Raw genomic sequence first — 241,223 nt, forward strand, 5'->3', positions numbered from 1 at the left:
TGCTGATTTTTTACTGTGCACGCAATTGAATTTATTAATTCATTGTTGTAATACAATGTTACTCGACTCTCCGACAAATTGTCATGGTGTCATGCATAATCCTTAGTAGATCGGAAAAATAGTTGCTGTGGCATATTCCTTTATTATTGTAATTGTTAGTGAAAATAGCCAATATACTTATTGACTTCAAGTGGCAACCTTCAGGTCTGAGCAATGAAGCCATGCGGAAGCGCAAAAAATTGCACTTCATCGAGTGGCCACTTGAAGCTGGTTGCAAAAGGGAGTAAATCCCCATAGACCCCATGTTAAAAAGCTCAACTTTACAGCATTATGTTTGCAGTCTGGTTCAAAAAACGGTTTTTGTCGCAATGGTTTATTTCACTATTCGTGACAACTGTACGGGGGTGAATTTTTCAAATTAATTTGTTTATTTTTATTAATGTTTAAAATTCTGCATAATTAAGGGCGTTCTCGCTTTGAGTGATGTATGGGTGCTGCAAGAGGCCGCTAGCTGTTTGAAGTTTTGGTCCATTTTGGATCATTTTAAATAATAATAATAATAACAGTTGTCTGCTTTGCTGCACCTCCTACAAGACCATCCGGTAAGTGAATTTGGAGAATTATTTTTATCGTTGGTGTCAGTGCCCAATATAGCCAGTCCTGTAGCTGAAGTTAACAATCTAATTAGCCAGCTAATGAATTAACCTTAGGCTGGCCTTCCAGTGAGGCTCCGGTTTGTAACCCAGGCTCACGGGAGGCTATCAATCAAACCGCCACAGACGTCAGAACGTAAATAATAATTAATATTACTTTTAAATAAAGTACGTCAGTTTGGGAAATATTAATCCACCATGTAAAGTAGTAAACATTAATGTCTTGTTCATCTTACTTTTTCCTTACATCCAATGTTACGGTAACAGCGACAGACTTGATTCGGTTTGATGTGTTGAGCAATGTTCAGTTATATTAAAATATTAATGTTACATTACAGTATGAATCCAGACATAACCTTAGTCTAGATGTTGAAACAAGGTTATATGTTAGTAGTTTAAGTTAGACGGTAATGTAAATTAAGATTGAGAAACCAAAATGTGAATATTCATAATAATATTCCGTACACATTCTATATAACACATACATTATTTTACATGTCTATTTGTCTTTGTAAAATTCAGCTGGACTCAGGACTCCTCACCTGGGCAGAGAACATTTTGAAAGTCATCACTACATCACCAAATTTTATTATAGCCCAGATGTGAAATGTGACTCATAACTTGTGACAGAACTCTATTTTTTAATTCCTCATTAACCTCTAAATCATTAGTGTATTGAATATATTATATATTATATTTTAGTCAGGATAAACGGCATCAAACCGGGAGCGAGGCCACCGTGTTAGCCAGCTGCTAGTACTTCAGATAGCGATTAGCCTAGCTCAGTAGCCTGAGCTAACCTGTTGGGTGGGCGGGATTCTATGTTCAGTCTGCTTTAGCTCCGCCCCAACACAACCCCCATATCCATATTTGGAGTAACCGAGTGTGGGTGGAGTAAAGCTCATCCAACATGGCGACCGCAGGCTCTGCCCGCCTAGGGCTTCATTTTCGAGGTTCAGAATCCAACGGGTGACGTCACAATGGGTTTGTCCATAGTATGTCAATGATTGACCTACATTCATTCATTAAAAAAATAATATTTTCCCTCTTTTTTTTTTTAACTAAAACTGACTAAACCTTTTTGAGTTTTCATCAACTAAAACTTGAATAAGTCTATCACATACACAGACACATACAAGTGACTAAAATGTGACTAAAACTAAAAGCATTTTCGTCCAAAAGACTGAGACTACGACTAAATCTAAAATGTCTGCCAAAAACAACACTGGTTGTTGAGCCCAGCTGTGATGCAGTTTGTTCAATAAACTTGCTGAGACAGCTAAAGAGACCTCCGAGTTCAGCATAGGCTGCTGTTTATTCTTTATCACACGCAACTAAAGTTCCGCAACCAGCCTTTACAACAACAACAATAACAACATCAGCAACAATAATAGTAATATGTAATATCATGTCTTTCTTTCTTTCTTTCTTTCTTTCTTTCTTTCTTTCTTTCTTTCTTTCTTTCTACATGACCTATTTTTGTCTCCACTTTCTCCTCAACTGTGTGACAAAGTAAAGGGTGGTCCTCAGTGCCTTGTTATTACAGATGACTTTTCACCATTAGTCTTGGAAACCTTTAGGGCAGCGCTCACCCAGGCAGAGCCACATGTCAAGGAAGAGATGCGATATGAGGCTGGAGAAAAAGTGGTCTCGAAAATAAGCGGCTGTATTTCTGTTCTCAGCCACACCCCGCAGAGGAGGATAACATAATTACAGCCGCACAGGACTGTTTAGACCACATGAAGGGTGACAGAGGGGGGGCACTGCTACTAAATTTGACCAGAGTGGGAGGGAGCACACTGTGGAGACGGCGTTGGAAGGGGAAAAATTGCAAAGAGATCATTTCCTGGGGAGCAGCTACACCGCCCTGTGGGAAGAGATGCCAAACAGTGTTCTGCTCTAAACCAAACATAGCATAAGTAACTTTCCCAATGGCCGCTCAAAGATATAGAGTCAAGAGGTTTCCTTAGTAAAGAATGTTCAACAGTTGAATTTTATACTTTGCACAGCTGTGGCCCTTCTCATGTGTAAGACCTAGATGTTTCAAATCTGTTTGGGAAAGGCATGGGTTAACAGGTGTTTGTGTGTTGTCCTGGATGTTCTCTCTGGACATTTTGCCAAACAAATTAAACAAATGAGGTACCCAAAGGAGGCCTGGCTATAAAGGCAAATCGAAACACACGTTTGTCTGTGCTTACAAAATATCTGCCTGTTGATAAATAATGTGAACGGTCGCATGGTCTTGGTCATTACAGCTCTTTTTTGGTCAGCTTTTCCAGGGAGTTTCACTGGCCAGCAAGTACAACTAAAGACAGCTAATCCAATTATTTTGCTTCTAATTAAAACAAGCAGGCACGTCATCGCGTAATGACACCTGTGCTCGGTTCTGATTGGCTGACAGTGTCACTTCTCAAACGGTTGAAGCGTCGAATACCTGGCTGCCATGGCAACTACACTTAACATCTCTGGAAACGAAAAACTAGCTTGAAAGTTCTCCTCTATTTACTTTTTTTTTATTTTTATTTTTTACATTTAGTAAGTACGCCACTCTAAAAAAGTATATTGCAAGTTTTATTGCTAATAATATAAGTTTTGTTGCTAATAAAAACGTTGGTAGGTTCATTCCTCCAGTTCACATGTGCTAACATGCTGTTAGTTTGCTAGTTGTGTGCTGATAGTCTCAGCCTGGGTTTCCATGCCCGACATGTGGGCATTTGGGTACAGAAACTGATCGCTCCAGGCTTAGACTATTGGCTTTCAGTGTAGTGACACTCCCCTCATAGACCTCCCTCTGAGCTGGAGTGATGCAGCAGCTTGTAGCTGGCGGTCAGTGGGTGAAGGAGGACGAGGACGAGGAGGAGCAGGGCAGTCTGCCGAGTCAGCCACCGGACTAGCTGAGAAGTGTGGAGCACAGTGGTTGAGATTTCAGGGAGACGAGACAGAAATCGCCTGCCTCGGGACCAAATATTGGCCCGGACGAGTTCCGATAGACACGGCTTCGCTAAACGTGGATCTCAAAATGCATCGAATAACGGGGAAGGCGGGAGGAGACAGTTTAATTGAGATGAGCCCGACGGACTCGTTTAACGGTGAGTAACCGGGAGCCAGGCCCGTCCTCGCACTGCGGATTTATGTAAAATAACACTTGACATTGAGTTCCTCTAGGAAATTGAACAACGCTAACCTTAGTATAGTATTCCCCAATCGTGCAGCTTTCGACATTGATATTATATGGCTGATATTGCTACCAAATACAAACTACAGCCTACTATCCTTTCAGTAATAATATCTCATTCGTATTAGAAATATGTATACTTATTACAATTACTAATAAACATAAGAATTTCCCACCTGACAACTAATGTAAACAGCACATTTAAATCAATGTTAGAACAATCCACTTATTAAGATTATTTTAACTAACACGTGCTCAGCTGTTTTAAAAAGTACCCACCCTGAACATTTCCCCTTTAACCAGCTCATAGTGTGTTTCATAAGTCATCCATGACTTATGTCGTAGACAGCCAGACCCTGACAGCTGGCCGGCCTGCTGGAAACACTCTGTCACTTCCAGGCAGCCACTTTACCCACCAGCACAAACCCAAAATCCCTCCCAGTTCCTGGCTAGATCTGGACTTTAAACAAAGAGTTTAGACAGAGTGTTGTGTCGTGTTCACCATTCATGGCTAGAAAATATGCTGGATGAAAAATGAACCACTCTAAATGCTCTCTAGAAATCATTATCGGTGTGAATTGATGGAAACGTGTAGTGTTACATCTGCAGCATCGAGAGCTTCACACTGTAGCTGTCTAGCTGGGACCAAAATATGAGTGGTGACTGCAGGATTATGGACTATAGTTACTGTTACCTTGGTGTGGTCTGTTATGGTTTCTTCAGATAACAGGAAGCTGTGTTTTCCACACATCGCACTCATAGCGCCACAATAATTCACAGTAATACTCTGTATTATATTAACATAGAGGTTAGTTTACAGAGCCTTTGAGGACCACGGTGTACATACTGATTACTAAGATATTTGGGTACTAACTTGTAAGATGCTTATTGGGATTAGTGCTGCCTTTTACAGTAAATTTATGTAGCGATGGGTTGTTATGTAAACTGGCTTACTGAAACTCACATTTGAAACTTGACAGGTGACCTCGGACTTCCTATCTCAGGAAATGAGGCGAAGCCACTATGGTGTTTTCGTGACTGCGGCGTTGCTTAAAATGATGTGTGCCGCATTCAATACAACTACATATGCATGAATCTATGTTATCTGAGTACCACATATCTTTCTTTGGCTTGATTTGCCTCCTTAGATCATTTATGCGTTGAATAGATTAACTCAACCCTCATGGAGCCTGTTGGGTTGCTGCGGTAAAAGAAAAAGAGATACAGAAGCAGCCTTGTGGCATTTCCACTGTGATCAGCTGCTCACTTCCGAACAAAGCCTTAACTGTTGAAGCTATTTAGTGGGAAAAGACTCTTGCCAAAGCTGACCGACTAATGTCGCACCCAGTACTGTGTCCAACTGTGCAAAAATATGCTCAGCTGCCTGAGAGACATTCTCATATGTTGTGAAAGAAATATATCCAAATCAAAGTCGGGATAATGTTGGTTGTTTCAGACCATGAACAAAAAAAAAAAAGTTAATAAAACCTTGTAGCATTAACTGTTGGTTACACTGTAAACTGTAAATCTGCCTGAGACATGAGTATCAATGAATTTATGATCCCATCTAAATTTCCATATCCTTACATAACTTAGAAGATAACAAAGGAAAGGTAACAAAAACATGATGCATAAGGAAAAGTAAACAGTAAGGTTCATTTTCATGTTTTAAAGCCCCAAGTCAGTAAAACTGAGGTCATGAGCGTGGAAAGTTACATGAAAGGTTGTGTTGTATTCTGTGCAGTGCAGCTTTTACAGTATGTGTGATTCATGTTAGTTTTGAAGCACTAATTTATACGTTGTTAATGTGGTGTGTAGCAACGTCGACAAAAGGTCTCGATGCTTGTTTCAGGTCAGACTTAGAAACATTTTCTATGTTGAGTCCAGACTAAATATAAGCTCAGAGACCATCAATTAGAACTGTTATGCAGGGTTTCTATTTCCAAACGCCTGACACAGAGGCAGAAACCTTGTTTTTAGTTCCATCAGGGCAAGCAGTGCTCTGTGTTTGTCCTGCATTTCCCTACAGTCTGGCCATTTGTTTATGAAAATCTTTTCTCAGAATGTAATCTGGGAGGTGATAATCATATCTGACAGGCAGCAAATCAAAAGTGGAACTTTAATGCCTTGTTTATCATACAGGCATCTTGTCATTTCTAGCACATTAAGGGCGTTTACCACGCTTAGTCTTGTTTCCCGCAGTCACTGCTGTAGTGGCAGAATCACTACAGCATGAATGTATATATTACTTTCATACCAACTCCTTCTTTTGCTGCGTGTACGCCCCATCTGCCCTGAGGGAACCCTGCCACAAATGCTGTACAAATATAGATCACAACACTGGCCTTCTGTCAGTGCTCCTCTCCTGACTCAGGCAGCTGTTCAAACTGCCACCAACCTGCCTGTTTGAGATTCACTGTGCTACATATTATTATTTATCAGTTTAACAGTGGTTACCCATTAAACTTCTCTGTTAACAGTTTTAGTTAGATTTATCTTTAATCAACTTTATATTATATATAACTTTAACTTATATAACTTTATATGTTCTTTATATTTCTGTCTTGCAGATGATATAAATGGCTATCACCAACATGTCCCATCCAGCACAGGATCAATCCAGCAGGGACAATCACCGGTAAACACCAAAATCCTCGAATGTTTTTTCTATGATTGTTACTTTTCTTACAGTTTACTGTATACTTGGAGTTGCATTGGTTTGGTTTGCATACATTTATTTGGATTTAAATCTATTTAAACATTTTGTTAGCCAGATGAATATAATGTTTTAGTTTGGCAGTTCTGTGTTTCCATCTCCAACTTTCCTCCTGCAAACCTGGTTGCAGGAAGTTCATTGTTCATAAGTAAAATGCTTTATTTAGATTTCCTTCCTTCTCTTTTCCACTTACACGTTCATAGTCACGGTGTTAAGCAGGACACTTTGGTTTGTGACAGTTTGGTTTGTGCTGGAACACAACCTACAAATGAGAGAGTCAGATTTGACCCTAATGCTCCTGTATTCTCCCCCTTTCACACTGTACTTAAAGTTTCCTTTAACACCTGATGTGTGTCTAGAGACGTGTGAGTCTCTCAACTCGAGTCTGGCCTCCCTGGCTCCCTCTGACCACAGCGACAGTCCAAAGTTTGAGGAACAGACCTTAGAGCGAATCAATACTTTGACTGGGGTAAGACACCAGTCAGAGATCCAGATGCATGATGCTGTGTCTCGGTGTCTGTTTGTGGATGTTATCTCACACCACCTCCGACCTCAAACCCTTAACTGACCGAGACCTCGTCTGAGTGTTGCATGTTACGTTTTTTAGGACATAATCAGTAATGACGTGTATTTGTCTTTGCCATCATGACTTCTAAGGTTGCTGTAGAAGTTTTTCTTGTATGATGTTGAATTTGTTGTGTTAGGTTTCCAACTCATTGTCCCCTGGGTTCCTCCACAGCTGTCGAGAAAGCGGGCTCTGTTCCTGAAGTTTCGTTCCAGGGTATGGCATGGTAAAACATGCTTGTTTGTGATGCGGCTTTGTGCATATGTCTGTCTGCTAGCTGTTATCTCTTCTTGAAAAACATCCGTTCATTTGAGGCATTAGGTGTTTAGAGAACAGGGCTCAGGCATCAGGAAAAATCAATACACATTTCTTAGTAGAGAAGTGTTGTTGGCTTTTGGGAAGCATGTTGTTTTCTGTAGAGGTTAATGGAAACCTGTTAGGATGACCTATGTGTTGGTGTGCCATGAGAGTTCATTAAAAATGGAAAAGGCATATTCGCTTGCTTTGTTCTCACCTGTGATAATCGTCTGCTTCAGTGGGGAGAAAGCAACAGCCTGGTGGTGCTACAGCATAAATAGATGGTGCAAACAGATTCTCACATGCACTCTACACCATGTTTGTGTGTGTGGATTTATGTGTGTGTATATTTTAAGCACATACAGTATATACTGTAATCGTGACCTTGCCCAGTGCTCATGACAGGACTGAACTGTGCTGTGGTTAACCTTACACTGTACTCTAGGGGTCCTTTGAAATTATGGTCTTGTTTAAACAGCGTTACACGCTAATGAAAAGTGTCTTCATGGCCTTTTTTTTTATCAGCAGCCAATCTTCATGATGGGCCTAGTTATTGGGTTCCACCTAGACTGGCTGTCTGAGTGTAAAATCATATCAAGGAGTTTGAAATGGGAGGCTGCTTCACATGTAAAAATGGTCTCTCTAATCATTTTAGTCCATAAACATCATAAACCAGATGTATTATTAGTATTTTATATAGATATAGAGAACTGGTTCTTGGGAAAAAACTAAGTTTGAGAACTGCGTGCATGTGAAATGATCACATGCGCTGAAAACATATTGCAGTGACACAATAGCCTCTTTTACTGTACGTCGCTCTTGAAAAATTCTATGAAATAAATAGTTGCACACACAGAGGCTTGTTGTGTGGCATCAATATAAATGTACACTAGAGAAGAAAGGTTTGAAAACAAAGCGAGACAGCTGATGGGGATAATCTTTTAAATAGAGAGGGGAACACTGTACACTGTCAGGAATTATCAGACACATACTGCAGCATATACAGAATCAAACAAGTTTAACAAAAGTAAGTGTGCTCAGGAAGTACTCAAAAGTAATATTTCAAGAACCCTCTCCTTCTGCAAAGCTGGAAGCTTACTCATCTCATACCATGTTCTACATTTACTCTCCTTCATTAAGTTAAAAGTCACGTAGAAACACCCAGTAGTTAGGGGTTAGCGTGTAGATGTAAAGAAATCTGCGGCTGCTACCGGCTTCAGTGGAGGCAAGACCCGGCAGATGCACTGATTCCATATGGCCGGTCTGTAATTACAGAAAATTAGAGCGTTTCTGCAGCAACATCCCAGTAGAAGAAGGTACCCACCCTGCCATGGTCAGCATGGTCCAATCTGGTCTGGGAGGTAATCCAGACCAGTGGTTAGAGCGTATGCATAATTTGGGATGGGAAAACATCTTATATACATTCACTGCCTTTAGTTAGTTGAAAGGGAACCAGGGTGGTGACGTTATTAATGTATCTGTATAAACCAATACCTAATTTGTACAACATGTCTGGGACTGTTTACCTGCATTTTACATTGCACATTTTAATCAGATTAGTTGAATTGATTTGATTCAAATAGCCAAACATCACTTTCGGTTTTCTGTTGGTTCTTATCTGCCTCTTTGAAAAGGATTTCTTCATGTGGTCATGTGGCTTTCGAGCTGAGGTTTTACTGGTTATCTCAAATGTGTTTGCGAGATTGTTGTACAGTGCAGTCACAGTCATGTCCCCTTTTCTGATGCTGCTCTGCACTTATTAGATTAGCTAGCTGGCAGCAGCTACGCTAACCCCATGCTGATGTCATGTCCAGGACGCTCCTCTAGTTTTCTCCTAGTCTCTGTCTGCCTCTCTCTTCTTTGGGATGACTGTGCAAGTGAGGGCTTGTGCTGGGAGGTTAGTGGATTGGTCGGAGCTCATCTGAACAGAGAGTACAGTGGGAGTGGGAGAAGCGGTGCCTTCAGGGCTGCACTCTACTCCCTGGAGAAAGGCAGTTTAGCTCCGTTGGGCAGTCGGCATTACTGCTGATGCATCATCACCATAAAGGGATTGGGCCATGGAGGTAAAGTGCACTTCCTTTCCTCCCTTCTTCGCACAGCGTTGGACTGATGGAGAACAGTAGCCATACATGTGACTCAGTAGGATGTTGTGGTTTTTGTTGTGCTAAAGGGGCTTTCTGGATCCCGTGTAGGCAGCTACTGTAGTGAGGTGTAGAGGGAATTCACATAGTTAATTTTAGCTTTCTGAGTAGCTGAAGCAGGACTGACGTCAAGCAGCCACGACGTCTCCCCCTCTCTTTAGGCATTCCTTTGCAGCCAGGCCCGTAGCTGTCTGAGAGGCAGCCTCTGCACGGCTAGCGTTAGCTGAAACACATACTTGGAATTTCTTGAGCCACAGTACTAGTGGTCTCTGTAAACTCTGTGATTCAAAGAAAAGCAGAGACCAAAGAAGTACAGAAATGCTGTGAGCTTATGGCTGATACGGATAACTTAATCCAAATCCTTTATGATATTCTAAATATCTTAGTAAGTTTCATTCAGTGACAAAACCAATTTCTTAAATCTCTGTTAAGTTGATCTGAGCAATGAAACGTCTTAGTCTTCGCAGATGTCCTACATTTAGCATGGCATTTGTGTTTGGAGTGACAGTACGTTAATCCATTAGTTTAAGGCAGCAGTTGAGTGTAATGTGCAGGCCTTGTTCTTTAGGTTAGCCACTAAACATAAAGCTTGACTGTGTGGTCTGCTGCACTGGCAAATGCATCCCAAGGCTTGTTGATCCTTTTCCCGGTATTGTGTGCGTTTAAATGTTGTCTCCTCTGTACTATCTTGTTATAGGTTGACAAACAACAGCAGAGTAAAGACTCTGTGTTCTTCCGTGACGGAGAACGCAGGATTGATTTTGTCCTGTCCTTTGTTGATGAAAAAGATGATACAAAAAAACAGGTAAGAAATTATTTCTAGACACTGTGTACACAAGTACACTAACTGCAAACTTACAGTACGCTTGTAATGTTTGTTGAATGTCCTGAATCGTCTTGAATCTTTAAATATGGCACAAAAAGAAAGCTGAGGTTTTTTTTTTTTTTTCCACTTCTTGATTCAAACTAGAAATGGTTTATACAGGATGTCCTCAGGGTGTGTCATCATCATACCCAAAATACCACAAAACTGATAAAGATAGATAAACTTTTATTCTCGAATTGTGTCAGTAATTCTCTCAAGATATTTCATAAGAAGACGACTTCTACAGCCCTATTGTCTTAAGTAGATGAAAAAGAGAAAGTTGAAGAATTTCCATTCTGTCGGTATGGAAATACTTCAACACTTCTTTTTGTGGCCAGTTTCTTTTTATCAGCTGTACAGTGCTGAGAGCCTTTTAAGTTTCGTACTGTGCTGATAAACTTAACGTTTGAGTGTTACAACTCCTCGCCTCTGAGGACACAAATGACTCACATTTTGCCCTCAGTCTCAGTCATCTGGTGAGTCATCAGTAAAACTTCTGGCATAGTCAGGAATTAGACATTTTTTTCCACTGTCTGAGGAAGGACAAACATGAGGCCAGTTCCTGTGAAATATCCAGACCAGTTGTAAAATGCGGCACTAAATTTAAGCCCTAACAAGGAGCTGTTTTTTTTTTTTTTTTTTTTTTATGTCAGTTGTCAGTTCTTTTCTATGGTCCTGTCCCTGAAAACATTACTCCCCATTATCACTTGCATCACCAGCTTTTGTTATAGTTACTTTTGACGACCCTTTCACATTGCCATTACTACTGTTATCAAATCATTGTGCACACACTTGTTATAATTAAGTTTTGTTTTGTTTTCTAGTTGTTTTGTTGCACTTCCATACATTTTTCCTTGATTGTCTCGCTGTTTATGTTTATCCTGTTTGTATCCAACTAGATGTGCATTCTTCACTTCATTTAATCTCACACGAATTTGTGAAATAGTTAAAAAATTTATACGTCATATATATTTTTGACATACTTATATGTCCTTATTTTGTTTTTGTTATTGTTCTTGTTATTATTCTAGGAAAGGAGGAAGGTATATGAGGCTAATTTGATGAAAGTTGGCCTGGAGCTGGAGACAGAAGATAAATCGGTATGAGGCCCGTGTTACTGATGCATTTATGCCACTAATAATGTATTTTGGTGTTCAGTAGCTTATCATGTGACGTGCTTACTGTCATTGCACTCAGGAATCAGAGGACGGAAAGACGTATTTTGTGAAGATCCACGCGCCATGGGAAGTGCTGGCCACATACGCAGACGTGCTGAAGATCAAGGTTCCATTCAAGGCCAACGACATCCCAGAGAACAACGACATGCCGATGAACTGGCTGTCTACGCCTTTTCGCCTGCCAGAGCACATCATGCACCCAGAGCCGGACTATTTCACTGCTCCTTTCAGCAAGAGCAAATCTGACTTCTTTCTTATCGACAACAAAGACACGTTCTTCCCCCCTTCCACTCGCAACAGGATAGTAAGCGTGCTCCTTATCTTGTTTTGGACCTTGAAATTCTAAAATACCTTTGACTTTCATAACTGAAGTAGCTACAAGTACAACAGTTCCCTCAAGATCAGTTTGCATGTGTAAACAATGAAGTTATTTTGTTTCTCTCTCTGCCCAGGTCTACTATATCCTGTCCCGCTGTTCATACATCAAGGATGAATGTATAGATAAAGACAAGAAGGGAATTAAGAGGTTGCTTAACAACGGCACCTACACTGCTGCCTTCCCCTTACATGATGTGAGCCCCCTTTTGATAAATGTTCGCAATTCATTGCATCTTCAGTGGAGTAATGTGTAATATCTTTTTGGGCTAGTGTCCAATATTGCTGTTTGTGTGCTTAATACATTTGAATAATGCAATAGCAGTAAACAATGTATTCTGTGCTCCTGCAGTCTAGATACTGGATAAGATCGAAGGATGTCAACTGCGAAAGTGAGAGATACAATCTCTACAAACACTGGGCCAGATTCTGCTGCTCCTTCAAGGAGCAGCCCCTCAACCTTGTAAGGTAAGGTCCCAGACAATGTGTGTATTCACTCAACGTCAACCTAGCAGCAGATTTAACAGCAGAGTTTATTTCTTCCACCTTTCAACAGGAAGTATTACGGGGAGAAGATAGGCATTTATTTTGCGTGGTTGGGTTTCTACACTGAGATGCTGATATTTGCTGCAATTGTGGGGACGATTTGTTTTATTTACGGATTCCTCACCTTTGATGACAACGAGTCAAGGTGAGTTTTACCAAGAATACCCCCCTGAACACGGCCAGGTTTTAGCTGCTATTTCTATTACTAAAAAACTTCATTTCCCCTACAGTAAAGAAATATGTAGTGTGGAAATCGGAGGCAGTATTGTCATGTGCCCGCTGTGTGATAAGAAGTGTACCTACTGGAAACTCAACACAACATGCAATTCCTCTTGGGTGAGTAATTTTTGGTCATTATGATTCATGTTCTACTCACAATAATTGACATTTAATAAGTGGCTGCACATAAATGTCAACTTTTTTTTTATTTATTTTTTTTTTTACCAGCAATCACACCTATTTGACAATGTGGGAACTGTGTTTTTTGCCATATTCATGGGCATTTGGGGTGAGTAAAGATGTCTGCTTGTTGCATTTTGAACCCAGTGCACCCCCTGCTGGTATTCAATACAACAGCATTAAGCTTTGGTTTCATCTGAGGTCTGAAACCTTTGCCACCATATACATATAATAGAGTTAATGCAGTGGAACAAATACATCTGAAAAACTCCACTACATCATTTAAACCTATTGGCTCTCGGCAGTGACGCTGTTTCTGGAGTTCTGGAAAAGGCGACAGGCCCGTCTTGAGTACGACTGGGATCTGGTCGACTTTGAGGAGGAGCAACAGCAGCTGCAGCTTCGACCAGAGTACGAGACCAAGTGCAGAAACCGAAAGCTGAACCGCATCACTCAGGTGTTTGTGTGCTCATAAAATACTAATATGTACCGTATGATACTGTTCTAATATACAGCTCTTGGTCTGTTTTGCTTCCACAAGGCTTCATTAGGCAAATATACTGAATGATAGGACTTGAATTTTATGTAAGTTGTACTCATTCATTGGATAATTTCCTGAACTAGGAAGAAGATTTTAATAGAGAGTCTTTGATGAAGAAGAGATTCTGTTAAATTGACAGTGTATCGGTTGCGACAGACACACACTTGTAAAATGAGAGCTGTAATTTGCCATGACCACATCCCACCCATCTTTAGGAGCCAGAGTGGGTACTTCACAGGACTGCTACAGATCTAATGGGAAAATTGTTTCTGTGCTGGGCCACCGTGATCCTCTGGGTAAGGGTGGTACTCGGCGCGGAATGCCAGTTTGGTGACGTTGGTCTAGACGTTTCTGGAAGGGCTCGGAGGTCCGAGATTCCTTCTATACCTTTACCATTTCTTTGGTGGTGGGCGCTATATCTCGTACATGGTTTTTGCAAAAGCATGGGTTCATCGGGAAACCGTGAAATGAAAGAATTGGATTTACGCCGACACAAATACACACTAAAATTCTGATATGGCAAAGTAGCTCTGCCTTTAAAGGAACCTGGCCCTTTAGAGCTCTTTTTTCAGGATATAACAAAGGGTGACTGACTCCATGCTTTGCTTGCTTATAATTTAGGAAATGGAACCTTACTTACCCGTAACAAGCAAGTGTGCACGCTCATGTCTGTCTGGAGCCACCGTCCTGTTGTGGGTGAGCAAAGTATCTTTGGTTTATGAGTTCAAAATTTATTTTTCATCTATTCCTTTGTTCTGTGTCATTTTTCTTTCCCATTATACTGTCCACTGTCATTACTAATGTCTTGTGACATGGGCTTGTATGTATCAAACCAAAAGAAATGGATCTGCCTTAAAGCCTTAACACATTAAGTCAGTAAATGATCTAATGCAGACAGACATTCTTCAAATTGTCATCCATTTAGTGTATTACAGTTTTATGCATACAGCCCAAATTGTATTGTACTGTTGTGAACTCCTGTAACATGTGACTTATGTGGAATAATATGGTGAATTATTTTTCTTGGGGCATGTGTGCACACTTTAGGCTTGACAATTAATCCTAACATTTAGTTAAAAAAAAAAAAAAAAAAGCGTTTTGCACAAAAAATTGCTTTGACTTGTCAGCTGGTTTGGTGTTTCCACTGTGATTTCCTGTACCTCGTAGTTGTCTTTCATTTCATCACTGTTCTCTCTGTCCTCAAGATCTCATTGATCATTGCCTGCATCATTGGGGTCATAGCGTACCGTTTGGCAGTATATGCGTCCTTTGCTAGCATCATGAAAGACAGTTCCACAACCAAACTGGAGGTAGTTGGGCCCTACATCACACCACAGCTGGCCACTTCTGTCACTGCCTCTTGCATCAACTTTGTCATCATCATGATCCTCAACCTCATGTATGAGAGAGTGGCTATTTGGATCACTGATATGGGTGAGGCCAAGCGAGATTACGTATACAAAATGACTGCATTTATGTGTTTTGTGTGTCCACTTGTGTGTATACAATGATAGTTCTTGAAACCATGAAATGTATTTAAAATCTGCGATTGTTCCTTTGCTTTGCGACAGAAATCCCAAAGACCCACCTGGAGTACGAGAACAAACTGACGGTGAAGATGTTCCTCTTCCAGTTTGTCAACTACTACTCCTCCTGCTTCTACGTGGCTTTCTTTAAGGGCAAATTTGTTGGCTATCCTGGAAAATATGCTTACATGTTTGGCACGTGGAGCAACCTGAGGAATGAAGAGGTACCTGACAGGACTACATTTTTACACAAGTGACAAACGTGTTTGAGCTTGAATCTGAGTTCATGTTTTTTTCTTACCTGTCTTTATTTAACTCCTCTGTATTCAGTGCGACCCTGGTGGCTGCCTGATCGAGCTGACCACCCAGCTGGTGATCGTGATGACTGGTAAACAGGTCTGGGGCAACATCCAGGAAGCTCTGGTCCCGTGAGTACACACACATCACATTTCATCTGAGACACAATACAGGTATACACAGGGGTTAAATTCAGACACTCTTTAAAAACAACTCAAATGTGTCCACCATGAATGGCACTCTGTTTAATGTGTTTCTAAAATACTCCCTCCTACCAGCTACTCAGTTTAGCAAAGTGTGCACAGTAATCTCAACATGCATACAACACTATGTTCATTATACATGTTCAGGTGCCACATTAGGACAGAGCACAGGCCTAGTGAATATAACACAGAACACAGTAACACAAAAATACAGAAATACAGTGAATAACTCTGTCCTAAAATCACTGTTAATTGAATATTATAACTTTTTACTAAGAGGTTTATTAGGGATGTTGTTCTGCTGTGCGTTGTAAACAAATGGCCAACTGCCTTGTTAAACTCACAAACACACACTGTTTTCTTTGAATACACATTTGCACGATGTCCTGATTAATCTGCAGGGGTCAAATGTTTTCTTCCGTGATCTCAGATTAACATTATTTTAAGTAAATCAGACCAAATTAATTAGGGAAATAATTCTAATAGTTCTATTTATTGTATATACTGTGAATAAGTTGTACATACTGTCTCGCTGTCACACTGCCATAACTTACTCGGATATCTCTTAGTACATGTTCTTTTGAACCTTTTGAAGTGACTAGTCATGAACAGTCTATTTATAACTATAATCATCTTACCATCAGTCTTTTATTACTGCAGATATGATCTATACTCTGTATGCAGGTCAATAGTGCGTCCAGTGTGGCAGTCAAAGGAGGAGTAATGTTTCATCAAAGCTCTCTATTGCCCCCTTGTGTCCTCCAGGTGGCTGATGAACTGGTGGGGCAGCAGGAAGGCACGAAATCACCCAGAGAGTCTGTACAGCCGCTGGGAGCAGGACCACGACCTGCAGGGCTTTGGACAGCTGGGCCTCTTCTATGAATACCTGGAAATGGGTAAACATTCAGTGCATAGTCAGAGACGTACACACCACAGATATTTAGAGACACTTTTATTGGTGAAATAAACAAATATGCTTAAATTTAAGCAGTCTCAGTAGAAGAACCCTATGTATTTCAGGTCAGATCAGACAGATACAAACAAGCAATTAAAGTTATGGATAAAAAACCTAGGCACTATCATCACTGTGAAATTTTAAAAAAGTATAGTATTTTAAATTGGGACAGTCTTCACACATTTGCAGACCTAAAACTGACCTACAAAGTGCTCCATAAATTGGCTCCAGATCCTCTGTCAGAGTTCATCAGCCAAAGAAACAGCCTTGAGCGTGTCACTCGAGGCTCTGTCAGAGGTGACTGTTATATTCCTTTGCGCAGGAGCACTTTCAGTAAGTCGGCCTGGTCAGTAAGGAGTGCAAGTGTGTGGAACTCAATACCTGAGGAGATTAAACTGCTCACGACATACAAGGGCTTTACAAAAAAACTGAAAACGTGGCTTATCAACACCTATAGCTGCCAACACTAAAATATGTTGTGATGCTCTGATGTTTTGATGTTATGATAAAATGTTGTGTTGTATTTTGATTGTTTTTTTTTTTTTTTTAATTATACAGTAAGTGTTGTTTATGTATCTGTATTATATTGTACATGTGTTGTATGCTTATTGCCTTTTTTACATCAAGGCCAGGGGACTACAGATGAAAACTAGCCTTCTGGCTAATTCTGGCTTTTTTAACCATGGGTAATCATGTGTTCTATGAAATTGCACTGTCCCTTTCTTAAATAAACAGTAAACAGATAGATAGAAGGTGCTATTTTCTTTGTCCTGTCTCTCACAAACACCTCTCTCCCCCTGTGTTATCCAGTGATCCAGTTTGGTTTCATCACACTGTTCGTCGCCTCCTTCCCTTTGGCACCTCTGCTGGCACTTATCAACAACATCATTGAAATCAGAGTAGACGCCTGGAAGCTGACCACTCAGTACAGACGTCCTGTAGCATCCAAGGCCCACAGCATAGGAGCCTGGGAGGAAATCCTCAGCGGAATTGCTGTACTCTCTGTTGTCACAAATGTGAGTTCTATTGTACTTTGCTGATTGTGGTGCGTCAGATATATTGTGTTCATTTAACTAACCATCATCTTTTTTTCCCCTGGTGTCTAGGCGTTCATTGTGGCCTTCACCTCTGATATGATCCCTCGGTTAGTGTACATGTACGCCTACAATCCGGAGGATTCGCTGAATATGAAAGGTTACATCAACAACAGCCTGTCAGTGTTTAACATCTCTGAGATCCAAGAACCCAACAGGCCAGAAGAGCTCCCTCTCTGGTTCGACAGCTCCATCACTGAATGCAGGTATGTGAGGCGTAGTTTCCTCTTCTAGGGTAGAACCATTGTTGTACACAGGTAATTCACTTAAGTATAAATACTGTTATGTAAAAATGAAATACAAGTTTTTGAGGAAAAGTGCAAAGGCATTACCAAAAAAGTATGAATGTGTTCCTGCTAGAGAATGATCCCTTTCGGAAAATGAAATATATTGAATTAGTGGGTTGTTGATGAGTCCAATGAGCAACATTAACACACGTGTGTGTGTTTGCAGGGCCTCTAATCCACAAAATTCAACATATTATATAAATTGATCATATATTCTGCATGATAATGAAAACATTGGTAACTTGTATTATGTCCATCTAATACATCGTTGTCATCTAGGTATCGAGATTACCGCTACCCCCCTGGGCACGAGAAGCGCTACACCCACAATATGCAGTTCTGGCATATTTTGGCTGCAAAGCTGGCTTTCATCATCATCATGGAGGTAAATCCAGAATCACCAACACTTAGTGACCATTTGAACTGAGACTCACATGTTTGCCTTGTGTAGCATGGGGTGGGTGTATTCATAGAAATGCATGCAGAGCTTCTTCTCCGGTTATTTATTTAAAATCCTCCAGTTGTGACTAAAACAAAGGCAAATGGCCTTCTTTAATTTCCATGAAGATGTTCCAACACTAATCCAAGTGGCCTCTTCAGTTTCAGGTTTTCATTAATAACATCTAAGAGTGGTGCCCACCCACCTGAAACTCATATGACTGTGCTGTAATTACAAATCTAAGTAATCCACTGCAGTTAGAGGAGGTTGTTCAGATTAAACTGGGCGATGTCGTCTTTTTCACAATTAGAGGTTCTCCACCAGCCCAGGGACACGTGTAACTACTGTGTTGTAAGTGGCTGAAAAGTGATGCGTCAGGTCGTCTGCTTGTTTGGAGAAGGGTTCTCTCATTTTAAATAGAGGCTCCTTTTACTTTTTTTTCAAACCATCTGTCATCTCTGGCTAAATCCTCTAATCACAGGGCTGTATCGAGTAGTTCAAAGATCCTAGTCATTTGAGCTTCAGGTGGGCACCACCCATATACAGTATGTTCCAAAAAAAAAATGAAACCCCACCATTTAGAACTGAAGAAGCTATTTTGAGTGGTAAAATGTCTCAAAAAAAACTCCAACCGTCCAGTTGTTTTTTTTGGATTTACCGTGACCTGGATGATCTTCACACACATCTGGTTCCACCTTCTCTCTCCACAGCATGTTGTGTTCCTAGTTAAATTCTTTGTGGCCTGGATGATTCCTGACGTTCCCTCAGACGTGAGAGCTAGAGTCAAGAGAGAGCGCTACCTGGTCCAGGAGCATCTCCACAACTACGAGGTGGAGAAGCTGAAGATCCAGCTCAGCCAACATGGCAACGATGAGTGCACCTGCACGCCCATGATCTATCCGTCGCTGCCCACACACGAGGTGCTGTCAGAGTGCCTCTAGCAGAGCGAGCTGCTGGTCAATCAGTAGCACACGGTGATGTAAATTTCCCTGCTTGCATATTCCGACACTGACCGTGACTTTGCTGTATCGCCTCAGTTGTTTGTTCAGTACAGACGACTTTAATTAAAATGCGAGAGGTTTACTCAGCTCACAGCCATCCTTCTTCTGCTAACCTGCTGAACAGTGGAAGGTCACACAGGTGGAAGTCTCCGTGCATGTTGAAACTCTGAGACACTTGAATTCAAACGTCAGTCTCACATTTATGTTGTGATTATAGTGCTAATGATAATCAAAATGTGCTGAAAGAAAAGAAAGAGGAAATCTTATACACTGTGTCTAACCCAGGCGGCTTAATCTTGTTTTAATACATGATTATTTATTTTAAATGCCACTATGATTAACCAAAGACTGGATGCCTTAATATATCATACGCTGGTTTGAATATTTCCCTTGTTTGTACATACACGGTTTGTAGATATCTGCAGAGTTCCAGGGTCAATGTTAAACTCTATTACAAATGTGATCTTTGTTTATTTGTGTCCATTGGAGTCACAACACAGATTTACTAAAGCAGCCAAATCATATTCCTTGCGCCACTGGTCTATTTAGAGGCCCGGACGTATTTTGTTATAATCTCATAAGAGCCCAACTGTTTCCCCAGGCCAATACCTAACATGTGAAGTAGTTTTTTTTTTTTTTTTTTTCTTTTATGAAGAGAAATCTATGCCGCTGTGATTAAGGACAGATTTCTGTCCTGCAGTGGCAGAAGCAGCAGCTGGTGCATGTTGACTGTTGACAGCGACTCTGGGTCCTGGAGATGAGAGGAGAAACCCCGAGAGAGTGAAGAGATCCCTTTTTTTGTGGGCCCGTGTTTACCGAAACGTCAGTGCTAATGAAAGGCTGCCCCCACCTACTGAGCTATGTTTGCTCCATTTCACCATCACTTAGTTCGTGTGCATGTAGTTTCCTCCGCTGTTTCTGTGTAGAGAAGGAAAGATACATTCTTTTATGTTATTTTGCACAAAGTACATGGCTACCAGATAAATTGTTGCCATGACGCTATGTATTCATAATCAGTGTTTGTGACGACCTTTGTTCACCTCAGTGGTCGCGCTGTGAGTAAGGAGTTCTAGGTTTGATGTTTATACATCGTCCAGAAGATAAGATGTAGCGTTTGTTTAAAAATATATGAAGGACATTTCACATTTATTGGGTCACCTGCATATAAATATGTGTGAAGTATCTGCTCTTGAAATGTTTGAATATTAAGTAAAAGTAGCCGACTGGTTGTGCTACAGACTCTGACAACCGAATCTGTGTTGGAGTTGTATTTAAATGTGACCATCAAAGACCAGTTCCAGTTTGCCTTATTTATAGCTCGTGTTCAGCTGAACTAACGCCTGTTGATGCCTTAATACGTGTAAAACTATCTGTATTCTGTATTATTTCCCCGTATTTCTGTTTAAGGCTCACCTTTTTCCTGTTTATGCTTTGTCACACTTTAGTAATTGTATTTAATTTCAGTACGTGTATGGAGGGAAAAAGTTGTTACTGTATGCCTACAGTTTATTTCATATTTTTATTAATTTTGTTCCATCATTTTTTTTAAGTTCTTCTGTTATCCAAATATGTAAGACACATCTCCAAAATAAAGTACCACTTGGACTTGATCAACTGTTTGAGTTGTTTGGACCGCGGCTCCTTTCCTGAGGACATGAAAGTCGCTGTTCACGGAACAGATGGTCGGAGAGAACACTGATAACTATTCAGTGTTTGTTCACACTGGTGGGTGTGTTTTACACCAAATTATGTTGGAATGGTTCTCTCACTTGGCTCAGTGCTGATACCACTGTGGAAAAAGACATGGGCAACACTCTGGACCAGGTAGGTCATAAGAACTTGGTTGTATTTTCAACACATCAATCAGGTTTAGACGAATAATAATAATAATAATAAAAAAAAAAAATTAAAAAGGCCAATCATGGCAAACTAGGATTTGTGATTTTATCATGTTCTGTGAGAATAAATGCATGTCAGTCTTTTCTGTAATTTCTTAGATGATAGAAAAAAATCCATGAGATTATCTTTAAATAGCTTTGCTTGTCTGAACTTCTGTGGCCATCCAGCCCCCAGAACAAGCCTTCTGCGACCTGGACACACATCTTTTACCTGTGGTCCAGCTCTACTTGATGCCCTCCTTCTTCCTGACCGTGCTCGTCCTCGGGCTTCCCCTCAACCTGCTCTCCCTGTGGGTTTTCTGTCACCGCCTGCCTCGATGGAGCCGCAGCACGGTGCTCCTCTTAAACCTGACCCTGGCTGACACCTCCTGGCTGCTGGCCTTGCCCCTCCTCATCTACTACCACCTGGACCACCTGTACTGGAAGCTGGGGCTCCCGCTCTGCGCGGCCGTGAGGGTGCTCTATCACAACTACTTCTACCTGAGCATCTTCTTCGTCAGTTGCATCAGCTTGGACCGATACCTGGCCATCGTGCACCCGCTGCGCTCCCTGGTGTTGCTGGGCCGGAGGCAGACCTGCCTGCTGTGTGTGGCGGTCTGGATCTCCACCCTGGTCCTCAGCATACCTGTTGCCACAATGACTCGGATACAGACGTGCCCCATGAGCAACCGCACCGTGTGTATTCTGTACATGTTTCTCAGTGAGACCGAGAAGGGCCTCCCGTACTCCCTCGTATGCTCCATTATCGGCTTTCTCTTCCCGCTGCTCTCCATCTGCTACTGCGGCCTGCACAGCCTCAGAGAGCTGCGCCGCCGACCATGCCTCCCCGATCCCTTCCACAAGCGCTTCCGACTCCGGAGGCTGCTGAGCGCGGTGCTGATCTTGTTCGTAGTGTTTTACCTGCCCTACCACCTGAGCCGCAACGCGGCCATCGTGATGCGGACCGTGTACCCGGACCGCCCCGACTCCTGGAGGCCTGCAGACTGCGCCTTCGCCATGGAGATGTGCTTCTGCAGCCTCATCACTTGCGTCAACCCGGTGTTAAGCTGCTTCATGGGCCGCCAGTTCAGGAATGAGTTTTTGGGTACTTGTGCGCTCATGTTTCCCCGGTGTCCAGACACGCGGGTGGCCTCGCTGGTATCCAAAAGGACCCGGATGACGGTGAGGAAAAGGCAGGGGCTGTCCACCGTCACACCTGTGTCTGCGCTGCCTGCACCTAGACCCTAATGATCTGCAGAAATGTAAATTGACCATGTACTTTAACTGTGTCAGCCATCATGCAACTATATAGAAAACATCTATTCTTTGTTTAATCATCCTGTTTCCTTAATTATGAAGAATCTAATAAATCCACTCTAAAGAACAATGGCTTCCCCTTTCCTCGTTTTATCAGTTGTTGTTATCTTCCTTACACAACACTGCCTCTGCGTGGTTGACTGCATCCTCTACTACAGTCTGGTTCCACATGCGTGATTCAAGGCTTTCCTTTTAAGAAAACAGATAAAAGTGTTCCCAGTTTATTCAGTTTGCTGGAAGCAAAACTTTTCGCAGATTCGTCGATACATTTCGTTAACATAGACGATGGAGGTCAAAGTAAAACCGGGAAACATCCAGATGTAAACGCGGTGTAAACCCGGGGATCACCGCTTTGTCCCTGCTGAAACGAGTGAATTATACGTGGCCGGAGTTCATCCCGAAATCCTTTTTCACATCAATTTTAAATTAGCGAACGAGAGGGGCTATGAAATCGGCATGCGTGGCCGCTGACAGATTTTTAAGTAGTAATTGAATTAGAGGAGAGGAGCGGTGGGCGCGGAGGGAGGAGGGGCGCCTGCACGGAGCTGCTGACAGGTAGATGAGCTGTGCGCTGTCCGCGGTGCTGAAACCTCCTCCGGCTGCTGCCACACCGGAGAGCCTCACCTCAGGTTAGACCGGAGCTCCCCTGACCTCCACCGGGCTGAAGGGTTTTTTTTCCGATTTCCCAAAGATTACCGAGAACAACCTCCAACTTCCCGTTTCATGCGTTGCTGATTTTCTTATCGCTGACTGGATCTTAAGATGGCACTGCACGGATTAACATTGCGCAAGGCAAAAGCGGACTTATTTGACTGCTGTTTTGTGACTGTAGAAGCAGCCCTTTCGGACTGAACGCCTATTTCTCCATTTTCTAGGCTCATTCTTTTTTATTATTTCTGGTCACCGAGGTGTTTTCTTTCTTCTCCTTCTTTTTTGCGCTTCAAAGAAAGAGGCGCGTTGTTTGGATTAACATTTTAACAATATGCTCTTGAATGCTGCCCGTGTATATGCCATAGTATTATAGTTTATTGTAAATAGTAATTTGGATATGGAGCCAGGCAAGGAGAAAGCTCTCCCTACCTCTAAAGAGGGGATAAAACAAATCGCAGGAAAGGCCCTGGGGAGTCTGTACAGGTAAGATTTGTTTCATTTATTTTTTAAAACAGGGTTACATCTGTTCTGATCAATTAAAACAGAAAACACCCACACAATAGGATGAACCACAAAACGTGCACTGGCTTTGAATGTGCTTATTGCTGAATTACAACCGAATGAAAGGGGGGAAAATCTCCTCTTTATGGGACGAATTACGTACGGAGTGCTGAAAGCAGAGTCGTGTGGCCCGAATATTTAAGGATCAGATATTTCCCTGGAGGATGGTCCCCTCCACCAGCAGCTGTGGGTGTTTTTTAATAATTAATGAAACAGAACGCGTCGTGACACAAGGTCGGAGGATATCTATTACCTTATGTATCCATCTGTATTAACTCAAGATCAATGAACATCCTATCAAATGACTTCCTATATTCTTTATAATCACTAAGAAATTACAAAATGCCCACAGATCAAACAGAGCGTCAGTGTAAATTTACAGTAGGGAAGCTGCATGCAGTGGGACATAAAAGCTGTTTTAAAACGCTCATTGGAAATGAAAATAAATATCAAGACAGCAAAACGAAATTTCTACAAATAATCTTTAAATATACATATTTTATATGACGGCTTGTACAAGTCTTATTCGTTAGTTCTTTGGGGCCTACAATGGTTTCCGGTTGATTTTCATTCTAAGCTGCAACACAGAAAACGTGACTTAAAGCTATAAAAGAAAAGAACAAAAAAAAGAAGAAATCTGTTGGCTTCATTTAAGCTGTGGCAGGCCTACTATTTGACCGGATGAGGCCTTCACATTCCGATGTTTAGATTTTTTCAAAACAACCTCGAATTCCTTCGAAGAAATCCCGAGTATCTGAGGCAGAATTCCAGCGCCATATTTATGAGAGCTAATTAAAAATAAAAAGGGGAGAAAAAAATGAGTCTAAACAAGGGATGATGCTGATAATGCTGCAATGCGGTATGAAGGTCATTTTCTCTTCGGTTCACAGCCTGCAAATGTCGTTGAGCAAGAATGAAGACAAAACAAAACAAAAAAAAGACGTTTTGACTTTGTGAAGAATGTGCAGGCTTTCAGGGGCCTCTGCCAGATTTAAAGCATAAAACGGAGGCATTGTCAAGGCCTGTGGCTGAATATAAAATAAAAAACGATTCTTTGTAGCATAAAGCCTCGAAGATATGCATGGGTTATTACATAACATTTGTTTCCGCAGTTTTAACATAAAAACCTATTAAATCTGATTGTCAGCGATAATTCTTGTACCCCCTATTATCTAAAATCATCCAAATCCACCTGGTTTTTGATTCTTTGCATCCTACTGTGAATTTAATCTTTAAATTAAAACAACAAAAAAAAAAGTGTTATATAATCGGCTTGTCGTGCAGGAGGATCGAAAAACGGCAGCAAACAGGTGAGGTCATCGAGCTGACGGAGGATGGGAGACCCAGGGAGGACCAGGAGAGGAAGAAGCCGCTGTGCGACTGCACATGCTTCGGCGCTCCGCGCCGGTACATCATCGCGATGCTGAGCGGACTCGGCTTCTGCATCTCCTTTGGTATCCGGTGTAACTTGGGTGTGGCCATCGTCAGCATGGTCAATAACAGCACAATCCATCAAAACGGAAAGATCATCATCAAAGAGGTGCCCGTAAACCACGCCCCCTTTTCTTTAAACACCAGGAGCCCGCGTGTCTGATGAGGGAGGAGGGCCACGAGCCACTAAACTGATCGATAGATTTGAGTGGTTAAATACACCTGGAGAAAAATTAGTAGTACTTTTAAAATAAAATTTAAAGTGAAATTATTGTAATTAGAAACAAACCTGTTAATGTCGTTCTATTTATTTTTTTGTACATTTCTAGATGGATTTTCTTTATGACGATATTTCCACTCCAGAAAAGAAACACTTATTGCGATAATTTCAAGGAATCGTTAAAAGTAATCGTTTTTATTTTGATTTGTCTGAAAGAAAGCGAAATTCAACTGGGACCCAGAGACTGTGGGGATGATTCACGGATCCTTCTTCTGGGGCTACATAGTCACGCAGATTCCTGGAGGGTATATCTCCTCCAGATTGGCTGCAAACAGGTAAATTCAACCGAGAGCGGTTTTAAGGTGTCGGTTTTATTACCGGCCTTATTCTTGTATGTATTTATCGGTGCATCATTCAGTCATGAATATATGTCGGACTTGAAGAAAGGAACCGGCTGATAAACTGGGGATTTGGCTGATGGCCGCCAGGCGTGCCTCCTCGTGTTAATGAGCTCCCATGGGACGACCATGTCTAATCCTTTATGTTGAGAGGCATGGCAACCGCACCAGCCAAAAGCCCTGTGTGAGATCTGGTTCTAAGTAAAGGTTGTAGTATGACTTCAGCGACATCTACACCGCATTAGTTCACCAAGAGCTGAGCTAAATTCCACAAAGGGGCAGAGCAAATAAGTCTGTAAAAAACTGTGGACGAAATCCAAACTTTAACAACCAAATCTGTTTAAGAGAACGGCGTAAATATAACAGCCCCAAACGAGGAGGTTCAAAGCAGCGTGACGTGTGGCATAAGATCACAGCACGAGTCTTTATTAAATTAACATTATAGGACTGTTAAAGTGTGGCTTTATGAGAGGAATGGAGTCTAAATAAGATGCAAATCTTTGAAGAGCTCCATCATGCCAAGTCAGCTGAGCCCACTGACGCCTTCTGCTACAAACACCTCCTCTCCTCACTCCCCTAGAAACTGAACAGCCTGCTGTGTGTATGTGGGGCGTCCAGTTAAAGCCAGTTTATCTTCATTATCAGAGTTTATTCTTACACTGTGCAACATTATATGTGGTCTGTTTTAATGTCCGTGATGAATCTGCAATTGATCAACATGGCTGCTGTGTTTTGTTCTGAATAGAATGATTGTGCTTCAGTGATGATTTGACAAATAAAATAATCCCAACGCACAATGTTTATGCAGAGTTTTCGGGGCCGCCATCGTGCTGACGTCCACCCTGAACATGTTCATTCCCACCGCTGCCCGGTCGCACTACGGATGTGTTATCTTTGTGAGGATATTACAAGGGTTGGTGGAGGTACTGATGCACGTTTTTTCCTCTTTTACATCATTTTATAGACTCAAAAACAAAAACAACGCCTCATTATGAGTCCCAAAGCTGAACGTGAACCCCTGATAAAACTGTACTGACGATCCCGCTTTGCAGAAGATCCTCTGCTCACATTGAGCCCTCCTGCTTTCTCTTTTAATATGCACTAGAAAATAGGGCCCATTATGAAGGAGCTCCATTCATCACACTGTACACAGATTAGCACACAATCCGCATACAACATGAAACCCTGAATAGTAGAGCTCATGTGTGTGTGTTCATTTGCTGAAACTGTGCAGTGCTCGCATAAAGACAGATTGAACAAAAGAGATAAAAAAAAACACTTGATGCAGGCGGATCCCACAGCTCAAGAAGAGGCACGATTTTATAGAGAGGGAGAGATGCTATTATCAGACTGAAGGTCATCCTCTTTTGTTATTGTGTTTGGCTGCATACTGTCGCTTCAATAGCAGCTCATGACCACTGAGAGAGCGCGAGCTGTCCGCGTACAGCGCCTCGACTTATTACAACAAATTAAACATTAGCATTTCGGGGTGTCTCCCACTGCAAGCCTCAGCAATTTGTGTCTATCAATAGTCGATTGTATGCCACTTAGTGCATAATGAAGATTTAATGGGAGCAATTCAGTTTTTTTTTTCATGAAGTGGGTAGTCCGCTTGAATTTGCACTGACTCACACCTAAGCCATTACTCTCTATTAGAAAGGTCAGCTGCAATTCATGCCAGTTTGTTTGTTATTAACTGCAATTTGTCACGTTAGTCTCAGCAAAATGAGAAGAGACTGAGTCACTCAAGCTGGATGTAATTCAGTGGAAAAATATACGTACGCACTGATGAAATTAGCAACTGAAGCACCTTGTGTAATTGCGACATGACAGAATTATGTTATAGTTGGTGGCAAATGATCTTTGTCAGGTGACACTGTGAGTCTAATATCATTGTTTGATGTGCAGGGAGTGACTTATCCAGCTTGCCATGGGATCTGGAGTAAATGGGCCCCACCGCTGGAAAGAAGTCGTCTGGCCACCATCTCCTTTTGTGGTACAAACGCAGCACACATACAGTAGTTCTGTGAGGGAGAAAAAAAACAAAACAAACACTGGCTCATTAGTGTTGTACAGATTTCCTCTTCACGTTACACTGAAAAGCAGGTTTAGAATTACAAGGTATTGTCCCTAAAATGTCTTTAGACCTGTATCGAACACATTTGTAACCAAATACGTTTGTGGGGCAACACTCCTCTCTGGGTAAACAGCCAGGCATGGCTTTCTGCTTGGTCATGATAATTTGTCTCGTTCAGGATCCTATGCTGGTGCAGTGATAGCCATGCCTCTGGCTGGGATCCTGGTCCAGTACACAGGATGGTCCTCGGTCTTCTACGTGTACGGTGAGTGTTGATTTGGACGAATAAATGAGACTTTGATGAACTAACATGGTCTTGTTTCCCCAAACGTCTGAGCCTCATTTGACTATGCGCTGGTTTGTGACGGACTCTGATTTGTCCAGGGACCTTCGGGATAATCTGGTACATGTTCTGGATCCTGGTGTCGTACGAAAGCCCCGCAGAGCACCCGACCATCACCGAAGAGGAGCGTCGTTACATCGAGGAGAGCATCGGTGAAAGCGCCCAGCTGATGGGCGCGATGGAAGTGAGCGTTGAGTCCGCATCGATTTGTTACGCCGTGCCGGGTAATACAGTGTCCAGCTGATTCTCTGTTTTGTTATGAATAATTTAACAGAAATACAAGACCCCCTGGAGGAAGTTCTTCACCTCCATGCCCGTCTATGCAATCATCGTGGCCAACTTCTGCAGAAGCTGGACCTTTTATCTGCTTCTCATCAGCCAGCCTGCTTACTTTGAAGAGGTGTTTGGCTTTGAGATCAGCAAGGTAAATAAATATATAAATATATCCCTCACGGTGCCTATTAATAGCCCCAGAAATATCTTAAATCACTGTCTGATCTGATTGTCATTTCATTCTTTTTTGTTTTTTTTGTTGGCTACAGTACACTCAATCTCTCATAACCGCATGCTGTTTTACCACTAAATAATGTTATCCCGACAGTCAAACATCATATCTTTAATCCTGTAGACTAAACATATTATTCCTAATTTGGAAAAGGATAAAACAATACTATAACAGATATATTTATATCAGCTAAATAAATGGTCAATGTGAAAATAATGTGACAACATCAAAGAGGCTTCTGGTGCTGATGAAGCTACAGAGAATGATCACTGAACTTCCTTCAGCCCCATGGCCCTACGTAGCAGCTTTAAAAGGTTTTCTTTTAATCACTATTTTCATTCACTCTCATAATTTGCAGCTGCAGTTGTTTAGAGCCTAAAACATTTTGCAACCGGCACCAGACAATCACAGTTAGAGTCTGACTGATGAGCACAGTGGAGCATGTAGCAGCTAAGGATATTTCTACTGGGAAGTGGTGGAGACCAATTAAGAGCTAGAAGAGCGAATATAAAGGATTTATAAATATCACGTTGCGGTACTTGCTACATAAACAGTCATCGATGTCTTATATCTGAACATGAGCTTCTGCTTTGTTCCCGTTGTTATTTTATTTAAGTTGTATTCTATAGTATTTAGTAATTTAAGATACATCGCAGTTCATGTGACACTCCCTCCATAATATGATGCATTTTAAAGATTGGTCAAACAAGATTCAATATCAATAAAACTTCCTCAACCAGGACACTGAAATTTAAAACTGCCATATCTAAGATAAGGTAATATATTACAGTGTAAAGAAAAAGTTCAACTCTATTAGATGATTTATCTTGGAATTGTATTTGTGATATGAAAATATTTATTAGGAATCAATTTTATGAAGTGATCGAGGTTTTAACGAAAACACAACTTTGTGATGACCTGGCGTAGAAACTGCTGAGGTTTGGTAATTTTATCTTCCCTCGTAAAATGAACGTGTCATCCAAGCAACAGTATCCAGTAAATCCACAAATATTCCAATCTTTGTGAGTGTGTGTGTGTGTGAAACATGACTCAAGCCGGTTTGACAGGTGTAATTCAGCGCCGGGATGAGATTCTGTTATTACTCGGGTGACTCATTGCTCGCATGTGATGCTGGAGGGACATTTGTGGCCTCTGTAGCTGTGAGATTTCCTTTGTGGCTTCGACTTTGTTTCAGACAAGTATTTGTTGGTTTCTCAGGTTGGAATAGTGTCGGCTCTCCCTCACTTGGTCATGACCATCATCGTGCCTTTAGGGGGCCAGCTAGCCGACTACCTGCGGACCCACAACATCATGTCCACCACGACGGTCCGCAAAATCATGAACTGCGGAGGTGAGGGTGCAGTAATCATCAGGTTTCTCTAGTTACACTATTAAAATGTTATTAGTTTATTAGTTCACGAGTTAACCCATGATGTGTTGTTTTCAGGGTTTGGTATGGAGGCCACTCTCTTATTAGTGGTCGGATACTCTCACAGTAAGGGGGTCGCCATCTCTTTCTTAGTCCTGGCGGTCGGTTTCAGTGGATTTGCAATATCAGGTGAGTCTCAGAACAATGGCTTCTTCTTCAAATTGTCTATTCATAAGAGCCACAAACTGAGAGGTTTGGCTCTTTTTCTGTGTAGGTTTCAATGTGAACCACCTGGACATCGCTCCTCGTTACGCCAGCATCCTCATGGGCATATCCAACGGTGTGGGTACCCTGTCAGGGATGGTCTGCCCTCTTATAGTGGGAGCAATGACAAAGAACAAGGTGAGTTGTTCCTGAATGTTAAAACAGCCCAGACTGATTTTTAAAGACCCTGAAAACTTGATATCACATTTCAATTTTTTTTTAATTGCAAAAGGTTTGTCTGGCATTTAGCTGTTTTGTATCTGTTATAATACAGTCTGTGGTTTTTAGTTTGTTTTTCAGCTGTCAGTTAGTAAGTTAATAGTTAGTAAGCTAATATCTTAAAATTACATTTAAACTGAAGTGGTGAGGCTGTAGTAATTATGAAGGAAGCAAAAAAAAAAAAAAAAAGCAGGCACGATTCAATGATTTATTCAAATCTCTGCGGTGGCAGAGGGGAAATCAAGAACCAGTCAGAGGGGCCCATGGGAAATCAGAAAAAAAAAAATCTATCACATGTTCTGGCTCCTTTGCTTTGGCTCTGTGCCCTAATACAAGTGGCATTACACTGAAAGTGACACTGCACAAGGACCTGTACACTGTTTGCAATGAATAACTGCTTCACATGGATAAGACAACTACATCTTAGTCTAATTTTACTTTACAGTGTGAGCTAAATATGTATAACAGAATACGTATGAACCACGAACAAAGACGCATGTTGACGGCGCTGTGATCCGATCCGTGTCACCCCTAGACCCGTAAAGAGAAAACCAAGTCCGGTTCTGATTTGGAGGAGGTTGGGGCGGATGAACGGGTCTGCAAAATGTCTGTTCATCAATATATGTCGTTTAATTTTTAAAGCGCGGCAACAATTGTTTCTCATTCATGGCTGTAACCAGGAAGACAAAGATCCTGCAACATGAATGTAACAATAGACATTGTAAACTATGTACATTAACCATGAAATGGTCATTTCTTCCTCTAATGTCTTTCTAAAGGACTTGGTGGTGTCCTGTTGCAATCATTTCTTGCCCACTATGATCTTTAATGTGAAATAACCTAAATCTTTATATTAGCAGCCATGTGCTCCTAGTTAGAAGCTGACTGATAAAATAAGTTCTGGAGGCCTTCAGAAACTGACTCACCCTGGCTACAACTCTTCTCTCTTCCTAGACCCGGGAAGAGTGGCAGTATGTCTTCCTTATTGCTTCCCTCGTGCATTACGGAGGCGTGATCTTTTATGGGCTCTTTGCGTCTGGGGAGAAACAGCCATGGGCCGACCCTGAAGAAACCAGCGAGGAGAAGTGCGGCTTCATAGACGAGGACGAGCTGGCCGAGGAGACAGGAGACATAACGCAGAGTTACGGCGCCATGGGCGGCCCGGCCAAAAGCTACGGGGCCACGGCGCAGCTCAACGGAGGCTGGGTCCAGGACTGGGATAAGACGGAGGAATATGTGCAGGAGCCGGCGGGGAAGATATACTCTGAGCGCGGCTACTCTTAAAACCAGACAGTTGTGGTGAGTCTGCCCGACAAAAAAAAAAAAAAAAAAAAACAAAATAGACTCTCCGCCACAGATTGCACAAATAAGCATTATATTAGATATTTAAAACCATTCTGTGTGTTCAAATGAAACTAGATCCAAAAGCCAATGTAAAGAAATAGTTAATTGCAAAGCAGAACAATCCTCATTAGATCCTCACGTTTCTCACCACATCTACATACAGTAGGGCTTCACTTAACAGACCACAGTGGTTGCAAAGAAAAACTGCAGACCTATGTTGTACTACTTAGGCACCACGACCTCATCGATCTACTTGAACAACATGAGCCAGATAACACTGCAGTTGACCATCATATAGGGTCTTTCTCTGAAATACCACCTCTGATTGCACTGAAACTATAAGTATTCTAAAAACCAACATTCTGTTTCTCAAACATGTTTTCTGTACTGTACATACCTGTATACTGTTTCTGTGAGACTATTGTGGATTTTGGGTCGTTGATCTGTGTTAACATTAATATAAAAAGGCCATATTTTTCATGGACAGTACCTCTTCAGGGAGACGTCTGCTTGCAAAAAAGGTCTTCTTCCTCTCGAGCGAGGCCTACAATACACTATAAAGACAAAAATAGCGTGAGTGAAGTTGAACCGTAGAGTTTTAGTGTGTGTTTGTTGCATGAATTTGCTCTGATCAATGTTTCCGATGCAGTCGCCTCACAGTCACCGATAGTCTCATAACAGCCTACCGCTTTCTTCTTAGATAAGTGTCTTCTGCCATTATAATAATAATAATAATAATAATAATAATAATGAAACTTTCAATAATCAGGTTCTGGACGTGAGGTGAGACAAATCAAAAAAACAAAAAACAACAATAAAAAAAAGTAAAAAAAAAAAAAAAAAAGGTTTTGAAGGCAACTGCTCAGAAGGCATTGTTTATTGATGTTTGGTGTGCACTGCAATAAATTCTGTGTACCAGCCGCCACCCATCACACTCACACTGTTTTGTAACGTAACACTGGCTTGCTGTAACTGTAATTGTTTTGGAGTCATGTGACATTTAGGTGTGTGTTTTACAAAATTTCTAGTGTCTGGAGAACCCAGTTTTAGTGCCCCACCGCGCAGGAGATTATTGTCGCATTTTGACAGCGAGGAATGCAGTGCTGTGTATGAACAACCAGGTTTTGTGATCTCTTGGTGTCGCCTCGGTTGTCGTCATCGTCACCCAGAGTACTTTATTGGCACATTGATATTGTTACATTTTGAGTGGACCGCAAGAATTAATAGATGGCTCTTCCACATGACTGTCTTTATTTGCTATTTAAACACTTTTCTTCATTTGCTGTATGAAATCTGCAAGAATGTTTAAAAATATATGAATATTTAAGAATGTTTAAGACGACCAAAAGATGCTATTACGGCTTTGTGCCTGAAGTTAAAAAAGATAAATGTGATTTTATGGCTTCTAATATTGTGTTTAATGAAGAGGATGTTGATGTCAAAAAAAAAGTGTTATAAAAATACTCATATCATTTTATAAAAAAACAAAAGTCACAATTTTGTCATTTTTATCTCGTGTGTCACTGGTTAACCACCTCCTCCAGACACAAACATCTTCCAGTTTCTCCACGTTTCTCATTAGTAAATCAATGGCCGACGTCTCTGGAGTCCAGGTGACCCTGTGTCTTGGTAACTGGTAAAAGGAGAGCGGAAGAAACGCCATTACCAGAGCTGACGCCCCTACAAACCAGGACTATTGTCATGCCCACGCAAAGAGTCAGACTCTGATATGCAACGATGAAGCTGCTGCCGAGGTGTCATGTAGGTGCGTAAAAAGTGTGATGAATCTGTTAGACCCGGCAGCAGCACCTCGGGAAAGAATTAGGTGGTTCACTAAAAAAAGAAACACGGCGAGAATGTGAGGTGTTTAAGGAGGAAGATACAAGACGTTTCTCTTCTGCGCACATCTGAGGTCAGCGGTATTGTCTGGAACATGTTCCGCTATTGACCCAGCTCCTTCATTAAGTCCAATCACACGGCAAATCAATAATGTTTAAGTCCTGAATTCATTAGCGTGTAAAACATAAACGCCCAGACTGAAGCTTTAAATTCAAATTAAAGAGGTTCTGATGACCTGGAAGATCATTTTGCTTTAGTACGTAGCATTGTACTTTTAACGTTCAACTAAAGAATAAAAAATAAACAGGGGCGGAGGTCTTATACATGGTATTAAAAAGGTGGAATACAATAAGAACGGCCATTAAACTGTGTGCACAGTTCATTTCCATTTTAAGTAGAGGTTTTACGCATCAGCTGCTCTGAAGGGTTAAATTATTTATTCTACGTATGTAATTGTTACGAAAACAAAGATACTCTGCTGTAAGTCTTATCTGATAAAAGTCAATCCAAATAATAGACTGTGAAAAGGAGAATTATTAGTAAAAATCTGTACAGCATGTATAAATAATACATAGTATTTTAAATGAACTACGCCCTGTAATCAATGTCCCTGCATAGAGACATTTTGATGTCTAAATCCCATATGCATGGAGAGTATTTGCAACGGGTTTGCTGAAATGACTATTCAATTAACAGATACAACACTAAATGTCAACCAGTCTGATGATGGATCGACTGCTTGAGTCGGTTTAAGAAATAAATACGTGTCCTGCACGTGGTAAGATGTAAATGTGAATGTTTCCCTCCATGTTGTAACAAACGTTTGGAAGTGGAGATCTTGCAGCAGCTAAAACAGATGTTAGAGGTGTTGACGGTGAACCAGAGAGGTGATATTACCGTCTGTGGCTGCTCTGTGCTTCTCTGCAGCGTGTCCAACACATCGCTCTGCAGGCTGACTAACCCAATCAGGGAGGTGGTAAATAATTCAGGGAGAAAAAAAAGAAAAGAAAAAAAGATGGCGTCCATCGACGTGCATCGCTCCGAGTTTCTCCTTCTCCCCGGGAGCTTGGTGGTGTGTGAAACTCTGGATACGTCAAAGACCGCGGTTCTCGCCGAGCCTGCTCAGCCTCTGAGTGTGTGGACGAGTCACGTGGTGCTGGTGCCAAATATAAGAGCGAGTACAGTCCATCGTGTGCTGACCAGGTTTTCCTCTCACTGCAGCACAGGTTGAATGCGTGCGGTAAAAAAACCTCTGCAGCCTCCTGCTTAAAAAGCCTCAGCAGCTTCCCTCCTGCGTAAGGGAAATGATAGGCAGGCAGTGGGTTTGTGGGGATGGGGGTGAAGGTGTTGACCACTGGTTTTATGCACATGATGGACAGTCTGAGTAGAGTTACCTTTGACTGACGGCTGGATCACAAGAGGCAGCCTGGTGTCTGAATCATCCCCAGCAGCAATAGCAGCAGCGATTACAATAAATCTCGGTTTCCCCCCCCTGATGAGCTGCCCAGCTGAGGAGGGAAGCCATCGGCCCGCTCCTCGGCTCACATGTTAATTTGACAGAATACACCGTCGTGTCACCACTCGCGTGGAACATGTTTTCTCATGCCTAACCAGCCGGAGTGGTCATGGCTGTTACCCCCGTGACGCGCCTGTTAAGAAGCACGGTAATTGGGGGAAAAAAAAAAAAAAAAAAAAAAAAAATCCGGTGTCAACATTTCATTCATACTTTCTAATTTCTCTCGGTTCACCTGCCTGTAAAATCATATTTCTGCTGCATCTCAGACTCTGTGTGAGCTCGAGGGTGAGCGGAGGGAGGCCGAGCAGTTGTCGGCCGGTGGGGCAGGTGCAGTTTGGCTCCTGGGGGACTGTAATAGGATGAGGCCCAGCCAGAATGAGTGTTTGATGACGGGGTTGCACGCCTCCCCCGAGACTCTGCCTGCATACAATTATCCTCCTTATCCCTCCTCGTCTGTCTGCTCTGCAGCCCAAAATGTCCGCACGCCGTGGCTCCGAGACCCTTTAATTTAAAATGTAAAAATTCAACTCGTCCGCGCGCTGAAACATCAGGTAATTATAAGCTAAAATTCAAAGCACCATAGGAGTAATTACTGTTTTAGGGCATCCTCCAGCACGACATTACACCTCCTCGGGGCAGAGAAATTTACACACGCGTCCTCCTCCCTCCCTCGTTAATTGCTTTATTAATGGGGAGCTTGCCGGCCCCAAAAATTGGATTCACATAAAATAACACGCTATGCATCACTGGCCTCCACCCACCGATGCACGTGTGCAAAGAGAAATTAATTTAAGGAGATTGATCCTAAACCCGTTCTCTCCTCTACATCTCCATCTTGTTCAGTTTATTTTCCCACTTTAACTCTTATTGGCACCAAACTAGGATTTTCTATCATCCACGATAATGAAGCAGAGAAAACAGCGATGCCCCCAAAAGGGCAACTTATTTCTGACTTGCTGTAAATCTGAGGCGAGGATTGTATCGGAGGAAGGAGATTGCTACATTCAATTGGTTTTCCTCCTCTGAGCCACCGGTTTCCTACAGTTGCGTGTGAGGTAATGTGTCACGGGCCCCCTCCCCCATGTCACATTACACTGACAGCTTCATACGAGCTCATATCGTGTCGCACACAAACAAAGGATGATAAGATTCTACATGATATTCTCGGCGTCGGCGACAGCACTACGAGCTCTGAGGGAAACCTGGAGAGTACAATGATTAGCAGATAAGGGAAAAATATCTTTGGATTTGGACACACACACAGAATGTGTGTCCAAACTTTGGATGGATGTGAAGAGAAATTGTACAAAGTACTGATTATTTTCCCCATTAATAAGTTTACTTTTGTCCAATATGTAATCACCATTTACTTGCACCATAAGTAATGTCTTGGTTTGTCCAAACTTCAAATCTTTTCCAACGATAAGATATTTAGCTCAAGATTATGTTAAAATATTTTATTTAAAATGTTAAAACAAGACAAATGAAATGTTTTACTTTCACGAACCAGCGTACTCTGCCTCTCCTCAAAACACAGAAATGTTTCTGCAACCACAGCACCTGACGGTGCAGTTTTTATGGGATGTCACGCAGAGGACGATGAGCATTTCGCCTTCACCACCTGCACCCACGTCAGATATTACATCAAAAACACCACGCATGTTTCTACAGCAGCCGCGTCCTCGCACGCTCACTGCAGCGAAACCAAACCTCCTCCCCGCACGTCTGATGGCCAGCGAGCTCTGAGAGGGACACAGGTGTGCGGAGGGGTCCCCCCCTCCACCCCCAGTCTCCGTGATCCGTCACCGGGGCCACATAAGGGCCAGGCTGGAGCGGCTTAGGCACGTGCCGAGGGAGGGCTCTACCCGCCCACGCCCACCCACACCCACCCCCTCAGAGGACTCCCTATTCACACCACCAGATGGTGGCTGGATCTGAGTTTTAATGAATGTTATCCTTCATGACCCGCCAGACGCTGCAGAGCAGCAGTATCCCCCCCCCCCCCCCAGCACGACTCACTGCAGTTTGTTACCCCACACTGACAGGGAACAATACCACACTGCTGGAATATAAATAAGAGAAACTAATAAATATGCACGGGTATTGGGTATTAATAGTCAAATATGCCGTTTCCTTGCTTAAAGGGAAAAGTCTGCTTTCAGATGGAAACGCTGCACATTTATTAGACGGTACGTGACATTTAAGTAGTTGTAGATATTAAGCGGCTGTCTTCAAATTGGTTTTGCACGAGTTTCACTTTTATATTAAGGGTTTTACATTTACGAGTTACAACAATTTGTTCCTAAATAGCCGCTTTATATATTGTTGGGCTGCTCAGACAACTTAAATCCTTATTTGCGTTTTATAGCCAAAACGGATTATTACCTATCAAAGGAAACTAAAGATAAGATTCTTTGTCGTTTCACATTGGTAATGAAGCTTTCTTTTTTTGGTACTGATTTTCAGACATGTGGGTGTTTCATCTGCACACATAAAGGATAAAAACAAGGTTTCAGTAAATAAAGACTGATACAGGCGCAGCACTTGAATTGATGCTTTTCTTTGCAGGCTCCATGGAGTCAGACAGTAACACGTCTGAATCATCACCACGGCTGCTCAGCCACTCTGCTCCTCATGTGTAAGGCTGTGAAAAGGAGTGAGAAAAGCAAAAATCTAAAAAGAAATCTGTCAGCAGAAATTCCCAAAGGCTACATGCTAGCGTCCTCCGCGGTGGAAAGTAGATGTCGGTAATTCTTTGTTACTTTGAGGAATAAACCTGTAAAAATCGTCTTTGTATTTTAAATAAAACAGAACCCAGCAATTCAGATGCATGTGTGTGTAACACAGCAGCAGGCAGCAGTTGTTGGTTTACGTCCAGCCTGATGCATATGTTCCTCATTGGTCGGAAATAAATTGGTTGTGTACACGACGCCCTTTACTCGGTGACCCTTGTCTGTCTCTACGTGAATTGCTTTGGCGGTGTGTTAAACGAGCCGTGGCTGTGTTGGTGTTTCCCTCCACGCGGCGGCCGGGTCCCTAATCCGCTGTCGGACAGAGTTATGTCACACGCCGGCTATTGTTGTGGGTTTGATTGAAGACGCCTGATCTGACTAATTGATCCCTCGCCGCCGAGGCGCTCCGACACACGGGCCAGGCCCGGGATGTGTGAATTGGCAGTCGAGTCACATGACTGGCATTAAGCCAATCAAAGTTTATAGGTTCAGATCGACGCTGCTCACGGCGATGCTGACAGATGGTGTGAGAGAAACAGAAAATCATTTTGTACAGTTAGAAAATGATGAATTTGATCTAGTGTGCTTTGGCTCCCTTTGCTTGTTGCTTTTTCTGTGTAGCAAGATAGATAGATAGATAGATAGATAGATACTTTACAGGCTTGTAGATTTCATCCTGTCCCCTTAAAACAGCACAAAAACTAATGGAGTTGAATTTTAGGATGCTGAACGAAACCTTCAATCTTCAGAGAGACGTTTCTAGGTGGGAATTATTCACTGCTGATAATTAATTTCACTTTGATTCAGCCAGATCACGTGTTGCCAAGGCAACATGTGACGTTACCATCTGTCTAAACTCAGTAAGCTGTGCCATTTAACAAATATCCAATTGTATTGACTAAAACAAATAATACTAATAAAAGTGATAATAATAATAATTAACTACCAGCCTCACAATGCAAATGTATAATGTGAAAACATAGTACAGAGGAAAAATAATTTCAGTCTCAAAGGAGCCACAGATTGAATTTATTTATTCGTTACGTTTCCTTCCAGGAAATGTACTCAACATGTTTCTGTTTGTGTGCATACAGTTACATTTCATGAACTGAAAAAAGTACAGTGTAAAAAAAAAAAATGTCAGAAGCACAGCTAGTGACAAACGTAAACAAGTGGAGGAGTATCTTCTGCACTAAAACAAAACCTAATGTCGATATGATACCTGAGTTTCTGTACTGATGGCGAATAAATAGTTAGATACTTGAGAAAAGCATCTTTCTCATTTTACAAAAGGAAACAAAATATCTTAAATGTTGAATGTTGCCTAAACCTGCAAGAAGTTTGCTTAAATAAGAAAGACTAAAATGCGATTGGACGTGTCTGATGAAGAACATGACTATGAGCTGAACGCTAAAGTCAGATTTCCATTAACACATTCTGTCTGTTGAATATTAAAGTTCAATTCACACATCAAATCAAACATTGCATCAAAATGTAACTTCAGTCGTTAACTTCAGGGTTTAAGGCTGACAGGAGGTCTCCCCACACGCTCAGACCTCTAACATCAAAGCCTCCATCAGATTCCTTCAAAGCCTTTAACTCTTTTTCTACGTCCCCCCTCACAGAGGGACAGGCCTCGAACAAGGCCAGAAAGTGTCCAGTCAGTCTCTGGAAGGACACTGTGGTGTCTCTGCTCATTTGAACCCATTCACCGTCACTTAGGCTGTACTCCATTTCCGAGGCCCACTTTTTTAGCACACTGCAGTATGCGTCTCTAAACTTCCGGTGCTCTTTTGCCAGATCTGAAAGGAGTGAAGTAGGTAGTGCGGCAGCACACATGCACTGCAGCACACAGTGTTTATTCTGCAGCCAGTCCAAGAGAAAATCCTGTGGAGCAGTTTGCGTATTCGAGTTTTTTGCTGTCAGCAGAGCTGCAGCGATGACTCGACAGAAATGTTGCGCTGCTCCTTCACAGCCCTGGAGGACGGAGCCTAAAAACTGCTCTCCTTGGCGGGTGTCGGTGCTTTGGCTTAGCAGAGCGCCCAGCCTCTTCATCAGCATCTCCCCCTGAACCTCAGCATCAGCGCCAACAGCTGACGGGTCCGCGAGAGGACCCAGGACTTTGCAAGCCGATTTGCACTGGATGATGTGGCTGCAGAGGCCGGTGACGTCCTTACACTCACTACGCACGGTGTTTACAGGACGTGTTGTGTCAAAGAGCGTCTTCATGATGGAGACGGGCAGTTCAGGATTGTTCAAAAGCCTAACCAGCAACAGGTGCTGGCAGCAGGAGAGGTCCGAGAAGGAGACATCAGCGTATCCAGGGACAGCATCTCGCAAAGTTTGATTTGTGGTCTGCAGCTGCTTCTCTATAACTCTCCTTATCGCGGGGTTGCTGTGAAACCTGGAATGGACGTGCTCGCAGTACCGAGCCCACTGAAAGGCTCTGGACAGGGTTTGTTTATCCCACTGCTTCACGGCGCCGCCCTGCGCCGCCACGGCCAGCAGCTCCAGCGAGCTCGTCAGGTTTTTCAGCACCGCCTCCATGTGGCGCTCTCTGCTTTCAAAGTCTCTGGGCTCTGGGGCTGGACGCCCAGCGAGAAGGAGGACACAACCTAAACATTCACCAAAACTGTGCCACGACGCCGTGAACTTCTATACCATTACCGAGGCTACTAGCTCAGTTAGCCAACTCCCCAAGTCCGTCAAACTATCATTGTAAACAAGGCTTCCGGTAGAAGTGACTCAAAACTATTTCCTTTGAACTAACGTAGTTTTCAACTGCAGTTAAAGCCGCACACAAGGCGGAATATGACACATTGGCATTAATAAATTGTCTGTTGTCACGAAAACTCACTGTTTTTGTTTGTCGCTGTTCCGGGTGCGTTTGTGCCGCTTTGGATTGTGCGCATGCGCCTTAAAGTAGAGCGCCACGGCCGTCTCAGTTTCCTTCAAAATAAAAGAAACCGACTAACCATTTCGTCCCAAAAATTAGAGCCGACACAAACTCAGTATGCACACGTTTTGCACGATCTAGTTTTGTTTCGTAAAAAAATAAAAAATAAAATAAAAAATCGAAGTTGTAGGGCTAGGGGAAAAACATTCAGTCGCGCAGTTCCAAAAACAGACATTCATACTTTGTGAGATTTTCGGCACCACAATCGTAAATATCGTAAATTATGTTAATTCAGTTATTATTACAAATCAGCGTCGTTAAAATGGAGTTGCTGCTCAGAGTAAAACAAAAAAAAGATATTTCTGTCTGTTCACTAGATCAAGTTCCATGGGCACATTATATATCAGAAAAAAAATGTAATGAAGTGTAATGAGGATAGGATAGGATAGGATAGGATAGGATAGGATAGGATAGGATAGGATACGATTTATTGGGCTGACCTGCTTAATTCAGCCCAGAAGCACAAAGAGGAGGAAGGCACTGCCAACAGGATCAAACTTCCCTCCCATCATCATCAGCAGCAACAGCAGCAGCAGCAGCGTGCTGTGAGTATATGAGTGAGTGTGCAGTCAGATCATTGAACAAATGCGAAGCGAGAACGACCTCCCCGGTCTACACCGGTTCAGTGTTTTTGGAGCCTAACCTGTGGGTCGGTGCACTGCTGTGAAAAGCATGAAAACTGGGATCCAGCCGCTCACAGGACGAGTGAGAAGAAGGTGCGCACCAACGAGCTGAACCCTCAGGGTGAGCACGGTTGAAGAGCTTTTCTGGACTCATTCAACACATTTCGCTGCTTTATTGCTGCCATATGAATTTCAGACTGTATGCACTCTCTTATGTTGCATACTCTTGTAGTTGAGATTGTGCACAGTAACTTTTTTGTTGTGATCTCTTGCTCTTCTCTCCAGATGAGTCTGTGTTTTGCAGAATAATAGTTTGAATCATGTTAAGCTGATGCATACTTCTTGCACATTAACAGAAAGACCACATTTATCCTGCTGCCCGCTTTCTGTTTATATTAAAAGCATTGTAAGGCATCTTTAATCACATAGAATAGACAGACATATCTTCAGGGTGACAGCTCTTCAGTAGCAGCTCTCAGTCCCTTCACTGGTTTTAATTAGTGGGCGCTGTGCTGGTTTTCAGTCATAACTCATCAGGCGTCCTCTCTTGATCCTAGTTCCAGCTGCGAATTGTCTGTTGTGGCTGTTTTTAATTGTGGCGGTTGTAAAGACGGAGACAACTTAAACATCTTACAGCAAATGTGAATTAAATCTGTCATTGGGTGTTTTAAGAGGCCAGTCCACTCAAGCCCAATGTCAGACAAAACTGTGTCTCTGTTTTCACGACATTGTCTACTGTTTGTTGTTGGTGCAAATATCTCAGCACTTGTCTTAAGTGAAAGCCTGAGGCAGCCTATTAGATAGGTATTAAATTATAAAATAATTCAATAATTTAAATAATAAATCAAAGTATGTTTAGAGAAATGCACCGATAAATATGTGTTATTGGATTGATTTGATATTGTGACTGTCTTTGTGCTATAATAGTGAGAGGAGTAACCTGCCTTACTTGATATTTTCTTCTTACGGTCAGAACATCTGATTCATTCGGACACCTGACACTCACTCACAACACTCCCAGCATTTATCTGGAGCAGAAACATGCTGAGTGCCCTTGTTTAAATGGACAAGTCAGCCTCCGCATCAGTTTACTGTTGCAGAGGAGAAAGGCATGAAGGGCGGCAAGGGTTAGGGGGACAGAGGCACCCTTGTACTTTCTAATTGATGTGATTCAGCAGTCAAAATTCCCATCCATATGCCTTTCCTGGAGCAATCTTCAGCCAAACGTGGCATGTTATGATGGCTTTACTGAAGTCATGAGGCCTCTCACACTGGGAAAGTGTATGTTTGTGTGAGCAATAATCTGTATATTTGAATACTTTAGGACGTGAAAGGTTATCTCTCCGTAATTCCCAAAAGCCTAACCTCAGACTCTGGATCTGATCCCGAAAATAACATCCACAAGTTCAGGGGATGGTGCATGTGGTTTAGCAGAGTGGTGTTGGCTGAGATTAGGAGCTAAGGTTGAAGAGGTCAGACTGCAGTATGGTGAGAGGAAACCGGGTTTGTTTAACCACAGCTGGTTGTTTCTTTGGGGATTTTTCCTGGGAAAAAAGTGAAGTGTTTGTCCATGATTAGTTTAAACTGTGCAGAAAATAGTTTATTTATTAGATTTATATTTGTTAAAAGGGTGACAGGAGAAACACAGAATGCATTTTCTGATGCTTTCGTTTTAAATGATCTACGGGAAGTCGTATGAGAATGCAAAGCACAAATTTGGGTTGCATGGATGCACGCCACAACTAATAAATATACGACAAACAAAAACTACAGGTGAGATGCCATTTGCTGTGCGAATATGTCACATACTCATGTTTGCAGTTACATAAAGCAGTGGAATTAGAGCTTGTATGAATGGGTCCTGTACTGTGAGACATTGAGATGAGATGTTGTCCCAGTGCCCTTGTTCTGTCCGTCAGCCGTCAACACAGCGTACATGGGAATGTAGCACCTGTGTGCGAGTGCTGGGCTCCAGAGTTTAGTGTGTGTACACAGCGAGTAGCTGTTGTCTTCACAAAGATAAGACGACCTTGGTGGGACATCAAGGTCCCGATGTCCAGTTTTGCGCCACAGTGTGATTTGGTTACGGCCAACTCTGGAGGCACCTGGAAAAGTTATGCAGCTTTAAAGGTCAGATTCCTCACATTGTGTTACACTCCCTCGGTATTCACAGTAATTTTTAGCCCATCACACACTATGAACTAATTGTTCATTTCAGCTACAGTTCCTTGTTTGAATAAGCTCCTCTTGCAATTTGCATCAGATATCCTGTTGCTATTTGCCTGCCGTGCGATATGTTCCTGCTCTCAACCAACCAAAACCTTGAAAATGCAACAACTCGATTTCACTGTGGGAAACTGAATTGTACTCAAGCAACTTTCTATTTTCTAACTTTAAGACTTTAACGATGCCATAGAAAAGGAAAGTAGGACAAAAAGTTACATAAATCATGCCAACAATGTGTCGTCTGTTCTTAAATTAAGATGTTGCCTTAAACATTTCTAAACTAAAAGCCCTCGTTTACTACGGCCTTTGCAGTGAGGAAAATGAAAACATCGTTTGTGTGGTCTGTGATGCCCCCATGTCTTCTCCCTGTCTCCTCTCACGTCTTTATTTTTGCAGTAATTTCAGTTTAAACAGCCAATATTAGCTGCAGAGCTGTTGATGTGCCTCGTTACTCTGCTCAGGTCCTACATCTGGACCCCAGTTGTTTTGTCAATTACTCCCTCTTCTCAGCAGCTAATTCATTAATGGAGTGACACTGGACTGAAATCTGAAAGATTTTCACGTTACGGCCCAGACAGTGAGCGCTTGGCACGCTGCAGCCCGGTACTGGAAAAGGCTGTGAGAAATGTCTCATTTACTCAGTGACTTCACTTTGCAGGAAATAAGCAGCTGTTAAATATCACTCTGGATATTGATGTCACAAGCAATCTCTCTGTCAGGTCCTAATGCAGAGCTGGCTGCAGTGTGAACTGTAATGGATTGATATGGACTCTATGATAGACTGTGTTATCAATGACAGAGTAGTCTGAAGGGGCTCTTTGTTTGTGTCTGATGTTTGTTGGATAAAAGTCTTACTGTACCGAGTCTGGATGGTATTAAAAGTGTCCCCTTATTCATTCAAGAAGTCTAATGTCATTAGGTGGATTGTAATCCATACCAGGATTTAATCAGGAGGTATTCAAATCCCATTTCCTTTTATTAGGATTAATACGTTTATTAGTTAGCATTGGTTTAATCCTGATACTAGTGAAGAAAATCATGTAGACTCATTTCAATCACAAACATAAAATAAAACAAGACAAAAAAAATCAATCTTCTGTTGTATTGTTTTGTTTTTTTATTTCCCAAAAGAACTTAAAGTATGTTAACTAGAGCTAAAACACATGAGTAGCCTTTTGTTAAACAATTAAAGTGTCTGGCTGTTGTGATGCTCATTCCTTTATGAGAAAGTCGGTTAAATATCTTTTGGTCTGTTGGTGAGTTAAATTTGAAGACACCACTGTATGAAATTATGGAGGGAACACAGATACGCTTCACAGATACTTCTACATACAGTTCACACAGACACACACACACACAGTGCTACGTGCCAACAAATTCATGTGCAGGGCAGAAAATTACAATTTTAATGCGTGCATGAAGTAAACAGTGTGGCTTCAAAAAACATCTGCGAAACATCCGTCGGATGAAGATCTTGATGCACTGAACGACACCTTCCTCGCAAATGCACATTTTGCAGATCCGCTGGTGTCCCCTTACTGATTTCTGTCATGCACGCGTACATGTATGAATCTCGTGCCTTGTCTTCTTCCTCTCCTGCCTTCAGGCTGCCAGTAGGGAACCATGTGCAGCTCCCTGAGCCCCAAACAGCCCAGTGGCCCCGGCCTGACAGACATGCAGCAGTACCAGCAGTGGCTTTCTAGTCGACATGAAGCCAGCCTGCTGCCCATGAAGGAAGACCTGGCGCTGTGGCTCACTAATATGCTCGGTAAGTCACATTCCTAAGGAAAACACCTCCACACTGATGAAACTCTCAGTAGAAAATGCCAAAGTTTTACATTAGTCAACAACTGTTTAATCGTCAGGCATAATGTTAATGTAGACTGACATAGAAGATCTGACAGTAGTAGTTACAGTAGTTTTAGTCCATATTCTTGCATTTCTATGCCTCAGCATGAACTAAATGTGTTGTGTCCCAGAAATAGCTCAGCTCCCTCCCTCGTCTTATTTTTTGTTCAACTTTAACAGGTATTGCTGATGTAAACACCTCTGCAGGAGACTGCAATCAATCTGAGCCTCATTACAAACTATTTTAAAGTCACCAGGCTTTGTGAGCCAGTCTCATTGCTCCCATAGAGTTACCCTAAATGAATAATGGACATCATTACCGCTTCTTAAATAATGCACAGCCAGCGGTGGAGAAAATGCAGCACAGGTCGCATTAGCATTGTGCAAGGCTGCTGTTACGTAGTGAATCAAACTGTGCACAGTCACTAAAAGGAAGGCGTGAAACACTCTGATCAGAATTCAGAAAGGTAAAGGTATTAAGCAGAAAGACACGATTTTTGCAGGGTTAACCTTGGAATAGTTTTTAATTTGACGTTTTTAGAAGAGCGCGGTCAAAAATGTTTCGCCCTGTATTAGATTAAACGCAATTATCAGCGGTGAAAACCCCCATTGAAAACGCATGTGGCACGAGTAGCCAGCCGACCAGAGTCAACACAAAAAATGTTTTTGTTAGCAAAAGACAAATTCTCAGGATTCCTCCGCCAACATAAGAATTACTCAGTTGTTTCTGAGAAGCAAACTTTCTATTAGCCAGTATTTTATCAGCAGTTCAAGATTTGTGAAAGCTGTGGATTTTCAGAGAAGAGGAAAAGTCTTCAAATAAATCATTTTTTCTCAAAAAGTCTACGCGTATTAAAAGTGCGTGAGCTATTAGAGTATATAAAACCCAACAGACGTTTCTCCAATTATCTGGAGGCTAGTTACGGAAACTGACTCCCGTCTGTGTGTAAACAACTTAAAACAACTAGACTATCTCCTGTGTTATCTCTGGCGGTTTCCGTGTTTGCACTGGAACCAGCTCAGCCAGAAACCTCTGGCCTGGTGTGGTGAAGCATCAAGGGCTTAGGAGACCTCAGAAGCCTCTGTGTGTTTCCAGTAAATACACCGCACCGAGCTAATTTGTTGGTGCAAGCCAAGCCCTGTGTGATCAGCGCGTTTAATTTCTGAGAAAAAGAGGTGCTGATATTCTTAATTACAGTTTCAGGTGGGAGGAGTGGTGCGGTCCACTGATTAGCTTGGAAGCATATGCCTGCCTATACTGATGAGTCATGCTGTTGTCGAGATATGAGGCTGAAGGAACTGAGCAGCTTATATGACGTCCGAGTTCAAATATTTCTATTAGAGCCCTCTGGAATATATTTTCCTCACACAGCATGGAGCGAGGGTGGAAGCGTAGAGTATGAGCATGAGACGGGAGCTCGCTGAGTGTTTCTCAAGATTTCAATCTCTTTTCTGGGCTCAATTGCAACATTTGGAACTCATTAAACATTGAACCCCCAGACCCCTCCTCCTATAAGAAACAGAAAGGGGATAAAAAAAAAAAAAAATTCTCCAGTTTCTTTCCACAGACACCCCCCCACCCCCACCCCCCCTGCCACCACCTCCCATTTCACAGTGATCTAACTACGAAAGAATGGTCCTCTGGAAGTCAGTCAACTGGACACCACATGTTGATCACCAATGCATCTCTGCTGCAACTGTGCAGGATAACGAGGCATTGCCGCGCACAAACAGATTCCTCTTTTTTTCCTCGCGTCCTTGCCATGGCCACCCCACGGTGTACTACCGGGAAATCCCCCTCAGATTCTCCCAAATCTTGTTATAATATTTCAACATGTGGCCTCACCAGAGCTGCCGCAAACCCAGCAAGAATGAGGCTCGATCATTAAAGACAAAAGAGTCGACAGCGTTACATCAGGTTCAATTGGGAATGGACCGGGGACTCAATTTTATTTCCATATACTGTATATATATTTATATATATATATATATATTTTTTTTTTTTTTTCAAATGAGGAATTCATGGTGGATTTATGGTGCTGGGCTGTCTTCTGTCTTTATGTGTCCCCTGCTCAGGTCTGGAAATCACTGCTGAGAGTTTCATGGATCGCTTAGACAATGGCTTCCTGTTGTGCCAGCTGGCTGAGACACTACAGGAGAAGTTCAGGCAGAGTAATGGAGACGTGCCTGTCCCTGGCAACGGCAAGGTACAGAGAAATCCGAGGACCGCTATGGTCTGGCCTGATACAGGTTACAGTGAAAACACTAATCTCAAAGCTAAATTTTGGTTGAAAGTGTTCCCAGACTAAATTTGAGTGATTTCACAGATGATTGTTTCTGAGAGGGAACACATCACGTTCGAGCAGTGACCTATTGGATACGACTGACTGACAATCACTTTGGCCTCAAATGTTTTAACAGCTCCCCTCATCAAATCCATGTTTGAAATCATCAAATTATCCGTCATAAGCTCATTTCGCTGCGTAATTTATTGAGGCCAGCTGTTTCAATGCATCACTATTGAACTCTCACCGAGACAGGAAACAGCTATACCATCATATTAGGTTTCCCCTTTAGAAGATCAATAAAGGGAACTCCTATAAATCACTCGCATTTCACATTTCTTGGACATGGCGCGTCTTACTGGATATGGTGCTGGCGACTTGAAGAGTAATGTGGAGGCATTTTGAAAATGAACAATAGCAGATATTTGGTTTCCACAGTGTCCATACGTCTTACTTCTTGACTGGTTCCAAGGGATCAGCAGCGTTAATTCCCGCTTTACAAAGAGCTTCACTATTTCAGGAAGGATTGCACAAAGAGTGAGTCGGGGGATGGAGGCTTCACGAGGGCAAAAAAAAAAAAAGGAAAAATAAGTCTAGCAAGGATACATTAACTGATGGGGCCCCACAAGCCTCTGCGAGAACTGGGAGAACTACGTTAAATGTTCCTTCCTTTTGAGCCTTGAGTGAGCCTTTAGACAGAAAACCTCTTCACTTTCATTGCTGTAATTTCCTAAAATAGTATAATATTATTGATCTAGACAGCTGTCAGATCTTTATGGATGCCTGTCTCATTCTGATTTTGAAGGACGAAGAACGAGATCTCTAAGTAGAGGTGACTGTAACGCACCGAGGCATAGGACTAAATTCTACCAGATGGTTTTATCTGTAAGAGGAGCACACAAATAAACCAGACATGCAATCATATAGCCTAAATAGTTTTCTTAATCTGATGTCTTTGTATAAGTGTGGGTCAAATGTTCTGTCATAATACTGTCTGTTTCAATACTGTCTGCCTGTGTCCCTTTTCGTTTGTTTTGACATTGTCTATCTAAGTCTGGTTGTGTAATTGTCTACTGTGTGATTGTTGTTTCAAAGTCTTCTCCGTCTGTGTTGTGTACCTGCCTATGGACCACGCCTGAAAATTAGCATTTGTGCTAAGTCCGGTGGATTTACACCGATGATGACTGACGCGTCAGTGTTGATTAATGTGCATTGACCCAATTCCATAAATGAATAATAATAATAAATGAACGGTAATAGTTTAACCAAAGCCATCTCTGCAGTCATATATTTACTGGCTCAACAATAAAGGAAACAAAACGACGGTATTAGCTTGAGAACAAGACAGATTTGATGTCTTTAACACTACTGTCATTGTTTTGATTCAGCATGTTTTTTCACTTACCATCCAATACGTAGAGATATTAAAGACACATCATCTTACAGATATTTGTATTGTTCCTACACTCAACTGACGCCTGGCGCCTGAGTAGGATGATATGGTTCCACCAGAGGAAAACAATGATTAGGTTATGTTTCTGTTCAGAGGCAAAGAAGCAAAAGACTCCTTTGTTGGTTCTTCAGCGAGAGTTGTTGATGTTTGCACTGGGGCATTACCGCGCTGATGACGATGGGTCTCCTGATCTCAGTGTGAGTGCAGCAGCACAGATGTGAGGAAATACTTGAGGTCAATGATTCGTGGGACGGCAGAAGAGCTACTGAAATAGAGGAGCCTATTGATCATGTGGACCGACAGTGAGGGAGAGCGGAGGGGTCCTGGGACGGATAAGCAGCTCAGCTGTTCTGATGGGGATGATCTATCGTTGCTTGTGCATGTTAACGTCACATACCTCACATTAAGCCCTTCAAGCTATGAAATATTAATCGTGTTTTCCATGCCCCATACATCATGTCCCATCTTATGACACTTAAAGCTCATCACTTTATCAGCTGTAGTTGTTTACTGTTGCATGTTACCACTTGAAAAGAGGACTCGCATCTGTGCTCAAGCCCCGTTTTAAATTGATGTGGCGTGTGCAAAGGGACTAGCGTATAAATTACGCTTCGTAGATGTTGTCTCTCAAACATCTTCCCATGTGTTTACATCGATCAATATCAGCTGCAGATGAATGAGGACTGCATTTCTTTCTTGTCACAACACTACCGTGTGCCAAGTTCAATACAAGCATCCCATTAACTTTTAAAATGTGTGTTTATGTTGCTGAAATTTAAAAGCGAGAAGTCAGTGTTTCAGGAAATATGCACGTTTGGTTTCTGCCAGAGCGTTATGAGAAGATCAGACGTCCAAGAGAAATAACAACGGCTGAAACACATTTTTGAGTGGAGGGAGATTGTTTAGCAGAGAGGCTGGAGACAGAGAGAGAAAAGTAACCTAAAGGTCACAGGATCTGCCAGCTGACTCCCTCCGTGGAAGCTGCATGGAAATCGAGATGTTAACGTGATAGTGGAGATACTTTCCCTCTGACCTCTAAAGGCGCTGACAGGTGGATCATAACCAGTCAAGCTATGTGTTTCCCTTTTTGTAAGTTCTTATGCTAAGCTAAGCTAATTGACTGCTACAGAAATGGCTGTGGTTTATTCAAAATATATTCCCCCCAAATGTCCAAAACTATTCCTTTTAAAGTGTGCACGTACGGCTGTGGAGGTAGAGGTCCTTATAATATTTCTAAATGACCGAAAATGAAATGATTATGGCTGTCACTGCTAATTTCAAGCAAAGCAGTCCTTTATCCTTATTGTTAGCTCCCATCTGTGTAAAGATAATGTTTTCCAGAGGTTCTGTACCTTCTGTGCAATTATTAGACACACAAAGGTGCAGTTAATTCAGCAAACCACAGCTGAAATAATAGCACGTCATTCTGACTGTAGATCAAACAACGCTGGCACAGCAGCCAAACCTATTTCTTTAGGAATGCAAAGTAATTCAACAAACACAAAAGATCCCAGTAGAAGTCAAAAGGAGAGCCTGGAACGAAAAGAAAAATACCCACAAAAGCTTGCATATTTCGAGCATGAGCTCATTGCACCTTTCTCGAAGCACAGACACACATATCCTGAATAAAACCACAGTAAGGCGCATAAATCTCCCCAAACAGACCGTGTGGGGGCTGAAACCCATAACCTAATGTTATTTGATCCCGAATCACGGAAGGCCTGGTGAAGTAGCCCCAGTTTTTCTAAGCCGTCATCTCTCGTATTGATCTGTGTGGAAAAGGTCCTTTAGACTGGGCTGAAACCAGAGCCTCGGCAGACGGAGTAGACATTGGTATAGATAAAGAGTGTGTGGCTCTATATTTTGATGGAAACTTCGGCTGAACCAGTCACTCTGTTAGTTGTCGTTTGTTTTGTCTGAAACGTCCAGATCAGCGTTCGTGCCCTTTTAAGTGAACGTTGTTGTGGATGATCTCCATCCTGCAGCAGGTTCAGGTTTGTGTGCACTAACTCCTCTATGTCCGTAGCAGAGCATTCCCTATCGGAGGATCCCGTGCCGACAGAGTGCTCCCTCTGGATCTTTCTTTGCGCGCGACAACACAGCAAACTTCCTGGCCTGGTGTCGTGAGGTTGGAGTTGGAGAAACCTGTTTGTTTGAGTCAGAGGGTTTAGGTAAGTCTGATTTTGTTCCCTGACACAAATATCAAAGCGAATGTAGGACAATCCCTGTCCACAGAGAGGCGTCAGTCTCGTCACAGATATACACAGTACTGACGGCCTTTGGTTGTCACTGGCACTGCCAGGGCAACGGACTCAGATTTCTGTCCTCTGTGAATGGCCTGATTGTGCCAGTACAGTATCGCACAGGTTCACCTTCCTTCCCTCTGAGCTTTAGCGGACTCACGTCTCCAGGCTGTGCTTCACCTCCAGTGACACGCACACAAAAGGCCTCAGTCTGCTGGGAGGACCGTGATGGGAGCAGCTCTACCTGACAATAAGGGCATCTCAAACACTGAGCTCATGCACAAAATGTCAGGAGGCAAACAAAGCGAGCACAGGCAGACGGGCGTGAGTTAGTGAGAAAGTAGGCCAACATTATGCAAATGTTTTCCTCAGCTCAGAGTCATCATACTTGCTTCTTCTTCTTCTCCTCGTTCTCACAGTTTTATCTTTCTCTCTAATCTATTGCAAAGATTTCTCGAATGTTATTTCACTGGATTCTTTTCGCAGCTAAGATATGTCTGGGCTGAAATCTTGTCCTCACTCTCAGATGTTCAGTATGTGACCGTGCCAGTAGCAGAAATACCAAGCATATGCACACATTGTTGTAATTTCTGACTAAAGGTTGGTCAACCCTTGCAATTTGAACTATGCAAATACTTTCTGGAGGCCACGTAACACATCCACACGCGCCTCCAGATGCAGCAGGAATATGATTATGACACAATGTTGTGAACAAATAGATGACAAATATATTTTTCTTTCTTTCCTCCTTCCTTTCTTTCTCTGGATGGATTAATCAGTTCAGCAGTAGATGTAACAACACCAGGTTTGCTCTCATGCAGTGTCTTTAATGCATGGTGTGGTGTGTCACATTTATCATACTCCCTGTGTCCACTCTCTGTCTGGTCTGATATTTGGCAAGGTTAAAGTGAGCATCTCAAGTCTGAACGACACTCCCGCAGAGGAGAGAGCTGTTTCAATGCATGACGTTCATGAGCTTGTCTTTATTCGCATCTCACCATCACTCAGCCGCTCATCCGCACTCATCGCCTTGTTCCAGATTCATCTAACTGCACGGTGCCGTCACCCGGTGCTAAAACTTTATCTCTTGTTGTAGTTCTTCACAAGCAGCCACGAGAAGTGTGCCTCTGTCTTTTAGAGTTGGGTCGGATAGCATCAAGGTATGTTGTTCTTTTATCACATTTCTCTTCTTCTAGTTTTGTTTATCGTGTCTTTTTATGTTTTGCAAATTATTTTGTCAATTTCACACTAATAGCCAACGTCGCTCGTTTGTTTTCAATGTCTAGGTACAATGTGGAGCCCCCTGGCCTTATAAAGCTGGAGAAAGAGATTGAGCAAGAAGAGAAGGCGCCGCTACCTCCTCCATCACCTGTGTCCCCAACTCCGCCCGTCCTTGCGTCCCCCTCTTCATCTCCTTCCCCGTCTCCCACCCCCTCCCCGACTCCTGCCAAAGCGACTTCTGCCAAAAAAAGTACAGGGAAGCAGTTGGACGATGCTGTAAGTCACCAGGGATTCGCTTTTGGTTGCCTTCTGAGGTGAAACATCTGTAAAATTCAGTTTTTTTTTTTCTTTTTGTGTGTTACAGGTAAGACATATCGCTGATGATCCACCCTGCAGGTGTATGAATAAATTCTGCGTCGAGAGACAGTCACAGGGTCGATACCGTGTCGGGGAGAAGATGCTCTTTATTCGGGTGAGTTTATTATATTAATTAACAACAAGACAAGAGGTTTGGGTGTGTGCACAGTCCTTCAAAGTAAAATGCCTCTTTAGTTCTTAGTTTTATCTTAGCTACAGAATCAAAGCAGAGAAGAAGAGTAGAGGAATATATGCTTTAAGTGCTCTGCTAAATACTGATTTTAAACATTTAATAAATAAACATTTAAGCAGGAATATAATTTTAAAGGCGGTTCTAGTTGGCACTGAATCTGTGGTTTTATCTTATGGCATTGAGATTTTTAAAGCACGACACGCAAATTTATATCATTGAATCTGACATTTTTTCTTTTAAACCCAGTTTTCCGTAGATAACATTAAGGTCTGTTGCATTAAATCCACCTCATGCTCACAGCGAGTCCTCGGTATCCGCCCAGGAAATGTTACTCCACTTTCTCTGAGTGGAGACGTGAAGGATATATGATAAATGGAGGCTAACAGATTAGAGAGGCTGCATCGGTCCCCTTGGGATGCTGGTTACCTGGCAACCCACAGCCAGGACTCACACCTCCAAGAATGTGATTCATGCCTTCAGTATGTTCAGGACGTGCAGACGAAGCTTTGCTCTTGGCTGTCCTCTGTTGTCGACCCACCATATTGCAGCAGTAATGCCAAATCTGAACCAAGTAAAATCTGAATCCTTGAGATGTTTCAATTTACTAAGTTGTGTTATAACGTTAGCGAAGACAATAAGAGTCTAGTTTGTAGCATTCAAGCGTTTTCCAGCAGCAAAAACTCGAGAAGTGGTGTGAATACGAATATTTACCAGCATTTGATGCCTCTTTGATGACCAAATCCTTCACTCTTTCTTGTGTTGCTGAGCAACCAAGGACAAATGGTGAAAAGCTCCAAGTGTCGGTCTGCCGCAATCTGTTGTGTAATATGCGCTCTGCTGCTTACACGTAAAGTCGAGTGTAGAGTTTTATTCACACCGCCGACATCACAGTTAAGTTTCAAATGGTCTGCTGTGTTCGGAAAAACCCTCCTAACCTTCAGCTCTCCCCTCGAATACTCTTTGAGTAAAAGGGAGTAGATCGTGTTGACTGAGGTAACAGTAGGAAGTTGGACATTTCTACGTGTCATCGTGGGCGCTAGCTGCAGTCACAGTGTGTGAGATACATCTTTTGATATGGCGAAACAAAGCAAGTCGAACCCCTAGATCCTCTGTCTCTCAGCCAGCACTCTTCACACTGAAGATGCTTTAATTAAAATTCCTCACATACCCCCCCACACCCCCACCTCCCACCCCTCCAGCAGCTGCCTCTACTGAAAAGGCCTGAATACAGTAAGGCCGATCTTTGTCTGCAGACAGCTGGGGCAGACATAGCATATAAGAGTCTCACTTCACAATAATCTGCACAGCCTGAGAGACTGACCTTCTCGGCTCCTGGAATAAATGAGCTGTTTGTAGCATCAACAAGAGCCCGGAGAAACATCATAGTGTTTGAGAGAAGTGCTGTCCCAGCTCAGCCTCGGGCCTTTGCCCTTCTCTGAGCTGCTGAGGAGGGACCCGGCTCCAACGAGGGTCTCGTCCCAAAGCGGAATGATTGAAACCACTCAGAGTCGCGCAGGTCCATTAAATCCACGGCCACAGAGCCAGAGGCCTGGTGTCTGTGATTGGAGGCGCTGCCCTACAGATTGATTCTTTTAAGAGGCTTATAAATGTTGTATGTTACGCTGCTGCAGGGCAGGAGGCCTCATGTCCGGGCAAACTGAGGTGACAGTCTCATGAGGTACTTCACCCTTCGGTTCGGCGTCACACTCTCCTATTGTTTGCATTTTTAAAGACAAATGCAAGAGAATAATTGCCCGTTTATTTACTCTTCTTGAGAGAGGGGGTTTCAGTAAACAAGCTTGTTTCTGCAGAGGACTAATGGCGCGTTAATAAGGTTCAGGGGCGGTGAGTCTCCACAGTGAGGCAGGCGTGTTTTATGTGCGCGGCCTCTGGGGCACGCAAGCATCTGATTTTCCAATATACCAGAGTCTTTTTTATTTCTACTCCTTATTATAATGGGGAATGTTGCCATGGTAGCCAACCTTGACAGTGTGCCCCGGCGTGGCAGGTGGCATCATTTGGAAGCAAATGTGTTTAACTGGAACACATGATGTTAAGGCTCGGAGATTTTTGGTCAGTGATAACGTTTAAGAAATGAATCCTTCTGATGTTCTCATTATTTGATACGGACATTCATATTTCACAGAGGGTGAATCCTGATCACTTATTGTTTGCTCCGTGCTTCCATTCGCCACAAATGAATTTTTAATGAACTGTTTGATGAAATTACATGTAACAGCCCCCCGTGATACTTGTATCACCGCGAACAAAGCCAAATTGTGGTCGCTGCGTCGGTTTATGAGCCTCCGATGACACTCCTGGTCTTTATTTTGGGTTTTATACGAACACGGCGAGGATTTAGAATCGAGACACTGTTTGTCTATAACCAAACTCAACAAGGTATTAGAGTGGATGAGTGGAGAAAGTGTCCCTCTAGAGACGCCATCAATCAACCACCCTCGACATCAAAGCCACGCTCAACAGTTCACTCAACCTCAGCCCAAAGCCTCAATCAGGGAAATGACATTAGCCCTGAAGAAGGGCTCATCTACAGCCCGAGCATCACGGGTGACACTATAATCCTATTCCCTTTCCCCGCAGATGCTGCACAACAAGCACGTGATGGTCCGAGTGGGCGGAGGCTGGGAGACCTTTGAGAGCTACCTGCTTAAACACGACCCGTGCCGCATGCTCCAGATCTCCCGAGTGGAGGGCAAGATGTCCCCCATCGGCGGCAAGTCCCCCAACATCAAGGACCTCGCCCCCGACAGCTACCTGGTGGTGGCGGCGCACTACCGCAGCAAGAAGTGAGGACTGTTTCAACGTCCCGTTAGTTAGTGAAGAGGACACGGAGCGTGACTTTGTGCAGCGGTTAACTCCGTAGCTGAATGAGGTGGAGGATATGGCTTCGTGACACATCTATGTAAATATCAGAGCTACAGCACAGCGGCATTGATGAAAAACACACTTGTGTGATAATATCGCGGGTTAAAGGTCATTCGTGGGTGTTTGTGATTAGATTAAGCCTGGACTCTGGATATGGCTTTTTTTTTGTTTTGTTTTACGACTTTTGCAAAATTGTAAACTGCTTAGAAACTTGTGTTGATCTTTACAATATCTAATGGGCTGACTGGGTGCAAGAGAAGTTGTAGATTTTCTTCTTTTTGAATCTTTTATTGTATCTGAAGCAATATATCCCTCAGTAGAGCGAGTGTTTTCGGTCTTTGACACGTTGTCACGGAGGCCTACGGTGCATATGTGTATTTGTACTTGTCAGAAACAGCAAAGAGCAACTTTTTGGATAGAATTAGGTAAGTGGTGGGAATTGTTGCACCTTTAGGACGCCATCAATCCTTGGCAACCTGATATGTGTTTCTTGGTTTGTTTGTGTGCTAGTAGAGAGGAAGTAGACCCTCTTCCCATGTTTAAATCTGAAACTAGACCGATAACGTTATTCTAAATGCATAAATACATTGGCTCGAGTAAAAGACAAACTTAAAACTCATTTTAACTGGGAGATTTGAAGGAAAATTGAAGACCTATCACAGAAAATAACCAAAGTCTTACTGCATAAAGAGTGTTAGGTATTGTTGTACAATCTAAGTCTAAATCTCTAAATCCCTCAGAGAACTGAACATCTATTATATAATGTTTTGCTACGTCTTTTAAGGGCTCGCAGAATGCATCAGTGCTCACGTTGTTAATACCTTGAATAACTATGCAATACATTTTTATACTTTTATAATTTTAATTGTATTATTCATCTTTAGAAAAGCTCCTGTGTTATATAATTTCTAATGTAAGAACACAGACAATCACTTGTACAATTCAACCTCATTGTTTTCTGATTGATGAGTAGACTCCAGTAGATTTACCCGGTTGAGGTTCAGCCTGTTTGTTGTGCGGTACTGACCTCTAGAGGTAGTGAAAGTAACCTGTTTCTTGCCATTTAGAGATATACTGTAAATCACTGCATTATAATTTAGTAATTTGATTATTACTGAAATAAATTTAATGTTGGTTTGGTATCACTGGTTGAGCGAATTAACATATAACCCTGTACGTGCAGTGCTGAGATCACATTTCTGTGTCGTTAGATGTAAAAATTTAATAAATTCTCAGATTGTGTAACTTCACAATCACGTCTCCTTTTGTCTGAGTATTTTTAAAAGAACATTTTTTTTTATGAGAAAAAGCTCAAATGTTACTGAGGACTCAGCTGCTTTGAAATTTAAAGCTTTTTAATGTACATTAGACCAAAAACTATTTGTAAAGGAACACATCGTTCTTTTTTAATTTCACAATTTGATCACAGTGCGTGATAGTTCATTCGTCTGAGTCACGGGATAAAAACTGAGCCTCATGACAACACATCTCCAATCAAGGAAAATCCTAAAACATGAGTAATGTTTTGACTTCAGGGTGACGAATGACACATGTTCTACTACTGTTTGTATAAATACGCCCTGAGCTCAGCTTCAGCTCGGGAAGCATAGCTGCTGTTCATCAATAAGACGGCCCACATCAGCTGAGAGCTCAGCTGATCCATTCACTGACAAATCTCATTCGGGGAGGGGGGTCCTTGTTTACGCTTCCTCTGCAAGCAGCTTTGCATCCCACCTCCACACAAGCTCCTCCCTTTCTTGCTCGGTCTGACTTAATCAGATTATTTCTGTGTTTTTGCTTCTGCTCTCCCATAATAGAGCAAGCGCTGCCAAAATATAACTTCCTGCAGATGGAAGTAAGATGTTTTGACTTCAGTGATGCTGACATCATTTCAGAAGCTGGAAGAGGCAACACTGTTTCTAAAATGTTTTGTATATTTCTTTGATAGTGAACATGAGTTAACACTTACAGACATCTGGGCCTCATAAACTTGTCATTTCATCTGTCATAAGTACTGGGTTATGGTCTTATGATCACATATAGACTTAAATGTGCACATCTGACAAAAAAAAAGTTTTTGGTCGACTCTATAATGTATTCATGCAAATAACAGCACTTATTAATTTATCCAATTGTAAGAACTATCTGTATCAGATCACTTTTCTATGAAACTGTAAGTCTAGACATGAAATCCACGCGTCAGTAGCAGAAACGTGATTTATTGTAGCAAATTACATTGGCTAGATTTCCTGTCCTACAAAAAGGCAAGAGCACCGGAAGCATTTAAGAATCAAGAAAAGGCTGTAAGAAATGCACTCAATGAAGAAAGTGTATCAAGTAAATATTCCGTGCGTATTTTCCTTCCTCCGGCTCCTTCCTGTTTCCACTGTAGATGACACAAATCGTCCAACATAACAGCGTAGGCAAACACATTCGACAAATATTGACAGACCGTGTACAAATATGTGTCTATCTAAAGTTTCACTTTGTGTTGTGGTAAATCATAAAAACACACACACTTCATATCCTGTTTAAATTAAGCAGTCATCACCAGTCGTAGTGTTGTGCATACATTATAATTCAATAAAACAAACTCAAACTGTGCAAAGAAAAAAAAAACACGGGCTCTGTTAAAGCAGGGTAAAGACTAATGTAAAGTGCGATGGGTTGTGTGCACAAGGTTAGAATGGGCTCAGCCACTTCTCATTTTTTCTGTGTGTATAATGTTTTGCTTTTTTACATAATTCACCAGTGTCCCACAGCTATTGCTCTTGTCGTCAACTACGCAGTTTGTGCTTTACAAACCGAGTCCTTTCAATTAGAAACCTCTCAGCACAACATTAGAAAGGCTTTAGAAAAGTGGTAACCGAGTGGCAGGTGTACTGCAACAAAACCATAAAGCTGCATTAGACTTTGTGTTGGCAAAAGACAGAGCCCTAAACAAAGTCAGTGAGTCTTGCCAGGGTACTGAGTAATAGGTTTTCTGATAAGTCAAACAAAAGGCGACGTGAGCGTTAACGGATATAGAGTGACTCTTGTTCCTCTGTAAAAAAAAATTTTAAAAAAATAAAATGTTGAGAACTGCTATGTCCTCAAATACAACTACACTTCAGTCTGTTCTGTCCTTCCATATTATCTAATGCACATCACTGCTTCGTCTAATAAGTTGTCAAATAAAACTAATATAGAACATATATTTGCTGGATTATTTTGTCACCCTCTAACTCATCTAAACTGGCTTGTGTGACTTTGCAAGTAGTGTTTGCAATAACGTTGTTTTGCATGAAGCTTGAAGACCCATTACATGATAAAAATAGCCAAAAAAAAAAATAAAAAGAGTAAAATAGACAGCAGTTCCAACATCCTTCAAGTCACCTTTTAGTAATACTTCATGATGTTTTGTGCATCAAGCTTCAGCGTCAAGATTTTCAGCCCACCTGCCACTGTAGAGAAAAACAAATGGGAACATAAAGTTACAACCATGTATAAAGTTCAAGAAATACCCCTAGATGTGTACACACACGCACACATATATATATATTCTTCAAGCTCTGTGCTTCTGCGTACATAAACTAAATAAACACATAATGAATTCCACATTGCATTGTTTTTTTTCAAACAAACTAAAAACATACAAAAACATCTTCTTTACCGGCCGATCACGCCTGAAGAAACATTGGAAATTGTAAATTTGCAGTTTGGAGAAACTAACCCTCAACCCGCCGCCTCCCGACGCGGAGGTCGTCATTACTTGTTTCTCAACCTCTTCTTGTTTTTTTTTTTTTCTTTCGACTGCTTCCGGATTCTTAACTCCCCTATACGCTGTCTGGAGAGAGAAACGGACACAAGATCAAGAAACCAACTGGCCATAGCTTTAATGTAAGAGTGTTTATGTTGTTTAAGACCCTGTTCCTACATTAAAAAAATATATACAAGCAGTCTCCAAAGCATGCATGTGTTTTTCCAAGAGCGCTTTGAATACATTACTTTACCACAACATTTTAAGAAGCACAAGGCATGTTCAGTCACAACTAGCAAGAGGGCATCCAACTGCCAAAAAAGGCAGTGCAGCTAGAGGATGGTGCGGTGCCGTTTACTGAAACTGTGGGTTAGAGTCCAGTGTGATTATTCAGGGTGTCAGGAGATTTAATTACGGGAAAACAGTGACTTGGAGCAGAAAGTTGAGGTTACGGCTCAGATAATCCTTGCCAAGAAGAAGAGCTTTCATGTTGGTCTATGACATCTTACCTTGTTAGAACTTTATCATGGCTCTTACGGGTTTGCAAGTGGCTTTTCTGCACAATGAAAAATTACTCACCACACTGTAAAGTAGCTCCACCCTAAACGGGTGTATGCATTTACTAAAAAAAAAAAAAAAAAGCTAAAATGCTTCACCGCAACCAGTTTATTGTGTCCGAACACTACAAGCACAATGCAATAAAGCTTTGGTCAAGCTTTTGTGTTAATTTGTATGTGTAGTTTTAACTATTCACTAGTAAGGAGTTTTAAAAAAAAGCGGAAGAAGTGCACACATTACAGTCAGCAATAAACCCCACATTTATGATTGTAAGAGAGATTACAACGTGTCTAATACATGAGCTGTTGCTATATGTAACTCATAATGTGGCAAGTCTACAATCTTATCAGTGTTTCGTCACACATGGTCAACATAACGCAGTCACTGACCTCTTTCTGTCTCTTCTCGGCAGCTTCGGCCAAATGTCTTCTCCTCGTCTCCTGTAAACACAGTAAACGTGTGAGCCAGAGCTGACCATGTTGGGCCTGGGGCAGAGTTAACATGCCGCCGTCCACACAGTCAGGCTCAGCAGAGACAACGCCTCCTGCACATTACCTAGTAGGGCCTCACACAGCGCCGCAAGCCATGGATCACATTTATGTGGATTTAATCAACACTGAACAACTTTTTATTATTATTCACACTGGAAAAGAAATAAAGCTATTCGACCTATTGAGAGACAAAATTGGTTATAAAATGTTTCAGTAAATGAACTTACAGGATCCGGGGTGACAACAACGTCGCCCGCTCCTCCACCAAGGCACGGTAAGCACATCCCCATACTGGAGTTTTAATTCCAGGCGGTAAAAGGCAACGTAGAAATAAGTTATCAGTGTGTCCGGTTAGCCTAACTAGCCACCTAACTACCTGGCGGGTGGTTTTTAATTGCCGGCTTGGTATTTAAGACAACAGAAGCGGCAGCTGCTACTCCCAGCAGCGGCTCCTCGGACATACCGTTACCGTTAGCTGATAGCGGCTCCTCTTAGCTACCGGGGCAGCAGCATCCTAGCTAACGGCTAGCATGTGCTACCACTACAAGCCAGGCTATCTTCTCCAAGCCGCATAATAAATTATTTCTCCTCACACCTCTTGTTCAGTCGCAGCGGCATTTTTTGGGAAATTGCAGTTTAAAAAGTTGGACGCACAAGCGAAATATTTTTCCCCTCTGAATTTTTGTTTTGGTCCGTGTACAGCTGACTGACAAATCTACTGAGATGTGTTCAACAATGATACGGTAGTGAATGCTGTTGCCGTCTGCTACTAGCATGTTGTAACCCGAAGGGTATCCAAACTGTCACCTCAGCGATTTAAATAAGATATTGCTACACGTTTGTATCTGTTTCCATCGTTGCTTCAATCTGTATTTGCTCTTTTTATTTATTCTTGTTCGTTGTGGAATAATGTGGGTGGCAGGTCCTTGAATGTAACTCGCTGATAAGGGGCGTGTCTCTGAGGGGTCCAATGGCACCACCTTGTGGCGAGACTGGGCTAAGTGTCACCATGGTAACGATAATATGATACACGCATGGCTGCTGATGGGTATTTCAGTAAGTCACCTATTACCAACACAATAAGTGCAGATGTAATCAGAGTGTAGCCGACTAAATAAATTTCCTGGATATATTAACATAGAAATAATATACTTGAGTAGGTCTATGGTAAACATGTCTTGCCAACGAAAAAATAAATAAATAAAGAATAAGAAAAAATACTTTAATTAATAAAATTAATAGAAAATATGATTACCTACATTTTCACAAATGTATTTAGCTTTCAAGATAACAGATCAAGTCAAGACAGAGTCAATAGGCTTCTCTTGTTGCAGTTTGTTGTCACTTGCACATCGTAACGAGAAATCCCTGTGTGAAATGAGTGATTCTCCGTACAGCAGTTTGGCCCAATCAATATCCTACAATCAATAGTCTGAGAGTTTAATGTTGTACCATTCTTTGGCTGACAACACTTCAAACTCCACCCATTCATCTTCGCTGCAGTGCCCGGGCTATTTTACAGCTCAAAGTGCCTCACTGTGGGAATGTCAGGTCCATGAGATTGCACAGCTTTTTTTTTTGCAGCTGAACTGCAGTTATCATACAGATACTAATTGATGGTGGGTTTATAACTGGAGGTGTGAGTACATGCGATGGACGTCTCGGTGTCAAAGGCTCTTGGCACCTCCCCAGGTAGGTTTCAGTAACTTCTCAATCAGTTTATAGTTCTGGGATGTTTGTAAAACTGCTGCTGTGTAACATAACATTATTTAATTGCCACAGTATACTTATTTTTTTGTGACTTTATCTGGTTATTTATCTCCTTTGTGTTTGTTTAGTGGTTTGGTCTTTGTTATTAAGTGTTCATGTAGTAGCTTTGTTTACAGTATTGACAGGTATTATTGTTTCTCAGCCTTATTCTGTTATGCAACTTAAACTAAACAGTATTTTTACACTAATTATGCACTCACTCATGTGGTTAACTAACACATAAATAATAAAGAAAATCCTGCTTGATGAAAACTGATCCTGTATAATTTATTTATTTATGAAGCGTGACACTGAATTAATGAATAAACGGGCAAGTCAGCAAAATGAGGAATAGATTAATTGGTCATCCTCGTTCATGAAAAATAATAGTTACATACCGTAGGTCACATTCTGGTGCATGTGTTAATTTTTTAAGGCAGAGCTCAGGAAAGCTCACTGTAATCTCGTGCTGAGACGTGAAATCAGCCAGAGGCTGGAGAAAGCAGAGCGTGACTATTTCTTGGGAAAATCTGGCAACCGTGTCCAGCATCATTCTGTTTAATGTGGGAGCTTAGCGCATGGATTCTGTGGCTTTTATTAGCTGCTGTACATCATCACTGCCCCGGGGCTGGAAGAGGAGAATGGTAAATAACGTGTTTGTTTTCTGAACGCTTACGTTTTCATCTCTGTTGAACCTTCCGAGACTCTTCGAGGGACGTGGAGGAAAGCTGTGATGTGTCGTCTCTGCAGGAAGTGGCACGTCGAGTAGGACCATGAAATAAAACCTTGTTAAGTTGTCAAACATTTGTAGGACTGTCGTGTGTTTGGCGGACTGCTGGGGGTTAGGGTCATTCTATTTTTTTTTTTGTAACCATAACATTTAATCACTTGCATGCTGTCTTACAGCCATGACGATTGTTTTAAAGATTCGTTACGGCCTCTAATTTCTGCTTGTTCGTGCAGTTTTTTTATCCATTAGAAGGAGCCCACACACTGCATACGCTGGATTAGGGGAGGACGCAGGAGTGGTGTGACTTTATAGAAATGTTTATAAGTACTTAAGTGATCTGTGCTGACTAATGTAAGCTGTTAAAGCATTGTAAGGCGTACACACACACACAAGTCTGCTGTAACCGTCATATAATGGAAATACTGCAGCATAAATGCCATCTACGGTTTAGATACATCCTCCTTTAGCTAACATGTATTAAGGTGATAAGCAGTTTATGCCCCTTTTATTCAATTAACAGCTGGAGAATGTGCACACGAGGCTGCACTCAAACTATTATTCAAAATGATTCTGTACATATATTGATTACATTATGCAATCTCCTAAGCTTATTAAAAGTCTAATATGTTTTTGTTTGTTGCAAGGTAGACGTTTACCAGACAGACTGGCTGTGGTGATTATATGTTAGGATAAATGATCATTTTGCACGGTTAATGGAGTCGTGCCTCCCTTGATGTCTCGTCGTGGACCTGCAGCTATTTGAGCGACTAATTGAGTGACCCAGGCCTCAGAAAAGTATTTGTTTAAATAAGTAATCAATATGTCAGGAAGTTCCTGCAGGAAGTACCTGCTCATCAATCGATCTAACTAATGTCCTCGTAGTTCTGAGACTTTCAGGACGGTGTATTATTGCACTTAGTCCGCGCTGCTTTAATGGACACAAACAAAAGTGATGTTTTGACATGTTGCCTTTACCACTGGGAACTTAGAAACATCACCGTGTCTGTCACGAACAACTTTAATTATCTGGCAACCAGGTTTACTTTTCTTGTGGGCTCCATCAAGGAGAGTGAGACGTCTCTCTCCGTTGATCCCGTGTAGAATAATCTCTGAAATGAAACTCTGCGCGCTGGTGAGTCATGTTGTCTGGATGCCGAGTGCAGCCCTGTGGCTCTTCCTGTGGGTCCTGATGGAGCGGGATGGGCACACGAGGGAGGGGGGTGCACATCGGCGCACATCAGTGACTGAAAAATCTCTGGCCATAGATGTTGTTTTCCCATTTTAAACTAATTAATATGCAGTATTGTATGCTAACCCCGGCAGTGACCCGGGTGCAGGACCATAAACTCACTGTTGCGTAATAAAGGCTTCGACTGTATGCGCGGTTCTTAATCATTTAAATTTCCAACATGCCTTAAGCCATTATTCTTTCTATTGTGCTCATTATTCCCGTTCCAAACACCCACGTGGTCGGAGAAGCTTAGCATAAAAAAACTGTTTTACATTTATGGAAATATATCAATGAATAAGCGTCTCATCAATAAAATTCTAAGGCCTTTATGTTAAGATGTTGTTTGTTTTTTAATACAACAGCTTAAAACAAAGTCCGCGGTAATTAATCTGCAGTAAATTATTGCAGAAATAGGTGAAAAATCTCCCTCTGCAAACTTACTTTCCTTGTTATTAAGTGCCTCGACCTTTTAGTTTAATTGGTGCACAGCTGGTTTTCGGAGGTGCAGCCACTCCATTGTCCTCCATTAGTGTCGAGTATCAGACGGCAAAAAGGAATTTTAAAGATGCTTTAAACATTCATGAGTGCAGTAACACAAGAGGATTAAGCAGGCAGACGGGCTGTTGTGATGACCTGAAAAATTAACTGATCCACAAGCTACTTTTTTACTATATACAACGTACAACATCGGCATTATCATTAGACAACGCATCTTCAACGTGGTATCATTGTGTGGCGACTCCTGATCTTGTTTATGTGTGTTTTGTAGGATCATGTCACCGAGACAATTGCATGTTCCTCCCTCTGCTGGAGCGCCAGGCCTCCAGGTCCTCTGTAGCCGACAACCACGCCAGGGCCAATCCCACCATCAGCCGCTCCACGACGTGGAGCTCCTCTCTCGCCAACAGCTGCAACTCTGGGGAAACAGAGACAGACCAGCTCTCTGGTGAGTCGGCCCGCAGCTCCAGACGTTCACAACCACGTCCACCCATTCAGGCACTGATCCTTGTAGCATTTTAGCGTTTAGCTCCGCGCCTTATGTGTATGTTAATCAGTATGTTCATGATGAAATTTGATGCTTCATTATTAATGCACATGTGGACTTGCTGATTGTGCCAGTGAGAGTGTCAGTGAACCACAAGGGAATCGCATATCTTTAACCAGAGCTGAAACATTTATTGGGTGATTCATTTATTTGAAAAATGAATAAATGAAACAAGCTTATTTATCTAATTCATCTCTGTAAATTCAATATCCTTCAGACTGCTTCCTGTGGTGTTTGCCAACATAATAATCAACCTGTACACTTCAGCTTGACATTTTTGACCGTTTGTACGATTTGACATTTGAACTAGTGAAACCATAATAGACAGATAATAGGTAGAAACGGTAGAAATGTCACCTCACAGCCAGAAGCATCTGGGTTTAAACCTGACGGTTCTTTTTGTGCCGAGTTCTCTGTGTTTTCTATGGTTTCCTGATTTAAACTTTTGTGAGTGTAAACAGTCGCTCTGCGTTAGTCCTGTGACAGACTGACAACCTTTCCAGGCTTTAGCCCGTTTCTTGCCCATCAACACTCTACAGGATAAGCAGTAATAGATAGATGATGGATACATTAATCAGTCATGTAAAGAAATACGTACGTTATACTCATAATCACACTAAATATTTCCAAGGAAAAGGTTGAATCTGTCGGAGGTCTTTGTTATTCAGGAGTCTTCCAAATAATTTATTTGATTGATTGATGTTATTGGTTGTTTCTGAATAGGATTAAATAATTCTACACTTTCTTGTGACCTTTTATTTATCTGGAGCATTTGATGGCTGTTTTTAGTATTTCGGCTCATATTTTTTTTATTTTGAAACTGCCAGAGATTAATTTAGCATGTTGATATCGTGAATTGTTGTTTGTGATTTTATATTTACGTGCTCATGAGTGAAAACAGCACTTATTGTATATATCACCATTATAGCTCTTGGAGCTGCCAGCTCAGTGTCGCATCCTATCCACAGGGTGGCAGTGTTTCATTCGTTTTGCAGGGCTGCCATCTGACCTACATCTCTCAACTATCAGGCAGCAATGGAAAAGATGGGTTTCTAAATGGGACTGACCCTATAAGAGCTGATTATTTATTTAGTAATCACTTCGGTGGAAGAAATACGTTTGCGTGGTACTTCAGTGGCCTGTTATAAGTGTTGGCCCACACAGCCCTGATATCAGTCCTCAATAAACACCAGAACAGTGGGGGGAGTAGAGGCATGCTGAGCTGCAAGAAAGCAGATGGTATTTGCATCTATACGACAGATGCCAGACTATTCTTCGGAATATCCACACAGACAAAGATTGGTTTACAATTCTAGGGCCAGGGATCAAATGGTGTGACTGTGGAAATCACAAACCGTGTCCACAGCGCTTGTAGAAACAGTGTGGGCAGCACAGGGCTTTCTCTCTCGTGGGGTTCACATCCCGATTGTAGGTCTGCTGCTGTAACCCGTGTGTGCCTGACATTGAAATAAGAGCAGTGACCTTGCGGATAAACCGATAAGATCTCTGCCTGGTTAATACAACACAATTGAAGCTGTAAGGAAAAGGATGCGGGGTATTATGTTTCATAAATTCCCTGCACATTTATAAAATATGCATCCTGTTTGATCTTTCTCCCCCATGTCTCACATAAATGTCAAAACAGCAGTGAAATGTGCAGGTGATAACCCCTGAGTTAACACCGCCAATAAGGAAACATACATGTAAATCAAGAAAATGGAAAGGTAGGACAGTAAATCAGAGAAATATAATATTTCAGGACAGAAATGAATGTTTTTTCTAATACATTCTGCTTTCTATTGCTCCAAGTCCAGTTTCTTTATCGTTTTAGTTGGCTCCCGTTTGGTCAAACATAAAAAAAAAAGCTGTTCCAGTTTCAGTGTTAGGTAGTGAAAATATTTTACACACTGCTCCAGCTTCCTCTTTTTATGACTGATGGAACGTTCAATTTCAGAAAGAGGGATCCCCTGCCTCTGTGTGTCAGCTGCAGTGAGACCTGTAGGCTAGCGGTGAGCGATAGTATTGATTCTTTGAGTTTTCCTCACAGCCTCTCAGCATTACATTTCTGCCAAAGCAAGTGGCTCTTCCCAAGAAAAGTCAGATGGCCCCTGTTCACTGGGTGCCTGCAAGTGTTTAGTTTTCAATAAAGTTTAAGTTAGGTCTGACTGCTGTCAGACACTTATTGACTGTCTTTGTTTTTTTTTGTTTTTTTTTTAAGTTTGGTGTTTAAGATCCCATGATCCTTCCCTTGGGTTTAGAAAAGCAGAATATATATATATATATATATATGTGTGTGTAAATTGTACATGTAAATTATAGTAAGTATTATAATCATACTTGAAATGTAAAGAAAGTTTCAAAACTAAATTTGACATCCTCACTGCAATGAGGACAAATGTTAGGCACCAGTTTATATTGACTGCAGTAGGTTTTTATTGGCACATAGGCTATAATAGTTCTTTAGGCCTGGGGCGGTAGGGCACGGACAGCTTTCTGCACGGGGATGATTGACGAGCGAATCAATGCACGTCCTTGTCGGCCCATTTTGAGATGTGCCGCTCCTGGTAATTTCCCGCAGCTTATTTGGAGTCAAATAAATCAGGACGAAGGAGGACGTGTCCATCTCAGGACCTCCCCTACATCCCGTCACCATGACAACAGCCGTGGATGGTGGCGGTGGGAGGCTGAGGGGAGGGGAGGGGAGGAGAGGAGTGGGGGGGTGGGGGGAGCATGCGGAGCTGAGACAGGTGTTGCTGGGGTTTGCGCATCGCGCCCGTGAGCTCGTTTGGCAGGATGGGAGCTGAGGGAACACCTACACAAGCCCTCCATAGTTTCTCATGTATGCTGCAATTTTGCTTTTCGGAATACGGAATCTGATTAACGCTGGAAACCAACTGAACGTCGCCATGGTGCACCACTCGGGCTCCATCCAGTCCTTCAAGCAGCAGAAAGGTTGGTCGCGCTAGTGTGGACGTTTTTGGCTGCGATTTGTTTTTGGAGTCGAGCGTGACGCGCCGCGACTTTTCTCGTCTTGTGAAATAGTTTTGCGTGTGAAATGGTCACTACTCAGGGCTGACGGTCTGTACTTGCCGTGAGCGTGACGCAGAGTTGGAGGCTCTGCTGCCTCCTTCTCCCGGGATGAAGCCTCTTTCTGAACCCTGTGCGCTTTGGTCGTTTATCCGCTGGGTTGCACTGACAGCCGCGTCCAAGTCATTAGTGTTAGGATCTAATTAAAGCTAATCTAATCCAAGCAACGCCGTATCTAATGGTAAATACATTATTCTATAATTAAGTGGAAGCTCAAGGTGCACGACTTGACCTTCGTTGACAGAAATGCCTTTAGAGATTTGTTGGGTTGTGTTTCAACTTGCTGTGGTTTGACATTGTTGTCAATATGAATGAGCTTTCAGGGATAAAATATTATGTTGAGCTTTGAGGACTGATACTGTTCCATACAAATAGTTCACCTGCCAGGAATATTTGGCTTTGACTAATAAATCTTGTTCTGAGGCTGTTAAAAGTTCCTGTCATGCAGTCGAACAGCGAATGTGTTTCCACTCAGCAGGCTGTTGAAAAAACCAACGCGAGGCATCAGACTTCACTTCATGTGGGTGTGCGTTTGGCTTATTGGCAATTATGGCCACACAGGTTAAAGAAGCATTTCCACACACTGATGCAAATTTCGCTGCGTGTTTAACTAAACGCAAACTCCAAATAGCACCACTTCTGAACTCAGCTCCATTACACTCTGTGGCCAGTATTGATTTTAGACCATAAGTAGGGCTCCTTAGAGGAAAGTAGTGTGTCTTTAACGTGCTGTGTCGCTGGCTGTCTGAAATTAAAGAAGTGGCGATGAAAGGTCTCGTTTTTCATGCTGATACAGGCTCATAAACGGGGGTGTGCGTGGGTGCTTTGTGTTTGTCTTCACCGGCTGAGATAATGAAGGTACGAAGGTGTATCCTCTGGCTTCTGATGAGAGGATGCTGAGCTGAGCCGAGCGGCTCAGAATCTCATGACTGAGTGGAGTCCTGCTGAAGAGGGTCTTAGCTTATCTGCTTTTGCTCACTTGGAGCTTGGAGGGAAATATGAACGAGGGGTGGGTTTTTCCTCTTGAGCTGTGACTTATGCGCACAATATGGATCGTAACGTTCAGTTTTTATGATCATCTATTGCATTTTCGTTCAGTTTTATAGAGCTGTTTTTATCTCTGTATTGATGTTTCAGAAAAAAAAATCCTTGATCAGAATAAACCACTTTCTGACGTTAAGAAGAAACACAAAGCAGCAGATGATATCAGATTTATGTCGGCTCGATATTTCAGTCCCTGCTAAGTGCACCATTAAAAAGAAAGCAAAAGGGGTGAATTTGGCTCGCAAAGTCCCGCTGAAGCAAAATTCGTAAATTATACTGCTCTTCCTCAAACACATTCAACACTTTATGAGAGCTTTTAAAAGGCTCGGAGCTGAAAATGCTTGTTCGCCGTGTGAGAGGTTTGTGTATTGAGGTGAAAGCTGGAGCCAAGTCACCGTATGCTGGAGGTGATCAGTGAAACCTGAAAATGGATTTAAAATCTCCTGGAAGTCAATGTGAGGTAGCTTGCGGGGGCAATAAAAGGCTGAACTGCAGGTGAAAGGGTGTTTTTGTTGAAGAAAAGGAGCTGATTGTGAGATAAAATAATCCTTACCGCACTTACCAGTTGATCGAAACAAGTAGGTACTCCTGAGCACTTTGGACGTCAAAACAAGATGAATCGTCTGATGTTGCTTCTCAGGATTTGAGTGAATTTCCAGTGTTCTTTCGCGGACTGATCATTAACTCAGATTTATCTGCCGCACTTTGATGAAAGCTGTTCAACTGACACCTTGAACATTCAGCACAAAATACTTGCTTTAGGTATTTCAAAATTTAAATATGACCCAGATCCGCAGTGTTAGATTTGAGCTTTGTTCATGACTGTAACAAGAACATCTTGTTATTCTGCACGTCTCAGGCTGCATTCAGCAATTAGCCAACTTCTATTGTAATTCGCAGAGAATCAATATTTTATCCTGCTTATTTTTTTGTGGAATACTGTAGTTGTTAGGCCTGTCCTTTTTTGGATTTGTGTGTGTGTGTGTTTGTGTGTGCAAACCTTTGCCTGCACAGTCCGAGGCAGGCCACCTGTCCTCTTATGCAAGCAGGCAGATGGTTTTATAGATAGAGACATTAATTTCAGGACAGATTTGGACAGAGCTATTTAATCTGTTGGTGTAATGGAGACCACAGGTCCCATTCCTCCATGTGACAGTTGGTTACAGTATATGCATGTAAAATGAGGCAGCGTGAGATATTAGGCAGGAATTGGTTTTATGTGACGAAGAGTCGACTGTGACGCGTAAAAGGTGCTTCTGTATCGAAAACGAGCAGTTTTCCAAAATGACGAAAAACAAAGAGGCTCCTTTGTTCTCTGTGTGTGTGTGTGTGTGTGTGTGTGTGTGTGTGTGTGTGTGTGTGTGTGTGTGTGTGTGGTCTGGCAGTTACCAGTTTTAACACTTTCACACTCTTTAAATAGAGAGTAATTGTTTTGTTGCTAGGTTATAAGAACAGTCCAGGAAGAAGTTCTGCTGGGACCCAAGGATATTTATCCACGACAGTAAAAACCACAGCTTCTGTTGACTACCTTGTGACGGCTTTAATACTGCATACCTAAAGCAGTGAGATTTGTCTTCTCTGTCCCTCAGGAGGTGTGTTTGCATCGACACGTCAACAACAGCATAGGCTTTGCAGAAAATCCTCTGACGTCGTAGAAAACCACAAGCAATCAGTGGGTATAAGAAGACAGGGTGACGTTAAAGGACAGGGAAACATATACAGATTGAAAGAGAAGGAAGATGTTTAATCTGCTCAAATGATGAAAGCCGGAGGTCGTGCCAGGATTGTATAATAGGGTCCTGAACTTTATAAAGCCCTGGTAAAAACTGCCATCTGCTCTGAGGTGTGTTCACGGTCAGGATGTCTGGCTCAGCGGCACGTGACAGACAGACAGTAAACAACAGTGTCTGAGGAGAAAATCATTTACATAATTTTTTAATCTGTTGATCACAACCAAAGTATTCAGTGAGAAAGTAACACTGCATCAGTAACTAACTCTGTAAAATGTATACTATACAGCCACAATATTATGACCAGGAGAAGTAAATAGTATCCATCATCTTGTGACAATTTTGGACCTGGCATTGAAATGGATGTACCACCCACCTAGACCAGACCAGGCACCCCCACCCCAATAGCAATCACACTCCTTGTTGTCAGCAGCCATCCCCAGGAGGATGGAGCCTGACAGAGACACACACACACAAACAGTTTAGGAACAGCTAAAAAAACAACAGAAAAACAGCACAAGGTGTTGACCTTGGCCTCCAAAGATCCCAAACTGATCAAGTATCTCTGGGATGTGATGGAAAAAGTCTTATCCACAGAGGCTCAACCACAGGACAGAAACGTCCAGACTAACAATATCCTGTTGCCAGACACCACAGAGGACATCCTCAGAAGGCCCATGTCCATCCTCTGACAAGAGAGACCTGCACAATATAAGACACCTGGTCATAATGTTATGCCTGATCGGTAGGCTGTCAGGCATGACTAGTCAAACTTAATGGATTATAATTGAATTGATTTAATTTAATCAATTTAACTGATGATTGACCAAGCAGATACTAAGCAGATATATTTTTCATTTGACAGATAAATTATTGCTGTCACATAAACACATAAACGAAATTTATCACATAAATTCTATTGGCTGACAATAGTGGTGACTGTTCTATGTCTGACCATATTTGTGTATTATTACATTTTTGCTGCATCGCATCCATTACAGATCCCACATTAGTAGAAGAAGTTTAGAAGCTGCAGTCGTGGCATAACTGAATTATTAGTTATTACGTCTTGTCCAAAGTACTTTATCATATATGTGTCCCCATTAGTCAGAGTCAGAGTGTGTCGGATGAAGACGACCAATTTCAAGTTGATTAAATTCCCACTTTTTCAGTGTTGTGCTGGTGCAGTCCTTATCTGTGAAATCAGTCGCCATCTCTAGTTTCAAGTAGAAACCATGAGGCTCGAGATATGAGCTGAATATTTAGTAGCTTCTAAACACTGCTCTTAGTACTCCATGTGAACTTGGCTCTATGTGTGTATATGTTCTTTGATATGCTGCCAGGAGGAGGAAGAAACACGCTTTAAAAGCTTAGGGAATGTTTCTATAGGAGACGCTGCAGGCCTCGCCTCAATCCAGCCTCAGTGATGTCCTGGAAGATAAGCAGCTAACGGAGTGGACGTTTATATTTTAAAGGTGGGACGACATTTTTCAAGTCATGATTTAGGTTTTAGTGTAGATTAAGTTTGAGTTTTAATGCAACAACAATAACAACTATCCTGAAATGATCAGCTCACTTAATTTTAGTGATGACACTTTCATGTCAGTTGACTTAAATAAATGCGACTCTGTGCTGTAGCCTATTGTTTTTAAGGATGACAGAGTCCTGACAATTCACATACTGCCTGAAGCTTAAATCTGCTTAGTGGGAAAAAAAACAACATGACATTGTGACACTTGTACCAGAGGCATGGACAGCACTACACATCAAATAAAGCTCTTTTGGATATTACTGCTTTGGTAAGAGCTGTAAAGATATTTTTGTATGACTGATATTAAAGTGTCTGTACCTTCTAAACTTTAGTGACTGGACCTGATAAAGGACTGAGTGGAATCTTCTCAGTAAATTGTTTCTGTCTTGAATTTCTTGGTTAATCCTTTGTGAAGTACAAAAAGACTTCTCGCGAAGTTAGTTCATCCTTAAATACTGTGAGGACACAGAGGCCTCAGGGACTAAGCCATAATCTGGAGGACTGAGGTGAGGACTGTGTCTTCCAGTAATTTGTTCTTGGTTTCTCACATTATGTCAAAGCTGCCTCGTGTTCCCCTCATGATTCAGTGGTTCTGACTTCCACAGCTCGTCACACATTGTGAAGAACAATCATCATACACTCATATGTTTTGCACATCAACACACACACTTCTGTAAAATACAACTGATCTCGATTCAAGATTTGTGTTGAAAGCTGAATGTATTTTTTTTTTCAGAGCAGGAGGGTGTAAAAATACGCCTTCAAACCCAAATATACCTACAAGTTACAGTGAGTTGGACAGAACTGTTTTCATTCATATCTTCTAGTCACCTGCAGAGTGGCCTTGCCTTTTGTAGCCTGTACAATTAACGCATCAGCGTTTCTAGAAAAACACTGATCCTGCTGATAATCACCTTTCTGTTGTCGTTTCACAACAAGGTCCGTGTCCTCTCACTGTCGCAGCCGGTTGGGTGGTTCAAGAATTGGCAATGAGAGGAGACACTGCGCTCAGAAACCCTGCTGTCTCCATGCTTGTGTCCGCCGGAAACAATGCTGAGCATCATCGTGATGCGAGATGCTCTGCTGTGGCCTGTTTGTCCTGTCTAGCACCATTTAATTAAACTCTTCAGTGATCCCACCTGACACAGGGCACAAACAGTGAGTTTTTGTGTGAACTTGTACAGAACATTACAGATGCTCACCAGCTAACCCACACACGAGCAGCCTCAATGCACATTTGGTTTTCGCGCACGAGATGCTTATTAGCAGAGTTGTGTCTGTTCATTCCCTGAAGAGTTTTATGGTAAATCGTAAATTTGGCGATGCATGCTGTATCTGCCGCAGCGGTGGCTGCATTTGTCTGTGCCCAGACTTCTTACTTGGGAGTAGCTTTAATGTCAGGTCCTGGATTATGTTCCTGGCTGCACCTGCTAAATGATTATGCTTATTAGACAAGATGTTCTTGCTGCCGAAACACTCTCTCATATATTTTCCTCTAAAGAAGATGTCTACTGGAGTTAAACCGAGCTAATCAGGCTCCTGCAAAACTCTCAGGAGGTCACAAATCAGCGTCGTCGGTTGCTAGCAGAGAGTGCATTTCAACTATGTTATCAGGCAGTTTTATTCCACAATTAAAACACCAAACGCTATATGCTGCGCTTGTTGAATTCAGATGAAATACAACATCTGCAACAACAGTAGAACCAAATAAGTAAACGATAATGGCGACAATAAAAATGCTGATTTATCCAGGGCTGTCCCACGGAACCTGAACATAGCACCACATCTGCCTCCATGGGTTTATTTTTTACTTCTTTTACCACTTTTATTTATTTATTTATTTATTTATTTATTTATAGCAGGGTTCCTCTAAAATGATCCCTGCAAGGGCATGGGAACAATAAAGTAGTGTGTATGAAATGGTCGTGATGCGTAGTGTTTCTCAGTTAAAAGCTGTGATGCTCAGAGCGCTATGGGCTGAACACAGATGAATAATTGAAGGTATAGAAAGAGGAAACATAGAGGCATGATGAGAAACAACCCACTGACCTGAACTCACTCGCGCTATGTTCTTGCCTCTTGCAGATAACGTCTAGTCGCTTCAGGTCTTTCGCAGCGTAAGAGTGAAATGTGACTCAAAGCATCGTTCGTACTCTCACTTCCTACCTCAGAGCGCTGTTTTGCTCCTTCTTAAATATGACAGCTTGTAACTGATCTTAACATCCTTGACGTTTTTTAAATTGAATGTTTGTTCTTCCAGCTGGCTCGGAGTAGATTGCCTACCATTCGCACGCAGACACTTGGAGATGTAGTGCTGTCACACCACCGGGGAGATGTCAGACATTTCAAATTCTGACAGAAATAATCAAGAGCGGCATGACTGATAAACTGATAAACAACCTCAGTTCTTAATTTACATATTCATCAGATGCACACACGGTTATAAGCAAGTATATAGGACGCAGTTCATTGTTGGATGCGGTATACGTACTATATGTATGCAATGTCGTAACCCCACACATGCACCGATCAAATACAATCCTTTTAATCTCTTATCAGAACACCGTCATGGACAAGCTGCACAAGAGAAATCCAAATCCCAGATCACGACGCTTCCTGAAGCTCGTCCAGCTCCACATCAGATGAGCCTGAGTGGGTGTTTGTGCACACCATGTAGAACCGGCGTAATGCTGAGGCAGAGGAAATTTGGACAATTTGTTTGTTGACGGCGTGACCTCACAGCGGCGGCGTCCTTTTTCCACCGGGACTCTCAGTGACGTCCATACCACAAACACGTGCACATGCACACACACGGGATTAACGTTCTCGTCATAAACCAGTTTTAGCCAGAGCACAGCGAGATTAAACACAGGATTTCACATCAGATGAACCCTTTATATATTTATATAGACCTCCACAATACACTGTCTTCAGACGATACCGCACAATTGCTCTGACAGTGGTTACGAGTTCACAGTCTGGCTCCATGAGGAAACGAGGCCAAAGATTTTGGAACGAAGCAGCGATCGTCAGATAACTGCTATCATAGTCTGAAGTGACTCTGATGTGAACAGAGATTTTTCCTCTTTCGCCTGAAATGCTCGGAAATTTCCGTGGGGGCAATTTTACACAACACCAACCACGTCCAATTCTTCTATTTTAAACTTCAGGGATCCTCTGGGACCGCTAACCCGTGCCCCTACAGGCCCATTAGCTTCCTCTGTGCTGATGCGTCATCTCAGACATGTTGAGCTTTGTCATCTGCTGGGATTATCTGGACCGTTAAATGTGCAATTTTAATAATATGTGCAGCTACAACTCAAGTGGTGACAAAGAGATAATTTAACTAGACAGGTATATTTAATAAGAAGACATCCATAATTCAGTGTAATCCACAGAAAACTGGAAATTATGACACTTTAGGCGCCCAGGCATCTCAGCGGACGCTCACTGATTTACTCCTCAGTCATAAAGCAAAGCTTATTGTTGCTGCTTAGTTCTTACTGAATTATAAAAGCTCTGGTTTCTCAATTGTAACAGCAGATGCAGCTGGCACGGCATCTCTCTCCACAGAGTAGCTGTTTAACAAGCTGCAGCTTGATGTTGATTTAAAATATTGGATTTAATAAAATTGTGTGAAAGATGAACACTGCGTGTATGTTGGCTGTGAAATGAAAGCACTGGGAAATCAGCTGCTACCAGCCCGGACACAAATTACACCACGAACAGATGATTAAATTGTTGTAACTTGCGCTGACTAGTCAGCCCTTTATATTTAAAAGATTTTTGAAGCCTGTAACTTGGGCCGAAGTGGATTCTAGCCACAACAATAAGTTTGCTTTCGTGCGCATCCATTTATTTTCCGTCTCAGTTATTCGTTGTGGGCGCGGTGGAGCTCACAACTTTCTTTCATTTCATATCTGCGGGGCCGGTGCAGGAAGTAAACAGCATGATTTGTGGTTCCCCTGGGTCTACAAGCGAGCATCTTCAGCGGGCTCCGTTTTCACCCACCAGCACTAGGGAATCCCATTGAGATCAATGCCATTAAAATGAGTTATTGCGCAGCTTGCAGCACAGACTCTCTGGGTGCAAGGAGCGGATTATCAATTCATGTTTCAGCTGAATGTTTCGGGAAGGTCGCTGAGAGAGTTCCTCTCTGGAGGTGAACGTAAGTCACGTTCCCATTTAGTGAGGGTGCCTTCATTTCATGAATATATATATGATATATATACGTGCACACATACATATCTCAGGAGGTGCGTCACTGAAGCTGCTGCCTGCTGTGAAGGTCGGGTCCAACGTCCTCCTTCTATTGCTGGACATTCATGTTATTAACCTCTGAGGTTCTCTCTTCAATTCATCATCGTGGTATCACTTCAACACTCTATTAGCCCTATCATCATCATCACCATCATCACCATCCTGCTGCTTTTTTGTTGCTGTAAGAACCTTCAAAATGACCTGTAATGGTTTTACTAAGACACTGAGAATGCAGACTATTGGTTTTCACATGTGTCTCTGTGAAACTGGTTCCAGTAGCAACGTCAGTGTTTGTAGCTCAGCTCTGTGATGCGCCGTCACGCTGCTGGTCGCGATGCTACTGAAGTGTTGGATTTGATAAAGGGGAGTGCTGATGGTTTTAATGCACTCCTCTTTGAAGGACAGACATTATCGCCAACACTGCTGTAGCCTCTAAATGGATGGACCGGTTCATGACTTGAAGTGATTTCTCCCTCCCTCGATTTAAGTTAGTGCACTGGTTCTGTTAGGTACTGGCTTTATTTATTTTTCGTTGTTATTGTTACTGTGACTTGGTTGTTGTCTACTTTGCAAGATATGATAGGGTATAGGGAAAAAACACAAAAAAGAAATCAGTAACTACAAAATAGTGAAAGCAGTTATTTTACATAACACATGGTACCACCGTAGCATCAAGTCTGGTAGATCTGAACATGCTATTCTCAGTCCTGAATATGCAATATTGGATAGCCGTAGAATAAACACGTAAATACATTACCAGTTAATGGAGTGTTTTTCACTTCCATGATGTCTGCCATAAATAAAACGATAGGACTGAGAGCGGACGCTGAGATTTTCTGATTTTTATTCCCCAGTATTGATCCAGCTCCGAGAAGACCTTACAGTAACTGAGTATATCCTGAGCAACAACCAATTAAAACCAGATCAAAGCAGTGAACTGATGTGATTTCACATTACAGCTGACCCCGACTGACTCTTTGTACCTCATCAAGACTCTTTAATGTTCAGACACGGTATTCTGCCTGCACTCAGTCCAGAACTTTAGTGCTTGTTGTGAGCTCCAGTATTTTTGAGCATTTGTTTTTTCACACATGGTATGCAACTTAGAAGAGGTGTATCTGTTTTCCCCTTGTTCCTGAAGAGTGTTATTGGAAATCTTAGATTCAGTGATGCACTGCAAGGCAGACTACACAATACATCTTGTTTTATAGAAACAATGATCATGGTTTCTTTTGGTGCCGCTGTGTGGAAAGTGTCAAACTATGTCAACTTTAGATTTACATAGCTTGGTGGCATTTTGAGAGAGAAAGGACGAACTGTGCACAACTACCATCATGTCCTGCTGTACTGTAGCTGCTGGCTCCAAACACATTAACCTTCAATGGTGGTGGCAAAGGAGAGCAGAACAGTTATGGCCAAAGAGATGATGGTCGCTACGATTTCTATGATTCAGATTAACATTAATTCTAGGTCCTGTTTCATTGCCGGAATCTACAAAACTAAAGCTAAGTTTAGCTGATTCTGGCAGCATTTGCTAAATAGAAAAGCTTATTAGTTGAGCTTAACCACCATCCTGTGTCTAAAAAAAGATAATGAATGGTGTATAGTGTCTTACTTCTGTATGTTAATACTACTCCTATTTGACTGCTTTCTACAAGTATGTACTGTGTATTTTATTGAATATGCAAAATATAGGCTACTGTGTACAGCCACAGATTAAATACATAAACACTAGAGAGTGTTGCATTAGCAAACTGTCAACAGCCGCTTTAGTCCAGGGTTAAAAAGGTGGTTGACTCACAGTCAGATATAAAACAGCGCAGTCCAGAGTGCTGCAGCACAGGCTGAGATATTCATACTAGTACTGATCAAGCTCCAAAAAAAACAACCTGTATCAATTATTTTCAAATTTGTAACCCAGTAGGATGTAGTTAAACCCACCATACCCACTGAACTGGAGAACACAAAGTACATCATCATCGTTATTTTGTCTGATTTTAGAAACCGTCAGACTTGCGTCATACAGCTGTTACTCACAGACTGAATACTTTCAACAACGTAACTAACCTCGTGTGGTGCACAGCTATTTTTATACGTCTGTCGAGCTGCCAGCTCTCTGTTAACATTCAGTCATACACACTGACTTTGCAGCCAGTATATTTGTGCCATTTGCTAACATGACTCTTTTAATCATGAACGCCTCCTTCTCATGAATCGCCTGTTTCAGTATTGTTGAGTTATAATGGACGAAACACTGCAGCTTCATTCATACACCGATGGATGTGGTCCTAACCACATTGCTGATGTCTGTGTAAGTGGACAAAAAATTCTCTCCTAAGAATCACGTGTTTTTTTTTTTTATCTATTTAACATAAACGAGAATAATTTATTATTTTAAGCAGCAAATATTAGGTTAATGTTTACACCAGACTGGAGATCAGCTGTGACTGTGCAGTTACGTCAGTATCCTCCTCTGCTAGTAGTATTTATAACTTCACTTTTTTTTTAAATAATTTTTTTTTCCGCCTTAAAGAAAAATGCATATTAATAATATTGATATGTCTACAAATCTAGCCACTATCAAACTTTTAAGCAGATTAAAAAAAAATGTTATTAAGTGAAATGATCAGCTGAGGTAGTGTCAAACCTTGTTTTTCTTGCTCGTAAATTCAGTTTCCATTTTAAACATCTTTTTCACTGATCTTTTTTTCCTTCTCCACCTCCTGCCGTCTCCTCCTCAGACTTTCCTCACAGCGAGTCATCTCTTCTTGATTTCTCGCTTGCAGAGCTTCCCGACTGCTCTTTACCCATCATAGCGTCTTGTCTGGTTTTGTGAGGAGCTACAGGGTCTGTAAATAGGCTTTTCTGGTAACTTACCTTTTTTTTTTTATCGCCTCCTTGAGCTCCTCGTCTTTTTGTTTGAACTCTTGTCGGAGCCGGATCATCTCTTTCCTCCTTCCGTCTTCTAGGAGGATAACCTTCTTCTTAAGAGCTTAATTTGCTCTGTCAGGGACTTCATCTCTGTGATGACATTGTGCAGAGCATCCCTCAGAGCCTGAGTGTGAGTTCACATTGAGCTGCTCTGAGTCCTGTGTTAAAAGGCTGAAAGATAATATCATATGCAGGTTCAGTCAATAGAAACAACTAAGAGACACAGAAAAACACAACTTGTACGCTTATTTTCACAGATGTCACTACAGGACTCGTTGTTCCTCTTGTGCCCAACTCTTACATATTTGATGAAAACCAGACATGTTCATACTGAATTCTTAGGTACAAATGAAGTTGAGTGTGTCTGGGGTTAAGTTTGTTTTATATTATTAATGCTGTTGACAGAAAACATTAAAAAGAGCAAATCCTTAAATAAACTGCTTTATAACTCAGATGCTCGTTGCAGTTTATCTATTTAAACTTGACAAAAAGTGACTTAAGTTTTTATTCTTTCTGTACTTTGAGCGACCCGTGAAACGAGATGCACATGTCCTCTGTCCCTTTGTTCTCAGGCATGCACACGAGCATCAGCGAGATCCTGAAGGAGAAGAGCCTGAAGCCGTCTCGCCGCAGCCTGCCCTGCCTGGCTCAGAGTCAGACCCACCCAATCAACCTCAACCACTTCCTGTCTGTGCCGCTGAGCCCGGAGCCCAAACCGGAGGTCGAGGTCCTGAGTCAGAGCATCAGCACCTCCTGCAGCCTCCTCCCCCCACAGACAGGTCAGTGTGCTCGCTCTCCTACACCCATTATCTACGTCTCCTATTCCCATTAGTGGATGAGACGGTGGCTCCATCAGTTTCCATGTTTAAGTCTTATATTGTGGTATGTGCATTCGTTAGTTAGTGTTACAGCGGCTTAATGGAAAACAGGATAATACTGAATTTCACAATTGTTAGCACAACGTCAACCACTTACTGTATATACAGCTTGCTTTTGTGTAATTATCCCTCTTGGATGGTTTTAGCTTTCATTTTTTTGTCTCTCTGGATAACTTTTACAATTTGTTTAATTTATTTTACCCTCATGTGAAGTTATTCCAATGTTGTACTTTTACTTATATATTAATTACATACCTTACATTTATCTTGTGATGATTTCCTGTGTGGTAATAATGAGCTCCTTTCTCTGCACTGATGGCATCTAACATCAGAGAGTTGGTTGCTACAGTGATTTTCATAATCGTCGACATTTAAGTCATTTGCAGAATATTGATTGAGCAGATTGGGATCGTGCTGCATGGGTCTCCAGAAAGCACTGGCTGAAGTTATAGCCGTCTTGCGCACACTTAGAGGCAGTGAGAAAATGTGTGAAAATGCATTTGAATGAAAAACAATACGCCAGTATTGTGTATTGTGCAGACAGTAGCATAGAAAAGCCATTAGAGGAAAGATTATTCAGTCTTATAAATATCTAATATATTCAGAGCCGGGTTGACAGTGAGAACACTATTTTCGTCGCAGCGCAAAAAACTAGTTCAGCATGCTTCCTGACCATGAAATGTCCTATTTTCAACCCTTTGGTATTTTGGTGCCGAGTTCAATGTCCAAAACTGGGGATGCATGTAGATGAGGCGGTGCAAGGTGTTTCTATTTCGGTGGAAAGTGGCTGTTTGGCACTGTGCTGAAAATGTATAATGTAAGTGAGCTACAGGTCTGATTTCAGTTTTTTATTCATGGCATGTGGGAAATACAGATAGAAGGAGAGTTAATGTTACTGTTGCTTTAAACAGTTAATTAGGTTAACATCAGACGACCAACAGATGTTTGCATGTTATCTCTGCATATCAAATGATGCAGACGGTAACTCACCTCACCTGCAGTTTGAAACTTCTTAAAGATGCAGCTGGTCACCTATTTTTATGCCAATCCTTAATTGATTAAGTGATTTTATATTCACGACTTCTTCCTTTCTCCATGATTTCACTGTGAAGACGTGGTGCGATCTGGTATCTAGTCTCTTTTTGGATCCTTTTCAGCACCACATGTTGCCCAGACTTTATGAGTCACTCGTCAGCTCAGTGCACACTTTCATCTCAAAAACTAAATGGACGATATCGGCTTTCACTGTGGAGGAAACTTCTATTTATGTCTGTAAAGAAGACATATCACCCCACATCTTTTTATATTTTCATTGAATAAATTTAACAAGTTTTCTTTGATTTGGATTGCAGCTTGTCTTTATGGAGTGATTAAAGGGTCCTGAAGTCATGACCAATTAAGAACCAGAGAACAAAAAAGTATAGTGTACTTTTAATTGATGTAACTGTGTGTACTGTAGGTGATGTTCCTTTTGCTTCTGTGTTAACTATTTAATTGGTATCATGCATTTGTCAGCCCACCCACCAAATTTCACCACCAGCCGCCCCTGGTTGCCATAATAAGCCACACAGGAAAACAAACCAATATGCCAAATCGTTTTTCTCCTCCAGCCGTCAGACTGCTGAATAACAGCTGAACCATAGTGATTACAGGATGGAGCAGCACTGACAGTCGCGAATGTTTATGTAGTTGTGTCCTATTCATGTGTGATGTTTCAACTGTGTGCTACGTTTTTTGTCTTTGCTGTGACTGTAGACAGAATTGCCCCCTGTGGGATGAATAAAGTTCTCTGACGCGCATAAAATGTTCTCATATGAAAGCAGCGGATTTCACAAAGCATTACAAAAAGAAAATCTTTCACAAAGTTTTCACAAAGCTCAGCCTCTGGAACAATTAGGAAATTAAGTTATGTAAAGTATGTGTCTGTTTGTCTCGCCTGGTAGTGTTTGGGCGCGGCGGAGGGAGATTAGCTACGACACGCAAAGACAGGAAGCTTGGAGAGAGTTTGGCACTACTTCAACATCAGTGCATGGATCAGTTATATTGCATCAAGGGTTTTTTTCTGCACCACCATTCAAATAGCTATTTTTGTTTAAATTTAGCCCAGATCTATTTTCAGTGTTGGCACTCACATTAAGGAATACATTGACCTGAGCTACAACAATCACTCAGTGCAGGTGGGATACTACAAACGGTTCCTCCCTGGTGCAATAACGGCCTCTGTGATTGTTCTTCTCTCTCTCTCTGTGCAGTAGAGGATGGTAAGGATCGCTACGTGGAGGAGTCTGAAGTGAGCACATGTGAAACAAGGGCAGACGAGTCATTTCTGCTGCAAAAGCCGGTCACTCGAGTTAAACTAACGGCCCGCACTGATTCACTGCAGGTAGCGCACTCACAGAAATACCTGTTAATAACACAAGTCTCCAGTCATGTTTGTCCCGTGGTGTTATTGTAGCTCTGAGAAGCCTTAAGCATCAGCGGTTGTTGGGTTTCAAAGCATCTAACGTTCAAAGGTGAACCCTTGCAGGGAAAGAATCCAGCTATTTCTTCCGGACTCTTTTTCCGAGATGGGAAGAAGCGCATTGACTACATCCTGGTTTATAAGAAGTCCAGTCCGCAGGTGGAGAAGAGGTGCACGTTTGAGAAGAATTTACGAGCTGAGGGCCTGATGCTGGAGAAGGAGGTGCAGACATACAGTTTGATCTTAAAAGACTCTTAGTTAGCTCGATCTTTTTCACTGTCTAACTCCTGTGTTCCTGTTTAATTTGAAAGCCCTCCTTAACAAACAACGACATCATGTTTGTGAAGGTCCACGCTCCGTGGGAAACGCTTTGCAAATACGCAGAGCAGATGAACATCCGAATGCCTTTCAGGTAACTTAATCTTAAACTCTGGAAAGTGTCAAGGTGATTTTTTTTCAGCTGCCGACAACTTCTTCATTAAATATCTCTAACGTGTCTCTTCTCTATTTTTATTTTAGAAAGAAATGCTACTTTACAGACTGGAAGAGCAAAACCTTGGGCAGGTAAGTGGTTATAAAGCATAGATTTATTTGACTTAGCGTTGAAGCTGGATCCTTTCGTGTCTTTAATGAAATTCATGAGCAGCTGCTTTGGACTGAGCACTAGAGTGAGTGTGTCTTATAGTGTAAGATTAAATGTATCATTAATCAGTGTGAGGACCAGAAACAGGGGACGTTTCTATCAGCCCTTCATTGTGCCTTGTAACCCACATTATTATACAGTCTAATTAGTACTGCTGGTGCGTTTAATAGACTCTAAGAATTTATAAAGTCTGGGATTAGGATTTAAATTATATAATCGACGAAATACCGATGAGTAGAAATAACTGATACTGTTGGTAAGGAAGTTCTTTGAAAGGAGTACATCTACAAATAAACAGAGTATGTTATTTCTCCAGGGATTTTAACGCATTGTTATATTGAGAGCACCTCATTCAGCTCATCAAGCACATTGTTGAAGACTTTCATATAAAGACAAACGCAGCGGCTCAGGCTTAGTTGCAAACTATTTTTAGAGACGTCCATTTGCACCTTGATGTGATGTCCAATTGTCGTCCAAACTCTGTGCGGCTCTCCAAATTTCCACCTCGTCATCTCATCTTGATGCAGATAGAAACAGCCCGACAAAAAGCCACTGAAATAAATGTAGAGCAGCGTCAGTGTTTTGAAGAATAATTTGTCTTCCAAAACCCCTAAATGAATAAAATATAAAAAAATAAAAAAATAATCTAATTTTGCACTCTAGATTAAACTTTATGTTCCCGTACAGCAATTAGGTTAAGGTGCAACACTTGCTGAATTGTTATTATTTTAATGAAGCACTAAATGAATTAGCTGCTTCACAGTCAGCAGGAGGAGGTTGGGGTGGATGGTGGGTGAGTAGAGTGCACAACTCTCATCATCGCCTGGGGTTTCAGTGTCCACTACTATTCAGCAAGAAAGACATTTCGAGTAAGGTTCAGAAAATGTCACGATTTTGCTCGAATGTGTTGTGCCTAAACTCACAGTGTGCGTTTCTTGTACCAGACTATTAAATACATGTAATCATGGTTAGATCTGGAGTCTAACCATCCTTAGTCAGAGACCTCTTCTTAAAAGTTTGAAAAGAAATCATTTAGGATTTAGAAACATATAGAAACATTTGAATCTTTAAACTGTAGCATCACTCATTATGTTTTTGTGTTTTCAAGAAATGTATAAAATCTGAAACCATTTTCAAGTTTACTGATGCGGAGTTAATGAAGCGTGAAAATGCTCCAAGCAAACCACTGTTGAATTTTATCTGTTAAACTGCAACTGCTGTGTGTCGCTGTGTTTCTGCCGTCCCTTGGTTGTTCTGCTCTTTATCGACATATCGACACAAAGATAAGTAGACCTGAAAACCCAGCGCGGTAAAGGTGTCCATTGTAGTGTTTTGTGATACTTCGCCAGGTAGATTGATTCACTGCGTCTATAAATTGTCACTGATACATTATGGAAAGACACGCTGCAGTCAGTAGAAAATCTCAGAGCTGAAGGGCTTGTTTGTTGTTTATTTACCTATTACATATCATGTACTTATTAATTGTTATTTCTAGACTGCACACACAGAGAGGAAAAATCACACATGGACACAGAAGAAGAAGAATCACTCGCCCACCTGTCCAACTGAGCACTGCTAACACTTTAAATCTTGTGTGAGAGTGATAGTTATTGTGAAAAATGTGGCCCATTAGATTTTCCTCAGAGCTACTGCAGTGTTTCTGCGACCTATTGTTCTTAAAAGAAAAATCCACCAGAGCAGTAAATAAGCTTTACGTGTTTACTAATGGTTTGTCTCTAACTCCCGTCCCTGTAAAGCTGAACAAATGGCCCAGTGGTTTGATATCATTACTCTGTGCACTGTACCTGCAGCCTTTACAGCAGCATTGATCAAATCTTCTCTGAAAACAATATGTTTTCTCCCCGAATTCCCATTTCTTCTTATTGAGTCCATATCAGAGGAGGAGCCTGACAATTTATGCAGAGACCTCTTAGCAAATCCCAAGAAGCGGCATATGCAGCACCAAGCCAACAAATATTTAGCTGCATAGTGATGTGGCTCTAAAACTGTCAGTGTGTGTGCGTGCGTGTTCGTTAATCACTTGTCCAGACTGCAGCAGCTCAAAAACTACTGGATATCTAGCCACGGCATTATGTAAAGAGATCACGATCCCCTGTGAATGATTTGCACTGACGCTGGTGTTCAAGTCAAGTTAATTTCACCCATTATCTTAAATATGAGATGAGATTTACAATCAGTGCAGTTTGAAATGCCCTCTGTTCTCATGCTGCGTTAGCATCACAAGCTCATTATGTCATCAACTGCTTCAAAATATACATTACAGACCTGTTAATCCACAATAGATGTGGCCCTCTGCCAGGATGTTATACAGCAGGGTTTAATCTCTGTGGGACATTACCAAGAATAAGCTTCTCCTCCATTTTTGAGATGTAACTGAACACAAATTGTCGAGGGGTGAGGAAAGGAAGTGAAAGAAACATGTATGAATCGTGTTGTGACCGGCTTGACTCTAAATTGTTGCTTTTGCATCAGTTTGTAGCTTCACAAATGACACAAGTTGTTTTTTTGTTTTTTCCTTTTTCACTGGGGGTCTGAACAGATCGTATGATCCTCCGTTTTCCCGCTAGAATCACCATGAGTTGGACATCTATTGCTTTTAGTTTAAATCTATGCCCAAGCTATTCTGATAAGGCACGAATACTAAACCTAATCCTAACGAGACGTTTGTGCTTCTCAAACTTTTCTTTTAGCTGCATTACTACTCTAAGATTTTACATTTTACACTTTGAAATATCTTGAAAACTGAACTTTCATAGGTCCCGATCAACAGCTTATATCTTGACTTATGAACTTGTTTATGCCAACCACTTTATCATAATCAAGTTAATAAATACCTGTAAATTAAACTTCTTAGTAGTGACACTGAGGTTAGCATTTAGCTCTGATCTGCCAAAGTACAGCTGAATAATGTAAAGATGAAAAATAATAATCAGCCGGGTGATGCCGACCACCAGTGCACGGACATGTGCACGTGTGTGTAAACGTGTTTTTGTCAGTGCTGTTGCGTTAGGACCGAGGAAGGTTAGGAACCACTGTCCAGCATTGAAGAAAAAACAATCTGCGCCATTAATCCCGTTTCTCCGTGCTCCTGCAGCAGGTTTCATCTGAGATGTCGCCAGATAAAAAGCTGGTTCCCCAAAAATCCCATGAAGCTGGACAAAGAGGCCCTGCCTGACCTGGAGGAAACCGACTGCTACACAGCTCCCTTCAGCCGAGCACGCATGCATCAGTAAGGTGTCGCATAATGGAAGCGTCTGTACGAGTCATATTAGTGCTGTTTGTCCTGCTCTGTGTTTCTAGCTTCCATTCGTGTCCATCATTTTAATGTGACATTTAGAAACCAGGAGATGAAGCTCGCACTGTCTCAGGTCTTGTATATTTTATAGCCTTAACGCTGATGATTTGATCATAAGTGACGATCGACGTACAGCAGCAGCATTTCTCCCCTGTTTCCTCCTGGGTTTTTATTTTCAGAGCTTCTCAGTGATGAAAGGCGTCGCTTAATCTCATTTGTCAGTGAATCATTTCCATGTTTCTTTCGCATGTCAGCCCAGATGTTTTACGAGGAAACAATGATGCTGAAAAAAAAAAAAAAACTACACACACACACACACACTCGCACATGAATGGACTTTTAATGAACTTCCCACCAATACTGGCTCAGCTCTCATTAAGGGCCTTGACTGGGTGATATTGACAAACTGCTGCGTGATCTTTAACTAAGGGAGCTTGTTTTTTTTCCCTCCCAGTTTCACCATAAACAACAGGCAGACGTTCTTCTCCAACTCCACCAGAAGCAGAATAGTCCATCACGTCCTGCAGCGCACCAAGTACGAAGATCAAAGATCAAAGATGGGTGAGCTTGCTTCTTCATCTCCGCATATTTCTAGCAAAATCACACGAGGACAATTTACTCACAGAGAGCACAGAGGAGTGTAGATATTAAAAAATGAAATGATATGTGTTTCTGCTGATTTGACTTCGGAGAGTGATGAGAGTGGGAGGAGTTATGTTTGCCGTGTTTGGCTGTGGGTTTGATTAAGTATGAGCTGCCACTGAGCTGCTGGTAATGTGCGACTTGTGGCTGATCTCTCCTTCCTCTCCTTCTGGGCAATTTTCTGCTGCGTTACCAAACTGCCCATCCGTTCCCACTCCAGTGCCTTGTCTGGCAGCTGCCGACGCATTTTGCTGATTAAAGTTTGGCCTTAAGGAGCTGGAATAGGTTTCACATTAATATATTAATACTATTTGACCACTCAACCCTCCAACAAACATCAGCTTGCGCACGAGAAAGGAAAGTCCTCTCCAAACCCATTCCTCCTCCGGCTCCAGCTCCAGCTGACGGATGACAGTCTGTTGAAATAAGGGTTTAGTGGTTTTTACGCAGTGCAATAAACGCTGCCAAGTCACTCAGTTTATTGTGACTGTGACAAGATTTTGCAACCTGCATCAATGATGACACAGAGAGAAAGAATGATGGCCCTAGAGAAATGAAAAGGCTATTTTCAAGTGCTTGTAGCTATTCCACCCTGATGTATGAGGCCTCTAACGTGGCTGTAATAAAGTCAATTGTTAGGACGGTGGAAGAGAGGTTGTCAATGAGTCTCTCCATCACTCAGGTATAGTGAATTTTTAATGTGTTGCCGTTTCAATATTCTGTTGACGACACACGCTTCGTTCTGCTGTAGGCATCAACCGGTTGTTGGGCAACAGCACATACGAGGCTGCATTTCCTCCACACGAGGTGAGCTGATTTTAATTTGGGCTGAACAGCTGTAGAGATTCACAAACCAGTAATAACACAACTTTTATTTATTCAGCGGTTCATTAGACACACGACAGAGGATCGTTTAAATCATTTACGGTGGAAAACAAAGCAGCAGGAACACGAAGGGGGTATGAAAGTATTGGATTGTAATGTTCCTCCTGCTCTTTGGTCTCATCAGGGCGGTTACAAGAGCAGACACCCCATTAAGACGCACGGAGCCCAGAACCACAGACATCTCCTGTATGAGCGCTGGGCTCGCTGGGGGATGTGGTACAAATACCAACCTCTGGACCTCATCAGGTAATCAGCTTTGAAGCAGATGTCGCACAACGAGCCGTTCTTTTCCGCATACATTGAGCCATTGTCTCCTGAGTCTGTATTTGATCACATTCAGCTTGTGTTGCTGACATGGAACACGGAGTGACCCACTTTTTGTTGCATGATTGTAAGTTTCTGATGTGGGACAGTCTCCCCATCGTATGTGTGTCAATTCTGAACTGCTATTTTCCATCTTGGATACGTGTGCGCCACAAGAAGAAGAACTGCTTTTTATTATAAGTAGACCAAAAGATTAACACAGCTGTCCTGTGAGTTAAGGACAGCACACTTCTTCATTACGCTGCGTTACTGAACCATGACTCGTCTTGACTCCTATTTTCTTTATGCGTCTAACAAATGAGAGGCAGCTGCCGGCGCGTTAGTAAATGTTGGAGCCAGATTTATGGTTTCCCCGTTTCTAATCCTCGCTAAGCTAAACTAATCACCTCACAAATCTATCTCTCCGTGCTTAAAGCACAGACTCTGGAGTCTGTCAAGCTCCTCGTCCAACTCTGGGCAAGACGAGGAAATGAGAATATTATCCAAAAATGTTAAATAGTGTCTGGAATGTATCAGTTCAGGTGTTTATGTGTGTCCTTGTGCGTGTGGAAGTTTGTAAGCCATTAAAAGTGACGTCCTGTTCTGCTTTGTAGGGAATGTAGCAAATCAATGAGCACAACTGCTTTGTAGCAGTATTGGATTTCCTGTACATCTTGACTTTTAAGGCTTTAACTACATTTGCCAAAAAGAGAAATTACTTTTTTTATTTGAAAATGTTCTTAGTTGAGTTTAGTACACAATAATCAAAGTATGAAGCACAATAAAATCAAATATTTTACAGTTGTTGCCTTTATCTTCGTCTTTCCTTTTAGTTAACAGAGCGCTGTGTACACGCTTGTGCGTTGAGTTAAACCACAAATCCTCTTTGTTGAAGCTGCTGTGAAATGTGTGTCTTGCTCAAGGGTACCTTGACAGCTGTGGTTTAGGAAAAGAAAGATACAGTCATCGATTAGTTTCCCACTACAACATTATTCTGCGTGACCTCTCAGTCCAGCAGCTTCCCTACCCATTAATGCACCGCGCCCACCTCGCAGTGCTCCAACTACACCCACAACCGCGCTCTGAGCGAACACGGCCACGTTTAATTAACAAGTAAAATTAACAGCTAATTCGTTCATTTTCTCCACCCTGTCTCTTTCTGTTTCTCCCAGGCGGTACTTTGGTGAGAAGATTGGTCTCTACTTTGCGTGGTTGGGCTGGTACACGGGCATGTTAATCCCTGCCGCCCTGGTTGGCGTTTTTGTCTTCCTCTACGGGCTCTTCACCATGGACTCCAGCCAAGTCAGGTCAGCTCACGCAACCAGACGACCACGCATTCAAATTAATGTTGAACGCTTCATGTAAAAATGCACATTCGCAATTGCTGCCGTCTTTTCCTGATTGATTGATTGATTGATTGATTGATTGATTGATTGTCTCATCAGTAAAGAGATCTGCGACTCCAACATTACTATGTGTCCCATGTGCGAGGAGTCGTGTGAGCTGTGGACTCTGAATAACAGTTGTGTCTTCGCGAAGGTCAGTGCAGTTTTTCTTCCAGTAGAGTTTCGAGTTTTTACAAACAAGATGAGCTGCAACAAATCTCATGATCCCGTGAAGGAGAGAGCTGTCGCTGAATTCTGATAAAAAACATAGTAGAGCTTGAAACTTATTTAATTCAGTTGTTATTTTAGAAGATAGGCCTTTAAATGTTTTATTACATACACAAAACAATGCAGTCGTCATGTATAGGTCCGTTATAAGATTGAAAATAGATCGACAAAGATGAAATCAGAACTTTTCACTTCTTTTTTTTTTCTTTTTTTTGCTGGTGTGATTTGTAAAATGTGTTCGGTGTTTGGTACTGAGATTTGGAGCCAATGGACAGAACCAGGCTAGTAGTTTATACCTGATACCTTTCTTCATGCTAATGGCTGTTAACTGTAGTGTTATGGTTGCTGTACAGACGGGAGAGGCATCAATCTTCTTATCTAACTCTGTGAAATCTCCTGTGTGAGGTCTTGAACTCGAGGTGATGCTCTGAAGCTAATTGTCACAAAGCTAACTGATACAATACATATTGGGCTCTTTAAATTGACTATTTTGTTGTTAAAATCAGAAGCGACGTTTTATTTATTTATTTATTTTTCCTGAGCTGCCTTCATATGCTTCTGTTTCTAGGTGACCCATCTGTTTGACAACGGAGGCACCGTGTTCTTTGCGATCTTCATGGCTATCTGGGGTAGGTGGAGGCTGCTTTTGTTTGTCTGTTCTCCTGATTTTGTGGATGCTTGTTGTTTTTTCCATCAGACCCTACTGGAATTGAAATCTATTTATACATTAGTGTGCCAGCGCTCATGCTTCCCTCTCAACTCCTCCAAACACATTAACTTTTTTCAGCTGGGAATTTTGCACAGTAAACACACTTGTGCAAATACCAGAGATCTGTAACGTGTCTGTCAGAGGATAAATGGTCAACTCTCCCTGATTTAACATCAGCACTTGTACTTTCGCTGCTGTCTGGGTGTAATTAGTCCGGTGATTCAACGTTTCTCCGGAGGGAGGTAATCATTTAGCTCTCAGGGCTGTGGAATTGCATCATGATATCTTGCATATATTTTTCCTACAGCCATAATATCTCTGTGATGTAGAGCGGGAGCACTACTGTGCCGCATTTGGCCCAGATCCACCCGTCTGCCATGATGTAAATAATCACGTGTGCCTGAGGGAGCACTTGGCACATTGTGTTCTCCGTCGGGGCTAAATGAAGGCTAAGGAGAGCTCGAAAGCCGAGGAAGTTCCAGTCAGCCGCGGCGACTGAGGTCTGTAGCTGCGAATGCTACACAAGGGCTCCTGGCAATGTGAACCAAAGCAGCAGCACTGCACCACTGATTGAGTGCACTCTAGTAGTGAGTGAGAAAGACATGAAACATTGGTTAGCCCAAGGGACTGAACGCAGGCATCTGAAAAGGCTGCGTTTCGCTCCCTCTTTGAGCAAAAGTGGGTCGAGCTATATTAAACTTCAACATCTTTTACAGCAGTCAACGTTGCCCTGACTCAGGATTCAAACTCTGGTGCTTCTTAAGGCCACGGTTTATTTATGGGTCTCAGATGTATAGTTTTTGCGCCTTAAACGCATTCACATGGCCGAGTGAGGGTTGTTGTGATCATTTCCTAATCTGCAGATTAATCGTTCGGTAGCAGCAAAAATGTCCATCACACTTTCTGAGACGTCAAAATAGGATCCTGGATCTGTATGTTTTATCTGACCAATGATCCAAAACCTTCACATATTAAGCTCATTATCTTACTATAACAGAGAAGGCAGCTAATTCTCATAACTGAGCAGCTGAAACTAATTCATTTTGGTGTTTTTGCTCAAAAAAAATGACTGAAACAGTTGATGATTATCCTTCTAATGAGACACCGCGCAATTCTCTGTCTAATCACTTTCTCCATAAAATGTTAATATGTATAAAATGTTCATAACTGTGGTGAAGCTGCACCGCACTGATACTCATACTCATGTCAGTTTTCATTATAAGAAGAAAAAAAATATTCCATTTACGTCTGAAGGAAACCGACATGAGGACTGAGTCGGGGGGATAGAGTTACACTAGCCGTCCATCACACATGATTACTGTGTTCTTATTTTAAGGACGAGCTCTTCCTCACACACTGAACCACGTGAATATTTTGAGAGTTCGTGCAGTTTGTGTGAAAACATTTTCGTGGTGGTTGTGTGTGTGTGTGTGTGTGTGTGTAACAAACCAGAATCGAACGTCATTTCTGGATCATAATAACGTCTGATACAAAGGAAACTATGTCTCCAGACTGAAGTCTGCCCGCAGAGAGCTTTACGTCTTTCGACAAAAAAATGGACCGTGCTTGACAGAGACACCGTTTCTGTCACCACTTCTCCTTGACTTCCCCACAAAAGCAGAGCGGTGTGTGAACTGATGGCTGTAATCAGTTTCCATAATGGGCCACTGCAGACTGTGTTGCAGTCGGGATATCTGACCATAATGTGCAAATGGCTCCTGCAGTGCTTTCTCAGTGAATGGCCCTCTCTTGCTGTGTGTCATGCTTGACGGTGCACATCAGAGTTGATCAATAACATGACTGTATCCCGATCCACGTCGCAGCCACAGTATTCCTGGAGTTCTGGAAAAGGAGACGGGCTGAGCTGACGTATGACTGGGACCTCATCGATTGGGAAGAAGAAGAGGTATGTGAGCGGCACCCTCAAATAGATCCGAAATCATTTGATTGCCTCTCAGGTTTAACGTATGTACTTCTTGGCGATTTGAAAGTGATCCAGTAATTCATGATGGAATATCTGTTGCTAATCAGGAGGAGCTGAGGCCTCAGTTCGAAGCCAAGTACTCGAGGGTGGAGAGAGTTAACCCGATCTCTGGCAAGCCTGAGCCTTTCCAGCCCTTCTCAGACAAACTCAGCCGGCTCATGGTGTCTGTGTCCGGAATATTCTTCATGGTAAACCCTTTGATCTTTGAATAATCTGCCCTTTAGGGATTCAGCCTGAGAGCGACTTCACCCTCACTTTGTGTGCCACCTTTAGAGTGTGGTAGCAGTGGTGTAACACCTCCCCCTGTTGGACAAAAAATGCAATTAAAGGAAGAGCGTATGAGGCTTATTTAATGTCTTTATTTCTTTATATGTTCAGATATGTGCCTCATATACATGGGTTTTATTTTTACCTGAATAGGTATTTGTTTTTATTAATATGTTTTCCTTCTCTGAAAACTGAAACCTTTTACAGCCTGAACTGAACTGTTCATCTGTTTGAGAATTTATTACATTTTTGAGGCTCGTTCATCATCCTTTCTTCACTGCTTCCTTCTTTCCATAATTTTCTCCTTAGATTTCCCTCGTCCTGACAGCCGTGTTTGCAGTGGTGGTTTTCCGTCTCATTGCGATGGAGAAGTTTGCTTCCTTCAACTGGAATTTCGTGAAGAAGAACTGGCAGTTTGCCACTTCTGGCACTGGCGTCTGCGTCAACTTCATGATCATCATGTCTCTCAATGTGGTGCGTGTCTGGACCAGCATCAGCTGGCACGTTAATGTCGTCTGTCCCAAGAATGTTTCATAAAACATTTATTTAGATCTTAGTTACAGGAAGTATAACATTTCTTTTGGACCTCTTTCTCGTTGCCATTACCCTCTGCATCCTCTTTCCTGCTGACACTGCCGACTGCTATTTTGACAGGTGTACGAAAAGGTGGCCTGTCTGCTGACTAATTTAGGTGAGTGTTTCGCACATTTGTGTCTCAATTGTGTTTATTCTCTCCCCTGTAACTTTCCGTTCCTCCCTCCGTAGAGCACCCACGGACAGAGTCTGAGTGGGAGAACAGCTTTGCTCTGAAGATGTTCCTCTTCCAGTTCGTAAATCTGAACAGCTCCACGTTTTACATCGCCTTTTTTCTCGGGAGGTAGGCTTGCTGCCATGAACTTTACAGTCCCTGTTGATAGTGAATTTAATGAAGGATCGTGCAAAGATGTTTTGTTTCAAACTCCCTTGTCAGGACATCTGCCAAGACTCCTTCCCTTTCCCCCCTCAGTGCACTTTACTCTTAGACCTTGTGTCTCAGCTTCATATCTGAAGCTGTATCTCAGCTATGGACATAATTAGCACCTTTGAGTGTCTTTTCTCCCTGCCACGAGGTTGTTAGTATTTCACTGATTAAATTGCGCCGCTTAATGTTGCCAATCTCAATTTGCTCAGGTTTGCTGGCAGGCCTGGAAAATATAATAAACTGTTTAATCGATGGAGGCTGGAGGAGGTGAGTGCAGCTGAGCATCAAAATACGTACGTGATTATTACAGCAATAACTGGGCCAATTACGTGCCTTCTGTTTTAGGACATATTAAGACACTTTCATGCAATTCATCTTCTTATGTGAACCGCTAATCTTCCCGGTAATTACTGGGCTTTTCAGTTTTAATGATCAAATAACACAGTCGCTCGTAGCTTTCAATTATCAGGCGTGAAATTTGGATGCTGCAGTTTTTTGTTTTGTTTTTTTAACTTATTTATTATTTTTCTCAGTGTCACCCAAGCGGCTGTTTGATTGATCTGTGCTTGCAAATGGGAGTCATCATGTTCTTCAAGCAAATCTGGAACAACTTCATGGAGCTCGGTTATCCGTGAGTCCCGCCTTATTCTGAGCTCTTTCCTCTTTCTCATACGCCACTAGAAATATTTTAGTCCTTTAGCTCCTTGGCTTATGAAAAAGCTGTTTCTTGCAGAAACACACCAAAGCCTATTGTGGGGGGTTTATGAAAGAGAGTTGCTGCACTGATCATTGCATTGTCAGAAATAATTGCTTTGAGTTGACAGTAACTCCTTCATTTTCAGTTTGCTGCAGAACTGGTGGTCTCGTAGGAAGATGAAGAAAGGAGGTGGAGGAGGAGGTGGAGGAGGAGGGGGAGGAGGAGGGGGAGGGCAGAATGTAGAGAATAAAACCCAGCTTCCACAGTGGGACAAAGACTGGAATCTGCAGCCGATGAACACCCATGGACTGGTGGATGAATACCTTGAAATGGGTGAAACATCACACTGCTTTGTTGTTGAACTGTTGAACTTCTGTAGATGATATTCAAATGGTTTCAGTCCTTAAACGTTCTCTGTGCGAGCGTTGAGATCCAGATGGTTCTTTTCCTTTCAGTCCTCCAGTTTGGCTTCACCACCATCTTTGTAGCGGCGTTCCCGCTGGCACCGCTCCTAGCTCTGCTCAACAACATCATTGAGATTCGCCTCGACGCCTACAAGTTTGTCACTCAGTGGAGGAGACCCATGCCTGCCCGAGCCACCGATATAGGTCTTTGTGTTGTTCTATCTAACTTGCATTGTTTCTGTACCAGGGCTACGTTTTTATCCACCAGTAAAATGTTCATCCTATGGAGATGGATATTTTTTCCATTTCCTATCCTTCTGTGCTTCCATGTGCCGCACCTCCCCTCCTATCAGCCCACCTCCCCATGTGATTACAAACCTTCAAGCGCCGTATAATATACGAGCACATGCTTCATGTGGTGTGTCGCCCTCTAATTAAAGGAAGAATCCACCCTGAAACATTTAGAAATTCCTCAGCTGTAATGAACACATTATGTCAGTCGCACAGAATCAAAGAGCAAAGCTTCTTTGTACTTCTGGAGGACATGTTCAGATCATTCACAAACAAATCAAATGCAGATAATTGTCTTTACCCTTAATTTCAACTTTAAACTTAACCGTAATTCTGTGAGAGAGAAAGAAAAAAAATCGCTATACACAATGAATGCATTATATAAAATATTCACTTTATTTCTCACATTTTTATGCTTTTTCCTGACATCGCCTGCGCCAACAGTACGATGATCCGAACTGTGCAGGGCGCTCCAACCTTTTAAATGTGATCCTGACAAAATTTAGTTACATGGAAATCAGGGTGTCCTTGCACCACTGGAGGCTATTGAAACTCCTTCTAGCAAATTATTGAGCTGAAGAGAAGTAAGCGGAGCACGATGAAGTGAGCATAATGAAGGGGCTCTAAGCCTTGAACGCAAAATAAGATCTTCAGACGACATTTGAGTGCAGATCCAATTTTTCATGTCAAACTAAAGGCTCACACCTTTAGTTTTCAGTTTTAGTTTTCTCACTGCCTTATTTTAAACTGAATGAAGCATTAAATATGTTCCTGTGTTTTGTCTGTCAGGTATCTGGCACGGGATTCTGGAGGGTATCGGCGTGCTGGCAGTCATCACCAACGCCTTCGTCATCGCCATAACCTCAGACTACATCCCCCGCTTTGTGTATGCCTTCAAATATGGCCCGTGTGTGGACAAGGGGCACCACCGAGTGTCGAGCGACGAGTGAGCATTGAAAGCAATGTTGAAATTTGTCCGGGATCGCATCGCGTGACGGCGTGACAGCGTCTCCTTTTTCGCCCTCAGGTGCTTGCGAGGCTACATCAACAGCAGCTTGTCTGTGTTCGAGCTGAAGAACAACAGCCAGACCATCGAGTGCAGGTACAGAGACTACAGAGCGCCGCCCTGGAGCTCGGTGCCATACGAATTCACCCTGCAGTTCTGGCACGTCTTGGCTGCCAGGCTGGCATTCATCATCGTCTTCGAGGTCTGTCAGGCCCTGCTTACTTCTCTTTTGTGTGTTTAGAAGCAAGGCAAGCAGCCAAAGCTAAATCCTCTTACAGTGTGCACTTTTCAGTCAGCTTTAATATTGTTAGTAGCTTTATAGATTTAATTACTTAACCTTTACCTAGGTGCTCCTAAAGAAGAAGTGAAGTGCCCCTAAAACAACAAAAAAAACTGTTTACCTGTGCATGAATTATGCAGCACACGCTGGCAACTAAACAGAGCTCCGTGGTAACTCCTGAATGATTAATGCTTCTTTCAGCACCTGGTGTTTGGGATCAAGTCCTTCATAGCGTACCTTATTCCAGACATGCCAAAGGATCTCTGCGATCGCATGAGGAGGGAGAAGTACCTGATGCAGGAGATGATGTACGAAGCGGAACTGGAGCACCTGCAGAAGGAGAGGAAGAAGAACGGAAGGCGTTATCACCACGAGTGGCCTTAGCTTTGCCCCCATGTCTCCTTTACATGCTGCACAGCCCTCAGCTCACAGGCACAACCTCCCCTGCCTGCTTATTTATGTATTTTAGCTTTGAGAGTGTGGATTCACTCGGCTGATTCTGTACACCAAAGACGCCCTCCTAGGATCCTCCTTCAGACCTGCCTAGCTTCACCTGCAGCTCTTTCTCTGGCCGTTCCCTCGCCATCTGTTCCACGTCCTGGTTTTCTGGCTCCGGCCTCTCCAGCCCCACCCCGAACCCCTTCACCCGGCTTCATCCGGCTGATCGCCCCTTGGGTCTGTGCGTCATGGCTTCAGCGGGAAAACCTTTGCAAATGTAATGTTTACTATGCAGATCAAGGGCTGCAGATCACCACTGTTCACTTTCTCTGCACCCATCCTGCACTCTCTCTCTGCGTGGCAGCTAGCACTTGGCTTCAACTCTGCAGTTTGGCGCATGGCCGTGTTTTTCTCCTGTGCGCATCAGCGGAGCCACTTCCGTGTGACCGCGGCACTCAGCATTTTCTCGTTGCAAAGTGATTCCGGTGACGTGGCTACCAAACAAAACTGACACTGTTCTTGCAAAGTAGCTGTATATTGCCGCTGAAGCATGCTGAATAGTATCCGCGGACATTTCATTAATCTCAAAGAGAAAAAAAAAAACGACAAAAAACAACAGCTCTCGTTGTGGAGGATTTTAACATCCATTCAGTGCATCGGACAGAGAATTCTCTCTGAAATCATATAATAGTGCATGGTAATACTGATTTGTACCTTTTGATAGACAGTCTTCGTCTTGATGCCTGGTTCACGTGTGTCGGTGCTCAGTATGTTAATCTCCGTGCTACTGCTGAGCTTGAGTGTCTTGAGTTGAGGAAATGTGAACTTAGTGCAATTTTGATCGTGCCTACAGTGTAACAATATGACTGCGCACCACAAATGTGTCACCAACATCACGTGTGCCTGTGTTGTGCAGCCCGTGCTTTTTCTAAGTGCAAGAATTAATCTCTCTCCTCGTCGTGTTGTCCGATCTGCCGTAAACTCCCTGAACTCTCCCGTCCAGGGTTTGTTTTGGATGTGAGTCACACCGCAGTACTACCTACCTACTCGGGTCTCGGCTAGCGTCGACGTTGTACGTTGTAATGTGACTCCAGCCATGAACAATGTATACACACACACACGCATGCAGGATCCACAAATCTGCTCTTCCGTTCTGCCCTCGCAGTCTGGTTTTCATTTGCTGCTGGAAGCCCCTGGAGCGTGGTTGAAGCTTGGATCACTTAGAAATACCTGTGGCTTGGATGTTCAGTTTGCAAAGAACATCCATCCACTGTTCCTCACTCACAACACATAAGCTTCTGTTCCAGTCTTTTATTAAAATACGCCCTCGGACACGGTTTCAGCTACTCTCTGACTTTCATCAGTGGGAAATAGAGGAACTCGGGTTTTCTTAAAAACGGAGTGATGACATTGCCTTTTTTTTTGTTGTGGTCAGTTGTGATGCCACGGATTAGAGCAGCAGGTTTTTTCGCCCAGTGAACTCAGGAAAATAGGCGTCCTGACCGATACGTCGACCCATCTGTGAGGCTGAATCGGAATGAGGATCATTTCCTTCTTCATTCACGCCTCATTCAGATGGAGAGTTGTGGAATGTGTGGAGTGAAGTGTGTTAATGGGCAGGTTTTGTATTCGGCGCGTGAGGGGGTGACCCAGACACTTCAGGTCATATTGATCATGTGATGGTTAAAATGCAACCATGTTATGCACAGTAGAAAAGAAAGCTACACCAGTCCAACATCTGAAGGGAATATCACTACCCTGATTGCATCGCACAACACTAAAACGTAGTGTTCGTTTGAAAGGAATCTGTCCTTTTTTTTTGTTGTTCTCCCTGCTTTTGTATATACATTTTATGACGTGTGTAACGTTTTTATACTTTTAAATTTTGAGCTGTCAGTGTGAGCTCACCTGTTCTCACCCTCAGACTGGCAAAGCGACGTCCACATTTCTCAGGTGTCCTCTGAATGTTTGCAGATGATCGAATTTTTATCATATTTTCTAAGATGCAATCAAAAGGTGTCCTGCTTTATTTAGATATAAATATTTTTGCACTGCAGTGCTTTTGCATGACTATGATGCACACACGGTAAAAGGCATGTTTGTTTCGTTTCTTATTGCTTCATGGTTGTTTGTATATGAGAGCGGATTAGAAATAATGAAAGACGTCGGTCAAAAGTAAATACGTTCGTGTCATTTTCAATACACGTTGTTCCATTCGTATAAGAGAGAGATCTGGCTTTAAATCTTGTTCTGATCCTTAGAAAACTAGTCCAGGTTGTCAGAATATCTTCCCTGCTATGTGAACATTGAAAATCTATGCATGTCGTTATCCTCGAGTGCTACGTTTCTTTTAAAGATGCAGATGTAAATGTTCTGGTACGTTTGTACTGTAGAGTATGCATGACTTTAACACCTGCTTTGAGCAGCGCTAACTTCTGTAAAGTAGTTAAAAGCGTCTTAAACATATCACCTCCCCCCTTTTCCCGGCGTTGATCATTTCTGGAGGACGGCCCAGGCTTGTTGACGAGACAGGATTCTATTCTGCAAGAGTATTTTCTAAATAAACAACCCTAAACTGATTAATATAATCTGTTGTGGGATTTCAAGGAGAGTCTGATCAAGTCCTTCTTCTGTTTGGACACTCAGCTGAGAATTATTATTATTATGTTTACCCCCAAACAGCTTAAGTGTTTCACCAAAAGGGGATAGTGTTCATTTCGTGAACGAATAATTACATGACCTTGGATGTGCGATTTGGCCGGCTACTAATTATTTCCGGATGGATCTTCATCAGTTCACCTTGATGCAAATGCTGCACAGTGGTGGAAAGGCGTTCTTCACGCCTTCCACCGTCGGCAATAGCACAACATGGCTGTATAATAAGTAATAATGGCGTGACCTTGCACATCTCCAAAAACAGCAGTCTCAAGGGAGATTAGATTTTGTGTTCGACACTAATAGGATTGTGCTAGAGCAGTGTTGTACTCGATGTTGAAGAACAGCGACGTTAGCCCCGTAGATTTAACTGTACAGTAGGACGATATCAGTTGTGACATGAAGTGTATCAATGACATTGTTTACCTCGCTCCTGTTTACATGTAAAAACATACTGAGATGTATAAAAGTAATGTAACATAAAATTATTTGGATATCACTCTTTTCTGTAATAAATCATGGATTGTATCTTTTAAATCAAATCTCCTCTCTTTTTTTTTCTTCTAGTATAATAATAATAAAAACATAGCCCGGCTTATTTTTCCCTTCACTATCATCACAAACCGCAAATCTTCTTGCCAGACACTGTTCATATAACATATTGTTAAAAGGATTTTGTTTCTATAACAAAGCCATTATCTGTAGCAGTTTCCCCACCACGTTGATGCTGCCACGGCTGCTCGGCCTTCACTACTAACTGCTTTTCCATTCATGTCATGTCGGTTAACACTAGCTTCCATTTTTTACGGTGAAGTCTAAACAGTCCAGAAGAAATATGCACAGATTTGGTTTACTTTGAGCTCCGCTGACAGATGGTTGGTACTTTTATTATTTCCTCTGAGATATTTCCTTTCTCCTCTCTGACTTACAGACGTTACACACTGGCCGAAAAAGCTGTGGTTTCACGTTCCCACTATTGTTGGCACTTAGGCAGAAAACAGCGATGCAGAGGAGGATTTATACATTTTCATTTTGTTGACTCAGATCATCATTTAGTTTAATAAAAGTAGTCATGACACACAAATTAGAAGCTCTGCAGTCCAGTCTGCTGTGTGCGCTTGTGCTGAGTGTTTTTTGTTTGTTAAGAGATGCACCAAAGCACACAAACAGAGCAACAGTTAAAGAACATTTAAATGCATCTGGGTGTGTATTTGTTTGTTTGTTTTTTCCCCACATAAATAATTCATTAAAATGTCATCTTGCTTTGTGTTCAACTCCAAACTCCCGACTGACAGATGATCTGAAATACCAGACTGAAGGAAAAAAATGACTCAGCACAAAAAAATACTGCTAATACAGGAAAGCGAGTCTGACATTTTTGCTTTTTGTGTCTAGCTGCGTCAGTTAGTGGTATTCAGAAGGGCGTAAGGTTAAACCTGTGGGTTGACTGCTTAAACAGAAGCGGCTTTATTTAAATTTCGAGCTGAGCTGTTTTCCAGGTTGGATGTACCGTACATTAAATCCAACCACAGCATCGTATGTCAGTGAATTTAACCACCTTTCCACTCACACAGACTGCAGACATTAGATACTGGTCTCTAAGAGCACCTTCATGCCACTGATGTTATTCACTCAGCACAGATTTACAGTTCAGGTTAGGAAGGTAATCAATGGGGGCTTAAATCCAGCAGCACTAAACAGGACAGGGAGCAGAAGATGGCCAGCGGGGGACAAAGGAGTCACAAAATGTCATCCACATGTCACCAGAGCACTCAGCTAGCTGTGTATTGAATGTTGTTTGTTTTGAAACATGTCTTTCTTTCGCACACAAGACACATTTTGTGAAATAATCTTCTCCAGACTTTTTTCCTGCCTAGTCAGTGTTTAGGCATGTCGGTGTAATGACTCAAACACTTCAACCAGACTAAACTGGTCACTGTAAGCTTATGTTAAGGAGGGACTTCCATGACATATTGTGAGGACATGATTATGATCCCCAGAGGAGGTTTTAGCACCATCAGCTAACAAATATATCAAAATCTCAGTTTTGTTTTCTTTGGTGATTCAAAGTGTGTTTTTGAAAGTCTGCTCACAAATATATCATCCGTGAGTTGAACATCTGAACATTTACTGTAGACAAGCTTTGACTAAAGTTTGAAATATTCCCATGGTAACTAGGAACAATGCACAATGGACAAACAGACCCATTCATTACGTACTTCATCGTGACGTCACAATGTTAACTGGGGCAAAACAGAGGGTCTGTCTCTTTCAACCATGAAAATGTTGTCTTGCTCTTTTTTGGTGCCAAAACCAAAAAATAAAAAATACTACCAGCCACTGCCAGTCGTAACGAACTTTGATTTGACGTTGGCGATTAAAAGAAAGGACTGGAGTGAGACAATCAACAACGTGTACACTTAATATCAGATAACATTAATACGTGATGCATCATCAGTTTCAGTCTGGATAACATTATGGGTTTGAATAAACCGTGACTGAAATTACGTCAAGTTAATGCTTATTCAGGGGATCCTTGTTACACTTTAAAGCTAATGCTAACCGCTAGCTAACGCAACGTTAGTTACGTGTTTCAGGGGCGTCCAAGCAGAAGTTGTATTTGCTACGTTACCCTCCACAGTGGCTCCACTTACTTCTTGTAATATCTTTGTTGGAAAGGCTTCACTTCATAAAGACAGACCAGACTTCGTCCCCTCTGTGTCCTCCTTTGATCAAATCTTCCATTCAGTGAGAGTGTAGGGGTCGGTAAATATAGTCCCATCAGTCAGAGTCTTTTTAAAATAACACTCATGGTCTCAGGGAGTGAGTGTATTATTATATTCTCTAAAATATGTGTTTTCCTCGTCTATTTGTGCCAAAACAGTCCATCAATCCAGAAATATGCTAACCACCGTTCACAAGCTGTAATGTTTGAGATGTTTGGCATCCAGTTAAGCCCCACCCCCCAGAAAATGTCACACGTTTTCAGTTGTTTGTTCTGTTAATTTAACTCCGAGTCATCCAAAACCAATTTTAATTAATTGTTTACTGTCCATTTTTGATAATATTACAAAAAAGCAATAAAACAAAATCTATCTTTTTTTCATGCATTTGCACAGCAGCTGGTGAAGACGGGTGCAGCAGGCATTTTTTTTTTTTTTTTTTTTTTAATTGCACAGCTGGATGACAGAGCCGTAAATTCAGATATGAAGAGTGAGCAACTGCAGTGGCAGATGAGCTTGGCTGAGTAAAGCCTTAAGCCTTGAAAGGAGGCAGCCTTGAATTACTATGCTGGATGGATGAAGAGGCAGACACCTCTACAGAAGGTCAAAGTCAAATCTGCTTTTCATGCATTCAGGGACTTTAATAAGTTTGATTCATTGTATTGTCTGCCGCTAAGACTTCTGTTATCACCACAGCCTTTGCTATTACTATTCTTCCTATTTTATTAGATGGTAACAGTACGTCTGCTGTATGTCTAAGAGTTCACAGAATTATCATTTAGGAAAAGTACATCTGTGCCTTGGAATGAATGTGTGAACATTTTACCATTTTGTTTGCATGCAAAGAAAACATTGTCTCTAAAGTGGAAGCTGCTCCAGAGCAAACATGAACCAATGAATCCAACATGTTGCGCTGTCAAAATGTGTTCTGTTACATCTGCTTGGCCAATGTAACACACACATGAGTCTTACTGGTTAAATAAAGTTATATATATTTACATTAACTTTTGTCAGTTCAGGTGTCGGTTCAGTATACGCACCACAAAGTCCTGACAGAGGCCACCATTGGACGCACACTGTAGTGAATGTGTCAGAGGCGATTCCAGGGTCAGAGCTTTAAGGATGCTGAGAACTTGAAATAATTTGCTTAACACCAGCACTACAGTTACTGACATGTGAGCCGTCCTGCTGCTGTGGACAAGATGAATCATTATTCGTGGTGCACTGATAAGCACAGAGGGCTGAGGAGGCTGGGGGATAGTTTTTAACCAAAAACATTGGTTTTCTTCTGACTTAATCTGCAAATGATTAACATTCTGCAGATAATTAGAAGAGCAGGGTCAGCGATGAAGCATGGAGGTCACTGCTTTCACTGGAGACAGTCCAGAGAGTCGGGGTCAAGGCTGAATAAAGAGCTTATTTTCCATCAACATTGTTCAGTTTAATTCTATCAGGGGCTTTACAGAATAAAAACCAATTTGCTCTATTGAATACACATTTTTAACTTTCCGCTGCTGAATTTCCAGTGGACTCATTATTTGATGCTCCCACTTTCCAGCAGAGTTTGTGACCTTGTTGCTTTTAAACGGTGTTGAGCGCGTGGGCTTATGAAAGTGTTATTATTCAACTGCCTTTCAGACAGAGAGAACAGAACTACATACGGATTTAAAGCTACAGAGACTGAAAGAAAGCTCGAAATGTTTTAAATTACATCACAATCTATTTAGGCTACCGACGTGAGAACTTCTTCTCTTACAGTTGGTTCAGTCGGACTGAACCCGAGACTTACACTTTATCTTTTGGTGTATTACTTGTGATCAGTCTCTTCCGTTGCTGCACAGGGAAATATTTTTATTTCAAGTGATCCGTCTGTTTTTGTCGTGTCACATAAACAAGACTCCTTAAGGAATAATGATGTGTTTATGAAGAACTATTTGGTATAAAACCAAATGTGTCATCTCGCATTTACTAATCTGTCCATTTATTTGCGGCCTGAACACACTATTCTCCACTTTCCCTTTTATTCACAACAATTTCTCATTTGAACTAACACTCAAGAACAAATGTTGATGTGAAAAATGCTCCAAATTTAGGCATTTGCAAAGTGGAACTACAGCAACATGTGGGTGATTAGGCTGCATTACTTGAATTGAATTTTTAAATTAATCCCCGCTGCTTCCAGTCGGGATTTAGTCAAAGTAAATCCAAAACTCATGGCCACCATCTGCAAACGCTGCTCGTGCTGAGGGTTTTCAAACTGATTAATGCTCAGCAGGCCAGCGTGGTACATGCAAATGAACTCACCAATTCTTCTGACTGACATGTAATGAACATGAAGTCATTAACAATCGCCGCGAGCCTGTGAGTCAGCTGTCTGTTTCTCCTGCCTCCCACACAGCCTGCAGGCCCTCGACCTCCCGCTCCCTCTGATCAGCGCTGCGAGGAAACCCATCATCAGCTGAAAGTCCAAACTACAGACTTGGGGCCTCCTTGGTCGCACACACTGACTCACACACACACACAAACAAACATAACCTTACACAACAGAGGATCAACGAGAACATCCCTTCCAACTCCGCTAAATTGTGTTTGTTGTTACATGTGCTGCTCCATCTGCTTTCACCCTGCAGTACCCCGTTCTGCCTTGGCAAGCCGACCAGTTTACTCTATCAGTGTTTACGCTGAGGGACGCTGTATTTATTCAGGTGTGTAACTCACGAAGACACAGAGAAAGCCTGCATGCCAAGAATCCTCAAGCCGTCTATGCTCGTATCCTTCATTCAACAGTGGGTTCAGAAGGGCAGCGGTGGTTTTTCTACTTTCTCTGATGCTTCCTTTTTTTTCTTTTTCTTTTACTATACTGGTTGTCCAAGGCTGATGTAAAGTGCAACACGTTTCTCACACTTGTTCTAATGTCCAACTGAAGCGTACTTCCACAGATTCATAGCGAATGTTATCATCATACAGTTATGAGTCAGCAGAGAGAATAGCAGCCTCAGTTCAGGGTTTAATTAATCAAGTTATGTTTGTAATGTTCAGTAGATTTACTATATTTGTTCAGTCACTTGGGACCAGTTAGCAGATAGCTGGAGAACAGTGTAGATTTTAGATTTTAACTTAACCCAAGATGGGACTGAAGACCAAGCAACAAAAACTCTGGGAGGTTTAAAATTAAATGCAACACAGAAGTGCCAAAAACTGCTCACTATCCAACTTTACAGCAGAAAAAAAGCACGTTTGGTACCAAAATGCATGACAACTGAGTGGTGTATTTGTTTGTAACTCGTCTGTTGTATTAAGAGTTAAAGCTATACATAATTAAAGGTGCGTCTGCTCTGAGAAACAGGTGGATGTTGTCTCATGTTTCTAGTCGTCTGCCAAGGCATCGCAGAGCTCCACCTCTTAACCCATTTTTGCATTAGTCAGGTGTTGGTGTCAGAATCAGGGGACGACGACAGACATGAGCCACATAATCTGAACTTCATACCCATTCTCCAGGAATCCAGCTACCAAATGTAGGACAGTGTTACTCTATATAAATAAAATAAAAGTTATCAGTATGTAACACTATAATCAATTACTGTTGCTCTAAAAAAATAAACAGCTCATTGTGAACAAATGACATGAACTGTGTCTTTGTAGTTATCTGCACTTTCTTAGGTAGTAACAAAAATAGCTTTTGACAAATATGTATTGAAAATCAACCCGTGTACCAGTTCAAGGAGGAGATTTGGATGTATCGCGGCAGGAGAGGGCTGCACTAGTATGGCCAGGTGACTTTCTGACACAAACTGGACCTGAGACATCATTAATTAATGGTATCTGTGACTCTCCTGCGGTTAGAGGTCAGAAGACCAATTACCTTGCGAAGCTGTGGTCCCTCCTGTTCCCACCTTTCAGCATCACTTGACCAGAGCAATCACCTGAACACCTGCTCCCATTTATCTCCACAGCTCCCTATGGAGCGGCTATATATATCTGCACAGATTTTAAAAATCTCACATATGAATGATTCAGTCTACTGTGTGTGTATATTTAAACCTGTGCGCGTCTTATCGACTCTACCAAGCTATCAGCAGCAGCTCCAAACATGTTATGGACCATGAAGGAACGGCTAAAACAGGAAATAGACATTTCCATTGCGGGTGTTTACTGCTCCCCATATGCTTCCACTTTGTGTGGGTATTTCTGAAATACTGAGAGCCATATCTGAGACCACCCTGCGATGATGTAATTATCCAAGACAGGATGTGAAGCAGAGGGGATCGTGGCTCGGGGGACCCCCTCTCTGAGCAGTAATGTAATCACCTGACTGAAGTCATCAGAGTGAGCTCTAACTACACCCTCACAGTCTGCCAACAAAAAGAAAAAAAAAGATAAGTAGAACAAATTGACCAGACCGAATAATAATATTTCTGTATGTTGGATTATTATTTTCTAAACAAAAAGTCAAAGAAATTAATATTGAAAGACATCATATAACAAATACTATAATAATAAATTTGGATTACTTATAAATAATGGTAGATGTACAGCTACAGACTACTACTAACATAAAAATTATTTTAGACTCAATCTTTAAATTTTGTGCATGAACTACACATTTTCTGTATAAATAGTCCAAACTTATTTTGCTGGAAAGCAGCCTTTTGATTCCGCACTGACACCAGGGGCCACCAGGGGCCCTTCTGACTGCAAAAAGCAGTCTGTGCCTTTTAGCTGACGGGGGGACTGTGTAACTTGAGTCGGGATGAAAACTGCGCGCTGGATCCGGCTGCCAGTCCAGATGCTGCTCGCCAACCAGAGAGGAGTTGCACGATGGATCCCGTCCCACTGCTGCTCATCTTAGTCACATCTTGGCCACTTTGCTCGGGAGCCTATACCGGGCCCCTGCAGGCGGAGATCTCCAACGGGACTTTCCATCACTTCTTTGTCCCGGATGGAGATTACGATGAGACGGAGGACCCCGAGAAGTGCCAAATGCTGTTTAAGTTCTCGGACGTGTACCCGTGTGTGGCCTCGGAGGAGAGCGACACCGTGGTGCGGGAGGACTTTGTCATCACCAAGCTGCAGGCGGAGGACTCGGCGCGGCTCCTGGAGAGCATCGGCCGGACCGTGGCGCACGACCTGGACGGAGAGGACAGCTACGGCAAGTTCCTCCAGCGAGAGATCTCCCAGATCGGCGAGGCCTTTTCGAGCGTGGACAAGTCTCTCCTGGAGCTGGAGGTGAAGTTTAAACAAAGCCAAGAAACTGAGCTGAGAGAGGAGCAGCAGCTGAACGGCCATGTGGTGAAACAAGTGAGTGACATCAGGGGCGCTCTGAGGGAGACCACCGACATCTCCCTGGGACTCAGAGATAAACACGAGCTGCTGTCTCTCATCATTCGTAGTCATGGCACCAGGCTGAGCCGCCTGAAGATCGAGTATCTTAATGTTGGCTCTTAGTGTTGTTATGGCAGCTTAATGTGTGCATGAATGTGTGTATGTGTGTGAGAGAGAGACGGAGAGACAGCGAAGGGGAGAGGGCCCTCCCGTTCGGATAAAGTGGTTATTACCATTCCTTGGAGCCGTGTCATTGAACAGAAATATCAACACATTCCTCTGAGTGGGGAGGAAGAAAAGCAATGTGAGCATAAATTATGTCTACAAGGAACCCCCCGTGCCACCTCACAGAAAGAGAGTATGAAAACAAAAGCTCTCTAACTGGATTTATTGTCTTCCAGATGATTGAAGAAAAAAAAAAACTACCAAGGTGCATGATTAAAAAAAATGTTGTTGACATTTTTTAGGTTAAAATAAATGATGCAATAAATATTCATTACATCTCTCTGCTTTCTTTTCCCGTTTTCTTACAAAATATTCTCCACTGTCTGAAACCTGAAGTCTGTGTTCTCACTTGTCCTGAGTGTCATGAAACCACCTCCATCCTTTGAGGTTTTCACCAACAGTGAAAACATCGGAAATTTTTATTTGTCATGCCTTTACGTCACTGCGTTTGTTGCTGGCACCACGAGTGGCTGTCCCTTCAAGTGGCCCCGGTTAATTGGCGTCTGAAGTCTGTCACTGCCTCAAACGTCCATCTGGAAGCAATCTGCTCAAGTATGAAATATGTTTGTTTGAGCGCGGCCACAGTCGTCACTATCTATTTCTATGTCAGTCACAGTCGATGGAGTTTGATATCAATCGCTGTTGTCTCGAGATGCGGAGCTGTTTCGTCATTTTCCTAAAAGTGGACCCGCAGCTTTGTTTATATGTGTCAAAAAGTTTGCTCTTGGGCCGCTGAAATGCCACGTCCTATTTCAGACACTCTGTTTATGGGAGGAGAGTTATTTTGAATTCCAGGAAAAGGCATTAAGGTCGGCCTCCGGGGTCACACACACAAATGATCTGTCAGGCTGTTTTTAATTTGCTGTGCCCTGTATTTAATATTCTGGATGCCTTCTCTAGTGTTCTGTGAATTTCTGTTTTGTTTTTGTTTTTTTCTTTTTTGTTTAACTGCTGCTTATTCCAACCAACGTCTGCAACAACCACAAAGCGACTGCCAGGAGCATGCCCACTTTTTACAGAGATAATGTCTGCAGATTCTAGGGAGCCAGATGGGCTGCTATGGGCGCAACTGGGTGTGATTTCCTCTGTCTGGTTTTCCTCACAGTCCAGCTTCCCCTGAGGGACCCCTTTTTAAAAACAGCTCTCCGTAGCTCAGCCCAGAGCAGACCAACCCCTCAATAACCCTGAGCTGCAGGAGCTCCGAGCGCAGAGTAACCCTATATGTCTATACAGCTCTTAATTTCCAGCGGCATGCTGCAGAGTTTGCAAGATTTGATTAACAGATTTGGTTAGAATTTCCTTCCACTGTGCAAGTTAAGGCAAAACATCTCGCAGAGCCTCTCATAAGCAAGCCGCCCGTCCTACTTCATTTTGTCTTTTTTGGCTCACAGCATTAATTCCAGCTACAGACAAATATTTTTTTCTTTTTTTTTTTTCTGTTTCCCCGACGCCTTCGAGCGTGGAGGCCTGAGCCCGGAGCATGCTGTTAGAAGAATGTATGCTCCTCTCTGACATATTTTAAGGACAAACAAAGAAAGGTCAGGAATGTAGACCTGAGTTGACCTGAGAAGACTCTGTGCACAAAGCCTGAAAACCAGCAGCCTCAGTAGTGTCATTGTTAGAAAGCAGAGTTAGAGAGCTGTTACACACTATATCCGCTACTAGTCCTACTATTGAACACTGCAACGCCACTACTAACAATCTTATCACTCAGCTACTGTTGATATGTTTTTTCTTACCTTGTTCGGTGAAAATACAAAGAATAGTTGTGAACTAAGCTTTTTCAACTCCTCAACAACTGACAAAACTCTAATTAAAAGTCTGTCCTTTGCTGTGAGGTGGGATTGAAAGTTGTGAACAGTAATTGCAAGTAGACCTTGCATTGAGAATTGTTTGTAAAAGTACGCTTATACTCAAGTATTGATTTATATCTTGTTTCCAATATAACACAGGCCTGTTGATACAGTCTAATATGCACACAAAGGACAACATACTATTTTGAAGTTTTACTTCCTTTACCAATAACTTACTTAGAAGTAAAACTTTACTTTACCAAAAGTAGTATTATATGCTCTTGATATAGAATGATCATTTATAATATCACAGTTGTCAAAGCTGGAGCTAATCTTAGCTACTTGATATGCTATTAGACTGCTTAATCTATAATAAAACATAAAAATATAAGCGTTGGTTATAGTCTAATGTATTTATGTGACATGTAATAATCTGTGAAATATTTGGTTTGAGTGAAGTCAGATAAATAATGACAAATAAAAAGTCAGTTAAAGGTGTACACAGCTGATTTATACATATAAGGGAATCCTTTCCTTCATTTATCTGACGTAGCAGTAGTAACTTTGTAGAACGGTGTTTTCCTTCCAAAACATACTTTGAGGGCACTTGTAGTCTATAAACCAGCTAAGTGTTCGTAGAGTAATTAGACCACCTACGAAGTTAAAGGACCTTTTAATGATGTGGGCACATACAGGCTATGTAGGGTCTTGCACTTTGTTGCCAGATGGGGGAACGCTTTTAAAGAACAATTTTTTCACAGTGAGTTTTGACATGTAAATACATCTACTGCTAAATGATTAGTTTGTTCACATCTAAATGTGTTCAGGGTGTTGATTTACTGTTGCAAGGCACCAAAACGAAGGATACTGTATTTCATTTTAAGCATGTCAAAACGTCTTTATTACAGGTTTATTTCTGTTATTTTTTGAATACACAGTATGTCATACTGTGATCTGATGTCTACACAAACACCGTCTCCATTGCCCACTTTGGGTACAGCTTGGGTTTATGTTAAAATTTCAGCTGCACATAATCATTGATGATCAGATTGAGCAATGCAGTAGTACAGAGGAGACACTGATCAGAGAAACCTCAGGAAATAAGTGAAGCCAGCACTAGATGCCAGAGTGATTTCATTCTCATAGAAGTTGTGGCAAAGTAATTACAGCTCACAGTATGCGTGTTTTCAATGGAACAAAAGATATTTGATTTGATCAATTAGATACAATTGTAAATCTGTGCAGTGGTCAGTAATTAATTCTTTTTTTTTTTTTTAATATTTCACAAATGTTTATAAAGGGAATCACTCTAATGCACAGTGGTAAATCACATCATTATTTGTGGTCGATTTTATTCGGACTGATTTATTTTTGTCAGTTATATCACTCGGTTTGGTCACTGACTTTTGCACATTGCAGTGCTCAGAAGTGGTTGCGTAAAACAGAGCCTTCCAAGTGGCCCCTCGTAGCGTTAATAAAAACATAGTCAGCTGCTTTTTTTAAGACGGTGTCGTAAAGTTCTGACTCCATTAGCGGGCCCCTGTGCCTGCAGTCACACCAGTGAGCACGTAACATAAGACGACCACAGAGACATTTATATGATGGCTGTTCAGTGTGCCAGGCAGGAAAAAGTAAGTAGTTTGCATGTCTGTTTTATTTTTCAAAAATATCTGGGGGGGGGGGGGGGGGGGGGACCTCAAGAACAACAAAACATTTCCCTCAAACACAGTTTGGTCTTAATGCTCATATTTTTCCTTGAATAAACACAAATGCATCTGCATACATACAATTCAAAAAGTACATGTACATATCTTGTTTTGAATGGATACATAATGATACACAGTTGCCCTTTGAAGTGTGACAGTACACATCCATGGTTTGATTTTTCAATACAGGTTTCAAAGTTGTGCTATTGATCTTCTGCCAGCGTTTCTTTTTCTCATTTTTTCCCCCCCAAAAAAACTAGCAGACTTTACAGTACAGGAAGAAAATGTTATATTCTTCACTTGAAGAGCAAGCAATGACACTGAACAGTTCATTCATAAAGAGGGACAGAAAAAAAAGCACCAGAAGAACTGAAATATTCAGTCAAATGTCGCCTCTTCTTCATTTTCATGTGAGTAAGAGCCATTGTCCCGTGCTTTCTCTGGCTTTGTGAAGGCTCTGTCTGCTCCGATGTCCCTGGGTAAAACTGTCTCTGGAACAGGCCTTATCACTGTTTCAGGATGAGACAGGTGTCTGCTAAGACGTGCCGCTCCCTGTCACACGCAGCCGTTCTCCTGTCTGGGCTTGTGCACCACTGGGGTTTGTGGAGGGTACAGGGAAGGAGCCAGTGTGCACAGGAAACCAGCCAGCAATGTAAGGCCCAGTCCTCCCCAAGCGCAAAACATGGACCAGCCATAACCGTGGCTGATGTCCTCCGGTATCCCGAACATGTAGCGAGGATAGCGGGACAGTTGAAAGTTGATCCCCGCGACACATGTGCAAAGGGAGATTATACAGCACGTCCCTGCCAGGGAGCAGGAATAAAACAATGTCAGACACAACCCAATCTCATCTCCTCTGATGCAGCAATACAGCTCTCTCATTGGCAAAGGCCACACTGCCCCTCTGTGGTGGGTGCGGGAAATGCTCTTTACGTAAAGTGTATCTTACCTCCCATGAGGAAGAGAAGTCCAGCGACATACTGCATCAGATCATGCTCCTGACAGCAGCCCAGCGCGCCTATGACCCAGCCGAACAGGATGATGGATATGGCCATGCCTATGAAGCTGGCAGTCATCCTCTGCAGGTCTGCGAGGGCGCACAGCAGAAGTGACAGCGTTTGTTGTGGTCACGCCACAGTTTCTCTACATTAATTCATCACACGAGAAAGCGCATTTTGCCAACTCACGGAGCGCGTGCCACTCATCCTGCCGTATTGTCTTCGTCAGGTTGATTGGCAGATTTCTCGGGAGCGCAGACGATGAGTAGTAGTATTTTATTGGTGTGCAGCGCGGAACCAATCCTGTGGATGTAAACAACACAAAAGAGGATGTCTCACATTTGCACTGAGATAAGATGAAGAGCATTTCACATGGCTCTCTGCTGCCACCCCCTCTCCCCAAAAAAAGCACCCAACCCCCTTCCACCACCACCCACCCATCCATCCACCCACACCATTGTAGAGTAGCTTATTGTACGCATCTCCAGCCTTCTGTTACTACAGCTTGGCCCTTTGAGCTGAAAAAAAAACAAAACAAAAAAACAACAACACGTCGATTGCATCGTAACTGTATACTGCGTAGGCCTTGTGGGTCTGCTGTGCGCAGCATCAGCACCTTGGATAGCGCATTCGTGCACAAAGTATTTACCGATACCGTCTCTCTGTCACACATATACACACACAACACAAACGTCCAAAACGACCACAATGTGGCACAAATACTGGTACGCAAACCCCAAACCTTTAAAGATCAAATCTTCTGTCTCCAAGTCAAATCCCTCTCGATGGCACTTTCTCCACAGTCCGGTGATGGTGGAGTTGTAATGCCGACTGCAGAGGGACTCCATGGCCGGAGCAGGAGGCAAGAAGTGCCGCTTAGCGCGCAGCAGCATTTCGCCGCTGACACTGGAGCCCTTCCTCTCCACATTTTTCTCCTTCGGCAACATGCGAAGCGGAAGGTTGTTGTTGGAGATGTAAATGTAGCCGGGGTCGTTTCTTTTGTTTGAGTAATTCTTGCAGCGCTCCCGGTGCCTCCTGGCGTCGGTCTCGTACCAGTTGTCGGTGCTGATCGCCACCGCTATCAGCCCCAACGCGCAAAACGCCAAAAACAGACCCGCCACGGTTAAAGTCCTCATAGCAGCCATGTCCCATGCGTCTCTCGCCTCGGTGCCGTGATGATTCCGCGGGACAGCAGGACTCCGATCCTGGCTGCTGCTGCCGCCGCCGCCGCCGCTGCTACTGTCAGTGTCTGAGGTGTGGAGGAAATTCGGCAATAAATGGGAATCTGAGATGTAGGTAAATCACCAGAGCCCTCATTTCCCTTATTTGCCGACCATTTCAGAAAAGACACAAATTCCGGGGAGGAAGATAAAACACTGGGGCCTCGGTGAGGTATTTTGGTTGTCTCCTCAAAGCCTCTGAACTCAGTCTAGCCTAGATACTGGCCACTCCAACATCTCTGACCAGTAGATGGAGACAGAGCAAATACTTGAAAGCACAGCCAGCCCCAAAGCTGCACCTACTGTAAATCATCATCTGTAGGGAAGCACCGACTGAGCTTGCCAAGTCATACAAGATGAGCTTCCCTCCCCGTTTTTAATAAAACATCTCTCCTATCACCTCTAAAGTGTGAAACCCCAAACGGTTGACCATATCAAACCCCACACACGGCCTCCTTTTAGCTGTGTAGTATACAGGAAACTGTTTCATCACATCCAGCAGATTGCCTCTGGTAAGTTTCCATCCCAACAGAGCCAAACTAATCATAGCGGGTTTTTTTTTTTCATTGTGTAATTCCGACAGAAGCCATGAAAACATTTGCACAAATGTCAAAAGGTGGTTCTAATGTGTCCCAGTATGACTTTGTGTTAAGGATTGGTTTGACATTTTTTAAAAGATTTTTTTGATGGGTAAATATTACAACACAAACAAGTTATAGAGACGAAGTAGACTAAGTTATGTTTTCACTGGTTTCATTCTCATGGTCAGTACTTCCTCAATGGAGACCACAAAAGAGGAACATGCCTGAATCCAGACTTCACTTTTGGTTTCTGCCTCTGCATGCAGTGGCTATAAAAAAAATCCTGCATGAATAAATCATACTGGGGATTTGCTCTGATTGAGAACGTGCAAAAAAGCTTGTGAAACGTGATTGTTAAGTTACAAAGTGTGGCTCTGCATTTAGGCCTTACTCAGTTAACTCACTGTTAAATGGGAGTTGCTGATCACATCCATCAACATCACTTGAACTGATAATGTGGGAGAGTTGAAGCATGCAAGTGAAAACAAACAAATACGTGAGGTGCAATCTTCCACCCTCAGTGCATCTATTTTAAGAGTGCAACTTTTTTTGCACTAGTATATGTACATGTTTTATACATGGCTCAAAGTGTTCTCCTTTACAATGAAACTTATAAAATACTTATTTTTTGTTTTTGTAAAAATTTAAAGGAAATTTATTAGACAAGCAGGAAACACGTATATGACACTGTCATCAGGAACTAGCTGATCATATGAATTTGACAACTGGATGTTATGAAGGCAGACTGCGTATGGTCCAGCTTATTTCTGACTTTCAGTTCCCATTTGTCTGTGGAAGTCGGCAATGTGGCGTTTTTCTCAGTGAGGCAATAACAAAAAGTTAACTTTTATCCCAAACTTAAAGAACCAAGAATCTCATGCTGCCTTATTTACACGATGGACGGCTATGTCATATCTTCTGTAAGTGCTGCTACTTTATTGTTTCTGTTTTCAAATGTAAGACATTGGTCACAGTTTGTGACATTATTGGCAGGATTCCAGTTACATTTAAAAGTTCTTCTTAAGACCAAGGTGGGACTTTGGTTTTTTATTTATTATCTGATATGAGTAGTTTTGTTTTTGTTTAAAAAGGTAAAATGTATTTGATGAGGACATCGACGCCTTTATTAATAAACCACCTTTATTGTTTGGATTACTACTTTATTCTCTTTATTTTTCTCTCTTCACCTTAAAAGCAACACAAACTAAATATTTGTTGACTTCACATATTGGGAACAATTTATAAAAGGAACAACTAATGGACAAAGAGCCTTTAAACTTTTAGTTTCTCAGAAGACTACGTCTAATTTTTCCCTCCCAAAGGCCTCAGAGGAAATTATTCCAAACCAGCCAGAAAATTATCGACCACACGTAGAGCTGTACCCGTACCTCAGTAGTGTGGAGGAGATTTATGACGGTGAGAAGACTGGATTTACGTGTTTAAAAAAAAAAAATAGTGATCAAACATTACACGCTGCTTAATCCTGTGTGACTTTTCAGACCCTAGATGGGCCTTCCACACGGAGAGGGTCCAGCCACCTGACTTTGAAAATTCCTCCGTGAATCAACTCACAGAGCTCCAGGCTGTGTCTCCACAACAGCTGATACCGCCGTACCGCTACAGCAGTGAGTCTCTGCCCCTTCAACTGGACCCTTCACTGGCTCCCCTCTCTGTGTCACCACAAGTAAGTCCACGTGTGGAGGTTTATCAAGAGTAACAACATTATGTCAATTTACTACCTGACGTGACACTGTCAATGACAATGTGTAAAGTCTGTTTGCTCACCATACACCTTCAAGTGATGAGACATTAGTGGTTGTGTAAGGACTGGAAAGGTAAGAGGACATTTACAAGACAAGCGAAAGGTTTGATAATTATTCAAAGTATCATTGGGTGAGTTTGGTATTAATGTACATGTTAGAGGCCATAGCCATAGCAAAAGATTTGATTTTACTTCAATTGGCTTAAAGCGTTAATAAGGGCAACATTTCCATTGTTGATGAAGCGTTACCTTTCCTAATAATGCATGTGGAAAACATGTATTAAAATTTTAAAGCGCCGCCTTAAACCAATGAGTTGTTTCATAAACTTTGCTGATAGATTAATTGATACATCGACTAATATTTCAGACCTAATGTGAATATACAGTATATAAGCATGTGGACATGTAAAATCCAACCGTGTAATGTGTTTCTTAAGAATCCGTCTATTGCTGAGTCGACATGAAAATACCAGGGAATTTAGGTGATTTAGAGCATTAGTGTAGCATTAATTTAAATGCAGTTTTATGCCCACAAAAACAACACACAATGTGGACAGTGAAGGTTATTTTCACGTAAATGTCATCTACACCTCGTGGTATTGCAGAACATGGACTTCTATTTTGGCAGAGTAACTTCCTGTTTTGCACAATGAAAATGTCAGATAGTGAATCACTGCAAAAAAAAAAAAAAAAAAAAAAACTTAAAAAAAAAATTTAGCTTTGTCCCTTTACTGGGTAAACTTCAACTTGTTTTAAATTTCTTTTAAAGATCCCATATTACACCCAATCCGTGTGCTACCAGTACCAGCCCTCGGCCTCTCCGGGAAATTGCAACTCGGAGGAGGATCAAAGAGGAATCAGTCCCCCACTGGAGGTATCAGAGGGGGAGGACGAATATGACGACCATAGACACTCTTCTTTCAGGAAAGACACTAGTGAGTATTTCTGATCCAAACTTTCCAGTCACCCCAAAATCTAATGTGAAAAAAAATTTGCAAATGTCCTGTTTTTCCATCTCAGACAACAAGAAGAAAATACGCCTTTTCCAGTTCCTCCTGGACTTGCTAAGAAATGGTGACATGAGTGAGAGCATCTGGTGGGTGGACCAGGACAAGGGCATCTTCCAGTTCTCCACAAAACACAAAGAAGCTCTGGCGAGGCACTGGGGTATTCAGAAAGGAAATCGTAAAAGCATGACCTACCAGAAAATGGCTAGAGCTCTGAGGAACTATGGTAAAACTGGAGAGATCAAAAAAGTGAAGAAGAAGCTGACCTACCAGTTCAGTGAGCAAGTGCTCCGGACCCTCTGTTTACGTCAGTTTCACTGATAAGAAAACAAAGGCTGTCTTTTATCATGCTGCAATCACTAGCAACCCTAATTTTTATTTGCTTGTTAATTTGCAATTTCAGTTTGTCTTTCTATGAGTATCCTTATCTATTTATTTGTAATGCCAGTAAGTGTGTTTCCTCTCTGGTATTTGCTCACTTCTGAAACAAACTGTGTATAATCATAAGGGACTGCTTATCAGCGACAGCTAAAAAAAAAAAAAAAAAAAAAAAATCAGATGTGTCTGCATGAAATACGTGTACCTTTCTGAATGTGCGTGAATAAATATTACACTGTATTATTTTTGTCAAATTATTCAAACAAGATCCAACTTTATTAATCCACATGATATGCATAGATGATGTTCAAGGTAAAGAGAGTAAAACCACAACATACTTAAAAATATTAAGGATTTCAAAGTATATTCTTTTTGTAAGAACCATTGTCTAATGGACTAATCACCACTGTACACTATTTTAGCATTAGTGAAAAGTAGAGTATGCATTGCACTATTTACAGTAGTGCTGCAGATTGATATTGATACATGATATTGAAAATAAGATGTAAATGATATTAAGGAAGTCGTATTTATTGTAAATTGAGTATGCTTACTATGAATCAAATCCATCTTAAATGATGACAAACCGTACTCTGGCTCACGATGTAGGTACACTATGTGTGCATGAGATCTTTTGTGTTTTGAGTAGTAGAGGAGGAATATATGGAAACAAATAAAATTTTTTTTTTTTTTTTAGCCTTCTTTAACACCTTGATAGGGAAAGCAAGATAAAATTAAGACACGCAATAATGTCCCTCGCGCAGAGCAAATAATACAGCACAGCTGGAGACATTAGAAGTAATCATTTGCAACCTTGAAATTTTATAGTTCATGTTACAGTTCAAACAAACACAGTAAAAACTACAGCGGACAAAATGAAGGACAAGCAAAACTGACACGAGAGAACAAAAATAAACCAGACAGGCTGATATTGTTGAAAATGGTGATTGGACTATGAACATAAAACGATGGGCGGAGCTTCAGCCATGGCTTTTTCTAACGTTAGGGCTTTTTTCAAAGATCGCAAAGGGCAACAACTTCCGCTGACGTCACCCGAATCGGCCAATCAGAGGTCGGACGTGGATTCGGTGCAAAATTCAAACGGGATCGAAACGAACGGGTAGTCAGACACCGCGACACTAACCCAATTAGTTATTTGTTTCTTTTTACGAGTAGATAGGGCACCTGTGCGTTAAATAGGGTTGTTTTAAATATACTTGTGCTCGGCGGCGACGACATGAGAGTGAGGTTAGTACTTAAATGTTTTTTATTAATAATTTGTATAGGCGAGCGTCCTGATTTGGGATAAAGCTAGCAGCTCGTTTACTGTGAGCTGACGCAGTTTGTAGCACACGCATAGACGAGGCAGACGTCTGTGTGTGGAGCAATGACTAACTCTGAACGGTATTCATTATCTTTTTGTTAGTCTTATTAAGTCTTTGACTGGTATTTTACAAGTTACAACTAATGCTACAATAGCACCGTCGGCTACTAACTAGCTAACAGCGTCCTCGGTCGATGAAGGGGCTGTGGCGTCTGTCGTTAGCTCTCTGAGGTCAAATTAAATGTTAATGTGGGACTATTTTAAAACCCTCGCAACACTAACCTCGTTTTCTTTTGTTTGCCTTTCTTCCAGTGAAGTCCACGCAGCAGAGTCTGTTGCCTACCTGAACAGAGCACTGGTCAGGTTACAGGATATCTGGGAAGAGATAGGGATTCCTGAAGAGCAGCGTCTTCAGAGAACCAACGATGTCCACAAGCACATCAAAGTGAGTCCCACATCGATGCAAATTAAATTCAGTCCTTTGGCTTCACAGAAATAATCCAATTACAACTAATTGGGGTTTCCTTGCCTGCAGGGTTTGCTGGATCTTATGATTGCCGAAGAAGAGGAGCTCAAGAAGCGATTACTGAAAAGCATCGAGTCCTATCGTTTGGAGCTGAACAATTTGTGCACTGAACTTCAGCTTCCCCCCTTTGAGGTGCAGTGGCATTTAAGACACATCTCATTGTTTCCTCATATATATCTGGAAACCCCCCCCATCTGACTTGTAAATTGTTTGATTTCGTTGCAGGACGAGGATGGCTGCACCATGTTGCAGGTGGAGAAGAACAGCCGCACGCGCCTGGAGGTGCTGAAGGAGCGCAAGAAGCAAAGAATGGAGGAACTTGACGGCCTTGTCGCCAAAGACCGCGAGCTGTGTGACATTATGTGCACTACTCCCTTCTGCATTGATCACAACTCTGTCCCGTCGACACAGCAGCTAGAGTCCTTTCAAGCCTACCTTGCAGATCTGACTAAAGAAAAGGTGCTGCTGACATTTTGCTTTTCTTAATTTTTCACTTTTGCCCCGCCCTCACCCCACACACACACACACACAGAGTTTTTCTAACGTTACTCATCTTTTCAGAATCGTCGCCATGATGAATTTGTTGGCATCAAAAAGGAGATCATCGTGTGCATGGATGATCTGGAGCAGCTCCCAGAGACCAGTTTTGAGACGGATGTGATGTGCGAGGACGAGGAGGCATTTTGTTTGTCAAATGACAACATTGCTGCTCTTAAGCTACTCCTGAGTCAAGTGAGTTTGGGATGTTTGCATCTAGACGTTTGCTAACCTGCAATATTATGTACGTATGTAATGTTGAATTTGATTTTTAATGCTTTCTTTTCAGTTACAAGAACGCAAGGCTGAGAATGAACTCTATTGTTCAGGTTTGCGCACAAAGATACAGGCTCTCTGGGAAAGGCTTCAGATTCCACAAGAGGAAAGGGAAGGCTTTTCAGAGCACATGTTGACTTCAAAGAAGAAAAACATTGAGGCAGTAAGAAATCTACATTGTGTGGTCATTTACATTACTAATTGATGCAGTTGTATCTTCAAGCAACGCTAACCCTTCTGTAACAAGCTGTGATAATGGCTGTTCTGTATTTCCAGCTCCAGGTAGAGTTCCAGCGTCTAGAGGTGCTGAAAATGCACAGCATGAAAAGTGTAATTGAGGCCATCAGAGCAGAGATCGCCCTTTTGTGGGAGAGATGCTTCTACAGCAAAGAACAGCAGCAAATTTTTGCTCCGTATCATGATGGTGAATATCCATTCTTCAATGACAACACCCTTATAATACATAAACACAGCAAATGTCACAAATGTCTCTGTGCTTTACCACCAACAGATGATTTCACAGAAGATCTTCTCAACCTGCACGAGGCTGAGATCAAAACCCTGAAAAAATACTACGAGGACCACAAGGAGCTCTTTGAGGGAGTCTCAAAATGGCAAAACAACTGGACCTTGTACTTGGAACTTGATGTGAGTACTGCGTGAAAACCGTCAAAACAAATTTCTCGTGGTGTGTTAACGCATGTGGATGTTTGTACTTCAATCACAGAGAAAGGCAAACGACCCAGCAAGGTTCAACAACAGGGGCGGGAATCTTCTGAAAGAAGAGAAGCAGAGAACTGACCTGCAAAAGAGTTTGCCTAAGGTGAATGGATGTTTAGAAGTGTTTGATTGACCTACTGATTAGTTAATAAAACTAGAAGTAAATAAGAATAGTTATTGTGAGCAGAAAGAATTTCAAGGTCCACTCTTAAGAATAAAACTGTCAAAAGCAAACAAACCACATGACAGACAACTGCAGGTTTGTTGCATTACTTGTTTTGGCCAGTAGATGGGGATATTAATACTCAGTGTGCAGTTTATTGGCAAGTGATTATTGTGCACTGGATCTTAACTGAGACATTTTAGAAAATGATGTAGGCCAACTGCCTAGTCTGTTACAGTGGCACTAAGATTAAATTGTTGTAATTTTTTTTTTCAGCTGGAGAAGGTCCTGAAGGCCCAAATTGATGCTTGGGAGCAGGAGCACGACAAAGAGTTTATGGTCAACGGGCAGAAATTTCTTGAGTACGTGCAGCAGCAGTGGAATCACCACCACGAGGAAAAGGAGAAAGAGAAACTTGAACGGGTTTGTTACGGCTTTCATCAAACATTGTACTAAGCGTTTTCCCGGTCGCAAAAGTGTTGTCAGTGTGATTTGTTTTTGTTTACAAATAGCAAATGAAGAAAACTAAGCAGACACAGGAGGATATGTTGTATGGAACAGCAGTGAGGACACCATCAAAAAGGCGTATAGCGGGAACTCCCACGCCTGGAAAAGTAAGAAAGGTAAGATGTTTTTCTCATTGTTGTCAGATTTATTGTGTATTTGAACACTATATGCGGCGACAGTGACAAACAGGAACTGCATGAATGATTCAGAAACTGCATGAATGATTCAGAAACTGCTTAAATGATTCAGGAACTGCATGAATGATTCAGAACTTGACGCACCTTTTCCCTCTGTCCAGTTCAATGGCACCTCGACCATCTCGACTCCTAACAGCTTTCTCAGTTCAGGCCTCGGTGGAACGATGTGCCAGTCCATCCAGAAACCACCATTGTCTGCCAGCAAGGTATGCTCGCTGTCGTCACATGTGACTGATCTCCCATTGTGTGTTTCATTTATATATTTTTTTAACAGCGAATCAGACTAAATACATTAAATTGGTTTTGGCCACGATGCATGACCCCATTGAGATTGTCATTTTCATTGTAAATGCACCTTTTTTTTTGGTCATAATTGTCCAGTCTGATATTATATGAAATGAAAGGTCTGCCATAAAAACACATGGTCATCCTAGCTGGTCTCGTTTTAGGGTCTTGGCCTGCGAACACCTGGACATGGAAAGACACCCCGTGCACTAGACCGGAACAAGGAAAACATCTCCCATCTAAATAGAAATACTCCAAGTGCCACATTAAGGTCTCAGGATACTCAAGATCACACCTTCACCTTTAACTCTGTCGCTGCCTCCTATTCGGAATTTGCGGTAAATGGGGTTTTCCATCTGTTTAGTCCACTGATGCACACTCTAAATAGCAACTTAGAAACAATTAGGCATCACTGTTAATATAAGGACAGACTGTCTGAGACATCATATTAAAAAAAAAACTGTAGAAATAACGTTTGCAAAGTTTTGTATTTTGCTGACAAAATTTTCAGATTTTATTTTTGAAACAAAGTTGCACAAAGTTTAATATTGTCATGTACTACATATGATGATGATGATGATGAAAACCCTTTTTATATTTATATATATTAACATTGAATCATTACAGTTAAAGCTAGAATGTGAGACTTTTACATGCGTTGGACTTTCCATAGCGTCCTTTACCAAATGAATTCACAGAATATTGATTAAGCTGTTCGGCAAAGGCAGATGAATCTCTTGTATTAGATCTGTTGTCTGTGACAATATTCACACATACGAGCGCCAATAGTGACTTGGCATCAGTGACACAAAGTTGTTTTGCCAGAGTTGAAAAAGGGGAACAACCATAGTGACAAAGACAAAGTAGCCAACAGCACCTCGTGGTATGAAGTGTCCAGTAAGTTTCATACGCCCCAGATAGAAATATTACAGTTTAAAGAAGAAAAATATTAAGACAAAGGACATAAATTGTTCAAAATATATGCACAAACATTTTCACCGTGACATCAGTTTATTGTTTACGTCTAGTAAATCTAGTATCTGATCTAGTAGCTGTAGTTGGTATTTTACAAATACCAACACATTGAAAAGGAGGAAGGCGACACCAGTGCCTTAGTTTCTTTTTAAACCCCAACATCAACTGTGAGGTGTTGGCTGATGCATGTAGTGGAGTTTTTTTTAGACACTTTCTCTGGTCGAACCTTTGGTTAGTGAAGCTCTGCTGTCCCAGTGTCACACCATGTTCTCAGTTTTGAAGGCCTATGCTACACACGCGTGCATTGAAAGTATTTGGGCCATTACTCTTACCGCCAGTAGGGGGAGACAAACATTTTGCACTGTAGTTGTAATTTGACAGTTTTTTACATAAATTAATTTTGACTTTTTCGTTACAGAGAGACCTCACGAAGGCTTCTAAATCAAATGTGAACTCCACCATCAGTTTTCAGTGACGATCCAAAGGAGCTGCTCCGGGACCGAGAGTCATCCAGCTCAGCGGTAGTTTAGCGTAGATTTCATTTGTTGGGCAACAGGGAACTTGAATGTAAACTTCTTCAAAAAATGTAAATATTTTAATCGTTGTGAGACACATTGTGAGTTTCCATTGATTCTGTTTTTGTAAGACTTTATATCGGGGTTTCTGCTGTAGCAGTTTTTTCTGCTGTATGTATTTCTTTGGCTTTTTATTTGATTCTTTTTCTTTTAAGTGAACATGAATAACCGTCTTGAGCACTACTGTTTCAGTACTGTAGCAATTAGCCAATGCACCATGGTTTTCTTCCTCCATTTGGAGTGACAGTTAAACATACTCTTGACAAAGTAAATGAGTGCTTTTTTTAATTAAGCTGTAAATAAACTTTTAAAAGCATTCATCCTCACTAAGTGTTACCGTTATCTTTTCATTTCATTCTTGTAAATTTTGAAGCTGCACCTGTTTTGAGTCGATATCAGCTGCTGTTACTTTCTCACTGAAGACGTGTTCAGCGAGTTTGAGCCTGTGTGTCCTGTTTAAACCATGCGTGTCATGAGTTCCTCAAGGGCCCTCTCTCGATGGTTCTCATGAACAAGCAGCACTTCTTTGATTGCACTTTGCTGGAAGCCCATCTCGTTAAACTGGGTCAACAGACGCAGGAACTCGGCAGCCTGAAATAAAAATAATAATAATGTTAATGCTACACACCAGATCAGTTCAGTTTGATCTAAGCTGCCTCTCTAGTGAAGATGAGATATGGCGGTGGCTCTTTATCACCTTGCTCTCGCAGTTCTGAAACATCTCCAGGGCCTCTTCCACCTGCGCCTCATCGTATCCCAGCCCACACAGACGGTCACTGGTAACCAGGTATTTTAGGACCTGTCGATAACAGGAAATATGAGCGAGGTCCACATAAGTTTGAATAAACTAAATCAAACATGCTAAAATCAGTCATATGCACACATTACAAACTTCAGGTTGTCATACCTGCAAAGTATTCTGCACAAAATAATACATTTACTCATGATTAAGTTCACTGGTCAAATAACTTTTAAGTACTGGAATTGGGGGATGTTTTTTTTTTTAAGAGTGACTGTAAACACTTCCTCAAGTTTGGAAAACTGAAATTGAAACTGCAAGTCTGAACTTTAAGCCTATGTCCACAATACATATGTTTCATATGTTATAAGAGCTCAAGTAACATTTATAGATCTAACTACGTACACCATGAAAAATGTTTTAAGTACATGCATTTCAGGTTAATTTAGGTTTACATATTGTATTACATAGTATTGCTTTGCAGATATAATGAGCCATTATAATGTATTAACGTGACTGGGATGCCATGTAGTGAACTCATGACTTTAGCAAGTATATTTTCTCCATTAACTCTCAGAAGACAAATATTTAAACTAAGATTTATTTGACATATTGTAAAAGGTACTGGTGTTATAAGGTGGATCAGTTGAGGGTGTGTAGCCTGGGGGCGGTGCCTGCCTCCCTGCCTACCTTCTCCGGGCTCCGGTAGCCCGTCTTCTGCAGAGCCAGAATGGCGGTGCGTAGAGGGTAGCCCTTCTCTGTGATGGTTTCAAGGAGCTCCCTCTCTTCTTGGCTGAGTGCTGACAGAAGCTCCGTTGCAGAGTCAAAGAAAACCCCACGAGAGCCACTGGTCGTCAGGACCTGGTGACCAAAACTGATGCTTAACAAAAGATATACCAGAAAAAGAAAAAAGGGAAAAGATGCCAGTCATCCTTTTTCCTTAAGGCATGGTATTGATCTTAGAGAAACTGACCTTCTTCCTGCGGTTCTTGACGACGGGCCCTGCAGACGAGGGTCGTTGCTGCTGCAGCAGCCTGGATGAAGAAGAAAGGGCAGGCGATGTGTTTTGGGGGTACTTCCTGAGTCCCGCGGAGCTCAGCGAACGCTGCCTCTTCTTGCTGCCCTTCTGGCCGTGGCAGAGGGGGCTGGCCTGCTGCGACCTCTGCTGCTCCACCGCACGCAGAGGTTGTCTGCAGTCTGGGAGAGAAGCTCTGTGGCTCCTGTGGGTCTGAGGAGAGTCAGGCTTGCAGTGGTGAGCGGAAGGACCGAGGTGCATTTCCTTGACTCTTGAGACCGGGTCTTTGGGTGCGGCGCTCCGGGGCCGCTCCCTGCTCCTGGTGCGGTGATGGGCGTCTTCGGTGGGGGACCATTCGTTGTCCTCGCAGTAGCCGTCCTCGTTGTCAGAGTCCGATATGTGGAACCTGACGGTGCGGTGGTGCAGGCAGTGAGCGTCCGCAGAGTTCAGGCTGTGGCTGCGTGGGCGAGGGCTGGAGGCCCACGGGTCGCCGCTCCTGTGAGTCGCCCTGCGACTCTTCTGGGGGCTGCGGAACATCAGCCAGTAAGGCGGGCAGGACGGGGCCTGACTGACCTCCTGCTCCCCAGTTAAAATCCACCTCTCCAGGTTGAATCCATACTATAGGAAAATAAGAAAAGATTCAAAATTTTATTCAGCCATCACTCATTTAATTATGAGTAGGAGCAGGGTCGACGAGGGTGACAACAGTGAGATGCAACTTCCCAAACAGATCTCAGCTTTCCAGTGAGAACGTAACACATCATGTTGATGATTACCATTAAGGTTAAAGTAAATTAATGGTTTCTAATGAAAAAAAGCATGGTTTCAGTGGAAACACTGCTCAAAAGTACATTACATGGAAAGATAGGTTCCCTTAATGCTCTGCCCTCAAGCTACAATTCAATTAGCTCTTATTAATGGGAAATTGCAATCAAATTAATATGTAAAGTTAAATGAATCCCAACATTCATCTTAGAATGCGTGTGAGCGTACGATCACTGAGATGTCTGACCTCAGTTTCCTTCATTACCCGCTGGAGGTCTGGTACAGTGATGTCCGGAGTCGTCAGCAGCTGAACTTCCTCCTCCAGTGGACCCAGCAGGGTCTGAAACGGGACATCCTCCAGAAAATTCATCACCAGCAAATAGCCTGTAGCAGGGGGATCACACAGAGCTCCTGGGTTTTTCCCGTTAAAGGCCAGAATGTGCTGCATCTTTGTTGAAGTTTCTTACCTTTGTCCGGTTTGTCCTCTTCCAGGTCCACAGCCGTCTGAGTCAGGGACAGGTGTTTGGAGTGAGTAACTATACGTGATAAACCTCTTCATCGCTAAGCCTCTGACATCATCCAAGTTTGTTTACAAGTAAAGCCTCAGGCGTCTGTTGTAATCCAGCCCGCAAACATCTACTACAGATAGTATAGTTTATCTGGTTACACATATATATATATGAATTTATTCTTAGATGAGGCCTATTGTGAATAAAAGCACAGTATCCTCAATATCCTTTTAATTCTTCTGTCAATTTCTACTGACACATACGACATATTTATCATAATTTCTCATATAATACTTTCACGTGGTTGCAGCTTTTTTCATCTACTGCATATTCAAAGCCACATTAGAGGCAGTGTGACTTTATAATTTCCATGTGACTGGGAGGGATTAGGGAAATGCTGAGGTATTGGGAAACCAAGCACAGCATGATACTTTCCAGAGATTAGCTGATTATAATCAAGGTGACAGGCGAACAGTGCAGAACAAGCCTGTGATGTCTCTCAGAGTCATTCTTGTTTACGCTCCGTGTTGCGCACGTCCAAGAAACCTTTCACCGCCCCGTCTTTGGAGGGGAAACAAAATATGAAGTGCACACTTTGGTAAAGAACAAGGAAACGTTCGTACAGAGATATACATTTTATTTATATATTTTAAACAATCACAATAAATTTAAGATTCACAAACTCCGTGGGGGATTAAAGGTTCTGTAACAGACCTCTGAAAACAAAAGCAGTTCTGAATCTTTACTGAAAGAAATGGAAACTTAAAGCAAAAGGGGGGGGGGGGTCTAGTTTTATCTACTTTGATGAGGTACAGCAGCGTGGTTCAGTCAGACGTGTATTCAGGTACCATTTAGTAACAGGGTATTACATTACTAAAGGTGAGGTGAAGAAAATAAAAATATCTGTGCTATTCTGAGGGATGTTTTCAAAGCAGGTTTAGAGCAGGAGGCGGCTTAATGTGAAGGGGATTATCTGTCTGATCTGGACAATTAAGTTGGATATGAATACTGGAGGACAGCTATTACAAAATTTCATAAGCTATCTCATGACCAGTGAACGTGCTAATCCTGCTTTGTGGAGCGGCCCTCTGATCCGAGTCTTTAAGTAAACACACAGATTGCCTAAAGAGTGGGCTAAAGGAGGAAGCAAAAACACTGAAAAATAACCATTGTGGCTGTTTAAAGGTCACCATTATGTCGCGTCTGCTGTGTTTAATGTGCTGGTGCGTTACACGTCACTACAATGTATTCTAATTAGAGGTCATGTCATACAAACTGCTTACAAATGCTACCCAAGCAGTGTAGCTAAACATTTACAGCTGATTTTTTTTACTGTGAGCACCATTATTACAATGGTGGTAGAGAAGAAAACATCAAAATATTGATGTGCTCATGGAATATCATGCCCTTAGGATGTAAGGCATTACTTAACATGGTAACATGACATCTACACGTTCTCAGCGGCCCGTGTTTCCAAGTGTACAGTATGATCCCATCATTTCCTTTTGCTTCCCTTGCCATTACCGCCCGTCACCACAAAAAGAGAAAACAAATAAACTAGCTACAAATACTTTCATGAATAAAATTGCATTATCTTTATATAGATAAAATATGTTAACAATCCCCAGAGATTGAAATATTTTATAAAGGTCCGACCTGTGAGTGCCCAACCAGAGAATTAACAGCTGACGCACAGGGACCAAAGGTTGTTACGCTCTCTTAACTTGTTCATCATGAAAAACTTGTCAGCACCGGCAGCCTCCATTACCTCCTCTGTGATGTCCAGAGCTTACTTGTCATGGGCTACAATAAAAGAGTTGGTACCAGACGCGGTATCCAAAAGGTTCATATTAAACTAATGATTCAGACAGCTCGGGCCTTTAGGTGAAATGAGTCGCGCGTCGTTCAGTTGTTAGCAGCATCTGCCTGTCGGGGCCAGTTCTCCTCCTCGATGCCGGAGTCGTACTCCTCCTCTGAAGACTCCTTGGCTGGAGCTCTGAAATTCAAATGGAAGAGCCGTGTCAAGTATCAGTCTGCGCTCAGCTTAAGGAAACTGATCTCCAACACGACACATGTGAACTGACCTGATGTATCTGGGTTGCGACTTCCCTTGGACAACTTCTTTGTTCAGTTCGACGGCCATGATGTCAGAGTGCGGCACCTCGAACATGGGCTCCAGAAGGAGTTTTTCCTGTGTAAGAAGGAGATTTCACTTTACATCAACAACACAAGAAACGAAAGACAAACATAAATAGTTTTGACACATTTGGTAAAGACTCCACGTACCATGATTGATCGGAGCCCACGAGCTCCGGTCTTTCTCTCCAAAGCCATTCTGGCTATGGCCCTCAAGGCATCTTGAGTCACATTGAGTTCACACTGAAACAGATAACAGATTCATTTCAATTCACTCATTTAGGACTGAGCACACAGGCACAGGTGGAAAATTTTACAAGTGTTACTTCCTTATAGAGAAAAGGGCGTGTGTGTGCTGTTTATTTTCTGATGCACTGAGATTTAAGGTGTAAAGGTTAGCAAGTCTGTTTCATCAACATCAACATCATCAACACTTCCTCCTCCACTCAATTCAAACGAATAAACAAACTCTCTTCCTCACAACGCTTTTGTGCGTCTGAACAAACCCAAACAACAATAGCAACCCAATAGCAACCTCTATTTCAGAGCTCTTACTTTGTCCATGCTGAACAGAGCCTGGTACTGGGGCACCACAGCGTTTCGTGGTTCAGTCAAGATCCGGACTAGTGTTTCTTCATCCAGGCTGTGCAGAGGAACGACGACGGGAAGACGACCGACGAACTCTGGGATCATTCCAAACTCGATCAGGTCCCTGGCCTCCACGTGCTTCAGCAGCCGGTCCTTCTCCTCGATCTCTGCCACCGTGTCCGTCTCGCCGCTGGAGTTGGCCAAATCGGCTGCAGCGGCCGCACGGCGCCCTTTTCCCAGGTTAGAGGGAGTGCCAAAACCCAAATACTGAAGAGACACCGGACACGAGGACGGAGTTAGAGGCAGGACTGGATAACAGTTGTCTCGGTTGAATCTTGACAATACAATGTACCTTCTCATTCTTCCTTCTGCTGATGATTCTGTCGAGTCCATTGAAGGCGCCGGATGCAACAAACAGAATGTTTGTGGTGTCCACCTGCACCGTTTCTCCTCTTAGTTTCCTTGAGTTTTTCTCAGGAACATTGACAATTGTTCCCTCCAAGAGTTTGAGCAAACCCTGAGAGACAGGACGAGGGAAAAAGTTTGTTCAAGTTTAGGACAAAGAAGAAAACTATAAAAATTAAGAAAAGAAAAAAAAAAAATGGTAAAAGTGGCTTTTTATTTGTATTATTACAAAAATGTAATTGAGATATAATTCAACTTGGAAGAAAACACGTCAGCTGCAGCGACAATAATAATAATAATAATAATAATAATAATAATAATAATAATAATAATAATCATCATCCCAATATAAAAAATATGATGCTTTTATCTCATACACGTGCAATATTATTACTCCTCAAGGTTCAACCCTCTCACTATTTACTACTTGTGTACTATGCACAACCCTGTGTAATATCCAACAATCATTATGTTTGCAGTTCAATACTTTATGCTTGTAATTCAATGCTTTTTGTATATGTGCCAATACTTGTATATATTTTATTCTATTTTTTTATCCTGTTATTTTCATCTCATTGTTTATCTTTTACACAGTCCACTCTTTATTCTTGTTGTGGGACAAATAAATGTTTTTCTATTCTATTCTACATAACACTACAATAAATACATAAGCACAAACATAAAACAGTTTCAAAACATTCCAGTGAACTGGGAAACGTTTCCTCATAGTTAACAGATACAATCTAAAGATTAACTGATGATAAAAACATCAAAACATCAACTCCATGAAACAAACTGCTCCATAAAGGCTTTATTGGTGGAGCTGTGGCTGAGTACTGACCTGCTGGACCCCTTCTCCACCCACGTCTCTCAGCTGATGGATTCCAGGCACGCTGCCGATCTTATCAACCTCGTCCAGGAACACAATGCCTACACACAAAACAGAGGGATGGGGACACAGCGGTGTAAGTTTGATGCCTTACTGGAGAAATGCGACAGTTCCCGTCTTTGATAAACCTGCTGTGCATTAATCCATTAATATAAATATAGTTGACTTTTTCCAACAGCTGATCGATCTTGTTATTTTTATTCTATTGTGAGTTCCTTCCGTCCTCTTCCTATCAGTGAGTCATTTCTACCCGATAAACGTAACATAAAATTGAAGCATGTTGTGTCCACATTATTTGCTCAAACTAAATACTATCGTTGTCGGCTGTTACGCTTCATGCTAATTAAATATTAGCAAGCTAACACGCAAAGTGGTATTAAGCATGTTGTGGTTGTGGCTGCTGTCCCTCCTTTGTGTTACTTGTCTGATTTCATTCTCCCCGTAACTGCATGGGAGCAAAAACAAACACGAAGAACAAAATGGGCGGTGTGTTATGTGCTGCTGCTTGTTTGAATCCTTGTTCTTTGTGTGTTTTTGTGACGACCCGTTTCTGACTAAATAAACACACGGTATGACTCCAGCATTGGACGCCGTACTCTGGTTACACGTAGTCCCACTGCCCACCTTGCTGCGCTTTGTCCACCGAGTAGTTGGCATCTTGCAGAAGTTTGGCAATGACCGACTCGATGTCTTCTCCCACGTATCCAGCTTGAGTTAGTGTGGTACAGTCACAGATCGCGAATGGGACGTCCAGACAACGTGCCAGTGTCTGAGCCAACAATGTTTTTCCTGTGAAAAAATAATAACGTGAATCATCAGGAATTTACATCTGCACAGACACATCGATGCCGGCGTATCTGTTGACAAAACACCAACCTGAACCAGTTGGACCAAGAAGTATGATGTTGCTCTTCTCCAGTTTAATTTCGGCGTGTGTGGAGTCCAGGACCTCGCCGCCCCTCCTCTCTTGAGGTGCCTGCTGACTCGCCTGCTGCTGCATGGACGCTCCAAGAGCATTTCCATGAGGGCTGATCCCCGCGATCTGCAGCAGCTCTGCAACAACAAGCCGGCAACAGGGTTACGCTAAAGGCCTTTCATAAAACCATCAGAAAAGCAGCTTGGCATTCTGTGTTTGAAAGAGCGTTACACAAACCAGTCATTCAGTGATGTTGTGATCAGTTGTGCATAGTAACAGTTTCTATGTGCAGGCTAAAAATACACATGCCCAGGTCTGTGCCAGGGTGAGGTTACTAGGAGAGGACGGCTGGACTGAAAATAGTCAAGTCTGGATGTAGGTGAGTATGAATGTAGGTCACAAAGGTTCCATCTCATTGTGTCTGGTCGGTCAAATATTAACAAGGTCCGTTTCATTCGATTTCTGTGGCCTATCTGTACATTTGGTAAATGAGTCAGTGACATTTCCAAAAGTGGCACAAACGTGTGTGTTCACCTGGTGCTGAACAAATATCTCACAAGGCTTTGACTGACACATATTTCTACAGAATTGTGACTAGACTGTACGACTATAATTATGTTCTCACTGGAAAAGGAAGAACTTATTTCTAACTGTGGAGTCACAATAGTCTGTACATTTTGGCATTTGTACAACTCATCAAAGTAAAGTAAAGAGAAATCTGCTGATCAAGTGTTGTGACTTTTAAAGTTGCCACTGATAACAGATGACAGCAGGGAGGACCAGCCACTTACTTGTGAATCTGTATTCATCCTCTCGTCTTCTCATCTCTAGCTCTACAGGGAGAGGATGAGAGTACTTACAATCAATATTATCATTAATCATTGCCATTAAGACATTATCAATACAGTCGCTAAAAGAAGATTTGTGCAAATGTGACAATTATTGAACAAATGCCAAATGTTACAGATTAAGATTTGAGACAAGTTATGATTTAAGGTCACAGATCAGTTATTAGTCTCCTGATCCTGTTATTCAGTACTATATAACATACATGTATCACATGTATTAAACAGTTTTAGACAGTTACCATTTTGCATCATTACTGACAGTGTTGAGCCACACTGGTAAATGGAGAGTTATATTAAACATTCTGTTACACACTCAAACTTAAATTAAGCTTTGAAAATATTTTTTTTTTATTTGAGATTAGTCTTTTTGTGTGTGTCCACAATTAGGTTTAGCAGGATGTATCTGAGTAAAACAAGTTGTGTCCTAAAACTAGACGCACATAAAGTGCAGTTTTTGTTTTCTTAGCCACAGTTTGGTTTACTTGAGTAAAACTTTTCCGTCCACAATATTTTTTAATTAATTAGGAATTTAACTGGGAAAGCGTTAGAAATGGTTAGTTTAGATGCAGAATAAAGCAATGTCTATAGAAAACATTATTACTGACCACGAGGTGTTAAAGACGGCTGCTTTTCCACCTCAACCTGCTGTCGATTCCCAGCAGGGATGTTGTTGTAGATGCGCTTGTAGTGATTGTACACCGCAACTGCCAACACCTTTTTTGCATAGGACTGGCCAACGACGTACTTGTCGAGATAAGCGTATATCTGATGAGGAAAAGGGTCATTTATTCTCCACAAAAATGTCACCGTACTACAAAGTTACCAGATGGTAACTTCAGCAATTGTTACATTTTGTCAACTTCTGCTCCTACTTCACTTTCTTACCTTCTTTGGAGGAGGAGGAGGTTTCTGCGAAAATGCCAGTTTCACAGCCTCCGCAGCAGATTCTGGCTCTTTGTTTAGTCCTTTCTTAGAGTCCGTTTCAGAGAGGACCACGAAGAAGTGATGACACTTCTCACATTTGACAAATCGTGTAGATGCTACAACAAGACAAAGGTAATGGGGAAACACTTAAACATCTGGTTGAGAGTTTTTCCTGATACTTACAACATGATAGATTCTGAAGGTTAAACCCACTGATACTCAAACCAAAAATAAACCATTGTAACACAAAAGTGACTTTCGAGTATGAAGATTGAATATTGTTTTCATAAAGCTTTGCCTTTATTTTACACGCCTTCAATGGACTTGGATGAACTGGCCTTTTTACAGTGCACTTCTAGTTTACATTTCATTGCCATAATAAATTACTTATCTCCTGGTAACAGATTGTTTCTATATACGATGAATTAGACGATGTGGGTTAGTCACACTGACTAATGTTTAGCTGATATTAAACTGTGTACAAAAAAAAAAAATATTTTTATATTTAAGAATTAAAGCAAACTTCCACCTTCTCTGAGGTTTACGGGAAAATGTAAAATTACAACTTAACTTGGAAAGTTCATTCCACACTGTCATTGTGAAAGTAAAATGAAAAAGGTGGGAAATGATCTCATGACAAGTGGTAGGAAGGAAGTTACAGGAACAAAACAAAAGAGAAATCCCTCATCTGATTGTTTGAAAGGTTTTTAGTGCCACCTTTCAGTCCAAACAGCCCCTCTGGATTTGACCAACAACAACAACAACATGTTTACTGGCCTGTCTTTATTTAGACAAACTGGGCCAAGAAACTATGCACTGTGGTATTTATGTGCTGTGTTTACATCACAGTTTAGAGATTTATTTACATCCGTCTCAAAGGTGTGTATGAACATTGGTGTAATGTTACAATGGGAAAAACACGTTTCAACACAGAGTTGGGAACTAAAATTACAATTTCTCAAATACATGTGCTGCACTCGTCCTTCAATTTTATTTTTAACCAAATCACAAATCATCTCCTTTTCATCGATGTTGAACAGTTTCCAACAAGAGCCAAATTTCTCTCATCAGTCATGACAACCTAGTAGAACTGGTCATGTTATCTCCATTTATTTTACCATTAACACCACGATCACATAATTCTGGGTTTAAGAGACGTGTTTCTACAATTAAAGTAACTTATTGTCACATATACCTTCAGACTTACTTCTCTTGATTCTTGGTAGTTTTTGTATTCGTCTTCCAACCAAACTGTGCCTCCGATTATTTTAGGTTAACTGTTGTTGAAGAATAATATGTTTACTCACATACGAAGGTCTCTACGTGCGTGCAGGGGTCTCCACATTTAGGGCAGCGGAGCTGACTTCCACCTTTTCCTGACCCTCCAGAGCCAGACATTCTCTTCCCCTCACTGACGCTTTTCTATGTAAATAATAATTGGTCAGTACACGAATAATAACAGTGTTGCCATTTCTTCCAAGGTGGTGTGTAGCTCCACAGTGGCAGAGGGTTGTGTTACCTTTCCACCGTCACTGCCGCTGTCCTTCGTTGTCCCATCTTTAGATGCATAACAGACAGAAGTTTCTGAAAATGACCTCACACGTAGGAGGGGAGGTAAATGAGTCTCCCGAAACCCCTGACGACTCAGGCCATACAACTGAATCCGGGAGCATGACAGTCCTGCAAAAAACAGCAAACAGCAAATTTGATTCCTAGCAACAGTGTGGTTTGTGATTAGTTGTCACAAAGTAATAATACCGAGTCCTGTTATGTCACCTCTAAAAGTCATGTCATGCTGAACAATAGGCAAAAATATTAAATAACGACAACATTAAATGAAGTGTTCACAGCTGCTCCTATGTGTTACGCAACTAGAGTCACCGTGTCATAACAAAAAGTTACACCCCTACATGTACGACATGTACTAAATGTAGTGTACCATTACAACAGCAGAGTAGCATGATGTGGCTTGGGTTTAAGTACAGTTAATATTATATAATACAATACAGGAGGATACATTAAAAAAATAATATCATAAGATAAATATAACAGCCTAGAACAACGAATAATAATAATAATAATAGGATCAACATTTCATATTCAATGGAATAAGATCCATATGATTTAGATCACATTAGTAGTAGTATTAGTTCTGTATTTGTCCTTAGCTTTGTGGGGATTTTCCACTGGACCTTATTTACTTGGTGTGAAGGTCTCTGGGAGGATGGTTGATGTAACAGGTTAGCTTAGCCATAGCATATTTGGTGTTTTTGTGTTTTTTTCTTTGCGTGTTAGTCTTAAATATGAATTAAAAAGGTCACAGTTGTGGATCGCTACGACTGACCTGGTGATGTAACCACGATGGCCTAAATACTAAACTCTTAAAGTGGCCTTTCCACCTGTTGTTTATATTTGCAACATAGCTGTCATAGCAGACTGTAATCTAGGTTAACCTACTTCACAGGCTGAAGCAAACTGCACAATGTCATGAAGCTTTACACAGCTGGCAACACGTTTAGGCCAATGACTCTTTCTTACCTCTGTGGGCTGTGTTAAGGAACAACCTGGCAGCCGAGGTGCACGAACAAGACATTATTTCTCCGGTGTCAAAACCCTGAAAAGGACACAAAGTTCAGGCGGTGCACCGAGGGGAGACGGGTGGCTAAACTAGCCCTCAGCTAACAGGAGAGGCCAGTTACTTCATAACTTCAACGTCACTCTTAGCATTAGCAACGTAGCTCATTAACTAGTTATAGCTGCCGTCGGTGCAGCAAACATCGGTAGAAATCAATGTCGCTTTAACCACATGAGGTGTCTTGACTCATTGGGCTAACTCGTTTACTTGCATGCGGCTAATATTACCAACAACTTACGAAATAAACAAGGTAGCTTGTTAGCACATGTAGCTGTTGCTGCTACTTAAACTAGGCCCGAGTCGTAACTGGGGACATGACAACCCAACCTGTCCGAGCACAGTGGTTACACAGACTGAGCTTCAGACCCAAAAAAATAGACCAGTTAACATAGAGGGATTATTTACAGCTGCACGTCGTTAAATAAATAATAAAATAAAATAAAATAAAATAAAAAACAAGGTGCGTGGTAGTTTTACTCACTGTGCACGGTGAAACCAGTCGCGTCCTGACAGCCTCTCAGGAAAAAAACAAAATTTGCTAAGTCACTATTTATAGCTTTCACTTTTTTTTGTTTTAATTCGTCAGGTCAGTGTGCCATGCTAATGTCACAGCGTCTACTGTGTCTATTGATAAAAGTATGTCCCTCCAGGTCGTTATTTCCCAGGTGGGACACGACCCAAAGTGATGTAACGCCCGCTGTTGTGAACTGGGTTAGTTCGGTTGCTTAGCCAGCTAGCCAGCTAGCTAGCTTCCCTCTGGGTACAGTAGCAAGCAGGAGTCATTTAATCAATGTGTGAACGGTGTAAGTAACATGGAGGCTTCATCCGTGTTAACGCAGCACACGCCCATCCAGATCTTTACAGATCTGCAAACACACAGGCCAGGAGTGACGGCTGGTGCGTTCAGGGGTACTTCGCGATAACCAGGACTTTACAAGGTTATTGTGAAACAATGTGGCGTTTAAGTGGTCCTCGTAAATTCTAAATAGGTTTGAGCCAAAAATATAGCATATCCAACTTTTGATTTCACAATATAAAAGAGTAAGCTGATCTATTAATAGATAGACTGAGCTATTAATAGATAGATAGATAGATAGATAGATAGATAGATAGATAGATAGATAGATAGATAGATAGATAGATAGATAGATAGATAGATAGATAGATACTTTATTTATCCAGAGGGAAATTCAACTTTTTTAGTAGTTTCATCATATAATGTAATTATAACAACAACAACAATAACAATAATAAAAGTAGCCTAAATGCTCTTTTGTACAGACATTGGTTTTAATGCATTTACGCCAGACAACAATAATTTGGAGTCACACATTTATTGAAAAAAAAATTTAAAAAATCAAACATCTGTCTGTCTTCTGTCTGGTAATTATTCCAAGAAAATGTTTTAGTTCTTGGTTAAGTTTGTTTGGTTCTGTCTGAATTTAACTCTGCAGGTGGTCAGACTTCTGTTGTCCCACATATACAAAAGCTTTTTGCTAGGATAATATGAGAGCATAGCCAAGATGCCGTTATTTGGCCTCAAATCAAAAGTGGCATCCAGAGGTTTTTCTTTGTTCAAGTCAAAGGCATACATCACTCTCTTGTCCATGTCATCGGTAAAATATAGCACCCCACACACAATGAAAGCATTTCCTGCTTTGGTCGTTGGGTAGGCTGTGTTTATCACAGACTCCACAGAGAACGTGTTGGCGTTGAGCTTCGCAACCATTGTGTTATCATCTGTATTTGAAGCGTAAATGACCCACAGTCCGTTTTCATCCACAGCAAACTTGAAGTACGTCTTAGAGTTGCGGAAAAGATAAGTCAGGTTGTGATATCTACTGTCCGGCATGACCAGGGTGCTTTGTTTCCTCGTGTTTAGTTGAAATCTGTAAAATCAAAATACTGATCATAAGTAAAGTAAGAGAGCAAATCAAACACATGATGGGAAGGTTAGTGACACAAACACTTACTTCACGAGTATGTTTTTTCCTGCATGGTGGAAGTAAAATGATCTATTATGGATGACGTGACCACAGCCCTGATAGTAGGTACCGATGTCTATGATCTTTGTGTCCTGAAAAGCTGACGTGTTCCTGGTCTCCACCAATGTTCGACCTGGAGGGGGGATGCACCTGCGTTAAATCCAGCCAAACAACTCACAAAACTCTCAAGAGAGGTGAAAGAATTCACATTTTCCACATAAATCACCTGAAAAGTGCTCTGCCAGCCAGTATCGACCCTCATCCGGCCGTGATATATCTGACATCCAGGCCCCGAAAGTGCTCTGCATTTTGGTGGACTTTTCCGAACATTTAACACTTTTAACGCGACATCCTAAAAAAGCAAAGACAAACACTTAAGCATTTAAATAACACGTACAGTAGATATAGAGGCTGAACAATGACCATAGAAGGAAAGTTAAAAATATCCTAACCAGTTCTTATCCACTTCCCAGTGGTCGTCATGTTGATCTGAGGTGGTTGTGAAGAGTCTATAAAGAAAAGGGGAGGAGAAAAAATATATACATTCACCAATTTTAAAAGATTTTTATTCTGTTTGTAGCTCTTGTAACAGCTAATCAGTAGTTTGCAACAACATTACTACAAATCACAGCCATTAAAGTATTTAACTGAACCATAAACTAGTAAATTTGAACATGTTCAATTTAAATTCAGCCTTTTGAAGTTGACAGCTGAAGGACTTTACTGATCCCGTTAAGATAGTTATCTTAAGGGTAAATTTAGTTGTTAAGGTCCCAAAAATACAAGATAGATTAAAAAATAATAATAGAAGAAAAATGGAGCTGAAGTGGTGGAGGCTGAATGTTCATATGTGCATTCATTATATTCATTAATATCATGAACAATGACATATCTCAATATGAGAACTGCTCTGGAAAATAATAATAATAATAATAAAAATAATTGCACTAAAATTATACTGTGAAAAAGACTCAAAGACTTGACTCACCACTCTCCATTGGTCGGTCAGTAACGTTACCACTGCTGTTTAGAGCGTCTCCCCTTTCATCCTGTTCTTTAGAAAGTGAGGCTGTAAAATGAAGAAAAACACGCGTACATGAATAAATAAAGATTTAATGAGTTAGGTCATATTTAGATATAATGAAAATGAAGTACAGTTTCTAACTTGTTAATGATGTGATCGGTGCCTCTGTAGCGTCCTCTCCTTCGGTAACATTTAACACCTTACCCTCATCTTGATGCGGTAATGAAACGTTAAACAGGACCGACCCTAGAAAACAAATAAACATGTTTAATGAGTTTTGTTTTCACATATCAGAAAATTAGATTTGTCTCTGCATTCATGGTGCTTTACCAGGCTCCACTCTTGGGTAGAGAACTCTCTTTGACTCAGTGGCATTGAACACATCGCTGTCGTTTTCAGCTGGACGAGGTGATTCTGAATAAACAGAGAGGATTAAACTGGAGAAGAGAGTTTTTACCACTTTCCTGGAACATTTAGTGACAGTTCTGCCATTAAAGGCATCACTGCTTTGGTTTGTGTCACAGAGGACCATAGAATGAAATAATATATTAAATGTTACCCTTTTAATATCTAACAGAAGAAACATAATTAGTTTTATAGTTAATAAATAAAAGCAGTGGATTTACCTGGTAATAACATTATTATCTCCTCTATAGTGTCTTCAGCGTCTGTGTCATTCATGATGTCACGGCCGTTATCTTGATCAAATCCTACTGGTCACACAAGGTGAATAACATATCGGGTTAAATGTTTCCTTTTTTCTGCATCATCAAACCTTTATGTTTGTCTGTACAGTCTTGATGTTTTACCAGATTCTCTGTAGTTTTCAGCCTGATGTGGTGTTGGTGATTCTGAAATGGATAAAATAGATGGTAATGAAATGAAATATCAATGTTGTATCTATTTAAGGCTTAAAGCCACTAATTACTCATTAGTTTGTGTCAGTATCTCATGTTTTTAGGTTGCTGTCATTGAGATAAATGTAAAAACTTTATATTTATATTTATTTATGTAAAAACTAATCAAGTTTTATAAGTGGCCGTCCTGCTCTATTTACTACTGATGATTCCAGATGTGCATCACTGTATCTGTCAAGCCTCAGATATCACAGCTTGAACCCTAAAGTCTTTAAAACAGCATTTTGGAAGAAAGTATTGTTTCTCAGCATGTTTTCTAACATCATCAGGTTTGGTCTGTACAGTCTTGATGTTTTACCAGATTCTCCGTAGTTTTCAGCTGGATGTGGTGTTGGTGACTCTGCAGATAGAAAGAATAGGCCAATATTCAACTGGAGGAGCTGATGCACATGATAATGGTGAATTTTAAACAGAGGAGTGAATGAGTCAGCTCTGTTACCAGATACAGTGTGACAGGTTTTTTTTTTTTTTTTTTTTTTTTACCATGTTCCATATGAGTTGTGATGACGTTTCTGCTGCCATTGAAGGCTTCACTGTTTTGGTTTCTATCAAGTAAGACTGTGGAGTGAAATAACACAGTATCACAGTATCAAATATCACAGTTCAACACAATTTCAATAAAAAATAAATAATGTTTGATCATTCAGAGCACTCAGTTTGTTACCTGGTAATAAATGTACTGATCCCTCCGTAGCATTTTCAACGTTTCCATCTTCTGTGGTATCATAGAGTTCATGTGTTTGAGGTGTTACTGCTTCTAGAAAATAAATAAATAAAGTTTAGTTTAGTATGTTTTTATTTTCTTACATAAAGATTGTTTAGTCTGTAACAGTCTTGGTGGTTTACCACGTTCCACATTTTTATCCATTAGTCTAGAAGACTCTGAACACACTGAAAGCATCAACTAGCAGAGCCCTGACAGAAGAGTCATTTTAAATGACAACGTGAAATCACCAGAACTGTTATCAAAGACAGCACGGTCATTTTTACCTGTAATCATGAACATTTAATGCTGCGTTTGGAGGCATCGCTGTTTGTTTTTTTGTTGTTTATGTTACAGTTTGATATTTTTTATGTGAATCAAAAGAGAAATGCTGTTAATTATTCAAAGTTAATCATTCAAAGAGCTGGGATTAATACCGGGTAATGGTTTTACTGGCCCCTCTGTAAGAATATTAAGTAAATAAATAAATAAAGCTTTGATTAAAAATGTGTTTCTTCCCACTTTATCACAGTTGTGTGTATAGTAGCTGTGTCTTAGTGATTTACCATATTCTCTGTAGTTTTCAGCCTGATGTGGTGTTGTTGATTCTGAAACAGATAAAATAGATGGTGATGAAATTAAAAATCAATGCCAAGAGCCTTTAAATATGTAGCTCTACTATATGGCTGTGATTTAAGGCTCAAAGTCACTAATTACTCATTAGTTTGTGTCAGTATCTCATGTCTTTAAGTTGCTGTCATTGAGATAAATGTAAAAAGTTTACATTTATATTTATTCATGTAAAAACAAATCAAGTTTTATAAGTGGCCGTCCTGCTTTATTTATTACTGATGATTCCAGATGTGCATCATTGTATCCATCAAACCCCAGATATCACAGCTTGAAACCTAATGTCTTTAAAACAGCATTTTGAAAGAAAGTATTGTTTTCCAGCATGTTTTCTAACATCAGCAGGTTTGGTCTGTACAGTCTTGATGCTTTACCAGATTCTCCGTAGTTTTCAGCTGGATGTGCTGTTGGTGACTCTGCAGATAGAAAGAATAGGCCAATATTCAACTGGAGGAGCTGATGCACATGATAATGGTGAATTTTAAACAGAAGAGTGAATAAGTCAGCTCTGTTATCAGATACAGTCTGACAGGTTTTTTTTTTACCATGTGCCATAGGAGTTGTGATGACGTTTCTGCTGCCATTGAAGGCTTCACTGTTTTGGTTTCTATCAAGTAAGACTGTGGAGTGAAATAACACATTAAATATCACAGTTCAACACAATTTCAATAAAAAATAAATAGTGTTTGATCATTCAGAGCACTCAGGTTCTTACCTGGTAATAAATGTACTGATCCCTCTGTAGCATTTTCAACGTTTCCATCTTCTGTGGTGTCATAGAGTTCATGTGTTTGAGGTGTTACTGTTTCTAGAAAATAAATAAATAAAGTTTAGTTTAGTATGTTTTTCTTTTCTTACATAAAGATTGTTTAGTCTGTAACAGTCTTGGTGGTTTACCACGTTCCACATTTTTATCCATTAGTCTAGAAGACTCTGAACACACTGAAAGCATCAAATAGCAGAGACAAATACAGTGTGACAGGTTTTTTTTTTACCATGTTCCATAGAAGTGTGATGACGTTTCTGCTGCCATTGAAGGCTTCACTGTTTTGGTTTCTATCAAGTAAGACTGTGGAGTGAAATAACACATTAAATATCACAGTTTAACACAATTTCAATAAATAAATAAGAAGATTTGAAAGTATTTTAAAGGACAGTGTGAAATCACCCCAACAGTTATCTAATACAGTATCCATGAGAGTTTAATGCTGCAACTGAAGGCATCACTGTGTGGGTTTTTTTGGTTCTGATGTTACAGTTTAATACTTTCAGTTTGACCACAAACAAAAAAGATATTAATACTTTAAAGTTAATAAAGTACTGGGTTTCCTACCTGATAATGGTTTTACTGGCCCCTCTGTAACATTTTCAGTGTCAGTGAAGGTTTCATGGCTGTCATTCTGATGAAATGTGACCAGCTCTACAAAACAAAGACAAGTTTTTGTTTGTTTGTTTTTTTCCACATATATAACGTCTCAGCTACACCGTCTCTATAGTCTAGGTGGTTTACGATGATCCATTTTTTAATGTTCAAGTCTTGCTGAGTTTTGCAAGGAGGTGCACATTGGTCTATAATGTAGATCTGAAGACATGACCTGTTAGAATTCAATGACTCATGTCAGGACCAAGATCTAATACAGGTTTCACAGTTTTTATCACTTTTCATGGAAAATATCAAATTTGACTTGAAGAATTTAATGACATTAATCATATTTTTTCTGTACATATTTTTTATATTTATTATTTATATTATATTTACATTATTTATTTATTTTATATTTTTCATATTTTTTTCTATGGGAGTTCATATTCGTCACAAGTGTTAAATGTCTGTGTCTGTGTATTATATGTCTCTGTTGTGATGCTCTCATAGAGATAAAGACATAAAGACTCTTGATTCTTGAAAACACAAACAGAAACTCGTCCATCCCACAGTTTAACCCACAGAGTTCATTAACGAGTTTTGGTTCACCTCCCGCTGCTTGTTAAAGAAATAATTTCTTCTCAGTTATTCTAATGTTTATAGTACATGTAACCTAATTAAACATTTCATATTACCACAACTGTTTTCAGAGAGTGATTTCCTACCCGATTCCCTGGAGTCAGTGTCGTTGGAGACGTCTTTGGCATCTTGAGCGGGATTTGGTGTCGGCAGCGCTGTGGGATTAAATTAGATGATCAGATTAGACGAGTGTAACGTGAAATTAAGATCAAATACATTTGTGAATGTCACAAATTAGGCCAACCTAATAGTTGAACTGGTGTCTCTGTAACATTTTCTTGTCTGGTTTCAAACCAAGAGTCGTGTCCGTGGTCTGGACGAGGTGATACCAACCACTCTGTGGAAAATAAAGTGGTGTAAACATACATCAAACCAGCCCGTATGTGGAGTATAATGAACAGAATGACAGCTTCCTGGTTAACATCTAGAACCACTTGTTCAGGTAACCACGTTTCTTACCACTTTCAGTAGTAGTGACATATCTATTGTCTTTGAACGCATCACTGCTGCCACCTGCGTCTACATTAGGTTGGGCTGTGGAATAAAATGAGACCTTGTATTACAAAGCATCGTGGTATAACGCTTTGGTGTAACAGCTCTAGTTACTCACTGTTCAACTGAGCTGATGCCTCCGTGACCGTTTCCATGTTGGTGTCATTCTGGTTGTAGTTTGGAGGAAAATAGACTGATCCTAGAAAACAGAAGGTAAAGATGTGTTGTACACTTCTTCTTTTCTTTTTAAATACTGTATGTCAGACTAGGCTTTCTGTCACTCGCTGAGGTCACTAACCAGATTCATTATTTGCGTTGACAAGTTTCTCAGTAACATTCAAAACATCCCTGGTGTTTTCAGCTGGATGCGATGTTGGTGATTCTGTTGAAAAGACAGATACGTACCAGTGATGACTAAAGAATAAAAAGAAGAAACTAAACGTCACATTCAAAACTGTCCAACTCATATCGTCTGTTTTATTTATGATATTTAATCGCTTGGGGAAGCTGCTGATGTTTTTCAGTGGAGATGAATTTAAACAGTGGTTAACTACAAAATAGCAGAAACGTTTTTTATCATGACAGATATGAAAAATCAATACTTGTTCCTAAATCATGGTTTGTGTGATTAAAAGCTAAAGATTGTTTTTTCTGGGGGGAGTTTTAAAATCTGCTATTTGGTCTAATATGTAACTAAAGGCACCATTATTACTCCTCAGGAGTTTTATTCCTGATATTTATGGAGATGTTGGGAATAAAATTCACAGATAACGTGATTAACTGCTTAATTAATAAGGGAGATTAACTACTACACTTATATTACACAGTAAACAGCATGAATTCAAGGTGACTAGTGTGAACATTCATAACCAGGGCTAAAGACTTTATTTAGATTTAGATTTTGATGTTTCATTTAATAAAATAACTCTTTTCTTTTCTTGACTCCTGTGACCATGGATGGAGGCGTAGTCACGTGCCATATCTCATGAACGAGGGAATCACGTCACATATGGTGTAAATTGTTTACATTGACTTCACCGAACCAGTCTTTGGCATGGATGCTTCCTTGCAGCTGTGTCCATATTTTGAGCCGTGTCTGCTGTTATGGCTTGAAATAACTCGAAATAAGATGCGTGAGAAAGCATACAAGGAATCCGTAGATTTATACCAGCACATATACAACAAGTTGGTGGCGTCTTCAATACCATGATGGCCTTGAATACATATACAGGATAATATGATTTTGACGTGAATGTAAATTGCCTCTCGACTGGTCGGTTCATTCTGGTTTTGATGAGGTTTTTGGTGTCGTTTCAGTGTTTGGGTGTTTTTGTGTCTGTGAAGATGTGACATGCTGGTTCATTGCTCCTACCTGTCAGCGGGCCCGTTTGGAGGACGCGCTTCCTCGTCCCCTGGTTTCTATTTTCAGTCGAACACTCAAGCAAACAGGCAGGACACGGTGGACCAGGTGGACCTGCAGGACCTTTGTATATACAGACAGAAGACGTCAATATTATATTAATATGGACTAGAGCAACAACAAATGAAAAAAGAAAAAAAACAAAAAAACATGGATGTCTTTAATTTGGTCCATATTGAACTCCTTAAACTTTATATCAGTGGTGTCAAAGTCATTTTAGTTGGGGGGCCACATTCAGTCCAATTTGATCACAAAGTGAGATAACAGAACACTAACCTGTAAGTAATAACAATTACAGATTTTTTCTATTTGTTTTAGTGCAAAGAAGAACGTAAATGTAAATTAAGAGAATGTTTACACTCAATAAACTATCCTTAAGTTTATTGTTTGGGTACATTGCTGTCTGCTCTGTAGTCCTGGGTCTCAGTGTTGTGTTCTGTCCACTTCTCTGACTAAAATTAAGGGTAGAAGTTATTTTCACTGAAAAAATGCCTTGTCTTCTATGTAATTTTGTCACTTTGAAAATTCCTGTTATAGGTGAGATTATACCCTCTGCTGGGCATATTTTGGCTGAATGTTTGACACTTGTGCTTTATATGAGGACTGTTATATAATTTTAAATCTTAATCAACACTGAACCAAGATTTTACCAAAGAATAATAGTGTTGAGAGAATAGATTTTATATTAGATTAGTATTAGATTTAAAAATAAAAATAAAAAATACATTCAAGAAATCTCTTTAGTTATTGTGAGTGTGGACAAATGTGTCAACACAGCGAGCACAAGGAGGCATTGTTGCATGTTTATTGAGACTGAGAGTCTTTACCATGGATCATGTTTGTATCGTCGCACATATTGTGCCGCTCACCTGATAATCCTCAATATTATATAAAAATACATAAATAATAATGTTAAAACATTTTAAATCATAAAAACTTAAATGAACAGACCCTCTATTGAAACTTACTTCAACTAAATAAAACACTGGAGGAAAAAAAGCATATCACAGCGTATCACGGTGCTGTGGTGCAACTGATTTCGTGTTAAAAGGGGAGTCTTCAGTATTCATTGACAGGTAACCACTCGTTCAGGTAACCAGATACTGGAAATAACAACAACAAGTTTGGTGACAAACCTGTCAAAACACGATTGAACATGAAATATGTTGTACATGAAAGCGTGAGGAGTCACTGAATGAGTGAAAGCTGTTCGCTTTATATTCACCATAATCCAGTTGAGTCAGTGCAGCAAATATTTACACCACAAAGCAGCAAACAGCGACAGACAGTTTCTTGCAGACAGTGAGTGGGATGCTCGTGTTGTGCAACCAGAGCTGAACAATAAAAGACTGTTTGAAAGTTCAGAACGACTTCTGTTCTGGTTCACTGCTCTACACTGGGTTTTCTTCTAAGGAATTAAAATAAATAAATAAATAAAAAAAATCTCACCTCTTTTCCCACGTCTCCCCTCCGGTCCCGGTGGACCCTGGGGTCCTGGTGAACCAGGTCTACCAGGCATACCTGATACACAAAACCCTTTGTTATGTGGCAAATTTACTATTTCATGCAAAAAATAATAATAATTTTGAAAAAAATGTAAAGAAGTAATATGACAGTTCTTACCTGGAGGTCCAGGTGGACCTGAGGGGAAAAAAATACAAATAGAGAAACAGAATAAAGTAGAAGTAACAGAAAATTATTGTGGTAGAGTTGAGAATATTTATGAGATGCACCTGTTAAACAAAGTCCTCTGGAGCTGTTACACAGGTCCATGAAGGCTTTGACCTGAATCCAGACAAAAACAGAAACACTGAAACGTTAGGACTGTCTTTATAGTGTTGGTGTAAGTTTTAGACAAAACTATAACGTTTACTCTCTGGGTCCATAAGTTAGATTGTTTCTCTTTATCAGCACTGAATCACTTAAATGAAATAATCACTTAGACAACTGCCAAAATGTTAGCTGGCGACAATTTTCATGACTTTTAAGCAGAACAAATCCAGATATTAGTCCTCTCAGATGGCAAATTGAATATATTTAATCAGTGTCTTGTGAGCGTTCACGGATTGAAACTCTATTCCCTCCGCGGGCACGCAGCCTGTGAGGAAATGCCAGCTCTCAGAGAATGTTAGTACAGTGGAGGGAGGAGCAGGCAACAGTCAGTCACGCTCCGTTACACAAAGTATTTATCCAGGATTCTCTTAAAAGTAGACCCCTCTTAATTTCTAAAGCAGACTGTGGGTTCTTTGCACTGCTTGAATGTTTTTCTCGTCCCAGCAGAGAAAAGAAGTGTTCCTGTTGAAACTGGCAGCAGAGTTTATACCTCGTCTGACCCCTGTCATTATAAAGAAGCAGAAGCCTGAAATATATCATTTATATTCTGCACCTTTGGTGTCTCTGTTGTCCTATTTAATTTCTTTAATTCTCTAATTTCTTTCTGGTCACTGTTGCGCTGCTGTAACATTTGAATTTCCCCAATGGGGATCAATAAAGTACTATCTTATCTTATCTTATCTTATCTTATCTTATCTTATCTTATCTTATCTTATCTTATCTTATCTTATCTTATCTTATCTTATCTTATCTTATCTTACGGGGATCATGGAGTACGTCACGAGCATCATCGTGTCCTTCTGCTCTTGGCCTTTGGTTAAGTCTTCGTCCTGGTTCCTCCGCCTGCGGTGGAGCTTCTTCATCCCCCCGGCCTCTCCGAGTTCGGCCGGGAGGATCCTCGCCTGCAGCCTGCAGCTCTGTGACAGCTCCTCCACCTGAGACCCCAACCTGACCAGCTCCTGTGACATCTCTTTGTGCTGAAGCAGCAGGAAAACCAGGCCTGCCGAGCTCAGCAGCAGCAGCACACACATCCCCGCCAGCAGCATTTTCCGCGCGAGCAAACCTCCGCTCTTGTCTTTCATGTTGGAGCCCTGCTCTCTGGCCGCCTGCTGTAGAGTGATCTGGGCTCTGACATTCACCAGCACATACAGCGCATTTCTGAACACCTGCCAACAGAGAGGGGACGTCACAAGGAAACCACGCTCGAGCAGTTGGAGGAATAAACATGTCAAAATCTGTCTGCGACTACAGGGGGAATGGCGTGGCCCGTTGCGCAACAGCAAGCATCTGGGAAACAGTTAAAATTTAAAGCCTCGATTCAGACGCGGCTAATGGACATATTTCCAGGATGACACATCCTGCAGACAGCGCGGGGTTTCCCACCGTTCTGGTGCTCTTCTTCTCAATGTCATTTCCAACCCATCCCACTCAAACTTAGATGGAAGTGGAATAAATAAGAAGTGGACAGGGGAAACATTGTCTGATTCTACAAAAGAGCCTTCAGAGAGCTTTCAGTAAATGACTGCGTGGATGTTTGTGTCAAAGTGTCCTTCCTACCAAAGGGGGGGTTTCATGTTATTTGTGCTTCTATTTCAAAATAGAGAAGCAATGTCACATGTCTCACATGTTTATCGATACATAATTAACATTAAAGTTTCCTTATTATGAGTGAGGGCCGTTTAGCTTCTGTTGCAAAGAGTAAAGCAGGTTTTTCAGCCGGTTCGGATGACGAGCCAACACATCAGGCCCTTATAGTGAAGCCGGAATCTTTATCCACCAGCTATTCACAGGTACTAAGCTTGAGTGACAGCTCATTATAAGCGTGATACCTTTGCATTGACTGCGTTCTCCCGTTCAGGTTTGCACGTATGGTTTTTCACACTGATAGAAAGCGCCACGTAAACACAACTCTCAAACACAACTCTCAAGGAGTATAAGCTTTTAAAAGTATAAAGTTTTTCAATCTCTTTCTTCCTCTCTTGAAGGGCCGGGTGAGTCTCTGCTCCCTTTGACACGGGTCAGTCTGACCCAGCTAATTAATTTCCCCCGTGAAAAGAATGAATGAATTGGACGGTGGGGTTTCTTTCTGCAGCACAAAGCTGAATGTGAAGCAATTCCACCAAAAAAATAATTAATGCAGGCTGCAACCAATGAAAGACTTACTATTTTTTTTTCCTTCTTTTTTGGATTTATGGATTTAAAAAAAAGAATAACACACTTTTGTTCTTTTTGAAGATGCTTTGTAGTCTGGTCTGTTCAGTGCTCTGCAGTGGCACTTACAACCCCTTAAGTGTAAGCGTCTCTAAGCAACCAGGGAAGTGAAGGCTCAGCCGAGGATTTATAAACACTCGAACCACTGTGATTTATTTAGAAGGAGAATCTCGATCACCTTAAAAGCCAACGGAGGAAGCACTGCGTCTCTTCAAACTGAACTCTAACTTGTCGGCGCAGGAGATGATATGAGAAGTAAGTCATTAAGTGAGTAAGTCATTATTTGATTCAAACTCTCAGTTTATTTGTCTTTCACCTGGTAATAAAAGTAAATAATATTTAGACATCTTCAGAAAAATTTGTCATTTTACAGTGTTCATTGGGAATTTAAATTGATGTTAAACCTCAGTTTATGAATATCTTATCTTTAATTCTGGAAGTCTGCACTTAAAGCAAAGAGAGTTACTAGAGCTACTTTATGCTAATGCTAAAAAAAAATTGTAACTTGTAAATGGGTCAACTGTACATAGTTTTACATGTTAATACAAGCCAACAGAGTCTTATGCATATTTCCAGTCTTCCTTCCTTTTTGCACTGTTTATTTTGGTGATTTTGTGTTATGTTGATGTCTGTGTATGTTTGTGTACAAGCTACTGGACACTCATATTTCCCCCAGGGCATGCATAAAGTATTTTTCTATTTTATTCCATTTAATAAGAACTTAAAAATGATTCATACGACTAAACTACCTGCATCACCTTCACTCTGCTGAAACCCAGACAACCATTATGCACGTTTTCTGATTCTGAATCTGCTGTGTTCCTCGTAGGCGAGTACAATTTGCAGGTTGTGATTCTTTTTGCACAGTGGCAAAGGCAGGGAAACTACAAACAAACTGGATGTTATGCAATAATTGAAAACAAAAACAAACATTAAAGATGATGGACGCTGTTAAACCTGTTATGACAAAAATCTAAGAATAAATTAAGAATTAGCCGTTGACACAAACAACTACCTGAGTACAAGAAACCGTAGAGCTTGATGTGGGTGTATTTTGACGTTAATGTGCCATTACTCCCCGTCACTGAAGGACAGAAGGAACCTGACATTGAGGTCCTGACGTTTTGCTTCTGCTTCATTTGGGGACAAGAAATAAAGGGTTAATAGGTAAATGCTGAACAGTCTGAAGGCAGGCAGTGAATTTACTCAGTTCTGTGTGATATGGAGGGGATGATGCTGCTGCTGCTGGAGAAGCTCACCATGGACCCCATGACGGCTGGTACAGCGTCTGAAGTCGCCTCTCTTCTGCTACTCCTGCTGCTTCTGTTTTTGCTGCTCGTCACCACCTGGAGCCGAACACACCGGTCGCTCATACCTGGTAAGAGACCAACACCGATGTACAAAACGAGGAGCAAGCACAGTATACACAATAATGCTCTGAAATCTGGTTTTGTGTAAAGTTCTCATGGGATGGTGCTTTTTTCTAATAATAACTAATACATTTCTAATAAAAATAAGGATGGATAGAGGTTTGAACACCGTAACAATAATTAATATATATGCATACAGATTAAACTGACTTGGTGATTGTAGGAGTAGCTCACAAGCCAAAAAAGTGTGGGCTGATCTAAGACATCTCTGACAGGGTTTTATTTGGCTCAGGACCAAAATAAGCATTTGCCAGTGACTTCTGCATTATTAATAAATCTACATATCGCCTCCTCCTAATCCATCTTCTTTACAGAGACGTGTTCAGACTTAACCGTGACCTATTAAACTATCTGCTTATTAAATAATTGCCACTTCCTCTCTGTCAGGTCCTTATTTCTTGGCAGGACTCGGCCCGATTCTCTCCTACATCCGATTCATGTGGTCTGGGATTGGAACAGCATGCAACTACTACAACAACAAATATGGCAGCATTGTCCGAGTGTGGATCAATGGAGAAGAGACTCTCATTTTGAGCAGGTAAATCTTCTCAGATAAAACCCCTCCTCCATACTCACTTTGCAGTAAATGTTCGATGCGGTAAAGTCTCATGTGCTTCTTCTCCTGCAGGTCCTCTGCAGTGTACCATGTTTTGCGGAGTGCCCACTACACGTCCAGATTCGGGAGCAAAATGGGGCTTGAGTGCGTTGGGATGGAAGGGAAAGGCATAATTTTCAACAATGATGTCCCACTCTGGAAGAAAGTGAGGGCGTATTTTGCTAAAGGTGAGCACTTTAAACGGAGACAACAGTTTCACGACTGAGCTTCTGCTTCACCGAGTTACTGTGTTACAGCTCTGACAGGCCCAGGCCTCCAGAGGACGGTGGGAATCTGTGTCAGCTCCACAGCCAAACACCTAGACCACCTGCAGGACGTGACCGACTCCTCTGGACACGTGGACGTCCTCAATCTCCTGAGAGCCATTGTGGTGGACATCTCCAACAGGATGTTCCTCAGGGTTCCACTCAATGGTCAGCTGCATGTTCACTGTACATATACGTCACTACATTTAAACAGTTGTTGCATTGAGGCCTGCGGCTCTTGACTATTTTCTGTTTGCAATAATTCAGAGAAGGACTTGCTGATGAAAATCCAAAACTACTTCGAGACCTGGCAAACAGTTCTGATAAAGCCTGACATATTCTTCAGGATGGGATGGCTGTACAACAAGCATAAGAGAGCAGGGTAAGACCTTTAAAGCAGAGGTCTTCAACGTTTTTCAGGCCATGGACTCCCAAACTGATGGAGAGATTAAGTTAGGGACCCCCTACCTACTAAATGTGTTCTACATTTATAATATATATTATTATCATTTTGCATTCAATATTAAACTATTCAGATAATACACAGTTGCAAATGCCATAAATATAAACATATCTCTATATACCATGCAGTGGTAGCTTCTCCTCTGCTAATATTGCAGCATGACAGAGTCAGAGTGTAATATGCTGCCTCGTGATTGGCTCAGCAGCGAAAGGGGCGGGGCCTACCGTGTACAGGAGGCTTAGATTGACAGGTCTCAGCTAGTGCAATTGACTGAAATATAATGGATTCATGTTAATGTGTATTTGAAGAAATTTAAATTTGTGGCCGAATTTTTTTATAGATTTTTTTAAAATATATATATAAAAATATCTAATCAACCAAAGATTTCCCACCCGCTCCTGCAGCACCTCCACTGACCCCCTGTTGAATATCTGTGCTTTAAAGCATCACAGTGATTTAATATTTGTTTTTTGTTTTTTTAAATCTAATCTTTGTTTCACTTTTTTGTGGCAACAGCAAAGAGCTGCAGGATGCGATGGACGCTCTGCTTGACATTAAAAGAAAGATCATTAATGAAACCGAGAAGCTGGATGAGGATTTTGATTTTGCAACAGAGCTCATCTTTGCCCAGGTCAGACTACTTTGATGGGCTACATGTGTCACAGTCCTCACACCACTGTGTGTTATCTGCCTCTGGCTGCCACTTGCTCTTTTTCACAGAACCATGGTGAGCTTTCAGCAGATAACGTCAGACAGTGTGTCCTGGAGATGGTGATAGCGGCTCCTGACACACTCTCCATCAGCCTCTTCTTCATGCTGATGCTGCTGAAACAGAACCCAGACGTTGAGATGCAGATAGTGGAGGAGATGAACACCATCCTGAGTTAGTGCAGATTTATAACCCTGTGGCCATCTCACCGTTAAACTAAAACAAGTAAACCTGTCCTAACAAATAATTCATTTCCAGGTGAAAGAGATGTGCAAAATCTTGATTACCAGGGTTTGAAGGTGCTGGAGAGTTTCATCAATGAGTCTTTGAGGTTTCACCCAGTGGTTGATTTCACGATGAGGAAGGCTCTGGAGGATGACAACATCGACGGCACGGCAATCAGGAAAGGAACCAACATCATTCTTAATATCGGTCTCATGCACAAGACTGAATTCTTCCCCAAACCCAAAGAGTTCAGCCTGATGAACTTTGACAGAACAGTAAGTAAAGTGTTAAGTAACAATATACGACTCTGGACAACAACCGTTTAGCCTGTACATCCTCTGTTTGCCAGGTGCCCAGTCGTTTCTTCCAGCCCTTTGGCTGCGGTCCCCGCTCCTGCGTGGGCAAGCACATCGCCATGGTGATGATGAAGGCCATCTTGGTCACTCTGTTGAGCCGTTACACGGTGTGCCCTCGCCAAGGCTGCACCCTCAACAGCATCAAGCAGACCAACAACCTGTCCCAGCAGCCTGTGGAGGATGAGCACAGCCTGGCCATGCGCTTCATCCCTCGAGCAGCACAGCCTCAGCTCAAACCAATGTGAAACACACAAATGCTTTCACACGTCAGATGAAAACATTGTAGGATTGAATACGCTGAAACTCTCATAAGCTCTATAAGAAATGTATAACTTTAACAAACCTTTAACAAATGTGAAGACATCAGCTAATGCACAGCAGAGGAATTAGGTTTTCGGGTCCATTTGATGCAATGTCCAGAGAGGATATTTGTTGTCATACAGTCTGATTTTACTTTACACTGGCAGTTATGTTTTATAATACACAGTTTATCTTAAACAGGAATTTGCTTCAGTGACCTGACACAGTAAACACAGCCATGGAAACTACATAACGTTAAGTAGTGTGACACATGCTAAAGAGGTTTAACTTCATGTCTCTTCAATTTTTCCAGATTTTTATTTAAAAAAAGGGGGTAGTCTGTTCTTTTTATACTTTGAGGATAGAAACTATTTTAGTGAAAGCTAATCAGTTATAATCTGAGCAATACTGTTTTTCAATACTCATTTAATAAACACATAAATAAACAGTGTGAGTGTCTGTTTAATAGCTATTAAAAGGCCCACATGTTCTGCTCTACTGAAGAAATAATTAGTGCGACAAAATCAGGTTAAGTTACATGTGTTGAATTTATTCATAAGTTAGCAGAAAGTAGTGACAGGCACTCCAATAAACATGGACTTTTCTCTGTACCATAGGCACAAACCAAACACGCCGTCTTGGCATTAGATCATAAGGCGTAGGGTTAAAGTTTCATTGCTAGCGTCCCATAGCGTCTCATATCAGGACACAGTAGAAGAAGAGAAAACAAAACAAAACAAAACAAAAAAAACTAAATCCAATTCTCCCTTCAGGCAGGCTGAAACATGACACAGACTGAAAACCACATCTGGCATGAGGATTTCTTTTCTTTCAGTGAAATGGATATAAAACATTTTCTGTAAGAATATACACACAATAAATATGTTTTTAATACTGCATTGCTACAAAAATATAATAACCAGTGACCACTAAAATCCACCCCTTTACAAACTCACTTGCCAGAAAGATGAGTGCATAGATATTGAATCACACAGAAGGCAACTGCTGCAAAACCAAAACATTTTAAAAATTGACGACGACATGGAGTGCGATCAGCGCTGCCACGTTTAAGACAAAATACTGTCATGATCTGAGAAATAAATGAAATGTCAGCTTTTTGACAAATTAATGTAAACCTCTTTTTTGCTGAAACATCAGCAGTGAAGACTAATGGGTTGGCTTTTGACAGCAGCTACTTGTATATTTGCTATGAAGACAGGTAGAGTATGTTAAAGGACCAATGTGTAAAGGTTAGTGCCATCTAGTGGTGAGGTTGCAGATTTAAAACAAGTGAAAGCACCCCCCTCCACTCTCCCACATATGATAGTTTCAATGTAAAAATGCAAAAGGTGCCCTCTAGAGCCAGTGTTTGTTTTATACTGGATGTTCATTGGTCATTTACGGTTTGTTGTAAGACAATCAAATGCTACAAGTAATTGTCATTTTGTTCTGGGGCCTTTTCCATACGAAGCAAAACAAGATTGTGTCAGATCAGAACAGATTTCTGATTTAATCAAGCAGGTAAATGAAAGCCTGACGCTAAGCTGGTGTTTTTTATGTGGAGTAGGGCCGAGTATTATTGGTAAAAAAAAAAAAAAAAACTCAATGATGACACTTTCTGATAAGTCTCAGAAAAAAGAAATGTTCACTCATGTGTAAAACCATAAACAATGATCCACTGCTAACATAATATGATATGAAATTCCAAAAACTATAATATTGACTTATTGCCCAGACCTTATCACCTTTTTTTTTCAGACTCAGGTCACAAATCAAAAAGCAGGACATAATAGCCTCAGTTTGGCACCTGAACCACAGGAGACATAAATATTTGGAATTGATCTTTTTACCTTTTTAAAGATTATTTTAAAGGAGATTCATAAAAATAAAGCATCATCAACTAACCCCAGTAAAGTCAGTCATTCAGTCATCATGGAGCCCCGTCACCATTTTAAGACAATAGTGTTACTTTGAACCCACCCACAGCGAGGTACGCACACTTTCTTCTGGACCTGAGCTTAATAACAGCGACTTTCAAAAACTGAACTCAGAAACAACACAACTCATGAACATAAAACCAGATCATACTGAATAACTCACAGTCAAAGAGGCAACTAAACAGTGCAGTGTGATATAATGAAGTGAAGCCACAACTTCCTTCTCTCCAGGTCCGGTGGTGTAGTTGCTTAGTGGTGTCGGAGGTGTTGCAGTCGAGTGGCCTCAGTGCTCCTGTAAAGCTCTCTGACAGTGGTAGATGAGGCAGTCAGGCAGGTCGGGGACTGGAGAGCGTAGCCACACAGACAGCGCGCCGGCGTGCACGCGACAGTGCATCAGACACGGTTGATCCTGGAGGAGGCGGCAAGCCACAATACCTTCCACACCTGAGGAAATTATGCTAAAGGTTACACACTGAATAAAATACATTCATGTAACTACGTATGTATGTTTATGTCAGGTGTGTTTATGTTTATGGCAGTTACACTGTTGCAGATGCAGCTTAATACTGAATGTAAAATGACAATAATAATGCACATTTATAAATAGCACTAGTTTAATATATCACACTACATTACATTGCATTAAATAAATCTTAAAGTGTTCAAACACTTCAGCTTAATCAGAACTGTTTGCCAGTTATTTGTCAGTGCTCACAACTGAGTCTCTGGAAGAAGCCAGCGACTATGACTGCTCACCTATAATCTCCACAACATGAAGCTGCAGTTTTTCCTTCAGCACATTCAGCGTAGATGTGAGAGGTTCCGGACCATCGCTTATCAGAGTCAAATTCTGCTTGGTGTCATGGGAGAAGGCCAGCCACATCGTCCCGTATTCCTCAGTGGACACCTTCAAAGGTCTGCAGAGAAAATATGAAATTAAATTAACTTGCATGAACTACAAGGCCACATTTTAAACAGCAGTGTTGATGTCTCACCTGATGAAGCTCGCTAGAGGGAGTTTGTATGAGAAGTTCACTGAATGAGGCGTCCCATCCAACAGCTGGTAAGACACCATCCCAGTCACTTCAACGTGAACAGAAGGCCTCTTCACACTTAGGGAATAGTGACACACTGCTACACTGTGGCTGCACACCTTCTCCATTTCACCCTCAGACACACGGGATATCTGGAAAAAAGACAAGGAAACATCTCTCTTTGTAAAAGACCATAGGATACTGTCCACTCTATTAATTGTTTTCAACTAAATACATTACCTCAAGCTCTTCAGAGTCGACCTGCAGCAGCATCTGTTGAATGTCAGAGTCAGAGGAGTTGGCAATAAAAACAACAAGCGCTAAGGAATCCTCTTTCTGAACGTGACAGGCTGAGAGGTCCAGACTTCGGTCGGTGCACAGAGGACTGATTTCTGAGTGAGAGAACCCAGAGAGCTCCGCAGGAAGGTGGGACGTGAGACTTAAGTCTTTAGGCCTGTCTTTGTCTTGATGTGGAACAGCCACACAGTTATCCCTGATGGGAGCCGTGTCACTTTCCTTAATGTCGCTGTTGGTAAACTCTGATTCTCTGTCCCAGGTGCCATTAGAGCTAGTGAGGTCCTGAGAGAGCTGAGACGTCCGTTCGGGGGAAGAAACGACCAGCTGTGAAGCGTTGGAGTCCAGGAGGTTGTTGCACAGCAGGTTATCCACTGTGCTGGGAGGAGAGACGAGGGAGTTGGACGTTTGCTCGCTGGTGCTCGAGGACGTAGCCTCACCTTTGGCTTTTCTTCTAAATCGCTGGGGCTCAGGTTTCCCCATCTGTTAGAAGGAAAACTTCAACTTGTAGCAATGTGTGTGGGACAGGAAAAGGAAGTCTCTTTGTCTTGAGTGTTTATAAGCAATTTGAAAATATCAGGTTCAGCTTTTAGAAGATTTCTGCCATTTTACGCAACAAATTATTAATCAACATATTATTAACGTAAATAAACAGTAGTTGTCTGTTCCTTCTATTTCAAATGTGTTAATTCTACCTTGAAATATTTTTTAACCCACCTGCCAAAAATCTAGATCTGAACAAACAGACGAACAACTGTGTCGACTTAATTCTGGGCTGCAGATTCAAGTATGTCAAGCGCCTGCATCTGATTTAGAGTAAATCACTCCCAGCTGCTCAAAGACGGAGCGCGAATGTTTATTTTACTTCCATGTTGAAATAATAAAACTGATCAATAGTGACTGACAAGCTCACCAGACACACAGAGCTTTGGGAACTGAGGCCGAGAAAAAGCGAAGAGGCCAGCTGCTGTTTCTCTTGGTCACACTCCGAGGTCGGCGTTGGAGTCGGAGTCTGGCTGTGTGAGGTGTCACCTTCTCCCTGCTGGCCAGGAGACCGGAGGGGACTGGGAACTTCGACCCGAGCAGCTTCCTCTACAGGTTCTCTCTGGACCAGATAGCCCTCCTTGCCCCACACCCTCTTCACCCCATCCAGCTTCAGAGTCGTGGAACTAAAACAGACACAGGGATTCGCCGATGTGAGTTCAAAACAATCAGGAGCTAAATTCAGAAGTGTGCTTGTTGTGTCCACGTACCCTCCTTTGTGAGAGAGGTCGGTGCTATCGCCCGACAGACCGGAGCTCATGGACAGCAGCGTGGGAGACTGTCTGTCGGTGATGCTGCAGGAGGACATGCTCATAGGCAGGGACAACCCGTAGGGCTCCAGGCTCAACGCTGGGACACAAAACAACGTCATGACAAATCCAAGCAAGGCGGAGAACCGGCTGCCAAAACGCTTGTGAATGACTCTTACCTTTGGATCGAGCCAGTTCCTCCTGCCGTTGGTGGGGAGGTTTGTATGGAGCAGCGCCAGCAGCCAACGCCTCCGACACGAATCCATCCAGGAACGACAGAGAGGAATCCACCTGCAAACGGACATGACCACAAGATTAACTTCTCCTTCAATGGGCCTGGTTGTGATAAATGATGACAATGTTATAGTTGGAAACTTCAAACAAGCAGAGGGATTATTTATGTGTTTATTATTATATTATCAGTTAACTGAAACTGGATCCTATGCTGAGTGCAGTTCTGCGGTAATCCACACCCTTCACACTGCTCCAGACATGCTTCAACAGCTGCTCCAATGATGGATGAAACGATAATCCCACTTACCGCCATCAACACCACCATTAAGCTAATTAACTCGGTGCCGTGGAGGGCGTGTATACAGGTTTTCACATCCGTCAGATATGGAGCTCGTCCAAACGTTTCATTGAACAAAACGTTATTATAAAAACGTCACACTTAACCACCATCTCTGTGACCCTGCGGCCTTGAACGAACGTTACCTCCACATGCTCCAGACCGACACCTCGAGGTAACACTTTGGCTCGTAGTTCAGAGTCTTGGCTGAGGTACTGCAGCTCCTGCGCTCTTTGTCTCAGGACTGTGTCCAGGGAGCTGCTGTATGTTTCAGACACCTCCTTGGCCACGGAAACACCTGCACCGCCCTCACAGAGCTTGGTCATCGCCATGAGGACCCAGCTCTTCGTCTCACTGCTGCTGTTCTTCATGTCCAACAGCTTGGCCAGCAGCCTCGTAACCACGGCTGGGTCCACATCCTCCCGTAGGTGAGAGTATTCCCCGAGGACCTGAGGAAAGCAAAGAGAGACCAAGCGTTACATGCAGAAGGACTTTCCCAGTTCTTATAAGATGAAACCATGATACGACGTTTTTGTTTGCGATAGATCTAAAAATTGCAATGTTATTATTTTATCTCTTGTCAAACTACTGCAACCCCCTCTAGTGACACTTAAGTCAGAGCTTCACAACCACTTACACTAATATGACCATTATTGCATGGACAGTTATATAAGCCTATTAAAATAATTCTGATCACTTGTTAACAAAAGACTTAGGAAGAGGTCACCATCACTATCACTTGATATTTATGTTTGCACAGAAATAATGATGATGAATCAAACCTTTACATGGTTATTACGAACAATTTCTTACTTATGAAACAGAATACCAAAATTCTATGTCATGCCACTCAATTCGATTGAAATTTTCTTCTGATGGGGCAGTTTGTTCACATATTTGGGCCTGAAGAGGTAAAAATAATCAGATAAGTCAGCGTGACAAAGGGTAAATATTAGAACACATGCTTTAGTGTAGCAGAAATATGCTTTTTGTGGTTCATGTCCTGTTTATCAGCTCCAAACCCCTTTGGACATCCTCACCCTTACAGGCTCCTGTCAATTTGAGGCCGTAGCTACGGCGACGGCACAGAAGATAAACAGAGCCTTAGTGCCGTAGCTGATGTGCACCTCGTCAGAAACGTAACCACACACCGCAAGAGCTGTGATTGGTCCGCGTGGTGGTAGCGTGTTTCTGCTTTAGTGTTTCAGGCTGCTTCTCCATCTCTGCGATTTTCAGATTGATTGTTTTGGATGAATAATAGTGCACATTGAGAAAAGGTTGACTGAGGAGGTTTTGAGGTACAAACATTTGTATGACTCGGTCTTCAACGAAATTCTGCGAAAGTTTCAGTCGTCATTGTCGAAAGTGAAGCAGGAAGTGGAAACAAAATATAACCACACTGGCACAGCGCTATCTAGTGCTTTTGTAGTGTTGTTACAGAGCAAACCAGGCTGAGAAGCATCTCATCTCATCTTCTACTACCGCTTTATCCTCACTAGGGTCACTAGGAGTTGCTGGAGCCTATTACAGCTGTCATTGGGCAAGACAGACTGAGGAGCGTACAAGTATAAAAGACTCGCACCAGTTTGTGAAGAGGTCAAATATTTAGTACTACAATATATATCCAGCAGCGATTTTAATTATAAGACGCTAAAAGTTATTGAACTGCTGAAATGCAGCAGTGTTTTTCTTTATGGGCTTTAGATTTAGTATTTTCATACACTGTACTGGAAACCTTTCAACAAAGCACTGTGTGACTTACAGTTCTCATTATTATTGCATAGGATCCATACCAACTATTCAACATCCTCTTTGCGCTAACAGCACTCACCCAGCTGATGACTTGGAGGAAGCGCTGTGGCAGTTTACCAGGGTCTCCTCGCAGCAGAGAAATGTACGAATTAACAGCAAACAGCCTCAACTTCCTGACCTCCTCCACGCTGTCAAATCCTGAGCAGTAAAGAGAGAGCGTTTTAACACATCAATCAATACTATTATCCATTCACTGAACGGGAAAATCCCAGCATCCCAACAGAATAAGCGGAGTGTGTGGTCATCTCACCCTCAGACAGCAGCTTAAGGAAACTGTTTGGGATGTCAGGCTGCATCGTGTCTCCACCGACCGAAAACACTGTGTTCATGGTCTCAATGAACCATTCATTGTCTGGCGCATATGTATAACGGTTTATAGGAAAAGAGGCAGCACAAAAAAAGTAAAAGCAAATGTTTTTAAAAGACTACTGATGATTGGTTTTAACATGGCAATTTCTTTAATTAACTGAAAAAGAGATTAAGCTGCAGCTTTAACCCGATTCAACAGTTATTATTTAGACTTCAAAAAAAAGAAAGGGAGGAAAGGTCCCACTGTAACTGTAAAGTGGTCAAAAACTAGATTTGTTTCTTTGATTAGTCCAGTTTAGTGTGTTATGTTAGAGGTCTTCAGGAGGGGGTCCACGGAGGTACTGCAGGGGGCTCTCAAATCTTTGATTGATTAGACATTTTATATATATATATAAACATGAATCCAACCTATTTCAGCAAAGAAATAAGGGATAGCTTAATATTGAATCCAAAAAGTTAATAATAATAATAATAATAATAATAATAATAATAATAATAATAATGGCTTTTTATAAATAGCACTAGGCTGAGTTTAATATAGAACATATATAATAGGTGGTGGGGGGGGGTCCCTACTCTCCATCAGTTTGGGTTCCTTGGCTTGAAAAAGGCTGCAGACCCCTGTGTTTGAGTGTTATTTCACAAAACCAGTATCAGCATAATTCAGTGAGTGTGGTTTATTTTTGGAGGTATTTTCCAGGTATAGTGAGCCTCCACAGATAAATAACATTACATAACACTGGTCACACTGTGAAGGATATTTCTCTGCCAGTTCCGCCACCTTCCCCACCAAGTCAGTGGTCGTGTGATCATCTTTATTCATGCGCAGAAACTCCAGCATCTTCTCCACAATGACCGTGACATTCTGGGCGTTAGTGATGCGAAAGAGCAGCTCCAGCGTCTACAAGAAAACAGAGGAAGGCAGAGAATATAATACGGTAAAATCACTGTTACATGAAAACGCAGTTCAGACTTCACCAGTGTCTGCCTCACCTCCCGCTTTATAATGAGGTCAGAGTGATCAAGACACTCTATGATGGTCATCTGATGCTGCAAGGCCAGTTTAGGATCCTGCTGGACCACGTAGGTGAGGGCCTTCAGGCCTAAAGTGACACCACATACACATGTTCATGTTTATGTTGGAAATCTTGACTTTCAATGGAGAGAGAAATCACTCTTGTTTAACTCTTACCTAAATATTTTAGATTTATCTTCGGTGACAGAACAAAGTTACCAATACACTTTGCAGCTTTTTCCAAAAGTTCCGATTTGGGATGGATTGTGTAAATACATTTTACACACTCGTATAAAATAGCTGAAAATAAAGAGAGATTGAAGGAATTACTTAACGACTGCAAACACATCAGAAACACTTTAAACAGATTTGTGTCGTACCATATGTGATGTTATGGTTCATCTCCGCTCTACGTAGAGACTCGTCGAGGACTTCATGCATGATCTCACTTGTACTGTGAAGACAGAGAAGACGCAAAGTATAGTTGCGAGACGACAGCGTGACATTGCAGACATTCAGTTGCTCTGAAGACTGAACAGTAACAATCACCCCTGGTCGTTTTTCCCTAGTAAAGAGAGTATTCTGAGAAGCTGGATCTGAAGCCATGGAGCAGGAACGCTGTGGTAGTTAAAATCCATGGGCAGCTTTCCTCCCACCACCTGCTTCAATATGGTGACGAAACTGGACGTTAGGTCCTTGTAACCGTCTGGATTCTCCTGTAACAACAACAACAAAAAAAAAAAGACATGTCACTGGAGTCAGAGTAGACTGAACCACCAGTGATTCTGTCATTGTTAATAAATAATATCAAAGCCTTGAAAAAATGAATTACCTGGATCATCTGTAAGTAGATGTGTAGCGAAGCGGTCATCACACCAGGGTCCTTGTCACACAAAGCTTTACGAAACTTGTTGTGAATGTATTGAACTTGATTCGGAGCAATTAGGTAGAATTTATAGAGCGCCAGGACTGCTTTTCTTCGAATGATTTCTCTACAGGTTTATTAGAAGAAATACTAATCAGTAATCGTCATGTTCAATTTCACAGTATTAAGAAACTCACATGACACAGGCAAAACATCTTCTGTCTTACTTTGGATGATTGAGTTTTTCCTCCACCAGAGGGAGGATGGCAGGTATCATGTCTTTGGGAAACACTTGGCTGACAACAGTTAGAGCCATGCACACTTCAATGAGGTTTGTACTCTGAAGATCCTGCAAACAGAGAACACATCAACATCCTGCATTGCCTTTCAGACGTAGTTCAGACATGAAGCACAGCACCACCCACCTTTAACACTGTGTTTACGAGGAGTAGAAGCAGCTCATGACTTTCATTGAGGAACAAGGAAACGGCGAGGTAACCTGAAAGTCACACACACTCATTTATTATCAAAACAATTAAAGTGTTTTATATTTTATGTTAGTTGTTGTTTCAAAAATGGTTTTCCTCCAAAACTCACTCCAGTTTTAAGCCTGTAAAGAATATGTGATAATTTAAACCTAGTTAATAACTCTTGAAGCTTAAACTCTCAATAATAACGGTCTTAATGGAGTGTTTAAATTAAGAGCAAGCTGTGGTCAGCTTGATTAAATAAGTAATATAACACTGATGTGGACATGTGTTTTTTATTTATCATGCTCGGGGAGCTTTCATGGGTCGGTCTTTGTATTTGTACATTTATTGTGCATTAATTTGACTCTCAATGACCAGCTGGCGGCTGTGGCCTGATAGCACATTCATTTCAGAAGCTGACTTGACGTTCCCATCACATGACAGAGTCTCTTATCAACTACTGAGCTTTTTATTGTTCCCTGTCACTACAGAGGCTTAATAAGGTCACTCGGGCCTACTCCAGAGTACCTGCTCAACTCAGCTGCTTTGCTTTATCCACTGGTGCTGCAAAAGCAAAAACAAATAAACAAAGCAATTTGGATCTGGAATTCTGAGGACAACATAGCCTCTGTGGGGAGGGTTCTGTGGGACAGATTAAAGGAACCAACCAGAATAAGACAATTTAAGCCGTGTCACCAGAACAAAGCAATTCGTGTATATGCATTTCTGAATTTAGGTGATGTTACTACAGCACCACAAAAAATTATTCTGAAGCGGCCTGTGGTTCTTGTAGGTTTATGCAGTCTGTTTGAGTACACTGTACAGATCATGAGACCGAACTTTGAAATACTAGTAGGTGAGGAATGAGTACATGTTTCTGTTAATTAGTGGACAACATACCCACTCTCTTCTCCAGAACAGTGCCTTGTTGTGCCAGTTTAATGGCATGAATATAGCTGAACGAAGCCTCGTAGCCCAACATTTCACAGTAGATCGTTCTCACCATGAGCTCCTTCATCTGCCTCTGAATGACATTATGACACAAGTAAGAAGTACAGACGTCAGTAATTTTAGGCAGCAACAGATCCATCCGAATAGTGAAGCTCTTGTGCAAATCAGACTCAATGGCGGGAACAAAATAATGAATAAAGGTACCATGGTGGTGTTGGGGGATGACACTTGCTCTTTGATAGACAACAGTTCACGCTGAATAAGTTTCTCTTCCTCCTGCACAGAGTGAAACACAACAAGGATCAAACCAAATGCCAAGGTTAGCCTGATGGCTGTGAACTATTGTGCCAGTTTGAAAGGTCATGCTTTTACCAAAATGCAGAAAAGCGTGTTTTCATTGTTGTTATTTCACCACTTTACTGTCATAATACCAAAGACGGTAAGATTACCAGATTTTAAATTATAACAGGTAGGTGTGGCTTTATATTTATTTATGAATAACTGCACATTGAATTATCCCAGCAACGGAAATCAATACTTGTCTAAAGGAAAGACAACACAATCTTTTTTGTTTGTTTTGAACTAAACGTAACTGAAGAAAACTTGGATTAGAGGTGAAATGTCTTCATGAAAACTCTTCACTGGCATTTTGAGACCAATTAATAATTACATTTAAACTCTGATGAACAGCAACAAGAGAGCCCATGTTTGACCTGACACAGTAAGAATACAAACGTGCTGCTAAAATCTCGAATGTCTGAGCTTAAAACGAGCACCCGAACGCACCAAAAGTGACACGTTTTTAAGATAGTCCTAGCCCTGTTTACACTTGTTTTATCACATGATAATAACACAACAGAGGTGAGACACTGTCTGTTTATCAGTCTAAGACTCAGCACAATAACGCAAGAGAAACAACGAGTAAGTCAGAACGTGTGAGAACACATTTTCTTGATTTAGCATAGCCGGTTTAGCATGCTAACGCTGGAACATATCATTAACAACTGGCTAATTTGAGCGGAAATCAAGTTAGAAATGCCACACTCACATGCTTGGACGTTAGCTCAGTTATTCCCCTGATAAGGTTTCCTAGTTTTGAGGTGGAGGACAGTTTAGCAGACCCGGGCTGGGAGTCCAAAGACAGGAGGCTCGGCAGAGCTGTCAACGTCTTCTCCACAACATCACTCATTTTGGCAGCGAAACGCGGGCCTGGCAGTCAACTGTCTTCTGACAAACAACTCTTATAAAGTCATCTATCCATCACAATCAGGTTGTCTTACACAGACGCTGGAAATGTCACTTCTGACACATTTAAATTATTGAAAGCGGTAAAGCTCTAGACAGACATTGTTTTGAAGCAGCAGACTTGCCAAGGCTGGTTCCTGACGTCACTTCCGCATGAACTGAATAAACTTTATTTAAAACGTCTAACAAAAACAGGCTGCTGGCTTAAACCAATTTAGTATGTAGACAAGAAAAACAATAACACAAGAAAAAAAAGAGGTAATACACCCAGTAGTGATATTCAAAACTCTGTTTATTTTGCTTGTAATATTTAGTTTAACAGTCCCTTGTATATCTGTACACTAAACTACAATAAAATAATTACAGTAAATATGAAATTACATCCATCAGACAACTGCATGAAAGGCGTACATTTAGATAACTTTTTTTTATGTATTTAGGTACTGGGGTGGAACATGTTCAGGGTATCTCTAGTGACTGAATGTGCACCTTGAATAGTAAGTGGTTTACAGCTGTAAATAAACAAACACAAGGAGTAAAAAAGGTGGAAAATAACCATTGTGTAATTTAGGTTTTCCTGAAAGTGTGCTTTTCTTTAGATTAGTATAATATCGGCAGGTGAGTTACTGTCAAGAAGGGAGAAGTGGTTGTTTGGTGCACATGAATTTACTGTTTTATTTCATATTCAATGAGCTAAAAAATCATTTTCCTTTTAACATTTTAAGCAAATATTTAATTATATCTAATAATATCGATTCATTTCAACACTTCTAATCAACCTCACTATTTTTTTTTTCACTGAGATCCAGTTTTTTCTTTGCCCGAGTGAATTTCTCCATTTTCTTGTGTAAAAAAACAAATACATTAACAAGTAATGTCCTTTATGTAGACGCATACAATACACCACTTTATTGTGCCACTTCTATCCTAGACTGATGCAAGTCACTACCAATGATATTTTCTGCAACATACTTTTTACATCTTAAGATTTAACCATAAGTACATCTGTGCATTTTTCTTTCAGACATATTGTAATGCAAGCTTGACATTTGGTTTAATTACTCTTTGAAATATGTAAATCTACCCTGGCCAAGAGACGGGAGTATATACACTGCTATTGATATGCCCTATGTACAACCAAAGCTGAGTCTCTACTGTATGTGATTGTACTCTGGCAAACAGAAACATCGTTGTGTCTTGAGTAGGTCTGTCTACTCATTAATCCTCTGTGTCTTGGTGCTTAAGCCCAGATCTGGAGGAGAAAAGAAAGAGAAAGAAGACAAGATGTCACCAGAAAGGTTACTGAAGTATGCAGAGATCAGGCTGTAATGATGAATATGTCATACCCGAAGAGTGTGGTCCCAGGACCCTGAGCAGAAGGCTGTCCCGTCTGGGGAAACGCGCAGCGTGCTGACACGGTTCTCATGTCCAAACAGAATCGAGACTCGCGTTCCTTTGAGGACATCCCATACATTTATGGTGTAGTCGTTGTAGCCACCAAACAGTAGTCGGCCTGGGAAGGAAAACCACACACAGAGACTTAAAAGAAATATCTTTAAACTCAGAACTGGATTTAAATTAGTCTGTTTAATGTTCAGAACAATAAAGAAACTTTACCACTGAGGGAGAAATCAACACTGGAGACCCCAAAGATGATACTCTCCTTGGAGTAAATAGCCACTTCTCTGTCTGCCCTCAAGTCATACAGGCGGCACTGTAACAAAGGTGAGTGTTTTTGAGACTCACCTGAATGGATTTACACACATTTCTAACGGCACATGTTGCTGGTATAAAGCAGTTTAAGATGAGATCAAGATTTAAAATCTGCATACTTACCGTAGCATCATCTGAGCCAGAAGCAAAAGCGTCTCCACTGGGATAGTATCTATTTAAAGACAGACAAACACCGTCGTACAGTCAGCAACGTTTGAACATGTCTGAGATTTAGCGGCTCTTAGTGGTAGCCTCAAAAAAGACAGTGGAAACTAACAGACAACACTGGTTTTTAATCAGGATTAATAAAAAAAAACTATCAGAAAAAAAAAGAAAAATGCTGTGAGCACATAACAGACCAACATATGGCAGCTTTACATATCTGCATTTTCTTCAACTGAATAAAAATAGAAATATTCTCATGTTTACACTTGAGAAGTAAAAACTGAATGTGACACTTACCGCACACTATTTATGTCTGATTCATGAGTTTCAAAGGACTGAATGCACTGTCCTGAACGCATGTCCCACACATTGGCCTTCTTGTCACAGCCCTGTCACAGCAGCAAAACACTCAGAGTTTGAACTGCTTAATAATAAAAGAAATAAAGTAACGAAAGCTCTGTAGAAAGGGTCCTCACCCCCGAAACAAATGTGTTTCCAGTCTCGGACGGGGCCAGGTCCAGACAGAGCACGTCTGCCGCATGTCCATGGAAACTCTGCAAAAGCTGCCCACTCTCAACATCCCATAATGCACAGGTTCCATCCCCGCTGGACGTCAGGATCTTTAACAGAATGGAAGAGGGAAAAGTAAAAGATATGGGCTAACATGTAGCTATAAATGGATTGTCTCCGCTGTGCGGATCATTATGTGACATCAAACCAGGCGCTGCTGTGAATTATTAACAAAGCTCTTTTCACTGGAATATGAAAGGCAGCGATTTATGATTAATAACGGAGAAATAGAAAAGGAGCCGCCTTTATAAAGTGTACAGTGCAAAGTTTCCATCTTACACAGTTGTGTCGCTTTGTTCTTTTTTCTCTGCGGTGGATAATCTCACCTGCATATCTGAGTTGGTGAAGCTGCAGGCAGACAGATAGTTTGTGTGCATGGCCACTGACTTCTTCTTCGCAGCCAAGTTCTCGTTCTTGTCCAGGGACAGAGGATACACTGAGCATTTATTGTCCAGGCCCCTGTGGTGGGAAATGATACAATAATGAACACAATTCTCCAAAATACTGAGGTAATTTAAAAAAAAAAAAAAAACATAAAAAAATCAAAGAAAACCCCAAACAGAGACCCATTTGATTTGGATAATGGCAACGCACTCACCCACAAGCGACAGCGCAGCCGGAGGGGGCGTAGGCGCAGGCCATCACCCAGGTGCAAGGCATTGTCACAGCGTGCTCCTAATAAACAACCAAAAATAAAGCTGCATGAGGGCGCACCGGGATAGCGAGAATTCATTAGGAATAATTAGAGCAGAGCAGCAAGCTTCGGGACGATAGATATTAGAGGTTTCAGACCAAAAACTTTTAAAGGACATTTTCAGCCATTCTGTGGTCGGCTCAACTCTAATGTTTCTAATGTTTCTAATGTTTCTTCACTGCCTTCGTCCTTCATTAAAAGATGATGCAGCGCCAAACTTTCCCCTTTGCAATCGATAACGTCTCATCTCTTGTCGTCACAGCATATGATAGACGCACTGTCTGCTATTTGTGATTGGAAGTTAAGTGAACTTCTCAGGTCAGATACGTGAAACACTGGTTTGAAACCAACCTGTAGGAGGTAACATTTACAAAACATCCTTAACAACCTCCTTAATTAAGCAGTTTCAAGGATCTTTATTTGTAAATAGAGTTATTACCTTGTTGGTAGTGAAAGCATCCCACACAATCACCTTCCCATCCTGCATCAAGAGATTAGAAATTTGCACAATAAATATATATATAATATATATAACAACATTTATTAAAATAGCTCTACAGTTAACTGCAAGTTAAAAGAAAATATAGGATTGTGAAGTTTGTGACCTGCGACGAGCTGACGATTCTCCTCTTGTCCTTACACCAGTCCATACACAGAACTTTGTTGCCGTGTCCCTTCAGGGTTCTCCGTGTCTTCATGACGAACTGACCCAGCCCTTCCACCTTCTCTGCCACCTGATGTACTGCACACAAACACGATATGTACATGACATTAAAGCCTCCATAGTTATTAATATTCCTGGCAGCATTAAGGATTGATCTACAGCAGCCCACACTAAATGGAGGAATACTCCAAATACATATTTGTTTAATCTGTCACATTACCACATATAGAACCACGTACTGATTTTACTTTGCATCCCCCTCTCATCATTTTCATGAGACATGACTGGACTAAACCATTACATACAACATGTTATGATGGAAGAACTGGGCGATAAAATGGGGAAGCAAACAAACAACCTGCTCCTGTCTCCTGTCAAATCGGCTACATCAGACCAAATCACACCAATAATCTGCTCCGACGAACACTCATTTGACAACATTTAACATCTGGCGGAGAGGGATTAAGGCTAGGGTGAGACATTTGCTGATATTTGTCCCGTCTCAGTGTAAACGCAAGAGTGAGTCGAGGCCCCTCCATTTTCAGCACTCACGCTCGACATCGTGCAGCTTCGCTCTTTCCTCCTCCAGCTTCGACTTCAGCGTCTCCGACTCCGTTTTGAGATGAGCCAGAGTCTCGTTCAGCTGTACCTCCTGTGTCGCCATTTCAGGGATTAGAGGGGATCTCATATATTTCCTTTGTGCAGGAAGCGATCGGCGGCGAAAAGGCTTAAAGCGGAGCTAACAGCTGATGCTGCTGTCATGACGTCAGAGGGAGAAGATGCTCCTCCAGTTTCCAGAGGAGGAGGATCCTGCATCCCGGAGATGCTGCGCACAGGACGCATCCTCAGCTGCACCCGGCCTCACCAACTCACCGGATAAATAATGCGATTTCACCGTGCGCGGGAAAGAAAAAAAAAAAAAAGACGCAATGTTGTTTGTCAGTACAGGGCATGCTGACACTTTCACGCAGGAATAGATTTATTTTTATGTTTGTCCCACAGGGGAAATAAAGCTGACATGTTTCAAGTAACCGCATCTTACTTAAATATAACTGTACATCTTCATTTTCACAGTTTAACTGAGCCATCTGCAGTTTTGTTTTTTGGTATTTTATTACAAGTGTGAAGATGTATGATGTGGTTAAAGAAATGTACATGGCAAATGTCGGATTGACTCATATTTCGGTGTTATAAACCCACTGCACTTAAATCTTACACGAACTATTTTGCTTCCACCATCAGAACTTCATTTCTAGCTGTGAAGCAGCAGATTGATCTTAACATTTGTTGAAATGTAGCACCGCAGCTGACTATATCCACACAATAAACTAACCTGGCTATTTTATTATATTATATTTTATTGACAGTTCTTTGGTCCTGCTTTGTCCGACCAGCAGTCACAAACCCAGTACAACTTGGTGTACACTGACAAAAAACAAACAAACAAACAAACAAAAAAAACAGCAAATGTTTCCATCAGAGAAGCTAAAACCTGAGATCAGTCAGAGGTTTGTAATAAAGAATGACTGAAACTTATATATATATAAATCAACACATTATCTGAGGGGAATTTGTTTATTGATGTTATTGTAGCAACTATTATAAAACTACATCACATGTTTAAAAGAATAAAATATGATGATTTTTTTCCTCATTCGGTGTCTCATCAAAATTGTAAATATGTCCTGTACATTCTTTTTATTTTAAGTGTTCACATGTGTCTATAGCTGACACAGTATGTAGGAAAGGTCAAGTGTTGGCTTTGTCAGATCCTGGTTAGGAAGTCCAGATGAAGACTGTTTGGGACCTGCAGCAGCTCCAGAGCCTGTGAGGACGGGCAGAAAGGAAACATGACCTGGAAACGGTAATCTGTGTCCACCATCAGCTGTGCAGAGCCTTCATGTTCTTGTAGTAACGACTGCAACGAGGAACAGATTTCCATATTTAGTCAAGTGCAGTTATGACAGATATTACTTCGGGATCCTTACATTAAAATCTGAACATCACCAGAGGAGCTCACCTGAACTTTGCGGACAAATGATGATGTCACCCTTTTCTCGAAATCGTCAATTGGGGTGTATGAATTCAAAATCTTGACAATCTACAAATTTAAATTTTACTATTGAGTTTCGTTTTTAACAAGAAAGCAAGAGTTTCTAACATAAAAAAGCATTTGAAATGTCTTCTGAATGAAATACCTGGACGGGGCTGAGCTCAGTGCATTTCTCAGTGATCTCCTTGGCGTCCTCGTCAGTCGACTTGTTGACCTGCAGTAGCCAGGCGGCCTGAGACAGCGGCTTCAGAGTATCAATGGCATTAGAGCTTTGAAGTTCCTTCTCTTTGAGCCACTCTTCTAGATAACTGATGTTGCATCTAAAAGAACAGAGCAGCGATAAATCCCAACCTCTTTGTCCGTCATTAAAACATCACAGAAACGAACACGGACCTGATTTGCATCCCCTTCCTGCAGGAGCACATGTCTTTGCGGAGCATCATGTTGTTGAGGGTGGTGGCGCCTATTAGGAAGAACAGCTGTTTGACAGCCTGTCTGACGAGCCCCTGGTCCATGCCGTGGTGGCTCATGGTGGAGTGGAAGTCCGTGAGCTGCTGGAGGATGGAGGAGATGGTGTAGGTCTCGGACTCATCATAGATGCTGCTGGAACGCTTCCTGAAGCCCGTCGGCTTCATGCTAGAAATCCCCTGCAGACTCTCGTGCTCCAGCATACCTGGCACTGTTGGAGGAAGCACAGAAGCAAGTTTTAGGCTGCACACAAAAGCTGAAATCTACACGTAATAATGAGCATGTGATAATAAGTTTTACCAATAGCAGGAGTGAGAGATTTCTCCATGATCGTGATAAACTGATGATAGATGTGTATGGCCAGGTCGCTGAGAATCTGTCTGTGTTCGGACAAATCAAAGTTCTGCAGGCAGTTCTTTTTCTGCCGAGGAGTACTTTGTTTTTGGAACTCCTTTTGGATGCAAAAGGAAAGAGAACGTCAAACTATGTCTTCCACTACTGACAGATAATATCATGAGCCTGTGAGCATAGGTGAGTTCGTACCTCCTCCCCGCTGTACTGCTTCAGACAGTTGAGCAGCTGGTAGGTGTTGGAGAGCCAGAAGGACAACAGCTCGAAGTCTTTGTGGTAACTCTAAAATAGACAAGTGTCAGCTGTATTCTCACGTCAACAATTTCTCAAAAGCACCAACATACCTACTGCATACACCGATCAGCCACAACATTAAAACCACTGACAGGAGAAGTAAATAACACTGAGCATCTTCTGACAATACAATGTTCTGCTGGGAATCTTTTGGACCTGGCATAAATGTGGATGTTACTTAGACATGTAGCACCTATCTAGACCAGACAAGACCAGACACCCCCACCCCAATAGCAATGACACTCCTTGATGGCAGCACACGCACAAAAATGGTTTAGAAACTCAAAAAACACATGGTGTTGATCTGACCTCCAAATTCACTAAATCCCAAACTGATTAAGTATCTGTGGGATGATCCACAGAGGCCCCTCCCCTCAATCCATACGACCCAAAGGCCCCCCACTAACAACATCCTGTTGTCAGAAACCACAGGATGCCCTCAGAAGGACCATGTCCATTCTCTGATGAGTCACAGCTGTTTTAGGTGGTCATAATGTTATGCCTGACCATTGTTTAACCTTATATAGAGCCTTTAATAATATATTTTACTATGATATTTACTCTTTATTAATTTTTATTATTATATTTACTCTTCATTCTTCAGTCTACAGTAGAGATAAAGGCTGACAGAGAACTAAGCTCACCACGATGACCTTCTTGACTGCGCCAATGATCGCATTCATAAGAGACTTGAGTTTGGCGCCGTCGTTCAGGTAGTCAGCGTGTCGGACGCACATGAAGAGGAGGAAAGCCGGCAGGTTGGGGATCATGTTGACCACCACTCCTCTGGGCCTGAGATCTGAGGGTGACACAGAAGTCTCAGAGTCAGAGGGCACTGGTAGAAAGGCAGATAAACTCAAAATGAATGATATTGCAGGGGAGAATACCCAGAATGATGTTTTTAATGAGCCTGGGTTCATCGTCTCTATTATACTCCAACATGCCGAGGTAATCTTTAGGAATGGCAGACGCAGGTGTATGCTTTGCTGCATGAGAAACAATAAAAGTGATGATTATGGTGAAATTGTGTCTATTTAATATTTATAGTGTACTGTAGCTCCAGGCTACAACGTTACCTTTCGCTGACTTTTCAATGCTTTTTATTTGATTCTGCAGTCTCTTTATTAATCTGTCCTTCTGGTCAAGCAGCTCTTCAAAGTCCTGAAATGACAGTAGAGTCGTCTTTTCATGTACACACACGCGCATTCGTACGCCGGCGCCCCTCCACCACTGATGTTCACGCGCACCATGTTCTCAGCCGTTAACCGTGACGTCTCCTCTCTCAGTTTCCTTTTGACCTCACTCTCCATCAGCTGCAGCCTCTTCAGGTGATCGATCTCCTCTTCCAGCTCCTCCACTCTGCCCTGAAGCTCGCACTTCGCCTCCTGCAGCTCTTCAGCTTTCTCCTCAAAGTGCCTAAAAAAACACCAAATATCAGGATGAGCACACACCTTCACACATTTGTTGATGAACACACTCCACCACAGTGGAGTAATTTACCTGCGCTGCAAGCTCTCTTCTGTAATCCTCTTCTGAAGAGTGTTAGTGATCTCATTGTCTTTGTCTTTTGGACGACATGAACACAACAAGTATAACATAAACAACTTCAATGCAACTTCAACCTCAACTTAAATGTAATTGTTGGACAAAACAAAAGTCAGATCTACCTTCTAACTCTCTGTTTTTCTCTTCTACGTGGCCTTCGAGCTCTTGCTTTTGTCTCTGCAGCTCTGAAATCTGCAGTTTCAGCTCCGGTATGACCTGAGGATCACATTAATGCACAGATCACGGCTGCGTTCTGCACCACTTCAACTCCAGCAAGGAAATATGGAATAAATAATGCAACAACATACTGAGTTCTCACTGTTGAGCCTGGACACTTCCTGGCGAATATGTTCATTGACATTGGTTTTCTCCTGGAACAGGTTTTGCAGCTTGCTGTTCTCATTTTGAAGGTGATCCATTTTCAATTTCAAGCCCTCCACTTGAGTCTCATAGCTTTCCTTCTGCTCCCTCTGGTGGTTTTCCAGAATCCTGCCAACAAACCACATCCAAATTGATGCTTTGGTTTCTTATGTGAGGAACTTATTCATTGTCAGTGGATCAACCTCCAGTAGACGGTGGTCAGCATGTGGTGGAGTAACTGCATAGAGGCTGATTAATGAACTGAGGTAGACGGGGGTTCGCAGCAAAATGCATTTTAGCCACATAAAACAATCAATATCAGTTGAAGTGTACACTGTATTTAGAACTTTATCACCACTTTACTGTGCCGTCAGACAGGGGGAACTGAAGCCAGAACAAAAACCTTTTGTCTAAAGGCCAAAGAGGCCACTACCTTGATGAAGACAGCAATAGAATGTCTTCAGGTGATGTGTGTATCGATACTGAAATATCCCATACCAGGTCTTAATGCTCTAAAAATCGATTCTCAAATTAAAATATCAATACCATATCATTTCGAACACAGTGGAAAGCAACTAAACTATTGAGTTGTGGCAACACAACAAACCTTGTTAAACACCTCAGGTTAAACCACAACACAGAATATGAGGCATTTATGATGAGGTGGACAGAAGAGAAGAACACAGCCTCAGAATTAAGTTTTCATTTTTTTTGCAAGTGTTCATTTTTATAGCAGTTCTTAATAGTTAAAGAATAATTTATTTCTGGTTTTTGTGTTTGAACATTTTCACCTATTTTGTATGACTGTTGTTGTATTAGTTAGGCTGTATAGTAAATGAAGCTACTACTTCAACATACTTCCGAGTTTAAAATAAATAAATTACTTTGATATCTTGTATTCTTCATGAAGCTATGAAAGACTGTTTTTTTTTTTTTAGATTTACCATACACATTAGGGTATATTTACCCAAAGTATCAGATCGGTATTGATCATTGCTTAACTTCTGAGCCAGTGCTCCTCTCTGCTTCTTCAAAGTGGAGGCGTGCCGACCATCATCTACTGTAGGTAATAGATAAGTGCCTCATACAACACAACTCCAACTCCAAAGAGACTGACCTATCATATCCAAGTTTCACAGGTTTGTCACATCGGTAAAAAAAAAAGAAAAAAAGAAATTGCACTAAAAAACAGACCTGGTGGCTTTCTGCAGACCTTCGAAAGCTTCCAGCAAATCGTCCATCTCATAAAGCTTGTCAGGGTCATGTGGAGTTAGCCTTCAGAGAAACAATGTGTGAGAGAACTTGTCAAAAAAAAGAAAGACATATAGAGTAAGTAAAGGCAACGCTCAAAGTTGCTGGCTTACCCCAGAAGAACCTCCTCCTCGACGACACCACCCAGAAGTTGTCTTGCGATCTCGTCCATTTTAGCTGCAGAGAAATATTGAGCCATCAAACCTCAGGGAAATATTTTCACCACTGCCAGTATAAAAGTAAACCTCTGTACATTTCGCTTGTTCCGACTGCTGCCTCAGCTTCCGGTCCGCGCTGTTTCTCTGATTCTGCAGGTTGTTCAGGTCTCTGCGTAGCTCAGGGATGATCTTGACGTGCTTGGTGAGCTGGATGACCTGTTCCTGAAGGTCAGAGGTCACCTGCTCCCCCTCCTCCAGCTTCCTCTGCAGACTGACTCTCTCCTCCTTCAATCTCTTTATCTCCTCCTTCAGAGATTCCACCTCTTTCTCGTGGTCCTGTCTCTGGATCTCAATGTTGTTCTCTGCGATTCTGTCAAGGGAGAAGACGTCAGCTGTCAGCATAAACCCAACAACTTGATGCAGATTGACATAGATTTGAATGACTTACTTTCTAAGTCTCACTTCGTCTTCTTTCTCTTCTTGAAGACTCCTTATTACTTGATCGAAGCTCTCTGTAAGATTTTAAGGCTGGTCACAAATGTGGAACACAGGGCGCAATTCAATATCACACAGGAATCTTGACTTTTATTACCTTTGGCCTCTTTGGTGGAAGCTTCAAAATCTTTCTCCAAGTTCTGCTTTTCAGAGTTTAGTGCCTCTAGTTCCTTCCGCAGCTGTACGATTGTCTAGAGTGGGAAGAAAACTCAATCTCAAACTGACTCGAAAACGAAAGAAGTAGCAAAGGCACGAATGAAATCATTAACTTGGAGACTGACCAGACTAGCATCTTCTTTCACTTTCTTCTCCCTTGCCTCCAAAGACGCCTTCTGGTTGGTTGACTTTTCCAGCTGCGTCTCCAGCACCTGAAGTCTGTCCACAGTTTGAGAGTGGGAGTTGGCCAAGCTTGTTAGTCTCTCCATCAGCCCGCGGTTCTCTTTGTTCTGTCGGGATACAGGTATTGGGTTGTGTCCTCCACATAAAACATAAAAAGGTAAAATAACCGCGGACGCATCTTTACCTGCTCTTCGATCTTCTTTCTGAGCTGCTGCACCCTGTAGGAGAGCTGAACGTTGAGCACCAGCCGACGCATGGTTTGAAATCGCCGCCGTGCCAGCCATGCTCGGGCGTACTTCTGAATAACCAGTGCTTTGTGCTCTTCTTTCATCTGTGAGGAACCAAAGGCATGACAGGTCACAAAACACACGCACGCAGTCGCATTTTATAATTTCATTAAAATTATAGTAAAATAAAAGATGCAAATGGCCACTTAATGGAGATTTCAGTTACGGACCTTCTTGTACCGTTTACGAGCTATCCAACCTCGTGTGAAGGCCTGGATGGTGATGGAGGCCAGATGAACCACATGGTAGACCTGTCTCACACGGTAGCCTCTCCAGTGTCTCTGGATCACCACAGCTGCCCAGCCCTGTTTCAGTTTCTCAGCAGTCACTGCCTTACTGTAGGTTCACAAACAAAACATGTAGGTGTTCATTTTGAAAACGGCTCCAGCGGATGATGTGGGATGTTAAAGCTTTGCCGTATAATGCCGTAAAACGTCTCTAACCGGACTGTTCTCTTTCCACGTATGTACTGTTGGAGGATGATGGCTGCCCCTCTGATGGCCAGGTACTTCCTCCTCTGCCTCCATCCACGGACATGTTTCTGGATGGTTACACAAGCTCCGCGAAGTCGGTCCAGACGCAGCTTCTCTAGATAAGCTACCTGACCAGCTCGGAAGAAGATCTTTGTCCGGCCGAACTTGTACTGGTTGGGGTCCTGCAGATGGAGCCAAGAACCCAGAGTGACATACAAGAACACAGCTGTCAACAGTGCTCATTTTCGAGGATGCCATAGGGTGCAACTAACCTGAATCAACCTCTGCAGCACGTTCTTGCAGGTTTGCTTCTTGTCACTGAGGTCTGCCTCCAGATGTGACATTAGGATAGAGTATCGGCTGTAAAACTCAATGTATGTCCACCTGCACATAACAAAAACACACAAGGCCGTAAATAAAATCTGGAGATGAGAGTATTTTAATTTGAGTTTGAAATGTGTAAAATAAAGTCACCTGGAGGGATAGCTCTGTGCACTGATACGAATGGTTTCAAGGACTCCACAGGCTCGGAGCTGCTGCACTACCCTCCTGGAGTCGTATCTTGCAGAAAAATACACAAACATCAGAATGAGAAAAAAAATTGTGTGCAATGGCAAAAACAGAAAGAGTCGAAATGAATAGCAGTAAATATGAAATTAATATAAAAAATGTAAAATAGATTTGGTTCAGCAATAAATAATGTGAAGCATGGACTAAATTAAGAGAGACATTGTAATATTGCACATGAGAGAGTATTGCACGAAGAGTAAATCAAACTTATTGTAATCCCTTAGAGTTCAGGGGGAGAATAATACAGACCGGATGTGTGCAAATGCTTTTGTGAACACAGAGTGAACTGTTTGAACCACAGTCGATTTGTACTCACTCAAATGGGAGCTTTTCATCATTAGGCTTAATGCAGCGCACATAGTGAGGAGTGGTAGCGTTCAGTGTTTCCATCAGTAAAGAGAGGGAGCTGCGAAACTAACAAACAACCACAAAGTTCGTGAGAAATGAGAAAAAACACAAACTCAGCTTGAGCCCAAACACAAACACACAAACACACACACACACACACACACACACACACACACTGATAAACACTTATTTTTATATCATGGAAAGTTCATTGAGAATGTGATTTGAATGAACAGCGGCAGAGTAAACATTTTCACCTTATCTCCCACGGACGTTCTCAGCTGTTTATTGGCTGCTTTCACTGGAGGCCTGGCGGGCCTCACTTTGAATCCCTTAGTGTTCAGAGCGTTTTGCTCCTCCTCTTGGAAAAAGTCGGCCAGAAAAAGGAACTGATAACAGTTGCAAGAAGAAACGAGTCAAGATGAGAAGAAAATGCTGCACGGAATGGCGGAAATCTTCATTAAAACCGTTCATAAAACACGGCCCTTGACTACCTTACTGTCTCTCAGCGTGTCCAGCAGTTCCTCATAGAGAGCATCTCGGTTCTTCTCCAGGAAACCTCTGCACTGATATTCTACCTGTTGAGAAAAAAGCAGACTGGTATAATTTAAAAAGCACAAAAACATTAAGAGATCCTAAAGGCAGGAGTCTTTTTAATGCTAGTGATTATGGAGGTACTGGGCGATTAGACTCCACCTTGTCTGCAAAGTGCTGTATCACAAATGCCTCATTTGATAACCTGGGTTTCTCAAACAGAGGATTGGCATCAAGGTAGTTGAACAGCTTTTGCAGCCAGCTCTGGTCAGTGCCTTGAGGGAACTGTGAAGCCAAAACACAAACTCTATGTAATCATAAAGCAATAAAAACATCTAACTGAGAATGTCCACCGACTCTTACAAAGCACTCTTCATCAAGCAAGTCTAAGATGCCCATCTTTGCTTCGATCAGATCAATGACTGGCTGGTTGTCATAGAAATCTATCAGTGTCCATGGGATGTCCTCTTTCATGTACTCCTCCTGCTCCAGCTTGAACACGTGCTGAAAGTAACACACACACATACAACAGGATAAGAACTTGGAGTTGACAAATGGGTGCGTCCGGTGTTTGACTGCGGCTGATGGTGTTGTCCCATACCAGGTTAAACTGCTGCTGAAGCTTTTCATTTGCGTAGTTGATACAAAACTGTTCGAAGCTGTTGATGTCAAACGTTTCAAAGCTGAGGACGACAAACAACACGTTTACGCGAGAGCAGCACCGAAGGAAACCTGCATTTACGAATTTCAGAATCTGTGCATTTTCATTACCCGTAAATGTCCAGGACGCCTATGAAAGCGTGTTGCTTCCCTGGAACCTGCAGCGCCGTGTTTATCCTGTTAATGATGCAGTCGAACAGATGAGCGTAGATCTGCTTAGCGAGGGCATCTCTGGCATTTATCGCCCGCTCCTTAGGCACCGGCTTCACGACCGTTTCAGCCACCAGGACGATCCTTCGATGGCACAGCCAGCGCACCAGCTCCTCTGCGCTCACACAGAGCAGCTCACAGAACACGGCCAGGTGTGGGTCGTCGGACTGAAAGATACACAGGTCAAGTTTTCTACCCAAGTCGGTTCACGATTTAAGATCTGTCGCAAAACTTAAAAAGTTAATTACAGGGACTGACGATCTGTCGTCTCCCACGGTTCTGATCTCCACATTCCCCAGATGCAGAATGGCTGCGAGAACTTTAAACACATCTGACTGAAAGTCCTCGTTCAATCCTGGAGAGGAGAAACAAGAAGGTAAAGCCAGCATAAACACTAAAAAAAAATCTCAGGCTATCAGCTGAGGCACATTACCGAGCAGCGAGAAGGTCCGTCGAGTCTCTTGCATGTCCTTCTGGTCATCTACGCCTTCGATACTAATATCACCACCCATGCAGGTGTACCTGAACTCATCCGCACTCACTACAAACGAAAATGAATCCCACTATAAGTATTTAATTAGTAGTTAACTAGGATAAAGGCAGCTCAGTATCAAACCTCCAGAAAAAAGCCTCGTGTACAAACACTCACACAGTCTCAGGTTCTTGAACTCTGGCAGGTGTGCACAGGAACACATCTGGTAGAATATGTGATAATTACGTTCGTTGTCTGCCTGAAAATAAAAGAGAAGAAAATATCTGAAATCTCATATTATCTTCAGCTACCACTTATCTTCTCTAGGGTCTTTGCTGGAGCCTATCCCAGCTGTCATCGGGCGAGAGGCCGGGTGCACCCTGGACAGGTCGCCAGGCTATCTCAGGGCTAACACATACAACCATTCACACTCACACTCACGCGTAGGGTCAATTTAGTCTCACCAATTAGTCTAATGAGCATGTGTTTAGAGGTGGGAGGAAATCGGAGTACCCAGAGAAAACCCACGCAAACACAGGGAGAACACTCAAACTCCACCCAGAAAGGTCCGAGCTGGACTCGAACTCATCTCATGCACTACCTGAAACACCACTCTGGACTTCTCCAGCAGGTACGTCCTCATGTTTGCTCCGATGATCCGGTACCTCTTGTCAAAGCTGATCTCAGTGTATTTGCCAAACCGGCTGCTGTTGTCATTCCTGGTGGTCTTTGCGTTTCCTATCGCCTGAGAAAAAAAATAAAAACAACAACAACAAAAATGAAAACGTGACTTTTTTTCTTTATTGTGTCTGTGCTGAAGCTTTGTGTCACCAGTTAAGATGATACCTCTGTTATCGGATTGGATGCCAGGACTTTGTCTTCAACTCGAGTCTTACTTCCAGATTTGCTCACGACGGCAAAGTACCTCATGGCGTATCTAGCAGACACAGTTTTACCGGCTCCCGATTCACCGCTGACGATGATGGACTGGTTCTTGTGGTTTCTGAGGAATAGCTGGGAATGTAACACAGCTATAACAATGATATATATTAACTGTGAGGTTTTATTTACCTGGCCATCTGTTTGTAAGCCTCCTCTGCCACTGCAAATATATGAGGGTCCATGTCTCCCATGTTCTGGCCTGAGTAGGCATGAATGATGGCATCTCCATAGATAGGAAGCTGTTTATAAGGATTTACAGCCACCAGAATAATACCTGTAAATGAGGAAACAGCACAGGCTCAGACAACAACCAGCTGACACCTCAGTGCTTTATAGTTTAACGATGAAAGGCTCCCTGCAACTGTACCGCAGTAGGTGTAGATGATTTTGGACTCCACAAATCGCACTTTGAGATTGTGCAGGACCGCAGGTTCGTGCAGGTAGCTGAGAGCCGTGAGGTCATTCTCCCCCACCAAGATGTCCGGGTTTCGGAGAGGAGGGAGTTGAGGAATGGCTGGGTCAACAGAGTAGCAGTGCTCCTGAACAGCGGCAGGTTACGTAAGAGAGAGTCAGATCAGCTGGCGGTTCTCACCATTATAAATCTACCATGTTTACACATATTAGTCACATTTGACTTACGTTGCCATCTTCAAGAAGCAGTACGAGAACACTGTCCCCGGAGTGGAAGTCTCTCTTGATCTCAGCTGATTTCCACACATGTTCTTCATCTGGTATCCACACTCTGTTGTACTGAGGACCAGGATTTTTTCAAATGAGACAGATGAGTATTTTGTATTTTAAGTTTTGTATCCCTAAATGTCATGGCATAGTCCCCATTCAGGAATGGGCTCATAAAGGAAATTAAATTAAACATCAAGTATTTATTTATACTCCTTTCCGGCACATTTCTTTGGCCTCTCTTTATATATTTATGGCATGACTGATATTAAATTCGTTACATATTTGCTTAAAACCACTAAATGTCCTTCCATCAGTAACTTATAAATTCCGCATTAAACGTAAATGTAAGACGTAAAACACTTTAGAAGGTGCAGGTGAGCTTATTCAATCTCTCACGGATACAGTTTGTCATTCATTACAAGTTCCCAGCGCACTGGCAAAGTTTCCATATGTCTCAGTGGACGTCTGCAACTAGAAACTGTATGTAAATGTTTTTTCTTTTTGTTTTTTTGACTGTTATTTGAAAGGTGAACTTTTCCCTTACCTTGGTGTACAGTTCCAATAAAGCCATCTTTATTCATCGCAGCTGAAACTTTCCTTGTCGGGATGTTTGTTTATCACCTAGTCTACCACTGTACCAACCAGGTTAACAACGAATTTCCTCCCCAACACCTCAGAAGTATGTCAGAATGAAGACAAGTTAAAGACAGTCACATGGCGCTTCCGGCTGGGACCTTCAAATTAATAGTCCCATTAATATAAAGACAAATTTAACATCCTTTAATATACAAAGAAACCAAAGTTGGAGTCCTTGTGTCACCCGTTGTGCGTCGTACGTTTCACGAATTGGCGTTTACACATTACACACTAGTCTTCAAATTTATTTAATATTTTTATATTTTATTGTATAATATTACTAGATAGATAGATACTCCATTTCAAACACGATTAAAGAAATTCAGTTTAAAAAAAAAATATTATTTCGACCTTTCCTCTAATCTATGCCTAATCTGGACACATCCAGCTCCGTCCTATTTAACTTTGTTAACTTCTTGTTAGATGCTAAACTGCATTCCGTCGCCCTCTAGTTGTACATGTGTAATGACAATTAAGTTGAATGTAACCTAACTGGTTAGACACATTGGTCAAAACTGGTTAATCAAGCCAAGTGTAAAGGACCGTAAAAAGAACAAGAAACACACTAAGAACAAATTAAACAGGTGCTTTAATGTGAAAGTCCCATGAGTCATCGTCCAGGTTGGTGTGGTCTCTTCGTGGTTGACTCGTCGCACTCACCTGCTGCGGACTTTGACTGGGAGACTCCGCCCTCTCGTCTTGTGACAGCGGCTCGACGCCGTGGGTGTGCTCGTTTATTCACGGATTCTTGACAAAAGAAGCCGGATGCGAGCCACCTCACCACCACACTTTAGCCACAGCTTTGCACCAAAAATGACTTTAAAAAGAAAACACTTCGTACCAACCAAACCTACAATATCAGTGTTCTTCCAAAACTGAGAAAACAGTGGGAATGAGAGAGTTCACCAGAAAGACTAACTAGACACATGCCCTGTGGGCAGAAGGAAGTTAAGCTAACAGGTTAATCATATCTGGAGTGATAGGTGTTAACATGTGTTGAGCATTTAAAGTTTGAGAACTTATGATAACTGATAACTTCAGACTGAATTCAGTGAAATTATTTGTTTGAATCAGGTCAAACTCTATATAGATACTGTTTCATGGAGGACATCCACTATTAAATATATTTTACACTGGGTGAGACTGTTCAGTAAAATGAAGCACATTCAAACCACCTTTCTGAAAAGTCAGCGTTTAATATTACTGACGACATTAAGACCAGCCAAGGAATTTTCTATTCCGTCTCCCTGTCTTGACATAAATACCAACGGCAACATTAAGTTACAGAAATCCAAAGTTACAAAAATAAAACTCCTGAAGACATTTCTAACATTTTAAACATCAGATGCATGTCAACTCATTTGAGATGAAACAATTCATGGTTTCCAGGAAGTTGTGATATAACTTTCCTTGTTTCAGTTTTCAGGCACAAATACACGAATACCACAGTGTGTAGTAGTTTGTCATGAGACGACCTTTAAGATACTTTTAACGTATTCTCTGATTATACAGTCGTTAATCTGTCTCTACAAAGAACCAATAAATCGTGCTTTTTGGAGTCTTATTATTAAAGCTGATCATTAAAATAATCTTGTGCAAACTTTAGAGAAAAATACATTTTTTTACTCTGGTGAGCAGAGTTCAGAGAACAAGGTCCGAGTGTCAGGGCTGTCACTGGTCTAGATGCGGTTTAGGAAGCCCAGGTTAAGACTAGCAGGGATCTGAATGGTGTCCAGAGGAACGCAGGAGGGCGTGAACAGGAAGGTGACGGAGAAGATCTGCTTGGCGTCCATCATTAAGCTGGATGATTCCTTTCTGTCTTTTAAAAGGCTCTAAAATGTAAAAGAAAAAAGGCAGATTAATAGTATTACTAAATATAAGACCGACGATAAAAGAGCACAAAACATTACTCACTTTAATAGTTGCGATGAAATCGCTAGAGACCCGCTCTTCAAACTCAACCACTGGGGTGTACAGAGTCAGTATTTTGACAATCTACAAGAAAAACAAACAAAGATCCGAAAATTAAAATAAATAAATAAATAAATAAAAATTATATAAGCAGATATAAACAGAAATGTGAGTCTTTTCTGATGCTGGACCTGTGCTGTGGTGAGGGCATTGCACATGTTGCAGATAGCCTGGGCATCTGCTTCTGTCTTCTTCTTGATCTGCAGAAGCTGTGCGGCCTGTACGAGAGGCTCCAGTGTCTCCTTCGCTCCGCAGTCTGTCAGCTCCCTCTCTGACAGCCACTCCTCCAGCTGCCAAACATTGTACCTGAAACCAGACAAGCGTGGAGGAGAAGCACAGATTACACACAAATACTGTCAAGGACGGTCCGTCCTGGCATCAGTTCTCTGCAACTACAACAGAGAAAACCAAATGTAAGACATGCAGCTAAATCTAAATTAGATGAGAATGGTTCTACTTGTCTTCCTTAAAACTACCACCAGATTTAATTCATTAACTTTACATTTAGTAATAAAAAATGGAAAGTAGTTCAGGCTTTAAGACAAGTCAATACCGAACCAAACTCTAAAGTCATCTCCTGTCATGGGACCGCTTAACAGGAAACCTTATGTTTCTGTATTCATTAGCATCACAAGATGCACATGACGGCCTGTTAATCAAATTATTGTATTTAATCAATGTTGTAAATATTCTTCTTAGTTAGGCAGAGATGGCCCAAGTCAAACCAAAAAAAAAAAATGATACTGTCGGTTTTCTGTAGCTAGATTGAGTCATGGTTTAAATCTCTTGTTTTTCTACTGTAGTGCCCCCTGGAGGGCAAACTGTGTAATCTCACACAATACGACAACTGTGGTGAAAGGTCGACAACACACCTCAAACAAGTCCAGTTTGTTTTAGCTTTAGATACACAATGACAGGGATGACTGGGAATTTTTAACAACAGATATTCATCCAATAAAAATGTAGTTCGTACAACTGAGCAAGTGTAAGTTTAAAGCATCTAATCCAGGTTTTCCTTCCCAGCTAATAGTACTGCATAAAGTACAATATGGTGGCCGCTGTGTGTTCCCTGCTGTACCTGATCTGCAGGCCTTTGCTCCAGGAGCACATGTCCTTGCGCAGCAGCAGATGGTTGAGTGTGAGCGCACAGATGATGTAAAACTGCTGCTTGACCACCTGCTTGATGAGGTCTGAGTCTATTCCGTGCTGCTTCATGGTGGTGTACATGACGCTGAGACGCTGCAGGAGGTCTTCCACTGTCACATCCTGCTCTGGGAAACTGGTGCTTCTCTTCCTCAGACCTGTTGGTTTGGAGCCTAAAACACCCTGGATTGTCTCGTGCTCCAACATGCTCGCCACTACACATGAGATAGAAATTGAGGCAGGCGTCAGACTTAGTAAGAACACGATGTCTGTTATTGTGTTAAGTGTGAATACGTTTCCTCACCTATGACGGGCTGCAGGATGCGCTCCATGCCTTTGATGAGCTGACGGTAAATTTGAATAGCCAGGTCGCCAAAGACCTGCTGGTACTCTGACAGTTCAAAATTGGTCAAGCAGTGCTCGTTCTGCTTGGCGGTGTTGTGGATCGTGAATCCCTACAGCACACGGAGGACGTACAGACACCTTGAGTTAAATAAGGGATGCACACAGTTGTAAACATCACACTGGTTTAAACATGTTCTCTGGATTACCTCATCTCCACTGTACTGCTTCAGACAGTGCATTAACCGGCACGTGTTGGCCAGCCAGAAAGACACCACTTCATAGTCGTCTCCTCTCCTCTGGAGAAACGGAGTAAAAATGTATTCAAAATTAACACATTTATCACTTTACTTATACACATTATAAGTTGCAAACTGTACCTTAATGACACTTTTGATGCTGCTGATGGTGGAATTGAGAAGAGTGCTGACTCTCTGGTCGTCATTCACGTTGTCTGCATATCGTAAGCACATGAAGATGATGTAGGCCGGAAGTCCTGGAATGAAGCTGACTGCTACACCACGCGGCTTTAGATCTGAGAAGAACACAACATGACAAAATACTGACCTACTGTATCTCTAAAGTGTAGAAAAACACATTAAAAAAATGATTTCCTGTACCTATGACCAGATTCTTAAGCAGGCGGCTCTCGTCACCCTCCTTGTACTCCAACATGCCCTGGTACTCTTTCTCCTTCCGGGTGATGTTCACGGTCCTGACGGGGACGTTCGTCACAGAAGAGCTATTCTTTCGCGGAAGACTCGCTAAACACAGCAGAGACAGGATTCATTTTATGATAATAATAACACACTGAAAATGTAAGTAGCTTTTTATATGTTCAAGCACAGTTAGTTCAATGCGATTACCTTCAAAATCTTCTACTTTTTTCATGTAAAGCTTCAGTTGTTTTTTAAGCTTTCGTATGGTTTCGTCTTGTTTTTCCTGATGCTCCAAGAGTTCCTAAAATCATGCAAGCAAACGTCATAAGTGTCAGGACAAACAAACCTGAGATTTCAACCTTAAAGTGAGAAAAAAATAAATAAGAACAACTTGATGACAAGATTATCTTCATTAGCTTATCCTCACTAGGGTCGCGGGGGTTGCTGGAGTCTATCCCAGCTGGTATTGGACAGATATTCCTCAAAAATAACAACAACAACTGATAAACGTTGATGTTGATAATCGCTAACCACACCCACCAGGTTCTCTTTGGTGAGTCGCGTGATCTCATGCTTCAGGCTCGCCTCTATTCGGGCGTCTTCAGGCAAGAGGAGGCTCTGAGCCAACAGCTTCTGCTCCTGCTTCTTTTCCTCCTTCAGTTTGTTCACCTCCTCCTCCAGCGTCCTGTACTTCTCATCGTGAACGCGTTCCTGCTCCTGCATCTGGCACTCAAGCAGCCTGGAGGACGGAGGGATGTCGTTCAGCTCCGTAAAGCACGAACCTGCTTCAATAATCCACTTAGAGGAAATCACTTCATTACCTGTTGGTCTCTTTCAAGCCTTCGTAGGCCAGCCACAGCTCTCCGTCTTCATTCAGAGTGTGGATGTCAGTGGATCTGAGGAGGAGGAAAACAAAGCTCAGCTACAGCACTATTAAGAAGTAAAATAATCAGATGTGTGGATGTGTGTCAGATGTGTGTCAGATGTGTGTCGTTTGTGTGGGACCCACACAAACGACATTATAAAAGTCAGTGACAGATGACGAAAAGTCCTGTTATCTTACCTGTTAACACCTTGAAACGAAGGCATTTCACTGAGATCTAACTTCACACTTTCGCCAAATGCAGAGTCCTGGATGTCACATATGATTAAATAGTTTAAATAGTTTGAAAATACTCCTCTTAAATAATCAGTATAATGATATGAACTGAATTGAATTTCTCACCCTATGCTTCAGAGCCTCTTGGCGGACCATATGCGACCGGAGGAGCAGCACTTCCTCTTTTCGCATCTCCAGCTCGTCATTGGAGGAGCTGAGTTGTTCCAGCAGTATGTTGTAGGGCAGAGAGCCGGGGGCGGGGGGTATCAAATCACCGCTCTCAGCGGTCAGAGATTTCCTCAGCTCATTTAGATCCTGCTTCAGTTTCTTGTTCTCAGATTCCAGTTCTTGTCGCTGCATTAGGACACATATAAAAATGAATGACATGCACAAATATTTGTTTTGTATTAATAATGTTCAAAATCAATAAGTAGTTATTCATTGTTCTAATGTCATAGTCATTTGTACAGTCCCAAAAATACCAAGACTCACCTTTATTGATTCCAAATCCAGTTGTGCTCTGCCAACGGTTTTTTGCTCCTCCACCTCCTTCTCAGAAAATTATATACATTATGCAGGAGTCAAGTTTGCAATGAAAAATAACAAATACTTAAAAATAAATATGTGTTTTTAGCAATTTGTTGTTTGTTTCATACTTTCGCCGTTTCTTGCTGGGCTTCCTCCTTTTTATCCAGCTGTTGCCATAGTGACTGTTTGTCCTGCTCCAGTTCCTTCACTCTCATCTGGAGCTTCAGAAGAATTGGCAGGTCCACTGCAGCCGGGGTCTCATCCTAAAAAAAACACAGCAAGCTTTGATGCTAAATCTCTTCTCAAACTAACAAGAATGCTGCACTAATGGGATTAAAACACCAAGGCCGGAAAAAGATGTTCCCACAGATGCTCCAAGTTGAAAGTATTTGCAATATCTGGTAGCAACAAACCTTGTCATCTAATTATGTCCAGGAACCAATTACTAGCGTTACGTCGACACTGCGACTGATCCATTAGTCAAACTACTCGAGTAATAATTTTTTGATGACATCAGTTTTTCCACCATGAAAATGCGTTAAAAAAACGCACACACGGTTTCTTTGCAGAAACAGCAAATAGTGGAAAATAGTAATATCTGTCAACCACCTTCAAGCCTTTAGAAGAGTAGTTCATACATTACCTCTGCTTGTACGGAGACGTCATCACCCTCAGTTGAGCCCAAGCTCAGACTAAACTCAGATGAGTTACTGCTGTAGTTGGAATCTGTCCTCTTGTGACTAGATTGCCTTGAAATCTAGTTAGGAGCGAAAAAAAAGAAAAGATGTTATACTTGTTCCAAGAATCATTCTTTTAATGAGCCGGATACGTTGACATTTAACTGCCTCCTTTGCATATGACGCTCTCAACGTGCTCTGTACGTACAGTGGAGTTCCTCACAATGCTGTCATTCATCTCCTCCTTCAGGTCTCTGTGCAGCTCCTCCAGATGCAGGTGTTCACTCAGCAGACTTTGGTAGCGAGAACGTTCTTCCGTTAAATCCTTCTCCAGCTGTTTGGTGTTCTCAGCGTTGGATTTAATGTCTATGTGGAAGCATTTTAATCTTTAATTAATGTATTTGAAATGTGGGAATTAATGATGATGAGCTGTGAAGGTTTGAGGAGAATAGTTCAATACCTGTCAGCTCCTGGGCTTGTTCAAGGATTTGCTTGCTCAGCTCATCGATGTTGTTCTCCATCAAGCTGTTCTTCATATTAAGCTCATCTAAAACCTGGGAAGGGGGCACATCATGTTTTTTTTTACAGTTTACAGTAAACAATCACATGGCTGTTAAGGTTTTAGAGACAAAAACAATCACTGGAAATTAAGTTTAAAAGTTATAAGTTAATATTTTGTATTTCATTCTAATAATTTGTAAAGCAAAGGCAGCTAAATACAAACCATTGTTGTCCACCATAGTTAAGATAAATTAAAGGATTATCTTACTTTATCTTAAGTAATGAATACTTTTATCAACACAAATTACAAATCATATAAAAAAAAACTCAGTTAATCCTAGAAAGACTGAATCAAACTCGATGTACAAGGAACAACAAACAGAACTCTCCTGTAGAAATAGACTCAGGGCTGTGGAGTAGAAAATGATTTAAACTGACTAATGACAATAAATGAGACTTTCTACACAAATACTATGTCACAAAGCACATATATTACCATATTAGATATGGTATGTAGAACTGTGTAGTAGTAAAGTTTCCACGCAGTAGGGCTGGTAAACTCACAGAAAAAAACAGGCCTACCTGTTGTGTCTCCTCCTTATAGGCCTTTGTCTGCTCTTCCAGGTCTTCTTTTTCTCTGCAGGTGATTTCCAGCCGTTCTTGAAGGAAGGAGAGCTGCTCCAGCAGCGAGGGAAGCGTCTCCGCCTTGGCTCGGGCCTCCTGTTCTGACCTACGAAGATTTTCTATCTCTCTGCTCTGTCTGTCTCTCTCCACAGTCTGGGCCTTCTCCACAACACTCAGCATCTCACTGAGCTCTCTGTTTTCTTTTTGCTGCAGGGGGGGAAAACACACACATGCTCTGCATGTGATATGACGACTCCCAATGACTCAATGTTCTCCCAGCACCAATTAGTCTTATGGTTACATTACAGCGTAAACAACTACTTACCGTATATGAAACTAGACATCCATACTAACACAATACTGACCTGCTCGTTTATCTTGTGTTGCAGTTGCATAATCTTGTTCTCCATGCCAATGTTGAGCTTCTTGAAGTGTTCCACGGAGCGAGCTTCCACCTTCAACTTCTTTAGTTCCTTCTTGGCGCTCATGCGACGCACACAGCTCTGCAGCAGGATGATGGCCGCTCGAATGCGTCTGTAGCGCTGCTTGGCCAGCCAGCACTTCACCCACTTCTGAATGACCATGGCCTTATGCTCATACATCAACTGTGAAAATAGAGACAAGTTTACAGAGTAACGTCAAGTTTGAAAATGAAACGGCAAAGACGAGAATTTCCTTTGGATAAAAGTGCTGACACCTCGACAGGCCATTTAAAAACCTGGAAGATCCGAGATTCCTTGTGTCAACAACGTCGCATATCCTAGTCATATTCTCAAGTGGCTCTTGCTAATTACAATTATTACTTATTGCATTTCTCAAGTATGACATTACCTTGTAGTACTGCTTTCTAGCCATGTAGGACCTCCAGAAGCACTGAACAGTGATAGCTGCAGAGCGCTGCTGCTGGTAGCGTCTCTTTCCCGACCACATTCGCACATTGCGCTGAATGACAACAGCTGCTCTGGTTCGCCGCAGAAACTTCACATAACTGACAAAAGAGAAAATGCATTGAATGCTTGATATATTTCTAGAGCTTTTGAACTTCTGTTACTTTACGTATCCACTCACCAGCGGGCCTGGTGGCCCCGTACATGTCTCTGAATAGTGATGGCAGACTCTCTCATCCTCAGGTACTTTTTGCGGGCCAGCCAGCAGCGGATGGTCTTCTGGATGCGAACACAAGCTATACGCAGTTTGTCAGAACGTAACTTCTCCAAGTAAGCCACCTGACCAGCCCGGAAGAAGATCTTGTTTCTTCCAAACTGATATTTCTCCCGGTCCTTGGAACAAAACACAGTGGCATATGTAGTACAGTATGAAAGTTATGTTTATTGTGTTACTGACATTATGTTTTTGTACAGTTCAGATTTACCTTTATAAGTTTTTCCAGGAGGTTTTTGCAGGTCTGTTTTTGATCAGGAAGAGCGTCCTTTTGCTTCATGAGCACTCGGTAACGATGGAAGAACTCTTGATATGTCCATCTGCAATTTTCATTTCATACTCATCACCGACATGGGACAAGTGGCATAAACAAGTTCTATAGGTTTGGAAAATACAGCAGTATAATTGCACATATATTTGCCCATGGCCCTGTGCTGTGTTGTTATTGATGAGGTACCTGGAAGGGAAGCCTGCTGCAGAGATCCGTATCGTTTCGAGGACGCCACATGCTCGAAGCTGCTGCACGGCCCTGACTGGGTCCAAGCTTTATGTAAAATAAAAACCCATAACAAAATGAGTGTTCATGTCTTTCCTAAGTGCATGAAAAGGAAAAGTGAAATCATCATTCTTACGTGAATGGCGATTTATGGTCATTTGGTTTGATGCAGCGGACGTAGTGAGGAGTTGTAGCATTTAGTGTGTCCATCAGCAAATGCAGAGACTGACGGAACTGAAAGGAAAGATGACAATAAATTCTTGCCATGAATTGAAAAACACAACATTGCCATTCAATAGAAATGTTTAGTCAGTTTAGTAATTTTGACTTTCAGCAAATCCCACATATTCTGATTGATTTGCATTTTCCTGAAGTAAACTAAACCTCACACAGACACTGACGAGCTGAGGAAACCCATCAATTAGCTCAAACTTTCCATATCTTCCCTACAATTATGAATCTTCTCCGGGGTTTCAAATGTCACGTTGCTTTCTCATAATGTTCTCACCTGCAGTCCCACTGTCTTCTTATTATCTCTCGGAGCTGGCCCGGCCCTTCCAGTGACGCTGGCAGGTTTGTTGCCTGAACGTTTTGCCTTCTCATCTTCTTCAAACAGCCTCAGCAGCAACTCGAACTGAAACATTTTTAAGAGATCACAAAGTCGTCATTGAACAGCAGGTGGCAGTGTTTTCAACCTAAATTACAAAAGTGAGAGTATTTCCTCCAATAGTTATGTTCGAACAATTCAAGGGTGTGTGCCCACAAACCTGCAAAACAAAAATACTCAAGTCATTTTCTCTTGGTTTCTTGGCATCCGAAGAGGTGCTGACATTAATAAATAATTAAGCATGTTTACAGGGATATGACTACAGGCGAGAATGTAATAAACGTTCACCTTGCTCTTTTTTAGCACATTTATCTGTTCCTCGTTGACTGTGTCCTTATTTTTCTCCACGAACCCCAGACACTGGTATTCCACCTGGGCACACAGACCAGATCACACATGTTCTTTGAGTAAAAGAGCAAATATCACAATCATCCAGTGACTGATTGCTGTTGGTCCAATAAACAGAATCATCAAACATTTGTGGTAATAGAACTGAAGTCTGGCTTTTTAAACACGTCATAACCCATTTAAGGCTCTTGGTGCTCCTGGTTAGTGAATATGACTCATACATCCATCCGTCTATTTTTCACAGTGCTTGTTCTGTTCAGGCCACGGGAGCTGGAACCTCTCCCAGAACACACTGAGCTGAGTTATGCCCTGGAGTTGGCACCATCCTATAAAAAGGGCGAATATTTAACATATACACACATTTATTTGCACCTATGAGCAATTTAGAGTTCCCAGTAGTATTAACCTGTTCACATCTGGAAATCATTAAGACACCTGAACATCAGGAGAACCCCAATGCAGATACAAACACAATGTGCAAAGTCCGTACAGAAAAAGTACACATGTACTTTCCCTGATAAACTTAAGGCCTCCTTTTTGTCAGCTACCCCTGGGATAATCGTGTATCACCTTGTCAGCAAAGTGGTGGATGATGAAAGCTCTGTTTGATAACCTGGGTTTATCAAAGTGGGTATTCTGCTTCAGGAGGGTGTTGTACAGCTTCTGTGCCCACGTGTCGTCAGAGCCTTTCGGCATCTGCGGAAAGAGGAAGCGCTGACACATGAGTTAGTCATGGCATTACTCATAACGTCCACCCATTATGGTGGAGGTTCCATTGAGTGGAAGCTGAACAAACTTTTGGTGAGAAAAAAAGAAATAGAAATAACACTTTACTTTGCATTCCTCATCCAGGAGGTCCAGGACGCCAAGCTTTGCCTCGATGAGATTAATGCACGGCTGATTGTCGTAGAAGTCGATCAATGACCAAGGGATCTCCTCTTTCATGTACTCTTCTTGCTCCAGTTTGAAGACGTGCTGGAATGAGAGGGAGCTAAAAATGATTTACAAGTACTGTCTGTTTTGACTAAGACAGCAGCATGACAAACGGGGAAAGGCACATACCAGGTTGAACTGTTGCTGAAGCTTCTCATTGGCATAATTGATGCAGAACTGTTCAAAGCTGTTCACGTCAAATGTTTCAAACCTGGAGACACATAAATGTTTAAAATGTTTAAATGAAAACAACATATCTGTTCACCTCTGGAACATAAACAGACGTACGTCGTATTTACGTACCCGTAAATATCAAGTACTCCAATGAACGAATGCTGTTTCAGTGCAGATTTTAAGGCACTGTTTATACGGCCAACAACCCAGCTGAAGAGTCTGGCGTAGATGTGTTTGGCTAGTGCATCCCGGCCATACACCGCATTCGCTTTAGAAACAGACTTAACATATGTCTCTGTGGTCGTCTTGAGTTTCCTGTGACATAACCAATGAGCCATTTCATCACAAGGCACTCCCATCAGCTCACAGAAGACCATCAGGTGGACATTATCCGGCTGAAAATACAGGAAATACATCCTAAATACCACATTGAGGCATAATATTAAATATAAAACCTAATAAAGGAAACAAAATCTTTACCGAGATGCTGCATCGGTCGACTGACTGGTCTTTAACCTCCACATTGCTTAGATGGAGAATAGCTGACAAAATTTGGTAGATCTCTATTTGATCACTTTCACCAATCCCTACAATGAAGACAAAACAATACATTATTATCAACAATGTTCTACAATCCCTTACCAAGTTATAATTCATACTTACCCAACATTGAGAAAGCTCTCCTGGTATTGCACATCTCTTTGGCATCATCCACTCCATCTATGGTTGGGCTCTGACCCTGGTTAGTGCAGTGGAAATCCTCTGCACAACCTTCAAATATTAATCATATAAAATATTGTGTTACTATAGTTTACCTATTACAACTGCCATTTAAATTATTTGGTAGATAACTTGTCTGTACTCCTAAAAGAAACCGATATCGTAGATAAGGTTACCTAACTTGAAGGCTTTGAACTCTGGTAAATGTGAAGAAGCACACAGCTGGTAGAATATATGGTAGTTTCTTTCTCCGTGGGCCTGAAAATAGTGCAGACAGGTGTTAAAATAGTAACCAGGAAATATACTTCTAACACATTCAGCTCAAATAGGTCAGTGTTACCATTGTTCTGAGTCAAGGCCGAGGCATGTGTGATGTTTATGCTGCTAACATACATGAATGTGAGCCTGTTTTAAATCAATTAAGTGAGGAGAAACACAGATTGATCTAAAGATATGAAGGACCACATTCACACGCTGAAGGCCGTGAAGGCATGCATGCAAAATCCACACAGATGAAATTCACCTGAAACACAACTCTTGACTTCTCCAGGAGGTAGGTCCTCATGTTAGCACCGATAATAGAATGCTTCTTGTCAAACCCAATCTCAATGTACTTCCCAAAACGACTGCTGTTGTCATTCCTTGTTGTCTTGGCATTACCGAGAGCCTACATAAAGTAAAAAATATAGATATCTCAGCAGCTTATGCAAGTTTATCTTTTTGTTTCATTTTCCCACACTGTTAAATGTTACCTCCATGATGGGACTAGATGCAAGAACTTGCTCCTCGATGTTGGTGTCACTAGAAGAGCAGCTGACTGTGGCAAAGTAACGCATAGCGTACTTAGCAGAGACGGTTTTGCCAGCTCCAGACTCACCACTGACTATGATGGACTGATTTCTTTCATCTCTGTGATAAATAATGTGACAACATACAGACCAAGTATCAAGTGTTAGCGCAAATGGAAATGAGCACACTTTAAAATGTCAAATGAAATTCACTCATAGTAGTCAAAAAACCTGGCCATCTGTTTGTATGCTTCCTCAGCTACCGCAAAGATGTGGGGGTCCATGTCCCCCATGTTTTGTCCACTGTAGGCATTGATGATGTCAGCTTCATAGATAGGAAGGCTCTCGTAAGGATTGATGGCAACCAGGACAATCCCTAAATTTCACAAGGAAAAAACATATTGAAACATAATAAACTTTGGTTATCTGAGAATTATTCAAATGAATGACCAGTTTTGTGTGCTTTATTTTTATCGCACATTCACATGATACATTTTTGTGTTATGTTTCTTTAAAATCCACCTGAAACTTAATCATAAGCATAATGTGCTAGAGATTACGTCCGAGCACAGGGTGAGCAGGGCTCCAAAGTCTACAGTGATAGTGTGAGTCAAAGTAGATGGAGCTCATTACCACAGTATGTGTAAATCAACTTGGAGTCAATAAAGCGCACTTTAAGGTTGTGTAGCACTGCCGGCTCATGGAGGTAGCTGAGCGCCGTGAGGTCATTTTCCCCCACCAGGATGTTGGGGTTCCTAAGCGGCGGCAGGTTGTTGGTTCGGGGATCTATTTTGTGCTCCACTTTCTGGAAAGAGGAATAAAGTGTGTTAAAAACACAAGAAAGTACAAGTAGAAAAGTACAAGATTAGCTAGAAAAATATTAGTATCAGAGGAGGATCATGTTAAAGCTAACAAGCAGCCACTGTGCTCGGCCTGTTCATGTTCACTCAGGATAATACTTTGGCCTTATTTCCATACCTGATGTGCATGCCCAAACTCGACACTGCACCCGCAGGTAGCAGGAGTGCTGATGAGTGACTTTTAAACCACCCTCTTTCCATCCTCCAGTCCGCTTCATTTTCAAAGCTACTACTTAAAACTTCTCGTATTCATGGTTTGGCAAACAGATGCACAGGGTGCTTGACTTCACCCAGACAGTTTATCAAACAACACAGCTGCCTCGAATAAGCCTCCATTGCACATGTAAATTTATGAGGCTCAGAGAAAATATGTGCATGGCTTTCTGACAGATCATCACACCCATCTCAGTGCCCCTGTCTAACCGTGTATGTCCAACGTGAAGCTTTTTGACTGTCTCACCGTGCCATCCTCCAGCTGTAGAGACAGGGACAGGTCCCCTGGAGTGTAGTCTTTGATAAGCTCTGCTGACTTCCACACTTCTGCTGCATCTGGGAGCCACACACGGGCATCCTGATGGACAGAGGGGAAACCGGTTCACAGCCATTCAACCACGTACCCATATACAACTAAAACCAACAACAACAACAAAAAACTAATATAATGCTAAGAATAGTGACTTTTTTATATACGAGATTTCAAGCAACTTTCTCAACATTAATTATGCTAATTAACCAACACTGACTATACGTTTAGCTCGGTAGAGAAAACCGTTGTATTAACTTTAACCTAGTCTTCCTACCTTGGAGTAAAGTTCAGACGCTGCCATGTCCTCAACTTGCTCAGTGGCTCCTCAGAAATGTCCTCTGTCCGCAGAGAGGAGGGTGGAACATTTTAGTGACTCCTGGAACAACAAAAAAAAAAAACTTTCCTGAGCTACTTTCCCGTTTCTCTCAGCTACGGGACGATCAAACCAACCGCTGCAGCAACAGACAGCAGCTCGTGCCCGAACCGGCCACGACACGTTCTGCTCTCGTGCATCTTGCGCGCCCCTGAGCGGCCAACACTGTGAACTGAACCCTGATGAGGAAGAAGAGCAGGAAGAAGAGGCAGAAGAAGAGGCGGTGACACTATTATAAACCATGGAGTGTACACACCAATCAGGCATAACATTATGACCACCTCCCTAATATTGTGCAGGTCTCCCGTGTGCCTCCAAAACATCAGTGGCTCTTTAGAGAATGGTGTCTGCTAACAGGATGTTAGCAGACACCATTGTAGCAGGCCTCCTTTTCATGTTTTTTTGAGTTGTTCCTAAACTGTTTTTGTGGCTGCATCCTGCTGAGGATGGCTCCTGCCATCAAGGAGTGTCATTGCTTTGGGGTGGGTGTGCATGGTCTGGTCAAGGTGAGTGATACATGTTTAACTTAAATGTCAGGTCCAAAAGTTTCTCAACATAACATTGTTTTGTTCTGAGATGGTCAGTGTTATTCACTTCTCCTGTCAGTGGTTTTAATGTTGTGTCTGATCAGTGTAATATGATTAGTGTACTAGTCAGTGTACACTATAATTTTTTTCATTCTAAAATGACTCTTCTCATAAAAACCTGAATCCTTAGAGATACCGAAATGTATGTAGCCTTTGTACATTGTCATTATTGATAGAGAGGAAAATTACACCACACTGCCGATCAAGTGTTAAATTTGTTACTCCAGTTGTAACGATGCAGTTAAACAGCTAAATTAAATTAACAAAAGTATAAACATGAAACTTCCTCAGCTGATTACATACATTTAGATGTTCTATATTATTTATTTATGAAATGTTTTATTTAAATGTGGAAATTCAGGTATGGTCTTATCAAATTTGTAAAAAACTTTATACTTTCAACAGAAATCTTTTGAATATAGCAAGGCTTAAAACAGATGATGACTGAAGCAAATCTTGGCTGACAGCTCTTACAAAATCATAATTGTCTTCATATGGGTTTGGTGGGTTCTGGTTTTGTTATTTAGCAACGTTCAAGAAAAGATATTAAATGAAATGATACGACAGACTAAGTGTCAGATATTATGCAAAACTATTTTATTTACAAAAACAAATGGCACCGTGTGACTGCACAGTAAATGCACATGCACACTCCAGACATGTCAAGGGAGTTCCCTTCGATAAAATCCTAAGTGATTCCAGTCAGACAGTGAAAGACATTTCAGGCAAGATTCACAACTAAGATTCTCACTGAGGGAGCAAATATTGCTCAAGAGGAACAACGGTTCATTACTTTTAAGGCCTTTTTAGAGGTCCGGATGAGACTGAGACCAGCAGCAAGTCATTGCAAACCAATGTTACTAGTATGAATTAAACTGGCTACAAAGCGTGTTATCATCTAGACTTCAGTACTTTGAAAGCACAGAATCAAATAGCGTCACACAGAGATGAAGGAACACAACAATTAGAAAAATGAACAGAACAAAAGTAGACACGCTTTACTCCACTCTTCACTGTTTAAACAGACATGCCTCCATATGGGCGCCTAAACCGTTGCAAAACAAAAGGCATACGTGTAGATTACACTTCTACCAAATACATACACCAATGAAATGTTTCCCGTCTACAATCTTAAGTTGTTTCACCTCAGTCATCAATAAAACAGGAAGAAGTTTCCTTTGTGGTGATGGAAAAACTGACCCCAAGCTGCATGGAGGCATGTATCCTTAAAAGTGAAAATGTTCAGTGAAAATAACAACATTAACATTTATTTGTGAGTGTGATACCGTGTTAAGAAATCAATAACTGTTTTTTTTTTGTTTGCTTTTTTTAAAGATCTTAAGAAACATTTTCAGATACTACGACTACTACTACGACTACCGGATTTATCTCAAGTATTTGGCTTGGTGCGTAACTTGTTCTTAGAGAATACATATAAAGGAAAAAAAAAAGGTAACCCAAAGGTAAACAGCAGGTAGGTATGAACTGGGTGCTGGAATGGTGACAAAACAGTAAACATAAAACCATCAACCAGCGAGTTTGCTGGCCATGATGGAAGTCTTTCTCTGTGGCAGGTCCTGAGGTGTTGGGATGTGGCCCCCTGTGATCTCGGTCTTCTCCGCCGGGGCTGATGGCAGCTGTTTATTCTTCATTTTCGCCTTGGCCATGTTGTAGTCACCAGAGTCAAAATACTTTTGCTGGACAAACAGGAAGACACGAAATAAGAAGATTGACGCTGTTAAAATGAGACACTAGTCAGGTTTAGGTCAGACGCTCACCCCTTTCTGAAGTCTTTTCCTGAGAAGGTCTGAGCCCCCTGGCTTGGCTCCAAGGTTTGGATACCTGGCCTTCAGTTTGGCCTCTTCTGCTTTTTCTGGACTGATTACTTTGTCCTCCATTTCCTGTTGAAAGAACAGCATGTATGGATGGCATATTCTCCACTCAGCCAAGTCGATGGCTGCAAAACTGAAATGTACTTAGGAATGCCTATAATATTATAAATTACAACATGTATTCTGACAGCAGTAGCTCGCATGGCTAATGATTATCATCATATTCCGAGAGGGAAACTCCACCTGGTGTTTGCACTAGCATTACCTTAATCATTAGCTACAGCATTGACGTGATGCTACCAATCCTTTTACAATGGTGGAGGATTGTAGCATTTAGTGTGTCGTCGATAAAAACCCATTTAGTTTAAAATGAACCACAGGTTGCGAATTAGCCAATTACTCGACAGACGGTAGCATCGTTGAGTACAACATTAGCTACTGGCTAACTAGCTCGGTGCTACCCGCCTGCTAATTTACCACATTCGACGTGCTAGCTGCGCCTCCCAACGAGCGTCAAATTACAGATTTAGTTTTTGTTCGGCAATATAGTTACCTGCTGTTCTTCCACAGTCCTTGTTCCTTCTACTTCTTCGGACATGTCTGTAATGAGCCCCCGCTCTGCTCGCTAAGCTCTGGATGTACTAGCCGTGGAGGATGAAAGGTAGCAGAAGCAGGATGGTGAATCGATGCCAGAGACACAGATGGGAGGAGCACTGGCACCATAAGATCAACAAAACGTTTTTTATTATCAGTACAGTAGTTTGCCTAAAATATATCTTCCTTATAACCTTTAAAAACGTGTATACATTTCTGTCATTATGCTTAGAAAGTACAACGATATGTTTATCTGGATGTATGTCAACAATATTCTTATAGAAAAATCCACTGACATATCTTTAACTGTTTATTTGGGCAGTAATAGAGAAGACGTATGTCTCACCATTTACAACTCGACAAAAATATAGTGAAAATAAATGATACCTTTAAGTGTGGCGTTACTGTTGAATTTTCGTATTTTTCAACATATGACTGAATGTTGTTAGTTATAAACAATTTACAACAAATGAGGTCACTGATCTGCTTGCATTGTACAATAGATTATTTATTGTGTCTGTGCGGGAAAGGGCAGTTAACCTTCTTCCTTCCTCCATTCTTCAGAGCAGAACTACAGAACATGAAAGTGGTTTATGGTTTGTAATACTTTTAATAAATACTGCTTCCATTATTAGCTATGACTATAAAATGGATTAAGTGCAGGACATGTTACACTTAGCTTTTTTATTGCTTACAATGGGAATGATAGGTAAAGAAAAACAGCAATAATAAAAAAAAGTACAAATACATTTAATCAACATATATATTTAATTTCACACAGAATAATGACAAAGAGGAGAAATTTTCCACAATATGTTTTTCAATTTATTGTTGTAATACATTTTACAATGCAACAAGATAAATGCTTTACAGCCTCAACTACCACAGTAAAAAAAAAAAAAAATTCATAGGGGGCAGGCGCGTAGTCAATGGCTGGTTCCTTGGAGAAACACCTTTCTTTGTTAGCTCAATGCGTTCAGTCCTTTCACAGCAATTAAAAACTGCACTACTGTGTCCATCATCTGCCATTTGGAAATTTCAATTCCAAACTACAGTACAATATAATGTAGGGTCGACTTGAATCGGAATTTCATGCCACAAAAAGAGCAGCATGAGTGAGAGTTTAATCATCCCCCATTTCCACATCCTCCTGTAACTTCTGCACCATTTTGTCTTCCATTTGTTTGGCTTTTCCTGTAAAACACACAAAATGCAAACAAAGCTCAAATCACAGGCGATCTTAAGGACACTGAATACGCAGTGTTTAAAATTTTGAATTATTTAATCAAATGCCAAAAGGAGGTTTGCATTAAAAGCTGTGTCAAGAAATTAAACTACCCAGTTCTTGCTTAAAATCTGACTAGTAACATGATAAAACTTTACCTGCATGCGGTGCTTTGATAAGGTGAATATTTTTCTTGACTTCGTTGATGGCTTCTTCTTTCTCCAACTCTTTGCCCTTCTTTAATCTATACGGTGGAGACAAAAACAGTTAAGGCAGTTAAGAAGCAGCTGTAAGACACAAAAATGACTAAAAAGAGACTTAATGTTGAAGAAAAATAAACCGCTCACCTGTTCATGATAAATCTTGCCTGTCGTTTCAGCTTTATTTCTTCCACCTTCTTCATTGCTTCCACTGCAGAAGTTACCGGTAAAACATAAACATGTTGCTCAGAAATCAAATAAACAAATGACTTTACAACAAGAGATTGCAAGAAGTGTTTTTTTTTTCATTACCTGTCTTGTCCCAAAGCACCCTGTTGTATTTAACAGGAATGTTTCTGCGTTTCTCAAACTCCAGTGAGTTATCCTGGAAGACATAGTTAGTTGAATGAGAAACGGTAAAACAAATTAACGTCTTAAATAACGCTCAGAAACAACAGGCTCACCACTGTCAACTCTTTTCCTGATGCCTTTCTGAATGCTTTGGTCCATCTGGTTTTTCTTGGGTTTCGCTTCTTCTTGAAGTTCCTGTGGCATTTTGATCTGCAGAATCTGAATGACTGAATTATATTGAAAAAGAAGCACAAATTATTTCAGTTTTTCTCAGTAGGAATATAAGTTTATTTGTACAGATGAACCTTGGTGACACAAATGAGAAATGTTATACACTAAATATTTCACACTATGTACATTTAAAGTTACAAGCTCTCAATCTTTCCACAACAATACTGTTATGCTGGCTGATGCTGTCTATTCACAAACATCAAGAAAAAAACCTCTAAAATGTCACCTTCATTATAATATTTAATTAAAATCACCACATTTCAAATACAGTTTTGCTTTGATGAACACACATGTCAAAAGAAGTAAATGACTAATTCTTTATGTCTCAAAAGCACCTTAAACGTAACACTCAATATGAACTTGCAAATAAAACCAATCCAATCAACAGTGTTTAGACTGGTAGATAATAAATTTAACAAATATATAAATAAATGCATTATTAATCGTATATGTTTAGAGGCTCATGCTTCCACATTGTAATACTAGAGGGCGCAATCACTCCACAATCCCAACCCGAGGCCCAAGATAATTAAATGTCCGGGATCTACCACAAGCTCATTCATAATAACCTTTCTTTAAAGGCCCAAGACTTCGACATTTATACATCATGAGAGTCTCTGATTGAACTCCTGGTCGTAAAATCAACTGACCGCCGAGTTATTTGCTGTTTCAGTCAGCTCTGACTCCTGTCTCGGTCCCATGTGACGGGACAAGCACGTTACGTTAGCACGTTAGCGTTAGCCGTCCACATAACAGGCCACTAGTGACAACCTAACACGAGACTCTGTTGAATTTACACAACCGTTCAGGCAGAAAGACAGCGCCATACCTTGCAGTCGTTCCGTACAAACATCACCCCATGCCCGGGGTACACCGGTCCCGAGCAGAAATAACACTTTTCGATGCGCATTTTGAAAGCGCAGCAGCTGCGTGTGGCAGCCGACAAAAACAAGACCGAGCCGTCGTTGCTTCTTCGGCTTCCTCAATCGCAGCAGCTGCAGCTCCCGTTGAAACTCTGCTGCCCCCTGCTGGATCTCACACAAGTTACACACAAGGAAGCTCATACTGACGACAGGTTCAAGTAGGATTCAATCTTGTAAAATAAATAAATTGTCTAAAGCGGGGGTGTGACACTCATTTTAGTTTGGGGGACACATACAAGTTGATCTAAAGTGGGTCGGACCAGTGAGATAACAACCTATAAGTAACGACATCCCTAGATTTTTTTCCATTTGTTTTTGCGCAAAGAAGAACAAGTAATTTACATTTAATAAACTATCTCATCTCATCTTCTACTACCGCTTATTATTATCATCACTAGGGTCACGGGGGTTGCTGGAGGCTATCCCAGTTTACACCCACATCCAGTTCATCGCAGGGCCAGCACAGAGACAAACAACACTCACACCTAGGGTCAATTTAGAATGACCAAACAACCTAACGAGCATGTGTTTTGGAGGAAGGAGGAAACCGGAGTACCAGGAAAAAAACCCACGCAGACACAGGAAGAACATGTAAACTCCAGCCAGAAAGGACGTAGCCCGACTCGAACCCAGACATTCTCACTGGGAGGCGTCAGTGCTAACCACAGAGCTGCTGTACTGCCTTAATAACTATAATTTAAATAAACTGATTTCTTAAGAAACATAAGGGAAATTTGGGCACATTGCTGTCTGCTGTTTAGTCTTGGGTCTCAGTGATGTGTTCCATCCACTTCTCTGAATAAAACAGGGGAGAAATTAGGAAAAGCTGTCATTAAATAAAAAATAAAAATAATCTGAGGACACTACAACATCTGAACACTTATTTTCAGTCAGCATATACGTGTACATTGCTCAGTCTACTCAACAAGAAAGAAACACGCACGTGTCAAAAAAATTCAAGGAAACACAAATTTTTATTTCCAACAATTTTATTATCTAGTATTCATCATCTTGAGAGTATCAAAAAAAATCTGTTGCAACATCTCAACACATAAAATAATTTGTTTTGTTACTCACTTTGGATTAAAAGACATATTTTGGTATTCAAAAGCAGGGAATATCAGAAAACCATAACTTAAATAATAACAGTTAAATCTAGACTCTAAATCTACACTTTGAAACCTGAGTGAAGTCAGCACAAATACATGTGCCCTTCCAAATGAATTCTCTACATTACTGAATTACACAAATTTGAAATTGAAACCACTGGGAACTGGGAAATGTTTTCATGCTAAAAAGAAAAAAAGGGACAATCTAAATCAGATTTTCTGTAATGTAAGTGTTATTCAGGTGACATTTCATGATGATAAAGAGACAGCAGAACAGTTTTTGACATCTCAAGCCTAAGAAATAAGAACTATGTAAAAATGCCTTTCTAGTAGTCAAACCCACCGAAATTATATCACATTTAGATGCAAAAAAATGTATATAATGTAAATGAAAACCAAAGAAAATCACTAAATAACAGGGACTTTAAGATTCTTTGGTTACTATTATTTGTATTATAAAGGTATAAAATTTGATTATGTTGCTCTTCACACACAGGGTTTCCTTTATGATAGTCAGAATCCTTAATTGTCACACCTAGACAGGAAATATCATGAAGAGAGAAAGGGGATTCTTCCCCACACAGCAACATTTGTGAAGGATGACAGATGATCCTCTAACTCTCGACATCTGTCACTGACAGGACACACTGGATCTTTGGCCTGTGTCAGTAATTTTCACCTCATTGTACCAAGGATCAACTGAATAAAAAAAAAGCTGTACCCATATGAGGAAGTAGACAACTCTTTGGATAATAGCATCGGCATCACCGCTGCGTTTAGCAATGGTCTAGAAGGCAAACGGAGCACAAGCCAATGAGGCTGGCGCTAAAGCTTTCACCAGAATAAAGCATTAATAAAATGTTCACTGAGAAAACCAGCACTCTGAAACAATTTACATCATTGGCAAGAAGAAAAATTTGGCAAATGCATCCTTTCTGTACATCCACGTCCATATTTTTGGTAGAATATCTTTTGTATTATCAAAAATTCTTTGGGTACAGTTCTTCCTGTCTTTGGATCTCAACGTATACAGTATGCAAAGCCCTTCTGATATTAAGGCCATCTTAAAGCTTTCAGTTCAGTGCATTGAAAATGCCCGAAATAGTTTGACAAACCCTAATGCACTTGTCATACACAACATACACCATTCAAAGACAAAAAAAAAGAGGAGAAACAAAAGCTCTTTCAACCGCAAACATAGAAACTAGATCATAACGCCCCAACAGAGGTAACAAGAAGAGAGTTTTGTCCCCTGAGTCTGAGATAATACTGCACAATATGTGTTTAAAAGGAGGTAGTAATGTATATAAAGAACAGAACACTGAGGTAGATAATCAGTAAAAAAAAAAGCTCCAGTGAAAAGTAATTAAATATAATGTAAATGTATCACAGTACATTTCTGACATTCTTTTTTTTTTTTTGACATTCATCATGGGTGAGCTTCGGTTTTGGACAGACAACGCCAAACACAGACAAACAGGTAGAAAGTTGTTATAAAAATGGAAATAAAATGTTATAACGAACATTCATACAAAATCCTGAGGTAAGTTCGAAGCAAATGCACATTTCCTCCCTTGCAGCAGCTGACTTCCTGGTCCCCTGTCTCTCAGTTAATAGCCAAGGGGCTCCGCTCAGGAAGCGAACGAGGTAGAAGTGGCTTAAGCTTTGGCCGCTGGATCGGTTTCAGGCCAGGAGATGTCAGGAGCTGGCTGCTTGGGACGAGTGGAGGGCAGGATGAGAGCCCTCCGAGGTGCTGCAGAGCCAGGAAGCATCAGGAGCGGAGTGTTGACAGGGGCGCCTCAAAATCTCCTCATTCTCCACTTCAAAAGACTGCTTCAGCTCGGCCACAGTGGTGCCGCTGTCTGGTCCGAAAGACTCTGGTCTGGAGCTCTGGGTGGTCGACGGGTTGCTCATCTCTTCGTTGCTTTCTTCATTTGAGTAGTGTCCGGAGTCTCCTGTCTCCTGGCTGCCCTCGCTGGTGTGAGAGCTCTCAGAGTGAAAAGGTCCATAGATGATCTCACGGGACGAAGGCGGCAGGGGAGCTGAGCCTGGATGCTCCTCGTATCTCAGAACAGTTTTTCCAGCTTCGTACAAGCTGGCTCTCATCTCAACCTAAGGAGAGAGAAAATATTAAGGTAAGATAACCTGTCAGAAAAGAAACATGAATAACCAGGATGATGTCACATCACTTACGTCACTTTTAGGGGGATTTGTGATCTCTTTCTTGAACAGCAGCCATCTCTTGCTTTGACCCTTCCTGCTAACTGGGCCGGCACTATTTATAACCACAATAGATCCACCCTGGAGCAAATGAGAAAACGTGAGAGAAAAATGAAGAATGAGAATTCTTGAATGAGAATGAGAAGACTTTTTTTATGGTTTGCTGAATGTAAAATTTGAGACAGAGCAGTTACCACAGGATCATTCTGTTTCTTTGTTCTCACCTTAGCATCTATGAAGTGATCACTTATCATCGGTATAAGAGCCTCCACGTTCTCCGTATTACCATCACTGGGCAGAGACAAAGCAGCGTGTGGACCTTCAGCGCTTCCTACAGCAATGACTTTGGGACTGGAACATTTCCTACTAGTCAAACACAAATTATAAACAAACGTCAGAAATTCACTACGTTTTCTAATATGATTAAAAATATATATCGAGTAAAATGATTACAATCCGTACCTTGGTCTGCCCTTACTGATGAGGATTAAGGCACACATAACAATACAGGCCAAGGCGATGCTCACACCAACAATGATCCCTGTCATGGACCTCTGGTCTATGTGGTAGAGACCGTCAGACACCACTGGAAGGTAAACAACAAGGTGTTTCAGGTGAGGAGTAATAAAAATGTTTATAAAACCTTTACACTCATGGTTAATACTGTGTGCAGGACTGGAAGAACATTACAAAGTGCACATTTCCCTCCACATCCCTACCTTATATATGACAATGCTAACTAAATTAAGTTAAAAAACAAAACTGACTCCCAGTGGTTTGACTTCTGCCAAAGGAAATCCACTCCAATGAAACTAAGTGGCATCACGACAGTAGAGTCCGACAGGCTTAATGTCATGGGAGGATATACGTTTAGATTTATTTTCATTTGATTATAAAGCACATCCACTTAGATAAGATGTGAGCCTCCAGCGTTCCGTGGTGCTGACCTGTTGTGTCCAGGATGCTGTCAGAGTGCCTCGGGTTCTTGCTGCGGAGGTTCCCACGCCTCAGCGCCAGCTCCACGATGCCGGAGAAAGGCCCGTCACCTACGACGTTGGAGGCAGATATCTTCACCAGGTAGACGTTCCCAGGCTCCAGCTTCTCCAACAGTGCCATCGTATGACTCCCTGTGAATGGCGGCAGAATCACACAGTATGGATTAGAAGTTTAGACAATGATGCATTATTGACTGTACACAGAATGTATATTTTCAGCTCCTTATGACTGAAGCTGCAGAGTTCAAGAGATACGCAGCCCTTTATAACCAGTTGTAGGCACAGCTAAAATATTGAAAAGTATTGATGTTGAGCAACATTCAACATAGTAATCTAAATCTTTTATTTCAAATATGTGCAACAGTAGAGTGTTTGAAAAAAGATAAGATATTATATAAAAAATGATGATTAACCAAATGTTTTGCGACCCCCTGCAGTACCTCCGCCAGTTGAAGACCTAAAAATAGAGGGAGCTGTTGATTCAACTGTGTTTTCATTTTGGAGGTTTGTGGTTTGTAGTACTATTGAATTGTATTGTGTTGTACTGATGTATGTTTCTATTATTTTGACAGTTTAGTCGGAGGGCTAGGCTAAATGACAGAAACACTAGTGTTTAATTCAAGACAATTTAACAGCACCACAATCCATATCCTTCAAAATGATCATAGAATTGAATAATACTTTTCTTATGCCGTTTCAACGTAAACTGAACATTACAATAGTCATGAGGGGGAATGTAGTGCAAAACTGATATACTGTATGTATTCGTTTGTAAATAATGAACTGTGAGTAGACACAGTACAATGATCTTTCTAAAATGACAAGTAAAATTCCTCCAAAATACTTCTGCATCACTGATTTTACAGAACATGTGATAAAGTGAATTACTCACCCTCCCTTTGTATTCTTTGCCAGTGTCCAGCCATCCAGGCTTTCTGAGAAGCATACAGGATGTTGTAGTGTGTAATTGCCACATTGGGTTCCGTGGGTTCCCTCCAGGACACCAGAGCCGTGTCGTCCTCGATCAGAGTTAATCGCACTCCTGCAGGTGGCTGGCTGGGTGCTGAACATGGAGCAAATATGTTCATCATCAACAACTCTTACTGAGAACTTTATTTAGAAATATTGAGTCCGAAGGTAATGGCTAAATGATGCTACACTAATGTCCAGTTTGTTACCTGCTTGTGGGGTCTGATGGTAAACAACAGAACTCCAGGGACTGGACATCTGGTCCACATGGAGACGCACCACAAACTCATAGCGAGTGTTCGGAAGCAAATTCTGAACCGTCACACTCTGCTTGTTACTGTGAAGAAACAACATTGACACAATATAAGCATTTGGGAGGTAACAATGCAGAATACATCACTGGCAAATAGGTAATGTAATATAATGAATGATTTAATTCTTTGCAGGGTTCTTACATTTGTAGGTAGCGTATAGCAGAAGCATTGTGTGTGCCCACTGGTGTACAGCGGACCGTAAAGCTAACAGCCTTTCCAGAGGGGAAAGAAGGACGACTCCAACGCAGAGACACTGCAGATGAATTGCTGGTTAAGACGGTCACTTGCTGTGGAGGTGGAGGGGGAGCTGCCATTTGGTCTCTAGCCGCTGAATGATGGAAAAAAAAAATAAAAAATCATATGTTTGCCCAATTTAATCAAAGGTACCATTCTGCAGCTCAGTGTACTTACACACACATCCTGGAGTGCTAATAGTGTGGTCGGTCTGGTAGCCATCTCCAACTTTACTGACAGCCAGGATCTTAACATGATACTTTCTTCTTGGGTCTGGAACACAAATAATCAGTCCTCAGCCACGTGTATTCATTTTGTTGAAATAATAAGTCACTGTTGCCAAACTGACTTTTCAATAACTGAAAAGACGAGGTTATGCCCAGTGATACCAAATCGCCCTGAAATCACAAATGGCGGATAACAAATAGAGCAGGATCTATTGAAAAACAGCCAGACACACGGACAATTAGCTGAAGGAGGGGAAGGTTGCAGGTCATAACTGGCCATCCCCCATGCAAGGACAATACATGGTCTCCTGAGTCACCCCGGCCTCTCATTTATCATGCGTTGTCATGTGTAAGGAGCATGAGAAAGATCAACCAGCCCCAAAGCCCCAGTAAATGTGGTGACATAATCAATAAGTCTTATGAAAACTGTCACACAATTATGCAGCTCCCCTTTTTCCTTCTACAGACCTGGTTACATTTTTACAACTATAATAGCCTGATTGCACTTGGAACATAATACATATAAAACAGTGATTTTGTGGGGAATAGCAAAAGTGGATGAAGTGAAATGTTCACTCTGGACATAGGAAATAGAGCGTATGTGAGAGATACAAGGCTGCAGCAAGCACTGGCTTTAAGAATCACAAATCTGAAAGCTCTGAAGTAGGCTGGGAACGTTTGAAAATACGCAGTAACAATTTGTGGTTTAACATAAAACACTACCATGGCCTCAGCCCCTAAATCAGGATGAGTTTAGAGAGCGTTAAGATTTGTTTTATGCCTGCGGTGTGAAAGGTCAGCCTTTGAGTATTGACCAGTGGAGGCGGTGGGTCCGGGTCTGTTGTGGGGGCTGGGCCAGGGCCACTGTTCAGCTGCTGGGATCCTAGGCCCATGGGACTGGGGCGGGAGCTTGACTGGGGTCACAGGTCAGGCCAGGATAGAACAGAAGGAATCTGGGTGCAGGACTCTGGGACGGGAGGAGCGCCCCTTTTGTTTCCCCCTTTCAGGCTTTTCCTGCTGCAGTTGTGTTATAGCCTTAAACTTGGAGCAGGGCATAGACAAGCCAGGCTTCAAAACTAAAGGTGGTGGTGATAAGTTCAGGGACATTATGGAATATGAAACCAATCAAAGTGACTTGATTGTAACAGAGGATCCTGTTGTGTTTAAAATCGCTATAATGCAATTACTAAAGATATAAATCAGAAACCGTTGCTAACAATCAGTCCATGGTGTGAAGAAGACAAGTGAATTTCAACTCATTTGGTGTGAGCTGAGTAGGATTCAAACAGTAAAGTTGGCCCTGTCTCATATTGCATATAGATGGCTGCAGGTTATTTACATGTACAGCCCAGATGACCATTGGGGGCAGGGTCCTAATACAAGACTGCTGTCACACGGTTTAAGGTCAGCGGCTCGGTCCAGCTCTGGCCAGTCCCAGGGGTTTTTGTTTGTGTGCTCTAGTGTCCGGCTAAAGGGTGGGGGTAGCGGCCATGGTCATATAGGGCAGGTCTGGCCCAGGCCACAACACAATGGCGTGGCATAATTATGCAAGTCTCAGGATGGGAAAGGGTGGTGGGAGGGACATCTGGACTCTAACCTCTAACCTTGGGAGCCTGATCTCACACAATACCACAGCCAGACTGGAGAGGGCTGCTGGTTAGACAAGAGGGGTCAGCACATATTGATCAGGACAGAGGGTGGAAATGCAAATACAGCATCCAACTGCCCACTGGATTAATTTGGGCCATGCAATAAAGGTCCATCCGTGTGATTACAGATTGATCACTATCAGCTGTCCATGCACAAAACCACTAGTCTAGTAATGGAAATGCACTAAAACAGTCAAACATAAGCTTTTTGTTTTCATTTGCTCTACTATCCTGTCATCACTCACCAAGGCCACTGATGGTGTAGCTACGTGCTTCAGCCTGCAGCTGGATGTTGGGCTGCTCTGGTTGACCTTCCTCATGGTAACAGAGCCGGTAACCTTGAACAGCCACAGATTCTGGGGAGGTTTGCCAGCGGGCCACAATGGAGGTGCAGTTAAGTGGCTCAAGTTGTAGAATAGGGGCTAAAGGCACTATGGAGAAGCAGAGAGAGAGCAGGCGTGGGATCAGTGAACATGCATATTTACAATACTGCTGAGCACAGAAGAGGACAAGAAAACAACAGGACAATGTGTGTAGCAAAAGTATGGATCGATTGAATTCACTTCAAATTCTGTTTTCGTTGTAGCAACGTTTACCACCTTTTACTCTTATGAAAAATGTGTAATACTCTCTGTAATGCTTCCCTACACCCACAACTACAGCTCTGTTACTAAACCCTTTAAACAAGAAATTCAGCTTTGGTGGACAAACAACCCCCAACACACCAGGCCATGAAAATAGGCTATTCTTTCCCCCCATAGACGCCTGAGGCCCTCTCTTTATGACCCGTGACTGGGGCCACTCTAACATCACTGACAGCGAAGGGCAAAGGTTCCTGGGTAACCAACACAAAGACTGGGGGACAATGCTACAAGAGCAAACTCTGGTCATATGCTCGCCACTCGGCGTGAATCCTCTTATTATTCCGATGGCAGCAAAACAGAGATGTGACAAAAGCAAAAACACAGCCAGACGCAGGTTTTAGCACTGTGTGATTCCGTTACTCTACTGTGTGGGTTACTTATCCTACTGAAGATGGCACTTCTAAAGAATGAATTTAATCACACAAAAAACAGGCTTCAGAAGAAACTACAAAACAAGGAGAACAAAGCGGGTATAAATATAAAAACAAACCATGTCCAGAGACGGCTTAGAAAATAATAATGTACAGCTTCCTTTCACAAGCATCACAGCATCATTTCTTTTTCACACTTTGACAGGTTTACCTTTGTGGCTGGAGGTCTTAGGTGTGCGGTGTGAGGTCCATGCTGAGGGCTCGCACCAACCTACACGCGTGGCCGCCGCCATGCGGAGCAGGTAGATGGTGTCGGGCTGCAGACCCTCCAGGAGATATTCGGTGCTGTTTTGTAACAGCTCCACAGATACGACAGTGCTGTCTGAAGCTGTGCGATAGGAGAGTCTGTACGCAGACAACTGACCACGGCTCACCTTTGCCGGCAGTGGCTGCCAGCTCACCTGGATGTCGGTCGCACTCTGGCTGGTCAGACTTAGCTCTGGAGTACGCAGGGGCACTGCAGAAGAACATCACAAACACAGCTAATGTGACATCCATGCAGCATTGTCTTTCTTTTACAAACAAGTAAGAACTAAACTGATCTGCGCCATTCGTTATTTACGAAAATCAACCATAGAATATACAACAGCAGGACCAAGCTTATCTCTACTCAAAATGTGCTCTGCACTCATGACACTTGCATGCGTGTTAGCTTAACTACCAGAGTGATTTATTGCAAGGAATGCTGGAAGTCTCAGTGCTTTATGCTTACCGTCCTCCAGGGTATGTTGACTGACTTGGTCTGACATACGACTGGCTCCCATTGGCATATAAGCCACGACGTAAAAGCTGTAGTTTCGAGCTGGCTCAAGGTCATCGATGATATAACTGGTTGTGTCGTTGCCGATGACAACCTGGTATTCTTCATTGTTTAGACCTAATACCCAACAGATCATAAAGTAGGTTAGGAAACAGGGTTATCCGAAGAATAAGAGATGCTTGCAGCCTCGAAATGCCACTCATCTTTTCTCTAAACATGTGTAATGCAAGGCACGGACACACAACTGCTTCCAAACCACTGAAAGCAAACCTATTTATAAGACTTAATAGAGATGGTGGACTGTCAATTTAATGGTTAAAGTGAGATATCTTCTTACTTTATTGGTTTGTGAGACTGTGAGACTTTTTAAAAGCAACCCTGTCCCTTTAACTGCAAGCAGAATGAGCCGGGGAGTGGACAATGGGCTGGCTAAGCCTGTTGTTATTTAAGTGAAGTTGCCATTCTGAGCCCTCCTTGACCTCTGCTCTGCAGCAGCAGATGGCCTTCAGCGAGGAAAGTTGATCACATGTGAGAGAGTGGTGTGGCTTTTTGTGGGTGCCTGTCATCCTGCCTGTTTTCACACTTTCATCCCTCCAAGTTCAGGCAAGTTCACGACTCATTTTAACTGATAAGAAAAAACAAATACATTTTCTTGGTCTTACCTTCTGCCTTCATGTAATGGATAGAGTAGGCGATGACTTTGTCTGCATTGTAGAGTGGTCTCTCCCAGGCCAGTAAGATCGCAGAGCTTGAGATGGTCTCAGCATGGATATTTCTCGGTGCACTTGGCCGGTCCTCGGACATGACCACAATGAGTCGAGCCAAGGACAGCACAGAGCCCTGTTCGCTCTCTGCTATGCACTGATAGATGGCATCATCCTCAGGGATGATCTGGGTAATCACCAATTTACTGTGACACAATTAAAAAAAACAAGAAAACTCAGTTTTCATTTCACTTCATTTAGGCTACGTTTATGGTACTTAGCTATGTTTGGTTGGTCATTCAGTACCTGTTGTACATTTTGATCCTCCCATTTAAATGAACCTCTTCGCCATTCTTTAGCCAGCTGATGCGTGGCGGGGGCACTCCCTCTGCTTGGCACATAAATCGGGCAGTGCCTGCTCTTGGACGGGTTTGACTCTCAGGCCTTTCAACAATGTTGGGTGGCACTGAAACAGGTATATTAAAGAAAAAAAAACAATTAAAGCACAGTCTAATAGCTAGCCACTCTGTATTGACCCAGAGAAAGCAAGCTGTGGGGCACCTGAGACGCCTGCTGTGGATGGATATTAAACAGAAGAGTTTGCAGTACCTTGAACCGTGAGGTTGGCTGCAGCAGTGGTGTGGTTGCGGGTTCCAGGTGTGGTGGCCCTGCAGAGGTAGATTCCACTGTGCTTGGAGCTGACATCAGTAATAACCAGGTTCCCATTGCCCAGCACTTTGGCCTTGTAAACATCAATGGGTTTACTGTCAGCACGGCTCCAGGAGATGATGGGCCAGGGATTGCCTGTGGCCACACACTCCAGCACCACAGTTTGATGAAGGGAAACTGTTACATTCTGAGGTCCAGCGATGATTCTGGGCCTCTGGCGGGGTTTAGGGCGCTTATCTTTACAAAAAAACAAATGGAAAAAGAGACATTCAGAGGCATATTCCATATGCATCATGATGGGTTAATGCTCACTGCTAAACTCAAGTTACTTTACCTTGGTTGACTGTTAGCGTGGCCTCTCTACTCTTTAAACGGCTGCCGATGTTAGTTGCCACACATCGATACTGTCCAGCATCTTCCAACTCTACATTGTGAATCTGAAGAACTCCATTGGGCAAAACTGTTATTCTGCAAACATTCAAAGGTAACATAAGGGTCGCGCACGAGGGTATATTCACACAGCTCAGAATTTGTACCAGGGGACTACTGTATCTATGTCGCTGCAAGTACCTGTCTGTCTGTAGTGGCAATGTGCTTTGGTTGAGCTCCCAAGTGATGGAGGCAGGAGGGCTGGAGGTGACTGCGCAGGAAAAACGTGCCACAGAACCTTCAGTCACCACCATAGGCACAGGATGCAAAACAAACTCCGAGATACCTGTGAAAAGAATAAAGAATAATTTTAATTAAAATCTACCTCATCAGTTTATTACAAAATCAATGCGTATGACTCTAGTACTGGGTAAGTAAACTATTCTCCTTGGCTTTAGCTCAATCATTATATGTTCTGCATGCAAAGCCCTGACTTTGATGGATTATATGAAATTGATCTCTGTAAGACACCATGATCTTGCTTTTATGCAGATGAGCTATGAGGTCCCATTCTGACCAGCTGGTTCAATCAATGGATCAATTGAAGAATGACACTGAATGATGCATTATTATGGATAAAAACTAATCAATACACTTTGCATTAAAAGGACTGCAAGCAACATCAGAAATAGAACAGGCAGAACACCGTTAAACAATAAGGGTAAACATCATTCTTTACACGCAGGAAAAATGTACAGTTTAGTTTCATGCTGTGCAAATTTCACAATTATCTTTGTGGAAATGTTCTTCTTCAGTCATGCTATGTAGAAACTAAATAGGTTTGTAGATATACTTTTTAAAAGACTTTAACATGACAGCTGTGTACAATTTGCTCAGTCATATTTACTTCTGTGAACATTCAAAAGGTCTTTCAATAATCACGACAAATAAACAAGCGCCCCATCTGCATTATAACTGAAGCACACTCTGTAAGAGTGTGACCAATGACCTTCATTCATTAAGGTGATAACTCTCCCCCTTCCCCCTCACTCACAGGAAGGAAGTCAATATCATGTTAAAGAAAATCAATACCGTGTTCTCTCACTGAGAGTCCGCATTTAAATCCTGAGCTTCGGGAGACCAATATCAAGGGCAATTCTTTAATTGTCATCACCATTACATGGACAAACTGATCACCCTGCTTATATGAACTGATTCGAGGTTTAACCTAAACTAAGCCCGAAGACAATTCTCCTCTGAAAATCACTTCCTCTGAAATTGTAAAATGTTTTGTTTTGGAAAACTAAATTCCTGGCAAAATACACTTGTTTTCCAAAGATTTCATGAGGTGCGGCACTGGTCACCTCTGCTGTCTACAGAAAACATGGCTGACGACTGATGAGTGCCATAAAATTATACAGTGCCTGATAAGTAGTCGAAAACAAATATGTGAATGACTGTGTGGATTAGTGATGTAGATGGTGGGTTTGGCCTATCTGCTAATATGGTTACTTCTGTTGTAAAGAACAGATCAATGCCTAGGTCACACAGCACAAAGGTTTCTCTATAGAGGTCATAGTTTGCTGCAAACCCCCCTGTCCATTCAATTTTACCCCAAACCGAGAGCCAGATCGAAGTGAGTTTACTGTTAGAGCACAAAAGAGAACCGGGTTATTCCTATGTTGTTGTTTTTTATATCCTCTATCCAAATGACAAAGTAATAATAAAGTATAGCCACAAAGCATGTATCTCCATGTTTTGTGATTATTATTGACAGCAACCTGTCAAGTGTTTGAATCCAGAAGGTAGTCTAATGATGACAACACCGAGGACAATACTTTCTGGATGTAAACATGTTTCGAAAGCACCATCAAACCTGATACTGTGGAGTATTAGGCCTGTTCACTCACATGACAAACTGGCCTTTCTTTAACAAAAGCGCTCTGCTTGACAGGGCAACAGAGGGCCTGATGCAGTGAAAGGGATTGTGGGCTGGGAGAAAGAACAGCAGGGCAGCCCAGCCAGAGCAGAGCCTGTGAGATCACAAAGCCTTCCCTCCGCAGACCCCTGACCTCAGGACCTCTGGGCAGAAGGGGAGCACACAGGAGTCCCATCCTCCACTCCCCGCCTACAGCTGACCGAAAACCTTTAACCCTTTCATTCACAAAGGCTGGACGCAAGGCCAAACTTGACTTTTGGGTGATTTTTGCGTGGTGAACTTAAACTTCAACTGAAAATGTTAAATTGATCATTTACAAAAAAAAAAAAAAAAAAAAAAAAAGATTGTGTATAAATACCATTTTAAATGCAGAATAAGTATTTGCATTTTAAATGTATTTTCTGCTGGCGTCTCTATATTTCAATTGATTTTGTTGCATCATGTTGCATTTTTGTGTTGAATCTCAAGGCAAATTGCAAAATCTCTGTCCAGTGTCAGTGTGAAAGTCAGGGTATTGCAAAAGGCCTCACTAGTTTCCATGACACCAGTCATAGGATATCCTTTCTAAGACCTGTGAAAAGTGTCCATGGTAGACCAGGCCCACTGAATAGACACAGCTGTCCTGTCCACTGATATGTGGACAAACAAATGCCCTGAAATCTAGCCTTTTCTTTTGGGGCGGTCAGGGGTACTCCAAACAAAGGCTAAAAGGCAAATGGCCTTTCAGAGATTCCTCTGTGTAGCAGACCATTCGGCAAGTACACAGAGCCGTAGTCTGCAGTGTCAATGCCAAACATTTAAAGTCAGGATTACTTCTAACTTTTTTTGCCCATGTTTTCAAAGTGCACATACAAACGTGCAAGTCGTACCTTCCCTCAAAACAGAGAAATCACGGTGAACTTATTAAACAATTTACTGACTGCCTATTTATGGAGCATTTATGAGGTTTTAGATTGACTCTCCATCTATCTTTAACTGCCTCTTAAAACGGTCCTTTAACTGGACTGAGAGCTTTAAACTCGAGTGTGGTCAACTTCCAACAACATGGAAAGGCTTTCCAGACTGACAGAGGTTTTTCTCAGTAAAGAAAAAAAAAAGAGAGAGGGTTGGTGTGCATGGTGTTCATGAACCTGCCATGCTGGTGCTTGCTTGTTGACAATACCACAAAGTGGACATGACCAGCGAGTTCAACCAATTTTCAGTCAATCTGAGCGACACTCGGAGCTCCATACTCACTTGCGATAGTCAGACGTGATCTTTGGCTCAAGATAGCTCCATATTTGTTCTGGGAGAGGCACTGGTAGAATCCTTCATCTGAATCCTCCTTGGTATGTTTTATCTTTGGTATGTACAAGGAGCCGTTTGGCAGAAAGTGTATGTGCTCACTCTCTGCCAGCTTAACTCCATTTTTCAGCCACTTGATGGTGACTGGAGGCAACCCATGAGCCTGACAGTCCAAGACTGCAGAATCCTTTGGTAGTACAGTAACATCACTGGGCTCTGTGATGAAGGACAACTCACTAAAACATAAAACCCCTAAAGGAAAAGAACGGGAACATCAGTAAAGAGATTCAGAGTAACAGAGTAACAGAGCACAGCAGCATAACAGTTACTAATATGAACAGAGATGAAAACTATAAACTATAAAAGATCACGAACAAACAAACAAAAAAAAGACAGAAAAGAAAGTATGTCCTGACATGTATGTAAATTTGTTAAAAATATACAATACATGTCTCAGAAATAGTGATGCTGTGGTAATTTAAAATGTGCGGTTACAAATTAAGCTGGATGTGAGCGTCACTTCCAAACGACTTCAACTTCAAACATGTCAAGATAAACTTAAGCAATTTCATTTGTCAATCACTGCAGGTAAAACAACATCGTCTTTAAGGAAAATAATAACTGTTTCACAAAGGAAAAGTAGCTAACACCATAGAGGCAGTTGTTAAAGAGTCTCTACGGACACCGCAGAGGAGCACACTGAAAACGATAACGAAAAAACAAAACAACAAAAACAAAAAAACACGACACTTACCTGACAAAGGAAGAAACAAAACAAAAAGCAGCCAGAGCTGGCCGTTTTTCATCTTAAAATGAGCCATTTATCCAGAAAGCTATGTCATTTTCCCCCTCACAGTGAAGCTCCGCTGTCCTGCGTGCTCTCCGTAGATCCCCAATATCTCTTCTGCCTGCAGCGGCGCTGCAGCGGCTCTACTGGGGGCCCCGCGGGGCTCACCCCGCCCTCACACGCATGCGCAGACATCACAGGCCAGGGGCCAAGTGCGTGTCAAAAAAAGTGGGGTCCAGGGACCGCAGGGGACCACGGGAGGATCTCTCACTATGCTTTTACAGTGTTTGTATTTATTCTGCCTTCGGGAATGTGAAACCGGTGGTCAGTCATCATCATCCTGCAACGTCCTCACATGGGGATGAAAATAGCCTCCGTGAGGTTTATGTATTTATGGGTGTCATATAACAATAATAGTGTCTGTGAGTGCTAATAATGTGCATGTATTCAGATTTGGTTACCTCACATGAATTCAGAGCACTTTTGAAAGTACACAGAGATTTACAGGAGCACGTTCAAAGTGGCCTGGCTTATCTGGCTTTGTTTACTTGGAAGTACCGTTTGGCCTCTTGTGTTTATGACAAGTCGTGTTGATATTTTTTTGTGGCGTGGGTGAGAACTGTCTTGTCGTAGTGTTTTATTTTAGTTTTTTGTTCTTCTCTCAGCTCAGTCTGTCTAAAGATATCTTTAATCCCAATGAGACTTTCTGAATAAACAAAGCTTACTTTGTAAGTGTTTCACTTACACACTTTGCAATCTAGGTCTTGGCACTGGATGGCAGCACCTGGAAGTTGTTTAGTGTGTTTTCTGATTCATGCTTCTTTTAATTGCTTGTGTTTGCACTGTGTTTGACAAATATTGCCATTGTGTTGCTGTATTTATTATTTTTTTGTGGGTTCTGCCTACTCTGCATAGGAGACATGTATGTATGTGTCCCTCTATCTTGACTTTCTTTTAGATTATTATCATATCACATAAGTTAAATTTAATTTCATACATCAAACTCCGATCAGGCTCACTGATGTGATGTCATATACCCCTCAAACTGATCAACCACACTTAGTGAGATGTCTATTTCATATATCAGATGCTTTGGACAACAAAATAACATGAACGTTGTGAATTATCAGTAACCAAGTGGCAATAGGGTCACAGTGAACAGCATCTGTTCCTACCACAGAACCTGGTAATTATGAGGAGATATTGATGGCTTCAAGTCAGCTGCTTAATGAATTCAGGTATTGATCCAGCGACCGTGCCTTTTGACAATGACCCTCTCGTCTCCCAGCCCTCATTCAATAGCAGCACAATGGGCTCCGGTGGTGAGATCAGCCACGTTGTATCAGCGAAGCACCAATCCGCACCAATCCATCGGTACAGGTAAATAAAGTCGCCACATTCAGGCCGAATTTTGTCGAGTTTCACAAAGCGTAGACTTTAATTCTCAACTATAACCTATAGGTTGTGGAATGATTCTAAGGGTTTAGGGCCTCAAACACACATCTCCACACTTCAATATCCAATCAAATGAGGAGAGCACAGCGTAATTATGTATTGATTAAAGCTAACTATTGATTTAATCATCTAAAGCCTTATAGTTATAACTCAAGGCTCAAAACCAGTTGTCAGGGTAATAGCATCTGGTAATGTGTTAACTCGGTAGATTAGATTTTGAGATTATTTCACTAAAGATTTTAGGCGTAAAAAATAAACTTCTACACTTATCTTTCAATGCAGTTTTCTCTATTAGGGCCTTTATTCATTAATTCATTATAACAATGATGGATATCCTTCATTCATTCATTATGATGTTATTAACCAGTTTACTAATAAGGGATGTTACTGTGTGCAGGCAAAAGTTGTTGGTTTACGTCAGTTCAATGCAATGAAACAAAAATGCTTTTTTTTTTTTTTTAACATACTCAAAGCCCATAGCAGGTAATTTTATTTGTTCCTGTGATCTGTACAAAAGTCAGTCCATCTGTGTTGTCCTCTCATTTTGCCTACGATTTCAGATTTATGTAGGTATTGACATGTATGAAAATGAAATGCGTTCCCTGAAATCTGTCGACTCACGTTGTCAGATGTTGTGTTGTGGAGGTGGAGGTGGAGGTAGCCACTGGACACCACATGGCCGAAGGTCAGGCTGTTTTGGCCACGATCAATAGGGTTAAGGTCATTAACATGTTATGAATATTGCGAGGCCATGGGAAAGCAGAGCGAGGGACTAGTGATCCGGGCTCTGATTGGCTGGAGCTCGTCACCGGGAGAGGCCACCCCCCACTGACCCCCGAGGTCACGTGAAGAGCTGATGACCTCTAACCTCGTGCCTCAGAAGGGTGATGGACAGATTTTGACTTTGCATAAACTTGACTGCTAAAATATTAAAAGTGTGCCGTTTGGCCAAATGCAAACAAACAATAACATTACAACATTTGGGATAAATCAATAAATAGTGCCGAGACAAATAAAGTTTCCTTATACTGAAGACAGAACCTAGATTTCTTTCTTAAAATATTGTAATTACCGGGTGAAATAATATGCTCTACAATAATTATTTTAAAAACGACACCTCGTAAAGAAATTTCTTAATTTTCATTATTAATACCTTGTGTAACATTAAAGCTACAATGACTACATGTTCGTTTTCCTCAAGCTGTGAAGCCCTTTTTATTTACTGCAATAAAATACAAAATCACGACCACTTAAACACGCAGGAACATTCTTTAAAAAAGTTTATTGGCTTTTAAAACCACTTTAAAAATCTCACCAGTGAGTACTTTCCATTGAAAAAAGAAACAACGCGTTTGCAATATTAACAAGCTACTGTACATTAAGCAGAACACCAGACAACACCACAGAGGAGGTTTTTTTTTTTTTTTTTTTTCCCTACCGGTAGAAATGGACAAGATAGTCAAACAGAGTTGGGTCTGGGTCAGTCAAAGGGACAGAATCAGTCACTGCTTGATGGAGCTTCTGTATTCATAAAGAGGTGCATTTCCTTCATTCAAATTCAAATATCAGTGCCATATTGTTAAAGAAAAAGAAGGAAAATGTTAACTTTCTTCACAAATGCATTTTGCAAATTAAGAATATGTGAAATCATCAGAAAACAGTCATCAACATAACATATAGAAGAACATTAACTTAGTAAACAGCACACAATGAAAGTAATGTAACTCGTGAAACTAGCACTGCCAGTCTGGTTAACAGAACCTGCCCAAATCACAGAAGACAGTGGTTACCAAGAACACAAAGTACAACAGAAGTCATCACACATGCGTGCGTACAATCATTTATCAACATAATGAGCATGTAGGTTTTAAAAGGTTGAACTTTTTTCCCCCCTCAATGCTTTATATTCTCATGTATGAGAATGAGTAAGAAATGTGTATCTCACTGAGATTAATGCACATTTTGCTACAAGACAATTAGTCATTTTCTGACAATTCACTTAATTTCCTTACTCATCTTGCCATAAAAAATATTTTTTGTCTTTTTTTTTTGCGGGTATCCATCATTACATTTGTCCATAAAGACGTGGCAAAGCCATGTGTCATAAAAATTTAGTGCAATAACGTGAACCTCCAAAGTTTGTTGAAACATGAGTTGTTGTTTTTTTCCAGTGTCTGCCGAAAGATCTTGAGCACAATGTCTGTCACAGAGATGTTTGCAACCAGCTAACAGTATCACAACTTTTTTTTTTCTCAATATACCATGCTATTGATCCTGCTCAAAGCACACATCACTTCTGCAACTGCAGAGACCTATTATCTTTGAAATAGAAACAAACAAACAAAAAAAAAATAAAAAAATCAGCAAGCGAGACCAGACAGCATTACTTTTACGACACATTGAGCCAGAAATGTAACACACAACATACAGTATCTTGCCGACTATAAATCTGTTTAGCTTTTTTTTTCTTTTAAATGGCACATACTTAGCTAGGATAATGGCCATAATATAGTGTCTTGATACACCAAATCTCTATGTATCTATCCTATTTACAGATGGAGCTTAAACATGACTTGTACAACATTGACAAATAGCCAAAAACTCAAGCAAGCATCCTACTGTATCACATAGCCTACCTGGCTAGCAGTGATGGTTTCAACATGCTTTCAGGTCCATGGTTACCTATAAAACATAGGACAGTGACCATTTCACAAATTTACATACTGTACATAAGATTTATGCAACTTAATCCTTTTCCTCCAACGCGATAGAACTCTTTTATATCTCTGAGGCTGCCCGCTTCCCGTTGATGTTAATGTTTGCTAGGAGTGTTTCTATGTGTCATAATCTCTTGTGATTTTTAAACAGATCATCTTTGGTATGGAAATAAGGCCGGGTCTCCACAAACATAATAACCTAATTTCCTCTTAATCTCAAGATGACATCAAAACACACAAGTCAGCCTTTAGCCTTCCTTGTAACTAAGCCTTCTCCATACCATTGACATCCAAGCTGGGAGTATAGCATGCCAAAATAAAATAAAACAAAAAAAAAATTAAAAAAAACAAAATAAAATAAAAAAATTGACTGACTGAAAGTGTGCCTGTCATGGTTTTCACAATATGACAGCATATCAAATTCCTCTAAATCCATTAATAAGGGCACACACAGTGTAGTCATTAGCCTATACAATATATATTGTAACACTGCGAAACAAGAACAGAATAAGAAATAGTACTGAAATTATCAGAGTAACAGCTGCCTTGATATGATGAAGCTTTGTATGGTTTCGGAGATATCTTAAAACATTATACTATATACAGTCTCTCTGAAGATGGCAAAAGGCCTTGGACTTCGGGAATAAGGCAGCCAGTTGTTGATTCCTTTCAATGTATAGTCCACAAATTGGCCTGAATCCCCATCTTCTCCCTACTGATTCATCTACTCCCTTTAGAAGATATTAAACAGTACAAGAAGTATAGGCTTTTAAGAAAAATTCACTCTTGGACAATGCTCAGATGTGAATCAGTTTTCCACTGACTTGGTATATGATAAAGTATAAAGATTATGTCATAAATTCAGCACCTGGCAGCGTAAGATGCCACCCTTTTTAATATTCAGATATGGCAGGCAAATGTACTACAACTATTATGTGCATATACTACAATACCAATATTGTCTCCATTTGGTTGAACTTGAACTGCACACACTGAAAATAGTATACAACAACATACGTTTTTGGTGAAGTCTTTTGTGCCAAATTTCCTACCCATGCCACTTTCCTCAGTTGTTCATTAAGTACATAGTATATTGCATTATTGAAGATTACCCTTGCTTTATGTTGGTAGCATTTGAAACTGCTCCTTGTTGAGTGCATGCTGCCGAGTGCTCACACTTTTTTACTTGAAATGCTTACATTTCTGATTTCAGATGAGGGAGAAAAGTGGTTTAATACTGAAACTCCGGCAAATGACAAATGAAAAGGGGAGGGAAGTAATTAAACATCAGTAGGAGAGATTTTCTGGTACGCCTGGCACTTTTAACAGAACAAATGGCAAAGTCCAGACAAATCCCAACAAACTATAGTTTAGAAACAGGTATACTACATATTCACCAAACCAAACAACAGAGAACAGAAATCATACAGAATAAAAGATAATATCAGCCCAGCATCTCTACTGTAGTCGGCTGGTCTTTGCTTTCTAGCCAGTCAAAACCAGAGTTCACAGTATCACTGCATATCTGCTGAAAAAGGGGGTCGTTCTTCAGTTCTTCCAGTGTTGAGTCTTCATATTGTTCCTGCTGTTGATTGGGATCAAACAGCAAGTTGGTGTCCAACGTGTTAAGGTCAGTGATGCTACTGGACAGATCTGAGGTCAGTCTGATGTCGTTTGAGAAGTCAGACGCGACGGCGTTGAGCTCTGAAGCTACCTGACCCACCAGCTGGGAACTGGGGTTGAGGCCATCGTCCCCCAACAAGTCCTTGACAGTGTTGTTGAAATCCAGCTGTTGTTGTTCATCCTCCACCTCCTGCTGCTGCTGCTGTGTGCTCTGGAGGAGGAGCTGTGGTTGTGTCTGCACAGGATTCTCCTGGAGCTGCTGCTGCTGCTGCTGCTGCGTCTGGTCTTGCTCACCAGGTCCCGCTTGTGCTTGGCTGTCCGTAGTAGAGAAAGTCACCTGTTCTCCACTGCCAGTGGTGAGGTAGCCATGCTGCTGGAGCTCAAAAGCAGCAGGACTGGAGCTGACGGGCAGCTGAGTTTGGTGAGCAGTTCCTCCAGCAAAGCCGGGAGTGGTCTCCAGGATCTGAGTGAGGTTCATACGGGCCGTGTAGTTAGAGGGGAGATTGTTTATGCCCAAACCACGGACAGAGTCATCCCCATCAGCTTCCATCTTGCTGAGAAGAACATTTGTGATTTTGGCGGTGTTATTCTGACCTTGCACAGGCAGCATCTCACTCTGCATCATGATGTTGAGAGGTACAGACTGGCTACGCTGGACCATGCTGTGGACAGTGCTGACTGTCTGGGTGTTGGATAGGATGTTGAGCACCTCAGAGGTGATAGGGGAGTTAAAGGGTGAGACCACGGCTCGAGTCGTGGTGGTGGTACTCGTGGTGGTGGTTTGAGGGCCAGTGTTGCCACTGAAGTTCCTCTGGCGCACTGCAGGACTAACACTGCGGCAACGGAAAGTACTGGACGCAGATGAGGTTGAGGCTTTGTTGTCTAATGGTGCAGGTACAGCAAAACTCTCCTGTTTAGTAGGAGTGGTTACGCCTGTTACCATTTGCTGCTGCTGCTGCTGCTGCTGCTGCTGTTGTTGCTGCTGCTGTTGCTGCTGCACTGGGGAAATGGGAGTCAAACGGCCGAAGTGAGCAGCATCTTGTCTTGTCTGAGACTGAAATGCTTGTCCAGGAATTGCAAATGCATGTGGCTTACGAAACTGATCATCTACCAGGTCTTGGTAGCTGGGCAGAATGCCAATGCTATGGTTGGACAAAGGACCTGCAGAGTTGCTGTTGTAGCGATTGTTGATCCACTCCAGTTTGGCCTTGTCAGGATGTGTTGCCATGGGCCTTTGCATGGGCTTGACAGGGCTGCTGGACACAATACTGGCGTCATGATAACCTGTGATGCTCGAGTTAATGGGAGTAAAAGCAAAAGGGTTCCTGCACTCCACAGGGCTTGGAGGAACGCTGCTGCTGCAGTTGGACAATGGTGTGCTGATGGGAGTGTGGCGACCCATGGCTCCATCCACAGGGGTGATGGGGGCCATGCGGGAGCAGGGGCTCTCTCTGGTCAGGCTGTGTGCAAGTGTCATTTCAGAAGTGGGGGTGGGTGTCGGAGTTGGTGTCGGTGTTGGAGTGGGAGTTTGGACTGGAGTGGTACTACTGTGGGCAGAGTGATAAAAGGTGGTACTTGCCTGGTGAGCATTGAGCATAGAGCCTTGACTGCTGGCTGACTGACCTTGTAGGGACACATCAACACAGTTAGCAAACAGACCCTTTAGCTTCATCTGCTCTTCCATCTGGACAAGCTCCTCAACGATGCTGTCCTGGGTCATGTCATCATCATTGAACGGAAAATAGTCCATGTTGGGCTGAGAACCTGCAAAGTCAACCATCTCCTGCGCGAGGCTGAGCTGGCCTGAGGACTCAGGGGGTTGAGCTATTATGGTAAGTTGGTCAGTGGGGGCTTGTTTGTGTTCTGTTGGTATCTGCTGGGCAAATGCCTGCTTACGAAGCTCATCAAGCTGTCCCTCCTCCCACATTGTGCTCTTCAAGTCACCCATCACAGAGGCTTCGTGTGGTCCTGAGTTGGCTGGTATGGCACGAGGGTCCCCAGTGATCTGCTGCAGCAACACCTGGTCAGATGTGCTATTTCCAGCAGCTCCAGTGCTGGTACTAGGGCTGAGGGTATGGTCTTCATGCTTCACCCCCATGTCCTGGGGTTTGACAACAGTCTGGGTGCCCTCAGTGTGCGTGATGGGCGAGTCGGACAGTGCAAGGATCTGGGTGGGCCCTATAGAAGTATGTTTTACAGTCACTTTGCAGGGAGCACTCTCTGGTCTGGCAGGGGTTCCTGGTCTAGGGATCCTCTTCACTGCAGCACTGACCCCAGGTTTGGGATTGTCAACTATAGCCAGTGGCTGCTGGGAAATAAACACCCTCTTCACAGGAATCACGTGGGTCTCCCCACCTGTGCGCTTCCTGGGACTCTTGGCATCTTGGCAGGGATCCTTCGATGTTGGGGTAACAGCAGAGGAGCCATTAGATGACGCACTGCCATTGGAGTTTTGATTATCAACAGTCAAGTACAACGTACTGTCATGGCAGTTACTGTTATTGCTGTCCTGAGTCCCAGCTACAGCTATAGAGGTGGGAGGGGATGTGGGGTCGCTTTTCATCCGTGTCCCTTTGTCTTGTCCTGGAGAACACTTAACCAAGAAGCTTGGCTCACTGGCAGCCCTGAACTTAGCTATTCTCTCCTCTTTGGCTCCACCAGCAGTTTTCTCTGTGGCAGATGTGTGGTGACTGTCACTGCCGACGTCAGACACCACTTTGGTGTCAGCAGAGAGGGTTTGGGTGAAGACAGGGGCACTGGGTCTGACTGCATGAGACTGAGAGGCCACTACAGTCCCACCATGAGAGTGCAGGGAATCGTCTGAGTGAACTATGGTACTTGCAGTTGTACTGCTGTTACTACTGCTGCTGGGAGCCAGAGCGATGGCCGTCATCTTCACCACATTCACCGAACTAACGTGGGAAGTGGGCATCACAGTTTTTATGGGGCTGTTGGTAATGAGCAGGGTTGGGGGAGAGCGCAGTGTGATCGCACTGGTGGCAGAGGGTTTGGGCAGGATCTGGGCATACCGCGTACCGTGTCGTGCCAGACGGTCACCTACAGGACTAGCTGAGATATTCTGGGGAGTTTTGGGGGACTGTTTAAGAGACTGAGTGACCACTTGGAAGTTCACAGGCAGCATTTTTCCTTCCGTCGTCCCTACAGGACTGGGTGAGGTCATCAACTGCCTGTTTCTCTGTACCTGGAAGAACAATGAGAACATAATTTAGCCAGAGCCAATAACAGTAATATTTCTGAATATATTTAGTGGGAAAGATTCAGCCATGTACCGTGACTGGGCTTTGGACAGCTGCTACTACGATGCCGATAGTGGGCTGGGGGGAGAGCAGAGCAGGACTGCCACCGGGGATGGTGGGGCCAGGGGTACTGGCCTCTGTTCTCTTGACCTGGGCCTCACTGGGCAGAGGTGAGTGGAGCTTCTGTTCCTGCTGCTTCTTCTGGATCTTGCGTTGCAGTTGCTGCTTTGCATCAACAGAGGGAGAGGGCAGGGTTTTCACCTGGGGCTGGAATGAGTTTGCTTCCGCTGTGGGCACAAATGCAGAGGCTGGAGTTGGCGTCTTCATTCCTGTCAAGACATAAAAAATTCAACGGATTACGATTATTAGATATGCCGTGTTTGATTGGTTATGCCTGTCAAATAACATCTTTAACCACCTGCTAGGACTCAATATTTATTCTCACTGACATTTCCCAGTTCCAAGGGCACAAGTATCAAACATACGGCCCGCGGGCCAAAAGTGGCCCACCAGAGGGTCTAATCTGGCCCACAACATGAATTACGTAGAAGATAAGGCATTTTTTCAATGAAAATAACTTCTACCCGTAATTTTAGTCAGAGTAGTGGAGAGAGCACAACACTGAGACCCAGGACTACAGAGCAGACAGCAATGTACCCAAATAGCACTTATTTTTCTTAAGATTTTTTTTTTTTTGTTATTACTTACAGGTTATTATTCTGTAATCTTACTGCTCTGGCCCACTTGAGATCAAACTGGGCTGAATGTGAGACCCAAACTAACATTTTTGACATCCCTGTCTAAGGGCATCATAACGATGGGACATGGTTAACAAAAAGATTAGTAGTTACCATCTGTTTTGGGGCCCATTTCTAGAGAATTGTAACATGAAAGTTGCAACTTGCCTCTCAACACGGGATTATATTTTCTTGTGTTAATAGTTGCACTTTACGTTTAATTAAATAGTGTCACAATAGGAAAACAAACTTAAACAGACCTTAAATTTGACAGGCAGTAAACCAATCCCTTCAAACTCATATATCAGTAATATAATATGTCTATTAAAAGACAACTCTATAATAATGACCATCCAGTTGATCAAAGGAGATCTTTACCTGTGGGAGTCCCGGTCATAACAGTGAGTGCAGCCATGGATTTAGTACCAATGTAGTGGCTGTTAAGCAGGAAGCGAGCCAGGTCCTCCACATTGTCAAACTGACGACTCAGGACCTTTTGAGCCCACTCACACACCAGTCCACAGGCTGCAGACCTCATTTCATCCTCAGCGCTCGGAGACTGGCCCGACGACTCCATCAGCTCACACTAGTCACAGAGAACAGAGCAGCAACAGGTGGAGGAGCATAAAATTAGTTTAAAAGTGTAACATATGTCTTACTAAAGATATAATTTTTTTTTTTTTTGCAGCGCATCTTACCCCATCACCAGATTTCTGCAGATCCAGGTTGGGTAAGGAAGGCATGTGAACGAAAGCTTTCTTCCTCAACCCACTATAACAGTATGTGCAAAGGAGTTAAGGTTTCTAAAGTATGAACAATTCTTTATACAGAAATCCTTACGAAACGCTGACCTTGTGTTTACTTAAGCTACTTAAGCTACTAGTCTTTGCATCAAGAGAGAAATCTAACAGAATCACTCTCATGTATATATGTATATATATGTGCGTATCGTTTTAGGGATGATGGATTTCTCACAGGTCTGTAACTGACATCAATGATCTCTTGTGCGTATCACTGCCTTCAGTGTGAGCAACGTAACCAATTAATCACAAGGACAAAGCATGAAAAACTGTTAATAGTCATCTACAGCAAACCGATTTTCAAAATGTGGCGAGAGTGACTGAATGTATTGTGAATAGTAATAAAAATGTTGACAGCAGATACAGATACTCAATGACAAACATCATATTAATCACAATTTAAGGATATTTGGATTTGCCCCTCATTCCCAGCCGGCGTGCCTTCATGTTAGGAAAGACATTCTTCATGATCTTTCCAAAGTCTGCTGCACTCAGTGGATTGTAGCCGAGATTGTCACAATAGCTCCTGCAAGAGAAGAGACTCCACATAAGACTGCAAGGTAATACACACACTATATATATATGTATATTCATATTAGTAGATCACACAGCTTCGATCTCTTACACTAAACCCCACACTCACTTGTATTCATCATACACCTCTTGCTTTGGGAGGGAAGTCTCTGGGTGCTCTTCTAGGTGATTGCGTATCCAGTTGAAAGCATACATCTGTTGAGTACGGCTTGACGACATGGAACTCTGATCACTGAAATTGGTGCATAAGGAGAATAAAACTGTTGAGGCAGTGCCCTCGACTGTTGTGCATCATTTCTTGTTAATACAGAAACTTTAATACCATAATCCAGGAGTGGACGACCCCCTCTCATTCTCAGTCCAAATGGGCAGAATTTGGGGGTTGGGGTGATGAATAGATATGGGGAAACAAATGAAACACAGACAGCTAGGTATAGCAAAAGTCTACATATTTCAGTGGTTTGCTTCATAATGATAATCAGTCATACAGCTGAAAAAAAAAAAACTCATGAATGTGTACTGACAAAAAAAAAAAAAAAAAAAACTCAACAACCCCCTTAAAAATGTCACAAGCTAAATTCTCTTCAGGGGCTTTGGGCTTAACCTGTGCCTGTGTAGCAGCCTGTGGAGAGCGACTTGAATTTTTGACAAGCAATGAGACAGAGCCAATAATGTAATGAGAGCCACAACAAAGCAGGTGTGTGCGTGTATGTGTGCGCGAGACAAAAAAAAAAAAAAAAAAGAAAACAGGCCCAAGAGCAAAGTGGAAATATGAGTGAAGTGTGTCTGTGACATACCTTTTATCATTGCCACTGCTGGGACCAGAAGGCAACTTAAGGTAGAGGTAGAGTTTTTCGATGTCTGTAAACTTCTCAACATCTTGCTGCAAAAATACAAACATCACAAAGGAAGAACAGTGAAAATAGTTTTCAAATTGAAGGAAGTTTAAATGAGGCCCGACATCTGTAAGTCTCCACATTTTTCCCTCAAACTATAAGGCATGAAGGCATGTTCTTAAAATGAAGACAGGAGCTGGTACGATATAATTAAAATGGCAGAGGTGAAATAGATCTGGGGATGAAGGCAAATAAATTAAGAGTTTAGCAGCTATTTTAAGCAATTCCACCTTAGCTGTTGGTTTCTAAGAATGGATTCATCTCACCTCTTCCTTTTCTATTTGCCTCTTTGTTGCTATGGGAACCACTACCTAAATGAACGAGGTTAGTGCTGTCAGCGATTTACTACACTACACTGCTACGAACACCTAGTGAATTACCTGCCTACATCCTGCATCGTGATTGGAACTTCTTCCTTTAAACCATCTCCTTAAATGTTTTCTTGATGTTTTGTTTACTTGTCTTATCCACAAAGTGATAACTACGAATTTCACCAATGATATCAATGTGTTTTTCCTTCCCAGGTGATACTGAATGATCACAATTTCATGTTTTACTTGTGTAATGTTTTACACTTCAGAGTTGTATAGTGTCAAAATACTAAAATGTGCTGTGAAGAGATTTTTGGAAATACAATGTTTTCATCTCCTGCTGTGTCAGTTGCACCATTAATTTTGATAACATTAGAAATTGACCTATTTTTGTTTTTGCATTTGAGGCAATTGTGTCATTTTCTTTTAAATAGAATCCACCTATCTGACAGCACCAGTACGGTCCATCTACATATTATTAATCTCGACATTCTTAATATTTGTTCCCTTTATCTGCATTTTAACCGTACATTATGGGTTGGCTATTGGCAAGGACTACGATACGATACGCATCACGATACTTGAGTCACGACACGATACATTATTGCCATATGATACTGCGATGTTTTACAATATTGAGAAATTTTAAATGCAGCTTAAAATACAAGTTGTATATACGTGCACCAGATGACAGTGATAATTCACTGCTTGTCAATATTAATCCATATTATCCATTTTCAATTTATTGCACTTGTATAGAAAAATTGGTGGTGGAGGTGCAGAAGTTGTTCACAATCAGCTCAACACATGAGTTTTCCTTTTTCTTTCAAAATCGATATTGTATCGGAACATAAAGTAACGCAATATACTGCTATACTGATATTTTTTCCCACCCCTACCATACATTACTTAACAGAAAGGTGCTCCTGCAAACTAACCAACAATACGTATTTAGACAAATTCCAGATGTGAGACCTCTTGATTGTCTGATGTGAACAACATCCTGGCCTGGTTTGATGCACTGTCTGCAGCAATGTGAATGTGTAAACCTCAGAGATGCCCAATGTTGGACAAAGAAACAAACTAAAGCTGCCAAACTGTATCGAGACACTCCACAGACTAGCTGAAATTAAAATAGACTCAGTTTAACTGATGACAAAAAATAGACCAAGCTTCACTGTCCCTTTGATGTCACCGACGTTGCTTTGCTGCTGAATACATCATGAGAGGCAGATTTGTCTGGGCCAAATATGCATTAACAGACAGCTTGTACAGAAATAAAGGTCAGTAGTGCATTAATATATCTAACATAAATGCAATGGCACCTGAATTTACTCAATAACCTAAATGGAATCACACACACCTTACAGAGAGAAATAGATTATATTTCTGCTTGGGCATCACATCCTTTGCATATTGCAGAAATAATCATCATTATCTTATGACATTTATGACCCACAACATTTAAAATTGTGGGTTTTAAAAAATTATTATTTATGAAAGTATTCACGTATACTCACCAATATGCTGTCCACTTTTGATTGTACAGATTTGCTAAAATGAGAAAGACAGAAAAAGGCCAGAAATGCAAATAAATACAAGTTGCATTAAAATATCATTGATGCATTCAGTTTTTGTTGTTTTTAACATTTCAACAAAACTATACATTTTTTTTATCTCTCATCTATGTAGGCTTGGTTTTGTATGACCACAAACTAAGTTTGAATCCAAGTACGAACAGCTAATGAGGTGAATTTAAATTTTAATATCTCATAAATTAGGATTATCTATGGTATAGACATTCTGTTGTGGTACATTATAGTAGATATGTAATAAAGTGTACGAAAATGTGTTCAAAATTAAGGCTTCTTGTATTATCTTTATTTACTGGAATATGGTGATAGTTATTGGCTTTGGAAGTGATTCAGATTTCTTATTACAGATGTAATTTAGAACAGATTGACAATTTACACCAGTACAACAAGGTAAAACATGCTTTATAGAAGCCTTTACAGTTTATCCTTATTCACCACTTTCATACTAATTAAATTTCATTCAGAAATGAAATCTTCACCCCCTCCCTAAGCTCTAATCAGGCTGATCTGCAGCATGATGCTGCCACCTCCCTGCTCTACTTTATAGTGTACAGAGATCCCTGGACTTCCTGTTTTTTTTCCAACCAGTTATATTTTCTATAGGTGTTCATTCACTACTTCCTGTGAACCTCCCAATGACTCATTTCAGTCAGTCACAGATGTTGTGTTGTTGTGATTCTTGCATTGAAACCGTTGATAGAAAATGATGCACAGGCCACAGACACTACTTCTTTTGGTTTTGTATTTAAGTTTTTTCTGCAGCCGATATCTTGAGTTATAAATAATAACAAGAGATCCACGGATGTTACTACTAAAATTAATCACAACTCTGTTCAATAAAAAAACATGTGAGTGACAATAAACACAACACCTGAAACCAATGCAACTAAATGGAATCCAGCCTGTAACTGCATTAGCTGGAATATGTGTATTTCCTGCTGTGACATTATTATTATTATTAAGATATATACACCTGCATCCTGGGATGTAATGAGACTCAAAATTCTGACATACAAATAACATAGTGTGCGGTAAATGTATAGCATCACTTCGTTAAGGTGAGATTTCAAACCTGGAATTGTATCAAAGATAATCAAAGAATCAAAGTGAATCAAAGGATGAATATTTATGTAAATGAGACGTTTCATCTTATTAAATAAATTAGCAAAAACGCCCAAGTGAAAAGCAGGTTTTCTCTTTATGCATTGTACAGCCATCTGTGCAAGTGGATTCTTTATAATGCCATCACACCATAATAATCATAATAACAATAATAATAATAATAATAATAAAACACATATTAAATTGATTTTAATCGCAATTTACTGCACGCCGATGGGGGGGGGGGGGGGGGGGGGGCTCGGTCTGTGAGAATAGCTGTAGATGCAACACATAAATGTAAAAAGCACACAGTTCCCAGAGGAGGGAGCTTCTGTTGTTATGAATATTTCAGATGCAGCCCTCTCATTAGCAGCATTAAATCAGTGTGAGGCTGGATCTGTGGAGCTGTTTGCTTTGACACCTGTCATCCCGAGCATCAGCACCACCGCTGGATTTGGTGTCATCTATTATAACATGGCCTCCTGTGGCTCGATGCTAATCATCATAGCTGCTGCTGCTGCTGGAAGTAAGCCGACGCTACCGTGTTATTAATGCACACACAGGAACCAGACTGCGGCCCCTTTCCCCCTCGCTGCTGCCGCGTTTCGGCCAAATATCTGCGGCTACAATTTGGGCACTCGTGTTATTTTCAGCGGCTTTGTGCAGCACACTGCCTCCCTGCCACTCCAGAGTTAGATACGCTAATTACGAGGCTACGGCTAGCGAAAAGGACAGTGTGGCTGCCCCGGGGATCGTTTCCATCCTTACCAAATTGAATTCTTTATTTTGAACTGTAACGCGTTAGCCTCGGGCCCCTGGAGTCCTGGCACCAGCGCTGGAAGAGAGCCTAATCCCGAGGCAGGCTTCTGACCAGGTTGTTGTTGATCATCAGCCATCGCGATGGAGGGGTGGTGGGGGAGCTTTAACAAGTAGGCCTCATCCCCGGCTGTGCACCGCACCGGACCCACCGCTGCTGGAGCGGCTCAGTCAGCTAGGACAGCCCGCTGAATCCAGCGCAGAGCATGGCTACGAACACTGTGGTGGGACCCTCGCGAAACACAAAACAAAACCCCCAAAAAACTGCCGGGCAAAAGGCATTTCGCAGAGGTATCTCCGCTGCCGCAAATAAGCACGCCTGCAGCAGCCAGCAGCAGCCACAGACGAGCTGCTTGCGTCAAGTCACACGCAGGGAGCACGCACCAGGCCGGAAGCGCGCAGCCGAGTTACAGTCCAAATAAAAAAGCCCTGTAATTTACAGGGCGATCACTATCTCAACACAGCGCTTACAGACCCACACAACATTAAAAAGAGAGTTGATATTGCATTTTATACCGGTCAGCTTCTGAAGCAAGGGAGAGAACTTTAGTCACACAGCTGCTTTAAAACATTGTAAATGCATGTGTATATAGGAGCTACCAACTTTTAAGTTTACAGTTCAAGCTTACAGCTTACATTTTATTTTATTATTATTTTTCTCTCTTATACATGTAATGTGCATTGTAATGTAATGTGTGTAATTATTATTGTTTTTACTACTGGCTGCAGGTACAAAAATACATTTCACCGTGCATTGTACTATAACTGTATAACTGCATATGACAAATACTCATCTTAATAATCTTAATCTTAATAAACTGGAAGTACCAAGATTACTCTATGCATGCTCATAATGCAGGCTCCAAAATCGTGGATCATATAATTAACAAATAGTAGTGCAGCGTTTGTGTGTACATGGGGTCTGAGGATCCCTTCGTCAAGTTTTAAATTGCAGGCTGATTGTCACATTGTGAACCTGGGGTGTTTGGAGTCCCTCAATTCAGAGGTACCTGATAATCAGTTAACTGTCCACATCATTTCCATCACTCATTCAGTCATTATATTTGAACCCGCATATACAACATACAGGCTATAATGCAGTATTGTAAAAGCGCATCTGGAGTGTTTCTCGTAAGCATTACTAGCTTTTGTATTCTGATGTAGGAACTCTCTATTCAGTACACACTAGGCTGATTTGCAAAACATTTGCATTTAAGGAAAGTGACCAGGATAGCCTTCTTTCATCTGTGCAATATTAGGAGGAATTAAGGAGCGTCCTGTCTTAAAGTGATGCTAACAAAAACTAGTCCATGCATCTAGACTGAAATATTGTAATTCAGGCCTTAGAGTACTGTGAAGCATCTTGAGGCAGCTTTCAGTGTTTCTGGTGCTCTAAACTATGCTCAACTGACAGTTTATTAGGTACATAACTACAAATGAATGTGTTTTAATATACCAGTTCTACTGTGACCTAAATCCTATCTTTTAAATAACTGAGAGAGCTGCTGATTCAACTGTGTTTTCATTTTGGAGGCTGTAGTTTGTAGTATTATTGAACTGTATTGTGTTTTACTGACACATTTTTCTATTATTTCAACAACCCCCACTAGTCAGTGAGCTAGGCTACATAAAAGATACCACCTGATAGTGTTCAATTCAGTTTAACAAAACCACAAACTACATCCTCCACAATGATGATCACCACCTCCCTGACATTATTTCAGCGTAAACTGAACAGTAGTGATAAAGGGGGCTGTTATAATAGAATGTGTTTGTGTTCACTAGTGTACCTAATGTTTTATCAAGTGGTTATAATTTCATCCGAGTTTTAATTTCAAAGTCCGCACCGACATGTCGGAGCTTCATTGTGTCTAACTTGACGCTGTGTACGCGCTGTAGTTCCGCTGTCAGCCTGCGGGGGCGCTGCTGCAGGAAGCTGGTTGATCAGATAGTGACAATGACGGGTAAACAGCCAGGATGATATCACTTCACCATGTAAACCGTGTTATTTACCAGCACATACAGTGATCTCCACATCCACCGATATGTTTCTATCGACTGATTATCAGATCAGACTCGATGAAGAAAGGCTTAAAACAGTCTCCACATTCAGATTGTTTTCAAGATTGCCTCTGCTCATCAAACTGCTTACTATTTTTTCCTTCGTCTGAAATCTGAGACACGCTTGGTCGGGAAAAAAAAAATAACCCGAGAGCATGGACTGAATCACGACTGTCTGTGGCAGATATAAATACAGCCCTCACTTATGTCACATCGATAGATCTGCCACTAATGACATAATTTACACGCGTGTCCAGTTAATATCTTTATAATCGCCCATTTTTATCCGGCAAATGATGAGTAATGATTTATGCATCAAATTCGTGAAAACATACGTGAGGAAATTCAGAAGAACGAAGTCACCAGGTCAAGAAAAACAAGACCTAAATAAATTCTTTCATCATGGCTTATTTTATGCTGCCATCTGTTGATGGAGACAGGTAATGTTACTACACTGCTCCAGTGACACCATGAAACATAATGCAAGACAGCTCCACAGCTATAGCTATAGCTAGAAACACAGAGGGGGAGGAATGGACTGCATGTGCAAGTATACAGTGACTGACCTCCCGAGTCTTAAGACAAGAATAACAAGAGGATGAGGAAATAATAGAAATGTTGCTGCTTGGTTTCTTCTCTGCTGAAAGTTGCTCGGCTACAGCTGTGTTTGTCCGTATGTTTGTTTAATGTCTCCTAGGATGTGTGTGACATCTTCTCTGTTTATCCTTTGCAGGGACTTTCTGATAGGACCCAAAGAGTTGGAAGTGGACAAATAAATAGTGAGACGATTGACGATCCATTGGCGAATCAAGATAAATGTTACAGGGTTGAGTGCGTGGATGGGATCAGAAACTTTAATCTGTGTCACGTCCCCTCGTGCTGTTTGCGCTTGCTGTTGTTGTGACCTGTTTACATACTAAGACAAGTCATGTTTCCTTTTTTTTATTGTTGTTTTTTTTATAATTATAATTACTGTAACTACCTTTATATTTTTGAGAGCAGGCTGAGATGTGATGACAGCATCTGTGAAACATGTACCAACTGAAATGAAAGCCTGCAGATGTGTCAGATGTGTCTTGATGACAGATCTGACACAACAATAAACCTCTGCCCTCTACGTGGATGAATGGGGAAGCTAGCACTTTAATCGTATACAGCGTTGTGACATAATAAGAGGAAAAAAGATTTCTATAGATACTTTGATTTAAAGTAAAATAAATATGCAAAAAATATTTATGTCCTTTGCTCCATCGCGTTTGTTATGGGCAAAGTCTGATTGCATCTGACAGAGTGACATGTTCTTTAGTTGGTGTTTTAGTCATATAGGTTTTCCCATTAATTGGAAACACCTGGTCTGTTTGCAGAATGGCCTCCATTAAAACTCACCGTTTACACTTGTAGAAGAAAGAGGCTTAATCTCACTATGCTAGTTTATTTCTCACTGTGCTTTTCTCTCTATGCTGATGACTCTGCTGTTCTTGTATATATATATATATATATATATATATACACACACACACATATGTATGCGAGGCATCACAGGACACCCTCAGAAGGCCGATGTCCACTCTCCCATGACTCACAACTGTTAAACAAGGGAAACCTACACAATATTAGGAAGCTAGCTGGTCATAATGTTATGCCTCATCAGTCATTTTGCTTTGTGATTATAACTTAATGCAGATGAAATTTACATTGGTAAATGAGGGGTGACTGAGCTACAAGAGCTTCATTTACTCTTTAAATATGTTGTCAACTGTTGACAACGACAGGCAGCCACGACACGAATGCTGGATTTACACTGTTATCTGCAGTATAGGAGATTTATGACAAATAATGGAAGTCATTTGATGCAAGCTGTTAAAGGAAAACGTTATCGTGGTGCCAAAAAGAGTTAGTGAAAGAGCTGGATTGAATCAGAGAGCCAGTATTTGTCTCCTCCGGCTGCGGAACGGACAAAACTGGCACGAATATCACAGCTAAAACAACATGCAGAGTGATGAGGGAGTCGTATGAGTTGGACAAAATATGGAACCAATACTTAATATCCATATTACATATGGAATATGTTAAATCTTATTTGGTTCCATGTGGGATATGAAGTGATTTGTGAGCTTCATCTTCTCTGGTGTGTGATGTTCAAATAAGCCTGAATCTGTCACTGATGTAGAAGATACCAGAAGCTGCAAATAGTGAGGTTTAACTTCAGACCTCAGACTTGGCCTTTTTTTCTACTGTTTTATACAATTGGGGTAAAACAGATGTACGATTAGATTGTAGGTGAGACAAAGTGGTTCAGGTGTGTGTGTTTTTCTTGATTCTTCCTCTAGTTTTTCCCTCTTCACCCTCCAGGTTTCCTCCTCTCCATCTGACCAGGTAACACACTCGTTCACATTATGAGGTGATTTAGTGGTTAAAATGTGCGTCCTCTGTGATCAGTGCTCATGACGCCATGTGGGTACCTGTTGAAATAGGCCGAAGGTTGTGCTGAAAAAATGCTATCAATTACACGCAATTACTTTTCACAGCAAGAGATCTGAGGCAGCAGTAACGCCAAACAATGTCATCTGGACATAAACATTTCTCCCTCTTTCCACGACACATCCGTCAAACGTTGTCATCACCGACTTGTTAACAGCACCGGAGGTGAGGAGCTGTGGCGCTTCGTCTAAATCTCAAGAAAATGCTGTTTCCTTGTTAGTTGTTGTTTTCTCACTCTATTTTTGACCCCGCGTTGCTGCCTATTCTGGACTGATTTATTTTACTGTCAATCTCCTGTCACTTCTGATTTGGTTTGGAAGGTCTCGTCTCTGCAGTCTTTGCCCTTGCTCTTTCCTCCAAATGTTAAGATTTGCACAATACTCCTTCCACGGTGGCTGCCATTTTTTTTTTTTTCTTTGTGGTCACGTCACGCCCTGGTAACAGCTCACAGTACTTTTTTAGCGTCTCTTCTTTTTAGAGGAAATAATTGTATGCTGCGCTGTGTTTATTTAACGTAGGCTTATATAGTGAAATGTACAGACAAAACTGACCCGAGCTACTACTCACTATCTTTTGCTGCACTTAACAACCAACAGCATGACGTATATCTGTTTATTGTGTAGTTCTGATCACGTGACATGCTTCCTGGAAATCAAGCAGGTCTGACTGTGAATTAAGGCCCTCTCCTTCTCCTCTTATAGGTGCCGCTGGTGAATGTGGGACAGCGAGGTCACCGTGGTGCAGAGGTCGGTAAGTCTGGCTCTCACGTGCAGCCGCTGCCACTCCAATCCTCTTACTACCCACCCCCCCCTCCTCACCCCCCTACTTCTTCCAGCCCTCAGGCCAGACTGTAAGATCAGCTCGGTGTGTTCAAGTCTTATCCCGAAGACACAGTAGATCCTCGGCACGGAGTCACGCCAGCAGGTATCAAACACCACAGCCAACCCATTTACCTCTGCGTGCACACTGCAGTCCCTGTTTGCTTTCAAGATGCACTCACCGACATGTCCTCTAATGGAATCATTCACAGATATTTTACTATATGGTCAACCTTCTTAACGCTTGTCCGGACGCGTTGTCATCACAGTGACGTCAAGTGCACTAAATCAAACTATTTTTGAGGAAAACAAACAAACAAAAAATCTAGCTTTTAATGTTTTTATGTGTGTGTATGCTTTACAATAGGCCATAAAGTACATATATATTAGATTCATAGACTTAAATATACACTATATATAAATATATATATGCAGTTTACAAATTTAATAGATTTTTAATGCATGTTTGCATTTTTCTCCTTTCTCACGCTGATAATAACTGAAGGTGGCTGAACATATCAATTGCATGCGGAAAGTAAGAAGTGTTCACAAATCATTTTATCCCCTTAATATTGTTGTCACAGCCTGAAAATACCTCCACTCGTGCCAAAAATGTGTAGGTGCTTCTGTCCACTTTTTCTTTTTTTTTTTTCTTTGGCTCATCACTTCGGTACCAGGATGAAATTCGGGAGTCCCTGTCTTTGACGTCACTTACACAACCTTTCCCAGGCCAGGCTGTTAGATTTTATCCGGTGTTTTTTTTTTTTTTTTTTTTTTTCCTCCTTCTTCTCCTTGGCATCTTGTGGAAGAGCGGATGGGAAACTCTGATGTCATCAACCTTGGCGCAGCGGGACGGAGGAGCATGCAGACCCTCAGGGTGCCACGATTGGTGCCCATGTGTTTGTGCCCCGTAGATGGTGAAATAGATGGTGTGGTGCTGCCCGCCTGTGCTGCACCTGCGTCCCAGCATGCTGATTGATCAGTTTGGTCATGTGGAATGTCACCATCTGCTCCCCAGTC

General features: G+C 41.7%; 23 protein-coding genes and 1 long non-coding RNA gene across 50 annotated transcripts; 10 read left to right on the forward strand and 14 right to left on the reverse strand.

Annotated features, from left to right (window-relative positions):
• The first annotated feature begins 3,458 nt into the window (after positions 1 to 3,458).
• On the forward strand, positions 3,459 to 20,863 carry ano5a (anoctamin 5a). Of its 6 annotated transcripts, none has more exons than XM_047596013.1 (22): positions 3,459 to 3,742; positions 6,399 to 6,466; positions 6,876 to 7,013; positions 7,284 to 7,325; positions 10,245 to 10,352; positions 11,444 to 11,512; positions 11,610 to 11,894; positions 12,043 to 12,162; positions 12,318 to 12,433; positions 12,522 to 12,656; positions 12,742 to 12,847; positions 12,959 to 13,019; positions 13,216 to 13,367; positions 13,667 to 13,747; positions 14,657 to 14,885; positions 15,023 to 15,201; positions 15,308 to 15,405; positions 16,243 to 16,373; positions 17,243 to 17,448; positions 17,539 to 17,732; positions 18,093 to 18,198; positions 18,963 to 20,863. In XM_047596013.1, exons 1-22 carry the CDS (start codon positions 3,673 to 3,675, stop codon positions 19,191 to 19,193), a joined length of 2,925 nt encoding a protein of 974 aa, XP_047451969.1. In that variant the 5' UTR covers positions 3,459 to 3,672; the 3' UTR covers positions 19,194 to 20,863. The 6 variants fall into 6 exon arrangements, with proteins under 6 accessions (XP_047451969.1, XP_047451971.1, XP_047451972.1 ...); XM_047596015.1 differs by lacking the exon at positions 13,667 to 13,747 and adding an exon at positions 14,073 to 14,147; XM_047596016.1 differs by lacking the exon at positions 7,284 to 7,325.
• Positions 20,864 to 20,966: 103 nt separating this feature from the next.
• LOC125014734 (P2Y purinoceptor 6-like) lies at positions 20,967 to 22,504 on the forward strand. Its single transcript, XM_047596063.1, has 2 exons — positions 20,967 to 21,077; positions 21,320 to 22,504. The coding sequence occupies exons 1-2, from the start codon at positions 21,057 to 21,059 to the stop codon at positions 22,376 to 22,378; spliced, it is 1,080 nt and encodes a 359-aa protein (XP_047452019.1). The 5' UTR covers positions 20,967 to 21,056; the 3' UTR covers positions 22,379 to 22,504.
• Positions 22,505 to 22,631: 127 nt separating this feature from the next.
• LOC125014723 (vesicular glutamate transporter 2.1-like) lies at positions 22,632 to 33,323 on the forward strand. Of its 2 annotated transcripts, XM_047596044.1 has the most exons (13): positions 22,632 to 23,581; positions 24,944 to 25,199; positions 25,527 to 25,645; positions 26,517 to 26,631; positions 27,617 to 27,704; positions 27,964 to 28,050; positions 28,170 to 28,312; positions 28,403 to 28,552; positions 29,852 to 29,984; positions 30,081 to 30,191; positions 30,277 to 30,404; positions 31,440 to 31,784; positions 32,317 to 33,323. In XM_047596044.1, exons 1-12 carry the CDS (start codon positions 23,496 to 23,498, stop codon positions 31,767 to 31,769), a joined length of 1,746 nt encoding a protein of 581 aa, XP_047452000.1. In that variant the 5' UTR covers positions 22,632 to 23,495; the 3' UTR covers positions 31,770 to 31,784; positions 32,317 to 33,323. The 2 variants fall into 2 exon arrangements, with proteins under 2 accessions (XP_047452000.1, XP_047451999.1); XM_047596043.1 differs by having other exon boundaries at positions 22,634 to 23,581; positions 31,440 to 33,323.
• A 5,600-nt stretch (positions 33,324 to 38,923) lies between these two features.
• Positions 38,924 to 40,830, reverse strand: fancf (FA complementation group F). The gene has a single exon (XM_047596064.1). The coding sequence runs from the start codon at positions 40,461 to 40,463 to the stop codon at positions 39,417 to 39,419; it is 1,047 nt and encodes a 348-aa protein (XP_047452020.1). The 5' UTR covers positions 40,464 to 40,830; the 3' UTR covers positions 38,924 to 39,416.
• A 531-nt stretch (positions 40,831 to 41,361) lies between these two features.
• Positions 41,362 to 57,460, forward strand: LOC125014736 (growth arrest-specific protein 2). Of its 3 annotated transcripts, none has more exons than XM_047596067.1 (8): positions 41,362 to 41,616; positions 45,328 to 45,489; positions 47,646 to 47,776; positions 51,337 to 51,478; positions 52,647 to 52,710; positions 52,837 to 53,047; positions 53,136 to 53,243; positions 55,923 to 57,460. In XM_047596067.1, exons 2-8 carry the CDS (start codon positions 45,345 to 45,347, stop codon positions 56,130 to 56,132), a joined length of 1,011 nt encoding a protein of 336 aa, XP_047452023.1. In that variant the 5' UTR covers positions 41,362 to 41,616; positions 45,328 to 45,344; the 3' UTR covers positions 56,133 to 57,460. The 3 variants fall into 3 exon arrangements, with proteins under 3 accessions (XP_047452023.1, XP_047452022.1, XP_047452021.1); XM_047596066.1 differs by having other exon boundaries at positions 41,362 to 41,588; positions 51,334 to 51,478; XM_047596065.1 differs by having other exon boundaries at positions 41,363 to 41,616; positions 51,334 to 51,478.
• Positions 57,461 to 58,410: 950 nt separating this feature from the next.
• On the reverse strand, positions 58,411 to 61,752 carry LOC125014744 (small VCP interacting protein). Its single transcript, XM_047596077.1, has 4 exons — positions 61,223 to 61,752; positions 60,894 to 60,944; positions 59,920 to 60,033; positions 58,411 to 59,650 (listed from the first exon to the last, which is right to left on the reverse strand). The coding sequence occupies exons 1-4, from the start codon at positions 61,283 to 61,285 to the stop codon at positions 59,636 to 59,638; spliced, it is 243 nt and encodes an 80-aa protein (XP_047452033.1). The 5' UTR covers positions 61,286 to 61,752; the 3' UTR covers positions 58,411 to 59,635.
• Positions 61,753 to 65,497: 3,745 nt separating this feature from the next.
• Positions 65,498 to 101,303, forward strand: ano3 (anoctamin 3). 4 transcript variants are annotated; one of them, XM_047596009.1, is made up of 25 exons: positions 65,498 to 65,651; positions 80,906 to 81,112; positions 83,464 to 83,594; positions 83,739 to 83,894; positions 83,984 to 84,084; positions 84,192 to 84,236; positions 87,431 to 87,565; positions 88,086 to 88,192; positions 89,025 to 89,080; positions 89,283 to 89,404; positions 90,634 to 90,768; positions 90,907 to 91,000; positions 91,643 to 91,703; positions 93,607 to 93,689; positions 93,815 to 93,955; positions 94,344 to 94,508; positions 94,689 to 94,725; positions 94,800 to 94,911; positions 95,205 to 95,262; positions 95,529 to 95,626; positions 95,838 to 96,025; positions 96,148 to 96,300; positions 97,177 to 97,333; positions 97,415 to 97,595; positions 97,875 to 101,303. In XM_047596009.1, exons 1-25 carry the CDS (start codon positions 65,498 to 65,500, stop codon positions 98,055 to 98,057), a joined length of 3,060 nt encoding a protein of 1,019 aa, XP_047451965.1. In that variant the 3' UTR covers positions 98,058 to 101,303. The 4 variants fall into 4 exon arrangements, with proteins under 4 accessions (XP_047451965.1, XP_047451966.1, XP_047451967.1 ...); XM_047596010.1 differs by lacking the exon at positions 65,498 to 65,651 and adding an exon at positions 68,489 to 68,702; XM_047596011.1 differs by lacking the exon at positions 65,498 to 65,651 and adding an exon at positions 68,489 to 68,702 and having other exon boundaries at positions 87,434 to 87,565.
• A 6,768-nt stretch (positions 101,304 to 108,071) lies between these two features.
• On the forward strand, positions 108,072 to 109,178 carry fibina (fin bud initiation factor a). The gene has a single exon (XM_047596074.1). The coding sequence runs from the start codon at positions 108,308 to 108,310 to the stop codon at positions 108,932 to 108,934; it is 627 nt and encodes a 208-aa protein (XP_047452030.1). The 5' UTR covers positions 108,072 to 108,307; the 3' UTR covers positions 108,935 to 109,178.
• A 3,384-nt stretch (positions 109,179 to 112,562) lies between these two features.
• tmem276a (transmembrane protein 276a) lies at positions 112,563 to 115,153 on the reverse strand. Its single transcript, XM_047596068.1, has 4 exons — positions 114,276 to 115,153; positions 113,723 to 113,836; positions 113,485 to 113,622; positions 112,563 to 113,338 (listed from the first exon to the last, which is right to left on the reverse strand). Exons 1-4 carry the CDS (start codon positions 114,676 to 114,678, stop codon positions 113,091 to 113,093), a joined length of 903 nt encoding a protein of 300 aa, XP_047452024.1. The 5' UTR covers positions 114,679 to 115,153; the 3' UTR covers positions 112,563 to 113,090.
• Positions 115,154 to 116,060: 907 nt separating this feature from the next.
• spi1a (Spi-1 proto-oncogene a) lies at positions 116,061 to 118,721 on the forward strand. Of its 2 annotated transcripts, XM_047596069.1 has the most exons (5): positions 116,068 to 116,254; positions 116,657 to 116,750; positions 116,834 to 117,018; positions 117,866 to 118,031; positions 118,117 to 118,721. In XM_047596069.1, the coding sequence occupies exons 1-5, from the start codon at positions 116,231 to 116,233 to the stop codon at positions 118,422 to 118,424; spliced, it is 777 nt and encodes a 258-aa protein (XP_047452025.1). In that variant the 5' UTR covers positions 116,068 to 116,230; the 3' UTR covers positions 118,425 to 118,721. The 2 variants fall into 2 exon arrangements, with proteins under 2 accessions (XP_047452026.1, XP_047452025.1); XM_047596070.1 differs by lacking the exon at positions 116,657 to 116,750 and having other exon boundaries at positions 116,061 to 116,254.
• An 837-nt stretch (positions 118,722 to 119,558) lies between these two features.
• On the forward strand, positions 119,559 to 124,892 carry LOC125014721 (protein regulator of cytokinesis 1-like). Of its 2 annotated transcripts, none has more exons than XM_047596037.1 (14): positions 119,559 to 119,729; positions 120,118 to 120,250; positions 120,341 to 120,463; positions 120,557 to 120,790; positions 120,893 to 121,063; positions 121,158 to 121,307; positions 121,421 to 121,568; positions 121,656 to 121,792; positions 121,872 to 121,967; positions 122,304 to 122,450; positions 122,540 to 122,650; positions 122,833 to 122,937; positions 123,181 to 123,354; positions 124,410 to 124,892. In XM_047596037.1, exons 1-14 carry the CDS (start codon positions 119,719 to 119,721, stop codon positions 124,464 to 124,466), a joined length of 1,797 nt encoding a protein of 598 aa, XP_047451993.1. In that variant the 5' UTR covers positions 119,559 to 119,718; the 3' UTR covers positions 124,467 to 124,892. The 2 variants fall into 2 exon arrangements, with proteins under 2 accessions (XP_047451993.1, XP_047451996.1); XM_047596040.1 differs by having other exon boundaries at positions 123,181 to 123,287.
• Positions 124,893 to 125,008: 116 nt separating this feature from the next.
• Positions 125,009 to 127,897, reverse strand: LOC125014732 (ubiquitin-associated protein 1-like). 2 transcript variants are annotated; one of them, XM_047596060.1, is made up of 6 exons: positions 127,553 to 127,897; positions 127,351 to 127,469; positions 126,279 to 126,938; positions 125,996 to 126,166; positions 125,264 to 125,365; positions 125,009 to 125,157 (listed from the first exon to the last, which is right to left on the reverse strand). In XM_047596060.1, the coding sequence occupies exons 2-6, from the start codon at positions 127,453 to 127,455 to the stop codon at positions 125,023 to 125,025; spliced, it is 1,173 nt and encodes a 390-aa protein (XP_047452016.1). In that variant the 5' UTR covers positions 127,456 to 127,469; positions 127,553 to 127,897; the 3' UTR covers positions 125,009 to 125,022. The 2 variants fall into 2 exon arrangements, with proteins under 2 accessions (XP_047452016.1, XP_047452015.1); XM_047596059.1 differs by having other exon boundaries at positions 127,333 to 127,469.
• A 317-nt stretch (positions 127,898 to 128,214) lies between these two features.
• Positions 128,215 to 137,757, reverse strand: clpxb (caseinolytic mitochondrial matrix peptidase chaperone subunit Xb). 2 transcript variants are annotated; one of them, XM_047596035.1, is made up of 15 exons: positions 137,417 to 137,756; positions 136,839 to 136,914; positions 135,820 to 135,980; positions 135,608 to 135,722; positions 134,262 to 134,416; positions 133,982 to 134,141; positions 133,320 to 133,361; positions 132,489 to 132,665; positions 132,237 to 132,401; positions 131,565 to 131,653; positions 130,671 to 130,835; positions 130,286 to 130,585; positions 129,881 to 129,973; positions 129,679 to 129,785; positions 128,215 to 129,590 (listed from the first exon to the last, which is right to left on the reverse strand). In XM_047596035.1, exons 2-15 carry the CDS (start codon positions 136,891 to 136,893, stop codon positions 129,500 to 129,502), a joined length of 1,875 nt encoding a protein of 624 aa, XP_047451991.1. In that variant the 5' UTR covers positions 136,894 to 136,914; positions 137,417 to 137,756; the 3' UTR covers positions 128,215 to 129,499. The 2 variants fall into 2 exon arrangements, with proteins under 2 accessions (XP_047451991.1, XP_047451992.1); XM_047596036.1 differs by lacking the exon at positions 133,320 to 133,361 and having other exon boundaries at positions 137,417 to 137,757.
• Positions 137,758 to 138,206: 449 nt separating this feature from the next.
• LOC125014715 lies at positions 138,207 to 149,229 on the reverse strand. Of its 8 annotated transcripts, none has more exons than XM_047596022.1 (26): positions 148,703 to 149,229; positions 147,842 to 147,893; positions 147,732 to 147,749; positions 147,558 to 147,629; positions 146,061 to 146,171; positions 144,987 to 145,070; positions 144,807 to 144,887; positions 144,656 to 144,730; positions 144,441 to 144,533; positions 144,283 to 144,351; positions 143,528 to 143,614; positions 142,740 to 142,814; positions 142,569 to 142,610; positions 142,131 to 142,172; positions 141,526 to 141,615; positions 141,345 to 141,419; positions 141,160 to 141,201; positions 140,754 to 140,795; positions 140,571 to 140,657; positions 140,275 to 140,358; positions 140,086 to 140,190; positions 139,909 to 139,989; positions 139,373 to 139,429; positions 139,147 to 139,272; positions 138,909 to 139,053; positions 138,207 to 138,824 (listed from the first exon to the last, which is right to left on the reverse strand). In XM_047596022.1, the coding sequence occupies exons 1-26, from the start codon at positions 149,021 to 149,023 to the stop codon at positions 138,341 to 138,343; spliced, it is 2,640 nt and encodes an 879-aa protein (XP_047451978.1). In that variant the 5' UTR covers positions 149,024 to 149,229; the 3' UTR covers positions 138,207 to 138,340. The 8 variants fall into 8 exon arrangements, with proteins under 8 accessions (XP_047451978.1, XP_047451977.1, XP_047451976.1 ...); XM_047596021.1 differs by having other exon boundaries at positions 140,571 to 140,654; positions 141,526 to 141,618; positions 148,703 to 149,228; XM_047596020.1 differs by having other exon boundaries at positions 141,526 to 141,618; positions 148,703 to 149,228.
• A 1,039-nt stretch (positions 149,230 to 150,268) lies between these two features.
• Positions 150,269 to 154,944, forward strand: LOC125014725 (aromatase). 2 transcript variants are annotated; one of them, XM_047596047.1, is made up of 10 exons: positions 150,269 to 150,407; positions 151,380 to 151,530; positions 151,970 to 152,120; positions 152,211 to 152,365; positions 152,435 to 152,611; positions 152,711 to 152,825; positions 153,423 to 153,537; positions 153,627 to 153,789; positions 153,874 to 154,115; positions 154,190 to 154,944. In XM_047596047.1, the coding sequence occupies exons 2-10, from the start codon at positions 151,383 to 151,385 to the stop codon at positions 154,439 to 154,441; spliced, it is 1,518 nt and encodes a 505-aa protein (XP_047452003.1). In that variant the 5' UTR covers positions 150,269 to 150,407; positions 151,380 to 151,382; the 3' UTR covers positions 154,442 to 154,944. The 2 variants fall into 2 exon arrangements, with proteins under 2 accessions (XP_047452003.1, XP_047452002.1); XM_047596046.1 differs by lacking the exon at positions 150,269 to 150,407 and having other exon boundaries at positions 151,363 to 151,530.
• An 81-nt stretch (positions 154,945 to 155,025) lies between these two features.
• On the reverse strand, positions 155,026 to 166,425 carry ap4e1 (adaptor related protein complex 4 subunit epsilon 1). The gene is made up of 21 exons (XM_047596007.1): positions 166,095 to 166,425; positions 165,251 to 165,322; positions 164,996 to 165,119; positions 164,051 to 164,124; positions 163,853 to 163,974; positions 163,593 to 163,752; positions 163,310 to 163,476; positions 163,141 to 163,214; positions 162,938 to 163,060; positions 162,739 to 162,848; positions 162,507 to 162,646; positions 161,687 to 161,799; positions 161,456 to 161,574; positions 159,771 to 160,073; positions 159,233 to 159,344; positions 159,015 to 159,153; positions 158,675 to 158,930; positions 157,708 to 158,244; positions 157,429 to 157,619; positions 157,190 to 157,350; positions 155,026 to 156,877 (listed from the first exon to the last, which is right to left on the reverse strand). Exons 1-21 carry the CDS (start codon positions 166,233 to 166,235, stop codon positions 156,717 to 156,719), a joined length of 3,399 nt encoding a protein of 1,132 aa, XP_047451963.1. The 5' UTR covers positions 166,236 to 166,425; the 3' UTR covers positions 155,026 to 156,716.
• A 140-nt stretch (positions 166,426 to 166,565) lies between these two features.
• Positions 166,566 to 170,953, reverse strand: gnb5a (guanine nucleotide binding protein (G protein), beta 5a). Its single transcript, XM_047596062.1, has 11 exons — positions 170,650 to 170,953; positions 170,039 to 170,175; positions 169,873 to 169,914; positions 169,338 to 169,414; positions 169,066 to 169,198; positions 168,646 to 168,789; positions 168,467 to 168,558; positions 168,128 to 168,176; positions 167,909 to 168,005; positions 167,638 to 167,804; positions 166,566 to 167,543 (listed from the first exon to the last, which is right to left on the reverse strand). The coding sequence occupies exons 1-11, from the start codon at positions 170,783 to 170,785 to the stop codon at positions 167,532 to 167,534; spliced, it is 1,086 nt and encodes a 361-aa protein (XP_047452018.1). The 5' UTR covers positions 170,786 to 170,953; the 3' UTR covers positions 166,566 to 167,531.
• On the forward strand, positions 170,201 to 171,751 carry LOC125014745. Its single transcript, XR_007113531.1, has 2 exons — positions 170,201 to 170,570; positions 170,803 to 171,751. It is a non-coding gene; the product is annotated as an uncharacterized LOC125014745 (long non-coding RNA).
• On the reverse strand, positions 171,657 to 183,250 carry myo5c (myosin VC). The gene is made up of 40 exons (XM_047596002.1): positions 183,133 to 183,250; positions 182,547 to 182,657; positions 182,275 to 182,446; positions 182,037 to 182,181; positions 181,812 to 181,968; positions 181,567 to 181,710; positions 181,143 to 181,224; positions 180,927 to 181,034; positions 180,742 to 180,848; positions 180,395 to 180,660; positions 180,225 to 180,306; positions 179,987 to 180,127; positions 179,786 to 179,908; positions 179,584 to 179,667; positions 179,347 to 179,478; positions 179,058 to 179,155; positions 178,646 to 178,732; positions 178,444 to 178,555; positions 178,142 to 178,353; positions 177,869 to 178,034; positions 177,596 to 177,742; positions 177,354 to 177,518; positions 177,170 to 177,263; positions 177,026 to 177,089; positions 176,673 to 176,947; positions 176,533 to 176,596; positions 176,363 to 176,443; positions 175,117 to 175,297; positions 174,931 to 175,024; positions 174,764 to 174,827; positions 174,511 to 174,679; positions 174,340 to 174,424; positions 174,151 to 174,249; positions 173,908 to 174,062; positions 173,162 to 173,251; positions 172,919 to 173,069; positions 172,544 to 172,829; positions 172,296 to 172,470; positions 172,118 to 172,198; positions 171,657 to 172,015 (listed from the first exon to the last, which is right to left on the reverse strand). Exons 1-40 carry the CDS (start codon positions 183,157 to 183,159, stop codon positions 171,863 to 171,865), a joined length of 5,229 nt encoding a protein of 1,742 aa, XP_047451958.1. The 5' UTR covers positions 183,160 to 183,250; the 3' UTR covers positions 171,657 to 171,862.
• A 1,146-nt stretch (positions 183,251 to 184,396) lies between these two features.
• On the reverse strand, positions 184,397 to 197,874 carry LOC125014706 (unconventional myosin-Va-like). Of its 2 annotated transcripts, none has more exons than XM_047596000.1 (40): positions 197,656 to 197,874; positions 197,316 to 197,426; positions 196,629 to 196,800; positions 196,227 to 196,371; positions 195,960 to 196,116; positions 195,731 to 195,874; positions 195,384 to 195,465; positions 195,151 to 195,258; positions 194,968 to 195,074; positions 194,617 to 194,882; positions 194,443 to 194,524; positions 194,215 to 194,355; positions 193,951 to 194,076; positions 193,321 to 193,404; positions 192,934 to 193,059; positions 192,562 to 192,659; positions 192,387 to 192,473; positions 192,141 to 192,249; positions 191,837 to 192,048; positions 191,600 to 191,756; positions 191,134 to 191,373; positions 190,727 to 190,975; positions 190,104 to 190,197; positions 189,867 to 190,009; positions 189,610 to 189,723; positions 189,095 to 189,229; positions 188,931 to 188,987; positions 188,565 to 188,792; positions 188,403 to 188,470; positions 188,161 to 188,235; positions 187,880 to 188,078; positions 187,547 to 187,640; positions 187,301 to 187,444; positions 187,061 to 187,215; positions 186,890 to 186,979; positions 186,643 to 186,793; positions 186,274 to 186,553; positions 185,327 to 185,501; positions 185,139 to 185,219; positions 184,397 to 185,056 (listed from the first exon to the last, which is right to left on the reverse strand). In XM_047596000.1, the coding sequence occupies exons 1-40, from the start codon at positions 197,680 to 197,682 to the stop codon at positions 184,904 to 184,906; spliced, it is 5,466 nt and encodes a 1,821-aa protein (XP_047451956.1). In that variant the 5' UTR covers positions 197,683 to 197,874; the 3' UTR covers positions 184,397 to 184,903. The 2 variants fall into 2 exon arrangements, with proteins under 2 accessions (XP_047451956.1, XP_047451955.1); XM_047595999.1 differs by having other exon boundaries at positions 189,852 to 190,009.
• Positions 197,875 to 198,921: 1,047 nt separating this feature from the next.
• arpp19b (cAMP-regulated phosphoprotein 19b) lies at positions 198,922 to 200,880 on the reverse strand. The gene is made up of 3 exons (XM_047596076.1): positions 200,727 to 200,880; positions 200,120 to 200,242; positions 198,922 to 200,038 (listed from the first exon to the last, which is right to left on the reverse strand). Exons 1-3 carry the CDS (start codon positions 200,769 to 200,771, stop codon positions 199,868 to 199,870), a joined length of 339 nt encoding a protein of 112 aa, XP_047452032.1. The 5' UTR covers positions 200,772 to 200,880; the 3' UTR covers positions 198,922 to 199,867.
• A 686-nt stretch (positions 200,881 to 201,566) lies between these two features.
• rsl24d1 (ribosomal L24 domain containing 1) lies at positions 201,567 to 203,771 on the reverse strand. The gene is made up of 6 exons (XM_047596075.1): positions 203,604 to 203,771; positions 202,657 to 202,770; positions 202,505 to 202,577; positions 202,340 to 202,403; positions 202,151 to 202,236; positions 201,567 to 201,961 (listed from the first exon to the last, which is right to left on the reverse strand). The coding sequence occupies exons 1-6, from the start codon at positions 203,682 to 203,684 to the stop codon at positions 201,891 to 201,893; spliced, it is 489 nt and encodes a 162-aa protein (XP_047452031.1). The 5' UTR covers positions 203,685 to 203,771; the 3' UTR covers positions 201,567 to 201,890.
• An 881-nt stretch (positions 203,772 to 204,652) lies between these two features.
• On the reverse strand, positions 204,653 to 219,117 carry LOC125014709 (protogenin B-like). 2 transcript variants are annotated; one of them, XM_047596006.1, is made up of 19 exons: positions 218,969 to 219,117; positions 218,167 to 218,466; positions 215,193 to 215,337; positions 214,957 to 215,090; positions 214,563 to 214,859; positions 214,260 to 214,419; positions 213,912 to 214,159; positions 213,202 to 213,366; positions 212,641 to 212,946; positions 211,660 to 211,845; positions 209,716 to 209,811; positions 209,446 to 209,632; positions 209,200 to 209,327; positions 208,914 to 209,084; positions 207,974 to 208,153; positions 207,489 to 207,612; positions 207,251 to 207,389; positions 207,000 to 207,107; positions 204,653 to 206,918 (listed from the first exon to the last, which is right to left on the reverse strand). In XM_047596006.1, exons 1-19 carry the CDS (start codon positions 219,033 to 219,035, stop codon positions 206,505 to 206,507), a joined length of 3,555 nt encoding a protein of 1,184 aa, XP_047451962.1. In that variant the 5' UTR covers positions 219,036 to 219,117; the 3' UTR covers positions 204,653 to 206,504. The 2 variants fall into 2 exon arrangements, with proteins under 2 accessions (XP_047451962.1, XP_047451961.1); XM_047596005.1 differs by having other exon boundaries at positions 207,251 to 207,392.
• Positions 219,118 to 221,721: 2,604 nt separating this feature from the next.
• On the reverse strand, positions 221,722 to 235,240 carry LOC125014708 (DNA-binding protein RFX7). 2 transcript variants are annotated; one of them, XM_047596003.1, is made up of 10 exons: positions 234,796 to 235,240; positions 232,852 to 232,885; positions 230,922 to 231,007; positions 230,447 to 230,485; positions 230,234 to 230,356; positions 230,000 to 230,116; positions 229,489 to 229,573; positions 229,169 to 229,376; positions 228,087 to 228,382; positions 221,722 to 227,998 (listed from the first exon to the last, which is right to left on the reverse strand). In XM_047596003.1, the coding sequence occupies exons 1-10, from the start codon at positions 234,921 to 234,923 to the stop codon at positions 224,618 to 224,620; spliced, it is 4,497 nt and encodes a 1,498-aa protein (XP_047451959.1). In that variant the 5' UTR covers positions 234,924 to 235,240; the 3' UTR covers positions 221,722 to 224,617. The 2 variants fall into 2 exon arrangements, with proteins under 2 accessions (XP_047451959.1, XP_047451960.1); XM_047596004.1 differs by lacking the exon at positions 230,447 to 230,485 and having other exon boundaries at positions 234,796 to 235,239.
• Between the last annotated feature and the right edge of the window lie 5,983 nt (positions 235,241 to 241,223).

This window comes from Mugil cephalus, chromosome 10 (assembly GCF_022458985.1).
Source record: "Mugil cephalus isolate CIBA_MC_2020 chromosome 10, CIBA_Mcephalus_1.1, whole genome shotgun sequence".
NCBI lineage: Eukaryota > Metazoa > Chordata > Actinopteri > Mugiliformes > Mugilidae > Mugil > Mugil cephalus.

Excerpts from the sequence above, each read along its gene's own strand:
- ano5a (XM_047596013.1), top strand. The coding sequence starts at position 3,673 with ATGCATCGAATAACGGGGAAGGCGGGAGGAGACAGTTTAATTGAGATG. Across the intron at positions 11,513-11,609 it reads TGGAGACAGAAGATAAATCG|GAATCAGAGGACGGAAAGAC; the intron begins GTATGAGGCCCG and ends CATTGCACTCAG. Across the intron at positions 15,406-16,242 it reads ATCCAGGAAGCTCTGGTCCC|GTGGCTGATGAACTGGTGGG; the intron begins GTGAGTACACAC and ends TGTGTCCTCCAG.
- LOC125014734 (XM_047596063.1), top strand. The coding sequence starts at position 21,057 with ATGGGCAACACTCTGGACCAG. Across the intron at positions 21,078-21,319 it reads TGGGCAACACTCTGGACCAG|CCCCCAGAACAAGCCTTCTG; the intron begins GTAGGTCATAAG and ends GTGGCCATCCAG.
- LOC125014723 (XM_047596044.1), top strand. The coding sequence starts at position 23,496 with ATGGAGCCAGGCAAGGAGAAAGCTCTCCCTACCTCTAAAGAGGGGATA. Across the intron at positions 25,200-25,526 it reads GAAAGATCATCATCAAAGAG|AAAGCGAAATTCAACTGGGA; the intron begins GTGCCCGTAAAC and ends TTTGTCTGAAAG. Across the intron at positions 25,646-26,516 it reads TCCAGATTGGCTGCAAACAG|AGTTTTCGGGGCCGCCATCG; the intron begins GTAAATTCAACC and ends ATGTTTATGCAG.
- fancf (XM_047596064.1), bottom strand. The coding sequence starts at position 40,463 with ATGGAGGCGGTGCTGAAAAACCTGACGAGCTCGCTGGAGCTGCTGGCC.
- LOC125014736 (XM_047596066.1), top strand. The coding sequence starts at position 45,345 with ATGTGCAGCTCCCTGAGCCCCAAACAGCCCAGTGGCCCCGGCCTGACA. Across the intron at positions 45,490-47,645 it reads GTGGCTCACTAATATGCTCG|GTCTGGAAATCACTGCTGAG; the intron begins GTAAGTCACATT and ends TCCCCTGCTCAG. Across the intron at positions 53,244-55,922 it reads AGAAGATGCTCTTTATTCGG|ATGCTGCACAACAAGCACGT; the intron begins GTGAGTTTATTA and ends CTTTCCCCGCAG.
- LOC125014744 (XM_047596077.1), bottom strand. The coding sequence starts at position 61,285 with ATGGGGATGTGCTTACCGTGCCTTGGTGGAGGAGCGGGCGACGTTGTT. Across the intron at positions 60,945-61,222 it reads TTGTTGTCACCCCGGATCCT|GAGACGAGGAGAAGACATTT; the intron begins GTAAGTTCATTT and ends CTGTGTTTACAG. Across the intron at positions 60,034-60,893 it reads CCGAGAAGAGACAGAAAGAG|ACAGCGTATAGGGGAGTTAA; the intron begins GTCAGTGACTGC and ends TTCTCTCTCCAG.
- ano3 (XM_047596009.1), top strand. The coding sequence starts at position 65,498 with ATGTTCCTCCCTCTGCTGGAGCGCCAGGCCTCCAGGTCCTCTGTAGCC. Across the intron at positions 65,652-80,905 it reads AGAGACAGACCAGCTCTCTG|GCATGCACACGAGCATCAGC; the intron begins GTGAGTCGGCCC and ends CTTTGTTCTCAG. Across the intron at positions 94,912-95,204 it reads ATCGCCTTTTTTCTCGGGAG|GTTTGCTGGCAGGCCTGGAA; the intron begins GTAGGCTTGCTG and ends CAATTTGCTCAG.
- fibina (XM_047596074.1), top strand. The coding sequence starts at position 108,308 with ATGGATCCCGTCCCACTGCTGCTCATCTTAGTCACATCTTGGCCACTT.
- tmem276a (XM_047596068.1), bottom strand. The coding sequence starts at position 114,678 with ATGGCTGCTATGAGGACTTTAACCGTGGCGGGTCTGTTTTTGGCGTTT. Across the intron at positions 113,623-113,722 it reads GGATGAGTGGCACGCGCTCC|ACCTGCAGAGGATGACTGCC; the intron begins GTGAGTTGGCAA and ends GCGCCCTCGCAG. Across the intron at positions 113,339-113,484 it reads ACTTCTCTTCCTCATGGGAG|GGACGTGCTGTATAATCTCC; the intron begins GTAAGATACACT and ends GCTCCCTGGCAG.
- spi1a (XM_047596069.1), top strand. The coding sequence starts at position 116,231 with ATGGACGGCTATGTCATATCTTCT. Across the intron at positions 116,255-116,656 it reads ACGGCTATGTCATATCTTCT|GCCTCAGAGGAAATTATTCC; the intron begins GTAAGTGCTGCT and ends TCCCTCCCAAAG. Across the intron at positions 118,032-118,116 it reads TTCTTTCAGGAAAGACACTA|ACAACAAGAAGAAAATACGC; the intron begins GTGAGTATTTCT and ends TTTCCATCTCAG.
- LOC125014721 (XM_047596037.1), top strand. Across the intron at positions 120,791-120,892 it reads CAGATCTGACTAAAGAAAAG|AATCGTCGCCATGATGAATT; the intron begins GTGCTGCTGACA and ends TCATCTTTTCAG. Across the intron at positions 121,569-121,655 it reads TTTTGCTCCGTATCATGATG|ATGATTTCACAGAAGATCTT; the intron begins GTGAATATCCAT and ends TACCACCAACAG.
- LOC125014732 (XM_047596059.1), bottom strand. The coding sequence starts at position 127,455 with ATGAATTTTCTGGAGGATGTCCCGTTTCAGACCCTGCTGGGTCCACTG. Across the intron at positions 125,366-125,995 it reads GCTACCGGAGCCCGGAGAAG|GTCCTAAAATACCTGGTTAC; the intron begins GTAGGCAGGGAG and ends TGTTATCGACAG. Across the intron at positions 125,158-125,263 it reads TTCAGAACTGCGAGAGCAAG|GCTGCCGAGTTCCTGCGTCT; the intron begins GTGATAAAGAGC and ends TTTTTATTTCAG.
- clpxb (XM_047596035.1), bottom strand. The coding sequence starts at position 136,893 with ATGTCTTGTTCGTGCACCTCGGCTGCCAGGTTGTTCCTTAACACAGCC. Across the intron at positions 135,981-136,838 it reads CCTTAACACAGCCCACAGAG|GACTGTCATGCTCCCGGATT; the intron begins GTAAGAAAGAGT and ends TGTTTTTTGCAG. Across the intron at positions 133,362-133,981 it reads GCCGTCTTTAACACCTCGTG|AGCTAGAGATGAGAAGACGA; the intron begins GTCAGTAATAAT and ends CTCTCCCTGTAG.
- LOC125014715 (XM_047596020.1), bottom strand. The coding sequence starts at position 149,023 with ATGAAAGACAAGAGCGGAGGTTTGCTCGCGCGGAAAATGCTGCTGGCG. Across the intron at positions 139,054-139,146 it reads GCTGGCAGAGCACTTTTCAG|GTCGAACATTGGTGGAGACC; the intron begins GTGATTTATGTG and ends TCCCCCCTCCAG. Across the intron at positions 138,825-138,908 it reads GGAAAAAACATACTCGTGAA|ATTTCAACTAAACACGAGGA; the intron begins GTAAGTGTTTGT and ends TTGATTTTACAG.
- LOC125014725 (XM_047596046.1), top strand. The coding sequence starts at position 151,374 with ATGGAGGGGATGATGCTGCTGCTGCTGGAGAAGCTCACCATGGACCCC. Across the intron at positions 152,366-152,434 it reads GAGGGCGTATTTTGCTAAAG|CTCTGACAGGCCCAGGCCTC; the intron begins GTGAGCACTTTA and ends ACTGTGTTACAG. Across the intron at positions 153,538-153,626 it reads CAGAGCTCATCTTTGCCCAG|AACCATGGTGAGCTTTCAGC; the intron begins GTCAGACTACTT and ends TCTTTTTCACAG.
- ap4e1 (XM_047596007.1), bottom strand. The coding sequence starts at position 166,235 with ATGAGTGATGTTGTGGAGAAGACGTTGACAGCTCTGCCGAGCCTCCTG. Across the intron at positions 161,575-161,686 it reads CCTTAAGCTGCTGTCTGAGG|GATTTGACAGCGTGGAGGAG; the intron begins GTGAGATGACCA and ends TTTACTGCTCAG. Across the intron at positions 156,878-157,189 it reads TCATGTTGTGGAGATTATAG|GTGTGGAAGGTATTGTGGCT; the intron begins GTGAGCAGTCAT and ends TAATTTCCTCAG.
- gnb5a (XM_047596062.1), bottom strand. The coding sequence starts at position 170,785 with ATGAGATCCCCTCTAATCCCTGAAATGGCGACACAGGAGGTACAGCTG. Across the intron at positions 168,790-169,065 it reads TCACCAACTCAGATATGCAG|ATCCTGACGTCCAGCGGGGA; the intron begins GTGAGATTATCC and ends ATTCTGTTAAAG. Across the intron at positions 168,006-168,127 it reads CTGGCTCAGATGATGCTACG|TGCCGCCTGTATGACTTGAG; the intron begins GTAAGTATGCAG and ends CCTTTGTTACAG.
- myo5c (XM_047596002.1), bottom strand. The coding sequence starts at position 183,159 with ATGGCTTTATTGGAACTGTACACCAAG. Across the intron at positions 179,668-179,785 it reads TACAGCACTTTGCAGACAAG|GTAGAATATCAGTGCAGAGG; the intron begins GTGGAGTCTAAT and ends TTTTCTCAACAG. Across the intron at positions 175,025-175,116 it reads GGCTCAACAGTGAGAACTCA|GTCATACCGGAGCTGAAACT; the intron begins GTATGTTGTTGC and ends TGTGATCCTCAG.
- LOC125014706 (XM_047595999.1), bottom strand. The coding sequence starts at position 197,682 with ATGGCAGCGTCTGAACTTTACTCCAAG. Across the intron at positions 194,883-194,967 it reads TCGACCGATGCAGCATCTCG|CCGGATAATGTCCACCTGAT; the intron begins GTAAAGATTTTG and ends CTGTATTTTCAG. Across the intron at positions 185,502-186,273 it reads AGCAAAGGCCTGCAGATCAG|GTACAATGTTTGGCAGCTGG; the intron begins GTACAGCAGGGA and ends GTCTGGTTTCAG.
- arpp19b (XM_047596076.1), bottom strand. The coding sequence starts at position 200,771 with ATGTCCGAAGAAGTAGAAGGAACAAGGACTGTGGAAGAACAGCAG. Across the intron at positions 200,243-200,726 it reads GGACTGTGGAAGAACAGCAG|GAAATGGAGGACAAAGTAAT; the intron begins GTAACTATATTG and ends TTCTTTCAACAG. Across the intron at positions 200,039-200,119 it reads GGAAAAGACTTCAGAAAGGG|CAAAAGTATTTTGACTCTGG; the intron begins GTGAGCGTCTGA and ends CTGTTTGTCCAG.
- rsl24d1 (XM_047596075.1), bottom strand. The coding sequence starts at position 203,684 with ATGCGCATCGAAAAGTGTTATTTCTGCTCGGGACCGGTGTACCCCGGG. Across the intron at positions 202,404-202,504 it reads GGTGCTTTGGGACAAGACAG|TGGAAGCAATGAAGAAGGTG; the intron begins GTAATGAAAAAA and ends TAACTTCTGCAG. Across the intron at positions 202,237-202,339 it reads GCAAGATTTATCATGAACAG|ATTAAAGAAGGGCAAAGAGT; the intron begins GTGAGCGGTTTA and ends TCCACCGTATAG.
- LOC125014709 (XM_047596005.1), bottom strand. The coding sequence starts at position 219,035 with ATGGCTCATTTTAAGATGAAAAACGGCCAGCTCTGGCTGCTTTTTGTT. Across the intron at positions 208,154-208,913 it reads GCAAAGAATACAAAGGGAGG|GGAGTCATACGATGGCACTG; the intron begins GTGAGTAATTCA and ends CGCCATTCACAG. Across the intron at positions 207,108-207,250 it reads ATCACTTCATAGATGCTAAG|GGTGGATCTATTGTGGTTAT; the intron begins GTGAGAACAAAG and ends CATTTGCTCCAG.
- LOC125014708 (XM_047596003.1), bottom strand. The coding sequence starts at position 234,923 with ATGGCTGATGATCAACAACAACCTGGTCAGAAGCCTGCCTCGGGATTA. Across the intron at positions 232,886-234,795 it reads AAAATAAAGAATTCAATTTG|CAAATCTGTACAATCAAAAG; the intron begins GTAAGGATGGAA and ends TTCTCATTTTAG. Across the intron at positions 229,377-229,488 it reads TGCAGAAATCTGGTGATGGG|TGTGAGCTGATGGAGTCGTC; the intron begins GTAAGATGCGCT and ends CTCTGTGACTAG.